This window comes from Hippocampus guttulatus, chromosome 18, assembly GCF_054856545.1.
Source record: "Hippocampus guttulatus isolate MCC_2025c chromosome 18, RoL_Hgut_1.0, whole genome shotgun sequence".
Lineage (NCBI taxonomy): Eukaryota > Metazoa > Chordata > Actinopteri > Syngnathiformes > Syngnathidae > Hippocampus > Hippocampus guttulatus.
In genome coordinates, this window is record NC_141278.1 from 8393222 (window position 1) to 8623209 (window position 229988).

General features: G+C 44.2%; 17 protein-coding genes and 4 long non-coding RNA genes across 30 annotated transcripts; 8 read left to right on the forward strand and 13 right to left on the reverse strand.

Moving 5' to 3' along the window:
* Positions 1 to 204: 204 nt before the first annotated feature.
* On the reverse strand, positions 205 to 8852 carry nkain1 (sodium/potassium transporting ATPase interacting 1). The gene is made up of 7 exons (XM_086136416.1): positions 8250 to 8852; positions 5218 to 5355; positions 5064 to 5144; positions 2916 to 3113; positions 2768 to 2828; positions 1290 to 1371; positions 205 to 1224 (listed from the first exon to the last, which is right to left on the reverse strand). The coding sequence occupies exons 1-7, from the start codon at positions 8301 to 8303 to the stop codon at positions 1215 to 1217; spliced, it is 624 nt and encodes a 207-aa protein (XP_085992542.1). The 5' UTR covers positions 8304 to 8852; the 3' UTR covers positions 205 to 1214.
* Positions 8853 to 10472: 1620 nt separating this feature from the next.
* Positions 10473 to 14201, reverse strand: snrnp40 (small nuclear ribonucleoprotein 40 (U5)). The gene is made up of 10 exons (XM_086136413.1): positions 13941 to 14201; positions 13584 to 13713; positions 13417 to 13510; positions 13108 to 13273; positions 12312 to 12434; positions 12028 to 12148; positions 11855 to 11937; positions 11636 to 11697; positions 11422 to 11525; positions 10473 to 10642 (listed from the first exon to the last, which is right to left on the reverse strand). The coding sequence occupies exons 1-10, from the start codon at positions 14052 to 14054 to the stop codon at positions 10593 to 10595; spliced, it is 1047 nt and encodes a 348-aa protein (XP_085992539.1). The 5' UTR covers positions 14055 to 14201; the 3' UTR covers positions 10473 to 10592.
* Positions 14202 to 14581: 380 nt separating this feature from the next.
* Positions 14582 to 18890, forward strand: zcchc17 (zinc finger, CCHC domain containing 17). Of its 2 annotated transcripts, XM_086136414.1 has the most exons (7): positions 14582 to 14652; positions 14868 to 15010; positions 15774 to 15874; positions 16473 to 16564; positions 16631 to 16731; positions 16809 to 16954; positions 17120 to 18890. In XM_086136414.1, exons 2-7 carry the CDS (start codon positions 14881 to 14883, stop codon positions 17282 to 17284), a joined length of 735 nt encoding a protein of 244 aa, XP_085992540.1. In that variant the 5' UTR covers positions 14582 to 14652; positions 14868 to 14880; the 3' UTR covers positions 17285 to 18890. The 2 variants fall into 2 exon arrangements, with proteins under 2 accessions (XP_085992540.1, XP_085992541.1); XM_086136415.1 differs by lacking the exon at positions 14582 to 14652 and having other exon boundaries at positions 14660 to 15010.
* LOC147191015 (uncharacterized) lies at positions 15345 to 17799 on the reverse strand. Its single transcript, XR_015103680.1, has 2 exons — positions 17661 to 17799; positions 15345 to 16736 (listed from the first exon to the last, which is right to left on the reverse strand). It is a non-coding gene; the product is annotated as an uncharacterized LOC147191015 (long non-coding RNA).
* Positions 18891 to 22232: 3342 nt separating the features above from the next.
* On the reverse strand, positions 22233 to 25715 carry fabp3 (fatty acid binding protein 3, muscle and heart). Its single transcript, XM_086136255.1, has 4 exons — positions 25538 to 25715; positions 24336 to 24508; positions 22694 to 22795; positions 22233 to 22611 (listed from the first exon to the last, which is right to left on the reverse strand). The coding sequence occupies exons 1-4, from the start codon at positions 25608 to 25610 to the stop codon at positions 22558 to 22560; spliced, it is 402 nt and encodes a 133-aa protein (XP_085992381.1). The 5' UTR covers positions 25611 to 25715; the 3' UTR covers positions 22233 to 22557.
* A 77-nt stretch (positions 25716 to 25792) lies between these two features.
* Positions 25793 to 32585, reverse strand: LOC147191017 (uncharacterized). Of its 2 annotated transcripts, XR_015103655.1 has the most exons (3): positions 32463 to 32585; positions 30375 to 31095; positions 25793 to 25930 (listed from the first exon to the last, which is right to left on the reverse strand). It is a non-coding gene; the product is annotated as an uncharacterized LOC147191017 (long non-coding RNA). The 2 variants fall into 2 exon arrangements; XR_015103656.1 differs by lacking the exon at positions 25793 to 25930 and having other exon boundaries at positions 27312 to 31095.
* Positions 28881 to 33677, forward strand: dclk3 (doublecortin-like kinase 3). Its single transcript, XM_086136256.1, has 8 exons — positions 28881 to 29011; positions 29935 to 30149; positions 30409 to 30540; positions 30612 to 31131; positions 32155 to 32630; positions 32868 to 33000; positions 33066 to 33233; positions 33460 to 33677. The coding sequence occupies exons 1-8, from the start codon at positions 28951 to 28953 to the stop codon at positions 33675 to 33677; spliced, it is 1923 nt and encodes a 640-aa protein (XP_085992382.1). The 5' UTR covers positions 28881 to 28950.
* Positions 33678 to 34515: 838 nt separating this feature from the next.
* zftraf1 (zinc finger TRAF-type and ring finger containing 1) lies at positions 34516 to 42189 on the forward strand. Its single transcript, XM_086136254.1, has 6 exons — positions 34516 to 35484; positions 38257 to 38351; positions 38435 to 38578; positions 38939 to 39150; positions 39680 to 39858; positions 40128 to 42189. The coding sequence occupies exons 1-6, from the start codon at positions 35212 to 35214 to the stop codon at positions 40338 to 40340; spliced, it is 1116 nt and encodes a 371-aa protein (XP_085992380.1). The 5' UTR covers positions 34516 to 35211; the 3' UTR covers positions 40341 to 42189.
* Positions 42190 to 43922: 1733 nt separating this feature from the next.
* arpp21 (cAMP-regulated phosphoprotein, 21) lies at positions 43923 to 61359 on the reverse strand. Of its 3 annotated transcripts, XM_086137063.1 has the most exons (22): positions 60403 to 61358; positions 57728 to 57854; positions 56959 to 57223; positions 50919 to 51080; positions 50703 to 50841; positions 50313 to 50351; positions 50151 to 50219; positions 49995 to 50079; positions 49649 to 49787; positions 49289 to 49426; positions 49094 to 49193; positions 48384 to 48479; positions 48268 to 48305; positions 48114 to 48170; positions 47438 to 47640; positions 46422 to 46544; positions 46214 to 46338; positions 45876 to 45944; positions 45618 to 45800; positions 44736 to 44814; positions 44400 to 44476; positions 43923 to 44302 (listed from the first exon to the last, which is right to left on the reverse strand). In XM_086137063.1, the coding sequence occupies exons 5-22, from the start codon at positions 50832 to 50834 to the stop codon at positions 44201 to 44203; spliced, it is 1854 nt and encodes a 617-aa protein (XP_085993189.1). In that variant the 5' UTR covers positions 50835 to 50841; positions 50919 to 51080; positions 56959 to 57223; positions 57728 to 57854; positions 60403 to 61358; the 3' UTR covers positions 43923 to 44200. The 3 variants fall into 3 exon arrangements, with proteins under 3 accessions (XP_085993189.1, XP_085993190.1, XP_085993188.1); XM_086137064.1 differs by having other exon boundaries at positions 50915 to 51080; positions 56959 to 57854; positions 60403 to 61359; XM_086137062.1 differs by lacking the exon at positions 60403 to 61358 and adding an exon at positions 59848 to 59904 and having other exon boundaries at positions 56959 to 57854.
* Positions 61360 to 66912: 5553 nt separating this feature from the next.
* On the reverse strand, positions 66913 to 80523 carry pdcd6ip (programmed cell death 6 interacting protein). 3 transcript variants are annotated; one of them, XM_086137670.1, is made up of 17 exons: positions 80204 to 80523; positions 77505 to 77559; positions 77338 to 77407; positions 76873 to 77000; positions 76467 to 76620; positions 76049 to 76149; positions 74489 to 74605; positions 74162 to 74384; positions 73276 to 73399; positions 73014 to 73191; positions 72076 to 72187; positions 71438 to 71856; positions 70316 to 70450; positions 70138 to 70232; positions 69914 to 70031; positions 67666 to 67859; positions 66913 to 67578 (listed from the first exon to the last, which is right to left on the reverse strand). In XM_086137670.1, the coding sequence occupies exons 1-17, from the start codon at positions 80407 to 80409 to the stop codon at positions 67386 to 67388; spliced, it is 2622 nt and encodes an 873-aa protein (XP_085993796.1). In that variant the 5' UTR covers positions 80410 to 80523; the 3' UTR covers positions 66913 to 67385. The 3 variants fall into 3 exon arrangements, with proteins under 3 accessions (XP_085993796.1, XP_085993797.1, XP_085993795.1); XM_086137671.1 differs by having other exon boundaries at positions 67666 to 67778; positions 74489 to 74620; XM_086137669.1 differs by having other exon boundaries at positions 74489 to 74620.
* Positions 80524 to 81334: 811 nt separating this feature from the next.
* Positions 81335 to 95393, reverse strand: ubp1 (upstream binding protein 1). Of its 2 annotated transcripts, XM_086137672.1 has the most exons (17): positions 95183 to 95393; positions 93978 to 94148; positions 90759 to 90910; positions 90510 to 90586; positions 90285 to 90390; positions 90079 to 90185; positions 89238 to 89390; positions 88217 to 88327; positions 88027 to 88134; positions 87207 to 87343; positions 87083 to 87137; positions 86917 to 87010; positions 86080 to 86170; positions 85869 to 85987; positions 85639 to 85781; positions 84623 to 84674; positions 81335 to 84538 (listed from the first exon to the last, which is right to left on the reverse strand). In XM_086137672.1, the coding sequence occupies exons 1-17, from the start codon at positions 95323 to 95325 to the stop codon at positions 84501 to 84503; spliced, it is 1857 nt and encodes a 618-aa protein (XP_085993798.1). In that variant the 5' UTR covers positions 95326 to 95393; the 3' UTR covers positions 81335 to 84500. The 2 variants fall into 2 exon arrangements, with proteins under 2 accessions (XP_085993798.1, XP_085993799.1); XM_086137673.1 differs by lacking the exon at positions 93978 to 94148.
* A 236-nt stretch (positions 95394 to 95629) lies between these two features.
* On the reverse strand, positions 95630 to 139773 carry clasp2 (cytoplasmic linker associated protein 2). The gene is made up of 44 exons (XM_086136015.1): positions 138993 to 139773; positions 134854 to 134932; positions 134102 to 134205; positions 133203 to 133294; positions 130970 to 131045; positions 128885 to 128982; positions 127284 to 127354; positions 120303 to 120434; positions 119582 to 119655; positions 119402 to 119494; positions 119175 to 119320; positions 118959 to 119094; positions 118789 to 118859; positions 118639 to 118698; positions 118358 to 118435; positions 118097 to 118264; positions 117420 to 117460; positions 117073 to 117243; positions 115871 to 115894; positions 114839 to 114940; positions 114700 to 114726; positions 113531 to 113557; positions 112731 to 112904; positions 112112 to 112156; positions 110830 to 110937; positions 110559 to 110621; positions 109721 to 109827; positions 109612 to 109635; positions 108665 to 108820; positions 108461 to 108552; positions 108294 to 108357; positions 107474 to 107533; positions 107330 to 107332; positions 105927 to 106090; positions 105768 to 105846; positions 104310 to 104453; positions 104080 to 104223; positions 103885 to 103991; positions 102665 to 102984; positions 102329 to 102531; positions 97899 to 98027; positions 97501 to 97707; positions 97266 to 97382; positions 95630 to 96318 (listed from the first exon to the last, which is right to left on the reverse strand). The coding sequence occupies exons 1-44, from the start codon at positions 139188 to 139190 to the stop codon at positions 96241 to 96243; spliced, it is 4656 nt and encodes a 1551-aa protein (XP_085992141.1). The 5' UTR covers positions 139191 to 139773; the 3' UTR covers positions 95630 to 96240.
* Positions 97926 to 102628, forward strand: LOC147191024 (uncharacterized). Its single transcript, XR_015103625.1, has 2 exons — positions 97926 to 98039; positions 102303 to 102628. It is a non-coding gene; the product is annotated as an uncharacterized LOC147191024 (long non-coding RNA).
* A 946-nt stretch (positions 139774 to 140719) lies between the features above and the next one.
* On the reverse strand, positions 140720 to 151784 carry fbxl2 (F-box and leucine-rich repeat protein 2). Of its 3 annotated transcripts, XM_086137107.1 has the most exons (15): positions 151166 to 151784; positions 148457 to 148518; positions 148006 to 148098; positions 145891 to 145945; positions 145729 to 145803; positions 145542 to 145636; positions 145258 to 145422; positions 144435 to 144561; positions 144285 to 144359; positions 144087 to 144217; positions 142679 to 142739; positions 142557 to 142601; positions 142292 to 142348; positions 141992 to 142204; positions 140720 to 141633 (listed from the first exon to the last, which is right to left on the reverse strand). In XM_086137107.1, the coding sequence occupies exons 1-15, from the start codon at positions 151193 to 151195 to the stop codon at positions 141526 to 141528; spliced, it is 1392 nt and encodes a 463-aa protein (XP_085993233.1). In that variant the 5' UTR covers positions 151196 to 151784; the 3' UTR covers positions 140720 to 141525. The 3 variants fall into 3 exon arrangements, with proteins under 3 accessions (XP_085993233.1, XP_085993234.1, XP_085993235.1); XM_086137108.1 differs by lacking the exon at positions 148006 to 148098; XM_086137109.1 differs by lacking the exon at positions 151166 to 151784 and having other exon boundaries at positions 147891 to 148098; positions 148457 to 148516.
* A 2812-nt stretch (positions 151785 to 154596) lies between these two features.
* Positions 154597 to 164417, forward strand: susd5 (sushi domain containing 5). Its single transcript, XM_086137650.1, has 5 exons — positions 154597 to 154729; positions 155970 to 156147; positions 159093 to 159202; positions 159281 to 159469; positions 159964 to 164417. Exons 1-5 carry the CDS (start codon positions 154669 to 154671, stop codon positions 161571 to 161573), a joined length of 2148 nt encoding a protein of 715 aa, XP_085993776.1. The 5' UTR covers positions 154597 to 154668; the 3' UTR covers positions 161574 to 164417.
* A 483-nt stretch (positions 164418 to 164900) lies between these two features.
* On the reverse strand, positions 164901 to 171087 carry crtap (cartilage associated protein). Its single transcript, XM_086136887.1, has 7 exons — positions 170098 to 171087; positions 169440 to 169589; positions 169203 to 169374; positions 166811 to 166939; positions 166583 to 166728; positions 166431 to 166514; positions 164901 to 165400 (listed from the first exon to the last, which is right to left on the reverse strand). The coding sequence occupies exons 1-7, from the start codon at positions 170545 to 170547 to the stop codon at positions 165362 to 165364; spliced, it is 1170 nt and encodes a 389-aa protein (XP_085993013.1). The 5' UTR covers positions 170548 to 171087; the 3' UTR covers positions 164901 to 165361.
* A 108-nt stretch (positions 171088 to 171195) lies between these two features.
* fkbp9 (FKBP prolyl isomerase 9) lies at positions 171196 to 177537 on the forward strand. Its single transcript, XM_086136886.1, has 9 exons — positions 171196 to 171710; positions 172514 to 172659; positions 172827 to 173016; positions 173361 to 173506; positions 173595 to 173784; positions 174121 to 174456; positions 175507 to 175652; positions 175861 to 176024; positions 176108 to 177537. The coding sequence occupies exons 1-9, from the start codon at positions 171508 to 171510 to the stop codon at positions 176285 to 176287; spliced, it is 1701 nt and encodes a 566-aa protein (XP_085993012.1). The 5' UTR covers positions 171196 to 171507; the 3' UTR covers positions 176288 to 177537.
* LOC147191029 (uncharacterized) lies at positions 173309 to 179769 on the reverse strand. Its single transcript, XR_015103748.1, has 2 exons — positions 178039 to 179769; positions 173309 to 176714 (listed from the first exon to the last, which is right to left on the reverse strand). It is a non-coding gene; the product is annotated as an uncharacterized LOC147191029 (long non-coding RNA).
* A 2821-nt stretch (positions 179770 to 182590) lies between these two features.
* LOC147191030 (uncharacterized) lies at positions 182591 to 194875 on the forward strand. Its single transcript, XM_086137635.1, is given in 27 exon segments — positions 182591 to 182830; positions 184217 to 184251; positions 185492 to 185560; positions 185627 to 185720; positions 185812 to 185865; positions 185936 to 186075; positions 186172 to 186291; positions 186400 to 186457; positions 186536 to 186574; positions 187247 to 187303; positions 187380 to 187528; positions 187621 to 187722; positions 187789 to 187837; positions 187974 to 188054; positions 188705 to 190099; positions 190176 to 190297; positions 190376 to 190486; positions 190599 to 190656; positions 190763 to 190870; positions 191437 to 192102; positions 192273 to 192335; positions 192440 to 192573; positions 192673 to 192807; positions 192878 to 192935; positions 193010 to 193066; positions 193139 to 194408; positions 194410 to 194875. Coding segments are annotated over 27 exon segments (5451 nt in total). The 5' UTR covers positions 182591 to 182784; the 3' UTR covers positions 194591 to 194875.
* A 4344-nt stretch (positions 194876 to 199219) lies between these two features.
* Positions 199220 to 212022, forward strand: LOC147191031 (uncharacterized). The gene is given in 14 exon segments (XM_086137434.1): positions 199220 to 199368; positions 201199 to 201345; positions 207144 to 207211; positions 207290 to 207361; positions 207437 to 207582; positions 208103 to 208228; positions 208857 to 208914; positions 208995 to 209231; positions 209473 to 209612; positions 209692 to 209808; positions 209889 to 209946; positions 211007 to 211096; positions 211165 to 211709; positions 211711 to 212022. Coding segments are annotated over 13 exon segments (1728 nt in total). The 5' UTR covers positions 199220 to 199368; positions 201199 to 201334; the 3' UTR covers positions 211771 to 212022.
* Positions 212005 to 214364, reverse strand: LOC147191032 (uncharacterized). The gene is made up of 3 exons (XM_086137473.1): positions 214215 to 214364; positions 214015 to 214110; positions 212005 to 212964 (listed from the first exon to the last, which is right to left on the reverse strand). Exons 1-3 carry the CDS (start codon positions 214362 to 214364, stop codon positions 212410 to 212412), a joined length of 801 nt encoding a protein of 266 aa, XP_085993599.1. The 3' UTR covers positions 212005 to 212409.
* Positions 214365 to 229988: the final 15624 nt, after the last annotated feature.

Below are 229988 nucleotides of genomic sequence, written 5' to 3' on the forward strand. Positions count from 1 at the left end.
TTTGAAACCTCAACTCTACTATCCCTGGCTCAAAGCGGATTTTGTGGTCCTACTCCTGTTTTGCAACCATACTTTGAAACTTTCTATGAACCTCAACACTTACCTTGAAACTCTATTCCTTAAACCCAAATGAGACAATAACTTGAAACAATCTCAAAAGCTTTCATGAAAGTATAAAACTCAATCCAGTGACGACACCATCCGTTGTTTATCATGTAGAAAGTGTGTTTTTATTATTTCAAACTGTACCGTGCACCTTGACGTCGTCAAGATGTTCACCTCATACCTGTCTCACTTCTTCGCTCCTCCCACCTCCCGTTTGACAGACAAAAAGCGTCAGAGAGTGAGAAGACCAACAAGAAACACGGGTATGAAGACAAAATATATACCCCCCATCCCCTCCACAACCTAATGCAAGCCCGTCTTTTTTTTTTTTCTAATCAAAATCAGTCATTGGCTGGTTATTTACATGCAGAGTATCCCCACCATCCCAACAGACACACTAATGTCGGATCCCAAAGCCATCTGCACAACCAACCCCTCTTCAGGAATTCACCTGATTGTTCTCAAATTTGACGTGGGCATCCTAGACAAATGGCCGACAATAAAATGTGGATATGCATCTGAGTGTGGTCGGAGTTTGGTGACACATGGTTGATGATTTGTGGGCTGGCTGCAGATGTCTTTGGGAGCAGAATTTTCAAGACTGCTCTAGTTTGACATCAATATATTCTAAAATGACAATGAGCTGCGCCTTTGTTCTTTTTTTCTTTCTTTTTTTTTTTTTAAATGACGTGACTCTCCCTCCCACAACAACAATGGTGTGCGGTGCCATTTTACAGCACCGGGTAATCCTGTGACACATACACACATCCTGTAGTACACTACAAACATTTGTGTTGATAACTGGTAAAGACGTGTGTCTGCGGTGAATTGACTGTCCCCTTACTCCGGTTCATCCTATCTGGCAATCCTTCCGACATGCTGGTTCATCCCTGAGCTTGGTAGATTCCATTCAGGGATGGTAGTCTTACTCTCACACTCTCACACACACACACACACACGCACACGCACACGCACACACACACGCACACACACACACACACACACGTCTTCTCCAAGGCAGGATAAGCTAGTCCTCTGTTTGGGGGGGAGCCATAACCAGTTTCCATCCGCAGTGGCACTGTTCAGCCTGAAGGTGGCGCAAGCGCCCATTAGCCAGCCCTGGGGTGCAGAGAGGGACATGTTAGGACTGAAAAGAGGCGAGTAAGATGACCAGTCTGACTTACGTGTAGAGAGGCTGCAGTTGGAGGTGCGAGGACTTCTGTGGAGGCTGGTAACCGTATGAGTCGAACCCGCCAATGAAGTCGACTGGGCGAGCGAAAGAGAGGATAGATTGGTTTTGTTTTGTGTCCATAAAATGTCTGGGTGCGTTGTCAGAATTCCGGACATGGTGAAAAAATTGTGGTCACAATAGAGTTGTAATATGTGCACAAAAATATTAATTTGCAGAGGTGTTGAGACCAGAGTCAGACTTAAATCGCCCACAAATGGAGCATACCTCTAGAAATACAGAGCATAACGGTATTGCAGTTTCCAGTGAAGGTGCGTTCCATTTTTTTATCTAGACGTCCAAGTTGTTCACAGAAATTATATCAAACCCACAAATAAGTATTTTGTGCGTATGCTATACTGTATCTCTATTGTGGCCACAATTTATAAACTTTTTATCCATGTCACATCTGGGGCTCGGCAGAATTGGAATATTAATGATGAAAAATGCGTGGCCTCCATGAGTCTCACAACAATACCCCGGAACACCCACCCATGTGTCACGCGCTTCGCGGTGTGACAGCTCCGTGTCACTGTTGAACCACTGGCCTTCATTTGTCAGGCTTTAGACGCATATCAGCCACATTGTAACCCAGGCGCACCAGTGACATGCGGCGCGCCGGCTCATGGCTGGTGCAAGTGACAATTAGATTTACAAATGTCATTTTGGGTGACTACATCCCAGTGAAGAGATGCCCCTCACTTAACTCAAGACGGTTGAGCCATCTCTTTTATTATATATATGATACAGTATATGAGCTACGAATAAATATCCACTAGAGGGCACTGTGTCTTTAAATACAATCTTCCCTACAACCAGGAAGTCCGAAAATTATTGCAGGATTATATTACGTGAAACCACAAAATAACCTCAATTAAAGGTCAAATATTTTCGTGGGGATAATGTGCTTAGCCAAAAAGTTCATTTTAAGGTACTGTAAGTGTTGTAAACGAAGCAACTGAAATCCAAATGGATTTTAACATCAAATTAGAATGACTTTTCTATTACATTGGAAATATGCTGATACGAATTTTGCTAATTGTTTGATGTCTCTTATTTGTAAATATGCCCCAAATTTTGTATGGATAAGTCATACAACATTTCTACAACCAATTCCTTTCTCCTTGGTAAACAACTACAGTGCAGCTCAGCCTGTGGCTCACGGGCATCATGACTTGCGCGACATATTTTTCGCAGTGCGTTCTAACTTTGCAATTCATTAATCTATAAAAGAAGTGACTGACGTTTCAGTATCCTAAAAAGAAAAGATGTCATTTTCAATCTGTTCATATTGACACAAAAGATTCGCTTTGCACTTTGTTGCCTCACTGTACCCAACGTGAACTCACTTTGAAATCGTGAAAACGATACGAAACTCTGATTACAACTTCCCGGAAAAGACATTCAAGAGAGGATGACGCTGAAGACACTCACAGCTGTCCTCGTCGTCCTGGAAGACTTTGCTCACGTAGCATGCGTACACAAAACCAAAAAGCTGTTCAAAGACAAGAGAGTTTCATCATACATACTGCATGTAGCGTGCAGCCTTTACACGATGTAGCGCGCCTGCCTGCATACTTACGGCCAACAGGACCTGGATGGCCGAGCTCAGCACTTCAATGTACTGATAGTCCAAAAGGCAGCCGGAGACGGTGATGACGTGATGGTCGTCCGGGGCCAAGTGCGAATCCAACACCGGCGTCACCAAGCAACCGGGACCATGCTCCATCCACCAGGAACGGTGTAGCGATGTGTTGAACGTCATGAGAAAGTCCCTGTCCTATGCACATTCAGACACATTACATTTTTTTTCAATATGAGGTTTTATAATTAAAAAAAAATGTTTTTTTACATTTGTATTATTGGCTGTCACAAAAGTGGGTGGACTCAAAGGCCCATAACCAAAAATTGAACAGGAAGTCGGCGATTTTTGGTTTGAAGGAGCCAATTTGGGGGCCGATTATTTTAACCCAAAATGGCTGCCTCAAGCTGTGATGACAGTTTCGTCCTACCAACAAAACCTAGCGCAGTACAATTTGGCTCCAGCAGCCTTTGGATTACGCTTTAGAACACCCCCTGTTGCCTTGACTGTGTTTTCCAGTCATGTTTTATTTAATCAATATTTGTGGAGTTTCCTCAATAGAATTCCATTCACTCATTCAATTTTTTCGTTTTCCGATCCACTTACCCTCACAAGGGTCGTGGGGGCTGTTGGAGCCTATCCCAGCCATCTTCGGCCAGTCGGCAGGGGACACCCTGAACCGGTTGCCAGACAATCGCAGGGCACACGCTGACGAACAACCATCCGCGCTCACACTCACACCTACGGACAATTTAGAGTGTTCAATCAACCTGCCATGCATGTTTTTGGAATATGGGAGGAAACCGGAGTACCCAGAGAAAACCCACGCAGGCCCGGGGAGAACATGCAAACTCCACACAGGGAGGCCGGAGCTGGAATTGCACTGAGGTCGACGCGCTAACCACTGGACCACCGGGCCGCCTTCAATAGTATTCCAGTAAAAAAAAAAAAAAAACCACAGTACAACAAAGTAATCATTTATCAAGGCCTCTTAACGTAACAGGCTGCCTTCCGGGCAAATTCTCTTGCAGTAGTGGAACACCATCACCATGTTCATATAAATATTATAAAGAGCACTTTGTTAAGGACGCTTCCGATGGATCTTTCTGATGTAAATGGCGTGTAAAACACTGTAACGGTTACATTTGTTGTTTAATGGGGAAGGAGTGTAACTTAGTCAGCTTTGCAGTGGTCTCTAAAATAGCACAATAAAAAAAAGCAGTAAAAAGCGTGAGGGATGTGCCCTGTGGGTATGGAGAGGGAGGGAGGGCGACTTTGCGGCTGCTGTAATATGGTCCACTACTTGCAAAACCACTGGGGAAGAGAGGAAAAGAAGTAGAGGGGGTCGGGGGGGGGGGGGGGGGGGAATTGGTGATCTTATTTTTCCCCTTGCCCCCCCATCCTCGCTCGTCTCTGGAGGCCTTGAAGCTACTCTGCTGCTACGTTGCTCTTATTTTTCAATACAAGAAGGATCCAATTGCCTCATTGACTTTCCCCCTGAGTGTATTTGAAGTTGCGGAGGAGTCCAACAGCATTGTCTGGGAACTTTGCCATGTGTCCTTTTGGGTTGTCATTTCTTGCCAAAAAAGTCGGCATTGTGATGCTGAATCTGCTCGGCCAATTAGCGGCCAGCGGTCGTTTGCGTTGCCCAGCCACTTCTATTCTAAGTGGATCAGATCTGGATCAAACTTGGTTGGATATTGCAGGTTCCAGATAAGTCATACACATCAAAAATTGAATTCAAACTGGATCCGATCTGTTTTAAATTGGGGTTGTTGTTACATTTTCAACATACTCCAAGCAAATTTCATCCAAACTGGATCCAATTTGGAATCAATCTGGTTTGATAATCCAGTTTTAGTGCATGCCCCGAGCAAATTTCATTCAAACTGAGCAGCTCGGGATTATAGATGGTTTGAATTACAATATTTGCACATATGCATCGCATTCTGATTCAAACCAGATCTGATCTGGATTCAATTTAGTTTGATTGTAGTTCTACAGTGTACACAGCACATTTTATTCAAACTGGTCAGACCCGTATTCACCGTGGTGTGAATTACAAGTTTACACCTGGTCTTGAGTCCTTTAAACGGAGCAAGTATCAAGTTCTCTAATCAAGATGAGACTGACGAGTGGTGAACTGACCTGAGACAGGTTGCCCACCTCCAGGTAGAAACAGATGATGAAGGAGTTCCAGCCCACCCACAGCACCAGCCACACTGCATACTACAAATAACACAACAGGCTTGCCTCACAGCCGGCTATTTTTAGAAACCCAAATCGTCTGCCGTGTACTCACAAAGATGAGGTATCTGAAGCGGAACTGCGCGGTGCCGAACATGCCCAGGATGACGGCCATGGTGTGCAGGAAGTTGGCCAGGATGGGTGCCCACTGGTAGCCCAGAAAGTCAAACACCTGCCTCTGGAGGGCGGCCACCTGGGGATTGCAACAAGACCAAGGAGTCCCGTTAGAACATGCTGGCGACATGCGCGCTTCTGCAGCTGTTGCCTTGGTAACTGCCTGTAGCCTAAAGACACCCCACTCCAAACTAATGAGGATGTACGGGCCGCAATCCCAACAATTGCCTCCAGTACACGCACACAATGCCATCGTCACGGTGGGCTCGTGTTACACACTTATTACATTCGGACAAGACAAAAAAAACAACAACATATTTTTAGACGCATGGAGCTGCTAAGTTTAACTCCAGAATGAAGACCAGATGGCGAATGGGGGCCCTCCGGAGCATGTTTGAGGTCAAAGAACTCCCTCCACACGCCAATATCTCGACAAATACACACACACACACACACACACACACACACACACACACACACACACACACACACACACACACACACACACACACACACACACACACACACACACGAGCTACAAGCAGCTGCAACTCAAAGCACTGACTGTACTGGACAAAAAAATGTCTGATTAACCCGCATGTAGCACGCTGCTTTAATTATACCCCGGAGCAGCACACAGTGCCAAACATTGATGTGAGGCATTCAAGGAACCTCGGACCTTTTAACTGCAACCACCCTCCTACATACAGGAGAGTCTTATACTGTCTACCATCAGATATGCAATTTATGAGCCATTCCTTCAAAGAAAACTGCTCCCAGAAGCAACGGCTGTGTTTGTATAGCAGCTTTCAGATGCAGCAATTTGTCTAGTTATCTATCGGTAGCGATAACAAGATATCTGGTATGCAATCTCTTTGATTTATTTGCCTTGCCGTACTAGTAAAAGTGCCGCCCTGCGTAAATCATGTCGCAGTTGTGATTACCGGGAGAAACAACAGTTCCGCGACCATAAATACTTAAAATAATCTGCGAAACACTCGCGAGGGAGAGAAAGTGTGCAATTCATAAATTCAGGATTTGAAGCGTATCTATGCACCCACACATGAGTAATGAGATATTCCATGTTTACATTACTTATGTATTTGCATTCTGGATCAGATCCAGATTTGTCAGAAAGTAACTTTTTACAGAATGGATTTATACAGCAAATTTCCCTCATGCTTGATTATATCCAGATTAAACCTGATAAAGGTGAGAGTTTGCTGGATGAAAAATGTTGAAAATCAAATTGCCTTCAAATCAGATCAGATCTGGATATTGGCTTGACTCGACATGTTGAAGGGTGTGTATAGCATTCCCTTCAAAGTGGATAACATTTGGATTCAATTAAGCGAACATTACACTTTAATATGGAGTTCAGATTTCACTCAAACTGGAGCTAATCGACACAAATTTGGTACGACATTAATTTTAGCAAATGCATAAGAGATTTGAGGGAAAAACAAGATTGGATCTGGATTAAACATAAACAAGTCACATATTATGAGAACTGAATCAGATCTGGAATAAGGTCGGTAAACACATTATGTCATGATGACCACTATCAGGACTCAATATGAATATTAATTTAAGATTCCACTTAAAGTGGATTTGAGTTGGATGAAATTTGGTCAACATTGCATCTTGATTATTGACTGAACACAAATTTCACATTTCATTCAAAGTGTATCCAATCTAGAGTGAACTTGTTTTCACACTGGTTTGAAAGCAAACACAAGCCAAATTAGATTCAAGGTTGAGCTGGCCTTTTATTGACCGCATGAACAAAAGATTGGATGGAAACCGAATTAGCTCTGGGTTCATCAATCCATCCATTTTCTAAACCGCTTGTCCTCACAAGGGTCGCGGCCAAGCCGGACCCCGTCCCAGCTGTCTTTGGGTAGTAGGCAGGGGACACCCTGAACTGGTGGCCAGCCAATCGCAGGGCACACAAAGATGAATGACCATTCGCAGTCACAATCCCACCCAGGGACAATTTTAGAGTGTTGCATTAACCTGCCATGCATGTTTTTGGAATGTGGGAGGAAACAGGAGTACCTGAAGAAAACCCACTCAGGCACACGGAGAACATGCAAACTCCACTCAGGACGGCCGCAGCCGGAATCGAACCCTGCACCTCTGCGCTGTGAGGCCAGCGCGCTAACCAGTCGCCCACCGTCCCGAATTCTAGGTTCAATTTAGTAAATTGCTATTATCAAGAGTCAAACCTGAATCAGATGTTCACATTTCATCAAACTGAATCCAATCTAGATTGGACTTGATTGCACAGTTTTACGGCATACATAGAGCAAATTTCATTTAAACCAGAGTCAATCTAGATCAAATTACACATTATATTTTAAAACACAGTGTTATGGAAAGTGGATCACATCTGGTTTCACTTTATCGGGCATGACATTTTGACCATAGAAATTTCTTATTTCATCTAAACTGGATTCAACTTTAGATTCGGTTAGGTAAACATTAGACCAGTGGTTCTTAATCATATTTTTATTTTTCACTAATGAAGGGTTCGGTGCCTTTTACAAGGTTAAGAACCACTGCATTAGACCTTAATATGAAGTTCAAATGTCATTCAAACGGGATCCAATCTAGGGCGAACTTGGTTTGACATTCATTTGACAGTTTAATCATGGCAGATTTCATTCAAGATAGATCCAACCTGGATTCATTTTGACATTTTACAGACTTTGCATAAAAGCACCTTTCATGAGAGACGGAATGGAAAGTTCTCGTTTGATTCAAACTGAATCCAACGGGATCAAACTTAAGGTTCAGTGTTACTTTTAACACATACAATTTCATGGAAACTGGATCAGCTCGGGATCAAAACTTGATTTTGACTTTACGCAATAAACGCTCTCATGGGGACTTTTTTTTGTTTGTTTGTTTCGTGCGAATCAAAGAGTGTGAAGTAAAGCGGAGGATTGTTGCTTGTTGTTAGGCACTCACCAGCTGCAGGGAGCATATGACCAGCAGCGTGCATCTCCCGTCGCACTTCCCCATCTTCGAGGGCTCGGCACGCGGCTTCGGGCCGCGCAGGCTCCGGGGGAAGGACGGCTCCCCGCTAAGATCCAGACTTGCCTGGCCGTGTCAACTCACACCATTCCGGGTTGAGGAGGCCCTGCTTGCCGCCTCCTCGCTCCTTTCCTCCGAAGCTCGACTGGTGCTAGCCCTCACAGCGGGGGAAACATTTTTTTTTAATGCTCGTATTTTCAATTTATTTTCGTCTTCTTCCAGGTGGGGGGTTTGAAAGAGGGCTTCGCGCCGGGCCCGCTGCGGTCAGACCACCAGCGACAAGCGAATCACCTCGGCCACACCTTCCGGAGGGTCTGGAGGGAGGGGAGAGAGAGAGAGAGGTGGGGGCATGCATACACACACACACACACACAAAGGCACAAAGAAAGGGGAGAAAAGTGTTAAGATGGGCCCGCGGGCTACAGAAAGAAAGAATTGAGCATCATATGATAGCGGGATCACACGGGGAACGAAACCGCAGCGTGTCTTCGGAGGCTTCGGCTCCCCCCGCCCGGCGACGGGACGCACAAAGCAGCCCGTTGTGACTCACCACGTTCGGATGAACAACAATCGCGGACTCCCGTGAGGCTCCCCCGCTCGCCGCCTTCCCGTTCCGTCTTCTCCGTCGGTCACCCTCCAAGAAAAACGGTTAGATTTGGGTGTCCGGGGAGGGGGGGGGGTGCAAGTGGGGAAACAGGCTCCTTCGCTTCGTCTCTCCTCGCCGTCTTTTGTCAACAATCGATGCCGGGGTGTGCGCAGGAGGGACCGGAGGAGTGAGGGGGAAAAGAGGCGGGCGGGAGAGCGAAGAGGTGGTGGAAGTGGGGGGAGGGGGGCGGCCGTGGCGGCGACCCCCTCGAGGAGGAGCTGCGTGGATCCTGCAGGGGGGGGGGGGGGGGGGTATAAAAAGAGAAGCAACAAAAGGGGGTGGTGGTGGTGGTGGGTTCGGCGCGGATGCACGCACGCCCAGCAGCGGGGATGGATGGAGGGAGGGAGGCCGGGCGAGATCGCACTATTGGCCCCGGGGAGACGCTCGGCTACTCGGCTTTACTTCCACATCACCAGCCACCACAAATATAAAATGCCTGGTAGAACACTTACCTGGAGGTTGATATATCAACAGTGTTGAGAAAAAGTTGCACTGTGTTGCGACTAAAATTATATATACTTTCTAAGTCGTACACGGTCATGTACTACATCTACCAAATTGGAGCAGCCTACTCGTTACCAACTCTTCTCAAATGTCCTTCTAAACACATCAAAGATTACCAAAAAAAGTAGTGTGTGTGCGTTTAAGTTATACAGCTCCATCTGTTGCGCACGTGGATGAACACACGCAAGCATACAGATTCAAATAAAAGCACAACAAGTCGGGATGCGTTTACCAGTTTGTCCGTCATTTGTTGCCGGTCGATGCTATCTGTCGTTTCTGCCTACATTGTGTTTATATTTATATGTTTAAACAATCTTTAGGTTATTTTTTTTCCAACAGCTGCATCAAATATTCAAAACGCCTTAATGACACTCAAATTGGATCAGTCGTTTAAAGTTGGTCAACATGACACGTTATAGCAGACACAGAACATTCGATTCACACTGCGCCAGATCCAGATTAAATTTAGTTTGACAATTATTCCAATTACCCTGAAGAGGGTCGCGGGGAGTTGCTGGAGCCTATACCAGCTGATTTCAGGCTGACTACACCCTGAACTGGTCGCCAGCCAGTTGCAGGGCACATATAGAGACAATTGACCATTCGCAGCCACGTTCACACTGAATGGGAATCGGTTCCCACGCTGCACGCACACAAGTCAGGCGAGTGTACCACTACACTATCAGCGAGTTTCAAACTGGATCATACCTGGATTGAGTTTAGAAACATGAATCACAAAAAAAAAAGATCCGGACATCACAGTTTACAGCCTGCACAGACATAGCGAAATGGCTTTCAAACTGGACCAGATCTGAATTAAACTCGTGTTCACATTAGTTTGGTTGCTTGTGGAGTACTTCACAAAGGAATAAAGTTACGATTTGATCTAATTATTTCTTATACCCGGTTCAAGATAGAGATAGCTAACATTTCGAGTCATGGTAAAAAAAAAAACGGGTAATCTTCTGAAAGTTAATTTGGGGGTGACTGTCAAACAAGATCAGACCTTTTTTTTCCTTTACAAAATCAGTGAATTTTATTAAAAAGAACAAAAACATAGCGTTACAAAAAAATAAATCATTGCTGATGTTCTTACGCACTCACACAATTGCACACGCGCACGTCTGCTACTGAATCTCTCCCATGTACAGTCGTTTATCACTGCCACCAGAGAGCACTGGGGAGACAAAGAAATCGCAACATAAGCAAGCCGCTGGAAAAGCAGATAGACTCAATATTTACACATGGAATTGTAGTTCCAATCTATTTCAACAATGCTCACAGCATTTACTAAGTATTGACTTTAAAAGTGGCTTATTGCTTACAATTCTTTTGGGGGGAAAAAAAAACATTTATATTTCTGAGAAGGTCAAACAGTCCTGAAATTGAAATAGTATTTTCAATGAAAAGTCATATTTCCCCAAAAGTAGCATATTTTCAAAATACGTTTTCTCGGTAAATCTTTTCTTCCAAAAACTGCACATTTGACCACAAGTTCTATTTACAAATAGGTACCATTTTCTCCCCCCAAAAATTATTTTTAAGCGAGGAATTAATACATTTCCAAAAAGAAAAAAAATCAAAAAATGAGATTTTCAACAGTCGCGTCCTCCCAAAACAAAAAAAGTCACATTTTAGAAAAACTGTTGTATGCTTCTTCTAAAAATTGTATATTCTGAAAAAAGCTGTATATTTTAAAACAAACAAAAAAAATCTGATTTACTAAATTAAAAAGTCCTTTTATTTTAAAGACAGATTTTAAAGAAAAAAAGTATTTGCAAAAAAATTGCTTAACATTTTCAAATACAGCACAAAAATATTCATATGACTTTTCAGCCACTAAATTTTGTTCTAATGTCCTACAGAAAAATTCCCAAAGAGCAAGTGTTGCCGAATCGCGATCGGACGAGGCTCGACTGTACCCTCAAACGTCGGCGGGCGCAACTCCCGACTTACCGACAGGCTCCTCGGGATGAAAGACCACCTCGTTGACCGAGCCGGCGTGTCCTGGCAGCTTGTAGAGGATGCGGCGTGACGTGGTGTCCCAAATGTACACAAATCTAATACAAAAACGTGGCACTTTTTTGAGTGAATTCTGGTCGCTCTCTTGTCGACATTTCATTTCCCCGCAGCTTCCAACGCAGAATTAGTGCTTGAGCGTGTGTGTCACCTGTCAGCTGATCCCGCGGCTATTTTGCTACCGTCAGTGGACCACGAGCACCTCAACAGATTCTTGAAGAAAACATCACTCATTGTTGGATTTTTTCAAGAAAAAAAATAAATAAATAAAAGCCACACACTGCTAGCCGATGACTGACTCTGTGAAAAATACTAAATCTAACGTAGAGAGAACCGTATTGACCATCGTCTCGTGAATATTAATCAATACCTTTTCAAAGTTGTGTACGTTGCCCTGGAAAATCTTCACACATCTTTCCTTGGGTGCAAAAGGTCGAACGTCCCAAATACGCACTGCGTGCAGAGATATGCGACGGTCAAAACACATGCCTGAAAAGAGAGACGGGCGGAGTCCGCGTTTTTTCCATGGCGTAAAAAGATTACCGGTGTTGTCCATAGAGTTTGAGAGAAGGTAAGATCCCTCCGAACTGAGACTGAGTCCGGTCACGGAGTCACCGTGCCCGTGCATGTTGTACATCAGCTTGTTCTGTCTCAGGTCCCACACCTGCAACGCACAAATACTCATCTTTTTTTTTTTTTTTAAACGGAAACAATGATTTCGGTAATTAGGATGAATGGGTTGATTAATTAAAACGTTTTTTTTATATATTTCTTTGAAACATTGACAACAATCAAGCTATGACGGATTCAAGAGCAAGCGTTGTTACCTTGATGTCGTTGTCGATGCCTCCGGACAGAATTTGGTCACTGGTGTCGTTGAAGGTGACAGCGAGGACCTGGTAGGTGTTCTGGAAAGTGTGGATGGCGCCTTTCTTGCGCACGTCCCACAACTGCAACGCAATACGTAGAAGGATTCATTATGCGGTGGTACCTCGAAATGCGAGTGACCCCCCATTTGAGAGTTTTTCAAAATATGAGCCACAGCTCGGACAATTTTTCTTTTGTCTTGAGTTGCGAGCGAAAATTGGGAGTTTCTAACTAACACAGAAAAAAGAGAAAATTGTACGCGTTGACTTCAGCAAACAACATGAATACAATGTCAATTCAAAATCACAATTTTGCCTTCTGCTAGCTTAATGCTAACAGATATTGAGGAGAAAAAACATACAAGGGACAATGAAACGAGCATCAATATTGCAGTATTTATAATCCTTGAAGCATATTCAAAAATACTTACAGGCACATATTCTTTATACACCGTAAAAACAAAACAAAAAAAGTCATGGTAATGCAATTTACGGGGCTTAGAAGGGACTGTCTTCATTTGATTTATTACGTAAGCATTATACACTTTCCCCTGGTGGCCAAAATCATAATTCAAAATTGTTTCATTCTTTACATACTATTAAATTTCGAAACTAATGTCTGTTTTGAGAAAGCACAACACTGAGGAGCGATATTTTACATCTTGCTATACACATACCATTTGGGGTGTGTGTGTGTGGGGGGGGGGGGTATACAGTACATTCGGCATACGTGACATCATATTCCACGCCGCCTCACCTTGACGGTCCCGTCGTCGCTGCCGGTGCAGACGAGTTGGGGTCCCCTGCGGGCGGGGTAGCAGGTGTTGACGAAGGAGGTGTGGCCCTTCAGCCGCTTGATCCGCTCGCCCGTCTCGCTGTCCCACACGCCCACCGTCTTGTCAGTGCTCGCAGAGAACAGCAGGCTGACCGGGAACAAAATACACGCTACTTTTTCAATTTCATCTGGTGTTTTAGAAACATTTTAACGGTTCTAAGTCATGTTTTGGGGTTTGAAAGTATGCTTTTAAATAAGGGCAATTGTTTCAAAGTAGGTGAGTGGACTGACCTTCCGTCTGTGTTGTAGTGCAGCTCCATCACTGCTCCGCTGTGACCCTTCAGCGTTGCAAAGTTGTCGCAGTCGCCATACACATTCCACATCACTGCAGGCACGAACATAGCTCATGTCTTCCTCGCACAGTAAAGCCTTCATGCCGTTTGTGTGTGACGGCTTACATATGAGCCTGTCAAAGCCAGACGACGCCAGGGTGGCTCCGTTGGGGTGAAATTTGCAGCAATACACCTCGCCTTCGTGGCCCGACATTAACATGATGGGGGCCTGCAGGCTGGACGACCTCGGGGGCCCCTAGTGGAGTCAAATCACATTAATACATTTGAAATATTTACAACTACTAACTGCTCATTTGCACCACTAGGTTGCACTGGTGGGCTATCTTACTCCTAGCCTCCCATACAATGAACAACCGCCGAGAACGTATTTCAAACTCTAGTCCGTGCACAGTTATTAAGTTAAAAACATAAATAATGAGCTTAGTCGTCATTTTTATGCGACTCGGAAACTCAAAACAGTACCGCGGCCACGAGCTGCTGAGACTGGGCCGCCGCCACCAGCTCCGTCCGGGGTCTTTTCAAGGAAGCAGAGGGCACCACCGCCATGTCCGCCACTCTCTTCTTTGGCTCAATCATGCTTATTTCTTCGACAAAAGCGTCCAAAAGTGTGAAATTATGTCCCTTTAACTATACAAATACGAATGTATGGCCGCCTTTTCACGGTCATGCATAAGTGGCCAGCTATCCGGAGAGAACAGAGAGAAGTAGTTCCGCGAGTTCGAGTGTTGTGATTGGTCGAGATTTGCAGTCGCTGTGATGATTGGCTGCACGGCTTGCGGTCGGTGGCATGTAACCGGAAGCGGAAATGAACTAGTTGAGCGTTCTCTGATTGGTAGAAAGAAAGGCGGCTACGATTACCAATGACGTCGACCTGTGTACAGCAATCAATAGATCAGCATTGTTTAAAAAATTGAACAATCAGGAATTGCAATATTAAGAAAATGGCAAAGTAAAACAATAAACGGATTCATATATACATAGCGAAGCATTTCAAGATTTCCAGCGCCTACGAACTCATTGGTCAAAAGACTTGCAGAAACCGGAAGTAAGGCTAGCTATCAGATCTCTGATTGGACGAAATAAATGAAGTGGTATGATGATTGGCTACACTGGTTGTTGTCAAATTGTCATGGCCCGGAAGTGAAACCGAAGTTAGCTGTTGTTAACACAAAGCGTGAGTGTTTTATATTCATTTTGTACCCGATGTGACCTATGTCGGCCGTGCTTGATGCACTTGACACAATTGTCTATAAACATTTGAGCTATGTTCAACTGTATTTAAATCGGGCAATTCTCAATTTTAGCTAGTCGAGGCTATCGCGTTGACGTTAGCTTGCGCTGAAGGGGGATTTCTAAATCCAATTTTCTCGAACGATATTATCGATATAGGTAGAAAGTCGAGATGTCCGACAGTGAGCTGGAACCCGCGGGACTGGAAGGCCTCCCGCCGCTCTACAGCATTTCCAAGGGAGAAGTGGTCTCCGTGCAGACCTACGGAGCTTTTGTCCGCCTCCCGGGCTACAAAAAGGAAGGTGAGTGAGACGCGGGAAAGTGATGACTGCATGCTTTGAATGGATTCGGTGCAATACATACATTTTTTAAAAGATTTGAGGAAGTGAAGTCCCGAAAGGAGGGTACAGACTTGTGGAAATGACTCGTGCTGCAGTGATGACTGGTGGGAAGTTGGAGATTGACCACTTCATTTGGGAGAATGATTTGGAAACAGTTAATGTAGTTGTAATGATGCATAGTTTCAACAAGTGTTAAGGTTTCAAGCCAGGGGTTGGATTTTATAATGGTTGGCGTTCCAATGCACTTTTGCACAAATTGCAGACTTGCCAGTTGTTAGGAAAGCAACGCGAGAGCCAAAAATCAGAATCGCCTTTATTGTCATTGTATAGCATACAGCCACGCCTTAGTGCATTTCGTAAAAAAACATCAAAAATAGAATAACGGTTAAATAAATACAAAACTCAATAATAATAATAATACATTTCATTTATAAGCGCCTTTCAAAACACTCAAGGACACTTTACAATCAAAACAACAATACACAACAACAGCAGCAGTAGTGGTAGTGTGGACTGAGGCTTATATTGCACGCAGGACACATACTGCACATGAAATGAAATGGCTCGGATATTGCTCATTATTGCACAAGTGAGGTAAGTGAGTTTAGGTTTAAAACGCAGTAGCTTTGATTATTTTCTGTGATTATTTATATAATTTATATAAAAATGAAGACAAAATGGAGTCTCTTCCTTGTTGTTGTTGACAACCTGTATGTACCTTCAGGTCTCGTACACGTGAGTGAGATGTCAGCCACGCGTGTCGAGAGCGCGGCAGAAATTGTCGATGTTGGAGAGAAAGTATGGATTAAAGTCATCGGGAGGGAGGTAATTACACACATGTCCATACACAGTAATGGGGATAAGTTCCTGGTACTTTTGGTTCCGATTGTTTTAGTTTGAGGCACTCAAAGTGGCCATTGCAATTCCACCTGGGAACTACTGTTTCTGTGTACTTTTGGTTTCAAAGACTCAAATCAAAAGGACCCATTTTATTTCCACGTAAAGCTTCTAGTTCAGTGTATATTCAGTTCCAGGACAAAAAGAGTCACCCGACTGAATTGCCTCCGGAACCAGAAGTAACCATTGCATTTCCAGCAAGGTTTGGTTCTGTGTACTTTCTGTTCCAGGTACTAAAGAGTGCTTCGATTTGAAAGTGCCCATTGTCTCTGTAACTGCATTTTCACTCTAAAGTTCTAGGGACTAAAAGGTCTGTCCTAAAAGCTCCCAGTGTGTGTTTCCAAATTTCCACCTACAGTTCTGGGAACTTTTAGTTTTGAAGCACATTTCCACCTGGGAAAAAAAAAAACCAAAACCAAAAATAACCACACCTACGGTTCTAGGAGCTTTTTCTCTGGATAATGTACCTGCTGCGCTCAAGCATGATGCGATGACAGTTCCCAAGTGTGTTTTTTTTGCTTGTCAGATAAACGGCGAGAAAATCAAGCTGTCCTTCTCAATGAAAGCTGTCAATCAGGGAACTGGCCGGGACTTGGACCCTAACAACGTTATGGCAGAGTATGTTCATTTTGTTGTGTCTTACCCGCACGTGTTATGAACATGTCGACGCACGCGTGCGTGCAGGCAGGACGCCAGGCGGCGGAGGCAGTTCCGAGACCACACAGGCAACAGGATCACACTGGAGGCCGTGCTCAATACCACCTGCACGAAATGTGGCTGCAAAGGTGCTCTGGAAAAAAAAGTACTTCCAATTAAGCCACCTTATTATCTAAAGTCGCTCCTGTATTATTTTTTTTTTAAGGCCACTTCACAAAGGACTGCTTCTCTGCACCCGGTTTGCAGTACGCTCTTGTGCCTGAGGAGGGCGAGGAAGAGCCACAACAGCAGCTGCAGCAGCCAACTGCAGCTGCAGCACAAAAAGAGAAAGACAAGAAAAAGAAAAAGAAGGTACAGTAAACCTCGGCGACATCGCAATTTTACTATTCGGGCACTATGATAGCCAGCCGGCAGTGTGATGGAAGATTCCGGTATAGATCCTTTTTGGGGCCGGGCTCGGTCCCAAGCCATCGTCATAAAATGCACACGTGGCGCTTCTCTTCTTTCACTCGCCAGGAGAAGAAGATGAAGAAGAGGAAGCGCGAGAGGAAAGGGTCAGACAGTGACGACAACACCAGCGACGGCAGCGAGTGCAAACCCAAGAGGAGATGTCGCGAGCGGGATGATGCCCAGAAGCACAAGAAGAAACACAAGAAGCACAAATCGCATAAGCGTAGCTGAGACGGCTGCTCACGGGCAAAAAATGGCCGCCACGGCAGTGAGGACGTGTTTACGTTTCAAATTTGGATATTTATCTGATTGTTACGTTTTGTTTTGTTTGTTCCCTCCTCCTTGTCATGTTGCTGACAAGACAAACTTAATGGTTTCAGTTCCTGGAAATTAAACATGCACTCAAGCCAATAGCAGTTTCATGTTAAGTACTGGTACCTTCAGATCCATAGACTCAAAAGTCCCTAGACCTAAGCTTCCCCCCCACCAAGACAAATTTTGTTTCAGAGTATTTTTGGTTCCCGAAGCTAAAACCAAAAGTCCCGATTCCATGTTCTAAATTAAAAAAAGAAAAAATCTGTAAATTGCGAAAAAAGACAAAACTCACGTGTCCTCCATTTTGTTATCTGGCCCCATGTAACCTGATAACTGTCATCAAGATGACGGAGGCAACCACCAATGAGTAAAAATCCTCATTGAGTTTTACACTGCTCCGCTTTCTGAACTTTGGTGACAGTCCAACAAGTCTCACACACACACACCCACACACACAGGAAGCAGTAAAGGCGCAAACAGGAAGTGTAGTATGGCCAATACCCACACTTCCTCCATGTTTTAACACAATGCTCTTTTGAAATGCAACCATTTGAAGGTTATACTTCGCAATGAATCCCCCGCCCCCCAAAAAAAGATTTGATTTATCGGCCAAGTATTAGAACACACAAAGAATTTACCTTCCCAGTGACAGTTGATTCTTTCCAGATGTTACACAGTGCTTGTGGCAAGATGTGCTTCAAGATTCCTCGACCGTGACTTGCAAAAAAGGCCCGTCGGAACATGTAACGGAAGACTTTTTGCACAGCCTCGTTGTCCTAATCTGTGGGAAAAATCATTAGCATTCGCTCAGCAAAATAGCAAGTTAGCTTTTTTTGGTTTTGTTTTTTGCTCTTTGGGAACTGGGAAACAACCACTGAGGTTGCAATCCAATTCACCAGAATATGAAGAAAACATGAGACATGACAAGAGATTTTTGTGGGTATTTTGTTTTATTTAGCGTTTTAGCGACTTAGCCTGGCCTGCTTACAGGCAGGAAGTGGATTTCCCACAATGTCAATTACGGATGAACAATGCATGCGTGAGCGTGTGTGTATAACACCGTGAAAGAGGGTGTGACAATCCCTCAGTGGTTACAAGGAATATTTTCTTCCACACAGTTGGCCATCTACCCAAAAAAAAAAAAAAAAAAGACTTGTAATAAATCCTCCCCAGGTGCTGCATGTTTTTCTTCCTCATAGCATAGCGTGCAACAATTACAGACAAGCAATAAGTTGTACATCGTATGCACAATAAAATATGTGCTTCCCGCTTCGGGACGCGTTTATGGTTCTAATGTGGAAGCAAAAGGTAGAAGTTGTACAGTTGTTTTTTTAAGTTACACACCCTAACCAGATCCTCATTTAAAAATATATATATTTGTACACTGCGCCGATATCACTTCATGGGTTTAAAAAAAAAACAATTGCTAATGAACCCATGCCTGTGTGGGAAAAAAAGTGCTGTATTATATTTAGATGTTCATGATGCCACATTTCAATTTTTATTAAACATTTTGACATCGCGCTTTTTAAGATCATTATTTAATTTTTTTAAAACAAATTTAAAAAAGGGCCAGCATGTGCAATTTTAATAATTTTCTTTTCATTTCATCCCTCAAATTGTAGTGCGCTTATGAAGGGACTAAAGGAGGTCAATACATAAAAATAAATACGATTCAAGTTTTGGAATTTCAGATGAATTTTTCATTCAAATTGGCATGCGCATCCTCTATGTAAATATTTTAGAACTAATTCAAAATTTGACCTCAAACAGCTTTCTTTTTTTTTTCCAAAATAAAGACGGGGGGGAAGTATAAATTGGGAATTAAATAGCACCGCTCAGCAAAGTTTTACAATTTTTTTTTTTAACCAGATGCAATGCAAGTAACTTTTTTTTTTGGCGCAGATTTTGAATCTGCCCTTGTTTTTTTTCTCCCCGAGTACATCAGATTTTCAACAGAACAAAAGCAACAGGGGGAATGTTTTTTTTTTCTCCTGAAACTTCATTGCTATTACAATGCAGTGTAAAAAATATATATTTTGCTACGCCTGGGTACAAACAACCGCAAGAGTGCAGCGTATCTACTGTAAGTGTACTTAACCCTTAGATGCATATGTGGGTCAAAAATGACCCGGTGAGGTTTTTTTCTTGAAATATCTTCGGACTGAAAATTTATTATCATTTCATATTCCAGGTATTCCTCAAAAAAACAGTTTTTTATATAATGTCATTCACAATTTTAACTTACATTTTAAGAAATTTCAGTTTTTGTATTGCTACCCAAAGTTTCCATAAATGGGTCAAAAGTGACCCGTGTACATTTTCTATGGAATCCAATGGGAACCACTGATTCTACTCGACTTTGGCTGTCAGCAATACATTGACTGCAGACCACGCAGACTATAATATCAGAAGTGTCACCACTCAGGAAGATTATTTTACACTGTAAGAGCCGATACGTCTAGGTCTTATCTTCATATAAAATTGTTTGTGTGTCGTTCATGACTATTATTTATCTACAAATTGGCCTTCCGCCTGGAAACAGATCATATGGCAGCCTTCCGCTATGTATCGGACCTGTTCCTGGTCAACTGAAGACAGCGATTCATCCCCAGTGATTGTGTCACTGTGGATGAACAGCTTGTGCCATTCAGGGGTAGGCGCAAGTTTCTACAGTACATGCCAAGCAAGACTGCTAAGTACGGCCTAAAGATCCTTCTGGGTTTGTGATGCACGCATCCCCTATGCAATAGATGGTATAGTTTACACGGGGAGACAACCAGGGGAAGACGTTCAGAAGAATCTGGGCGAAAACATTGTCCAGCAGTTGTGTGGTAGATTTAGAAACACCGGTCGCAACATCACCATGGATAACTTTTTCACCAGTGTGCCACTCGCGCAGCATCTCCTAGAGAAGGAGCTCACTATTGTGGGGACTCTACGTCAGAACAAGCCAGACATCCCTCCTCTGATGAAGCCTTCCAAGTCCAGGGAGGTTTACAGCACAGAGTTTGGATTCAACGACAGCCTTACCATGGTCAGCTATGTCAGAAAGAAAGCAAAAGCTGTAGTGCTCCTGAGCACGATGCACCACGATAAAGCAGTGGATGAACGTAGCAAAAAGAAAAAAACAGAAGTGATCAAATTTTACAACGAGACAAATGGAGGTGTAGACACCATTGACCAGATGGTTGGCAACTACACGTGCAACCGGCAAACACAGAGGTGGCCCATGGTGCGATGGTACAACATAATTGACATTGGCACCCTAAATGCCTACACCTTTTTCATGGCTCGGCACCCATATTTCAAGAGTGGCATCACCAATGCACGACGGCTGTTCCTCAAAGAGCTGTCAAAGGAGCTTGTCACACCACACATGAGGAGTCGACTGGAAAGCTGCACCCAACTGCAAATGCCGATTATTGAAGCAATGAAAAGGTGCGGGGTGACAAAAGCCACCACCCAGACACAGGAAACAAATACACGGGGCCAACCAAAGAGAAAAAGGTGTCAGATCTGCCCAAGTAACAAAGATCACAAAGTCAGCAATAGGTGTGGGAAATGCAATGTACCTGTGTGCAATGATCACTGCCAGAAACAGGTCGTTTGTCTGAATTGCATAGTGATGAGACAAGAAGGCAAAACAGGCAATGCATACCCAGAGACAGACAGAGAGACGTGCACACACACACACACACGCACACAAAATGGATGTTCACGTTTTTCTATTGCTGTTTTGGGTAATTTATATTTTTTCAAAAATATTAAAAAAATTAAAAATAAAGATATTTCAAATATGAAATCATTCCTGTATGGTCCTAAATATATTACTAAATTTTATACAAGTGATTATTCTGAACCAAAATGACAAAATTTTCATTAAAAAAAGCATTGATTGTATTATGGGTCATTTTTCACCCACCTATGGAAGAGTGTAGGGTCCAGTCACTCATGCATCTAAGGGTTAAAGTGTCTGCAGAGTGTCGGGCCGTCTGTCTTACCTTACATCGAGTTGCCGGCGCGCACTGACCTCATGACGCCCTCTCCAGTGAGCCGCAGAACAATCACGTGCAAAAACACCTGGAATTTTTTCCCTTCACCTTGCCAGGGCACACGCATACAGTACAGGACATAGCGCAGGAGCTGCTCGGCGGTTATTTATAGGATGGAAAGTGCGGTCACACTCTTTGGGATCACTTCGGAGGCCTCCGCCAAATTCCATTGCGGACATAAGTTGCGCTTTGCCAACTGTGGGCCGCTTTGTTTTGGATGCAAGTGTACAAAACATGATCTTGCTTCCAATTCACTCATTCAGGACTAGCCAATTCTGGACCAAGTCTGAAAAGACGTTTAAGAACGTCTTTGGGAGTGAATGAGTTAAAAAAAAAAAAGTGTCAATTAAAAAAAAAAAAAAAAAAAAAGAAAACTAAATTTGAGCTTCGGCACACGCGTTGGAGATGAATGTTTTTCTACGGCCAGTTTGGACTGGGACATTTTTTGGGGGGGAGAGAGGGGCCAGCGACTTGCAGATAGTGTCCCCTCCAAAAGTATTGGAACGGCAATGTCAATTCCTTTGTTTTTGTTGTAAACTCAAGACATTTGGGTTTCAGATCAAAAGATGAATTTGGGACTGGAATTTGGAATTCCAGCTTTTATTTCATGGTGTTTACAAGTCGAGTGTTTTCAACAGAGCAGCTTATGTTTGAAGCCAAAGCTTTTGGAGGGGATTTCATGTGTTTTGTTTGACCATCAACTTGGAGAAGCTTGCGGGTTTTTTGGCTGTCGACTTGGGAGATGAGTGATTTTTCTGTGGACAGCTGCGACAGTGCTAGAAAATAAATCAGTTTCCACATATTTGGCGTCAGTTCGGGATTCTTTTAATGACTCCCGAATGTTTCAGTTGACAACATTTGCAGGTTTTCAAGTGGACTCCATGCAACACAATGGGAAAAAAAAAACAACAAAAATTGGGCTACTCCAAAGAAAAACGACAACAACCCATTGGAATATTTTCAGTGTTTTTACCAGGAGAGGTTCTCAAAAGTGGGGCAGGGGGATGGGCGGGGTTCCACAGGTAGTGTAAATAATACTGACTTCCAATAGATGAAGGAAACGTGAGCTGACTCGTTGCAAGTATGTGGATGCAAGTATGTTTGTTTTGGGGGTGGGGGGCGGTGGGAGGGTCTTCACTCCGCCCTCTCATAGTTGCGTGTGCAAACCACGGTGCCCAACGTCAGCGTCTGTTTCCAAAACAGACACAGCACGTTTTAGAAAAAAATAAAAAATACAGACTTGCTTGGGTTTGATTTTGAGGCCACTGACCAGTGTGAGGGCGTTGCCGTTCACTTCACGCACCAGGCTGGTCTCCTTGCCATCCCAGCGCTGGATGTGCACCATCTTGCCATCGTCTATTGTCACCACCGACTACGCACAAGAGTTGAAGAATTAAGGTGGAAGATTCATGCTAGTGCAGAAGTGTTTTTTGCGTTGATTTGGGGTTTTACTTTAAAAAGAAAATGACAGTATTTTCCGCACTTGTGAGTATAAGGCGCACCTTCGATGAATGAATTTTAGAACTGTTTTTATATATAGGGCGCACCGCATTATAAGGCACTGATAGAAGCTGCAATAGTGGCTACGGTTGCGTTATGCATCCACTAGATGGAGCTACGCTCAAGGGAATACAATACAATACAGCTTTATTGATATGGAGCTTTCACGACCGCTGCAGCTGTAACAAAGCGCTTTACAGAACATTGAAAATGTCGTATTGGCCCGAATATAAGACGACCCCCCTCAAGACTCAAGTTTGAAAAAAGACTTTTTGAACACCAAATTAATTTTTATACAGAAAATAATGACAGTACATCTGAAACAAATGATTCTAACAATATATTTGAGAGAAAAAGCACATTATTTTGCCTCATTCAAATCTTAATATCTGAACATTTCAATATGTAATCTAAAGTGCAATCACAATCGTAAATGAATGGCTTCTGATTCTTGAAATGTAAATGACATCCTAACTTCTCCTCAGCTGCCGGTTAACCTGGCCGATCAACGACCCACTTTTCTCCAGATTGTCGCTATGTTTCTCCATTTTCTGTTATCTTTTCTATTATTTTCTTCTCTTTTCTTTCTTACCGCTATTTTTTATTTTTATTCTTCGTGCTCCCGCTATTTTGATTTTTAGTCTTCGTGACAGGGGTTCACTTTGGCCTGGGGAGTCAAGTTCAGCATTCGCTTCAATGATATCTGGCGCCATCTAGCGTCGTGAATGGGTATAATGTCTGGACCCTGAATATAAGACGACCTCCACTTTTTCAGTCTTATTTCAATGCAAAAAACACCGTCTTATATTCGGGCCAAAACGGTACATCCAAGAAATCTGAATATTGATCTATACAGAAGGCGCATCGGATGATATAGCGCACTGTTGGCTTTTGAGAATATTGAATGCTTTCAGGTGCGCCTTATAGTGCGGAAAATACGGTAAATATCAACAACTTTAAAGAAAGTTACATATAATTTCACTTTTTTTCCTCCAAACATCACACCAAAGTCTCAACACATTTTTCACCTGCTCTCAGTGAAAACCATGTTTATAAATATCCATGCATCATTTGATGAGGGTCGCAGGCGTGCTGGCGCCATTTGTCTTTGAGCAGTGGGCGAGGTACGCCAGACAATTGCAGGGCACGTATACAAACAACCATTTACGCTCACGTTCACACCTACAGACAATTTAGAACATCCAATCAACATACCATGCATGTCCTTGGAATGTGGGAGGAAAGCTGAGTACCCGGGAAAAACCCCCACAGGCACGGGGAGAACATTCAAACTGAAGGGGACGTGCTAACCAGTCGTGCAACGTGTCGCCCATCAATAAATATTGTGAATAATAATCCCAAGTGACGTTTTGAGGCTACACGTTGCATTGAAGGGGTCTCGTCAGACCCACCTTGACCTTCCTGCTGTCGGCGGTGGTCTCGTCGAACTCCTCTCCCAACTTGAAGGAGAGCTCCGTGTTCTTAATGTTGCTCTGCGTCTTGACGGTCACCGTGTCGCCCTCCACCGAGATGATGGTGGTGGGCTTGGTCAGGTTGCCCAGCTTGCGGGTGGGGAAGCCCACACCTGCGGCGGAGGGTTGCGTTTAGGTGGCGGGGAAAGACGGTCAGTCATGTAGTGACTTTGTGTGTTGTGTGCAGCATGTTCTGCGGGAGCCCCAATCATCTGTGCAGACACTAAATTACATGTGTGCACCTAAACACACCACTGAGTGACTCACTTTGCCTTTTGTGGGTGTGTGTGTGTATGTGCGCGCACACCCGCATGCAATATAGTGGCTCATTGATCAAGAGAATTGTGCAAGGGGGTTGAAAGGCCGCCGGGTGCCGCGGCGATGGGCGCAGACGAGTCAATTATAAAAATGCCCTGAGGTCAGCGCTTGCAAATAACCTTGAAGCCCCGCCCCATGGTGCACCCTTCTCTCACACACACACACACACACACACACGAAGCAATGTCACACTGTTATTAGATATTTATGCAGTATTTTGTGTACAATATTTTATATGTATATTGTACAATATGTCCACTGTAGTAACCGCTGTCCCTGAAAGGGTTAAAAAACAACAACAACTTCCCTGCTGATTTTTATAATCTAGAAAGTTTACCTTCCTTAAACATTTAAATGGAGCACGGATGGCGTTTATTTTAAGAAGTTTGACCAAGTCGCCCACCGCGAAGAACACAATGACATCACCGGTCAACACAAGTCTGGCAATGGCGTGCCTAATCAAGTGTCCAGTGATGTCCTATTTGCAATCACGTGTTCCATCCTTCTCGAAGTGGCGTCTAAAAGTGCGAGCTCTCTACAATGGCTACCTTTCAAATGTAAGTGTGTGACCGCCTCCTGACCATTCTCCCATAGTGGGGCAAGGGGGGGAGGCATTCAGGGCCCTTCCACACCACACTCGGGCCATGTGCTCGCTCACCCGCTCCACCCTTCCTCCTCCTCAGTCTTTCCCACCCTTATTCCATTCTCCATCTTGTATGCCCTTTGATTAAATGCAAAAACACAAACACACCGGTGAGCAGCATGTGCTCACACACACACACACACACACACACACACGCGCGCCTCACAAAAAACAGACTCACCCAGTTGCTTCATGTACTCGTCAAAGTTGTCGCTGTTTTTCAGGTTCCATGTGCCCACGAAAGCCTCGGCCATGATGGCTGCAGAAAGCTGGCGGAATGAGTGTGTGTGTGAAAATGGGCGTAAAAGAGAGTGTGTGCGTGTGTGAGAGAATGAAGGCAGAAGACAGAATGCAGAATGACGAAGGAGGAGGTGGAGGAGGAGGAAGTGGTGCGTTCCTACTGGCTGGGTCGACACCGGCTGTTCGTGATGTCATCAGGCCACGCGAGAAGAGAGGCTGCCACGGGAGGAGGAAGGGGGTTAGTGGGGGTGCTGACTTTTTATCTTGAGGTCACATGACGTGATGGTAGAAACCTTAATTCTGAGGAATTTCTCCACAGGTTTCATCATCGGCACTGTGATGAAAGGAAAGAGAAGAAAAAAGGGCGGGGGGGTTCAGTTGTGCATGTTGAGCACTGCAGTATGCTCGGATCAAGACTCAGAAACAGTGGGTGAATTTAAAATAAATATATATACACACACTTGTTCGGATACAAATGGCAGCAAAACATTTCCTATTATTTTCTGTACAACAAATTTGGAGGAAAAAAAGGGAACACCACACAGCAAATTGAAAATAAAGTTCAGCTGTTCTAGCAGTAGGGGTGCAACCAAAAACTTTTGAACGGCAACATCGGTTTTGATTTAAAATCTGCAAAAACTCAAACCGATATGTTGAGGTACGTATCACCTCATCTTTTTTGAGAGAGATGCACATCCCTCTCGAGTAGGAGGGAATGGTAGATCATATGTGGGAGGAATTGGTCGTTTTCGTTCAGAGCACAAAAGCGTAGTCAAACTGTGAAAATCATCGAGTTGGTCGAATTGAGCGTAAACGGAGTGCCGGCAATTTAATGCGCCATCGTGGGTTGGAAATAGACTTTTTCCGGCCAAACCGAGAGGCATCCCTCCTTTGTATTAGTTTCAGGGAGGCTGGAGGCGCAGTACGCTGTTCTTGACATTGCAAGAATAGAAATAGACTCCGTGGGGTCGGTGCAGAACATTGGCAGGTAAACTGCAAGATCCCCCCTTGCAGATGATGTCGTCGGCCGTGTATGTGGCACGGGCCATTAGAGAATGCCGAATCATTTCTCTGGAGAGTTAAGAGACATTAATATTACTACTTCTTCGTTCTGCACTTGTTTGCCCTCTAATAACCTCTACAGGCCGTGTGTGTGCCAGCGTGCGTGCATTCACGCGTTTGTTTTCATGCCTTGAACATGAAAGGCTCACCCGAGTGACGGAAGTGGTCATGTGGCTGCCTGCCCGCCCTCCCTGGTAAAACCTGATACAAAAACTTGACGCAACCTTCAAAGGGCTACACCTTCTGTGTGCGCGCATGCGTGCCATTATTTCACTCCGGCTTCGCAAGTTCGCAAGCATCTGTCACATTCCACCAGTTGTCTAACAAAACAGCACAGAACAGAAGTGGCAAGAGCTTGAACCCGAAAACACTTTTCCTGATTCATCAGTGCAACACTGGGCCAAGATCCCAGAAAATGAGGCCAATGGAATTTCACATCAGACTTGGACCACATTTGCACAAACCATTTTTCTTTTTAATCCCATTTTTTTTTCTTTCAAGCAACCTAACTCATACTGATCAGGATCCAATCTATGAAACCAAAGATGAGGGCAGGATTTCAGTTATGGGTCCAAGTTCAAACATTGTCATTCAAGTCCAAAATCAAAAGCCCAAATCTGGAGGGAAAAAAAGCGCACTATTTCTGCAACAAGTATCGAGAAAAAGTCATTTATTGCCATATAAATCACCAGTTACCATTCCTTTCCGAGCATTGTTACCTCACACCACATGTTACACACACACCCGCACCCGTGTCCTTCTGCGCGTCCCGCAGCAGCCTATCTGGACTCCGGTATGTGTGTGTGTGTGTGTGATATAAACAGGTGTGAGATATACATGCAGGGAAAAAAAACACGCACACAAACGGGCCACGAGGTGAAAGGTAAAGAATATAAAAGACTGACCTGTCATAAAATGTGTGTGTGTGGGGAGGAGGGGGCGGGGGATTTTTAATATTTTAATAGCCAGTGGTTGATTATGTGTAAAATGCTACAAACTATCTTGCCAAACCCCATTTAATGGGTAATTTCAGAGGTGCTGCGGGCTGTTTTGGCGCACTTGCGCCATCTGTTGGTCAAATGGCAATATTGCAACCAAGTAAATACCCTTCATCCATTTTCCGAACCGCTTGATCCTCACTAGGGTCGCGGGGGGTGCTGGAGCCTATCCCAGCCATCTCCGGGCAGTAGGCGGGGGACACCCTGAATCAGTTGCCAGCCAATCGCAGGGCACACAGAGACGAACAACCATCCGCGCCCACACTCACACCTAGGGACAATTTAGAGCGACCAATCAGCCTGCCATGCATGTTTTTTTTGGAATGTGGGAGGAAACCGGAGCACCCGGAGAAAACCCACGCAGGCCCGGGGAGAACATGCAAACTCCACACAGGGAGGCCGGAGCTGGAATCGAACCCGGTACCTCTGCACTGTGAAGCCGACGTGCTAACCACTGGACTACCGGGCCGCCCAAGTAAATACCGAGGAGATTAAATACGATTGTTTCGAGTTCAAATGTTCACGCTTCATTTTCAACCCTCCCGCCCCCAAAACACTAACATCTTCATATTCTATTTTTTGAAATAAATATGGTTACATTGCGCAGGTCACTTCAATATATTTTCGTATTTATGTTACGGTTGAATAGTCAAAGCACAGGATATAGATCCGGGAGTTCAAGAAAAGAATTCCTGATCCAATATTAACAGTAGCCCAGGAGACTGAACAATGAAGCTGGTGGTAAGGGGGCCTCAATTTAAAAAAAAAACCCACCCAGTGCGTCACATATTGCATCCCAGAGCATATTCGCAAAAGGATTGCACATTTGTTGTGTCAATAACAAACAGCCCAGTAAATTACCCAACAACCTTTAGTGCAATATTGTGAACATTTACATTTCATTCTAAGATGAAATGAACGTGCACGCTCGTGTTTAGTGACGAAAGTGAAAATATTACATATCCTGAAGTTAACTTCAAAATAAAATACATTCGCTTGTCAGAAGCGCCAACAATGCACATTCAACGTTGAATTCTTGCTAGTTTGAATAATCATTTTACTGCTATGACGAGCATAATGCTTGACTATATGTACTGAGAACTTTTACCGGCCGAGTATCTTAATTTGAAGTACCAATTAGCGATACTTCCTTTGCGAAGCCGTTAAGCTTGACAAATAACCATGGCAACGCGTCTTGCCAGCCGATGGCGTCAGCTCGCGAGGGGGTGACTTCAGAGACTTGTTCTCAATCGGAACTTGGTTCTCACTTATTTCGGTCTTGTTTTGTTCTGAAATGGCACCGCCTGCGAAGGCTCGGTATGGCTGCGACCCGGCAAGGAAATGGAGAACCACAGGTGAGTTTTGCTTTTTGTAACCGACACCTATCGGTGTCATACATGGGCAAAGGAAACAATTCCTATACAAGCAGGGTTTTTTTAGGAGTGTCTAACAAAATGGAGTTTGTGTTGTTAGTCAGAACCAATCTACACACTCATTCTCACCAATACTGCCAAACAAACACACAGTCAAACACACACAACCTCATAGACTCACACTCTACTAATACGCTCACACAAACACGTGAACATTCATACAAACACGCTCACAAGCACTCTCGTTACAACCCCACTTACACACACACTTTGAGGTCTAAGTGAAAGATGTGGCATGTCCTCAAAGCTTCATTAATGATGCATATATCCAAGTCAAGGAAGCTTTTGTTCAGGTGTGTGTGAGCCCGTCTAAAGAAAGCTTAAATAATTTATCTGGGACCACAAAAAGTCTCTCAGATGGCACCACTTGCACTCCATGTAATGGGGAAAAAAAATCTCAAATCTGATCAGGATGATTTGTTGTTGAGGATTTTAAAGTATTTTAAAGTACTTTTAAGTACTTGACGGAGGTACAAAACAGACAAAGCAGCGAAAGCAGACAACTGTTATAAAAACTCCATCATAACATTACTTTTAAAAATGTGCAAGTGATCATCAAACATTAAAAGCAATTTTGGAGAGCTGAGTTTTGAGGGGTTTTTTTTTTAAGGTGGGGTGGTCAACTCCTGGTTTTTGGATCTTTTTGAAAGTTCAGTCCTTGAGGCTTTAACTGAGCGACATGACATTTTTTAAGCATGTCTATTAAGGGGAGCACCACAAAAAAATCTCAGGAAGCAATGCCTGTAAAGACACGGGACATCAGCCATTTTGGTTCCAAGGGTCCTTTCAAAACCGGATTTCCCAAAACTGCAACAGTCCTAATACCGTACATTCCTTTGTTTTAGCAGCCCTCTGCCCCTCTTTGAAACATACGGGTGGTGGTACGAGTGCTGCTGCGCCTCCTCTACCGCCACCCCTCTGGCACGCTGGCCACCATCCGGGACAGATCCGCGGGGCGGCCCCTCACCTGCCGCTCTTCCGCGGGCGACACGCAGAAGAGAGCGCCGAGCGACCCCGTTTGGTCACGGTCGTGCATCCTAGTCCGAGCGCACCGCGGAAGGTAAACTGCCCACTTTTGTCTTTAAATGAAGCAGCATGTGGCTCATTAGGTGATTTTTGACTGTCTTGTACCAAGTAGATATTGTATTGTGAAATACGAACTTATTACGAATTGTTGGATTTTCACACCTGGATTTGGTATGTATCCCCTACGATTAGCGACTAATTACTGAGTATGAAAAGCAAAATGACATTTTTTTGCATTTTTGATTTAAAAAAAACAAACCTGCTGTCATTTTGCTGTTCATCTTTTTTCCAAGGTGACGGTGCTTTTAAACCGCAGGGGCGTGGTCTCCTTTGAGCAGCTCCTACTGGACGTCTCGGAAGCGCTCGGGTTTCCTCGTTGGCACCGATCCCGAGTGACTCGCCTCTACACGGCTTTTGCCCGAGAGGTTGGATCTTCCTTCCATTCTTAAAATCGACACCAGGAATCCTAATCCTAGTTTTTTATCATCCATCACAGGTGAAGAGCGTTGGGGACTTCTTCCACTGCGACACGGCCCTCTTGGCGCTCGGCAAAGGCCGCCCGGAGCTGAACGCCCTGCACGAGGCGCTGGAGGAACTGTTCCCTGAGCAATCCCGCTACCGGGCTGAAGCACTCCTGGTGTGGGAGAAGAAGCTCCGACCGGCGCCAGATAAAGCCGCTAAGGCAGACAGCGGCTACAGTGAGGGGATGGAGGACAAGGTTGCCACGGAAGATAGACCGCCACCCGAGACGGAGAAGTCGAGTAAAGGCACGTCCAGGAAAGCCGCTCATCATCCAAACCACCTGCAGAAGCTCCGCGTAAGGGGCAGGGTCTGCGAGGAGATGCCACCTGCCATTGGTCGATTTCAACGAGAGCAAGAGATGGACTTTGCTGCTCTGTGTGAAAACTGCTTGGCGAGAAGAGCCAAGCGTCCAAGTCCGGAGTGGAACAATCCGCTTTCAAGGAGGGCCCCATTGCCTCCTGTGTGCAGGAAACAAACTCGAAGTTCACCCCAAGGTTGGAAGAGTTTTTATGATATGTATTATGCTTTTAATATATATATATATATATATATATATATATATATCTGCGATTGGCTGGCAACCGGTTCAGACGGCTGGGATGGGCTCCAGCGCCCCCCGCGACCTTAGTGAGGATTAGTCGGTTCGGAAAATGGATGGATGGATATATAGATATATATATATATAAATATATCTATTTTTTAAATTCAATTAAGACAACCAGTTTTCATGTTCCAAAAATTCCCACAATTCCACACGCAGAAAAAACAGGCACGTGAGTGACATCTAATAAAAGAAGCAACCCATCTTTACAATTTCAAATTCAAATCTTGGCTTGTTCAAACATCCTATGAACTATTTGATTCAGAACAATATGACCAACAACAGTGTTGCTTTCATAAGTTTTAAAAAGTTGAGCCTCAACTGTCTTCGAACATAAGTAGTGCTTTGCTGCCATCTTGTGGCGTCTATGGGGCCGTTAAAACGTCTGTCAATTACTGGCAGGTTTTTGCTTTTCACAGCAGCTTGTGCTCAGCTGATTCAAATTACGAGTTGAATTCACTCCTCTTGGTGATAATGTTTACAGTAAATTTCAACTGATTGGCTATCAACAGCTCAGAACCGTTTTTGAAGAATCGCTTCCCATCTTCCATCGCTAAAAATACCGCAATATCACGTAGGGGTGTCAAACTATCGCGTTAATTGCGTTTAATTAATTACATCACATGTAGCGCGTTATTTTTTTATTTTAATCTAAATTTTAATCTCTGCCTTTATTGCTTCTGTAGATGGGTTGCCTTTTTCTAATAGCCGTTTTTATGTGTTGGCTTCCTGTGTTCGAGTTGTTGATCTGCCTCAACAATGTAACAAATTTAAAATGACAATAGGGGTTTTCTCAGTAATTTTTAGATGAGATTAAAAGGGATTAATTAATTACAGAATCACATATTTTTTAAAAATCGCTTGACAGCACTCATATCACGGAGGGGTAACACGAATAACCTTGATTCACTGACAGACTCAAAGAGCCTTCCTGCCATCTCGAGTGAATTCTCGGCGCTTCGCTCAGAGGGCAGCGAGGTCGCCGAGGCTGATGTGAATAGCCTCTACGAAGTGGGGCGCATCCTGGGGGATGGCAACTTTGCGGTGGTGCGCGAGTGCCGGCGTCGCGCCGATGGCCGGACGCTGGCCGTCAAGATGGTGGAGCGCTCGCAGCTGCTGGGCCGAGAGCACATTCTGCAGAACGAGCTGAGCCTTCTGGCCAGCCTGCGGCACCCACGCATCGTCAGGCTACTGGCCCACCACCGCACGGCCGCAAGGGCTTACCTGGTCATGGAGCTTGCCAGCGGGGGCGACCTCTTCGAGGCCATCAGCGTACGCGGCAGCTTCGGCGAGGACGAAACGGCGGTCATGGTGGCCGACGTGAGCGAGGCGCTTAAATACATCCACCGCAGGAGCGTGGTCCACCGGGACGTCAAACCAGAGAACCTGCTGGTTAGTCACCAAAAACATCCGTGATGAGTATTTTTCAAAATACCATCTCTGATATGAGTAGCAATTTAGCATGATTTAGCATCAAAAGTTGTGGGTGAAGACCAATAAAGTGCATCTGTGGTTTCTGACACTAAAAATATATATATTTAATTTTCTTCTGAAAAAATACATGACAATGTTGTCTTTGGGTTTTGAATTGCTATTATTGTTATAGATAATCGGTCATTGCTCCCTTAGATCGTTCACGCAGTTCCTGGCATGACCAGACTAAAACTGGCCGACTTCGGCCTCGCCATGGTCGTGAGCGAGCCGGTCTTCACCATCTGCGGCACGCCCACTTACGTGGCACCCGAGATTCTATTCGAGACAGGTTAGCGCTGCACTAAAGTCCTCCTGAAACTATTTTTCAATAATATGGTTGACATGACCTAGCAGGATACGGCGTGGAGGTGGACATGTGGGCGCTGGGTGTCATTCTCTACATCCTTCTGTGCGGCTTCGCCCCCTTTCGAAGTCGGGATCGAGATCAGGAGGAGCTGTTTGAGATCATCAAACGGGGGCAATTGCACTTCCTGTCCCCCTATTGGGACACCATCTCAGAAGGTAGGAGATTGGAACACACCAAAAGTGCTCCAATTTGGAGTTTGACCACAATTGTATGGACAAAAAAAAAGCTAAAAAAAAAAGGCAAACTACACTGGCATAGAGAGCTGCGTACCACTAGACTTGAAAGTTAAATACAACTGAACTGTACTTTAGCAGTGATCCTTTTGCGTACCACTGAACAGAAATACAACTGAACCATACCGATACTTATTTTGTTGTTCAGAAGCTAAAGGCCTGGTTTCAGGCCTCATCCAGTCCGACCCGGTCACGAGGATGACGGCACAGAACACGTTGCAGCATCCCTGGCTGAGGGCCAAGGTGGCCAGCTGCCAGCAGAACGTGCTGGAGTGCCACCGCACGACCAGGACGGACGAACAGCGACCTAGACCAGCACCGCTAGACAGAGAGGAGGTCCAAACTACACCGAGGGAAAACCCATAAACTGTGAGGCTCTCAAGTGCCGGGCAGGCTTCAGACCTGAAGAGTTCCGACACTCCAACAAGCAACCCATTCAAACAAGAGATGTGTCTAAAACAAGTTCAATGCAGCTAACAATCAAATGCCCGAGGACCAAGTCTGAATTACAAATAAGAAGCACGTTAGTCCGCTCTGGGGGGGTTGCATTGGGTGTCCTCATATTGGAAAGCTGGCACTTTTAACAGCCGCCTCCAATTTTTCCAAATAGGCCCCAAGGGCATTCCCCATTAAGGAGGCGCAACATATTCTCAAGCCTTGGTTCACTCACCTTGTATTTCTGGCTTTGTTATTTACACAAAATGTAATAAAGGGGTCAAAAAGTGGTTGTTTATCATGATTCTAAATAAGGCATGTCTATAAAATGTTACATCAAACCAAATGTAATCTAAAAATCACAATCACATATACATTGTTTTTCCCTCTGCATAGGTAAAATCTTAGTTTTCAAACCTTTGTTTACGCATCTTGTATTTCTGGTTGTATCAACCATGCATAATAATACAGTAGAGGGTCTCCCAGAACCAGTCAGACCACTTGCAGCTGACTGCACAAGCAGCACGCTGCAATATGCAAATCACCACAAGCCGTAAACTGCTTGTTGGGGGCTGTTTTAACTTATCTATCCATCCAGTGGTTAGCAGTTAGTCATCAAAGCGTCTTGGTGCAACGACGTGGGCGCCGACGAGTTCTCAAAGGGCTTTAAAAAGCAGGTAGCTGACACAACTTTGGGCAGCTTTCAAAGCCCTCTTGCTTCGTCTGCGGCCATTGCGCATGCGCGCTCCTCAACTCCTTAAATACCCCAAGTCATCTGTGGCCGCAGCAAAACATTCCGCCGTCCGCCGATTCGACACGATCAGGCGTGCAGGACGAAAGGCGGCCATTGACACAGTTCGAAAAAAACTGTGTTTATTTCTCACTAAGTCCTATTCTGACACGGAGTCGTAAAAGGGTGAAAACTCCGAGAGACAGAGAGAGGGGAAGCGGACAGGGAGGAAAACAAAGATGGCTGTGTGAGCCCGAGAGACGAGCCAACAACAACAACAAGCGTCCGCGGACGGGGACGGGGAAAGACATTTCGGGCCGCCGGAGCGGACACGCCGGACCTTGGGGTAGCCGAACCGAGCCGTTTGATGGGAGAGAGCTCCCCCCGCCCTCCTTGAAAACAGCTGAGTTGTTTTTGTTCTGGCTGCCAACCCCCCCCCCCCCTACCGGAGCGCCGTGCTCCGGGCTCGGTGTCAACTAACTAGCCGCACCGTAAGTCCTCCCCAGTGGGTGACATTTTGTCTTCACCTCGGTTGTGACTTGCATAAGACTTTGACAATTACCCCTAAAAATAACAAGTGCGTTAGCATTACACCGTAGTGTGAGGCCGCGTGTTAGCAGCCGACTAGCGAGCTAGCTGTCAATTAGCTTCGAAGCTAGCCCACCACTTAGAATAGAAGCAAAGTAATCTGTGGTGAAGGTGGGGAAGTACGTAGCAAGTTCTAGAACGATTCGAATGTCTGCCATGGAAGACGATGACTTGATGTCCGCGCCCGGTGGCTCGTCGGCAGCAGTGGTGGCGGGGGCGGCCGAGGTAGCTGTGGCCGGGGCAGGGGCCGGGCTCGTCGGGCAGGAGGAGGTCGGGATACGGCCCGAGGCGGACTCGGACGAGCCGCCCAAGAAGAAGACCAAAGTGCCCGAGGCGGAGTCCGGCAAACTGGAGGAGAGACTGTACTCTGTGCTCTGCTGCACCGTGTGCCTAGACTTGCCCAAGGCGTCTGTGTATCAGGTAAACGTGTCACAAACATGCCCCAACACCTCCCTGCAACACATCCCAGAAAAAAAAACACATTCCCCCTAAAATTCTGAAAATATCGGGGCAACCTGATGCTCCATGGATTCATAAATAAATCCACACAGGCCAGAGTAAACTGTACTGACACACCCTGCCCCCTTGTTGTCAGGCCCACTGCTCAAAAGTCTGACATGATCTTCAAATAACCTTCAACTCAAAGTCACTTCCCCAACATCAACACCCTACAAAATAAAAGTAGTCCACCATTTCCCCACCTTGCCCTTGAATGCCACCAACCTGACCCCTGTTCAATGTCAACCGTGTAGTAGCCCTGCACACGACACCTGTTACATACACTATTTAATATAATGTGCAAGCACAAGCAGTGGGAAGTTCAATCCATAAAGCCCTCACAAAGTCCCCCAATCATTCACAATCGCCCAAACCACTATTTGAAACAACTGCTTTTGTATATATTTGAAGCAAAGTCATCAAACCTGTTTCACTCTGGATCAAATCTGCAATTCTCAAGACAGAACATGACATAAAAAAAACAAAAACTTAAAAAAAATTCATCCAAAATGCATTCAAGAAAAAAAAAGACCTAAATATGTCATGATCCTTAAATATTTCAGCCTGGATATATATTCACACTACTCACCAAAAAATGAAGGATATTTGACTTTTGGGTGAAATTTCAGGATGAGGCTAAAACGCATTCAAACCTCTACAGGTGAACTTCTAATGTGACCTTCTCGAAAACTTTTGAATGCACATGTCCAACTGTTAAACGTTTCAGTACTTTTTGCACACGTCGCGGTTCTCTAACGAGGAGCTTAACGGCAAAATTCGCAACAGGCGTTTGATCCTTGAATCAACCAATAAATGTCCCGGTTCAATCCGAGCTGCTGTTTCAACAGTCGTTGTCATGCTGTTCACATTTTGACATCATGAGACCAAGACGACACCCAACAATGGGTCAACGGCACCTTGCCGTCATGAGGCTTCAAACAGGACGTTCTCAGATGAAAGTTGCCGCAGAGTTTAGAGTGGCACAGATAGTCATCAGCAGTTACAACAGGGATACCGAGAGACTGGAAGAGTCACAGAAAGATGTAGAATTGGATGTCCTTTGGCCCGCTACATTGTTGAACAATGCCTTGAGAGCCCGGATGATGAATGCAACTCCAGAGTGGGATGCCACGGCTCAGCAGACAATGAATCAACTTGTGATCAGCATGAGAGATCCTCAAGCTGTAATTGACGCTCAAGGGCACATGACGAGTTATTGAGACGTGGACATTTTTTTGTTGTGACGTGCCCACCATTGTGAACACAATTGTCACAATTGAGATGAGGAAATCACCAGTGCATACTTCTACTTAAATGTCCTACTTTCACGATATGATATCGCTGTAGTGTTTATTTTAAATTTTTTTTTTTTTAGATTTTCCATAAATTTCACCCGAAAGCCAAATATCCCAAACTTCATGTGAGTAGTGCATACATACCCCTGTATGTCCAAATGGTTGCCCAATTTGTTTTTGAAACCAAAACACCAAGAAAAAAAAATATATATACATATATATTTGGGTACTTTTTGGGGGGTAAAAAGAAAAAAAATACCTCAAAGGTGATTACAATAAGCCACTTGCAGATCTCTGCGCATGCTTGAAAATCAGTCGGGTGGCAGAGGCAGCAGCTTCAGCAGCTTCCCGCTCCCCACCCCACTTCTTTACAACTCTTCCAAAGGGATCCCGAGCCGGGAGACATCGTCTCATGTTTCACTGCTCTAAATGAAATTTAGTGGTGACAAAAAAATAAATAAAAATAAAATTATAGTGCAGTGTAAACCTCTTCATTCATCCCAAATTTCCTGTCAAAACAAGATTCAGATGGACCCACCCCCCCAAAAAAAATGCAGATGAATGAAAACGATGACTAAAATTGTAGATTTTTTTTTAACGCACTTTCATTCATTTTTTTCTCAATATCTTAAAAGGCTAAGAAACTAATGAGGCATGACATGCTTTTGGCCCAACAGAAATAAATGTTCCCGTGCTGGGTTGAGCAAATGACCACAATTGTGCTACCCGTGTCATCCTTGGCAAAATCTCAGTCAAAACTTAGTATCTTTACAACGGTCCTAAAGGAAAAGTTGGAGAATCACTTTTTCCAGCATGCACAGCATGACCCAGAGATCTGCAAGTGGTCAATTCAATAATTCATGTGTATACAAACTAACATTAAACCTGCTTTAATATGGATCTGATCCTGATTGTCCAACGTTGATTTACTTCAGTCTGGGGGGGGGGGGGGGGGGGGGAGCATGGTTTCAACAACCATGCTTTTTTTCTGTGGAACTTTTGAAAATTTACCTTTTAAAAAAAATACAATTTACATTGACAGAAAAAAATTTGTAGTTTTCATTTTAAAATAAAATTTATATATATATATATATATATATATACGCCAGATATATATATATATATATATATGGCGTAAGTGCATTTTTACAGCCATTAAAAACATGTAAAAATCTCCGCAGATTTATTTTAATGCTACAGGTTTTTTTAAATATAAATTTTCATAATACTGAATCCAGAAATGTGTCCTTGATCAATTTCAAATGACTCCCTCCTCCCCTTAACTATCTACATTATGTGAAAAATATGTTTTTGCTCCCCATGTGTCTTTTTTTTTTTGTTGTTGTGCTGTGCCCCAACATTAATGACATTTGACTTATCGTGACACGTTGCCCACTAGTGTACCAACGGTCACCTGATGTGCGCGGGCTGCTTCATTCACCTGCTGGCGGACTCTCGCCTCAAGGAGGAGCAGGCCACGTGTCCCAACTGCAGGTACAGCCGAGCAAAGTCCGGGCCGGGGACGAGCGCTCTGCGGCGCTCGCGGTTCACCGCGTTGATCCTGATCTCCGTTGCAGGTGCGAGATCAGCAAGAACCTGTGCTGCAGGAACTTGGCGGTGGAGAAGGCGGTCAGCGAGCTCCCCACAGAGTGCACCTTCTGCCTTAAACAGTTCCCACGGTCCAGCCTGGAGAGACACCAGAAGGACGAGTGCCAGGACAGGTGAGAGAGTGGTGGGAACCGGCGTGCAAGCGGGAAAAACACAAAAGGGACGAGAGAGAGAGAGAGAATTCAAAGTCAGAGAAACAGAGCAAGACAGGTGGAGGGGGAGAGAGAGAGAGAGAGAAGATTCAGAGTCAGGGAAACAGACAGCAAGACAGGTGGTGAGACAGTTTGGGGAGAGGAAAGACAGTGAGAGATGAAACTCAAGCGTCAGAGACAGACAGATACACAGATGGCATGAGTGAGACAGTCTGAGAGAGAGACCGGCACAGACGGCACCAACTTTTGTTCCAGTGAAAGTCAATATATTTTGCTTTCCCGTTTTTTTTTTTGGGGTGGGGGGGTTGTTTTTGTGACCAGGGTGACGGTGTGCAAATACAAGCGCATCGGGTGCCCTTGGCAGGGGCCCTTCCACGAGATGCCGGCCCACGAAGGAGAGTGCTCGCATCCCACCAAGACGGGCACGGAGCTGATGGGCATCCTGGGCGAGATGGACCAGAGCCACCGCAGGGACATGCAGCTCTACAACAGCATCTTCAGCCTCCTCTGCTACGAGAAGATCGGCTTCACCGGTAAGACCCCGCCCCACGCCTCTGCAAGTCAGCTCGATTCCAAAGAAAGAAAAAAAAATTTGGGGGGGCTATTTATATAACTTGATTGCTACAGTGAAACTCCTCTACAACGAAACCTACATACCCCCTAGTGTGAAAAAAATGTCACGCATGAAAGCCATTCCCACTTTTTTGCTCCCCCTACTACGAAAAGTCCCCCTGTTCCGTTATACGAAATCTTCGCAACGAGATTCACTGCAACGAAAACAAGCCTTCCGCAAAAGTCGAATCCAACCTCAGCATGCCACAGCGACCTCTACTGCTTCGTTCGGAAACGGCAACGGCAACTGCCAAACTGGTTTACACATGCGCAGTAGAACAGGAAGTATTTGTGAGATCAAATTTGCTACAGTGAAAAGTCCCCTGTTGTGACAAAATGTCTTGCTGCAAACATGATTTCGTTGTAGAGGAGTTTCGCTGTATAGCATGTTAAATACACAAAGGCGCTTCACGCAAGCCAAAATGTCAGGAAAAACTTTGCCTTTGCCAGAGGTGCAGTTCAGGCCGTACCGCACGGACGACTTCATCACGCGGTTGTACTACGAGACGCCGCGCTTCACCGTGCTCAACCAGACGTGGGTGCTGAAGGCGCGAGTCAACGACTCGGAGCGCAACCCCAACTTGTCGTGCAAGCGCACGCTCTCCTTCCAGCTCATCCTCAAGAGCAAGGTGAGCCAGTCGCGGGACCGCGCCCCCCCCCCCCCCCCGAAAAAAAATTCACGTTGCCGCTTATAGATAGCCATAAAGCGGGCCATTAAAACATTTTTCAAACCTGCTCACGCGACCTCTCAAGGTCGATTTGAAGGTGCCAAGCTCGTCTTTATTATGACAAGTCAAAGTAACTTTTTTGTTCCAGCGCTCGGTGTGCAAGTTTTGGATGGAGCCGTATTCGAACTGCATTATCCTAAAAATCATAATCACGGCAACTCCTTGCCCAGGTGAACTCAGCACTGGAGTGCTCCTTCCTGCTGCTGAAGGGCCCGTACGACGACGTGCGCATCAAGCCGGTCATCCATCACTACGCCTTCAGCAATGACGACAGCGAGACCGACTACGTGCTGCTGCCCATCTGCGACTCTGTTGAGTGCAACAAACTGCTCGCCGCCAAAAACATCAACCTGCGCCTCTTCATATTCCAGGTCCAAAAGTAACGACACCGACGACAACCACCACGATGAGGAGCGACAGACAGACAGACGCCACTCAACCACTGATACCTCTTTAACACGCACGCACGCACGCCCAAAACACACACACACACACACTACTAATCCATTTACCTCCTACAACACAAGTGAGGAGACCCCCTCTGGAAACTCAATTGAATTGGGCGGGGGGGGGGGGGGGGGGTCGTGGTCCTGAGGTGGTCAGTGTGTAGCAGTTGGACACCCCGCACACCCAAGAGCCAAAAGTAGCACACATGCGCACTACAGCAAACATGCGCGCCCGCGCGCGTCTGTGTGTGTGTGTGTGTGTGCGCACACGTGTTGTCTAAATGTGAAAACGAGTGTTGACTCGACCGAGCTGTGACGTGTGATTGGGTGTGTGCGTGACTCCCTATTTTATTTATATTTAACCACACCGTTTAACACTTTAAAAAGAATAATGTTTTCATTGCTTTTGAGGCCTCCCATATTTTGTGTGTTCGTGACAATAACTTTTCAAGTTTCTCCAGATAAATCATTTTTCTCACCACAAGTTAAATCATTGAAATACTCTGGGGGGGGGGGGGGGGGGAAGGACCCTACTTTTTTCTTTTTTTTGCCAAATTAATCAAGTTTGCAAAATGTCTTTAGGTTCGACATTTTAAACTCGATTCTGCTCAAAATAGTGGCATGCCAGCATCTTTTCAAAAGCATTGACGACATTTTGGAGGGTAAAGAACCAAGTGTCACCAAGAAAACATCCTGACCTGTATTCAAGAATTCTGCGACAACCACCAAAAGCTTTCCCATCTGTCAATTTTTCCTCTGCCACTACCAAATTTATCTATCTATCCATCATCGAAGCCGGTTGAGATGCTTCTAAAAATAGCTTAACATGTTTTTTTTGTTTGTCGTTTTATTGGTGAGTCATGCATGAAAATAAAAGGCAGCTTTCTCACCTTTGTTCCAAAACGGATCCTTTTTTTTCTTGCCACCAGTTTCAAATGTTAAAAATATATTTTTTGTTCATCTGGTACATTATTAAGGGTCACTAGTACCATGAAAAAAAACATCAAAATGGTTTAAAAAAAAAAAAAAGTTCTGACGGTCAATTCAAAAATAGTTGTTCTTAAAAACATGTTTAAAATGTTTTCTTTGCATTTTTCTCGGGGTAGAAGTATTTCAATCTGTTAGCAAGTTATTTGGCTCTCTTCCTGTTGGATATTTTTATTCACCTGTTTTCTCACAAGCAATTTCATGTTTGAATTTTGCTTAATAATGGTGGCATGTTGAAAAGGATTTTGTGCATCTGCTACATGTTTTTTCCACTGTAAAGTTTATTAAAAAAAAAAGTTCAAAAAAAAAAGTATGTTTTAACAACCCGAGTGTGTGTGCATGTGTTTGTGTGTGACTGAAGGGGTGTTGCGGGGGTCCTCCACCAAAAAGCCATTATCCCACTGAGCAGCGAACAATTCCGAGTGTTTTTGGAGGTGGCGAATGTTGCGTTCACATCAGCGTTCATTTCAATGTTGCAATTGTTCGCCAGAGACATTTCCAACTTTGAAGAAAGAAAGAAACTGACGTGAATGTGCATTTGTCTTCCTTCGCGAACAGTAGGAAATGTTCCCCCCTCAGTTGGATAGGGGCTAAAAGTACATTGGACTTTCATGAAGGAGCAGATGTTACGTGAATAGAATCTACTGTAAAGCAGATAGAAGATGTCTCCTGACCTCTGCTGTATTTTTGGGGGGTGTTTTCATAAAGACAAAAAAAAAAGGCTGTGGACTTGCTCATCTCACTCTGGCTGTACATGTGCCTTTTATTATTATGATTAATATTAAAGCTCATCAACCTGCCTGCTGGTTTGTGTGAAAGTCATCCAGGATGAAAATGGAGAACGAAACTGGCTTTACCAATGCCTCCGCCGCATGAATAATTGAAGGCATGGTGGCGGCATTATGAAATCCAAATTTAATTTTAAAGCCCGGCCAGGATGATGGATATGTTTCATTGGCTTAAAATAGGAATCGGCTCCACTTGAAAAATGAATTATCACATGTGCGCGTTATTGCTGGAGTGAAGGCAAAAGGGTACAAAAGTCATTTGGGCAGTTTTTAAAACAATTTTAAAAACCTCTTTAAACCCTCACTATACATGGTCATTTAAAATAAAATAAAACATCTCCCTTACCATGGGTCTTTTTTTCCCCAACGACTACTCGTGGTTGTTTAAAAACATGCCTGACTACAAATGGTTGTTAAAAAAAACCTAACCATACTATTTTTTAAAAACTTTGATAAATGGGTTTCTTTTAAAAAACGGTTTGCGGTATTTGGTCGTTATTTGAAACGCTTCACTTCACATGGCTATATTGTTCAGGAATTTCTTTCAGTTGTCATTTACTGAAAGCAATTTGGTAACGATCAGAAGTCAATCAAGATACACCTGCTCACTTTTTATGGGAGGACGCTGCCTTCACATTTAGTTCTACAGAAAAAAAAACAATCAACAGAAATTACTTTTTGTAACTCAACGTGTTTTTGTAATGCCACCAGATACTAACCTGAGTGGCACTGTCGAAATTAAATCTGAGTGTTGGAAGCCATCTCGATGGAGTATTGTATTGGTGACCCCAAACGACATTGTAGGCGCCTGAAGCGAATTAGCATCATTCCATGAAAAACAAAACTACTTGTCACCTGCACTCTCATTCCTAATGATAGCGATATAAGTACAAAACAAGACTGTAAATGTTTTTATCTTCGGATAACTTACCTCATATTGGAGAGATGATCCAAGTTCGCCGGTCAAACATGGCGGGCATAGCACGAATGAATGAAGCGTAGCAGGATATCCCCTTCCGAACGGAAACCAAAGAGAATGTTTGCAAAGCCTTCCGACATGTACACACGCAATTTTATCTGATGGCATGATTATTTTTTACCATCCATGAGGCCTTTTTTATGACAATAATTATTTTTGCCATCATTTTTCTGACGTCATTTTTGTTGACCTCAATAGGACCTTTTCAAGACGTGATTTATTTATTTTTGTGCCATCAATTGGCCCTATTTCTGAAATATTTTGATTCAATAGGGACTTTTTATGGCTTTTTTTTACACCAATAGGACACACAGTTGTGTTTTTGTTTTTTTAATATTTCAAAAGGTTTTAGCTCAACATTGGTGACAGATGCAGCCAGACTGTAAATGTTGCTTTGTGCAATTTTGGAACGTTGGTGCTTGAAGGGTTAAAGCCATGATTTATTTTTTTTGCCACTAATAAGATATCCTTTATTTGTCCCACACTGGGGAAATTTACAATAGCGCCTAGTTATGATTTTTTTTCTTTGTCTTGAATGATAGACTTTATGGCATGATCAAATTTTTAACACCATCTGTACAAGCGAATATTTAAATTGATTGAAGTTACATTCTTTGGACAGTAGGTGGCGCTGATGAGCCGGGGTAAGAAAATGCAGATTTTAAAAAAAAACGTTTTTATATGAATAATTGGAAAATAAAATTGTGTCATGAGACTGGACGTGCCGCGGCGGCACTAAAGAGACCGACCTGGATCCATCAAACGGGACTTTGCCATGTGCGTTTATTAAATATATTCACACACAGTGCATTTTTTTTGGCATCAATCACAATATATAACCATTTCAAATCAATATAAAACTCAATTTTGTGTATAAATTATGCAGTCAATACAGCAGCTTGGTGTTTAATTCTATATATATATATATATAAATTTATAGATGTACTATGAAGCTTTGGTACAGTGCATTAATGTGAGAGTGCGTTGTGTTAACATGCGGTAGGGAAAGATTTATATGCGTGTGTGTGTGTGTGTGATCAATGTTATGTGGTCCAGGCGGGACCACAGTGGGGGTTCGGTGGTGCCACCACGCAGCAGTATCCTGCCTCACCGAGTTTACTGGGTTGATACACACAGACCCCGCTCTGCGGAAAAAAAAAAAAGGCAAAATAAGAGAAAAAATCAGTTTTGTCATGTTTTTAGGGTTTTTTTTTGTGGGGAGGAGTAGATGTTGCCATTTACCTGAAGAATGCTACAGTGGTGTGGCGACATGGCCGTGTACGACTGCTGCTGCGGGACACCCACCGCGGGGGCATAACCTGGCGACAACAAAGAAAAAATATTGTGACAGGAAGTTTTTGTGGGGTTGAGTAATTTTAATTAATTTTTCTTTTTTTTTTACCAACGCATGTTCCAGTGCGGATGAGTGTGAGCAGCAGGAAAAGAGACCGGTTCACTGTGAGACCCTCAGGACTTCATCTCTGACAGTGTAACGGCCCCCTCCTCTACTACTCGTGACATTGATTTTTGGGGGGGGGTGGGGGGTCAGTAAGGACTTTTTGGGGGTGATATATTTACCTGCGCTGCAGCCTGGCGAGGTGGCTTTGACCGGGTGTTGAGCTGAGGTAGGATACTGGCTGTAGTAGAAGGCAGGCACCTGGAACAGAGCACAGTTCTCAACTGCAGCGGTGAGGTGTTTATTTGGGGGTGGGCTTTAATTTTTCCATAAATGAAAAACTGAACAAAATACATTATTAGATCATACATCTAATATTTATTGTCCTCGAAATTATTCGATTAAAATACGATAATATAAGCTATACCTACTGATTTGTAAACAATGTTTTCCATTTTATTGTGAATATTCATTATAATTAGAATTATTTTCGATATTGTAATGATTAATTTATTCATTTAAAATTGTAATTAAAGTAAACAGTTAATTAAGATATTCAATTACGAACATAAGCAATGAATAGATATTTAAACCTGACTAATTGTGTTTATATTGCTTACTATTTATGAATGTTTCAGATATATATTTGATTATTTTAAACATAATTATTTTGTACTGCTTAATGTTGAACATTAACATTCAATTAATCGAATCTAAGGATTTAAAACAATAAAATTATCATTATTAATTGTCTTGTAGCTTTAATTGGGATGCCCCACTATTTTTCCAGACCGATACGAGTCTGAATATTCAATGTTTGAGTACTCACTAATACAGATACCGCTAGTACTTTTCATGTCCAACATTTCATTTAACACAAGGACAAAAATTGTGAACAAAACCTTTCTTTCTGACTCAGACGATGATTTGCCAAAGTGTAGCACCAATTATTACCAATTGTCAATTTTTTTGGGGGGGTATCGGTGGCTGGTATCGACTTGATACCAATACCTGGTATCAGTACTCGCCCATCCCCAATATTTAATGTGTGTGTTCTTTCCTACCTGTGGTGAGGGCTGGCAGTAGCTGTGGGTGTTAGGAGCTTGAGGGGCGGCAGGGGGATGGGACGGCGGCGGTGGTGGTGCTGCGTACACGTAGCCTTGGGCGGGAGGGCAAAGGGGCGTGGTTTCCCCTGCCGATTGACAGCTGACAGCTACGTGGGCAAACTGCTGCGACAGGTCTTCCATCTGCGGGAAACGAGGCAAACGTGAACAGGAAGTTAGCGTTGAGGCGCTAACAGGAAGTGGGGCCCTGCTACGTACGGCGTGGTATGGCTGTGAAGGGGCCATGGGCAACATCTGCGGGGCCGTGTATGAGACGGATGAGTACACCTGGGAGACACACACACACGCACGCACACACGTCAATCATCTCAAACTCATTTGCATTTTGGTATTAAAGTTCAGATGTTCTTGTAGGCGCTGCAATGGCTGCATTGCTTTAGTTTTTCTTTTTACAAAGGCATCACAAAAGGTTGGCAATTGAACAGCAGTGTGTAGACTTTTTCTATCTACTTCATGTACCCTCATGTTTTCCTTATCTTTACACGGCATTGAGCTTTCTGCACGCGTGCGTGTGTGTGTGTGTGTGTGTGTATTACCTGCTGTGTAGGCTGCTGCGTAGGCTGCTGTGCCGGAGCTCCGTGGATCTGGCTCCTGATTGGCTGCTGAGCACCAGGAGGGTTGTACACCACGGGGCTTCCATCAGGGTTCAGGAAAGGCTGTCCTGAAACATCAGTGGCCATTTGATTTTTAAAATGGCTGCCCATGTCGCTAATGTGTAGTGTGCGTGTGTGTTTGTGTAACGACCGGTATGCGGGTTGACCAGGATGCTTCCCGGTGGGATGCCGTTCTCTAGGATGTAAGCGGGGTGGGCAGGGGTCTCGGCCATGACGGGTTGCTCGGAGGACACCCTGTAGAGAGAGACGGAACCTGGTGGAGGGAAAGGAAAGATTTACGACCACACAATATCATCCCGCATCTAATTTTTGAGATGCTTGTTCTCATTTAAAGGAGAGCTGGCGCCCATCCCAGCTAATTTTAACGCGAGACGTTTTTCAGTTTCAAAAAAAAAATTTCTTTTAAAAATCATGTTTTCAGAGATGAAAATTGTCAATATTTTGGTGATTAATTTTTGGAAAGAAAAAGCAGGAATCCGACAAGATTGAATCTGAAACATTTTATTCCCTTGGAGAGTTCAAAGCCCAATTTCTGCCAATACAGGACCTTGTTTACTTTTCAACTTCGTTCAATTTTTTAAAAACATGTGCTCCCTCTAGTGGTACATAATGAATCACTGAATTCAATCAATTGAAACTGTGCATAATGTTGTGATTTAAAATTTTTTAAATCCAGCACAGTACAGTTCAGTTGTATTTAACTTACATTTGCATTTAGTGTTTCAGAACTGTTTGTTTTCAAACATTTTCAAACAAAGCTTGAGAACCACACTAGCATGTGCTACACGTTAGCATGATGTCACTTATGTCCACGGAAGACTTTTTTTTCCGTCTGAAAATGGACAAAAATTACCCAAATTTTCTGATTAATGAAATGAAGAGCTTGTATCACCATTTTTTGGGGGTGGGGAGTAACTTTCAACCCCCCCAAAAAACAAAAAATGAACAACAACAACGACAAAAAATGTGTTTCTCTCATTTTTGAGGGTGCGAAGATGAGCGGAAGTGTAAAAATGTGCAGCGCGGGCGCGAAGGCAAAGACTTTCTGCTGTTAATTAGACGGCGACCAGCACATTGCGATTAGCATTCAGCGTTAGCGACAAGTCGGAGGTGTTTACAGTGTGAAAAAACATCTCGGGCTTGCACCTGCTGCGCCATGGGGCTCCCAGCCGGGATTGGCGGCCGGGTGGGGGCGGGGCTTGGGAGCCGTGGCGGTCCAATGGCACGAGGAGGAATCCGAGTCGGTGCTGCTCCACGGCCGGGGCTCATTGCCGTAGCGACAGTCGGTCTCGGTGCTGCTCTGGCGGCTGCTGCCTGTCCAGCTGGAGCCGGAGCTGTCACGGTTGCCCCTGTGGACAACAAGATGGACGCCGTTAGCATGGGAAGAACGGCGGCCATGTTGGGGAGGGATCCAATGCGACAGCCACATCTTCAAAGTTCTTTTGCGTCACAGTATTGATTTATATTTGACCTGAATATCATCCCACTTGAAACATGAAGCATAAAGTGCCCATTTTTGGTGATAGTAGTAATGCAGCCACACGGATGGTTCATTTACTACGCCTGGCAACGACGTGTTTTTGTCAGCGCGAACTGATTTAAGTGAGTAAAGTTTGCCGAGTTTCAGTGGGAGCCGAGTCATTGTAAAATAAAAGTAGGCTTTTAAAAATGAGGCCCTTGTAGTGAGAACGTGTCCTTAATTGCCAACCGCGCGCTGCTTTCAATTAGTCAGCGCGCAGTCGAGCGAGCGTGTGTGCGCTGTGTGTGCGCATGTGTATGTGTGTGAGTCGCTCGATGCAAATTAAGATGATGAATGCGCTACCTGAAGAGCTGCCTTCTCCTCTGGGTCTCGGCGTACGGGTTGCCTTCCTCTGCGAGCCTGCACACAAACGCAGGCGCACACACATTTATGTTAATGATCCATTGTCGCGGGATTAAGGTGAACGAGGACATGGAGACAAGGCATGGGCGGTTACCTGCTCTCAATGTGGCCACTCTCTTTTGTGCAGAGAGGCTGTTTAAAAAAAAGAATGAAGAAGAACAGGGTTAAAGATTGTATTCTTGTGATTGTGAGTGAAGTTGGGCGTCTCACCTCCTGGTTGAAGATTCTCTCTCGCAGTTTTTGATATTCTTCCTCTCGCTCCTCCATAGACTTGCTTTGCTTGTCGCGCAAGGTGGAGCGTCGTGTCTGAGGCAAAAAAACGAAAATGAAAAAAAATGGCTGATCAAAACTTTTTCCCCCACTGAGAGGAAAGGAGGTGCCATTAAAAAAAAAAAAAAAGTACGGTAGTACTATTTTATAAATTATATAAAAATCTACTCCAATGAAGTGAACAAATAGAATGTTAAAAATTAATCAATGCTTGAATTCAATCCATTGTGCTAGCGCCGTGTGGGTGTTTATTGGGTGTGAACCCGTCATTTGCATTTTCCGTTAGCGGGAGAGCCTATGTGAGGCAAAGATGTCATTCCCTTTGTTTTACGTTTAGTTTGACAACAATATTTTTTTTTACGCGTCTCAATAAATGCAAATGTGATTGAAGCGTATCGGAGCGGTAAAACAACAAAAAAAATCCATGTTTTCCAGACGATCTCGCTAAACCGGTAAATTTACGCTAAACTGAGCTTCACTCCATATACTTTCTGTGACATTTTTTGGTTTTATGTTGTGCTATTGCCTTTTTTCTCATCTCAAAGATGAGCCTCGGCTTTAAAAAAAAAAATCAAATAGAAAAAGCGTGTTAAAACGTGAGGTCCAGAGAGAGAGATTTAATAAATCGAATAAAATAAATAAGAGCGTACCTGTTCATCTGTGCTGCTGTTACGTTTCAAAATGCTTTTCCAGTGTGGGATCTCAGCGGCTTTGTCATCCTGAACCTGATCCAGGAAACGCTGCGCCGGTCTGGTACAAGAACAACAAACGCGTTGGTTTGCGTCACCTTCCACAAATCGACACGATGAGGACGAGCGCGATGATGGCGAGTGGCGTGCGTTTACATCCGGGTGTTGCTGGTGCGGTTGATGATGACCGACTTTCCCGTCTGGTCCACGTTGTGCTCCATGCCAAAGAAGGCGGCCACGCGGTGCACCAGCATGCGGTGGTACGAAGACATGTGCGGGAACTTCTTGAAAGTGCTGGAGAAACATCAACCATAACGTCGGGGAGGAAGAGGACGAGAAACGGGAGCCAAGTATACCGCAGATATAAAAACCTTCCATTGAAGTTTGCCCAAAACATAAATGAGCGTCTTCAATCTTGAGCAGACTTTGAAGTGTGAATCATTATTTCGATAGCGCACAAGGACGCGCTCTCCTTCACATTTACACACGTGCAGTACCGCGTGTGTGTGTGTGTACCTATCTCCCGTAATGAAGGTGACCATGTCCTGCTCCAGCTTAAGCATCATCATGCGGTCTCTGGGGTTACTGTTCAGCGTGTCCACGATGAAACGGTGAAGGTCCACACCCGTTGAGTCGCGGTACTCCACACTGCTTTCTACAACGCGCGCCCACACACCGACAGCACACTTAATAGGTCAACTTTTTTTTTTTCAAATGGGCTTATTTGAAGGGAGGGAGGAACAATGGAAGGACGGTCTGCTAGCTTGATGCTAACACGCATACAAAACGTCATAGGCAGGCTAATGATGCTAGCATCGATGTTGTGTTCGACTCCATCCTTCGCATTTCTGACTGCACTCACCTTTAGAGAGTATGCTGCCGTTCTCCACTTCCTCCTCCTGACAGGAAGTGCGACCGTCTAGGCGGATGCCGGCGACCGGCGACGCCTGCCGCGCGGATAGGAAATGCTCAAGAAGGGGAACGAAATAATGATGACGAAGATAACAAAGCGCGTTACCTGAAGTTGTTCTTCCTGATCGGGTGCGTCCTCGCATACGGCCATGCTGCGCACCAGCTTGCCTTTGGCCTGCGGCGAGAGAAGCGGGACAAATGAGCAAAGGCGCCGCGCGGCCGTGTCGACGCGTTTTGACGAATGCCGGCTGCGATCGTTTTCGCTTACCTTGACTTTTTTCTGCGCTGCCGTCTGGTGACAAAGACTCTGCGAGGGACAACATTAGTCATTCCGAGTGTGTGCGTGTACATTATTAATGTGACCCCCCCCCTTTTCGCATGGCATTTTCCCGCTTTTTTATTTTTTAATCCCCCGTGGCGGTTCCGTATAAAAAGAAAACCGTGAAATAACGAGGGGGAGGGCGCCGTCGACCTAGCAAATTTGAAGGTAGCATCAGAGCCGTATCGGAGGCGGGCCAGCGACATTGACAATTGCTTTCACTGCAACGGGTGTCACGAGTTGGGTGTTATTTCCCACGTTCATCTGAATGTGTAAATTATTGAGTCCGCCGGCGACAGTTTTGCTATTCTCTCTGGCTGGACAAGTATCCAAGTATACCTGCTTGCTGTCTTTGTCGTCCTCCTCCTCCTGGGTGGGCATGGCGACGCAGGGGTGTGGGGGCGGGGGGCTACCGATGACATCACACGACACCGCGTGGCAGGTGTGGTCCGCCTCCACTGCTTTGTCCATCGCACGTCTGCAAAAGCAGCGGCCATCATTTCTGTTCACTCTGCGTGCGTGCGTATGACCACGTGCATGTGTATGCCGACCTACGCTCAGTGAAGAAGCTGGCAGATGAATGATGAGGTCATATATCCCATGATCCCACAGGGCGGTCACCAGAAACGCAATTATCCTTCTCTTCCTCTTCTTTTGCTTGCTTTAGCGCGGGAGTGGAGGGAGGGGGGGAAGGGGGGTTGAAAAAAAATAAAAGGGCTGTAGAAGAGAGGTGGAGGAAAAAAAAATTGTTATTGCTTGCGCACACACACACACGTACAGTCATATCCAACAGCTGCTGCGACATAAAAGAATAGCTTGTGGCAATGACATCAAGTCGGCAATCTTAAGCGTGTGTGTGTGTGTGTGTGTGTGTGTGTGTGTGTGTGTGTGTGTGTGTGTGGCATCCTCCATCCTCTCTTTCCAAAGGCCCTCCTGGCCTGACAGCTAATTGCTACTCAAAGCCTATTACAGTAAGTGTGCATTTGTTGAGTGTGTGTGTGCGCGCGCACGCGTGGGTGGGTATCTATGGGCCCTCCTCTGACATGCGGCATTTGTGTATTTACATATAATGCGTGTGCATGTTCAAACGCGTCCTGGAGCTTTTCTTAGAAGCAGCAGCTGCGCGCAGCATCATCTGATACGCGCAAAATATTCCCAGAATACCGGAGCGGCGGGACTGGTGGCGGCAGGAAGAGTGCTAAGGGCCAAAACACGCACGTACGCATGCATGTGCCAAAAGGAAATGGCTTCGCATTCCGCTGGAACGCGACGCCCGGGGGGAACGTTTTATCCCGGCAACACCTGAGACGGCGGAATAATGAGCTCCGAGGATGGCAGGTCCCAAAACGGGTTGGCGGGAGATTAAAAAGAAGCAAGAGCAGAACGTGGCGATCACTGGCACCACACTTGAAAGAACAAAAAGCTCACACTCACACCCACAAAGCGGATATAATTATTTTGCAATGGACACTACATTAGGTACACCCTGGACTGGTCACCAACCAGTCACAGCGCGCATAGAGACAAATGATGAACTGGTCGCCAGTCACTGTTAGGGCACATCCAGAACAAGGTTATTATAGGTCATGAAAACGAATGAAATTATCCATCCATCCATTTCCCAAACCGCTTTATCCTCACTAGGGTCGCGGGGGGTGCTGGAGCCTATCCCAGCTGTCTTCGGGCAGTAGGCGGGGGACACCCTGAACCGGTTGCCAGCCAATCGCAGGGCACACAGAGACGAACAACCACCCACACTCACACTCGGGACAATTCGGAGTGTTCAATCAGCCTGCCAAGCATGTTTTTGGAATGTGGGAGGAAACTGGAGGACCCGGAGAAAACCCACGCAAGCACAGGGAGAACATGCAAACTCCACGCAGGAAGGCCGGAGCTGGAATCGAACCCGGTACCTTTGCACTGTGAAGTCCACGTGCTAACCACTGGACTACCAGGCCGCCCTGATGAAATTAATAAAACTGAAATTGATTTTAAAAAAATGACAACAGAAACTAAATCATACATTTATAAAATTATACGTATAGGAAAAATATCCTTTGTTTTCATCTTTTGTCAATTAATATCATATCATGAACTTTTGTATTTCTGTATGTCTATACAGAAGAAGAAAGGTCAAACAGTCAATTAAAACAAAATTAAATTGAACACTAAAACTCATAAAGACTACATTAAAATGAAGCCGTTTTTTTAAATAACAAAAACTCACAAATCAGCCCGAATTGAAACTACTGAAAAAAGGTCAAATGAAATAAAAACTAACTGATATGGACACACAATAAACTGACCATATAGTACATGGAGAGAAACAATTTATTGACTGGTTGTTAGACAGTCAAAGACAGCGCCCATAAATACAAAGGAATGGACTAGTCGCCAGTGGCACATGAAAGCAAACATCTGACTGGTCGCCCGTCAAGATAGGCCAAATGAAGATTGGTCCCCTGTCCATTTTGGAGCACATTTAGACAAAAAAAAAACAATTACTACATTGGTCTCTAGTCAAATTTGGTTCATGTTTAGACAAATGATGGACAGGTCGGTTGTCAAACTCAGGTTACATGTGTCGTCAAACAACTGACCAGTCGCCAGACAGTCAATTTTAGGGCACAGACAGACTGGTTGCCAGTCAAAACACAAACGATGAATAGGTCATCAGTTCATCTCAGGGTACATAGACAAACAACAAGCAAAGGAGTGTATCAGTAATAGGTGTCAATCTGTGGAATAATTTCGAAATGGACCTGAAAATGAGTCAATCGCTTGTCGAGTTCAAATACAAATTCAAAAGATTAGTACAAAAAAACTACACAAATCAGAGTTAAGATGATAATTTTGATATATCTATAACATATAGTAATACATCAGAATTACATTGATCAATTTATTAAATGTATTAATGAAATGTAGTATTTATTATGAATATGAGAAAATTGATATAATTGATATAGTGAGTATGTATATACTAACCGAGAGCTGTACTGTATAGATTGATAAGTACAGTACACATAAGGATAAAAGCATTTGATGATATGTTGACGTTTCCTTTATTTTTGTATTGAAATCATATGTTGCTACATAACAAGGGATAGGACTCGATAAGTTTCTTACTTCTTCCGACTCCTTTGAACATTTTTTTCTTTTCCTTTTTACAATTTTTGCTTGCCTTCACTTTTGTTAATTTATTGTTGTATTTTGTGTTTTATATGTTCAACAAACAAAGAAACAAACTGACTGGTCGCCAGATACTCACTGTCAAGTCACATGTAGGCAAACAATAGACTGGTCGCCAGCCAATGTGAGGACAGAACCTTTTACACGCATATACACACTAAAGGACATTTTAGAATTGAGTTTTGAACAGACACGCTAACCATTAGCCTAGCCCACGGCCATTTTGTTTCATAAATTTACTACAGCCATCGGGACACTCTACAAAATGGGCCCCAATCATAAAATGGCTCCCTTGTTTTTAAAGATGTACCGGTAACTTTGGGCAAACGCATGATGTATACCTTTAGAAGTTTTTTTTTTTTTTAAAGGTATGTGGACAAAAAAAAAAAAAAGACAGCGGTACGACTGGAGTGGATTTTAGAGTCCCGTTTTTAGCAGATCTGCTAACAATTAGCCTAATGCACTCCCATGTTCTTTCATAAATTTACTACGGCCCTCAGGGGACTCTACAAAATGGCCCCCCCAATCATAAAATGGCTCCCCACCTTTATTTTAAAGTCAGAACTTTCCGGAAAGGTGTACGGAAAACTCAAGAGAGGGGATTTTAGGAACGTGGACGAAAAAAAAAAAGAAAAAAAAGATGGAGTAGTACGCAGAAGACTGCATGCCTAGGGGGATGGAGGAAGAAGAGGAGAAAGAGGAGGAAGAAGAGGACGGCGGAGGAGGTGTGACACCATCATTAGCACGTGATGGATGGCAGACGGGAGGCGAGGAGCGTGCGGCGACATCATCATCATCATCATCATCATCCATCTGCCGCCTCACTGGCGTCCAGGAGCTACTTAAGGGCGTACTCGCACGAAGACGTTTAACAGTGGTTGGCATGATTTCCATTGGGCAAGGTGGCAATAATTGTGAAGAACTGGCGAGAGGAGCAATGGCACGAATTAAATCAAATGACATTACGAACGTGCGTGTGACCAAGCGTGCCATCGTGCGTGTGACCAAGCGTGCCATCGAGTCATTTGGACTATTTTTTCTTGGGATTGATTTCTACTGTGCCAGGTGGTGGTTAAGATCTGGCAAGAAATATCCAATTGCTGTGGCCTGTGGATGAGTACATAGTGCGCTTGTTGGTGACTGAATGCATGATGTTTTGTTTTGTTTTTACTTGGACTGGACTATTTCTGCTTGTCATGTTGATTTAAATTGTACAAGGTGGTGCCATTAATGTCTGGCAAGAACATTCAATGAATGATAGGACACACAGCACAGTACATTGCTTGCATGTGAGAGAATGCATTGAGGATTATTTTCCGTTTTTTTTTAAGGGGGGGGGCTGGATTATTTCTTTTCTCTCCTGAGGCCAGGGCCGGTTCTTGCTATGGGCAAAGTGGGCGGTCCCCCAGGGCGCATGAGCGCCCCGGAAAAAAAAATATTCTGCAAGCCGCCGCTCATTTCCTCGTCAGGTTGGTACACTATTTGCGCTAAATGCCCCCCGACACATCAACATGCTTGAGAGAGCAAGCCATCCGGTGTCGGCTGTGTCTGTGTTACCATTACATTTGTTCGCAACTGAAATGCGATATTTTAGAAAATTTGTCAACTAGTGAGAGATCAAGTAAAGAGGAGGGAGGCAGGCCGGCGGGGGGTAGAAGCTGACCGCTGTATAGGATCCCCAGGCCACACAACACAAATTTCTATCTCCGAATAAATTGCATTTCATAATTACTCATAAAACAAAAAGAGACTAATTTTCACCACTGGAGAAACACTCCCAAAAACCCATCAGGTGTCCAATTCAAGAAGAGGAGAAAGAGAAAAGAGGAGGAATGAGCGAAAGATAAAGGTCGGTGGATATGAATGATGTTAACCTAATTGTGCATCATGTAATGTAATAAAGTAACCTATACGCTATTTATTAGCCTGTTGCTAATATATTGCTACCCCCTTACCTAGCCTCAAAAGACAACAGTTTTTTTACTTTTAGTTGTTTGTGTTTTTGCTGCTGGTTTTTTGTTAGCAACTTTTAGAATTTGAGCAAGCAAGTTTACTGTCATAGTCTGGGGATTGAGTTAACAGTATTGCATCCTTCTTTAATGTCTGAATGCTAAACATGGCTCTATGCTAATTCAAACAAGCTCTTATACACATTGATATGAAGGTGGATATGTATGTAGGCCTGTATGAATATATACAGGCTGTGTGTGTGTGAGAGTGTGTAACTGTGTGTGTGTGTGTGTGTTTAACCATGTGTATCCCAGGGTGCAAAAAAAGCCAGGCCTCAAGGGCGAACTGAACTGTACATAGTTGGGGGGGGGGGGGGAATAATGTATCAATATATTTTAGAATATCAAATAAAATGCTGGTGGAGCTAAACTGGGGCTACACAGGTTTCGGGGGGGGGGGGTCAATAGCCCCCTCTAGTCGCAGTGTAGCGCCATCCCCGAGTGCATCCTGAACTGTAAAAAAATTTCACCTTTTTTTTTTGCTACAAAAAAAAAAAAAAGGCTAAGTCGAACAATTGCTTCCAGAAATGGAAACGTACCGATCTCAAGTAGAGGCATCGCTCGCCATACACTAGCCCTTTTTTTTTTTAATCTCTTTGACAAATCCACATCTTGGGGATCGTTTTACTTCTGCATCAGATGTTGACGTTAAACAGAAAGTAAGTAAAATGTGGGGTTACGTTGTTCTGCTGGGTGCACCTGTGCGGCCACAGCATCTTTTGTGGCTGCGACAGCTGCGTCAAAGGCCCCCCAAAAAGTGAGGTGGTGGGGAAAAACCTGCCCGCATGTCACGATCGTCATCGTTCTTTTGCTTTTTGCGTGTGAGTGTGTGTGTGTGTGTGTGTGTGAGTTTAAGAGATGTCATTGCAGTGAAGTCCCCCGAGCAAGCCACGTGTGGTGTGAAAGTTCCAAAACAGGTGTTATGTCGAAGATGGAGAAGAAGAAGACTCCACACTTGCTGGTGTGTCGCATTACTGTTGACCCGGGACACGCTTGACGACGGCGGGGCTATTTTTACCCGGAGGCGAGGGGGGGCGTTGAGGGGGTGCTAGTGGACCTATTGCTGCCGGGCTTCAGCCGGCTGTCATACAAACTCAAAAATAAATAAAGGGGTTTCATTCATCAAACGAATAGTTGACGAAGGAAAATAGATTTAGTGAAATTTAACGAATATACAGCGCGGACGGGAAGAAAACGATCAGTTAACAAGCACGTCCCACCCGGCTAAATGAGACTTCGGTCGCCCCAAAAACCACAAAACCTAACATTTATATTTGAATTATGTCTTGAATCGATAGCGAATATGAGCGATTAGGTTTAGAAACGATTATATATATATATTTTTTTCCCCGTGTGTGTGTGTTCGCGTGGTCTCGAGGGGCGGATGAGCTTACCGGGAGTTGAAGGCGAGCTCGGGCCGGGAGTGGAGCTCCTCTCTGCGGAGCTGAAGCTGTCGAGTGAGGCGCCGCTCTGCTCCTCCTCCGCTTTTGCTCCGCTCTCGCCGGCGAAGGGGAGGGGCCATGGGGTGTGGGTGAGGTTGGGAGGGGGGGGTTCAGGGTCGGAGCGCTGAGACCCCCTCCACCCCACCGAGTCACCTGGCCCGTTTACCGTCAGTGGACGTCAAACACCGTAACAGCACATCACACGTTAAACAAGCGTCTGCAATATTGACCAGAAATCATACCTGTCAACTTTTCGGAACGCCAACCTGTATAAACTACCAAAAAAATCCTTATAAAGAGCAAAAAAACCTTATAACATACCAAAGCATTTTATATGTCAAAATAACGGCAGAAAAAAACCCACGAAATTTCCAATGATATTTATTGTAGATCTCCATAATACAATGTCTGGTTAATGTCTAATCATCATTCTACTTAGTGGAATTACTGTGTTCATTACTGTGTGTATTCCTGCGTTACTTTTTTCTGGGCAAAAGCAAACGGAACTACCTGTTAGGGGAAGAAAAAAAAATCAGAATCCGTATGATTTGTGCGATACGACCATATACGTAAGATTCACCACGAAATCCGTATGAACTATGGCTAAACCGTATGAGTTGACAGGTATGAGAAATGCCGAGAGATGCATTGACCAAAGAAAGTTGCAACCCATTATAGCAGTTATTCCATGTTGCTTACACTGTATGACTACTTAACTTACCACGTAGCAAGTATGAGTGGAGTTGTCACTCAACATTTGCACAATAACAAGAGCAATGTAGTTGTAGAACTCAGCATCTGCACAAATCATTCTTGATCACCGCCTCAGTGTACACGCCTGTTACTCACTATGACACACAAAGAGGAATAAAGTTACTTGTGACGATCATCTATCAGTGTACTATTAGCATAATAAGAAGATGCATAGCGTGACATAAATAGTGTAACGCCACGATACATAAATATGCCTAACTATCGTCTCTTTGAGCAGTTACAAAAAAAAGTAAGAAAAATCCACAGTGTGTAAATAGCATTTGCTCAAATGATCATCTCTCAGCAGTCATACAATAAGAGAAGTAAGGGATATTACCTGTCACAATTGGATTATTGTATCTCAACATTCATACATACGAGAATTATAGGAATACAAATGTCACGTTAAAAGGCATAGTCATCTCTCAGCATTCACAGAATAAGAAATTATGCATCATAGCATCAGTGTTGATGCCTGTCACTCTGCATTAATACATTAAGAAAAGAAATATAGGAGCATAAGTGTGCAGTTGATCATCTCTTGGCATTTACAGCTCATAAAATTTTAAAATTTGTGGGAAATGAAGTCTTTCGGCATTTCAAAAACAATACAATAATTGCTGTATGAAAGAAGCATTATTGGTTTTTAAATGTTACATTTACAGCATTAGCGTTAATGACCGTCTCTCCGCGTTAACACAGTAAGTTGAGTAATTCAGTAAATAGTAAAATTTCAACATATTCTACTTGACTTTTCGTACATTTGTCGATAAAAGTGTTGTGACTGTGCTCAAGATACGAGATCAAAGACTCCAGAGATTATTTCGGGGGGTGGTATGCATACACACACAACACAGCTGTTGTGGTCAGTATGGCAGGCATGCGGCCACAGAGGAGATTCGGGGACTGGTCGCCGGTGCCAACGATTGCCGGTGTGGTCGAGTTACATAAACAGGCGTCATTATACTAGCAAGTGAAGAGCTGAGCCAAGAGTTTGTGCATTTGTGTCACTTTGTCTCACGTCAATTCCCCCACTCAGATCCTCGCTGACCGCTTACGCTATTGAGGAAACCGAGCTCATTTCCAGTCAATGGCGATGCTAACCAAGCTATCAGCTAGTTAGCATAGCTTGCATTCATCTCATAGGTAATTGTTACAGACGCGTTCCATTCTCTACTTTGTGGTCAATGCTAGCGTAATTAAGATAAACTAATTGGGTTGCTGTAGAAATGCTACATGTTCTATTGGTTATTGTGGTGATGCTATTTATATTTACTATTTATGATAAGATAATGAGATTGCTGTGTAGTTACACCATTTGCTATTTTTTGGGGGGCAATCTCAGGCCATGCATCCAAGCTAATTAGGTTGATACGGAGCTACTGCGTTGAGGAAAAGTCTTGACTCGATTTCGGCTAATTCTACGATAAATAGGATACTGTACAATGTAGATGCTACATGATACATCTACTACATTTCAGAAACGGTTAGGCGAGTTCTCCACTTAGACCAAACTCAGCTAATTTGCTTGCAATAAACATTAGATATATTTATATATCCTTCTTTTCAGACAAGCCAATAGAAGTTTTGCCTTTATGAAAAGCTAAGCTAATTTTGCCACTGGTGTTTACTTGATGGCTACATGAACAGAGTACTTACTGTACATGCATCAGTGTAGTGCGCGCGTAAACATAACAAACATACATATAAATAATAAATAACGAGTCATCATCCATAGGCCTCCTACTATAGTGTGTGTGTGTGTATGTGTGTGTGAGAGAGAGAATGACACTTCAACAAGTGAGGCTCATGAATTATTAATTAGCGATGCGGCAGGGACTCATGAGTCATGAATATTCAAAAGGACACTTATGAATATTTAAACAATGATGGGAAGAACGAGCGAGCTAGTAAGACAGGCGGCAGACAAATACACCCCGCCTCATCGTCCACATCCATTCCAATGAGCATGATGTCATTGCTACGACATTATCACGATGAGATCGTCACGTTTACTTTGTAAACAACGACAAAAAAAACAACTAACCGTTGTGTAATAAAACTAAAAGAAAGCAAAGCGAATCGTACCTTTGATGACGCACTTTTGGCCGATACAGAGCGGCCCAAAAACACATTTGAGAATTTTCGTCTGCTTGCTGTCGACTGAAAATGACATCACAGTGCCGAAGTGCTCAGATTGCGAATGTCACATGACCAAAACCAGAAAACAGGTGAGGCGTAATTGGTCGGTACCTGAGTGATGTCATTTTCAGTCGACAGCAAGCGTCAAAATGGCCGCCACCCGGAGATGAAAAATATGCTGGTTAATTCATGTTCCACAAATCAATCAAAATACTATGTTCAGGCAACCATTTAATCGGTGGAGAAATGTGTAAATGGCAACAAAAAATTGCAGTATCTTCAGCATTCACACAATACTTTTGATTCATTATCCTGGTGACAAGTGGCGTCATTGAGTGAGCATTTCATTTTCGGATCCTGTGTCCTGACCGTCAACAGAATGCGTGCACCAAGCCCCGAGACGAATGCGCATGTGGTAATTTTAGCCGGTGTGCGTCAGTGCGGTCCGAACGTTACAAAACCAACGAGCGCCAACATTAGTGGGCGTCCTCAACTTTTTACCTTTTCTGATCAATGAGCACCTGACTCACTGAGAGAAGCATTCCGAGGGAGGAGCTCGCTGGACGCGGAAGAAGAAAGGACTCGGTCGGGGCGCCCACGTGAAGAGAGAGAGAGAGAGAGAGTGTGAGAGAGGAATGCTGCACAGGAAGTGCACCTGTTCAGCGGGCGAGGAGATCACGTCGTCTTGCGGTCTCTCGATGGTGGGTCGGACCGCAGGTTGCTGAGCTTGCTCGCGCACGCTTCAGCAACCATTTTCAGCCCAAAAATGTCCGTGAAAAGAGAAAGAAAAGGAAATATAAATCGTTAAAAAAAGTAAAATAAAATTGCAACGCAGTAATGCAAAATAAGTAGAAATATTTTTTTAATTGAAAAAAAAGGCCAAATAAATAAAATGCAATCTAATATATCTAAAATGAAATAGAGCAAAAATAAAATATAGTGAGATCAAAGACATCAAATTAAACGAAATTTAATTAAAGCATAATCCAGTAAAATGTGAACTATTCAGCGAAGCCACAAGGATGTAAATTCCTGGAACGACAGCAGTTGTTTTTCATCATGTCACAATAATAAATTCAAACGTGTCACTGCACGCTGGCTGATTACTTTAAAAAAAAAACAGGTGAGGGGTCGACCATCCTCGAGACGGATTGTCTTCGTTAGCGCGGAATCGATGACTTCATCTTCAAAGATACTTCCTGCTCTTCCCTGACCTGCTGGCCCCTTCGCCTCACTTCTCTCATTTTTTTCCTCTTCTTCTCCTCTTCGCTTTGCTTCTCCCGTTCCCGATCCTTTTCTTCTTTCTCCTCCGCCACGGGCATCACACGACGGCCTTTAGCTGCGTGGCTATTTATATTTGTTGCTAATGAGGCGAGATCTCAGCGGCTACCATGGCAACCGTCTCCGTGGAGACCGTGCTCTTGGATACATCATCTCCCGTCCCACTTTAAAACGTCCTTCCCTTGCCAACGCCAGATTAATTAACGCTCCGTTATCGACGCGCGCGCACCTCGCCCTCAACAACATTTTCAACAAATGAAACGCACCAAACTTTGTGGCGGCAAAAATTACCGTGATTTTTTTTTTTTTTGGGTGGGCACTGCTGTCGGTTGTAGCTCTCAATTGTGCTAGCGCGCACACACGCATGGGTGAGCGCACCCCTTTCCCTCCTCCCTTGTGGAATGTAGATGAGGATGATGGGCGCACCTCCATGAGCACCTTGGTGGCCAGGCAAAGTCAGCTGCCGAGAACTTGACGCGCGTCATTGCTGCCACCTGTTCGGCGGGAACAAATGCCACAGAAACGCACACTCAAGATCTCCCACGCGGAAATACGCACACACACACACACACACAGACGTCTTCACACTCATCCATATAGACAGACACGCACACCCACACTTTCTAAATACTCAACACATTCACTCTCTCGTAGGTTCTCGCGCCCACAAACAGGCACACGTGCTCTCACACATACGCTGACGACATATACACACACACACACTTTCTAATCTCTCTCTTACACACACATTGACTCTCATTGCACATAGAGACACACAGACGTTCTCACGCTCACACAAATACCCGTGCATGTGCACACTTTCCACTTTCCTCTCTCACACAAACATTCACTCTCTTAGAACTATTGCACGGACACTCACACATCAACACAAACAGACAAACACACCCAGAGAAAGAGAATTCTCTTTCTCACACACACACACACATTCTAAAATCTCTCTACACCCATAAACACTCTCTCACACACAAACCTTCTCTCAACGCAAATGGGCAAACACACACACACATGAGAGACAATTGAAGATACAATCTTGCACTCTCTCTCTCACACACACACACAAACCCACACTGTCTCACGCTCCACAAGCACACTTGCCCAAGATAGCATTTATAAAGAGTGATTTAACCTTCTTAGCCCCTTAGCTATGTGAGATGTGCCTTACAACTCCTCTAAGACAAGTAGAACCCCCTTCCCACAACCTTAATGTCACCTCATCCCCCACCCGGGCTCGAACCAACCCCCCGCCTCATCTCGTCATGCGTGAGTCATCAGAGGGTGAGAGGTCTGAGGCAAACAAGCTGCCACAGTCGGACATGCCATAACAATGCAGCACCTGTCAGGACCTCTAAAGAAAGAAGTTTGGTGTGTGTGTGTGTGTGTACGTTCCTGTGCTCACAGCTGTCACCCGCAAGGGAACAGTTCTGTCAAAATCTCAAAGGGAATATAAAGATGCCACCACTGTGTGCATGTGCATCTGTGTGTGTGCATGCACAAAAAGTTGCCAAATTGATTGGTTGTCTTACTTCATGGCAGGAAGTGCCACGGAACAAGCTAACAATACAGTTTGGAGTTTTGATGCACAAAATATTTTTTTCCCCTAGAGGATAGAAAATAATTTAAAAAAAATATGGGAGGAATGTGCAAGCACAAATCCGAGAGGTGGAGGTGCACTCATCATAATTATTATCCAAAGGAGGGGGCGTACCAGTGTGGTTACACAACTGGGTGCCACCTCAAAGCACATTCCCAAAAAAGGTGGGTGTGGGCTCATCCCAATCATCATTCTAGGAGGGAGGGGGTGCGCCAGTCTGGTTAATACAGCCACCTAAAAAGCACAGCCCCCAAAAAGTGTGTGTCTGTTGCTCATTCCAAGCCAATCATTCTGGGCTCATAGCATTCATCAATCACGGAGGAAGGGGGTGCGCCGGTGCGGTTACTCAGTTGGGAGTCATCTTTAAGTACATTCCCAGAAAGGTGGCGACACACTCAACACAAATATTATCCGGGGCAGGAGATGTGAGGCACCTGAGAGCACATTCTCCAAAAGGTGGAGGTGCGTTCATCTTAGTCACTATATTAGGAGGGAGGGAGTGCACCTGTGTGGTTACACAATTGAGAGCCACTTAACAAAGCAGAGCCCCCTCCAAAAAGGGAACCACAAAAAGACGGCAAAAAAGGTGATCGTGGGGGTGCACTCATCATCATCATTTCTGGAGGGAGGGGTGCGCCTGTGCACTTACACCATTGGGAGCTACTTGACACTCGGCAACAAAAAGAGAAACACAAAAAGCGAGTGTACAAAAGGTTTATTTTTCCACATTGTTGTGTAAGGGCTCGTTTCATCTTCCCACTCTCCTTCCTCTCGCACCCCCTTCCCTGAGCACGCACCCCTCCCCCCAACTCTCCCACTCAGGTTAGACCCAATGGAAGGTGCCAGGCATCTCAGTGTGAAAGAATATTGCCATCTATTTTTTTTTTCATACCGGTAATCTCTTTCCTCCCTCGACACCCACACGCACTTTGGAGTGGGGGGTGCGGGGGTGGGAAGAAAATGAAAAAGGGCGAGGTGGTAAGGTGGTGGGAGGGGCTGCGCGCTCATGAGAGCCAGGAGGTAGTTGTTATAGTAACTGCGTTTCTGTACCTGTCAATCACGGCTATTTCGGGCCTGCGGTTCCTATGGGTGGTGCGTTATGAGCCGTGTGGCGCGCAGAGCTGCTTCGACAAGGAGAAAATTATAATGCGTTCAAATTAACACCCTTCATGGCGCGCACCACTTTTTCTCACTTTGGTGTGTGAAAGACGGCGCGATATTGTGATTCCGGCAGGAAAAAAAAAAGTGCAGATGCAAATGCTGAGATGATGATGACGCATCACTCAAACACCAAATCTATTAAAAAAATACTAATAATGAGATGTTAGCAAGTGTGGTAACGCCGGTGATCACTCACTCCTAACTGACATCCTGGGTGAAAAACAAGTTGATTAAAAGTCACAAGGGAAAAAATAGCATTGAAAAAATAAGTTAAAAACAATTTTAAAAAAGCCAAATTAAAATAAACTTACCGGAAAGAAAAATCAGAAACAAAGTGAGGGAAAAATTTTGGAGGTGCCAAGATGGCCGCCACGTTGCATTGGGGAGCCATTAAGGGGGGGGCTAATTAATAGTTGTCAGCGCAGCCGTTCGCCGGCGTCATTCGCTTTCCCCGGCAATTAAAATGTGACACTCGCACCGCCGGAGAACGTCTTGTTAAAACAGGGCGTCGGTGAGACGCCAGACACCTTTCGTTGCTGCCGCCATGCTGTTCTGTATTCCTAAATAAATCAAGGTGTGTGTGTGTCTTGTGTCACTTCCACTTGCCCAACTTTTAATGCATAAATCACAATCAAATATCTTAAGGGAATTGCGTACCCACTACAAAAACATCGGATAAGTTTTATGACAGGGTCAAAGGTTCAGCCGGTATTAGAAAGTGGGAACACCGAAAAGTGGTAGTATAACACTGGAGGTGCGCGAGATTAAACTTGAAACAAATCAAAAAAAAAAAAAAAAGGATAAAAGGTTAAACGTGACTGTTTACTCCATAAAATTACAAAAAAGGAAGAAAAATCAAAAATAGCATTTTTGAGGATTTTTTTTCTTTTAGGAGGTGCGCAACTCATTTGAGCTATTGATAATGGTGCATTGCTTCATTTTTTTCTTCATAAAATAAAAAGCTTATAGTGTTTCCTTTAGTTACTTGTCACCTGAGTTTTTCCTCTGAAAATGTTTTGCTTTGACTCATGAGGAAAAAAAAATGGAGTGACGAGTCCGCTAATTTAATGCTAACACAAAGGAAAATGCCATAGACTGGCTAATGCATAGCATCTTTGTGGCGGTGATAGAACTGTTTCGATTGCCAGCTCTGCACAAACGGTGCAGGATAAAACAATAGTTACCTCCATGGAAAACAGTCACAGTAATCTTTTTCATTTCTTTACAGAATGTAAAAAAAATTTTTTTTTGGGGGGGGGGGCGTTTTTAATGGTGTAGGCAAGGGCAGAGTGTGACTACTGAGCGGTGCGTTGTGTTTTTAGGTATGCCTTTGGAGTGGAGGTGCAAGTATTTTTTTTAAACTGATTTTCAACGTTATCCATTTAATTTTTTAAAGATTTGTTTTTGTCTGCATCTAGGAGAGAGCAAGTGCGTCAGTGAAGTCGGACTATTAAAGAGCGAGTACTTCAAAACATTCAAACGACAAAACGAGAACAGGCAATAGCATTTTGCGTACCGCCATTTTTTTTTCTCTTCACAACTCAATAATCACCCCCGGAGGGCAGCGACACCCCCCCTGGGGTGCATGCAAGCAATCTTTAGATTCGATTAAAAGTCAAGCCGCCGGCACTGAAGACAAACCTGACAAGGCGGGGGGGGGGGGGGGGGGGGATTTGAAAATGGAAGGATGGAAAATGGCGGAAAACATGGCGGCTAGCGTGAAGAGGAGGAAGAAAATGAGAGGGTGAGGGAGCGGGGGGGGAGGCAGAAAGGGAGCGTGATGGATACGGGCAGCCTACCAGCGGCAGCTCGCTGCCAGCATGGCCGCGCATCCATCCAGACGTCATGCCGTGTCGCCATCTGCCACATGCGCGTACGCTACAAGACCAGATCATTTACACTCCCGAAAAAGAGAAAAAGGGGCCACTGTAAAAAAAAAAAAAAAAAACTAAAATAAAATTAAAAGGTGACATGGCAAGCACAGAGAAAGACAAGATCACTCTCTCAACACAGTCCCTTTCTCAAACCCACCTCTCACACCCATTATCATTCCGAAACTCAACTCACTTTAATGCACTCCTCTCACACACAAAAACTCAGTCCAACACGTTCATCGTCACTCACACATTCACTCAAAATCTCGTAGCGCGCACACAGCAGGGGGAAAGGGAGCGGTGTTGGTGAATGACGACGATGACGTATGTAAACAAACACGCATGCAAATCACAAACCATGTATGGAGTCCAAAATAACTCATCGCGTCTATCCCCCCCGCCCACCACATCGAAGATAAGTCGATATCGTAATTATCGTGACAGGCCTACTCGCACATAGGCCCTTCTCGCAAACAGTCTCACACACTCACCCATGCACTCACTCTCTCACGCACACACACACGCACTCGCAACCTCTTAAAAGCTCTCTCTCAGTCATTCAAAATGACACACACACACACACACAGTCGCTCTCTCACACACACGCATGGGTCCGCGCTCTCGTAGATAACACACCTTCATTAGCCTTTCTTGACAGCAATTTAATAAGCGAGGATCACCCGCGGCGGGGAAAGTGACGTGATTGAGACGGAGACCTCACAGGAACGCAATCTGCATGTCATTTAAACATGGAGGTCTGCCACCCCCCCTACTAGGCACTCAGAGAGCCAAGGGGGAAAAATAAAAAATAAAAAGACCAATTACTGTCATTGGTGGCGCTGCCACCGTGTGGTCGCTTTACATTTTCTGGCCACATTTTTTTTTGAAGGAAAAAAAAAATTGTATTTTTTTTTTTAAAGGAAAAAAGCGTACGTAAAAAAGTGGACATAAAAAAGGTAATTTAATTAGTATCAACTCATTTTAAAAAAGGCCTCTATAAAATCACATTTGAAACTAAATCATCTTTTTCGACGGGTAAACGCTGCACCTGCACTGCAAAGAAGACAAGGACTTTCCTAGGGGTTACCCAGTCATATTGTTTTATACATATATTCAGATTTAATAATAATAGAGCACGTCGCTCGGGTTGTACAGCTTGCGATTGTGACGTGGTGTGGTTCCGAGCTAACAGCCACGTTGCCTATGTTTGAGAGGAGGGACGTTAAAGAGAGAGAGATGAAAAAAAAAAGAGAACCCGTTTGTGTGTATATCTGTGAGGTGGCAACAGATTAATTACAAAAATAGGTTAGCTGATAAAGAGGGTAAGAGGGTTTTTTTGGGGAGGGGGGGGGGGGGTTACACAGCCCCCATACACCCGCTGGGGAGTCCTCCAGTGCAGACCAGTCGGGGATGGCGGACATTTTGTATTAGTGTGTCAACTAAAGTAAGGAGAAAAAGTGTTTCCGAGATCCCAGAGGAAAGATAATGTATCAAACTTCCTGAAAAAAGGAGAAAAAGTGTTAAGGGGGAGGGGGCTATGTTGTGGGGGTGGTGCTTTACTGCTGAGGGTAGTAGTTCTGCTGCTGCGAGGGTTGCTGAGAGGGCTGCTGGGGGTAGCCGGGGTAGCCCTGCGTGGCCGGGGGTGCCGCCGGGTAGCCCGCCTGGCCTGGGGCAGCCTGGTAGGGCATGTAGGGCACGTTGTACTGGCCGTAGGCGTACGGGTTGTAGCCCATCGGCATCTGGAAGTACCTGCAAGGACACAGCATCGTTAGGCTTATACAAAAAAAAAAAAAAAAAAGGGGGGGGGGGTCCACATGCGTTCAGTATGGAACTCACTGCGGGTACCCCTGGTAGGTGGGGTAAGGGGGTCCCTGCGCCGTGGAGGGCGGCGCCATGGGTGGTGGGTTGTTGGTGGAAGTGCCGGCGGGGGGTGTAGCGGTTGGTGCGGTCTGCGGAGTCAAAACAGGTGGGGGAGGCCGAGCAGGGGATTTAGCTTGGGTCTGCTGTGGGGTCTGCGGAGGGGGCTGGCTCTGCAAGGACAAAGACGAGTGAGGGACAGGAGTTTCAATTTTTTTTTTTAATTACCGTATTTTCACGACCATTCGACGCACCGTATGGTTGGGCGCAGTCTCATTAATGGGTGCTATTTCTGTATTTTACACATAGACAAAACGCACTGTATTATTGGGCGCAATTTTAAAGTGGTAAAACATACGCCAGCTTAAACATACGGCATGCATGCGCGCACGCTAAAAACACGTTAGCTTGTAGCATGCCAAGATATACAGATACAAGCTAAAAACACGTTTTTAAAAAGGCAACGGAAAACTGAGTTCCGTTGTATTTTATTTAGCCATCGTACAATGTACTCACGTTTTTCGATCAATCATCACCCAGAAATCCATCAAAGTCCTCATCCTCTGTATCAGAATTGAACAATTGTGCAAGTACCGGTAATCCATCAAAAACGCCGTGTTCCCTCTCGTTGTCAGAGTCACTCTCATTGCCATGTGGCTCCACAGAAATTATGCCGGCTTTGCCAAAAACTCGAACAACAGTGCAAGCAGACACGTTCGTCCAAGCAGCCACAATCCATTCGCAAATTGTGGCGTAACTCGCCCGGCGCTGCCTCTCACTCTTTGTAAAGTTGTGTTTGCCATCGATCATTCATTGTTCCCATGCCGTTCGCAACTTTACTTTGAACGCCCGGTTGATGCCGATGTCCAGCGGTTGGAGTTCTTTAGTCAAGCCTCCGGGAATAACGGCAAGCTCAGAGTTCATTTGCTTGACTTGGTTTTTCACCGCTGCTGTGAGATGGGCACGCATGGCAAAAGCATAACCGATGGCTTGAAGTTTGAACTGAGCTTCGTAGGCGTGTCTCTTTGTAGAATTTATTTTCGGGGGTTCTTAGAAACCAAAACCGAAGTTGTTTTGCAACAATGCACATAGCCACACTCTATACAGGTGTTGTTACCTGCTTGTCGCGTCCCTTTAGCATCCACTTACACGCCCACCCTTCATTGATTGGCGGACTTCTGCCCCGCATGCCTGTCACTCACGTCTGCCTTTTCTCGCTCTTTCTCTCCATATATGTATATATACACGCCCACCCTTCACTGATTGGCCGACTTCTTTGCCGCATGCCAGTCCACAGTCACTTCCGCCTTTTCTCTATATAAACAGCGTGTCGGCTGTCAGTCAGGTTTTGGACCTCAGCGCATAGACAAGACGCTCTGCATCATAAGGCGTCCTGTCCATTTTGGAGAAAATTTTAGACTTTTAATGGCGCCTTATAGTCGTGAAAATACGGTAATCTTTTTTCTTTTCTCCAGGCTAAGCCTGGAGAAGAGGGGGCGTATCAAGTCTTTGACATTTTGATGTTTTTTGTTTTCCTTCCAAAAGGTAAAAAAGGATAAATCTTAGCAAGTCCCTTAAAAAAATAAAAATAAAAAATAAAGGATTTACATTGCAATATGTTCAGACTTTTATTTTGGGTTGTGTGCTGAAGTGTGGGGGATACGCAAAATCAAGTTACACACTACTGAAGGAGGTGTATGGCTTAAATAAAACATTTGGGAAAAAGATTTGATGTAAATGACAATGATCAGCTTGCAGTAGGATAAGCGCAATTTCGGTGAATATATATATATTTTTTGTAGGGCGTGCCGAGGGAAAAGGGAGTACGCTAAGTCAGTTGGGATAGTTAAAGGGGATGCGTGTCAAAGTTCATGAAAGGCCGCAAAGAAGGCAAAAATGCATTTTTTAGGTAGCTTTGTTTTTGGAGGGTGTTTCCTACAAAAAAGGGGTGCGTCAGCTCAATTGGGATGGCAAAGGGGTTCTGTGGCTTGACGTATAGTTCCCCTCACCCAAAACAGGTTAGGTTAAAGGTCAGCAAAATCTTTTTTTTCCTAGGATGTGTTCAACTCATTCAGTACCAGCCAATTCTGGACCAAGTCTGAAAAGACGTTTAAAAACGTCTTTGGGAGTGAATGAGTTAATAGTAGTGCACACACTCAATTGTGACATTTCATGGGGTGGGCCGATGTTTGAGGAAACATGCAGGCCCGACGAGGCGCGAGCTTACAAATATGGTCCTCGGAGCGGGGGTCGGGCCACCGACGGCGGCTGGGGGTTGGCTCTGGTAAGCGGGGACGTTGAAGTTGGGGGCGCTGGGCTCACGAGCAATACTCTGCTGCAGCTCTCTAAAAAAAAAAAAAAAAAAAAAAAAAATCAATCAAGAGAAAAATAAATAAATTCACACCCACCAAAAACCAGACAAGGACCACCTCTACTTGTTGAGTGACTCACTTGAGGAGCTCATCCCGTTCCGTCTTGCGAGCAAAGACGATGTCGCAGCATTTGTTCTGGAACTTGAGTAGGATCTCGGTCAGGTCGTTGTAAAACTGCGAGGAAGCGGGTGACACAAAACGGACGTGAGCGCCGGTGCCGCCACCCGACACGGCAGGATGGACGGACGAGAGGGAACCTTGGTGCCTTCGCGGAGGTTGTTGCTGATCTGCACGTAACTGTCGTGGGCAGAGGCCAGCTTCTTGAGGACCTCCTCTCGCTGGTTGGCCTCCGTGTTGGACTGCTTCAGGTTGCTGAACTCCTGATGTGACGTCTAAAAAAAGAAAAAAGAAAGAAATAGGATAGGTGGCAAAGTCACCTTTCATGCATCTCGTTTCACGCCCTATCAACTCCCTGACAAACGGTGAGATCGGAGCCGACGTTTATTACGGCTGATTTAATGCCGCCGCGCTTCAAAAATCACCGCGATGCTCAAAGACGAGCAGTCACCGTTACAAGTGGTGCATATAGCCGAACCTCAACTTTCAAGTAGTCACTTGAATGATTAAAAAAAAATTTTTTTTTTGCCTTTGGTCGTGTCGCGCAAATTTCAACAAACTTCACAGCAAGCAGCAGTTTGGCAGAGAATGTCAACAATATTTTTTTTTCAAAAAGGCTTTTTGCTACTTCCAGTTGTAAGTTTGATGGACCTTGACGAAATTCGCTAGCTTAAAGCTAACTCATAAAGGAAATGTTTATCGGCCCACTGAATTATCATGATGGACAAAACAGTTTAATTGTATTTTTATCAAAAACTGTTTCAAGTTTTTCTTTTCGGAAGGGGGGGTGCGTTGGAACAGATAAATGGCATTTCAATTCATTTAAATAAAGGAGAGGATTTGAGACAATGTGACCTCATACAACTAATTCAACTCTTATGTCATGGCGCCGATGTATTTTATGCCTCCTAAACCCCCATTAACTTGTGAAGAGAAAGTTAGCACAGTCAGGAATGTTTCCTTGGGGGCCTTGGGGGTGTTTTTACTTTCTTTCAGTCCGACTAAAACGCTGGGTGGCGTTTATTTCTTTCGTTATGACAGTTTAAAGATTAATTATGCGATTAATCGCTTCTGGAATTTTATTCTGTCAAATATTGTAATGGAAAAAATAAAATAAAAAAATATCTGCTGGACACTACTCGTGTGTCTTGTGAGTAGTTTCATTTTAGTCGGTCTAACTTGCATTTCACCGCTTTTTACTTGAGACATGTTCACATTCACAAATCTGAATCTAACGTGGTGGTGGTGGTTCGGTTGATGACCTGAATCTGTCCCAGCAGCTCCTCCTGCTGGCGAAGGTTGGCCATCACCCTCTGGTTGTGCTGGCTGTACAGCTGGTCCAGCTGCGCCACCGAGAGCTGCTCCTCATTAATGGCGCCGTCCTTCGCCAGCGCCGTCAGGAAGGTGGCGGACATGTCGAAGGTCACGCCCTTGATGTCCGATTCCAGCGCCTCGCGCTCCCGCTTCACCTCGTCCAACCGGGCCAGCTGCGAGCGCAGCACGCCCACCACCTCGCTGCCCTGGAGCGTCTTGGTGGGGTTGGCGGAGGGCAGCGCGGCGCTCAGCTCGCTCTCGGGCTTGCACAGCAGGGCGATCATGTCACAGTGGACGTTGTAGCGGTCCTTCACCACCTGGTCCGCTTGCACCGCCTTGTCCAGGATGTTGCGGAAATTGCCGCCCTCTAGGACATAAAGCCAAGACCTCAATTGTCGGGGGCGATTTTGGTTTTTCAGCCTCCTGCTCGGTAAAAATTACATTATTTCAATTTTTTAAACGTTTTTAAACGTCTTTTCAGACTTGGTCTAGAATTGGCTGGTACTGAATGAGTTAATGGATCATTTATTCCCGTTGTGGTTGGACATCGTTTTTAAACCCAAAGCTAAGTGTGCGGCGGTTGTACCTGAGCGTAAGGACTTGTACAGGTCTCCAGACGGGGTCCGGTTCCAGCGTTGGTTGAATTTGGCTCTCAGCTCAGTGTCTGTGGTCTCCTCGTCATCCAGCATTTTCAGCGCCTTGAAAGTCACGTACCAATTTGTTCACGGAAAACGAGATTCCTGCTTATGCTGAATTTCCACCGGTGTCTTCAAAAGGGAATCGTGACTCACAGAACACAAAAAAAATCTGTCCAGCAACTTGGCTCAAAGCTGCGGATTTTTCTCTCTTTTGATTCCACTTCAGCTCTTTGTCTTTTTTTTTTTTTTTTTAATTCAGAGTCCTCCCCAACACCATCAGTCGCGTCTACTTTTGGGAAATGTTTGACTTTGGACTTTTTCCCAGTTTGTCAACAAACTTGGAAGCGCGTTTCAAGTCGATCCTGCCGTCTGTTTGCATGTTTGTGTACAGGGCGGCTTGGCAGCAGAGATAGTGGACGCAGAGTCCTTGGCCCGAAGATCAGTTGATTCAGTTTTTAATGAAGATCCTGATCTGGGATTTCCGCCATTAGGGGATTATTAAGGCTTTCTAATATTTGTGTGCGCGCGCGTGTGTGTGTGTCGTGGGGATCTGTTCAGAAACAGCATCGCATGCTACTTTGTCACGCTGCCGGCATGCATTTGAAGCGGCCGCTTCCATACCAACACTTTGTTGTTGCCGCTCCATGCTGGCGCTTCAGCAACGCTTCTGACAGCCGCTTACGGAAACTTCATTCCGCTTTATTTAAACTTAACATTGTACATGTTTCATAATGTACCAAATATTCGATGCTTTGTCGAAACATAAATTGTGTTCTATGGGGAAAATGATCATTTTTTTGACCCAAGCATTAAAAAAAAATGGACCTTTCAGATGAGACGTGTCATTTGAATCAAATATTTTTTGCACACGGTTATCATTCCTCACCTCGTCCAGAATTTCCCTGTTGCGGGTGAGCAGCTCAGGCAAGTCTTTGATAAGCTGTTCGATGCTCTGCAGCCCCCCTTGCTGCACCACAGAGCGAGCCTTTTCGGCAATGGATTGCGGCACCGAGTCTCCGGAGAGGTCCTCCAGAGCGGCTGGCAGATTAAGGGATGCCAGAACCCTGGTGGAACATTAGCCATCAAAGTCAGATTCTCTCGACCGGCGAAGCACGAGGTGGCGGCAAACGTGGACAAGATGCGTTTACCCGTTGCAGAGGTTGGTGGCCTCCCGCATGGTTCCCACCAGTCTGTTGACGGTTTCTGCTTTGCGCTGACCGTACGAGCTCATGGATTGCTGTACCGCCATGGGAACCATCTTCTCAAACAAGTCTGGCGAGAGCACAGCGAGCTTTAGAATGATAAAAGCTTATTTGCCTTCCTAATTCACATAATAGTTGTCGCCTCCGTCAGAAAGTCGTCATTGCAAGAGGTTCCCGTTGTCTTCAGGGTTCCCACTCTTCCACTTGCTTTTTATTTATGGACCTTTTAGGGACTTTTGAGGGCTAATTTTTTAAGGACTTTATCTCCATTCAGCAGGGGATTCACGGTGGATTTAATGAACAGAAAGCCACATATCACAGAGCTGGTGTTCAAATCATTGCTGCCAAAGGAAGGCACACATCTTTAGTTTTAGGGGCAATCAGCTAACCCTTTATTTGACAAACTGCATGTCAAATTGGCCCGAAATGACCCGTAGTGATCACGTGATCATCATCGGAATTGATCGGAGATGGCGGGAAAAGCAGAATGGGAACCAGGAAGGCATGTAGCCCGACATGCGGGGTTTGAAGGGAAGGGCGCCAGGCACATTTCCCGAAAAAACTATTAATTGGAAGGGTGGGGAAAATGACACACAAATGAAATGATCACCACATGTTAAGTTTTACGAATTTTTATTGATTTTAGAAGCTTTTCCTGAAAATTAAGGACAATTAAGAGCATAACTGTGCCGTATGTTACACATACGTACAGCACATTTGACAGAAAAGTTGTATTCAATTCAATAATTTTACGACTTCTTTTTTTATGGATTTTTATGAACTTAAGGACCCGCGGGAACCCTGGTCTTGTGTGTGTGTGTGTGTGTGGTACCTGAAAACTTTTGGCTGAGCGGCGGCGTGACGGTGGTGGCCTTAACCAAAGTGGCCTTGCCGATGGGCTCCAGATCCTTGATCTCAGGCACGCGGTCGTGGTAGATGAAGTCGTTGTCCTTCTTGGCAGCGGTGAGCGATCGGTTGATCTTCTCGGTCAGGTCCTTGACGCTCACGTACTCGTCGTAGCGCGACGCAACCGTCTTCACCAGATCGGCCGCACGCTGAACGGATGCAAGGTGTGAGAAACTTCCTTTGCACTGTTTTTTATTTTTATTTTTTTTGCGCACCAATGCGCACCACCTACGCACCAATGCGCACCACCTACCTGCAGGCGAGCGATTTCCTCGCCAAACTGCTTCTTGTGCTTCGCAAGGACGCTCTGGTGGAGTTCGGCGTTGGCCTGCATGATGCAGTGCTTGGCCGCCAGCACCGGCAACACTTCCTGAAAGTAAAAATACTGACCAGGGAGAAGGCAACCACAGAGCGGGAGGCACACAAATGCACACACATGCACGGTTACCAAGGCAGTCCGACAACGACAACAGCAAAAGCAGCCAAGGGGGTGCAAAATAAAAACAGCAAGGAAAAAAAAAAGGGGGGGGGTTAACACGCCACCACCACAGGAGATGCAGAAAGAAAAGGAAGACAACGGGAGAGAAAACAGAAGAGGCTGTGAGTGGTTAACCCTTCAGCAGGAGGTGCCAAAACCTCACCCAAACACCAGTGTGCTTTTTTCTAATTTCAGATGCACCGGAGGTCTTAAATAAACATGTTTCATTATTATGGTTGGACAGCATCGTACTGTTCCGAATATTTTGACCCTCATGAAGCTAACCACAATAATGAATACGTTTTTCAAGTGTGTCTAGAGTTGTGGCCGGTGGGGGTCTAATACACAATTTCGAAGCTCCACAAAGAATGATAAACTTTGCCCGATGATGTCATCAATGTGAACCAACCAATCAGAGGAGTAGGAAGAAGGAGTAGGAGCCCAAGAGTGGGGAAAAAAAACAAGAGGCCACATGTGGACAGTCCCACAACCAGTGTCATTCTATTTTATTTCATACATGATTCATAGACATTCATCATTTTAGATTAACTTTTTTATGACATTCATCATTTTAGATGAACTTTTTTTCATAGCATTCTGCAATTATTACATTTCTCATCAATTACTATAGATTAACTCATTCCCTCCCAAAGACGTTTTTAAACGTCTTTTCAGACTTGGTCCAGAATTGGCTGGTACTGAATGAGTTAATGATATTCGACAAGATGAGGTAAATGCATATTATTTTATGATTAAGTGATTTGTAATTTTATACATTCGGGGAAAAAAAATCTGTTGTGTCCAACAAAAATCAAAAAAGGTTCAAATTTGTCAAAACTGTGCTGATGACAAAAAAAAAAGACAATTTGGAGATAGATTGCTGAAAAAAATAGATGTAATCATGTTTGTTTAATAATAATAAATTTTGACATTTTAATTTAAAAAAAAAAAAGATTCGCATGCCCTGATGTAATTTCAACAAGATGAATGCGGTTTTATTTTTTTTCCAATTGGAGAACATTGACCTTTAAATAGCGCCTCTGTAACCTGCCTAATGAGTAATCCGCAAGATAAAATCCATTCGTCTTATCGTATGGAAATGAATATGAACCTTTAATTAAAAAAAACTAAAAACATGGAGATAAACATGGCCTCTCAATCAACTAACTAAATAAAGAGCTGAACGTGTCCCTTTGTAATTATGTTGGCTTGTTGGAATGCCGAGCATAGTCGTGAGCCAGGTACAACAGCACACGAAAAAAAAAAAAGTGCTTTACACGCACAATTACTGAGCGTGTGTGTCATCGGTTGTCAGGTTGAGCATGTTCAGCATACCTTAGGCAGGTTGTCTTTGTACTGACACTGCTTGAAGGCGTCGCCGTAGAAGTCTGCCGCTTGATTGGACAGCTTGGCGATGATGGCGTCCTTCATCCTGTCTGAAGACGACCACAAGTTTTTTTTTGTTTTTTTTTAAACGCTGCATGTGCGCGCAAAAAATCCCTTCTAATTGATGCTTCTCCCCATCTGCACTTGAGTAAATAAACAACCGCCGGCCAACATCTTGTTGCGAAAATATGGTCATGCACAACTCCGGAGACAGAACTGGGCCACAAGCTGGATCATTGTGATGATAAATGTCCCCTGGTGGCTAATTAAGAACGCTGCATGGCTCCCAAAAGTAAGATCCTAAACATAACAGGAAGATAGTGGTTCTGATTTTAGCAGCGGTAATAAATCAAATGGTTTGTTTTACCCGTGGTGGCTTTGAGGAAGAAGACCTCCTGGGCCTGCGCCAGCATGATGATGCTGAGGGTGCCCACCGTTTCGGGGGCTATGTCCATGGTGGGCTCACGGTTGAGGGCCGACAGCACCGTGTCTTTGATGTGGCCGAAGGCGCCGCTAGCCAGCTGCGCAACAAAACACGGTCACATTCAAGATGTGCTCCAAAACAACATACCTGAGGGTGTCCACTCAATTTCAGTTAGAGTGTCAGCAGAAAATGCTTCTCGACAAACGTCCTCCGAATTAACCAGAAAGGGTGGCGTGAAGTTGAATGCAGATCTGACTACGTTTATGAATCAGGGAATTTATTTAGACTTTTTATGACTATAGTCGACTCAAAGCATCCATACGGGTGGGTCTGCGGCATGCTCAATCACCTGATAATATTTGGCGGCGTTTTTGAGGCCCTCGTCGTTGTCCAGATTCTGCTCGGCGGCGATCTGGCTGGCCAACGCTGCCGCGTTGAACAGCACGCACGTCTTCTCGTAGCCCAGGCTGGCCAATGCTGCGAAACATGGGACACATTTTAGCCTCTCAAGTGACAAACTTTCGACCATCGCGCTCTTTGAGCTGCTTTGACATTTTGTTTGCAAAACAAAACTAACGCTAGCAGACTAACACATACAGGTCTGGTAATTCTTTTGTTTTTAATCCACTGTTTTAAGATTGTGTCTTAATGCGTTCGTTGATAGGCATCTTGAAATTTCAGGGATAAAACACACAAACACACCCTTGTGCTCAGATGTAACGCAACAATCCATTTTGTTCAACCTGTTTGGGCATGTCATGTGATCTATTTATAGCACGTCGGAGATGAATGGTCATCCTGGTCAAGCGCTTACCAAGCTTGACGGAACCACCAAACAGCGAGCCTTTATCGAAGGCATCTTTCCACGTGAAGGTTAAGCACAGCTGCAGAGGGAGAATCAAAACACGGTCACAGACAACTTGTTGATTGTTGGAGGAGGGTGTGTGTGTGTGAAAAAAACAGCACTGTGTAATCCATTACCTGGTTTTCACAGAAGGGGAACTTGGGCTCCACAGCGCATAGTTGGTCATAATATCTGTAGAGAGGGAACACGTGACACTGCTCAAAATGGGCGCTTAAGATGTAGATTTACAAAAGCCTCGTGCTAACATGGCGCTGGCTGCTATAAGTCTCTTCACTTAATCTTTAACCAATTCTAAATTCTAAATGTTAGCTGGTAATGCTAAGCACAAGCTAGCTAAATGGCCACCGGCTAGCTGCTATACGTATTGTTACTTGTTATTAAAATAACTGGTACAGTGTTTTATCATTTATCTGTGACAATAAAATGTGTTAGCTACCAACAAAGCGCTAACAGGTCATCTTATTTCTTAAACCTGCTCATGTTTAGTGCTAGCTTGCTAGTAAATTAAAGTACACTGGCCAGTTTATTTTACGACCAACAGCTAACAGCAGCTAAAAGGGCTAACTACCAGCGTTTAGCACTAGCTTGTTAGCTTCATTTTACATTCAAGGGCCAACTGAAAATTGTAGCTGCTAACGTTAAGTGCTAGCTGACTAGTTTCCTTTTACGCTTACATGCAACGTTAGCGGCTAACGTTAAAGAGTAACCCTCAACTCCTCGCATACGCTCTTACCTTTTAACCGAAAAAGTTAATAAATAAATCAGTGTCTATTGCATAAACATTAGGCTGGATGAATTAGTCACACGTGTTACGTCGACATAAGGGGATCTGATTTGGGGAAGTACTGTGACAATGAGTTGTGGGACTTAGCCACAGCCAGGGCAAACTTATGTTAAGACATTTGTGATATAACAAAAAAACAAAACCAAAAGGCTGCTTTCACACGCAGACAAGCAACGTTGGAAGGTGAGCTGAGGTGTGGTTGAGTCAAGAAAACCCGAGCGCACACAACGGTTGCCGCGGTGATTTAAACAAATGCTCTGCCCTCTCGCTCCTCACCCCCCACCCACACCTTCTCTGGTTGTTGGTGTTCCCATGGCGACATGAAGGAGCAAAGGTCCACTGAACCAATGTGTTGCTCTTTCACACACAGATACTGCACCAGAGATAAATTGAGCATGCTACGACAAGATCTTGCTTCTGCTCAGCCTCTTGATCGCACTTGCACGTGTGCACCCACTCAAATCTCTTTTACAGATGATGCAAAATGGAGCTATAATTATACTGCTACTGTGCTAAACTAAATAAAGACGAGGAGAAAGTTAATCTTGGCACTGATAGTCAAAAAAGCCCCGAAAGCATAGAACATACCTGACGAGTCATGTCAGCGGAATCCTGCCAGTCGCTTGGTAAGAAGTCTAACAACATCGCTTGGGATTTTCAAGTCATATGACATGCATGACACGTATGGGAAAATTGTGAAGATAGAGACAAATGAGGTTGCTATTTGGGGTCGAACTTCGCCAAAGAATTTAATGCGTTTGGAGAAAGTCAGGATTTTAGTAAATACTAGGATTAAAAAAGTAAAATATTTACAGAAATTAATTCTAGATTAAATCAGTTTTATTTTAGAGAGAGAAACAACATTTTGTACAAGAAACAACGTTGGGATTTTTTGAGGAAAGAGGTCGGAACCGTACATCGTCAATTTGAAAAATTCGGCAAGTGCTCTTCAAGAGCCTTGCTTTTTTGTTTTTTATTGTTATTTTTGTCTTTTTGTTTTGTCACATGTTGTTTGTTGTTTCATCGTATGGACCTGATATGGACTGTTTTCAGCGTTTTTTGGCCACGACTTTCGTCAAAGGAGAAGTATCTGTGCTTGGTAGTTTCGCCTTCTCGGCAGCACGCCTGTACCAGCACAGATTTTGATTGGGAGAAATGTCTGCGCCATTCACTGTCAGTGCTGAACAGACCTGGGGCGCTTGTGTTTTTTGCGCCTGTAATGGGCAGCATTTTTCACAACCCCGTTTTGTTCAGTGGAGATGCCGGCACTGTTGGACAGTCGGCGTTGGTGCGGCTGGATGGATGGCTGTTGAGGATGAGGAGAGAGGAGCGTCGGCGCAGAGCGCCGCTGCGTATTTGGAACCGAGAGTCGCCGCTTGGAATTGAAATGGATTTCCATGGGACACGAGAAGTGAACCAATCTCTTTTTTTCGTCAATGGATGCTACAGCTTCTTGTTGACTTTGAAACTTAGCTTGTCGCCGACGAGTGCACATTTTGCGCATGACGTCCACTGGTTAAAGGACACTTAGATTCTCTCCTCTTTCATCTCAAACTGCTTCAAACAACAAAGCGCGTGACGGAAAAGTGGTTAGGACTGCACGACTGTCTGTGTTTTGTTATGTGTTGTGTTTATTATTTTACTTTGTTAACTGTTTTGTTAAGCGCTTTGTCACAGCTGCCGCTGTTGTGAAAGCGCTATATAAATCAGCATGTATTGTATTGTATTATATTGTAATCGAATTCAAGCGTGCTAAAGTCCGCCGTCAGCGTGAGTTTTACTGCAAGCTAAAACAAATATTGTAAATAAAGTTATCGCTGCCCCAAATCATTATTTCTACCTACGCTTGGGTGACTTACTGGATGGTCAAGCCCAAATAGCCAGCTAACTGCTTTAACTTAGCCACCTAAGGATAACGCAGCTAACGCATCAGGGTGCGGCGAGGCAACATTACAGAATGTAAAATGGCGGCTACTCCACTTCTACTAACAACGACAATTTCCCTCTGTTGCAGATCACTTCGTTTTTCACCTGAGTAGGCTCTCCAGGCAGCTCTCGTGTTTGTCCAGCGGCCTTCCTAGCGCGTTCCGCCGTAGCTTGTTGAGCTCCTCCACCGCTCGAATGTACTCTGCCTGCTCCTCGCCCGCCGGGTAAGTGGACGTCACGTATTTCGACAGGGGCTTGACCAAGTCCACTTCCGAGGACTTTTTCAGCGGCACGGAAATAAACGTCGCCATTTGGTGCCGCAGGAGTGTGCGTCAACTTTGTTCGGGGAGAGGACAGCAAAGGTCCACCGATTGACCACGGAACACAAGCGAAAAGCCAGTAGATTCACTTCCTGGATCTGGCCAGTCAAATGACGTAATAGAGACGGAAACGCTCCCGCTGCGCAGACTCAGTAGGTTGGCCTTTTATTTTGTTATTTTTTTTTTAAATAACAATAATAAAATATTGTTTAGTGAATCAACCTTTTATTTCGAAATAAAAGAAGGAAAATCAATGTGACAAATTCTATTCTTAGATATGAAGTAACGAAGGAATTCTTTTGTGCCGTGTGTTCCAACCAGAATGACTTTAAAGCTCAGTACTTTGCTGAGCTTGCTTATCTCGGTATTTGTTTAACAAATGTATTTTTGTTTATTGCCTTTTACTAAACAAGTATTGAATTATGATGAATAGTTTAAAAGAATGTATATTTATCGTTTATCAGGAAAAGGGCATGAGAAAAGTCTATTTTTTTTAGAACGAGTCACATTCTCCAGCAAAATGTAACCTTACACAAATGAAGTTGTACTTTTTTGAGGGAGATTTTTTTTTGCAAGAAAAACTTCATAATCTCAATCAAGTCATACTTTATCAAAAAAAAAAGTTTTTGTGAAAATACGTAATGAGTCATATTTTTTAAGACAAAAAAACTATCGATAAATTTACATTTGTTAAGACATTATTCTAACGATAAAATCATATTTTTATAGAAAAGTCTTTTTTTTTTTTAAAGACAAAAAGAGCCTCCGGCTCCCATCCATCCCCCTTCTATACTACTCACAAGAATGAAATTGTATTTGTGGATATATTTATTTGTAATGTTACCAGCATAATCACCACCCCCCCCAAATCTGACACAAATGAACTCCAAATTTCAAAAGGCACCAGAAGAGGCGATACAGTTCTGAAATCATTTATTACCAGCACGTGTGCATTTTGTGTGCATCTCCAGCAAAGCACACACGTGCAAACCACAAGCAGAATCACTGACGTTTAGGCCGGACATAAAGAGTGGTTATCTCGCTTGATTGGACACACAAAGACTCCTTTATCGCTTGTTATTTTCCAAACATTTTGACTGTGCTGTGTGGCGGACCGGAGGAGGAGGAGGGTTTGGGGTGATGGACTACCAACTACACACAAATACACACGCAAACACAGAGTTTGTGAGTTTTCAGTGCAGGCTTGGTCTCATCTCAAAAAAGTAGGACAGGACAAGACAGGACGGGAGACGTCTGACGTCTTCCACATGCAACATGTTTGTCATAGCCACAAATCTACAATCAAGAATGGGAGGAAAATTAAACAAAACACATGCACATTCACGCGATTAAAGAGGCAGACAACTCATTTAGGAGGCTTGACGAAAAACTATACAGTATGTGATTTTTTTTTTCTGTTTGGACTAAGGACTTTGAGGCTCACACTGAAAAGAAAAGTAGTATACTGGAGGAATTTAGTCAGATTATTTTAAATTGAGAATGTTTCCAAAAGTATGCATATTTTGAGGGGGGAAAATGACTTTTTGATGACAAAAATTACACTTGGGAAGGAGTGCGGGGGGAACAAATATTGAAGATTTTTTGTTGTTTTGGGTAAAAGTTAGTTTTGATTACTAGTACTCAAAGAATCCATCCATCTTCTACTGCTTATCCGGGGCCGGGTCGCGGGGGCAGTAGCTTTAGCAGGGAAGCCCAGACATCCCTCTCCCTAGCTACTTCTTCCAGCTCTCCCGGGGGATCCTGAGGCGTTCCCAGGCCAGCTGGGTGACAGTCTCTCCAGCGTGTCCTGGGTCGTCCTCGGGGTCTCCTCCCGGTGGGACATGCCCGGAACACCTCACCAGGGAGGCGTTCAGGAGGCATCCGAACCAGATGCCCAAGCCACCTCATCTGGCTCCTCTCGATATGGAGGAGAAGTGGCTCGACTCTGAGCCCCTCCCGGATGACCGAGCTTCTCACCTTATGTTTAAGGGAGAGCCCGGACACCCTGCGGAGACAGCTCATTTCGGCCGCTTGTATCCGGGATCTCGTTCTTTCGGTCACAACCCATAGCTCGTGACCATAGATGAGGGTTGGAACGTAGATCGAGCGGTAAATTAAGAGCTTCGCCCTTTGGCTCAGCTCCTTTTCCGACTGAGGACCATTGTTTCAGATTTGGAGGTGCTGATTTTCATCCCAACCGCTTCACACTCGGCTGCGAAACGCTCCAGTGAGAGTTGGAGAGCCCTGCTTGAAGGAGCCAACAGTACCACATCATCTGCAAAAAGCAGAGATGCAATACTGAGGCCACCAAAACGGACCCCCTCAACGCTTCGGCTGCGCCTAGAAATTCTGTCCATAAAGGTTATGAACAGAATCGGCGACAAAGGGCAGCCTTGGCGGAGTCCTACCCCCACTGGAAACGATTAAGACTTACTGCCGGCAATGCGAAACAAACTCTGTCATCGGTGGTATAGTGACCGAACAGCCCGTATCAGGGGGTTCGGTACCCCATACCCACGAAGCACCCCCCACAGAACTCCCCGAGGGACACGGTCAAACGCCTTCTCCAAGTCCACAAAACACATGTAGACTGGTTGGGCGAATTCCCACGTACCCTCGAGGACCCTGCTATGGGTGTAGAGCTGGTCCACTGTTCCACGGCCAGGACGAAAACCACACTGCTGCTCCTCAATCTGAGGCTCGACTTCCTGACGGACCCTCCTCTCCAGCACCCCTGAATAGACCTTACCAGGGAGGCTGAGGAGTGGGATCCCTCTGTAGCTGGAACACACCGTCCGGGGTGGTGGTCCCTGTAGTTGGACCACCACCCCGGTCTGCCAATTCAGAGGCACTCTCCCCGCTGACCATGCGATGTTGCAGAGGCGTGTCAACCAGGACAGCCCCACAACATCCAGAGCCTTGAGGAACTCCGGGTGGAACTCATCCACCCCTGGGGCCCTGCCACTGAGGAGCTTTTTAACCACATCGGTGACTTCGACCACAGAGATAGGAGAGCCCACCTCAGAGTCCCCAGACTCTGCTTCCTCCAAGGAAGGCGTGTTGGTAGAGTTGAGGAGGTCAAGTTATTAAAAAATATTCAAAATTAAGTCAAATTTTATGTCGCATTTTGAAAAAAAAATTCCAGGATGGGGAGAATTAAAATAGTGACATTCCTGAAAATAAAACAGCACCCCTGCTTTTTCCTAAAAAAAAAAAAAGAATTTGCATACTTTTTCTTCTCAAAGAAATAAAACAATTTCTCCAAAAACGACTTTGAATCATGATGAAAAAGTTTTTATCCCTCATTTTTTCAAAAACTGATTAAACATTCCTGACTTCATTCTCAAGGTGTTAGTAGTGTTTTCTTGTCAGTGTGGCCCAAACATTTTTGAGGCTAATTACCTTGCACTCGCTCACTTTGTTGCCCAACTAAAGACAAAAAAATAATAATTCAGAGGATGGACATGGAGCTGCCATGATGTCTGTAGGATGCCGCTGATGAGCTGCTCGCGCACAAAAACAAACAAAAAAAGTGCTGACTCTCTCAAAAAGTATTTTTGGTCCTTTTTCTGGGATTGAGCTGGTCTAACACAAGAATGTTTCCGGAACACAAAGCGGCGAGTAACAGAGAAAGAAAGAAAGAAAGAAAGAGAGAAAGATCGATCACCCAAAAATGACGACGTATATCCACGGATTTAGTTTGCTGAGCACATAGCTGGTCGATAACATTAAGACAACACCCTCCCCCCCTTCTCTTGCGCTTCTCAATCAAGTTGATGAGCAAAACAGCATCCGATACTGGCCTGCGTAAAATACATAAAAACTAAGCAAAGCAAAGGAAACAATAACAACAAAGAAAAGCTCTCCAGCCAGCCCCTCTTATCCTCTTCCTGTGTTTTCAATATGAAACAGTGGACACATCCCCCGCATGTCAGATGCTAACATTTTTACACGCCTCTTCTCGTGGCCGTCCATTCGATCGAGAGCGGAGGGTTGAGGTGGGTGGGTGAGAAGGAACGCACAGGCAGAGTCAGACGTTCGGGTAGGGTTGGGGGGGAGAATGGCTGATGGTGGTCCTGGCCTTACTTCAGGATGAGGTGGAGTCCTTCGCCCTGCTCGTCTACAAAAAAGAGCGACGGCGCCGTTCAAAAGTGTTGCTGATGTTGCCCCTCCAAAAAAAAAAAAAAAAAAAAAAAAGGCTCACCTTTGACGGTGTTGATGACAAAGCAGCTCTCGTCCGTCAAGTTGTACACCATCTGCACACACCGGCATATCGTGATTATTACTAACACTGCATGAACAACGCACACGCCCACACCTGAAACACCAAATTTGCATTTTGCAAAAGAGTGTCTCAAATTGGAAATTAGTGAATTCGTAATTACAGTGAACCCTCCTTTATCGCGTTCCAAAAAGAACCGGTGATCGGCGAAATCCGTGAGGTAGTCAGTGTAACTGCTCCTAAAGGTTTTCTTAGATTTGAAAGACTTGACCAATGTACGGCAGCCTTTTTTATCCAACAAAACTATGACAAAAATATACAATTGCACAATGTATACCATTCCAACATGCATCTCGACGACATTAAACACACATTAGTCGTGGCCACATACCGTTTCGCCTTTTCAACGGGAATTTAGGAGTAGCAAGAAGAAATCAAAGCTCTTGCCGCTTTTGTCTCTTTGCTCAAACTGACGTAACTCCTCATCAACGTGAACCACTTCCTGCCACTCAATGCAACCCTCAAATGCAACAGCAACGGACACAATAACCCAAATAAATGCGGGGTCCTAAGCAACGACAGTTACAGTCAGCTTTATTATTGGACAATACAATACTGTACTATAGAATGAGACCAAAGATCTAAAACCTGTTTTGGTGGCAAATGTAAATTTAGCAAGCTGTACAGAGACGAGGGGCGGAGACTGTTGACATTGGTCTACAGTCCCTTTGCCAATCAGGATGCAGAACACAATGCGCATATAAATGACTCAAAACGAAACATGGAAACAGATATCCAATCCTCGTCTGTACACTTTGTGCTCTATCTTGCTCGAAAAAAAAAAGACAAAATTGTATCTGTTTAGAGAAGGCAGGTTGAAATGGATGCAGTACAAGATTTGGCCGCTCGGAGTCAGTGTTGACCAAATCATGATAGAGCTCCCTGACGTTCCAGGTTCCTGGAAGGCAGGCAGGCAGGCAGGCAGGCAGCATGCGTACCTGGTCGCTGAGCAGAATGTGGATGCCGGTGGGTCCTTGTCTGTACACCTGGTTAATGGTCCCCAGCGGGAGCCCGCACACGCTGGCCATCTTGCGGATTAGCTCGGCTGCCGTCAGCTCTTCCAGGTACAGAGCGTGGTACACTGTCATGAGGGGAAGGCAAGATATTTTGTTTAGCTCATATTTGACAGCTATATGAATACTGAGAAGGAAAAAAAAAAGGATGCTACCATGTAAACTGGGTGAGACGCCCTGTTCGCCATTTTCGCTGGGGGCGTGTCTCTCCAGTAGGGGGCTGTGCTGAGGGGATTCCTGACACACGTACACAGTCAAGCGAGGACGCACGGACCTTAATACACACACACACACAAAATAAACACCGCTGTCCCTAAATGAAGATCAAAGAAGTGCACACGAGCGCCGAGAGGTGAGAACACACACTTTGATTTGAGTGCATTGAAGAGTCGGATTCCGTCCGCAGGACCACATATCTGGACCAGGTCGTCCCGGGTTAGCTTTAACAAATCAGAACCTGAACAAACAAAATGAGCCAAGTGAACAAATAAGCATTTACATACCATGGAAAATCTCATTGAGCGCCGACCCGGTGTCTATTTACACGTTTTCTTAACATTGCATCATGATATATATTTTTTTGCTTCTTATATGGAAAAAAACAACTTGGCAAACAAGGGATGGAAAGCGAGACCCATCCTTGCTTCATTCAAGATGCTAGGTTATTAGAAGCTGTATCGCGCACTGCACATATTGCGCTTCAAAGTCTGTGGTCTTGTTTACAGTTTCTGTCAGGGCTGTGCAACATGCTCAAAATGTAATATTTTCATATCAGTTATCTTTGACGGAACAATATTACTATGGGTTCATTGGCTGGTTTTAACAGTCAATCAACGGCGAACTTTAAAAGGAGGAATGTGAGCGGTTGAACCGAGCTTTATATGCAGCGCAACCGTGGCAAGGTCACGTGACTGATCTCGTCCTCATCTTGATTTTGATGCGTCAAGATATGTCGCCCAGCGATTGTACTTGCATTTGCTTTGTGGATGGTTGTTTCGAAAACAGTTTTTTTTAAGACTACACAACACTTGTGTGATTTAAGAAATATTTAAAAAAAGAGAAAAATATTACAACTACGAAAAACGAAAAAACCTGCAAGTGAAGCTTAAGATATGATCATTTAAAATTTTCGGTTTTGGACAAGAATTTTCATTTCAGCGCATCTCTAACTATATTTAGAGGTCGGCCCGCATCTGTGTTTACCTGAGAAGTGAGTGAAGACTCGCGTGTAGGAGTTGAATCGGTTTTTCAGCAGCCATTTTTGTGTGTCCTGAATGGACGCGGTGGGACTCAACTGCTGCAGGGGAGACGCCACAGAACGTCAACGCACACACACACACACACACTCCAGTTGTCCACTTGGACAAACCTCTGCAGTGGCATAGCCGCCGGGTTCCGCCTGGTGATTGGGAGAGGACGAGTCGCTGGGGGGGGGGGGGGGGGACACAGAGTCAGTCAATCGTTAAAACATGGCGGCGACGCGGGCTCCATACCTGTCGGGTAACGAGGAGGTTGTGGTTGTGGTGGTGGTGGTGGCGGAGGTGGTGTAGGTGGAGAGAGGCGTGGACGTGAAGGAGGGAGTAGCTGCCTGGTTGGGGGCCACGTAGGCGCTGTCCGGCCACGGGGAACACTGACAAAAACAACATTTACTGGAGCGCCGATGAAAAGCACGTGCACGGTACACGAGCACCTCGTTCAACTTTACAGTCAGGCTAAAATTCATACAAAATATAATACTGATTAAAATCCAAATGATATTAATATAATTTGTTGTGGGGTTTTTTTCTCCCTCCGAATTAATCAAAATCCCACATCACAATTAATGTATGGTCATTTAGTTAATATTTAAAAAAAAAAAAACTAAATACATGAAAAAGTATCAATGAATGAAAATTAGGAAATGTCACATGTATTACGTATAAACAGAAAATTATATTCACAATAAAATAAACAATGCAAACTTTTCATCTGCGATGAGAAAATAAGATTCCCAAAGAAACAAAAATCTATTTTAAAAAAAAATCCTAAAATGAACCAAAATATTTAGGCACAACAAAAGTATTGACTATTTAATATACTTACAAAATAAAATTACTAAGTATAATAAAACGTTAATTTAAGGGAAAAAATAAACACAGATCACAAAATCAGCTTGCTGTCATACAAACTACATTTGCATCATTCCTGAAGTCATTTTTCATTAATGGTCACAATAACAATAAAAGCATATATGTGCATGCACCCCCCCCCCCCTCCCAACCAATGTTTTCTGAAGACCTTCAAAAATCATGTTGAAATCCAAATTTGACTCACGCTGCCTCTCTTGGCCAAGGAGTCGCCGCAGTCAGCCGGGAGCGTCCGCTTGCTGGATTTCTTCAGCTCGTGGTCGCCTGCTTCCTCGATGATGGGCTCCAGTCTCGTCTGCTCGACGGACACGCAAGAAGTGAGGGAACAGGTGGGCGACTGACGCAAGGCGCTGCTGTGCGACCCAAACAGAACTGACCTCGGAAAGGATAGTGGTATCGTAAGAAGGCTGGTACTTCTCCTTCTCCTGAGCGCTACGTTTCTCCATCTTCTCGCGATCTGTCTTCTGCTTACGATCCGCACCTTTTGGCTAAAAAAAAAAAAAAAAAAAAGCGGGGGGGAGGGGGGGGGGGGGGAGACAAACGAATGCGGATCAAAGCCAATAAAAGCCGATCAATCACGCTATGTATATAATTCTTCCGGTAAGGGAGTGACATAATTTTTCACCAATGACGTTTTGCGATTTAAATGACAATGAAAACAAGAGCTGCAACATGTACAGCTCAACTGCCCCCGCCTAAAATAAAATAAAAATTAAAAAATAAATCAAATTTATCGCATTGCATCCAAACTCATATTACATGAATCAGCGCACATCTGCCAGCATTTTAGCGCCTCTAAGTAACCCCAATAAACTTCAGATGCTCAAGTGGGGTTTCAAATGCTAATTGTAAAAAGGTTTTTGGTTACATCAACAGTGGGCGAAAATTTAATTGATTGTCATCTCTCTCTCTTTTTTTTTTTTTTAAATCATAAAAACCTGGCACTTTAACTCATTCAGTACCAGCCAATTCTGGACCAAGTCTGAAAAGACGTTTAAAAACGTCTTTGGGAGAGAATGAGTTAACTTGAAATCCACAGTGCAGCTAAACTACGAGACTAGAAAAATTCTGAATATTTCTGATTTTGCTATTTACCATTGGGTTTGGTATATGTACGAGTAAAATGATTTATTATCTAAACTAATGACAATATAACTCCTGACTCCCAAATACAAAAATTGTCTTTAAGAGCATTTATTTGCTGAAAACAAAGAGGACAAAAAGTCACTCGTACCAAAATATGAATAAAAGGTGTCGTTTTATTAGATTTTTATCCAGAGCTATGTACTGTAGTTCTTCAAACCCCCAAAAATATCACAGCCTTCAGGATTTTCCGCATTTTAGGCTGTAGCCCCCCCCCCCAAAAAAAAATCCAGTCCAGGAGTGAGCAGCGAATACCTTAAAGACTTTGATTTGGCAGGAGGCAGAGTGCAAGTGCTCGGCGTAGTCGCCAGCGTCCCCCGGCGCAAACGTGTCGATCTGGATCCTGAAGGGGACGCCCTTCTCACCGCCGTGTTTGCGCGGCGTGAACTCGGTGCTGATGCAGTGAACCTGCGCTCGAGGCCGGAGGCGGAGCCAAACCGGATAAACAACACAACAGGTGAATCAAGGTCATTCGTCAAAACAGATCTTCATAACATCATTTCAAACAAGTATTTAAATATATTATGAATAAATGTGGGGTGAAAAGTTTGTTCAAAAATAAGCCTAGTAACAAAAAAAAACTAATAGAATTATGCAAGTACACTAAAGAAATATTTAGATGACTGATTTGATTAAATTGCTAACTAATGATAAATTACTCAACGAATCATGAAGTTACTTTTTGCGGAAATCCCCCAAAATATAAAATTATGAATGCGACCAAATGTAAAAAAAATAATAGTAATAATAATAATTCAGAAATAAATGTCTTAAATTTTTTTAAAAAATCAAAGTAAATGATAAATAATCACAATTTACTGCATGTAATTAAAAAACTAAAATTTCCATGAAAATTTTACTCAATCTGAATAGTGCATCGATTTATTAAAATTAATTTTTTAAATTTTACTCAATCTGAATAGTGCATCGATTTATTAAAATTAATTTTTAAAATATTACTCAATCTGAATAGTGCATCGATTTATTTAAAAAAAAATTTTTTTTAATCCACTGATGAATGACCGGGAACATGTTTGTAAATCGCCCACCTCTGGCAAAATGTATGTTTCGACAAACTGATGGCCAACCGCTTTACCTGGACGAAGACGGACGCTCTCTTGTTCAAGTCCCACAGGAACTCCGCGGCATTGAGCTGGGAGGGGTGTGTCTTGGGCTCCACGATGCCCACTGACATCGGAATATCTGCCGCGCACACACACACACGCACGCACGCACTTCTCAGAACATCCAAATACGCTCGCTCACACGAGACGTGATGCTTTTGCGGCGGCGCGTGGTTACCGATATCCAGTAAACGGTCGCCGGGCCGATTCCACTTCCATCCCTCCAGCTGCTGGTGTTCCGTGTACTGAAGCCGCCGGTCGTGGAACACGACACGCACTGTGCTCTACACTCACACACACACACACACACACACACACACACACACACACACACACACACACACACACACACACCGTGTCATACAAATGACTACGGAACCCGCGTGACAGTGCGTGTCCTTACTTTCACCATCTTGTTGGTGAGTTCTGGGATCTCGCCGGGCTTCCTGTTGTCCAACATGCGCACCTCGTAAGACTGACCTGCAAGACAGCCACAAAACACCAACTACGAACTTTATTTCTCCGGCCTTGTTTCATTTTATACATGAAATATACAATATATACTGTATATATATATATATTTTTTTTTTTAAAGGAAGTTGCTAGTGTTTGACGCCGCGGCCGATCAATGTTTTAAGATAACTGGGAGGACCTTGGTTGAGGTACGTGAGCGTCTCGTCATGCAGCTTGACGGCGGGCGAGGTGGCGGCGCACAGCACATACTGGAATGGGGGGTTCTTGCTCTCGCTCTCCAGGGGGAGGCTGGAGTCCTCCTGCTTGAAGATGGGCAGGGCCAGCACATCACTGCAACGCACAAGAGACGAGGACGTCACGAAAAGCCTACTAGAACACTGTAAGTGTAACGAGAGTTGATCAGAGGCTCTTGAAACCGGGAGGGGGGTGCGCGCCGACACTCATTGAACAAGAGTTTGATTGTGATTGGTTTAATCAGAACACCGCCACATCCCCAGTTCTTGTAGGGTGTGCACACTTCAGCAAGCATATTATCGTGTATTTATTTTTTTAAAAAACGCTCCGTTTTCAGCCAGACCACCACGAACAACCCGCGGCGTCTTCAAGAGTCACCCGACTGGGGCTGAGGTGTCCTGACCCCTCACCCAAATGCAGACTTAACAAGCTCGCCAAACACAACCGCGGATGAGATAAACGCAGCTGCGGGCAGATGGCGGTGGGGGAGCTGATAAGGAAACGTGTGTGCGTCAAATATATGTAATACACTCATGCAGGAGGGAGCCTTGGACCTCCTCATGGTACTGGGTCAGACAGCTCGAACAAAAAAAATATATATATAGTTCACCGATTGTCAAGAGTATGAAAGGAGTCGGCTCACAAGTCTGATATGAAGGCATGTCAAGGCGGAAGGAATGCTCAGGAGTGAGCTCAGGGGAACGAGGAAGTGGTGCAACCAAAGATCACAATTCCTTGATGTCAACAACAACAAGCTTTTGTCAAAATACCCCAAGAGTCAATCAAGATGCATTTTCACAGTATATTTCTCGACAACTGGCCAGATGTACGGAGTGGAGCGTTCTCATGCAGTGCACCAGCCAAGCGAGAGTGATCCCACTTAACTCAAAGCGGCAAGAAATTCCACGGCATCATCATTCGTCGATGCAACATTTTCATCACCAAGCCACCAAACGACAAATTAATTTTGCGGCGTGTCGTACAAGGCGGCCAAACACGCATGTCGACAATTTAGCTGAACATTGTTATGAGAAGCTAATGGTCATCTGAGCTAACACTGCAGCTCTGCTTACCCTTTGGCTTTGAAACGCTTCCCTCCCCACGTCAATGTGGGGCGTTCACTCGAACTTGTTACGCTTCAGCTGCCGCTTTATTGGCATTGACAGGTGGTGACGCTCAACATGAATTCATTGTGCTAGTGAAAGGAGCTACACAGAGGAGTCACCCTAGACTGGCCGCTAGCCAATCACAGGGTACATATCGACAGACACTATTTAATTTTGAATGCGGGAGAAGCCGTGAGTCGACTGAATCTCCCGCTGAGACCCACAAAATCCCAAAACGAAGAGCAGCAATCAAGACCCACCCCGCCCCCTGCGAAGAACACAATTCAGTTGGGAAATTGGGGTGAGGGGCTAGTAGTCCCGCCAGCAATGTTGTCGACCCCGCGGAGAGCTGTTTGAGCTTTTCTTCCATATCCATGGTATGCAAATGTCTTACTTGTAATGTTTTTCTCCAATACAAGTGCCACTTTTGGGCTACTAGCACGCAATTACTTACTAATTTGTAGAAATAGTCCTGCAGTAGCACGATTAAAGCCACTAAATGTTACTAGTGAGGCGAATCCATGCACGAGTTGGCCACTCGGGCTGGCCGAAATGTCTTCATTGTCTGGAAATTGAGATATGAACATTCAAGATATTCAAATCAAAACGAGGACAACATCAGTCATGTGACTTTGCCATAGTTGTGTTGCGTTTTAGATTTCAGTTCAACCGAAAACAATTCTCCTTCCAAGTTTGGCAGTGATTGACAGTTAAAACTAGCAGATGTCAATCATCAAGCTAGAGGGTGAGAGGGAGGAGGGACACGCAGCCAGCGCTGCCGAGACGGCACGCATGCAAGAAATCCACTTCCGTGTTCGCGGTCAAATATCTACTGACGGTACACATATGTTGTCTTTTACAACATTACATGACCATATTTAGAATTTCAAAATTACCAATGGATAGGATAGCAGTCTTTATCTGTCACCGTTTTTGTTTTTTGGGCGGATGAGTAAAAAGTCATACAATGTTGTACGGGGACCCTCAAAACGCGATGCAGGCGTAGTTCATACTCGCTGCGAGTCCACGCATCCATCGCCATGTAATGCACAATGCATACACAACCGTCATCATGTGCGGGGATGAGTAGTGTTTATCATTCAAGCGCAGTTGCAGTGCAATGTGAATTAAATTTTTTGATGACTTTGTTAATGTTGATGGCTGTCAGTTAGTTCTGATTATAAAAAACAAAAAAAACCCACTTCCTTTTGATTGATATTGTTTTTTCTTTTTAAAAAATGGCTAATTTTCACTGAACTCTGGAAGATTGTCAGCAACTTATCTGGCTATTGAATTTCAGCCACATCGACAACTGTATGCAACTAGTGACTAGTGTCATCATAAAATCTGACTAGTTTGCATCTGTTGGTGGCATGCAGATAGCAACGAGTGATGACAAAGACTGTACTAGTATATTGATCTTAAGCTGCATATTAAAGATGTTGAATAAATACTCAAAACGGCTTTCCATATCCAAGTACGAGTACACACTGTGCATTCACTTGAAGAGAATTCAGCACAATAGCTGAATATCCATTGTGCGCGTGCAGAACAACCGTCTTACTAGTAACCTTTTTATTCACCACTTGTGCCATGGTTGGCCTGCTAGTGTGCAATTAAACCTTGCTAGTCAACTACTGTGACCAAACAGTAGGCATGTCATATTCACCAGAGGTCTCCTGGAACCTATTCGGCGCACCATATTGCCCACTAGTACTTCTGCTGCACTAGTAACCTGGTTTTCTTAGTAATGGTCAAAAAGACTGTACTGGTACATGGACAGATGCCTATCACGGGTATTGAATAAATGCTGATACAGCGTTACAGAAGCTAGCAGTGTGTGACACGTCTAGTAGTTGGAAACTCGAAGTGTAACTAGTGCATCGCAGTAAGGTCTAATTCTATACAAGTAGGCCAAAAGTGGAACTAGTAGAGGGAGGCATGCGTTACTAGTAAGACACAGTGGTACTTTTGGTAAGGACAACAAGTATATTAAGAAGAATATGGTGGATGGAGACTTAAATGTCCACCGTGTCCCGGTCGGTTGGAGGTCTAACCTCATGCTGTAGGCTGCCGCCCCCAGTTCCTGGCCGATGCCCGAGAGGCTGGCGTCGAAATCGTGCACCAGCCCCGACTCGATGGTGGCGTCGTCGATCTTGAGCACCCAGGCCATAGGGCCTAGCTCCTTGTCCTCGGCTTCCACTTGGGGGGCCGCCAGCTTGCTGCTTCTAGTGGGGGGAGGGGGGGCGAAGATGACGACCGGGGGACGCGAGGACGAGGAGGGGATGGAAGAGAGACGAGGAGGAAGTCCGCCCGGCCTCTTTCTCTCTCGATGAGGGAAACTTGTCCTAGCCTAGCTGGCTAGCCAAGCGAATCCAACCGAGACGCAACTTGTCGCCATAACTCTCCACTTTTAGGTGGGGGGGGGGGAACAAAGTGCTCATTCGGGGCCGCCACAATGTGAAGTTTACAACCCCAAAGTGACGGTCGTGACTCGGACGAAGAAGGCGAGGACGGCGAAGCTCACATGCTAACGGTGGCTAGGCTAGCTAGCTTCAGGAGAGGCTTTCTCCTCCCGGACTCGTCTTGCTTTTTTGTCACCGCCACACTCGGCACAAAGAGTGGTAAGTGATGGAAACCAACCGGGAAAAGGGAAATATATTTGCGATTTATTCCCCCGCACACCTTGCTGCTACCTAGCGGGGCTAACTAGCACCAACTTCCCGCAGCGTTTGAGTCTGTTGTCCGGGGTGCTAGTAGCACCGCCCCCGGTCGCTCCAATCAGCAGGCTGGCTCGCAGTTCTCTCCTCGCCGCCGCGGTCCTTGAGCCAAACCCGAAGGGACGCACAACCGGGCATCAACATGGCCCCTCCAGCGTCTTCCCCATCGCTCGCACTGTGAAGTGCTGCCCCCGCTGTTCCTCCGCGGAATCCTTGCTAGGCTCAGCTTCAGCCTCGGCTAGGAGTGGCCCGCCAGCCAATCGACGTTCTTCTGCTGTGGTTGCTCAGCCAATCAAAGGCGTCCGTGCTTCTGTCATTAACCGCGACCCGCCCCCTTTCCGAGCGACAACACTTGCAAAGTTGACAGCGTAGCATATTCGAGAGGGATTTCTGTCATAAACTAATTCATTCTTTCAAGCGAAAGCAACAAGTCGACAGCCGGGCTCGTCCATGTGTGTTTTAACACCCCATCCCCAAATTTCAGCGATTATGATGAAAACGTGACAATTTTTTTTAAGGGCAAATTGTATACGGGATCTTACCGTCGGTGACTTCCGTCGTGTCGCTGCTGCAGCAGCGCGCGGAAGTTCTCGGTGCAGGGCTGCCAGAACAGCATCGAGTCCCACGGTGGTGGCCTCACACCAGTTAACGAATTCAAGCCGGCCAGGTATGGAGGTCTGACCATGGGCTCATGGCAGCACTGGTCAGAGTGAAAACAGGTGCTACTGCTGTTCTTTCCTTCTGGTGAATGATTGATCCGAGCGGACCCTGGACGAGGTTTGCGGTCAAAGTGTGGAGCAAACTGAGGGGTGGGGGGTGGGGGGGCGGAGGGGGACATGTTCGGGGAGAGTGTCTAAATTGTCTATGCTATTTTAGCTGAAAGGGGGCGGGGACTGCTGCTTCGTTGCATAATAAGAATGAAAAAGAAAAAGAACATGAATTACAAATTCTATTAAATTGCTGCAGTAGAATTGAACAAAACCATGACGATCTGTACAAGTTCTTTATTGTATTGTAAGGTCGGTTTTTGGAAAAACACAGGGCGCATGGGGGGACACAGCGGAGGAATAACAGTGGACAAACTGGAAGGTTACATGACTGGAGAGAAAAAAAGCAGACAAGACAAAGTGACATGTTTGATTTTGTAAAAGAATAATAATCTCCAAGTGTCAAGAAAGCAAAGCTGGGTCGGGGAGGGGGTGGGGTGAAAAATAAAAAAAACATGTGCACACCCCCATGGAGGACTATTTGGAATTTTCCTTTTTTAACATAAAATACATATCCACTGTCGCATTCTGAAAGGCGTGGACATTTTGTTCACAGTCGAAAAAAAAATAAAATTAAAACTCAGATTAAAGAACCTAAAAAAATAAAATGGTGAGTCATGCATTGCCAAGCATGTCTGCCTGTGTACCGCTTATGACTTATCTTTTGTGCCAGTCAGGACCTTTGTGCACTCTATTCTAATCATTAAAAAAAAAAAAAAAAAAAAAGCATCAATAGATCCTTTGAGCCAATGTCGAGGCAGGGACGGGGATGGGTATTTTCTTCATTATCCTTGAGTGACGGGCATGTCCCCTCGTGGAACACACGCATTCCCCTATAGGCCGTCTGATGGCGGCTCGCTGCCGCTGGAGCCTGACTGGGCGCGTTTGATGTACAAGTTCAGCAATTTCAACTGAAACACACAAAGCACAACAAAAACACATAACACTAGGTAGGACTAGATACGTTTTTTTACTTCTTCCTACTCCCTTGAACATAACTGTTGAATGATGACTGATTTCTCTTTCCTTTTTACTATTTGATTTACTTTATTTTCTGTCAAATTATTACTGTATATGTTTTATGTTCAATAAACAAACCAAACCAAAAATATATTTGTCAAAAAAAAAAAAGGGATTGGGAGTGTCTTTGACGCAGGTCATTTGAGTCACATAGGTGTTGAAACTGGGTTTCTGCTTATATTTTGCTGGGTTGCTACTACCTATTATTTAAGAGGACTCAGAGTGGCTTTTTGTAAACATATAACCATAATTGGTATCTGTCACTGGTATGTTTAGCAATGTTTTTTTTATTTTTGGTCAGCTCCATACATCCATTTACATCTACTGCTGATCCTGGGGACTGCATTGTTTTTCTGGGTGACTTCAATGCTAACGTGGGCAATGATGGCGAGACCTGAGGGGTGTGATTAGGAGGAATTGATCAGAACTTGAGGGGTGTTTTGTTACTGGACTTCTGCGAATGTCACGAGTTGTCCATAACGAACACCATGTGTGAATTCACACAAGGGTGTCCATATGTGCAAACGGCGCCAAGACACCCTTGGCTGCAGTTCGATGATCGACTTTGTCGTCTTGTATTCGGGTGAATTTGTAGTCCCGTATTCGGGTTTGCGGCCACACGTTTTGGACCCTTGCTTGAAGAGAGGGGCGGAGCTGTCAACTGATCACCAGTCAGAAAAGGGTGGAGTACCCTCTTCTCAAGGTTGGTGACGAGAACTGCTTTTATTTTGATCGTTTCAAACTTATTTGGCTCGACTGAACTTTTATTTGGAACTTGTGTATTGGTACTGTGACTGCCTTTACTTGGGTAGGTTTCTATTTCCTGCTCCCATCTCACCTTGCTGCTGGAGAGCTGACTCAGGTGCGGCTTGAGGTCCTCACCGATGACAGCGTAAATGGCCACCAAACAGAAGACGCAGGCTTTCCTCACACTGCTCTCAGAGTTGTCGTAACCCTGTGGCCCACACACAAATGCATCACTATCAGTCGTTTGATTAAAATCTCTCTCTCTCTCTCCCCCTCCCTCTCTCGCTCCCTCCTTCGTTTCCTCCCTCCCGCCATTCCTCCATCACCTGTATAAGTCCCGGCACAATCTCGGGCAGCAGTCCACCAAGGCCGTCACGGGGGATCCTCTCCACCACCTTGGTCTGCATCTTGATGGCGGCCAGGTTGATGGGGTAGTCAGCCGACTGGATGATGGGGCACAGGACCTTGATGCACTGTTCGGGGCTGATGGACAGCGCCAGCATGGCCGCCGTTTCCTCCGCTGCCCGTACCACCTACGCCCAAACACAAACAGGTGATTGGCTACTGGAAAATTGTATTTATTTATTTATTGGGGCAGTATGCAGGCAGTTCCAAATTTCGAGTTGCGTGCCTTCAGCGAAGTACCATGTGCCACATCGTGCTGGGCGGCCCTGAGCTCGATTTTTAGCTCTATAAATGAGTCCTCTGTAAATGGTTTGTTTACCTCCTTGTGGGGGTCCTTATGTGCCTCCAGGGCCTTCATGATGGTGAGCTCAGCATAGTTTTTGAACCGCCACGGCTGCTTGCTGAGAATTTCCCGCAGGACCCGCAGAGCCAGCGTGCGGATCACGTGCTGTGTGGAGAGGTGTGAATGAATTGTGAATCATCAATTGGATTGAAATTTTTTGGATGAGCAAAATGAAATATTTAGACGTCAATAACTATTATATATGTTACACTGATAGAAATAATAATAATAATAATAATAATAATGCATTTTATTTAAAAGCGCCTTTCATGCCACCCAAGGACACTGTACAGACAATAAGAAAATACAATGTAAAAATTAGTAAACGAGATATTATATAAAAACAGGACATAAAATCATAAAAACATAGGAAATGGAAGAGCTATGTGTTGTAGGCAATCCTGAACAGGTGTGTTTTTAGACGGGACTTGAAAGTGGAAAGAGGTGTGCAGTTTTGGAGGTCCGGAGGTAGGTTGTTCCAGAGCTTTGGAGCAGCGTGACTGAAGGCTCTGGCTCCCATGGTGCTCAGTCGGGCAGGGGGCACTGACAGGCGGAGGGAGGACGAGGATCTGAGGGAGCGAGAGGGGATATGCACCTGGAGAAGGTCGGATAGGTAAGGAGGGGCCAGGTTGTGGATGGCCATATATGTATATAGAAGCAGTTTGTAATTGATGCGATGTTGAACAGGGAGCCAGTGAAGCTGTTGGAGAACGGGGGTGATGTGCTGCTGGGAAGATGTTTTTGTGATGATGCGAGCAGAGGCGTTTTGGACCAGCTGGATTTTATGAAGGGACTTTTGAGGTAGGCCGAAGAGGAGAGCGTTGCAGTAATCAAGGCGGGATGTGACAAGACTGTGGACAAGAATAGCAGTGGTGCGGGGGGTGAGGGAAGGGCGAAGTCTGGTAATATTGCGGAGGTGGAAATAAGCAGTGCGGGTGATGGTGTTGATATGCGAGTGGAAGGTGAGCATGCTATCCAGGATGACACCCAGACTCTTAACCTGGGGGGAGGGGGACACTAGGGAGCTGTCAATGTTGAAGGAAAAACTGTTTACTTTGGATAAAGTGGATTTGGTGCCAAGAAGGAGGACTTCAGTTTTATTAGTATTTAATTTAAGAAAGTTTGTTGTGAACCATGTTTTGAGTTCGGAGAGGCAAGAGGTGAGGGAGGGGGGTGGGAGTATGGAGTTTGGCTTGCAGGAGAGGTAGAGCTGGGTGTCATCAGCAAAGCAGTGAAAGTGGATATTAAATTTGCGGAGGATATGGCCAAGAGACAGGAGGTAGATGATGAAGAGAAGGGGACCTAGGACAGATCCCTGTGGTACACCTGTGGTGACTGGGGAGGGCTTTGAGGTGAAGGATTTGAGCTGGACAAACTGAGTGCGGCCAGTGAGGTAGGAGTGGAACCAACTGAGGGGAGTGTGGGAGAGACCAATGGAGGAGAGTCTATTGAGGAGGATAGGGTGAGAGATTGTGTCAAAGGCAGCGCTCAAGTCTAAGAGGATGAGGATGGAGACTAAACCGGAATCAGATGCTATGAGGAGATCATTCACAATACGGATTAGGGCAGTCTCTGTGCTGTGGCGGGGGCGGAAACCGGACTGAAAGGGTTCATAGAGAGAGTGAAGGGACAGGTGGGAGTGGAGTTGAGCAGCAACAGTTTTTTCAAGGATTTTCGAGATAAATGGAAGGTTGGAGATGGGGCGGAGGTTATCAAAGTTGTTGGGGTCAGAGCCATGTTTTTTCAGTGTGGGGGTGATAGCAGCAGTTTTGAGGAGTGATGGGACAATACCAGAAGAGAGTGAGGAGTGGATAATAGCAGATATGAGAGGAAGCACAGAAGGAAGGCAGGATTTAACAAGGGATGAAGGGAGGGGATCAAGCTGGCAAGTGGTGGGCTTGGATTTGAGTATGAGGTTGGATAATTCAGCAGTCGTTGGTGGAACAAAACTGGAGAAGAGATGACAAGGAGAAGAAGGTTCAGATGGGGGGGGAGCAGGCAGGTTTTGATGGAGTTGGTGATGGATCTTAAGGATTTTGTGATTGAAGTGTTCCATTATGGAGTTGCAGGTTGCTGTGGAGTACAGGTGGAGGGGGAGAGAGTTTGGTGGCCGGAGGATTTTGTTCATGACGGAGAAGAGAGTTCTTGAATTTCCTTCGTTGGAGAGGATGAGGCCGGAGTAGTAGCTGGATTTGGTTTGTGCAATTTGGTCCTTGTATTTAGTGATATGGGTAGTGTACATGTCCTTATGGATGGTGAGACCGGTTTTCTTATAGAGTCGCTCAAGTTGGCGGTTTTTTGATTTCAATGATCTAAGAGCGGGTGTAAACCAGGGGGCAGATGTAGAGAATGAAGCAGTCCTGGTCTTCAGGGGGGCGAGAGAATTTAGAATATTTGTGAGGCAGGCATTGTAGTGAGCGGTGAGGTCATCCGAGTTTGAAAGGGCGTCTGGGGGCGGGGAACGGTCGATAATGGAGCAGAAGGTGTCAATGTTGATATTTTTGGTATTACGAAAAGAAATGAGGCGGGAGGTTTTGATTGTAGAGAGACGGAGTACGATGTTAAAAGTGAGGAGGAAATGATCGGTTTCAGGAAAAACATCAGCAGTGGGCTTGGAGGGGGAGAAGCCAGAGCAGCAAACCAAGTCCAATGTGTGGCCTTTGATGTGGGTGGGGAAGTCAGTAAGACAGTGTATCGCGAGGCTCTCCAGGTAGGATGTGAAGTCTCTTGTGAGTGGCAGGTCGGGGTTGTCCATGTGAATATTAAAATCTCCCAGCAAAATTAAATTTGGCGAGAGAGTGGATAAGTGTGTGATTAAACTGGAAAATTCATTGATGAAATCGCTATGTGGCTTCGGGGGGCGATAAACTGTGGCAATGATGGTTGGCGTGGGTCCAGGGAGTTTAAACACCATGCATTCAAAAGAGCTTGATGCAGGAACGGAGACTGGTAAGACTTTCCACTTCTCGCGGTGGATTACCGCGAGGCCTCCTCCACGGCCGTTGCCACGGGGACGGCAGATGTAAACAAAGCCGGGAGGAGTGGAGTCATTCAGAGCAGCGAAGTCGTTTGTTTGTTGCCAGGTTTCTGTTAAAACGAGGAAGTCAAGTTTGCGTTCGGCGAGGACGTCTTGAATGAGGTGACCCTTGTTCGTAAGTGAGCGGATGTTCAGCAGTCCAAAGTTGACAGCGGAGGTGTCATGTTTGATGGCGGCAGTGCTGTTAGCCGACCTAGCCAGGCGGGCTACTGCATAGTAGTTGGTGTTGCGGCCGCGGTTTCTGGGAGGACGTCGAGAAGTGGACCAGGTCGAGTTGATTGAGCCAGGATTTTTGTAGTCAACATGTCTACGCGACCCGCGGTGAATGTAGCGACGTCGAGGCAGGCGAGCGATGTCAGGATGATGGTGCAGTTCCGGCGGTGGGGGCTCCGGTGCAATCCTCCGGATCCGGAGAAGATCCGCGACAGAATAGTGGAGTAGTCCTGTCACTGGATGATGGCAGAACGTCAGAAGTATCGGAAATAACCCAAAGGCGGCGAAGTTGTGCCGCCCCATGACGAGGGAGAAAGGCCGGTGCGGTGACAGCCGGTAAGTTTAAGCTACCGGCGTTAGCCCGTGGACTAAGTTACGATTTGGGGTTTGATTGATCGGGTGAAGCTATGATTTGTTACATCAATCACAGTCCAAACAGTCCAAAAACAGAAGGGCAAAAGAAAAATCAGAAGAAATATCTGAAAAGTTTTGGAAAAGTTTGGAGTGAGAAGCGGCGACATACACGCCAGCGTCCTCTCACCCCGGAAGTCGAATTCAATGTATTTTTAGAATATCAGAACTAAATAACATGAAATGAGATTTTAATTATGAAAATAAAATATTTAAAGTCAATATTTCAATTAAATAAATGGGTTCCATTGTTAGAGATGATTAAATATATTAATGTATTTAATTCTCCAAATTAAATCCACATTGAATGGGGAAACAAAATATTTGCTAGTATATTAAAATCAAGATTGCATTTAATGTTAACATAAAATAACTAAATACTAATTTCATTAATTTATTTTAACATTAGTTTAGTTAAAATAAAATTGGTGATATTTATATAGAAAAAAAAATCAGCATTTAAGGGATTTCTTTTAAATATGACATTAGAATTCACCTAAATTTATGGTACATTTTATTTGATTTTATATAAAACCATTTAGTGATTAAAAAAAAAAGTATATTATATATATACACACACACACACTCTGCGCAAATTTGATGTTTGGACTTAAGAATTTTGCATCATCTCAGGATGACGACTCAAATTTCAGATTCTATTTTTGTTTTTCATCCGCCCCGCCATGCACTTGGAAAACCAAATCCAACTTTTGTCAAAGCTCATCCGAGTGCGTCTGGGGCCTACCTCTCTGTCACCCATGGTCTCCAGGAGCAGCAGCAGGATGGTCTTAAAGTGCTCGTCCCACACCTGCAGCATGTTGTCATGAATGAGCTTGAGCAGCTCGCCGAGTGCCGCCTTGCGCTCCTCCACACGCTCGTTATGATTGGACAGCTCTTTTAGCAGCTCGCCCATCAGCTCCGACTGGTCCAGGCTGCCTTCTGCTGACCCTCAAAATGGAGGAGGAGATGTAAACAAAACTCACGGCGCTGTATGACAGCATTTCCTCTGTCGCCGAGTTTTATGAATAAAGAAGCCAAAACGAAAGCGGTGCAAATGAGTGCATTTCTTTCCCCTTTTTACCGTCCGTGAGCTGCTCCGCGTCGTCCACGCTGCCGTCTTTACGGCCGGGCTTGAATGGAGAGTCCGCGAAGAGCTTACGGGCCCCCCGGGGGCTGGAGGAGAGCAAGGGTGTGTTGAGGAGAGAGGTCTTGTTGTCCAGAGCCGTGCGTCCGCCGTCGGCGGGGTCGGCCGCACGGCCGTCCACGGCGACGCCCTCCTGGAGCTGATCGTTCATGTCCTCTTGGCTGCGCACGCTGAAGTTCTGAATGGCTTCGGTGACGCCCTTCAGAGAGCTGTAGATGTCCTCTGAGTTCATGTTCTCCGTGTCGTAGTCGAATGCACTGCGAAGCAAGCGCCAAAGGAAAGTTAGACTCAGCAGCTGTTCATCGACTAAAACGGTCCAAACGGTGAATGAACGTTTAGGGAAGCCGATATCACTCATTGTGTGAGCAATCGGCGCATCCCTAATTTACTAAAAATTTAAATGACCATTATGTTCATTTATATTTTAACATGTATTAAGATTTATAAAAATTATGGCTAATACCGTATTGGCCCGAATATAAGATGGTGTTTTTTGCATTGAAATAAGACTGAAAAAGTGGGGGTCATCTTATATTGGGGGTCTAGACATTATACCCAGTCACGACGCTAGATGGCGCCATATATCATTGAAGCGAATGCTGAACTTGACTCCCCAGGCCAAAGCGAACCCGTCACGAAGAATAAACATAAAAATAGCGGTAGCACGAAGAAGAAAAATAAAAAATAGCGGTAAGAAAGAAAAGAGAAGAAAATAATAGAAGAGATAACACAAAATGGAGAAACGTAGCGACAATCTGAAGAAAAGAGGGTCGAAGATCGGCCAGGTTAACCGGCAGCTGAGGAGAAGTTAGGATGTCATTTACATTTCAAAAACCAGAAGCCATTCATTTACGAATGTGATTGCACTTTAGTTTACATATTTAAATGTTCAGATATTAAGATTTGAATGAAGCAAAATAACATGCTTTTCCTCTCAAATATATTGTTAGAATCATTTGTTTCAGATGTACTGTCATTATTTTCTGTATAAAAATTAATTTGGTGTTCAAAAAGTCTTTTTTCAAACTTGAGTCTTGAAAAAGAGGGGGTCGTCTTATAATCAGGGCCGTCTTATACGGTAATTTAATTGATTGATATCTTTATATTATATAATAGATAGATCCCGGTAGTTTGACTTTCCCTTAATCAACTGTTACCTTGGTGAGGGAGTGTTCTGTGAGGTGTTGGTGGGGGATGTCACTGGGCTGGACCAACTCGCCGGAGAGCGAGGGGTGTGTCGTGTCAGAGGGCTGCCTATCGTCGCCTGGAGGTGGGGGGTTAACAAAAGCAATGTCAGCTTTGGGATAGCATGACGTGGTGAGGACTCGAGCGGCGGTTGTGCGGCGCGGCACCTGGGCGACGTTGCCCGTGTTCTTCAGGTGGTTCTGGAGCAACTTGGTGGCTCCGTCCTGGAAGGTCTTGGGCAGCGCTGCCAGCAGCATGGTGAACTCGGGCGTGTTGAGCTGGAAGAGGGCGATGAGCACAGCCTGGGCCGCCTGCGATGCCACAAAGCACATCAGGTAAGACAGCGGCGGCCCAAAACCTCCCCCTAGGGAATGGAGGCGGCGAGCCCCGCGCGCACCTTTCTGACATCTGAGCTCTTGGGGTCGGTGGTCCAGGTGATGATGCGTGAGACAGCCAGCCGAGTCTCACTGGAGTTGACGAAGTCGGGAGCTTCCATCTGCAGCGTCAGAGTCTCGATGTAACGCAGAATGGCCACCTTGACCTGCGGCGACACACAGTGACACACACATTTAGCTCGGGAGGGAGGCCCTGTGCAACTTCAAAACACGAAAATTGAAATGACAAAATCAGTATGAAAGAAAAACACATTTCCAAAAAGGTGACTTTGGGTTTTGTGACTTTTTTTTTGTTATTGCCTGTAGGTGGAACGTGGTTGCAAAGTCAAATTAATGACTCCAAAACAGGCAGACTGTGTTTTTGTCGGCATGGCTTCTCGAGACTTTTCTGTGGAACTACATAAAAATAGACTTGTCGGCCAATTTTCATACTGCTAGTGAGAGTGACACATGGGGCTGAATTTTTAACTGAGTTCTGTGTTTTCCGACGAACCTTTGACAAACGTGAGACAGACTTTTCTAGCATACTCCACTCACATGCAATGACAAACGCTTTCATGTTTTGCAGTTTTATTGCATCGATTGATCGAGTGTACATGATTCAAATTTTGTAGCTATTGGACAAAATGCCAAATTGAGCCTCAAATGGCCGCTTTGTGTCAAAATGGTGTATTTTTGGCCACGGTTTCTTGAAACTTTTGGGGTTTTTTTTTATGTAGGGCAACCAAATTTCATGTTCCCAAAGTGTGCTGGGAACCCTACAACTTCCCACTTCACGACTTAAGCGCAGCACACTGTTGCTCCCCCCCGGAGCACACTGACCTGGCAGGAGCGTCTCCAGGCGGCGGCCTGCTCGTCTAGTGAGCAGGCGTGGCGCCGTGCCCTGGGGGGGAACAATTTTACCCCGGACCCTCCCCTGCCGCGCCCGCAACACAAGCTCCGCACAGGCTTCAGAGAGAAAGAGGAGAAGCACCGCGTCAAGTCAGCAGAGTGTGAGGGGAGGGGTAGGGGGGGGGGGGGGACAGTTTAGTAGAAGAGGATGGTTTGGGGCGCCGTCTGCGCTGTGCCGCCAGGTGGAATCTTTAAATGCAGTGAGGCTGAAAGTTAATACAGTGGTGCGCTGACTTATGACAATGACTCATCTCAAATTGTCTTTATTCATTGAACTGAAAGGAAAGTCCATTAATCCGTTTCAGCACCCCCCCCAAAAAAAATTTCTAATACGAAAAATAGCACTCTACCGGAAGCCCAAGTGCCACTGAATTAATAAATGCAGTGAGAGGGACGTGTAGCAGGAAAGAGGGAGGTGGAAGTGCAATGGAGTGATACCAAAGAACCTCCTCAAAGAGAGGACTTGTTGAGAAAAGAGAGCTTTTGACAACTGGTACTCTGGTTACCGCCAGCAAGCTTCCCTCCCGACACCAACACTCAAACACACACACAAACTTTGTAGATTTTACCTTGAGGTTGGGGGTCTGTGTTTGGTCCACGGTGAACCTCATGAGGATGGTGAACTGGAGGTCGTTGGGGAAGGATTCCCTGCAAGGAGAAAACGACTTAAAAAAAAACCAAGAAAAAATGCTGGTGCTAAAGTGTGTGTGTGTGTCTTCTCCACTGACCGTGTCACATCCAGCGCCCTCTGGACCTTGGCTTGCACTGAGCCCAGCAGGTCGGCGCCCATCTTCTTCAGCAGCTGGGTGAGCAACACGAACAGCCAGTCCTGAAGGTCCTCCTTGTGGACCAGGATGAAGTCCACCAAGGTCTCCAGGAACATGCTGAACACCTGACAACAGCCATCTCGTTACCTCTGCACCCCGCATCCTAGACGCATAATTTTCCCGCCAGACGCCCACTTCCAAATAATGTGCGTTTTTGGGACGCAAAGGAAATTTCTCCGTCAAAAATAAATAAATAAATACAAGAAAAAAACTGCGGTAAATCTTTTTTTCCAGCAATGATCGCGGTTTGATAATCGCCGCCGTTGTTGTTTTGATCTCGCGTGACGAGATTTCCATTCTCGCAAGACGAGATTGGAGAGATCGGCCTTCACCGCGTGGAAAGCAGACGATTGCCAAGTCGAGTAACGTTAAAACAAGTGTTGAGAAAAAGTGTTGCGAAAGTTCATTGCAGAGATATCACAGAGGAAGCGGCTGAAGTTGGATAGTTTTTTTGCGATAATAATCTTGTATGCCTGAATTATTTAAATTTTTGCAGCATTTGTTGATAAGAAATAACCCTATTATCAATGTATATTGTTGTTTGTGCTATTGTCATATGCAATTGAATAAGTAGACCATTTCAGAATTCAAAATTTGGGACTCTCTAAATGCATAATGGGACTCATACTTTTCTGATCAGAGAGTCCCTGGGACTCGCAGGGCTCAAACTGTAAAATTATCACTGTGACAATACACAAAAAATCAATCAATCAATAAATAAACACACCCAGTTAAGGTTGGCTCCTTTCGCCCCCTACTCATGAAAACCAGTGATTACTAGTACACGGACACCATTGAATCGTATTGCCATCTCAAGTCCCTTGCTGATCAAAACAGCAGTACGTACCAAAAAAATTCAAGTGCAGAGTCATTGCATATGTTGTGTAAACGGGACTGCACATTATATAGCAATGGCGCGCTTGAAGACGCTTAGTCTTAGCCGAACATTTGGCAGAAGGCGCTCCTGCCATCCGATTACCTTCACGTCACTAGCAGCCAATCGCCACAAGACACGCCACCAAAGGGCGTCTTTGAGACACTCCGGTCGTGCCAATGCCGTAGGAAAGGTCACACACACACACACAAATCAGCTTTTTGTCTCCAAGTTGTCAGGAAGTGACACTAGCCGAGTTTTACGTTACTATCCATCGGCAACGCTCCCATCAAACAATAACCCAAAGTGACTCGTAAGGGGACGCGTATCTTTCGGGGAGGCAAGCAGTGGGTTTTCTGAAGAACAAACAGACTTACTCTCTGCGGATTTCCAGGGGCCAGCAGCGGCAGCATGGAGAAACACAAGAGACACGCTGGTTAGAATCCAAAAGAGACAACTTTATAGAGTCAAACGTCTGGAACTGGGATGTTTTGCACGGAAGAGATGGAAGAAGGAACCCGAAAAAAATAAAATAAAGGGGAATGAGGTGGGAAGGGGGGATGGGATGCGGTACCTTGAAGGAGGCTGAGCTTATACCGGATTCTGCCGTGCCGTACACCCTGCCGGAGTCTCGCTGAAATTCATTCAAATCATAAAAAGGTCAAAAAAATCCAAGGAAAAAAAAGGGGAGGCAGCGCGGGAAGAGGGACCCATGCAGGTTAGATTGAGGGCAGGGTTTGAAAAAAAGAAAAGAAAAAAATGGCAGCCTGACTAGTTCTCTAGAATTCTGAGGAAGAAAACAAACCGTCCAGTGAGGTCACACGCGCGCTCTGGCATGGCATGCTGTGAGAAAACCGCATGCCTTGTTGCTTTGTTTATGTGCGCGTCATGCATTGATGGTGATTAAACCATTTATTCTGCTGCGGGTCAAAGTGACCCAGAGTTTGAAGGGCACCACTGGTTTTGGGGTGAAATTTCCGGATGAACCTAAAATACTGGTGAGCCTCATTTGACCTTTTCTAAACTTCTGAATGTCCAAGTCTTCTGTTGGTTCAATGCTTGTTGCTCTCCAACGAGGAATTGAAGGGCAAAATTCACAACAGATGTTTGAGCCATGAAATTTCCCAAGGCGATCCAGTTTCACGCCTTTCTGTGACTCTTCCAGTCTTTTCTGTATCTGTTACAAGATGTTGGTTGACACTATGCCTCAGATAACTGTTGTGAATTTTGTCAATTTCGCAGGAGAGAAATACTGGTGTGTCCTCCTTGTTTTTGGGAAGGCAGAATCCGGTACAGTGAAGAATGGTGGGAAATTAAATGATGGATTTGTGCATTTTTAACGAGTGTGCGAGTGTGTGTGAGCGTGAGACGTGCACACCACATGCCAACCATACCTTGCTATGCGGGTCTGCAAACATGCGGGTGAAGATCTCACATAGCCTCTTCAACTCCACGCGACTGCAAATTGTAATTGATAGAAAAACATTTTAAAATTCAGAAATAAGGAATGTGGAATAGGTCCTGAGAGTCCACAGGTCTGGTGCAGGATTGTTGGACGCACCTGAGGGTGCGCTGGTTCTTTAGGAGGGCCTGGAGTCCCAGTAGACCCTCCTTCCTTTCGGACCAGTTGGCGCTGGCGCAGCGGTTCAGCACCTGGACAGTTCACAAATATTGGACACATCACACATTGATAATGCCTTGGCCGGGGTTGAATTTCCCGTGCTGTCCTTCCGTCCATCGCACACAGTCCGACGGAGGGTCGAACCTCGGCCACGTCTTCCGTCTGCCTCATGTACGTGGGTATGGCGCCGCCGTTTCTGGAGCTGTAGGATCTCTCGGAGCAGGCGCTGGACGCGTCGCTGTTGGCGTCGTCGTCGGAGTACATGCTGTAGTTCTCGTACCGTCGCCGCGCTGGCTTCTTCTGCGGGACACGTAAAAATTACGGCAGAAGAACTGGGCAGCAAATGACAGCAGCACCATCGCATTCTGCATGTGCTGCATTTTCCTTTAGAAACTCAAACACTCACTGGATAATCACCAAACTAACGCTCAGCTGTTTCAACCCTAAGAACTGTTTCACATTTTCTGTTACGTTGTCAAAATTTGCTTCATGCAAGTGACTGATCATCCTATTGAGTAATTTCTTTGTGCGGACGGCAACTGCGGAAGGGAGTCCTTCCAACTTGGATGATTATCAAATGCCCGAAAGAGATATAAAGGCACATTAAATGAGATAAACAGGCACAAATGACAATATGCGCTAAGCCAATTTCATGCCAGCTAATGCTAACGTTAGCGCACATCCATCGGTAGCAGCAGCAGGAATTCAACTTAATAAAACCAATACTATACATCAAATGGCAATGGCGCTCACCTCTCATGGATGCACACTGGAACAGCAAAAAATAAATTTAAAAAAAAAACCCGTCTGTCCCACACTAATTGCTTAACAACCTGCTGGTCGTGCGGGTCACTCTCGCTCTCCCCTCCCGCTCGACCGGCAATGGATTTACACTTATCTCAACAAGTCATTTTGGTCTGAAGAAAGTTGGAAATCCGCCAATCGATGGAAAATTCTCATGCCTGCTGCCAAGAACTATACGTTCCAGCTAAAAGGGCAGTGGTCTTCTGAGTAGTAAACACACACACACACACAAACAAGGCAAGACTACACAAAACTAAAGGTACAAGGCAGGGAAAAAAGAGGCTGACCTTAGATCGCATGTCTCCCAACAGCTGACAGCATTAAACAAGAGGTAGAAGCAAACTTGGTTAACACACACACTCACACACACAAACATGGTTGTTGTGGTTTTCATACCAAGGCGTCCGCAAGTGCCTCTTCCACGTCCGAGCCAGTGTTGAGGACTCTCATGGCGCTGACCGAGGATGACAGGCGGCTGGACTGACCCATGCCGAAACTTGAGCCTATTTAGAAAGCAAATGGGACGGACGTGAGGAAAAATGAGGAGCGACTGAGGAAATGGGGCCGACGTGCTTTGGATAAAAATTAAAAAAAACACATCAGTGATGACAACTCATCCATGATCAAACTCAGTTCATGTTATGACTGATTAGATGACATTTGAGGACAACGTATGACTTGAAAGAAAAACTGGAAGATGGCGTCAGTGTCCACTGAGATTGGATCTGCAGTTGGGTTCAGTATAGCAGCGTTGAGGAGATGCGTCACATCTGTGTTGCATTTCTCTTTAAGAATTTATTCGTGAAAATTGAAAATGTTTGAAGATTTCATTTTTCTATGAATTGCTGAACTACGATCGGGGTGCGCAAAGGTCACAATGGTTTCGGAGGTTGTTCGCATCTTTGTTGCATTTTGTTGAGAATGGTTGACATGGAGTGGAAAGACTGATAAACACTCATTTGACGCATTTTGGATGGATTTTGAGCTTCACAAACTCACTGCTATCTATCCTGAGCACAACTGACACTGTTTATAACACGGTGGGGAGGAAACATGCGATTCCACTGGAAAGCTCTGCCATCCTAAATGCAAAATCAAATCAAGAAAAAAAAAAAAAGCAAGAAGAAAACAGAAAAGTAGCAGCAAAGAAAAGAAAAAGAAGCGAAATCAAGGCCGGCTGGGTGGGTTGGTTGGTTGTGGTACGAAGATCAAGTAGAAGTTACTCAGCCTTCACCTGCGGCCCCGAAAGCATCGGGTGTGTGGAGAGCTCCTGTGGAGCGAGAGTAGCTCCGCGTGGCTGCAACCCAGATTCAAACACACACACACATATAGATACATAATTTACATTAGCCCCCTGCGCTCCTCCATGCTAATGGCTTGAGCAGAATCGGAAAAGTCCCCCAAAAAAAACGTGCAAGTGATTTGGGTTGTTTTGCTGTCAAATTTCCACTTCTCCAGGGTGGGGCGGCAGGCAGTTGTGCGGGGGGCCGGCTACTGCTACTCACCAAGGGGCGTGAAGGAGCGTACGGGGCTGGTGTCCCGGCTGCTTTCCCTGCTGGCCTCTCGGCTGCAGCCCTGACTCATACTGGGCCGGGGAATACGGCTGCCCCGGGCTGAGCCCAGGGCGGGGTGGTTTCAAGAGTGTGGCAAAAAAGAAGGAGAAGGAAGGAGAAGATTGTGAAAGACAACGAGGACAAACATGAGGAGGAGAACGTGACGTACATAAATGGAAGAAACGTGCACACGGGTCAACTTCCAATTCAGAGGACCAATTTCTGATTGCCTGTGTTCATTCTTTTAGCCACGCCAACACAAACAAAGGTATTTTGTTGTCTCCATAGTTGAATGGATCTCTGCTTTCAGAGAGCACAGAAATCAAAAGGCAGGTGGCTAACCAAAGAGCCTTATAGGACCCCACTTTCAATGCCCGTTTTGGTTGGAGAATAACGAGGTGTGCAAAGATCACCGTGCTTGATAAATAAGCTACCTTCACTCGGTGGCGAGCGACTTCATTAGGTATACCTGCACCTCGTGCGGTCTACATATAAATGAAAAGGCATGGGGGCTAAGAACAGAGTCCTGTGGAATGCCACTTACAACAAGAGCATGAATTCTGTATATTTAAAAATGTCATTTTGACTCCACACAGGATTCCCAGTGATTGCCGAGCCTTTTGCAGAAGTTTCGACTTGGGAGTGACATCTCTTTTTCTTGACATCTTATTCAAGGGTGCAAGCACACTCCAGGCAACTTTAAATACCTGTGTTAATGTCAATGGAAGCTGAATCGCACTTGAAACCCATCAATGCAGTTTTTCAAAAAATGATTTGTGATTGATCGCTGGTAAAACTCTCTGTGCTCACACTGAACACCATGTCGTCAGCGCCCTGGGAAAAACGCACATCCATTTGTTCTTTTTCTTCTGAGTTTTACGTGAATGGGATGTCCGAAACAAATGTGTATTTTCCACAGGGTAATGACAATATTCCTTCTGCATAATTGTTTTTGGCCATCACAGAATAAGTACAAAGGAAGTGAGATGAATTAAAGGGGTGGCGGGAAGGAGGAACGGAAGGATGGATGATATCGAGCCAGTCAGGATGAATCGCAGCAATGAAGATGAATTGATGGAAAGCAAGAACGCTCATTTGTTGACACAGAGACGCAAAGACCATGCATTTGTATTGCCATCGGTGGACGGTGGAGAGCGGATTGGGACGACGAAGAGACGGATGGTCGATCACAAAGTTCAGGCATTGAGCAGGGTGGGAGAGTATACCGACTTACCTCCTCTGCTGGCGCCATTGTAGACAGAACTAATGCTGGAGGGAGCTAGAGAAGCGAGAAGTGGAAAAGGGAAAGGAGGGCAGAGAGGGAGCAGGAGGGTGTGAAAACATTTGAGGCCCCGGAAAGGAATTTTTTTTTGACAGATCTTACTATCAGGTTTAGGGCCCCCCCCCCCAAAACAAAACAAAACAAAAACACTGTCAGGAGAGATAATGGCTATAGGTCAAAAGGTCATTTTATGACATGAACCACCTCCACTTTTTAGCCAAGGTGTAACCATTTCAAATTTGATTTCTTTGTTCAATATTACGCTTCAGGGCAGATAATGTGAATACTTTTGCACAAGTTTTCTTATTTGTACATATTTGCACGAGTCTAAAATATTTTTTAGGTTGTCGTCGTCATGGATTATGAGGAGCATTTCCCCCGAAAATATGTACGGTGCGCTCTATATATGAAAACTGTTTTAAAATCGGCCATTCATTGAAGGTGCACCTTATACTTAAATGCACTTTGCCTTATAGTGCGGAAAATACCGTAATTTAAATACATTTTGGGGAAAAAGTAAAACAAAAAATTTGCAGCAAGGGAAGCGCAAAGAATGCTCTCTGGCACTCACCGACAGACAATCGTGTCGGGGAAGAGTCTCTGGAACATCCTTGGCTACGGGGGATGCGGCTCCGCCTGCGCCCGTCCCCGGCGGTCCCAGGCAGCACCCGGTGGGCCGACGAGCTCATGGTACTTAGCGCCGTGGTGGTCAGCACGCGGCCGGGGGAGCCGCTGCGGCTCCCAGCTTTGAGAAAATGCCAAGTCAGGTGAATGGCAGCCAAATCAAGAGTATTGACAGTAATGTAACCATCCGTCATGTATGCAACCCAACTTCCCATCTGTCTGGAAAGCAGATAAATGAGAGCAACCACCACACACACAATTTATATGCTATTATTACCTGTTTGAACGAGTCATCTATTTTAGTTCGCCATTTATTTTTCTTCAATGTATTTTTTAAGGCATCCAGCGACTAATTTGGGCACAGTGTATGCTGCTGTTTTGGGTTGCAGCAGCCGGTAAGAAATGAGATCGTAACTACGTATTTGAGCAAAGCGTCAACTTGAAGGATGTTTTTCATTTTCATAAGGGGATTCTTAAAGCACATGGCGAATAATTTGGGCAAGTCACACCACCATTGGAGATTTGATTTCCTTTTACGACCCCGTTTTGCCCTGTGATAACTTGGAATAGGAGTGTGGTGAATACATCGGTGATCCACACAAGCACCCCAACATGCATTGGCCAGGATGTGAGGAAGAGGAAGAAATTTAGGTGACCATCAGTGCGAAGAAAGGGAGACAAAAAAAAAAAGGGTAGGAACCAAATAAAGTCAAAAAAAGAACACGAAGGAGGCATTAAGACTCTTACCACCGGCAGGGTTAGGAGACTGAGATCCTGAGCCATCGAGTTGGGGAGGGGGCGGGGGGGGGGGGGTGAACAGCAGATTAAACTAAGGTGGATGTTGGGAAGATTGGAGAGAAAGCGCCGCGATGGAATGGATGAATTGAATTCAAATGTACTCCACAAAATAACGGAGCTGGGCACAACTGGGGTGCATGTTGGGACATGAAAGCACACCATGAGAAAATGTCCAAATTAAATTTTAAAAAATGCACTATTGTCAATGCATGATTAGATGTCAGTTTAGTTTGTCCGTTGGGCTGGCTCGCTATTGTTGCTGTAATAATGTTGCTTGGAGTGTCTGGAATCATGTTGTGATTTCCCCGGCAAAGCCAGGCAATGAAACATTGCATGCAAAGAAACACAAACACAAGTACAAAGTGGAACCTCTAAAGTGGAATGCTCCAAAATATGGCTGAAAAATACATTTCAAAAGATGAGAAAAATGTTGAAAGTTTGAGTGTCTCTAAAAAGTAATAAATAACTGCAAGTTTTTGCAAAGGAGCAGCCTAAGTAAGACTACAGCGTACACTGTCACTTACCGATATCTGGTCACTAGTTATTTTTACACTTGTGTCAACTTTTTACACAACATCCATCCATTAATTGAGCCGCTTATCCTTCGGAGGGCGCGCTGGAGCCTATCCCAGCTGTCTTTGGGCAGAAGGCAGGGTACACCCCAAACTGGTTGCCAGCCAATTACAAGGCACAAAAAGAAAACATTCATACTCACAGTCACGTCTAAGGACAATTTAGAGTCTACTATTAACCTACCATGCATCTTTTTGGAAAGTGGGAGGAAACCGGAGTATTTGGGGAAACACGCGGGCACCGGGCGAACATGTAAACTCCACACAGACAGGCCGGAGCCCGGATTCGAACCCTGGACCTGAGGTAGACGTCCTAACCGTGTGACTACCGAATGTATAATTTACATTCACAAAAACCATAGATGAACATTAACCCCATATTTAGTAATTCATATTAACAAGTCAAATGATTACAAAACAAAAAACAACAACAAAAAACAAAAAAACACCTGAATGAGAGCTTAGCGTGTGACCACCATTCCCACTGTGGAACACAGTAACACACGCACACATTTTGACAAACAGTATCTGACTCACACAGAATACCTGGTGTGCAATCGGATTCGTCGGAACCTGAAGGCACAAAAACATGGCCGCTGCTGTGAAGCTAACAGATATCGAAACCCCGCAAACACACACACACACACGCGCGTGCAAAAGTTGTTCCTTGAGAGAGGTAACATACGTTGCGACTGGGAGACCATCTTGGTGCGGCTGCGTCCCCTCGAGTCCACGTGGCTGGAAACGCTGCTGGCGGGCGTCAAGGGCTGCTTGGTGCGCACACGTCCTGGAAGGAGGCAACACGCTTGGGAACACACTCCACCAAACATGGCGAGATTACGGTGAGCGTTAGCTTTAGCGTGTAGCGCCACAAAAAAGGCGCACTGGAGAGCTAAAGGTCAGATAGCTAATGGTGGGTAAAGCCACAGTGAAGCGCACGAGCCTCTTTCACACCGTCTGCGAGAAAGGAATGCCAGAAAGTTGGAACAGGGGTTGTGAAGCTCAACACCTGACATTCACTTCTGTAGCGTTGAAAGCAATTGTTGCTGTCCGGATGTGGCAATTTTAGGGAAGCGCTGCGTAAAAGGGGCTTCGTGTAAGCAGTAGCTCCTTTCACATTGCCCACAGGAGAAGCCATTTTGTCGCCTTTTTCCGCATTGCGTTATTAAGCGGCACCAACACAGACCAAGCGGACCAAGTTGAAATGGACATTTTTCGCCTTTTGGGGGAGAAGCATCAGAGCTGTAATGTTGCCAACACTGGATTTTTTTTTTGCCTTGTTTCTCTATAAAAGCCACATGTGCACCTTTTTTTTTTTGGTACCATGTTCTATGTAAAAGGCCGACATACATTGATTAACTAGACTGTGGTCTGTGTAAAAAGGTACAAGTGGAATTTGTAGATTTTTCAAAAGCTGCCCATGTGAAGCCATTTCTCGAAACACAAAGTGCCAGCAAACAATGTTTTCCCTCCCTTACCGTTGTCTGACCTGGATCCTGTGGACAGACGCACAAGTAGTAAATACTAACACACTTGAGTGCTAGACGTATTAACTTTAGAGGCAACTTGAATTAAAGGGCGAATCGAATGAAGCGTTCAAGTCAAGCTATGAATTAGGCCGCGAGTGTGATTAATTAGACAGCAAGGGGGGCTGTGTGCTCACGCAAAGGAAGATCGAGTGAGTGAGGGGAAGAAGAGGAGGGAGAGATGATCTTACCATCCGTTTTATCAGAGGTATCATCTGTACAGGAGCAAGGGAGGAGGAGGAGGATGGGAAAGAAACAATCAAGAAAAGGAGGAAGAAAAGAAGTGAACATAAGGATCAAAATGAAACAAATTAAAGCCCAAAAAAAGAGAGAAGAGAAAGGAGAAGTGTGTGTTAGTAACTTGAGCAGAGATAGTGAACTAGATGTTCAAACATGCACTGAAGCACATTGGCTGTGTTCTGAATCGTTCTCTAACCTCTATGTACTGCCCGATAGTGAGTTCAAATCTGCGACGGGTGAGTTCAAGTTATCCCCGATAGTGCCCAAAGTATCAGCGTTCAGCAGTCTGCAATCGCAGCTTGTGATCAGAGCTGTTGCGCTCTATCTTTGATCGTCATTATTCTCATTCAGAGTTTGCTTCGTGTACAATTCACCGAGGGCACGGGCAAAGAATAGGAATCTAGAGGGCTGCGGGAAGCACTTTAAAACGGTAAGATAGTCAAGAGGCTGCAAAAGTGCATCGCTTGCTTCCGTGTTTGGCTTCTCATCATGGCGCGCGTACGTGCGTGTGTGTCTGGGTGTGTGTACGCGGTAAGGGGCAATCCCGGGAGGTTGGTTGAACGAAAAGCAGATCTTCGGTCCAAAAAGTTTGGGCACCCCTGCTTTAACTAAATACAGTAGTTAACATATTTTTAATTATAATAATTTAGGATGAAGGCAAAAAATGTTTCCCCACTAAATACAATGGTTATTAAAAAACAAAAATATTAACTTATTTTTTAAAAAATCCATCTGAAAAAATTTAGTTATTAAAAATAAAAATTTAACAACTAGCACTGAAAAAAGTGGAAAACCTTTTTTTTAAGTTCACTGAAAAAAGTGGTTAACTTAATTTTATACTCGTCTGAAAGCCGAGAGTTTATTATTTTATAAATGTTAGCTGCCAGTAATACTGGCTTGGCAGCGATACGAGTCGACACTTGGTCTCAAAGTAAGAGTGGATTTTTAAATCCAGTTTCCAATCCGCATATAGCAATTAGGGAGTAGGAATGCGCAAATGATTCCAAACACAGCCATTGATGCGGCATGCAAAGCGCCAGTGTCAAGAAATTGGGAATGATGGTGGGGGTAAGAGAAAACCCAAATCAAAGTGTCCATGTATCCTCCCGGTGCTCTCTGATTGGCCGCCGCCATGACTGACAGCCGCCCTTACCCAGTGAGGCGTAGGAGCCGGGGGGCAGGCGGCCGGGCCCTTTTGGCATCGGCGCCACGTGCCGGTGTTTGGCCACGGCGGCGGCGTTCACGTCCACGTCGCTGCGGGAGCGCTGTAGGGAGGCCGCCGACAACGCCGCCGCCGCCCCACTGCCTTTTGAACCCGCAGGGACTGACGAGGTGCCAGGGGATGGGAGGAATGGGACCACGGTCATGGCGAAAAACACGTGCAGGAATCACAGTACAAAAATAAACAGATGGGATGTAAACAAGCATGATGATGAAAGGGATGTGTTCCGTGTACGTGTGTGTGTGTGTGTACGTGTGTGTGTGTTTGTATATAGTCACCTCGCCCCGGTGCTGCTGACCACTTTGAAGACAGGGGCCGACTGCGCAAGCAAGAAAATATCAACTTGAAGCAATAGTTTCAAATTAGAGCACGTCTACAGGTGTGATTTTCTTATAGTATAGTACTTTCATAATTTTTTGAAAAAAGACTTTTTTTCATTGAATGTAATTTTTTCCAAATTCATTTTTTGTATGATTTTACATTTGTTCGTTTTGGGTTTTCATTCTAACATTCTGTATGATAGTAAAATTATAAAATATATTTTTGTAGATTTGAATCTCATGCTTTTTTTTCCTAATTTACCCTTTTTTCTAATATATTTGTATTTTAGGTCTATTTTCTGTTTTCGTTGTAATATTTATATGTCTGATCCATTTTTTTTATTGTAGTAAAAAAATAAATGTTTCCATCTAATGCATTATTCCTGCTTTACTTTTATGTTAGAGCGTAACTCTGAAGAATATTTTTCCCTACATCATATTTTTAATGGTTCATTTCGATTTTTTCCCAATATATTTTTGTTCAGATATTGTTTAGCATTTTTTATGAGTTAGTCTATTCCAATTGTTTTGGATGATTTTGTATTATTTCTAATATCTTTGCATTTTTTCAGTATATGTATACCGTATATTCCCCATCTGCTGTTTCATCTTATAGTATACATCCGGTATATTACTTGAGGCTTTCCTGCGAGGACGAGGACGAGCGGTCGCTCTGAGGCAACGAGGCCACGCTGCCCGAGCTCTTCAAGCACGACTGCAGGGTGCGCTGGTACGACGACTCCAGAGAGTTGTAGAGCGCGTCCGCCTCCCCTGGGAAGTGGTTCCTCAGGCCCCAGTAAGCCCTGAAGGAAAGAGGTAGAGAGATGAGACCGGGGGAGGGGGGGGGGGGGGGTCTCAGGTTTCCTCAAATGAAAACATTTCGGGGCACAGCTTACTTGCGGGCTTCAACTCGCGCCTCCGAGTCGGCGTCTCGAATTCCCTTTTTGATGCTTTCCACTAAAACCGATGTGTGCCTGTGACAGAAGTGTGTGTGTAAATTGAATAAAATGTACTGAAACAATTATGGTCAAAAGATTAGAAATGAAGGGGGGGGGGGGGTATTTGACAAGGCAAAAAAATGCAATTTTAGAAAAGAATCCCCAAATATGAAAAAGAACAAATAAAGGGGACAAAAAAAGGTTAGACGAAGAATGCACCATATGGAGTCCATGCTCACCTCTCTAGAGAATGTGTCTGCCATTCTTGCAGCAGGAGGTCCAAGAAGTCATAACAGCGTCTGAAGAACGCAATTTTTAATTTTAATTTTATTTTATGATGTCTAAGTGATTGTTGTTAGCTTTAAAAATCCATATTGACGTTGTCTCACCTTCTAACAGCCACAGACTTGGACGTGCAGTTACTGGTGATCAAAGGGATCAGTCGAGGGACATGCGTGTGCTGAAAGAAAAACAAACAACAAAGCCCACCAGAGATCACTCAGGCCATTTTTAAAATGTGTTTGCGTTATTCCGTTTCGTGCACGTCTATATTGTGTACCTTTATGATGATGCGAATGGCCAACACGCCAGACGTGGCCATGACTTTGGCACAGTTGGGGATGAGGTTGAAGAGGACGGGGACGATGGCTTCGGCGCCGTGGTCAAATTTGTTGCCCAGCACGGAAGAAAGATGCCTACAAGTAAAGATGCCATATTAGCACGATACTGTAGCAAAAATGAGGTTGAACATACAGCATACATGTGTGACACCTACGCCACAGTGATGCAGGCCTCTCTGACCACTTGGGATCGCAGGTCCTTAGCCGAGAGCTTGAAGGCTCCGTCCAGGAGGCGAAGGTGCTGGTAGAAGCAATCGTAGGAGGTGGCGCCGGCCACCAGCAGGGAGCGGATCTTCTTCATCTGACGACATAAATATAAAACCGTCAAAAACTAACGTCACATGAAGGTCACAGGACCAGGAGAGAGCGGGGGATTACTTACGGCGTTAGCCCGCTGGTCCCAGTCATGCTTGTCATCGGAGCAGATCTCCCGAATCTTGTTGAGATTGTCCTCCAGATCTCTGCTGGAATATATCTAAAAGAAGAAACTTTGTTTGCATGTTTTATAGAGAACCCGAGCGATGGACTAAGAATAGCCTCTTTTAAAAAGACGTCAATCTACCTGTACGGTCGGGACATCTGTGAAGACTTTGACAAAGTCGTCCTCGTCCAAGGTCCCGGCGCTTTCCTTGGACCCTGCAATGTCCCAGTGTGCTAGCATGTCAGCATTTCGGTTAACGCTCAATAGTAATAACTCCTAGCAAATCATGGCATGGCAACTGTTAGCATGTTAACATTTGATCACTTCTCATTTGAATTAGTACCCACCACACATGGGGACAGGTATAAAATCTTCATCAAACTGGGCTTACTGTTTTGGTTAATCATGTTGTTATCAAGCTATATGTTGGCATATTAGCTGTTAGTATGTTAGCAATTGGCCTTACTAACCATCCTTGGTGCTCTTGCTACTCAGGTTGCTATCTTGTTAGCAGACCAACTGTTAGCATAACTCCCATTAATCCTCATGATTTTTAAAAAATATATTTTTTTTTATTTTTTTACCAAACTATCAGAAAAAGATTTAAAGTCATTATCAATGATCGCCGCTATTTGTGTAGATATCAGGTCCAAAACGGAGCACGGTGAAATGAACTGCACTGGGAAACTGATACGAGAACACCACTTGCGTGGAATCAATACACTGAACACTCAAAAGTATCGTGCGCCAGAAGTAGAACGGAAGCTCTCAAAAGGAAGAAAGCTAGGCTTAAGTGTTTCCAAGGCAATGCTATGGACGGTTATCATAAAAGCCTCGCATTTTTAAGGAACAGCATGCTAACCTAGCTTTGCGGTGGCACTGGCTCGTCGGCCTGCCGCTGACTCGGCAGTCTTCTTGGGGACTTTGGGGACTTTGAAACCTGAGGATGATGAGCGGTTGCCATCCACACTGTCATCGTCGTCGAAACTTCGATCTGTGGAGAGCGGGGAAAGCGGTTAGTTCCGTCATTCACGCAGATACATGTGTTAGGTAGGCCTTTATCCGCCTGTACCTTTCACACAATACAAATGAGAGAGGCTTGGTCTCTGTTACTGCCACTGAAGCCAAGAGTACGTACAGTGGTGTCAGCGTATGCATCATGCGTGACTTAGCCACCGGGGGCAGTATAATACCGCCACAAAGACACAAACAAGAACGATTTTCGCAAATACTGTAAGGGACTCAGTAAACTGCCAGTCTATGGCGTGTTTTTTTTTTTTTTGGGGTGTTAGAATTAAGCTAGCAGAAGGCTAAGCTGTAATGTTGTTTTTCAATACACAAAGTGTAATTCTTTTGGCTTTGTTACGTTTGCTGGAAAGCTTAAACCGGCAGTGGCATTAAGTAGCTTGAAGCCTCTTTTTATTTAAAGAAATTGTTCACCATCTGCCAATCTGTTGCTTGCATCGAAGCCAGTTGAGCAAAGTTCACTGCCCATACAGCGCATGGATCCAGAATTTTTGCTTTCACGTCAAAGCAACAAAATCATCCACACATCTCATAAATCGGGTCCAGCCATAAGGCGCCACAGCACCAATTTTTTTTTAATGCAAACAAAAACAGAATAATATGAAAAAATACATATAATAGGGGTGGCCCGGTAGTCGAGTGGTTAGCACGTCGACTTCACAGTGCAGAGGTACCGGGTTCAATTCCAGCTCTGGCCTCCCTGCGTGGAGTTTGCATGTTCTCCCCCGTGCTTGCGTGGGTTTTCTCCGGGTCCTCCAGTTTCCTCCCACATTCCAAAAACATGCAAGGCAGGCTGATTGAACACTCTAAATTGTCCCTAGGTGTGAGTGTGAACGCGAATGGTTGTTTGTTTCTGTGTGCCCTGCGATTGGCTGGCAACCGATTCAGGGTGTCCCCCGCCTACTGCCCGAAGACAGCTGGGATAGGCTCCAGCACCCCCCGCGAACATAGTGAGGCTAAAGCGATTCAGAAAATAAATAAATATATAATAGGCAGGAAAGTCACAACTCACTCAATCACGACCAGAGTCTGATGACATCTTTGCAAGGCACTACTAAATGAATCCTCAAAACCGATGGGTCCATTTTGAGAGCAACAAAATTGCAACGATAACTCCGACAATGACAGATGTGACACGTTCCAACACAAAATGGTGGAGACGGAGAACGACGACCGCGCAAAAGACCCCCAGCCGACACCGTTGCTCATTCATCCGCTGACGTGCACAAGTGTACATGAAAACAACACGGGCACGAAAGAGGTTCCAACAATTGTGCAAAAGACGCCCAAGGTCTGCCCCCACACTCACAGTCACAGATGCGCTGACAGATCAGTCGCCTCATTCTGCAGGCGGCGGGGCGGGCGCCCCCCTCTTTGGCCGGACCCTTGCCTCACAAAAAACGCCAGGCAAATGATGACACGGGCCCCCAAAAAGAAAAGCCCTCCGCCCCTGTGAGTGCCGGCATTTTCTTTCACTCCTCTTCCCCGAGCTCTCCCGGTCCCCTCCCTTTGCGCTCGGCCAGGATTTGGACAACCAATCGGATGAGAGGTGACATCATCCCGTTGCAGCCAGTGCGGAGGCAGCACACACGAACACACGCAGGGAATTTTAACAGGCTTTCTGACTGTGAGTCTCTGGTTAAGCTAAAGTCATTAGCATTGACGGCACACAACAGGAAAAGTCGAGACGCAAAATATTCGGGACCTTTGTTCAATGACAAATAACACGGAGCGACAGAGCGATGAGAAAATCAGTGTCACAAGTTTGGGAAAATTATAAAGGGTTGCTATTTTTTAATCACGATCACTGCATTTCCTCATTTTAAATAAATGTGTTGTCTTGCTTGAATTAAATCATGAAACTTTTCTAATGTGCAAAATAAATGCACATTCAAAATGCAAGTTGTTTTGCATGAGTGAAAACTCATTTTCAATTTGGAACATCCAAAAAAAAAAGCACATTTAGAAATAGTATCATAAAAGTAGGTGCCAATTCTTTTTTCCGCCCCCAATTACTATCACTGCTGCAATTACGTAATTTTCAAAGGATCATGCTGGCGAGGGTCTCAAATCAAACCCTCGCGGAGTGTCCTTGCTTCTGTACAAAGGACAAAAAAAAAGGGACAGGAAATGAGGGGGTGGCAAGGATGAGCACAGACCAGGCAACAAGCGCCGCACACACTGTTGCTGTGGCGACATGCAGACCAGCTTCTCACCATTACAGTAAAATGAAAGGCGTCCATTCGACATCGATACTTGTCTTTGTTTCATTGTTGTACGCACTGACTGTATAACTTCCTTCTCTGGCATTATTAGAGAAACAGACACAATGTGCGCAATATAACCAAGAGCGGCGTTGTCATGGTAACGGCGGACTGACATTTCGGGAGAGAAGCGGGGCGGGAGGCGTGGGGGTGGGATTAGGAATGAAACGACAATCAGTTTGGTACAGGTGCACCTTACGCAGCAAAGTGGGGGAAAAAACGAGGTGTGTTCCAAGTTTTACGTCAAGGTTCGGTTGATACAGAAATACTTAACGTCAAACATAGACAATTAAATGAAGGACACAGCTTTGCCTGAAGTCCGCTTAGCTTCAGGCTAACAAACAATGCAAAGCCCATAGATAGCCTAACAAAGAGCATCAATACTGTTCTAACCCTTGAAGCAACAGGTCCTCTATGTCAAACGCAGACAGAGCAATACTCCCATGCATGTATTCTTTATCCTCTGAAAAAAATGACTATTACCGCAGCTTCCTGAGTCAGTTGTAAAACTCTTATCTGTGAGTGCCTCACTCTATTATACTGTCCCCTTGTGGCTAAGGCGCGCACACCAAAACGAGCAGCACTGTGTCCATTGAACTGAAATTTAAAAAAAAAATGGGGGGGGGGGGTCAAAAACGGTTTCATTCATTACATTTTTTTAACATTATGTCATGACTGTATACATTTAAAGACCAATTTGAGGGAGTTCTATTTCCCTGATGGATAAAACAAAAGTACACAAAAAAAATCGAAGTGGGTTTGTTTTGAGAACGGAACAGCTGAATGAAAATGTCATGAAGTCATACAATCTTGAGAAATCAAGAGTAGTTCAGAGTCTTTTTGAAGTAACCTAGCTTGAAAGAACACACCGAAACTGCTCATAAGCAGTTGGGACCAGATGGACGCTTTGTTTTGAAAAGACAAAAACAGCAGGGAAGGCAGCAGTCTACTCGCTCACAAACTCCCATCAAAACATGGGAAAAAAAACAAGGCTGGATTCAGACACGCAGACCGACAGGTATAACTTGAGATCTCGAGTGAGGGCGACGGCGGAAGAAAACATGAAACGCAGAGGACAGATTTCCCCTGGCAACCCGCCGAGCCTCAGAAAACGGGGTCACGCTTTCCTTTCGCGGAGCTGCTGAGGCATTGGAGCAGAATGAGATTGTCTGCAAATGTGCGGATGCGAAATAAGTGTGTGCGTGTGTGTGTGTGTGTGGGGGGGGGGGGGGGTGTTAGTCGTCAACACCAAAAGTCAGCAAGTGATGAAAGCTGCTACTTACGGTCAGTTTGTCTTTGGCTTGTACACCACTTTTTTTTTTTGGCGTGTGGCCTGACAGCCACAATTTCAGACAGGACGGAGGGGGACCGTGACCCCCCCCCCCCCCGCCATAACAATCGAGCCGCCGAGACACAGAGTGGGCGAACTCCATTTTTGTTGTCCATGCGGAGAGCAATTTATAGTTTAATGGCAACAGCAAAATGCGGAGGCATTATATCTTGGAAATTTCGATGGCAATGATTACTACTTTTGGAGATGTGCTTTTAAAGAAATGATGGTTGTCCTCCGTTTTATTTTCCGTTTTAACATCTGTTAAATCTATAAACTTTGTGTTAGGCAAATCATTAACTTGGAATTTTATGGCTGCCACATCGATCAATATTTTATGAAATATCAATATGCATGAACGATGACGGACAACATTCACGTACACCCAGATGCAGATGCACCGGCACCCAATCACTATTTGATTTCAGGGTCCTCTACCAGTAATTGAAGTTTTTGCAGACTGCTCGGAAAAAGGAGATGGCCCTGTGTTGCACTAACGAATAGAAAAGTGCTGAATGCACCCCCTAAATGTGGCAGTCAAAATGGAAACGTTGTCATTCAATTTTGAACAAACTGCATCAATTTCTATCGGATACTCAGAGGCATTAAAGTTGCCGAATTTATACGCAGTTATCCTGCAAAATGGCCGCGCCAGACACAAACAAACAGCGACAATGCAACCCGCCAACACATTATTCAGCCCGAACATTAAATAACCTCTATCTGGCGTGACGTACATGATTTGAAGGCACACTTTCAAATGTTTGAGTCGTCAGCCAGAAAAATGCTGTTGTCGGGTAAACAAACAACCGAAATGACAGCATAACAGTTTATTTCAGTTACTGATTTAATGAGCAAACCTTTTTGTCTTTAATACAGAAGCCAGCAAAACAAGGCTTTGCCGCAATCGGATAATTAGATCAACGGAACAGGACTGGCCCGTTTCAAACTCTCCAGCTCTCCCTCTTAAAATATGCGCCCTGCCGCCGCTGCTTTTGGTCTGATACCTCCGTAGAGGCGGAAAAATTTCGAGGATGACATCAGCCAACTTCACAGAAGAAGGGGAAAGTGAATCAAGTCCGTGACGACGTCGCCGCCGACAACGTAGCCAGATGGGGATTGAACCACACACTTACGGCCGCCATCTTTCCCAAAAGCCATGCCTGGAGCTTGCTAAAATCTCACGGCGTCCTTTGTACTGTTCCCTTCCTTCCTTTCAGTCTGCGTATCCGTCATGATGAATCGGGGCGAGGAGGCGACAGGCGGGAGAGGCGGCGACCCGACGACTGACTAACTGACGAGATCTCGGTCAGCGTCTTGTCCTTAATCCTCCTCTCCTTCCCGTTCTCCCCGCAACAGCTGCCTCAAAGCCCTGAAGAGGTGCAATTACGGCGTTCCCTCTTCAGGTTTAATTGGTCCAATGGCATATTTTGCATCACCTCCAAATACATGTTTGAGTGGATGTTCTTTTAACTCAGTCAGTACCAGACAATTCTAGACCAAGTCTGAAATGACGTTTAAAAACGTCTATGGGAGTGAATGAGTTAAGAGCAAAAACGAGCCACATGATGATTCCAACAAAATTTGTATTTGATAGCGAGTGGTCAAATGTCGCCGCCGTGCTCTGCTCACACGCAAAAATTAAAACTTCCACATTTTCGGAACGGAGTGTTGTCCATAGAGTATGTGGCTTAAATTTATTAGTCAGGGGACAAAATCTAGAGGACGGCTTCTCTTAAGGGAAGGAATCCCGGAAGTGGACAAAATGACACCAAAATGGCACACTTCTTATGTGTTTTCAGGATATGTCTTGTTGAGGCTATTTTTGTGGGTGTACTTATTGATAGACATGCCTACCAAATCTCACGTTGCCGTGGTAACCTGCTGTCGCGGGCTGGATTTTCAGACTAGTTTGTCTTTGAAGGCCCACTGCAAATTGCCCAAATGTCCACTTCAGGTCAAAATGGCAGACCTTCCCGTGTCTTGGTGGGAAGACCTTCTTAAGACTTCACACATGGCTACCAAATTTCATGTTGACAAGTTATTTGGGTACTTGGAACTTCCAGACGTGTTTTGTTTTCAATTTACACTTGGCAAAGTGGCCATTTCTGTTGTCACCGCTGTGACTGGCCCACAAACCACCAAGCTACCAGCAATGACAATTCACTTGCAAGTGCAAATAAAGGTTTACAGCACAGTACGAAGAGATGCACCGCTATATTCAAATGATCCTAACACGTGCGCTCATATATACTCGAGCCAAAGCGCAGCCATGCAGCTGCTTGAGTTAAAAGTAAACACGCTCTGCCTGTCTGCTTGGTTCTTCCCCCCCACCAACCCAGCGCGGTTGTCACGGGAGACGGCATCTTCAAAAACAGAGGCTGCGAGTAAACAAGCCGTCGGGTGTGATATACGGCGATGCGGCAGCCGAAAGACACGCCAGCGTGTCCGGGTAATAGTAAGACTAACATCAACCTCATACAAGCGGGTTATATTTAGTATAGACGACAAATAAATTTGACAGAATTATGTTTGAACTAGACAGAAGAAGTCTTTTTTTATCCTTTTATCCTTGTGTTTGTGGGACTGTCCAACAAAAAGTCACATTTTTGTGAGTTCTGTATTTTGAGCCAGGGGGGATATACACTTAAATAAAATAGTTGTAGGTTTTATTTGCACAAAACCTTTTTTGCATCTTGGATCAAAATCTCAAAATAATTTTTAAAACGTTTAAAACAAAAACCAAAATACTATATTTTTCTTAACTAAAACGTATTTTTGGGGGTGATAAATAATAAAAATTGAAAACTCAAAACAAGAGCTTTTTTTCTTTTGGACAGCGACATTAATCCGCACAGAGCATGTCCATTTATGACAATTTATACAAACTGAGAGGTAAAACACCTCCACTTCTATCAAAGTTGTAGTCGTCATATAATGCATACATTTTTGTCCCATACGGCATGACAACATTAATTCTATTTATACTTGGATGAAGAAAAGGCCATGCACTGTCCACTGTACAGCTCCACGCACACACACACACAGACACACTCACGTTAATCCTTTTGGGTCCGATTACATGGCAACCAAGAGACACAATCACAAGAGCACATGATCAAGCCGCGCACACGCACGCATGCGGCAAGAGCAAAATCGTCTTGACATGACTCAACAAGATGGTGGGCGTCATCCAGCAAAATAAATAAGACGAGACACTGACCGTGACTGGGGCTGAGAGCCATGTTGCCTGAATTCAGAGCCTCATCAAAGCGAGCGAATATGGTCTGCAACCTGCAGGGGGAAGAAAAGAAACTTCAAACAATCACGACGATGAAATCGATTTGCTATTCCAGCTTCTATTGACGTTTGGCACCGCACATGAGCGTCTCTCCGAGGTGGGTGTGTCGACACAACAACAAGATGGACGTTGCTTCGCCGGTTTGCACATGTATGACAAAAATAGAAGCACAACACGCCCTGTGGGGGTAACGCGCACTCTGCTCACCGCTTGTAATCTGCCGTGGAAAATAGATTCCTCCCTCTTTCGTTTGCATATTAAACTATCAAACAGAGGATCGGTTCCTAGTTTCTGCGTCGTATTCCGCCCCGGTTGGGCGCTGAGCCGGTGACTCGCTCCGTTCTTCGGCTCTTTGTATCCAACATGGTGCAGTGGCTCTCCAAGGGGAGGGGAGGAGGCAAGGGGAGGGCAAAGCGTGCGCTCAACAAAGCACCACCTACTGCTCTACATACATTCTGGATGTGTCAATCACATGCTTGGAGTGGGAGGGGGGCGGGGGGTGTATTACACAGTCAAGCCACGGTTTCAGTGTGTGTGTGCTAGGCAGCCAGCAGATCTGCTTACCCCTTTACATAATCTTACCCCTCTAGTCCCCCCAACACACACACATTTTGGTCAGAGGGGGGAGGGGCTGGAGAGCAAAAAAGACGAGCCATGTTTGTGTCGCCTCACCACATTTGCCTTCTTCATGTTTTCCTCATCACAAAATCCACTTTTCTATGTATGCAATGCAGCCCAAAAGTGGCAAGACGGACGAGACCCAAAGTTGATAAAATACTCTGCACACATGGTGCCATTTACGCTTTTATTTTCAGGTCATTTTGGGAGGCGTTGAATGAATATAAGGCATTAGTACTTTGATTTAAGGATGACCTAAGGATGAGTTTTTCCATGATGCAAGGCACTGTGCGTTAAAAAAAAAAAAAAAAAGCTAGTTAGCTAAGAATAAGCAGTTTGGCAGATGTGAACAATTTTTCAAAAATGAGACTCGAAGTTGTTCATTGCCACTCCCAGGAGACGTTTACTGTCAACCTAATCTCAAAGCAGAGAGAATTTAAGTCAACCACATTAACAAATTAACCGCTACCGTATCGCTAACACACGGTGCAAAAAGCCAACAAAGGGGCAAACGAAACGTGCATCACGGTGATTCAAAACCATCCAGCAACTTCTATTTGAACGCAAGCGCTAGCAAAACATGGGGCCCGACTTATTATTAATGCCTTTTCTGGTAACCATGTCTCGCTCGCCTGCTCAGCATATTTGTGTTGATAATTAGTTATTTTGGTCACTGTAATGGCGATGCATCTCATCTCATGAAAACAGTGCGACTGAAGGACATGACTTTGGCCCTCCTGTCAGCCAGCTCCCCTACCCGTTCCTCTAACCCGACCAGCGCCAGTCAGCATTGTGCTCGGGATAAAAAGAGTCTCTGTGAGGGGCAGAGTGGTGCATGGCGTGGCCTGGGACCGACCGGGCGGTTCGTGCTTCTGTGAGTGCGTGCGCGTGTGAACACAACTGACCGTGCGGCAGGCAGTCCTCTCTTCGCCAAGTCGGCTCGCACCCTCTCGCCAACGTGCCGGTAAATATCCACTATTGTTGTGATGGAGGCCTCTCGTACCTGCGCGTCACAATCAAAGTGGTCAGCGTTGAAAAAAAAACATACATATGGCTACATACGTTGTGAACCAAAACAGCAGCAGTACAGAGCTTCGTAATGAGACTTTGAAATGAAATGAGGACGTTCTAAAAGTTGTGCCTAGATGTGTCAAATGATCGCGTTAATTGCAAATAATTAATTACAGTGATATTTAGCTGGTTGTTTTTTTTAATCGCGTTATTCTAAATTTCAATCTCTAACTTTATTGTTTCTGTAACTGGGTTGCCTTTTTATAATATTGCTTTTTATGTTTTGGCTTCCTGTGTTCGAGTTGTTGAGAGTGGGAAACAATGGTCAGTCACGGCCTGAAACGGACATTGATTGGCTGTCATTATATTTGGGCTTGTTTAGCATAGCATAAGGAGTTGGGAGGGCCAGGTGAGCAGCGGTGAGGAGTTCTCGGCCCAACGAATGGAAAATTTACATTTGAAAAAAAAAAAATGATGACGGCACTATTGATAATGGTAGAGTTTTGTGCCTTATTTGTAAGGTGTTTGCTGACCACCGAAGCAACTCAAGTTTAGCCTACCATATCAATGCAAAGCCCCCCCCCCCTCCAAGTCGCAGTCACAGCTAACGTTAGCACCCAAAGCGTTAGCAATGCAGCGAGCCATAGCAAAGCTCTTCGCCAAACTAAACTCGAAGAGAACACGCATACAAGGCGTGAAGTCAGCATAGCTGCTGTGTCCTTTGTAGCCTATTAGCAGTGGTTGATGTTTATTTCAGCACTTTAATTTGTAATGATGACCGGTATTATTTTTGAAGTGCTAACTTACAGCAGTGATTTAAGGGTCTGTTTTATTTATTTTTTTATTATCTGAAGCAAGTTCAGTGTTGAGAGCTTGTATAACTCAAGAATATTGTTCTTACTGTTTTTGATATGTTAACCTAAGCACTTTTGAAGGACCTGATGTTCTATTTTATTTTTATTTTGTAATTCTTTGGAGATTTACAAAAACAAACAAAACAGTGATATTCCCCATCATGGTCGAAACTAAAGGTTGCAGGTAGGACTTGGGTATACAGCAGAAAGTAAATGGCTAGGACTGCATCTGTCCAACTCTGTTTAAAAACAATCAAATACTTTATAATGCCACTTTAAATCTTTTGATCTGCCTCAATCATGTAATGAATTAAAAATGAAAAGTAGGGGTTTTCTCAGCACTTTGTAGATGAGATTAAAATATAGATTAATTAGATCAATTAATTACAGATCAGAATTAATCTCACTTTTTTTTAATTGCTTGACAGCACTAGTTATGCCTGTATCAACAGTCATCGAGAATAAATCTTTGTGTTGAAGCCTTTAATGCATTTCAGGGGTATACACACACAGAATATGAACACTAAAATTAGGTAAACTAGAACAGAGAATTTTTTTAAACTCTAACATAAAATAAAGCTACTTTTAGAAGTGAATAGTGGTGGTCCCCTGCACATGACAATTTCACCCGAATTCAAGAAAATGAACCTGAAGAAAAAAAAAATCTTTTTAAAGCGTGTAAGGCGAGAAACGCAGATGCTGTCAGTTCAGCACTCCCCTGCAATTCTAGGCATTAAGGGCATTAGTGCATTACCTTAATTTGGATTTATTGTGCAAATCTTTTTTTTTCTCTTCCTTTTTCAATCAGGTTTTCATATTCCACCCTTAACTGCCACCATAAACTGCACTTGTGAAGAAAACGCATTAGAATATTTCTAAAAACCCTGCAGGGAACCTTTACTCATTTTATTGCACTGCGGTGATTGGACTGCTGGATGCGGTTTAAAGCGGGCAACTGAGGGGGTGGGGGTGTTCAGGACGCTGATTGGTCGAGAGAGAATGCGAGTGGGTAATCACCGGGTAGAAGAAAACAGCACATTTCAGCTTGATAGACTCCCCACCCCAAAGTGTGCATCTCCTGGCTATTGACGCTAAGAATGGCTCCTACGCTAACGTCGCTCCTACCTGGGGGTTCTGGTCTGCCGTCAGAGTGCAAAGATGAGGAACGATCTTGCTCAGGCTCAACGTCTGGGTGCCGTACCTGCGAGATGCACAATGACGACATTTGAATGAAACATCGTTCAATAAATAAATAAAACATACAACAGCTCACATAAGATCGTTTTACATCTCAAAACATGATCAATATATATATATTTTTAAAAATATTTTTGTAGGGTTTTGTTTGTCTAAAATGTTGGAGCCTTTCCTCATAGTTGCAAATAATATATCCATCATCTCAGAATTTTTCTGATGGGTTTTACAATTTATTTTCACAAATATTTGAGTCTTTTTCCTTACATTTGCACATTTGTCATAATCGCTCATATTTGTATACCTAAGTGATCATTATTATGATACTTATGTCAACTGTATCATTTGTTGAGTAAATTGAATATTTTTTCTCTTGCCCTTTTCTCCCCAGACGTGTATTTTTCATGTCATGTTTTTGTATTTTTGCAAATTTTGTTTTAACAATGTTTGTCACGACACTCTTTTGAACCATTTAAAATCCAAAAGTGTGCTCTATAAACCAGTCCAGTGATATGCAGCCCAACTACTGTTGACAGCTCACACGACAAAAAGCGCTAGCATTAGCGGCTCCACTCAACTCAGCCGCCATGTTCCATGAGACGACACAGCTACCGAGAAACATCTGCAAAATATTTCTCGATTCTAAAAACTCACATTCGGCGCCAAGAAGGCTTCTCACTCATAAAGAAAAAATATTTTTGATCCATCCATGACTCGTTTGTGTCTTTCCGACAGGCCAGCGCAAGATGACCAGAGAGCGGCAGCTCGAGTAATGCAAGGTAGCGGATCATGTAGCCGTGCTGTACAACAATGCGAGTAAAAGAGAGCGAGGGGAAAAAAAAAAAAAGTAGTAAGTGGTGAGAATATGCTGTCTCAGTGAATTTTGACTTTTCTCAGTTGGAACTCGTGAGAGCCTCTGTGGTCAAAGCCCCGAAAAACGGAGGAGGGGGTGGTGATGTTATGTTTGGCACTTTAGGACTGAAGATTATGTGAGGACTGCATTACTTGTTAAACTGAAGCTTTTGAGGCCGCAATGAACAAAGAGAAGCAAGTTGAAACTTTTGGGCTCTTTTATGTGCGTTTTCAATCATGACTGTGGGGCTTTTGTCATTGAGGGGGAGAAAAGAACAAAGCTCAATTGTACATGTAAAATACTTTATTAAAAAATAATCCCATTTTAAATTGTACCATTTATCGTGAATATAATTATGATCGATTATTTAATGCAATAAATATTTTTAATATGTCCATCCTTTTTCTTTGTACTGTATTTTCACGACCATTGGGCGCACTTACAAGTCTTAAATTTTGTCCAAAATGGATGGGGCGCCTAATCTGTGCACTGAGTTGCAAAATCTGTTGCTGTGTCACTTTGATGAGCGCTTTGCTCGACTGTCTGATGTTATGCAGACGCGCTGTTTACTGTATATCGAGGAAAGGCAGACGGAAATGAGGACGTAATGCGGACATTATGAGGCATGGGTGTCAAAGGCCCGGGGGACAGATCTGGTCCTCCAGGTCATTTTATGTGGCCCGCAAATGCAAATCATGTCTGTCAACTTGCTAAAAATCTGTACCGATATGTCAAATTGTCATGTGAAATAAACAACTTTGACATTTTGCAATAATTTTGTGCCCCAGTTTACACTCACTCGAACATTAATTGAACAAACTATTAGAACTGACTTGACTGATTTCAAAACTAGCAATCCATCAATTTGTTGTGCACAAGTAATAATTTTTCACTGCGGTTTCACCGTCATAACAGCCCTCCGAAGGAAGACGTAACTCCAAATTGGCCCGCAACTAAAATAAGTTTGACACCCCTGTTACAAGGGAAGGGTGGGCGTGAAAAAAACTTTCATGATTTGTTCAAATGAATTTCTTTTACAAATGTTGACATTAAATCCAATGACCAACTATCAAATCAGAAAATGAGTTGAAAGTACGTGATGGACAAATAACAGTTAAAAATATCAATTGTATAGTCGACGTTGTTCCCAAATGCTCATTTCTAATGTTATTCATCCCGGGGAGCAGCGCTACATGAGGCCACGAAACATGACAAACGTTCTTGAAATAACTGAACAGAAGTGGAGACAAGTACAGCTGATCATTCATCCCATGAAGTCATTAAAAAAAAAACAAAAAAACTCCTACTTACGAGCTGAGCGTGGCACTGAGGCAAAGGCAGAGTCCCTCTCGGCTGCGGAAGTTCTTGTGTTTGAAGCTGGGCACCAGTCTTTCCCAAACGTACTGCAGGGACGGCGAGAGCAAATTAGCGGCGGGAATGAGCAAAAGGGAAAAGGTCGCAGTAAGTCGCTGAGAAGATTAAGGGAGCGTCCGCATTTGTGATGATCGGCGGTGAGTGAGTGTGATGGCAAGGCAGATGGCGAGCACATTAAGCCGCTCTGGTGCTACCAGAGGAAGCCAAAGGGGGGCGCTATAGCGCTCTGTGGTCATGATACTGCAATGGACCAAGGCTCTTCTACACAAACACATTATTATCCAGTGGAGAAAGAGAATCACTTTCTTTTTTTTGAAGATCACCAAATATAATATACATAAAACTGTCAGTATTTTACTCATATTTTACTGTTCTTGTTTTGTGCATTTTTAAAATATCATATATAGTTTAGTACATCTTTATTTTTTATGACGCTTTCACAACAGCTGCAGAGGTAAGAAAACACTTAACACAAAAAAATGCAGCAAAATTGTAAAAAAAAAATCTCAAATAAGAGAATAAATTATTTTCATTTTTCCACACTTTGACTTTTTTTTTTTTTTTTTTTTACCACCACATTTTAATTCTCTTTTGCGTTTTGTATGTGTGGCGTTGCTCTAGTGGGCTGCAACTGCCATCCAGGGTATAAATTTGCATTTTAAACTACATTCATCCCGTCACTCTTAATGCAATATATTCTGTTAGTGACTGGACGAAGCGGTCGGAATATGTTGGTGTGTAACCTTTTTTTTTTTTTTTTTAAATAATTGACTCTCTGCAAATGAGTCAGTTGGAGTGTTTGGCTTCATGTGCTTGCTTGTTGACGAGAGCTTTACCATGGGCGAGGCTGTCTGCTCCATGCAGCGAAGGATGAGAGCTTGGCTGTTTTCCCGGACCTGGTCCTTGCCATCTCCCAGCCGGTCCACCAACGCTGGCAGGACTAAACAAACAAGACAAAAAGGACAAAGAGCGCCCTCTAACGGACATGTTTCTAATGACAGTGATGAGTCAGTAGGCTTGTAGTAAAGGGAGACGTCATTCCCCCTTTTCCTGGCCATGTGCTCGCATAACAATATGCTGTCATGGCAACAAGGACAAATAATGAGTAGTTTAAAGGTGGGGGATGCTTGTTGTGTTGCATCACGGGCTGTAGCGGGGCTTAAAAGGCATACACTTGACTTGTTTAATCGCTCCTTTTTCCGCCGACGTCAGGAAGCAAGCACAGCAAACGCTTGCCGTTTTCAAAATCAATACAACGCCCTTAGTTGCACTGGATGATGTCATCCGCTCTCTCTCAGGATGCCAAGCCACTCTTTGGGAGCGGCTGGGGGGGGATGCACAAATCGAGCCTCAAGAGACAAGCTTTTGAAAAGACTGAACTAAAAACGACGTGGCTGACTGTGCACGTACGTGTGAGTGCGAGAGTCGTGACAAGCGCCTTGACAGGCACTGACACACATGCAGTGGCCATAAAAAGTCTGCACGCTTGGTTGCCCCTCTCGTGGGTTCTATGGGGGGGGGGGACCCTTAAAGCTTTCCGTCAATAAAAATGACTTCACTTTGGGTAGACTCAGACTGGCTCGCTCACCTGTGCCCAAGTAACCTCGGAAGCGCTCGCCAAGGCGGTCCACAAAAGCTGCACAGATGTCAATGCCCAACAGCGCCACCTGTTTAAAGAAAAGAAAAAGAACCATTCAAACTAAAGGTTAAATTCACTCCTAGTGAGGCCTGTGTTTTACAAGTAGACCAAAGTCAATAAGATATTTTCTTTTTATTTATACCTTTTAAAATAGAAAATAAAATAATTTATCTTAAATTCTTTCATCTTTTGTACATATTTTACGAAGTTTTTTATCATATTTGTCGGCCACTGTATTTTGCAAATAGACATATTGTACAATGGATACAATCTAAAATTAAAAAACATAATTATAAATTACTTATATTTACTCTCCAAACCCAATTCCAATGAAATTAACCCTCATGTTGTCATGTCAATTATTTGTTAAAAACAAACGTTTGTCAGTTTGAACGTTAAACACCTTGTCCTTGTATTCATATTTATTTCAAATACCGGTACACAGTTTGGCAACTAGCTAAATGCTAATTCGGAAACACTTCACTTTAATTTTTTTTTTTTTTAATGAACATGAGCCACATGTGCAGGGGAGGAAAAGAGGTTCAGGGTTTTGAAAGGCCTTTTTGTGGGTTGCTTTCCCATCTGGCGTAGCGACGGCGACTTTTTCCCACCAGCAGAGTTTTTCTGATGGGGATCCTATCCACACACCCGGAATGGAATGCTTGTCTTGGCATCACGTGATCCACCTTGACTTTAAAAACTCCAGAGAGTGGAGGGTTGGCTACAACTCCCTAGACTATTTTTGTCAAAAGCCCCATACTGGGTAAGTGGGGTGACCTCCACCAAGGCTCAACGTAAAGGAATCTGGTCGTGTTGACAGACGAAGCCTACAGTCTAAATAATTACACACAGCATCTGTAATGCTTGGAAAAAAAAAAAGAAGTGAGGAATGCCGGAATATTCTGCCTTTGAATCAATGGTCTCCTTTGTGAGGGGGATGTACGTCGGCTTAGTTTGCTAATTGGTGTACAGAATTTAAGAGGGGGCGGGGCGTTAGGAAGGCCCACACAGAAAGTCCAGATAGACCACTTTGTGTTTTGATCGTCCAAATGTTTGCCAGCTTGCGTAATCCGATTCCGTCGTGACGTCAAACAGCAACAGCTGCTAGCAAAAACCATAATCATCTCGCCAGCGTGATTAGCTTTATTAGCATGATAGCGGGATTAGCGACCGTGTCATGCAGGCTCGTGTGATCACGGGAACAAAATGCAGACTTTGATACTGTGTAAAGCACCTCGATACGATACCGGAACGATACCATTAGCATCAGAGCGAGTAGTTTGAAACTTATTGCACATCTTTATTGCGCTAATATTTTTCAGATATTTTGTGCAGCCCTACAGCAACATGCGCGTCCGGATTTGCTCCTTCCACGTTAAAATATCATACACGTATTACTGAACTGGACAAATAAACAGCCTGAACCAAGCACCCCTTTTTTCTTTTCTGGTATCGCGGTACTTTTCTAGCAAACATCCAACGCTAGTGTAGAACGATCGTAAACAACTGTGTTAGCATGGAAGCACTAAAATAAGTATCTTTAGTGCTTCCAGTTTAAAAAAAGGTTACAGATAAATAAAAATGTAGCGCAATGTTGTGTTTTAAAGGTCATACGATTGGAAACTGAAGCAAACGCCGACAAATTTGCGCTCAAAAAGGTAGCGCGTGATGTCACGTGACACCTCCATTCAGAGCATCAAAAAATGTACCATTTGACATTTTAGTTGGCTTTGTTGTTCAGAGAAAAATATTTGTCCAAGATTAGATAAGACAAGACAGACCGATTTGTGGATCGGACCGAATTAAACTCTTGATTCAAGATACGGCCAACCAACATTTGCGTTTGCTTTTTGACTTTTTCATGTTTAAGGCATGAATGACAGCGCCATTATTTCTGATGGGGAATTTCTTGGTTCGACTTTTGCACTGAGGCCACCTTGCCAACAGAAAAATGGATGCACTCCAAATCCAAACATCTGCTCCTATGGGCCGTCACGCCATCATGACAGCCAGAGGTGACAGTCGCCCTTGCCCTTCAATAAACGTCCAATGTCTGTGACACTACGCATATTTTCATCGCCTCTTCGTTTTCACCCGAGTCTCCTGTTACGATCTGCCGTCGGGTCTGAGGGTGAAGGCATTTCCAACAGCTGGAGATGGCAACGACGGATTATATATTCTCAGCAAAAGCTGTACGACACGAGTTTTCCATTGGAACACATTGCGCTTTGTTGAAAAGAAACAAGTTCTCATTTTCAACTGTGAGGAGTTTTCATTTCCTCAAATGTCTTCTTGCGTTTCTTGACTCGCAGGCAAATGGACAAAAGACTCTAAAGCGGAGTAGGCAGTACTAAATGAAATTTCCATTTGTCAATTTGATCATGATCCAAATTTTCCCGGTGGAAATGGCGTGAAATGGATTTTGATTTGCCAGTTGACTTAAAAAACAAAACAAACAACACCCCTAAAAAACAAAACACTGTTTTAGTGACATTTTTAACATTCCTAATAGGCACACATGAAAAACGTGTGGTCCAAAATATGATTTCCGATTGTCACGTTTAACAAAGGAAATATTCTACACATTAAATTATTTGTCTGGTAACATCATAACATCTCAATGCTTTGACGGACGTTTTGACATTCCTGGTGTGTGTGTTGGGGGGCAAAATATGATTTCCATTGGCCAGGATGAACACGCAGGAAATAATGCAAAAGTCAAAAAACCTTTTACAGTGTTTCAGAAACTTGGCATGAGCATTGGCAACGTTGTTAGGGGTACTTAAAACAGTAAAGAAGATTTTATGATAGTGACAGCCAAATTATTTCAATTTGGGTTTGTCACAAGATGAGACGTGCTTTCTCGAAAAAAAAAAAGATTGGGGAATGTTTTGACTGGCCCTCAGGATGGGAGTGTTGATTTTGGCAAAACGAGTCATTTTCCAGTGAGTTTTTTCCCCCCTCGATATGGGACATAGCGTGGATGCAGTGTAAGCATAAAGAGGGATACGGAGCACAGGCAGGACAGAGTCCACTTATGACCCCTCCCCCATTTAATACAGTTATTTAATTCATGCTAGCAATGGAAAACAAGACCCCAAAGAACAATGTTTGTTCAAAACAGGAAGAATGCAACTGCTTTTTTTTTCCAGCATTGAGTGACGAGAGGAGCACGTGAAGCACTGGAGGGATGAAAACTCTGGACCAATAGGTCCGTTTCCTATTACCATTACATTTAATACCGGATTTGGCCTAACTGAGTAGAAGTTCCCCAATCACAGTTATCGTTTGAAAACTGTTGACGATAACGAAGACAGTGAAAAGAAAGAAGATGACAAAGAAAACAGAAGCATATGGAAACTGAGGGGAAACTGCCACGTTGATATTTGTTCTTTGGATTTGAAATTTTTTTTTGTTTACTTTGAAATTTCACAACCTTGAATTTAGTTTATTTTTGAAATTCTTGTCAGATAGTTTGGAACATAAGTCTTAAAAAAATGTGATTTTTATTGTCTAAAATTGTGTATACAGTGATCCCTCGCTATTTCGCAGTTCGTTTATCGCGGCTTCGGTGCATAGCGGATTTTTTCAAACATTCATAAAAAAAATATATATATATGAGAAGATGTAAAGCTATGTTGATTGCCTGTGCATCTTCTGTCTTATCACTCGGGTTACTCTTTGATCTTTAATCAGTGTCTTAAGTGTTGTTTACATGCTGCTAGTGTGTGTGTGTGTGTGTGTGTGTGGGTGAGAGAGAGAGAGAGAGAGAGAGAGAGAGAGAGAGAGGCTTACAAGAACAAAAGCAGGTCTCTCCATCCTTAATTGTCTAATCATCCTTAATTGACTAATCATGAACACGTCTTTATTGACTATATTGACAAAGCTTATCCAATCCAATCCAACGTCTGCTGCACACTGTATTTGTGTGTGGCGTATTTTTCCTGATATTTAAGGGTGTTTCCAATATTTACGGGTGTTTCCCCTTTTTTTATAACACTGTATGTGATGTAATGTTTTCGTAGACATACACAGAATGTGAGTAATTGATTTACTATGTCTTATTAATCTAAAAAAATAATAATCACCTTGAAATTGCTTGAGTTGACCCAACCGGTGAGTTCGTCGACGGTCTTGTCCAGTCGGGGTTTCTCCTGCTCCACATCCGGCGAGCGAGAGGGGTCGCTCAGGTAGTCGATGAGGTCCTGGCCGACCTGCAGCCGGCGGGTAACATCCTTCTGCAGCACCTGCTGGTAGAAGTAGTCCATATTGTCGCGGTCCTCCATCCCGAAGGGAGGTTGAAGGGGGTCGAAAACAAGCGAGACCCCGAATCGGTCAATATAGTCCCGCGGATGTGTCGGTGGTCTACGCGGTGTCGATTACGTCTCTCGGATGTTTGCGACCATCAATTAGTCCGCCGTGAGCTGAGGTTGACAACTTGGCTCCGGAGTCATCCCTGTCTCCTTCCAACGAAAACCTCACATTAATCACCACAAAAGGCCTCCCAGACACTGTAAAATCTATTTTTTAAATCGTAAAAAAGTCCAAAAAGAGTGTACATGCGAGCTTCAAAAAAAAAAAAAATTAAACAAAAAACGGGCCGAAAACACCAACTAGCACCCGGCTAATTTGGCTAACTTCGGGCCCTTAGCGTCAGCAGCTCACACTTCCTCGCGAGAAAAAAAAACAAAGGAGACTAAAAAAGTCTCAAGAAAAGCCCCTCGGTATGGTGCTTTTGGTGGAGAAAGTTTTCGCTCCGACGGGAACTGAAGACTCTGAGCCAACCTCTTTTGGGGTCGCGTGGGATGGGAGTATGGCTACACCGCTCGGGAAACAAGCTTATTTATGCCGAGCCAAAACCAAGGCAGACCGTACTCTCTGGTCTCTGGGGGCTAACCGCCGGGGTCCTTAGACTCCGCACAGCTGCCCGGCATTATGCCTGAAGCAAATATCGTCTAGCAAGTTGCTTCAGGAGTTAAACCGGCAGTTACATATGAAACCTACTTGGTCATTGATATAAAAACTTTAAGTATTTTTTTATTTTTTTTGGACAAATTCATATTAAGTAGAACAACATAAACATGTGGGCGTGTCAGTCGCCAAAGTGGATCCTTGCTGCCGCCCGTCGATCATTTGTTCGTATGATTGGTTTACCGTAATTCATGTGTTATTTCCGAACATTTGTCTATTTAATCCCGTTTTATATTTATTGTGTTCCTGGACATTTTTACTTTTGTTATTTAAAATATATCTTGTATTCAATATTATCTTTATTCAATGTTTTAAAATACTCTAATTGTTCATATATTTTTGTAATTCACATTTTTTGTGTAATGCATTTGTTTTTTTCATTTTTTTTGTATTGTCAGCTTCCTATTTTTTTATATTTTAATTTTATATTCGAGGGTTTTTTCACATATTTTGAGACTAGATGTAATTTCTGTTGTCGTCCTGTATTTCGACAGCCTGATATTTGCTGCCACCTGTCGATAGTTTGTAGATGACACCTAAGCAGACCGCAATGCATGTACCGTAATAAATGAATGTAAGCATTATCTCCAAATATTTGTGTAATTTCGTCTTATCTATTTGTATTGCGTATTTATTCTCTGTTTTACATGATTTAAAAAATATTTACTCTAATATCGTCTCGTCTATTTTTTGTGTCATGTTTTCCTAATGTCTCTATTATTTTGGATTTTCATCTAATATATTTATATTTTTTTGTGTATTATCTTTTTCTGCCTTTTAACTCAATGCAGCCAATGCAGATGACCAACCCACAAAAAAAAATTCTACGCGAAGACAACCAGCATCTCTTTCCTATGGTTTAACTTTATTTATCCATCTGTTTATTTCTCAAACATAAAACTGTTAAAAGAGCTTTTCAAAGGAGACGGAAGGGCGTCAGCATCACTGGGCTTAGCCAGTCCATCTTTTTTTTTTGTAATCTTTTTTTGATTGTGCCATCCACAAATAATCCTGCTGGAAATTTTCCCCTGCCCAAAATCCTTGAGTCCTCTTGTCGATTGGGCAAAATGCTTTGCTGTTTTTTTTTGTTTTGTTTTGTTTTTTTCAAAAATGGTGTGCGATTGTCAAAATGGGGTGTCGCTTGTAAAATTTCTCTAGCATTAAGGAAGATAAGCTACCAATGCAAACGAGTTGGCGTGGTGCTAAACTAATACATGATGTAAACGCTGTAGTATTTTTTTCCCACACAGCGGCTCTGAATTGACACTTGGGCAGAGGGGGGCAGGAAGAACCATTATAAGCAAAAAAAAAAAAAAGTTGCTTTGAATGTCTTCTCTGTACAAACAAAACCGCAAAATGGTCGTCCTATTTCCCCCATGGCATCACGTGATCGTCCATCTTGGATGTGCAGTGGGGGGCGAAAGGGAGGACGACAAAAGCACAAGAAGATGGTCATGATGAAGAGGAGGGGCCTTTGTAGCGGTCCGGGTAGGACCAGGAAGCAGATGAGTGGGTCCAGCCCCTCCTCTCCTTCTCCTACCCACCCCCCTCAGTCTCTCACCCTCCACCAGGTCTTGGTCTCAACCTTGTCTGTGTTTTTCAGAGCAGCAGCACCTGCAGGCAGAGGTGGCCCCCCCTGGCCCTCCACTGTCAGAGGATGATGCAGCAGCGACACAGGCGCTGCCCACCGCCGTGCACCGAGGGCGGGGGCGTGACGGGGGCAAAATAGGCGTGGACCTTGATCTCGGGAAGGTGGGCCTGCGAAAACAAACTTGTTAATGCGGCCGGATAAAAGCCTTAATAGACAATCCACAGCATCAAGTGCATGTCATTATTGCGACGCCTCTGTGGATTTTTGCTGCCACCTAGTGAAACCTTCACAATATGACATCTTAGCTTAACGGGATGCATGGGCAAAAAAAAAAAAGAAAGAAAAAGAAATAAGCATTTCTTTTAGTTATACCACAGTCAAATTGTTATTTATTTGTAATCATATTTTTGTATTCACACTAATATTTCTTTTGCAAAGAAATCCAAAATGTTTGGATTTTGGGGGGGAGGTATAGTATTTCCAGATATTTTGACTTATTCTGTATTTTATAGCGAAAGCGATTACCCGTATGCGTTTGATGCCCGCCCGCGTGACCTGCTGGCAGTCGTACAGCTCGATGCGCTCCAGGCGGTGGCAGCTCTTCAGGTGCTCCAGGGTGACGTCGGTGATGAGCGGGCAGTTGTCCAGCTCCACCACACTCAGACGGTCTTGGCCGCACGCGCTCACGCTCAACGCCCGGATGCCATCGTCCGTGATCAGCTCGCAGTGAGACAGAGACTGCACGACGGCAAAGACGCAGACATACACGCTTGAAAAAAGGTGATGATGAGGAAATTAAGAAAAATAATACAGTGCGATGTTTACCAAAGCTTGCAGACGGGGGCAATGGATGGACAGCTGAACCAAAGTGTTGTCTGTCACCTACGGGGGGGAAAAAAAAGGGTAATTGTATACAAATACACTATTTGTGTAAAAGGTATTGACATAGATCCACCCATGGTAAATAATTTTTTTATTATTATTATACTTTCTTCGCATCTCATGTGGTCCAACCCCGAGAAAATGCATTAAAAAAACTCAATTAAATCCTTTTGACGTAACATCACAGCTCCGTTGTAAATTCTCTTACCAAAATACATTCTTCTAAGTCCATTTTTTCAAGCCCGTGGCAGTTCTGCAAAGAAGACGAACGAATCGAAATGAGCGATTCGGTTGGACATGAAGAGAGTCAACATTGGTGGGAGAACTCACCCTGGCCAGCACGGTGAAGCCAGCATCGGTCACGTGGGAGCATCGCGCGGCTTCGAGGATCCTAACAAGCACAGAAGCAAACTATCACTCTCAACGTGGGGGGGCGCAACGGCTGCGTGAAGGCACACGTTGTCTTTAGACTCGCTTTGGATAACGTTACCGTTAAGCTAACATCATTTCATTTGTCAAAACATGGCTTGGTGATATCGTAGTTGTATTTTATTTAGACATTGTAATGTGTGTTCTAATGATGCTAGTCTCCCATTTCGTGAGCGCTAACTTGTAGAAACGCGATGAAAATTCTAGATACTTCCATCCATCCATCCATTTTCCGATCCGCTTATCCTCACAAGGGTCGCGGGGGTGCTGGAGCCTATCCCAGCTGTCTTTAGGCAGGGTGCACCATGAACTGGTTGCCAGCCAATCGCAGGGCACACAGAGACGAACAACCATTCACACTCACACCTAGGGACAATTTTGAGTGTTCAATCACCCTGCTATGCATGTTTTTGGAATGTGGGAGGAAACCGGAGTACCCGGAGAAAACCCATGCAGGCCCGGGGAGAACATGCAAACTCCATACAGGGAGCTGCAGTTGAACCCGGCACGTCCACACTGTGCGGTTGACGCACGAACCACTGGACCACCGGGCCGCCCCTAGATACTTCCAGTAAAATACAATAAAAATGCGGGCAACACTATTTGTAATACTTGGGATTCCATGCACCTTTTCAATGGCAACCATTAAAACAGGGGTGTCAAACTCGTTTTTGTCGCGGGCCACATTGTAGTTATGGTTTCCCTTGGAGGGCCGTTATGAATTTTGGCAAACCATATACAGTAAATGTTTAATACCCTCCATATATTACATACACAGCGCACAACAAATTGATCAATAACTAGTTTTACAATCAGAAGTCAAGAATAATGTGGATTACATATGACAATTTGAAATTTTGGTTCAGACTTTAGCAAGCATCATGGAACTTGACATGCTTGATTTGCTTTCACGGGCCACATAAAATGGTGTGACGGGCCAGATCTGGCCCCCGGGCCTTGACTTTGACACCTGTGCATTAAGAAAAAAAGTCTGAGTTGGCCAAGACTTATCTTCGGCCATTCCCATTCGAACGACAACAAACGTCGATGGTGCTCCTCGTTAGTCTTCCCGTTGACGGCATTTCACGTCAGCGGTGCTCAAAGAGTAAATTTACAAGTACATTTAGACAGGACTGGCTGAATATGGACACTTCTGGGACACTATTCAATATTAGCCTACCCTGGATTGACCAATCAGAGAAAGGGGGTTGTCCCAAACATTTTCCTGTTGGATTTTTTTTTCTTCTTCTCTAGTCCAAGTACATTTTTACTTCCCAGACATCCATTGATTGCATGCGTTTCTTTTTACTTGAGTCGAGGACAGTTGAGTCCCAGTGCGGTGAGGGAGGCGTCCGTGATGTTGCTGCACCCGGACACGCAGAGGATCTGCAGCTTGTGGCATCCTCGGCACAGACTCACCAGGCCCTCATCTGTGATTTGCTGCATATTATGTGGACACGATTAACAACTTGCTGCCTCACTCTTGCCCCCTCCCCTTTTTTTTTACCGTGCACGACTGCATGTTGATAGTGGTGAGCTCTTGGCAGTGCTTCTGCAAATGTTTCAAGGCGCCATCGTCCAGCTGAAGGACCAACACAAATTAAGGTGGTTTTTACGAAGAAGCATCCATCATTGTTACGATGTCATTTCGGTGTACCTGTGTGCAGCCTCTGAGGAACAGCGCCTGTATGCCAGCGCAGCCTCGGGACAGTGCGTCGATGCCGTCGCGCGTGATCTGGTCGCACCAGGACAGGTTCAACGTCTCCAGCATGCGGCAGCCATCGCTGAAACACGCAGACATCCATCCATTCATTTTCCGAGATGCTGATCCTCAGGACGGTCACGGACATGCTGGATGGAGCCTATCTCACCCGTCTTTGGATACACCCCGAACCGGTTGTCAGCCAATCGCAGGGCACACAGAGACGAACAACCATCCATGCTCACACTCACACCTAGGGACAATTTAGAGTGTTCAATCAGCCTGACATGCATGTTTTTGGAATGTGGGAGGAAACCAGAGGACCCGCAGAAAACCCACCCAGCCACGGAGAGGACATAAACTCCACACAGGAAGTTCGGGACTTTTTTTTTTTTTTTTTTGGACTTCCTTGTCATTTTAAATAAGTTTCTGGGGATAATAATAAATTAAACAACTTCTTTTTTGGTCCCTTAATGTTTTACGATACATTATGCGAAAAATCTGCAAAAAAAAAAAGTGATTTTTCTCACAATGTATCATAAAACATTAAGGGACCAAAAAATAACTCAATTAATTTATTATCATCCCCACAAAAAGAAATAATAGTTTTATTTATTTTTATTTATTGCTAAATTTTCAGACGACTACAGTGATGAGATTATATATACAGTTACACAGTGTACAAAAGAAAACGGTACAGTATAGTCCCAATACAGGTATACCATACTGTGCTTTATTTTTTTCATTTGGGGCGAGGGCGGTAAATGTTATGCTGTACCTGAGGGCCTTGAGGGAATGGTTGGTAACAGACACGCAGGAGGTGAGGTCCAGATGCTTGAGCTTGGAGCAGAACTTGCTGAGGTTTACGCAGGTGCTGTCTGTGATCTTGGTGCAGCCATTCAGATTCAACACTTCAATGTTACGGCAGTTCTGTGCAAAAGTCCTACAGCCACAGCACAACACGGGGATTATTGCAGCATGCCAAATTGGAAAAAAAAAAATCATCAACAAAAACAATTATAATTTGGTATTTTTGTGGGGCCGAATTGGAGTGGGTCTCACTTCAAGGAAGCATCGCCCACGCTCAGGCATCCTCGCAGGCTGAGCTGCCTCAGGAAGCCTCCGCACCGCTTGGAGATGTTCTCCACCACACGGCCCTGTGAGCAGAAAAAAAAAAGAAAAAAGGATGAACTGAGACGTCCGCATCACCGCCTGCCTGCTGACACAACACTTTCAAATGATTTCGCACCTCGATGTCCGTTTGGAAGTTGAACAGGTCGATCTTCTGCCAGTTGCTGCCATCCAGAGCCAGAACGTTCCAGGCCTTGTATGCAACAGAAGAGGACAATGCCTTGTGAAAAATTCTCCAAACGTGGCCAGCAGACGGCGATAACCTTGCAGCAAAGCTTACCTTGGAGACTTGGGCGCACCGACAGAGGGTGACCACGTCCAGATAGGAGAATATTCTGCACAGGAAAAATGAGCAACTGAAAATCTTAATGATTCATTTTAGTATGACATTGTGGACAATTTTGTGCAAACAGTTTCGAAGGAAACAATATCCTGTCCCACACAGGGTCCATAAATGGTCAAGTGTGGTGTAGACGAGTGATGTGTGTTCCCCTCGTTGGTGTTAGCAAGTGTTAGTTGGTTCGCGCAGGACAATCGAACTATACCATTTTAGATTCAATGTTGGGGTTGGGTTAGGATTCAGGAAGAAGAATCAATCTGCTTTCGATCCCAATTTAAGATGTCTGCAGCCCACGATAACGTGATCGAAGTCGAGTCGAAGTTGATTAATTGAGGATGTCACAATACTTTTTCCAACATAGTACAGTAGTGCCCAATCTCTATTTTTGCCACAAGCCACAAAGACATACTGACGGACAAGCATCAAAGTCAAATTCAAATAAAAAAAAACACAACATACAATGAGACTCATTGTAGTTGGAGTAATTAGTTAACACTCCAGCGCATGTTTTTCCAAGTAGCCTGGCTAGCTTGCGCCATTCCAATTCCTGCTAGTTTTAAGAAACTAAATATTATTATTACAATACTGACACTGATACCCTCCTCGCATTTTTTTTCCAGGGCTTAACATTCCCCAACAAGACACACCAAAACTCAATTCAGGAAGTAAGTCGAGGCGCTCGCACACAACCTCATAATACGGAAAACACCCCCACGAGGCCACGCTAGGGCTTGGCTACTGGGTCAGCTCAATCCATTAATCTTCCAATGAGTAATCTCGAAGAGCACTACACACACACACACACACACACACGCACAAGGACACGCAAGTATAAGAAGCAACCAGGCGGGAATGCGAAGAATCCTGGTGGTGATTACAGCGGTCTGGCCTTAGGACCCTGAGGACTGCCTGAGCAGGGCATGTCAGGACATGTTTAAGTACAGCAGCCTTGGAGGAAATATGTGCAGAGCATTAATTTTACGCCAGATTCAATACAAAGTGCTTGATGACCATGAATTTCGAATTTGTAAAAAGCAGATTTTTACCACGCCTTTAATTGCGCCCCTTCAAATTCCGCTTAAGTACGGCCCCCACCCACCTCCCTTTTTTCCCAGCATGCAATGTAGCGACATTTGAATGGAGTGTAATGCTGCCTTTGTTGACAAACACCCCGCTCCTTCAAGCGTGGATGGGCGCGAGCAGGCGCGAGCCGTCAGCGGAGAGACGGTTGCCATGGCGACTCCGGCCAGACCTGAATTTGGGTGGATGCTGAGTCAGTTGCAAAATAACCGCATGGGAGCTGTTATGAGAGGTGAGGCGTTTACGGGTCTTTTCGCAGTGGTGCAAATAAACTCAATTAAATCCTCTGCGTAGAATGACTCACATTAGTGCTGTGCTGATGAGCGCAAAGAAGAGCTGAGATATCATTATGAATCCCATTGGACTTCTTGGCAGGACACGCCCTATTGCGACATAAGTGACTGCTGCAACGACGCAAGGGCTGCCGAGAACTTCAGTGGGATTCATAACGACTCAATGAACCGGAATTGTTTCTAACAACATAATAGTTTGCGATTTTTCATTATTGTTAATTTTTATTCCGTTATGACTTTTTTTATTTTTAGTTCACTTTGTTTTTAATTCGCTTTTAGGCCATGCTTGCTAGTTTCTATTCTTTTGTTTTGAAAATGTTTCATTTTAATTTGTTTTTCATTTTTTTAAACATACAGAGTGTTGTTTTTCTTTTAAGGATGGAACAGTGGAACGTATCACATTGTGATACACAGCGGATGCACGATACAGTGAGTACGGGGCGAATGCTTTTCGTGCAATTGTTGACACTTGACGACGACACTATGACCGCCTTTTCAAAACAATGACAGGAAAATCTTTGTGAGGTTAGCCGAGGACAACTTTCACGTCGTCCATCTTATGACCACCTTGACTGGACGTTCCCAGCCTCTGGCATGTTCACTTGACTGCTGTGCAGAGTGATCACAAGGCGGCGCGTCGACGCTCAAGTTTAGATAAGAGGCAAGACAGGGTGACGCTAACGTTGCGTAATGTGATGCCATTGTTGCCCCGGTACGCTGGTGTTGGGGGGCGGGGGGTCGCAGCACTGCGGACTTCCCCACCAGCGGAGATGAGCTATTTATAGCACGCACACACACACACACACACACACACGCACACACAGTTTTTGCATTTAGGGGGGCCTGCAGCTTTGGCACACAAAGCCCGACACAAAAGTGGGATGAAAATGTTGACATACTGTACGTAAAATATGTAAAATGGGCTACATCTGTAGAAAACATAAAGATGCATAAAAATGTAAAAATAACAACATTAAAAAAAAACGTTCTCGCTTAATATATGAATTTACTACATGTCCTGCAAAAAAAATATTTCATGTATAAGGAAATTTTATACAAATGCTTTTTTACGAATGCATGTGGTCAACTGTGTGCATTTGTGTTGTTGTGAAATGCGAGAGGCATAATCTCACCTGAGCAAGAGCTCTTTAGGGAGCTTCTTGTTAATGGGGGCTTCATCGCTGTTGCAGAACACCTTTACACGCACACACACACGCACAAAAGAAGACATACGGTCGTCATTAGCATCATTTTCCTGGAATATGATTTCATCATGTGATTGTTTTCCACAGTATCACTGACACGCGTCACTGCTTCTACTCTGAAGTGTGGCCATCTGATGAGCACCACGCACGCAAACGCACACGGACACAGTAAGCGAGACGTCTACGTGCGAGGAACACAAACGAAACGTTCTCGAGGAGAAGGTTGGTTCTGGCGTCGGGGGTAATTTTCAGTTACGCCCACGCATGCTGACTCGCGCTTCCAAGCGACATAAGCGAACGCTCCTCAAAAGACGAAAGCAGCCGTTTTACACAGAACACAGCAAAAGGTGGGATGTCCCCGCAACCGCAGCAAACGGGTGTTATTAAGGTTCTGCCGTTTAGAAGACAAAGACGACTCCTCTGTTGGATCAAGGACGAGTCTACGGCGCCTGTATACAGCGCTACAACAGAAGAGTCAGCATTAAGGCTGCAGTTAGTGAATATTTTTAGTCTCACTGGCTGGCTTTTAAATGGCAGAGTTTTGTCTTCAAGCTTTTTTTTTGTTGGAATCTTTATATTGTTCTCTATAAACGGGTCCAGCAAAAAAGCAAAGGCAGAAAAACGGGCGGGCGGCACAGAAAATTGTAAACAGACAATGTAAAAGAAGCCAAAAATTAAAGTTTTGCATAGTGATCCTGTCAAACTGCCACATGAGATCCGTAACAGAGATCCTGGCAGGGACGATGTCAACAAAAAATGTTTATTTCTTTGAGTTTGTGTCAGAACCGGGACACACCTACATGTATGGAAATGTCGGGAAAATGCCACAGGGTTGTGAGGTTAAACGGCCGACACCAATTTCTCTCGCCCTTAAAAGTCAAGATTTCATTTATCAAACTTGCTTCCAAGAGGAGCGTTCAGGTGACATGCGACGTTCCGTTTCCCGTGCCAGCCGAGTGACATTCCCAAACAGGGAGTTCCTGTTCTCCGTCGGTTTGTAAACGGCACAAAGGTAATTTATCACCTCTGGAGACTTTCAGAGCGGTAATAGAGGCCATAACATCGGAAAGGCAGGACAACAGCAGTCAGTTCGCCTGCAGAGAATATATGTCCTGACTGATAAAGATTGTTTTTTAATATTTGGCCAAATAAAATTCCAATAACAAGAATATAAATAAGTATATAAAATGAACCGTAATTGGTTCTGTGTAAAATGCAATAGCATTTCAGGCACTGATGCAATATCTAGCCATGGGCCTCTTATACACAGAATTTAGAAGCCAACATTTTTCAATTTTGTTTTGTGAAGGGCCTGTTACAAAAGCACGGTAACATGGGGGAAAAAAAGGCACAAAAATCGCAGGGACTGCATTGATGCAAAATCTTTCCACCTTCTGAGGTAGTAGGACAACTGTAACATGGTCGGGATTGGACGAAATGCTGCTGCTCACTTCTTCACAGGAACACTAAAGAGGGAGCATGTAGCTCCCTTCACTGGCCGCCTGGACACACATTTTTTTATATAGCCTTCTGTTTTATGTTTAGTTTGTATTTATCTACAGCACTTTGTCCCAGCTGAGGTTGTCTTTAAAGCGCTCTGGAAAATTAAATGAGTTGAATGCCTAAAAGGAAATGTGGGAAAGGCAGGACAGAAGTGTTAAGTTTAAACAGCCACTCAGGTGCCGTGTCACAGTGTGAAACTTGTGACAATATCGTGCTTTCATTGCATTCCGTATAAAAGGCAACAGCATATAAATGCCCTCCCCCTGCGCGCGAGCACACAAACCCTTGTTTGTGCCACCGCTAACGAGCGGATTCCGGGAGAACGTCAAGTAGCATCAAACCTTTGAGAATGTCAGCAATGCACAAGTGATGTCACAGACAGAGAAGCATGACACTGGCCTGATGTTATGGTTACAAATAGCTGCATCGCCATCAGGGCTAAAAGGCAGCAGCGAGTCAGCCACAAAAGATGAGAAAAGTGTGGACAAATCAGACAACGAACAAATCAGAAAGCTAACATAACACCTTGTTTTTAGTGCTGCACAATTTATGCTCATTCACATCACCAAAGATAGTTGATTTTGCTAAATGTGAGTAAAATGAAAGGCATAATACCAAATATTTACTTTATGTACACACAAGAGATAAGCTGTGCTTTGTTGACAAGCCACATATGCAACCCACATCCAGCGGTAAAGCGTCTTGTGCTAATTTTAGTGACAGGTGGTCAGGATTTTTTTTGGGGGGGGGGGTATAAAACGTCACATATACAAAATATTCACTGTTATGCTGATGTTGACAAGGCAAAAAAATGTGGCCCACTCATTTCATCGCTGCAGTTAGCTGACTGGGTGGTCACAGATTTTGCAACATATGTGTCAAATGTATAACACAAGACTAAATGTACATAAACGAGACAAATGGTGACTATGTTGACAAGCTGAATATATGCAGCACACCGCTGACCTGCCCACCCCCCGCCCTCCCCGCTGGGAGCCGGTCATCTGAGGCGACAGTGGCCGCCTGGCCGGGCCCTCCTGCCCGGCTGTCCCGAGCTCCGCGTCGCCGCTGTTGACGTTCCATGAACCGGGAACGACACCCAAGACCCCCACAGTTCAACCGCGGTCGTCCTACCTCAAAGCGGCCCTTGGTGATCCCGTTCATGTCTGCGGCGTCTCTGCTCGCGAGCCGCGTCGACGCCAGCCGAGCCGCCCGGCGTTGCTGTCTCTGTCGCCGTTTTATTTTCGCGTCGCGTCAGTGTCACTACCGGTGAACTGTGGTGCTGGTGGTGCTCCGGGAGCCGAGCCGAGTCGAGTCGAGCCGGAGTGAGCTGGCTCCTCACGCCCTCCTCCGCTTCTTCTTCGTCGTCGTGGTGGTGTGGTGCCAGCTGGGCGACAGGCTGCCTGGTGTCGATGGCGAGGAGGGCGGCGGCGTTGGTGATCCGGGGCAGTCGCTAGCGTCGCGGCAGGCCGGCGGCTCCCGAGCAGCTGGCCGTCTCATCGCAGGACCAACAAAAATAACAATAATAACATGGACGCTCAGTCAAAAAGTGACTTCACTTCCGCCTCTTCCCCTTCCGCGGCGCGAGGCGCGAGGCGCATTGCCCTTTAAAAAACATGAAGGAAAAACTTCCCGACTTTTAACACGCCAAAACAAATAAAGACAGAACACGGACGCGAAATGTTACCGTTGACGCTTCATCTGTCGGTGATTGACAGAAAACGTACGCCAAGGGTTATTTAAGTCCGTTTACTCGCTCTCCAGGAAGGGGGAGTGTTTTCGTGACGTCATACCCGAGGGACGAGCCCGCGTGGCCGATTTGTTTTGATTCCTGCGTTTCGTCGCTTCCTGATGAATTTGCACTTTGGCACGTGAATATTTCGACAATTCCGAAATGTTTCTTATTTCAAATAAATGTTATATCGAGATATGTGATTGAACTCAATCTGTTTTGGTTGTATTCTGGGGACAATCGTCACACTATTTAAATTCATACACATTTTTTTTCTTATTTGAGCAAATTTGGTTAAATAAAAAAACTTATTATTTTTAAAAAAGTATATAATTAGGTGTCGTTTCTGATTTATAAATGAAATAGCTGATTGAAGTCCATTGCCTGGGGCATCTTTGAAACCTCAACTGGCCCACACCCTGCCCACCCTGCCCACCACCTCTTCCACCCTAGGCTACTCCCTTCAGTTAAGTGCCATCGAACCATACGCACCAAAACCAGCAGACATTCAAACACCCCCTTCCATCTCACCATTTATATCGTGACTCTTTGCATTTTTCCACATCCGTGTGGAACAGTATTACCGCAATGATCATTGAAGCTCCAGCTCTCTACATACTTAAACAATTGTCGGTCAATATTCCACAGCACCAGACACTTTAAAGCACTCAGGGACTTTCTGTTTAATTGCACACCTACAATCACCGCCACTGGTCACTTAGAAAATGGTGCAACGATTATCTGCACCAACTGCACAACCGTCATTGTATTGTATTGCACCACTGATCACTTTATCTCTGCTCGATGACTCTGCACATTGCTGCACAGCTGTCATTGGGTGGGACTACTGCACAATGGTACTCTTACATTATGGAAAGTACTTACAGTAGATACAGTACGTGTGATGTCTTTGTTTATCGAAGTTGCTTGTTATTGCAATACTAATGTAGCCTCTACTATCAGAGATACAATCCTGGTGTGTTCTACATACTTGGCTAATAAAGCTGATTCTGATTCTGGAGTCATTTCACCTGTTTTGGTTGGTTTGTGTTTTTTGAGCTTTTGAAGTTTTTCAGAAATCAGTTGAAAATGTATTGTTTAAATCATTGTTTAGATTATTTAAAATATGTACTGTATATGCTGGACATAATGGGTAAAATGTTTGTATGTTGTACTGATGTGTCCAGTGAATATAAAAAGTCTCACACCCCTGTTCAAAGTTTTAGTGTAAAACGTTTAGGCTTCTGCCAGCATTAAAAACGTGTCATGAAAAGCCCACTAGAACATCAAATTTTTATTTTTGGTTAATCAGCGGCACTTTAAATGGTTGCGGAGTGTTTACTGACTCCCATTTGACATGAGTTTGAATGCAGTTGGTTAATAGTGAACACGGCCAAATCCGCAGCTATAAGAGGGTGTGCACAATCGTGAAAGCGCCTGATCTCACTTGTTCAGTTGTAGTTCCCCTTGAGCTGAACAGGTTGTAAATTTGTAAATCACATTCATGGTGGAAAAGGGTTTCCCATGATTTATCTTAGCGTCATATTCTACATGATAAACCCCTGGAATTTTTAAGAAGGGTGTGTAGACTTTTTACCTCCACCCTATGTACTAATGAAAATCATTAATCTTATCATTTGTATTTTCTTTCTTAAATCCAAAACCCAATTAATTTCATTCTGATGTATACAAAAGATGACAAAGTCAATTTAGGCCCCAGCAGCATTTTGCACATCCAGGCAGTAGGTGGCAGCATGACTATGACTCAACATTAACATCACCTGTGGAAGGCCAAGTTTAACAATGTCCGAAAAGACTTACTTTTGTCACAAGTATGCCCTACACTTTGGTACCGAACGTCCCATCTGACCATTGACTGAGGTCTTTGCGGTGCCTTCTGATGTCACTTTTCACCGAAACCTCACAATCTATGTCCCCCAAGAGTTCATCCTTGACCATCACAAGGCGATGCTGCCACGGCGACCAAATCATCCCTTCCTTCCTTTGACCTCTTCTGACTTTCTTGTCGGGAACTCCGAGTGCCACAACAGACAACAAATTGGGTGAATGGGTGTGCGCTTCCTGCCGGATGACACATCTTTGCCACGTTTGCATGCCCATCGCGCAAGCCGTCAAAATACAGTTCTCACCTGTCTCAAGCAAAACGCAGCGGGAGTGAATCAGTGACTTGTCATCCGATTTTCCCACTTTTTTTTTTTTTTAGGAGGGGTAAGACTTTGAAATGTTCAAATGATCCCATGGGCGTGAGTCACGCTGTCACTTGCACTTCCTTTGAGGCCGAGGCAAATGCACTAAAAAAAGGAATTGAATAGGATTTGATGTATTTGGTGAACCAATCACATCCAAACTTGTTAGCACACACCTGCCACCACCGAAAGCATCTCTGATTAATTGCAAAGAAAGTTCTGATGGTCTACTAGGCTTTTTCTGCCATTTTTCTGCTGACATATATATATATATATATATATATATATATACATATATATATATATATATATATTTATACAGTATATATACTGTATATATACTGTATAAAACATTATTCCAAAAACTTCTGTCATTTTCTATGAATCGAAGCCAAATATAAAAACGTCTCTAACTTTTAAAGTGTGCAATAATCATGCAGGGAATACTTGAATTCATGTCGCACTCGCGGCACAGTGCGACTTTTCACAGCCTCTCTCCATCCGCTGACCAACTGGACCCTTGGCCTCCTCCTCCTCCTCGTCATCATCATCACCATCATCATCATCATGGTCCTCCTCATCACACCTCCTCTTCGCTCAGTCTTACCTCTGCAGCCTCTGGAGGAAGTTGTAGTGACTTACAGGAAGATACAGTTGCCTTTTTCAGAACACAAGAAAATATTTGAGTGAGGAGAAGGATGCTGGGTTTCCTTGGATGCTTTGTTTGTCTTTTGGTGGCTTCTGTTGTCCATGCAGATGGTAAGAAAGGAAAACATTGTGGCTCAAAGTCAGTTTAATCCTGCTTTAAATCATTGTTAGAGGCAATTTGTTGCTGACATTACTATGTCTTTTACGTCAAATATCCTTTTAAAATCGAAATATGTCATGGTTGAAATTTGAAAAACGATCTGAAGGATCGTTTTTCAAATTTCTTTGTCGCACAAAACAAAGAGTTTTTCAAAAAACTCTTTGTTTTGTGCGATATTCGACCCTCTTATACATTTAAATTTTTAAAATAAATTAAAAGTAGATTATGTGATTTTTTTTTACCAATACACACGCCTTTCAGTATTTGCTACATAAATACAATTTATCATATTTTTACAAGTATATTTTAAATAAATGAAAGTCGAATTACTTTGAAGAAAATCCACAAGTAAAATATTTATATTTGTCAATTAAAAATAACGTTTTGAGCAATTAATAGCTTTAATTGTACCATGAAAATCAATCCATTCTATATTTTTAATTAAATTGAAAACATATCTTAAATAACTTGAAAAAAGGAGTCTACAAATAATATACATTTAGACATATTTTCTTATTTCGAAAAGCTATAGTTACTCTAAAAATCCACTTGGTCAATCAGCAATGAAAAGTGTTCTTAAAAATACATGATAAATAATGTATATAGTTTATCCTTTAAACAAATGAAAAGAGTTAAATACCTCCAAAAAGCACGATCTAAATTAAATTGAACAATCTTGAAACATGCGGCAAAAATGAAATGAATACATAAAAAATATCGATGACAGGTGAAATCTTTGAAGAGACTGAAAATAAATGCTTCAGAATTATCCATCCATCCATCTTCAGATCGGCTTATACTCACGAGGCCCGCGGGCGATGCTGGAGCCTCTCCCAGCTGTCTTGGGCAGTAGGCGAGGGACACCTTGAACCGGTTGCCAGCCAATCGCAGGGCACACGGAGACGAACAACCATTCGCGCTCACAATCACACCAAGGGACAATTTGGAGTGTTCCATTGACCTGTGTTTGGAATGTGGGAGGAAACCGGAGTACCCGAAGAAAACCCACACAGGCACAGAGAGAACATGCAAAGTCCACACAGGAAAGCCGGATTCAAACGCTGTACCACTGCACTGTGGGGCGGACGTGCTAACCAGTCCCTCATCGTGCCGCCCTGCTTCAGAATTATTTCTGATGTCATTTTTGTTTTTGGGCCCAATGATAAACTTAAGTCCATATTTGTATCACAGGTCGGGTGTTTGTGGTGGAGCTTGGGAACTTGTCGTCCAGTTCTACGTGGCGTGACGCCGAGGGGGCTTGCGCCTCCCGGCAGGCCCGCCTGTCGTCGGCCTCGGAGCTAAGACACGCCGTCATGGAGTGCTTCTTCTCTTCGTGCACTCGCGGTTGGCTATCCGGAGGCTCGCTCGGGTAAGAAACGAACTCTTCTCTCTACCTTTTGCTTTTCAACGGGATTGTGACAGGAGAAAAGACTCCTCTGGAAGAAGAGGATGAGGAGTCGGGAATTCTGAGCCGGGGGTGTCATCCACGAGACACACAAGGAACAAGCACACTTATGGAAGGAGGTGACATCGTCAATGGGGATGCCAAGTCATTCGAGCGGTTAGAGGCGTGATTAGCAGTTAGTTAATTGCTTAATTACAATCTTCCATCATTTGCTAGTTATTCGGGTGGTTCGGTTGTTGTCAATTAATTCGACAGTTAGTCGGTTTGACACTTTGTTCGTCCGCTCCGTTGTTACTTTAGGTCAAAGGGTTGTCCGTTTGCTAGTTATTTGGTCAGTTCAGTTGTTGCAGTTTGGTAATTTGCCAGTTTGTTAGCTGGTTAGCGTTTTATCTGCAAGTTGATGAGTTAGTTCAATCCGTTAGTTTGACTACTGGTTCGTTACTTCAATAGTTTGATCTTCAGTTTGCTACAGAGTTTGTTAATCCATTCATTAGCTAGTCAGTTGGCTTGTTCGTTCCGTGTTTCTTTGTGAGTATGCTTGGTCATTCGTTAGTTTGTTGGTTAGTTACGAGTCAGTACATTGGTTTCATTCTGGTACAGTAGTTTGTTTATTACGTCCTAGCTTGTTGGTTCATGAATTAGTTTGTTTGTTAATATTACGCTAAAAGATACTTCACTGATTTTAGCAATTTTTTTTTATTCTGGATATGGCAAGAAAGCAGCATGTTAAATGTTGATCTTGATATAAATGGAAATAGCTTGTTAGCATCCCGGCTTTCCCATTGGGAAATGACTACTGTGAGGTGAGTCATGCATCGAATTGAATCAGTACAGGAAATTCCTCGAGTAGCAGGCTAACACCACGTTAAAGCGATACGATAACCAGGAGAGGACGAATGTTTTGCTCTGTGATGTTGCGGCCAACTCAATGCATGAAGGCCGGGGCTAAAAGGGTGCTAAAGGCCTCAGACCAGACAGACGGATGACACCGGGAGGTGTGAAACATGGTGAGGACGTGTCAAACCAGCACTGCCGGGAAAAAGTGCTCCGTCGGATGCCATTTTGGGCTCCGCTTACAACATGAAACAACCGCAATGGCGGCGTAATTGATTCCATTTCTGAGGATTCTGACGGGTGTTTGTGGCTGTTAGGTTGTTCTTTTTCCCACTTAGGGAAAGATCTCAATTCGTCCAGGTCATATTTGTCATAATAATTCTTCCCAAATTATTTCTGCCGAGTGGATAAGGGCGTGTATTAATCACCATGTTGCTGATTGGATATTTAGTCAGTCAGTCAATAAATTTGTCAGTGCGCTAGTCAGTCAGTTAGCTCGCCCATCAATTACAGAAACTAATCCGTTCGGCTGTCATTTCGTCCGTTCGTCATTTGTGTCTACATTTGTTACTTAGTTTTTTTTCCCATTTATTCACAAGCGATATGGTGTTCGTTCGTTTCCTTTTTCAGTACGTTACCGAGTTCATCCGTTTGCAACCCTGTTACAGTTCTGAAAAGAACTCACTTAAATAATTGTAGTTGTTGCTGTTAAATGTTGATCTGAATGGTAGGTTCCACCTCGGGATGAAAATGGCACATACCATTGACTCAATGGTTGGGTATGACAAAATCCTGCAAGAACCAGAAAGTTGCCTTCTGCTGTGTGTACATACGTAACCCCATCTCACATCTTATCTGGCAGAGTAAGATGTGCTGTTGGCATGCCAACCAACCACAACACACACACACGCACACACACACACATTTCACACAAACTAGTACAGTAAGGGGCTTTCCTATGCCCACTTTTGTCCTGCGCTGGTTGCCTGAATTTTGTCCTTATAAGCCCATGTTGATGTTGACACACTCTCGTAGCGTATGACTCACATGATTTCTCGCTGTCTGGCATTCCCAACAATTAGTGAGGCCTTGGAAAGTAGAGGTGGGGAAGTGTTTTCCTATCAGGAGACTGGTTCCATGTTTTATACCGTTTTTTTTCTCGAAAAGACGTCCGCGCATGGGAACGTCAACTAGCTGTGCGATAAAGCTACGCCACATTGCACAGGCGGCACTTCGATACGCTGACATAATATTTGCACAAGGAATTCCAGAAGAAGAAACGGTGGGCGAATATTGGATGGATCCTACTCGTACTAGAGTTGAAACTTCTTTCCGGAATACATTTTATATTGATTGCATTGAGGGACTTTTGTGGCAAATGGGAGTGAACCATACGTTTGTTCGCTAATTTACTCATGGGTCCATTCTTCCATTTTTTTATTTTTTATTTTTTGTTAGTTGCTGGTTTACAAGTTCATTAATTAGTTCACAAGCTGACCTATTTGTTCCTGAGTTAGTTTGCTCTTCTGTTAGGTAGTTATTATAATTTTTTTAGGTTGTTAGCTAGCTGGCTAGCTATTTTATAAGTGGGTTTGTGTAATAGGTTTTTTTTGTTGTTGTTTTTTAGTTAGGTCGGATGTTCATTCGGCTATTCTTCATTTGTTCCCTATTTTGTGGCTGGTTAGTTAGTTGGTTAAATTATTATTATTATTATTATTTTTATTAGTTAGCTATTAGTTGTTTTGCTTTGTTTTTGTCCATTCACCGGTGTTCGTATATTCACTTTCCCACTTATTCCTTGGTTGATTTATTAGTCCGTTAGTTTCTTCAGGAGTTAATTTTTTTTTTTTAGTTGGTTGGCTAATTAGTTCATAAGTCAATTTTTTTTTGTATTTTCATTTGTTTGTCATCTAATTTGTTTGCGTGTTCATTTGCGAGTTAGTAAGAGGATTCGTTAATTTTCAGTGGTTTGTTTTGTTGTTGTTAGCCATTTGTTTTTAGAACAGTGACTGATAATAAAGTAAGTTGCTCATATTTAGTCAAGTTTGAACAAACCAGCAGTTATCTCATTCCAGGACCACCGAGTGTAACTATGTGGGCGGCTCGCTAAAAGCCGTGGATGTGAGGACAGAAAACGCTACAGGCGACCCCAACAGTTTGAATGCATTCTGTATCAAAGACAAAGGTCAGTGAATCAATCCGTCAATTAAAGGGTGACTAAAAAAAGAAATTGGATGATGGTATTATTTTTTGTTGACAACAGGCGTGCCATGCGGTGACCCCCCTTCTTTCCCCAACGCCCGCCTTCAGGACCACAGCGGCTTTGAACTGGGCGATGAGCTCCTATACACATGCATTCCAGGCTACGTCATGCCCAACGGCCACAGTGCCTTCAGCTTGCTGTGCGACAGCTGTGGCGAGTGGTATGGACTGGTGCAGATTTGCATCAAAGGTACCAAAAAATAATAAATTAAAAGTGCTACCATTTACTGGTTCTTATTTTTCATGACCTAGACTGAAGGTTGACTTCCCTAGCTTGTCAGCACCTGTGGTCCAGCGACCCTCCGCTCGATTCTTGCTTTCTCCACGAACAATGTATCTCTTGTGAGTCGGGATTAAAATGGCTGCTTTGGCACCCGGGTGCGACATGCCGTGGCGTGGCCCGATTCACAACTGGGGTGGAAGAAGGAGCAGAAGAAGCCGTCTGAAGGCTGTGAGGATATGCACACTGGGGTGGTGTACAAATTGGGCGTCATAAGAACCAAGGGATCACAGATCCCACGTGCAGGCCTAACAGTTGGTTGTTCTTTAGTTTGTTGGTACCCAGATCTGTTAATTCCTTCATCAGTTTGTATGTTCATTTGGTCCTTTGTTACTTCAACTTCTGTGTTGCATTTTTGTGTCTTTAGTGATCAAGAGGAACTGATTGTCTTTGTGTCCTTGTAGACTTTACAGAGACTCACGTGGACTACGAGGACCAGTTCACGTATGCCGATGCGGACCACCAGAATGAGGACGACAGGCAATTGGAGGCCCACCCAGAAGAACCCAGGGACCAGGAGCTCCAAGAGATAAGCTTTCAAAGAGAGGAAGAGGATCCAAACATGCACGGTCAGGAGAAGGTGCAAGTAGATGACGTGGACATTAAAGAAATTACGGGAAGTGACAAGGAACGGGATTGGGAGGACTCCGCTGGGCAGGAACGGGTGGCGACGACGACATCCACGGAACCGCCGGTCTCCCTCTTGACCCAGAAACACCTCTTCTGGTTCCCCTCTGAGGCCTTCCAGCAGCAACAGCAGGAACAACACCCAGTCTCCGTGGATCCCGTGACCCTGACTACAACTCAGCGGTCCTCCGGCGGGCAGTCCGAGGAGAACTTTAACAACCGCGAGCGGGAGAGTCTCGATCACCGTGATGTCGGTCAAGTGGAACAAATTCCAGTTCAGCAGGAAGAACTGGACAATCGCGACCACTACGAAAACCACCACGACGATCACTATGACATGGGCGAGCATGAGGAGGTGCGCTACGGCAGCCGGAATGACAGTTCTGACGGACGTGGTGCCCATGAGAACGGCAGCCATTTTCAGGAGAATGGTTCTGAGGAGCATTCGGACCATGACGATCGCGTTCATGAAGAAAATTACGAGCACAATAACAACCACGGTGATGATCACGACCATGATCACGATGAACACTATGACCACAAACACCACGATGATGACGATGATGTCCACCGCGACGATCACGACGGACAAGACCATGACGATCACAACAGTCGTTACGACCATCATGAATACAACCATGAGGACGAAAACAGCGAAGACCGTGACCACTATACAGACGACAGGAGGCAGGATGGCGACAACAGCCACGCCGAACAAGATAGCCACAACGAACATGAGAGCCGCGAAGACGGTGACGATCATCAGCACGTCGTCTTTCCTGAAACAAGCGAGACCAGTCATAACGCCACCCGGGACGACGTAGGAGGAGCGACCACCACAGACGAAACCTGGCTGGACGGACACCCGGTTGCCGCCCACCCTAATGAGGTAGAAGAACTGGGCCCAGACGCCAGCATCCCAGAAGCACCTGAAATTGAAGAACGGGAAACCACCGCCCCAGACAACCCCGCCTCTTCCTCTTCCTCGGATACCATGGAGTACGACACCCAGCAGGTGGTCCCCACCAACTCGTGGCTCCTAGATCTTACCCAAAACCCCTTCCTGGATCCGACACAGGATAGCGACACCCTTGATGAGTCAACCGGGGATCGCACCTTGCACAACTTGCCTGGTGAGACTGGTGAAAGGGGTGAGGTGGAGGGCGAGATGGGCGAGACAGTATGCATTGGGGAGAACTGCCCGCCGCCCAACCCCTCGCGCCAAGGCCCCACCGTGGCGGCCATCATTGCGGCGGTATGCGTGGTGGTCGCGGCAGTCATATTGACGGTGTGGTGCTACCGGTGGCGACAGCAGAAGAATTCTGCGTACAACATGAACGGGAAGGGACAAGGCAGCCAGCACATGGAGATGCAACAGAAAGTTTAGGGGTTCAGAGACTTTTTGGGGTGGAATGCGCAGCAGAATTTGGGATAAATTTGCGGGGGGTGCGAGAGACAAGTCAACAGAAAAGTGACACACAGTGGACCCTTGGAAGTCGAACACAAGCCGTTTCCATTTTTTTTTTTCGGATTTGGGGTTAATTTTCACACTGACTGCATTAGAGGGGAAAAAGTTAAGATATTTATTTGTTGGTGCCTTCAGAGCAAACTCGGTAAAGCAGAAGGAGCACATTGCTGTGTGTTCGCACAGTCGATGCGGCTCCACGTATTGAGATAAGAAAATGCCAGACGACGTCATACGGACGGCGCCATTGCTCTCAACGTAAAAGGGCGTGGCCAGCGAGTTTCGGGTGTTAACCTTCACCCTCTTGTCAAAGAGGTCCCCTTTCCACCATCGTTATGGTCCTGTCCTACATTAGTAGCTGGTGGTAAAAAAAAAAAAATGAAGCTAACCATAGACGAAAAAAAAAATCATCCCACCAATGATTTGCTTGTTCGTATGCAGCTTGGGTTTAAATCATCCATTTTGAAAACTGTTCGAGTTCTGATGTTCCACTGAATGTTGAAAGGAATATTTTTGGTCATCAATGCTTTTTAAATGACAGCCGTCGAGCTGGAATGGCGGCTTGCCCCCCCCCCCCCCCCCCCATTTAAAAGTGTCATGAGCAGAAAATGGCGAATATCAGGCAGTCGAGCTCAGCAGAGTTAATTCTTATGCTTTCGACGATCACCAGACATCGTCAATCACTGTTAATGACTCAAGATGCTGTTTGCCTGATCAAATTTACAAAGAAAGTTTGGGTTGAAATCTTGACGACAAATTGTTCTCACGTTCCACTGTGTGTAGTGCGGAATTGTTTTTTAAATGTCAGCCGTCGAGCTGGAATGGCGGTTTGCATTTGGGGAAGTTTGTCTATTATTTCAGACATTACGTCTTTTACGTTTGACAAGAAGATGTTTGTAGTTTTTGTTTTTTTTCTTTGGACTAATCCTTGCAAATACCCTTGAGAAAGGGCTATTTCCAATAAAATCAATTTGGGAATAAAATTGTTCATCGGGTTCTGACGTGCCACATTCTGTACGAAGGAATTTTTCGTCATCTTTGTTCTTATATGTTAGCATTTTAGATGGAGTGTTGATTAAGTGTGTGGTTGGTATTATTATTATTATTTTAGATTTATGACGAGGCTAACAGGAAGAAACAACAAAAGGCTAAATAGTGAAGCTTAACTGAGAATTTAAAAAATCATTGGAAGAAATATTGAAAATACCCTTGCAAATAACCCCCACCATTAAAAAAGTTTAAAAATACAAAATCTATACAAGCTGTGCATTTTTCTCAGAATTTTAAGTTTAAACTTTGCAAACTAGTTATGACGTTCCACTTCATGGATGACAATTTTATTTTATTTTTTTTAGATGTTGACTTTGAATACTGAACCCCCCCCCCCAAAAAAAATCCCAACTATATTTATCTCTAAATTTCAAATTCCAGCGTTCCAATTTATGTTTGAATTTTTTTTCCCTTCTCTATTTTTAGATGTTCACTATTAAAATGGAATTAAGTTAAGTCGTTAGCTGTTTTTTTGGGAGGGGGGGTTTGTTTGTTTTTGGTCATCTGTTTTGTAGGAAAACTACAACAGAGCTACATAATTCCATGAGGAGTTAAACAAAGCATTACAGTAGCTAACGAAAAAAATGTAGCTGACATTCCCTTTAACTACATCTGCCAATCAACCCTATGTCATCGAAGGCACAGGTGTCAAAGTCAAGGCCTGGGGGCCAGAGCTGGCCCACCATATCTTTTTACGTGGCCCGCAAAAGCAAATCAAGCATGTCAACTTCCATGATGCTGGCCAAAATTTTAAATTCTCAGATGTAATAAATAAGAGACATATTGTAAGCATTTTAGTTGAATCAACCGCTACTATTGACTTTTTAAAAATTTTGGTTTGAGTCGTGATGGCCCTCCAAGGGAAACGGAAACTAAAATGTGGCCCACGACAAAAATGAGTTTGACACCACTGCTCAAAGGTGTAATCTGCAAAAAAATCCCAAATAAAAAAATATGTGAGCCAAGTTTCAGTTGATCATGGCGATGTCGCTGTCCGATTGTAATCTCGTCTAGATTTTTTTCCTTTTTTTTTAATCAGGTCTCAACCTTCTACTGCATATCCCAAGGAATTTTTTGTATTAGATGTCAGTCCTCGATATGGAACGGTGGGAGGTGTTTCGTTGTTTGTTTTTTTTACATACAAAAATGACGAGAGGGGGGCCACCTCGAAATGTTTCCAGATTGCACATTGTGGTATTTCGCTTGATTTGATTGTTTCCGTGCTGTTGTTATTATGTTGGCTGCACGTGTGTATTTTTATTTAATTTTTTTGTTCCTCACCCTTTTGTTTTACAGCTTGTACTGTAGAGTGCGGGCGTGTTCATTTGCTGCTTTCGATAGAGAGTATTCAGCAGTGATATAATTACCGATTAGCGGTCCAAAAAAAACGACTGACACGTAGTCGGTAATTAAATATGCCAATCTGCCACCGTGATGATGAATGTAACAGCCGATGATATATACTTGTTGAGGTGAATATTACTTGCCGTATGACGTACGTACGTTTGTGCGATTGCGCTCAAAGACATAACACTGTCAACTCTTATCAGCGAGGTCAAAGTGTGTACAGTGTCTATTTCTGGAAATGTCCGGAATTGCAGGTGACGTGGGGCTAATGAACCAATGGACCACATTTTAATTACAAATCAGATCCTGTGTGTTGTTAAAATGGCATGTTTGTGTTCTGTTGGCCAAAATAAACTTCTAAATGTGTTAGTCTGCCTTGTAATTCACATCAGACACTGCAATGGATGACCTTTCGCTGAGGCTAAACAAAATCCTACTTTCAGATTAGCAACAATTAATCAAGACCGCAGCCCAATTTTCGTCATTAACGTTGACAGATGAAAAAAAAGTTTTGCTAGCTTAAGACCGGAATTTCAATGATTCTGACTGTGTCCGTGTCCCACCCTCCTACAATGTACGTGGGGAAAAAGCTTACTTACGCTAGCTTACTTCGTTGGCTTACTAGCCAACAAACGGCCACGATGACCCCTCCTTGTCTGAGGAAGTCAATCCGTGAACTTTTCTTTTGAGTAACTTCGCTTACTCACTAACAAACAGCTTTGATGACACCAGCTTTAGTTAAAGATAAAATACAATTTGCCTTTAATTAAATAGAGAGCTGAGCAAGAATGTCGACTGTTTCATGTCTGCATCCTTTGCTGTTTTTCAAAAAAAAAAAAAAAAGCACAGAGACAACACACACTCACGTACCCGGGAGGGAATTTTCCGCTGCGGACATTTTAGCATGTGCATGCGACAAACTGCACGGAGACTCAATGTTCAAACACGATTCAACACGTGTGTGTCTGATCTGACTTCATCCTCACTCACATCTTAATAGTCTTTCCTTCTTGATGATTATGACGACCAACTCCCCATCGTTAAGCGCAGCCATCACTTTTGGGGGTCATGGAAGATGACTCGCGTGTTTTGGCAACTTGTTTTATTGTCAAACAATTCACAGCAGACACATTGATTCATATAACATTGAGTTAGAAAATTATTCTCCCCTTCCTCCCGAGAATGTAAAATCAAACGAGGATGGATTTTTTTTTGTTTAGTTTTTTTTTGTAATAACAAAGTTCAATAAATAAATGCTAGCTTGTGTGTTTGTGTGTGTGTGTCTGTGTGTTTTTCTTTCAGGGTTGCTGTTGCTAATCCAGAAACTCATCTATAAATTCCACCACCTCACCCTGCGGATAACACACCAAGATACATCCAATTAGAAAAAATTCAAAACATATTTGTTTAGAAAGGATATTCATATCAAGCATATTTGCAGTCCTCATAATTTATATATTATTATATTATAATATTTAAAATAATTAAAGGCTCGAAATGGAAGTTCAGCTGCTGGAATCACATAAAAATACTAATTGTGGTAAGAAGAAATACAATTGTTTTGTTTTGAAGCTTTTATAATTTAAAAAAAGCCAGTTATTTGTTTCAATTTTTTTATTTATATTGAAATATGTATGATAAAAAAATAATGCCTACAAGGAACAACTTTTTTCTCATTAAACAATATAATTAAAACAATCAAAAAATAAAAGTGATTGTGTGTTTCAATTCATTACAATTTGAGAAATATTATTCCTGAAAATAATGGTAAGAAGAAAAAATTATTTCTTAAAACACTGCATGTATAATTTGTGCTTGTATTTATTGAAATATTTTGTATTTCTTTCATATTAATAAAGCTGTATTATCAATAATCAAAATAATGACACTATATGGTACAAATAATATCTAAATATTTTGGAGGATGAATTATATTTTATTTCTGATAGGTGACACAATTGTCTTTAACAAGTATTCAGGATATTTTTTCATTCAGAAAATATTGAGCTGTGACAGACCTGCTGTAATAATAATGATAATCATTTTTATATTATTCTTATGACAATATTTTTAACTTTATACAATTAACTTCTTCAAATGGCATCAAATGAGTTCACACATTTGATAGGTTAGCAAAAGAGTGCTTTAACGCATAGTTTGTACATTTTTGAAAAATATTTTGGCATACGAATATTCCCCCCCCCCCCAAATTTTGTATTTTAAAAAAAATCATTGGATTGAACCGAATTACAGTATTGCGATTTTATTCGACACGTCACACGCCGGCTGGTTTGATGTGACTTGTGGCTTTGCTGCAACCTAGTGGAGACTTGTGGTATTGCAAAAAAACCCAAGTATTTAAAAAATACAAATAAAAGTCACCTCATCATCACTGGCCAGATGCTTTCGAGAGAATTCCAACATTTCCATCTGCATGGTGGTCTGGTTGTAGTAGCGCACCGCCTCCTACACAACACACTTAATGTCATAAATGTTTCTTTTTTTGCTGTTGCAGTCGTTAGTGTGAGACGGACCGCTCTGGGTTGGAAGTCTTCGTCGGTGAGCTCCCACTTGTCCTTGTGGAACTTATAGTACACCACGTTGTTCTTCATCACCTCGTCTGTGGGGTCGAAGAGCAGGTAGCTGGTGGCGCAGGGCACAGCGTTCTTCAGATCCTTCACTGCGGGCGAAAAAAATGAACTCTTCAGGGCCAATGTCATGGTCCACAAGCTCAACCATCGTGACGGGCACAAGCGACTTACGCTTGTAGTAGGCAAACTGCAAGTAGTGGTACATGGTGGCCACAAACTTCTCCACCACGTAGCCGCCGACTACAGGGGTCAGGTCGCTCTCGCACCGCACCTTTCGCTCCAGCACCTCCGTGTAGTGATCTGGGGACAACAAACAGATTTATTAGCTCAAGTGTTGGGACACCTTGCCTGAATCTGCCGAAACGGGTCTCAGCAGAGCGCCCAATATGTCGGCAAATGCTCACTTTTTAATTTCTTTTTTCCAGTGTGTGTTGGTAAAAAAATGTGATCCGGTTACACAGCGGTTGTTTATATTCAGTGGTATATTTGAAATTACGGGCAGACCGGTGGTCCAGTCATTAATTTTTTTATTTAATGTGATGAGTTGTCACCTGTTGCTAGGCAGAATTGATCGGGCACAATTGTTTGTGACACCCCCCCTCCAAAAATTGGCATTCTGTGATCGGGCATTTAAAAAAAAAAAAAGTGCGGCCTGGTGGCCCAGTCATTTATTTATTTATTTTATGTGATGAGTTGGCACTTGTTGCTAGGCAGAATTGATCGGGCATAATTGTTTGTGCGGCCTGGTGGGCCAGTGGTTAGCGCGTCGACCTCACAGTGCATAGGTACACGGTTCAATTCCAGCTGCGGCCTCCCTGTGTGGAGTTTGCATGTTCGCGTGGGTTTTCTCCGGGTACTCCGGTTTCCTCCCACATTCCAAAAACATGCATGGCAGGGTTATTGAACACTCTAAATTGTCCCTAGAGTAAAGGGGTGTTCACACGGCAAGATTTGGTCCGGTGCTACGACGGGGCTGCCCCAGTAGTGCGTTCACACGTGCAAATTAGCTCCGGCGTAGCCCCGGAAAACAGTTTACACCGGACCAAATTTGATCCACCTCAGGGAGGTGGTTTAAAAATTTGCTCTAGAGCAAATGCTCGTTAGCGAAGCAGCACCGGTGTAAATTTGCACATGTGAACGCAACTGGGTTAAATTTGCTCCAGAGCAAATGCTTGTGAAGAGTTTACGTACGGCGAGAATGCGTTGCTTTCGTGCTCTGTCGGACTTCCGCCATGTGTTTGTTTAATAACGACATAAGACTTGGCTGGTAACATCTTTCCTTTTGTAGAAGACTGGACTGTCTCGGAGTTGTTTGTGTAGTTTGTTCATTTGTTGTGTGTTCACAACCCCCCGCTCCCCATACAATTTATTCTGTGATTTCCTCTCTTGATTTTCTGTTTGGCGCATTACGTGTTTGCTTTTCTGAGTGTCATTGAAGTCATCGTTGATTTACGTTTTCGGGGGCGGTCACTCTCGAGCAGAAGGCACGGAGACCGAGAAGGAGAAGGACGTGCCTGTCCAGTAGTCGCTTGAGTTGTGTATACGTTTTAAAAAGAACCAACACGACAACTCATTTGTTTTCTGTCGTTTTGCCCCGCTGCAGAAACTGCCGTGTGAACGCAAGTGGGGCTGCGCCGACGCTGTGCCGGGGCAGACACGCTCAGCGGCTTTGTACGTGTGAACGCTCCACACAATTTGCTGCGGTGCAAAATATATCGCAACAAAATACATCGGTGCAGCGCCGGAGCAAATGTGTGCCGTGTGAACACCCCTTAAGTGTGAGCGTGGATGGTTGTTTGTCTGTGTGTGCCCTGCAATTGGCTGGCAACCAGTTCAGGGTGTCCCCCGCCTACTGCCCGAAGATGGCTGGGATAGGCTCCAGCACCCCCCCACAACCCTTGTGAGGAAAAAGTGGATTGGAAAATGGAATGGAATGGAATTTGAAATTACGAATACTGTATTGTTAGTACTATACTTGTCAAACACAATATGGAAATGGACGCTTGGGTCTCGAAATATTGCATGGAGCAAGTAGACGGGAGATGACAAAAAGATGTGTCGCGTGACGTCGTCTTTTGCGCGTGTCACTCAATGTTGTGCTTTGTAAGCATCTGTGTCACATCACTGACGGGTTCGGTTCACATTTGTTTTCGTCATGTGAACCAGTAACACTCTTCAGGACAGATTAAACTCGCATACCGTGGGATGGAAGAGCTGATGCTTTCCATCCAAGCATGATCAGTCACCTTGCCGGTACAAAAGGCAATTGTGTCTCGGTTATTTTTAGATCATTTTAGCGCTGCCACAGGTGTCCCAACTTGAGCAGAAACTGAACCTGTGGGTGTGATTGATGACATCACGCACAGTTTATGGTGATGTCTTTATAAATCTTGGACAACCTGTCTTTGGTCCGATAAGCCCCGTGGACAATTCTGCACACGATGAGATCATGCCGCGCACATGAGGAGGCATGGACTCTCACTCAAAAGTATTGGGACAGCTACAGAAGAAGATGACAGTGTAAGAAAACCATGGAGACCATTGACTTCGACAATGCACTAACCGGCTATGTTAAGGTAGAAGTCTTTGAATTCCTTAACGTCCCTGGGGCCCTCAGAGGCGGCCAGGCATTCATCGTAGACCTTAAAGAAGTCGCGCAGGGCCAGCTCCATGTCGGACACCGACGTGCGGAAGTTATCGCCGTTGTACGCCCGCACGGCTCGAACAAACAGCGTCTAAAACCAAAAAAATAATGTTTGGTAGGGAGGGTGATGGTGAAGTGAGAGCATTGAGGTGATACCTCGTAGGATTTGGTCTCCAGGTCTTTGAGGTGCTCCTCAGCTCCCGGCAGGCTCATGTAATAGGCCATGTTCTTCTGCATCATCTCGTCGTCGGGATGCTTGAGCAGAAAAGTATGGGAGGCCGACACGGCCTTGGCCAGCCTGTCAGTCTGATTGAAAACAACCCCCAACAGAAGTTGGATATTTGAGTTTGAAGCAGCCATATTGAAGAGGGAATCCAGGTTAAAAAAATAAAAATAAACAGAACCCCGGACACCAAATTGTGTGGCCATATTTATCATGATATCATGTCTCTCACAATAAGATGTATGGAAAAATCTAAGAAAACGAGCCTGATATTAAAGAAGTTGGCCAGTGTGGAGTACCGTACTACCCTGCATCTCCGGGTTTGGCGTCCTCCACACCCATGTGCTGTTAGCATGCAAACTCTTTAACTTATTCACAGAGCCCAGATTCAAAACACTGAACCTTAGAACAGAGTTGCAGATGTACAACCTAGAAAATAAAATTAATTAAATAATAATTAAAAAATAAAATATGTACTTGCAATGAATATACAACAAATTGCATCACATGCCCCCCCCCCCCCCCCTCCCAGCTATATCTTTTCTCCATGAATATAATTTACAGACTACATACAATCTTATCTGGTCTCACCTTAAAGTAAGCGTACTGCAAGAACCGGTATGGTTCCCTCCTCTCGAACTCGTCCAAGGTCTCGCGGCTGGGCAGGGCCTGCCTGAAGGCGGGCAGACCCTGCTTGCATCGCTTCAGGCACTGGGCCCTCTGGAGCACGTTGCCAAAGGCTCGCAGCTCGGGGAACTCTGCGAACTTGCTCTCGTCTTCTCGGCGTACCAAGCTGCAGTTGAGGTTGCAGAATGCTTCGCTGTCCCGCAGCAGCCGATAGAGGCGCAGGGAGACCTCCAAGTACTCCACGGTGTCCGCCCATTTCTCATTCGTGTACTGGTCCAGCCCGTACTTGTAAGCCGATTCTAGTGGCATGAGTTCGCTCCGGGGGAAGCTCCGGAAACTGTATTTCTCGTACTGGCAATGGACAGAAGCGAGGCCGAAGAGGAACACCAGAAGCGATAGCGCGGAGGGTGCCATCTTGTTTGTTTGGGAGGGCCGACTAGATTCGATAAACGTAGCCGGACCGGTGGTCTGAGGAGGAGTTGAGGGTGCTGGAGCCGCTCCTCCCAAATCACAACTTTTTAAAAAATTCTTATGTAAGAACACTATCAAAAGCCAAACGCATCAGGAGGTCATTACTCAATTTTCTTTTTGGAGAAGTTTTCTGTTTTAAAAAAAACACAAAAAAAGGCGGACATGTTGGCACTCGGTGGCTAATTAGAACCCCCGTGACACTCGCGTTTGTCCCTCCCACTACCACGTAGAGACATTCCTCCCTCCTCATTCCCGTCCCAAAACTTCCGAAACACCCCCAAAATTGACTTTGTCACGACTTAAACTACCTAAATACACACTTTACCATCTTACAGTTATTACAGTGGCGTTAAGTTTCGCGAATACAGTCGTAAACAGGGAAGTGGGGTGCTACGTACGTGCCTGAGTCACGACGTGGGTACGTGGAGACCCCGACCACGTTGACACTTTGCCGAGGGTGCACTGCGCAAGTGCGATACGTGGTATCCCGAAAAAAGTTGTCCCATTCAATCCCGGGGATGTGTCAAGCTCTCGTAGACGAAGCAAGGGCAAAAACAGAATTAGTCCAAATAAAAACACACCAAATTATCCTAAGCGTTGCTTTTTGTTCGTATGTGGTTCATAATAGAACGGTTTTAGGCCAATGAATGACTTTTAATACGTTGCATTCAGCAGAAAGCTGTTAAACTCGATAACATAACATTTTATTTTGGATGCTGAACCGGATGATGCATTTGTGAAGTCTAACTTGACTGAAGGTCCTAAAGGAGCAGAGACCGCGAAGGCAGAACTTTGGTCCACCTCGGCGTAGACTGCAAGGAAACCACCCGGGGAAGGAAAGAAGGAGGGCCGGAATAAGAACGTTTCACCATCTCCTCAAAGTCGGTTCAGACGCACAACAAAATGCAGCGAAGCATTCAAAGGTTCGGGTGTCTGGCAATTCTGGTGGCGCTGGCTGCATGCAGCGCGCCCCTGGTTCCATTTGACGACATCGTGATCGAGAAGACTTTCGTGCCCGAGAAGTGCGCGCGCGCCGTCAAAGTAGGTGACTTCGTCCGGTACCATTACAACGGCGTGTTCCCGGACGGCAAGAAGTTCGACTCCAGGTGAGCCTGACGCATGCACGCGCAACTGGTACACCGTGATCATTTCTTTAGGCCTGTCGGTTGGTACCGAGAGCCACGCAGGCAACATGTCTGAGCTGTGCAGGGGGCACACATGCAGAAATAGAACCCAATTAGTACTTTAAAAATAGAACGATTGCAGACTATGGAGCATTATACTTTTATTGAGGACACTTTCTGAGTTGTCAGTTTAACAGTGTGAACATAATCGCCCACTGTGCCCTGTACTGCCTGAGGTCCATTCATCCCAGAAGAGGACTTGAGACAAAATTGACCGCCTCCTCGGCTGAACTTGCGAAAGCAAACTGAATTGCCTTTGTCATGCTCTGTGGTCTCAATTTGGTTTGAAGAAAAGTGGTTTAAGTTCACTTTGCCCTGTATCACCCACATTAGGGCCATTTAGACCCAAAATGGAATCACGAAAAACTAGACGTCTTTTGATTGGACTTGTGCGAAAGGTAAAAACGAATCAAATCTTTGTAACACCCTGATGTGGACTCAATCTGGTTTTCCTAATGTGAACACAAAGTGGTCTCGGGTTCACTTTGCTTCAGACCTGAAATCGGCCAGAGAGAAAATAGACTCGTCTTTTGATACAACTCATTGTGAACGCTAAAATGAATTGAATCCCCTTTTTTCAACATTCTGATGCGGCCTCTAAGTGGTTCACTTCAAGGTTTCTGTTTGCTTAATGTGAACACAAAGTGGTTCACGTTCCGTTCGCATCGTGTTGTCGTTATCTTGACTGTCTAAATGACTAAACCAAAAGTCTTTTTGTGTTGCAGTTACGACCGTGGCAGCACCTACAACGTGTTTGTGGGCAAGGGGCAGCTGATCCAGGGCATGGACAAAGCTCTGGTGGGCATGTGCGTCAACGAGAGGCGGCTGGTCAAAATCCCTCCGCAACTCGCCTACGGCAAGAAAGGATACGGTGCGTTTGAAATGTATTCAATATGGCAGGAAAAAAATGTCAAGCCAGAGAATTTGGTTTCAATTTCGGGTTTTTAGACTCATCTAGGATTTGGAGTTAGGGTTTAAAATGACGGTTTCAGGTCAGGGCTAGAATTGTAAACAGATTTGTATTTGCGTGTCTTTCAGGCGACATCATCCCGGCGGACGCCATCCTTCATTTTGATGTGTTGCTGCTGGACGTGTGGAACCCTGAGGACGGGGTGCAGATCAACACCTACCACACCCCCGCCATCTGCTCTCGCAAAGTGGAGGTGTCCGACTATGTGCGCTACCACTACAACGGCACGTTGCTGGACGGGACGCTTTTTGACTCCAGGTACATGTAAGCTTCTGGCTATGCATGGCTTTAATTTTATGAAGCCATGAATGTGGTTGGTTGGCAACCAGTTCAGGATGTACCCCCCCCCCCCCCCGCCTACTGCCCAAAGACGGCTGCCACAGGCTCCAGGGCACTGTGGAAATGTGATATATTCCCTATTGCAACATTTTATTTGATAATAACAAGTGCAACATGAAAATATGTTTCTGTCTCTCAGTAAATGGCTTTATTAGACAGCAGAAAGCATTCAATTTTGTGACAAAAATGATACGTTTTGACAATGAAAATCATCGGTGCCTCTTTTTATTGACAAAACCAAGCAACTTCCGTTGTCTCGCCAGCCACACCCGCATGCGGACGTACGACACTTATGTGGGCATCGGCTGGCTGATCGCCGGCATGGATCAGGGCCTGCTGGGGATGTGCGTCGGCGAGAGGCGCATCATCACCATGCCACCGTCGCTCGGATACGGCGAGAACGGAGACGGTGAGCAAAAAACCCCTAAAATAAAACCCCAAACAATTTTTTGTCTCCGTATCCCGTTGAAACGAACGTCCAAGATGCTGTCCTGCAGGTAGCGACATCCCAGGTCAGGCCTCCCTGGTGTTCGATGTGGTCCTGCTGGATCTGCACAATCCCAGCGACGGCATCGCCATCACCAACCAGCAGGTGCCCGAGCCGTGCCCCCGAAAGTCAGTGGAGGGAGACTTTGTGCGCTACCACTACAACGGAAGCCTCCTTGACGGCACCTTCTTCGATTCTAGGTGTGTAAAAGCGCCTAACGGCCTCAAGAGGGCAGCATTATATCGTCAAGGCAAACTTGTTGGTCACAAAACGTTGCATTTTTGGCATCCCGTCCCCGCCCCTCCATAACTAAATAAATAATGATGTATTCGATTAGGAAAGTGGTAGTTTCCAATTGAGATATGACAATGTTAATGGTGTTTTGCGCTGTATATCAGGATTAAACTAAGCAGACTGCAAAAGCTAAGCTATGTGGTTGTTTTAAATCCATGTACAGTGGGCCCCCACTATTTGTGCTGGATAAGGACTGTCTGACCCTCGAATAGTGATAATTTAATTGGTTTCCCCCCCCGCAGCTATTCTCGTAACCGGACGTACGACACCTACGTGGGTCGTGGCTACGTGATTGCCGGCATGGACGAGGGGCTGATCGGAGTGTGCATGGGCGAGCGACGCACCATCACCATCCCGCCGCACCTGGCCTACGGCGAGGAGGGCACCGGCTCCAAAATCCCCGGGTCGGCCGTCCTGGTGTTCGACGTGCACATCATCGACTTCCACAACCCGTCGGACAGCACCGTCATGACTGTCACAAGCAAGCCAGACCCTTGTGACAAGCTGACCAAAAAGGGCGACTTTGTGAAGTATCACTACAACGCCACGCTCATGGATGGAAGCCCCATCGACTCCACGTGAGTGACTCTGCTGGCGAGAGGGTGTGCCAAGGGGGTATGCGTGCTTGAGTTGTGGCCATAGTAGCTGTGTATGAATGTGTTTATTTTAATTTATTTTTGACCCTTTGTTCAATAACGTGACAACTTGTGGGCCATCATAATGTGTTAATAAATAGAAAATACTTTTTCGGCGGAGGGTGGGGGGGAGAAATTGTGTGCCACTGCTAGAATGATGAATGAAAAAATACGGAACCAATTGGAATGATAGGGAATAACACTGGATGGAACGAATCATGTGAAAAGATTTGAAGATCCTATTGAAAAATGTGGAGTGATGATTCACACAAATAGCAGTGGTACCGTATTGGCCCGAATACAAGACGCCCCTGATGAGAAGACGACCCCCTCTTTTTCAAGACTCAAGTTTGAAAAAAGACTTTTTGAACACCAAATTAATTTTTATACAGAAAATAATGTCAGTACATCTGAAACAAATGATTCTAACAATATATTTGAGAGAAAAAGCATGTTTTTTGCCTCATTCAAGTCTTAATATCAGAACATTTAAATATGTAAACTAAAGTGCAATCACATTCGCAAATGAATGGCTTCTGGTTTTTGAAATGTAAATGACATCCTAACTTCTCCTCAGCTGCCGGTTAACTTGGCCGATCTTCGATCCACTTTTCTCCAGATTGGCGCTACGTTTCTCCATTTTGTGTTATCTCTTCTATTATTTTCTTCTCTTTTCTTTTTTACCGCTATTTTTTATTTTTCTTCTTCGTGCTACCGCTATTTTTATTTTTATTGTTCGTGACGAGTTCGCTTTGGCCTGGGGAGTCAAATTCAGCATTCGCTTCGATGGTGTCTGGCGCCATCTAGTGTCGTGAATGGGTATAATGTCTAGACCCCAAATATAAGACGACCCCCACTTTTTCAGTCTTATTTCAATGCAAAAAACACCGTCTTATATTCGGGCCAATACGGTAGTTAATACGTTGTGGTTGCCAATCGTGAAATGGTGGCTTGATATGAACCTATGGTGCGTTTCTCTGTCTGTGATGTAAGGTACAATTACGAGAAGACATACAACATTGTACTGGGCGCCAATCAGGTGGTCCCCGGGATGGAAGAAGGGCTGCTGGGAATGTGTGTGGGTGAGCGGAGGAACATCATTGTCCCCCCGCACCTCGGGTACGGAGAAGAAGGAGTTGGTGAGTTACACACTCAAAGTTCCCATTATGTCTAAAGCTGCATTTCCAACTTAAGTTTTGGTGAATTAAAATCTTCCTTGACCCCAAAGTATACAATCCGTCTTCAACTCTGGAAACTTCAAAGTTCCTGGAACTGAACGTATCAATTGCATACGTACAGACACACGCACAGAGGCTAAAGCTAAGATAAGTGTAAACTCATCTCTAGTTGACGAGGTTCCGGGCAGCGCGGTGCTGGTGTTTGACGTCGAGTTGATGGAAATGGAGGAAGGACTCCCTGAGGGCTACATGTTCATTTGGAACGAGGAGGTGAACGGAGATCTCTTCACCGAAATGGACACTGACAAAAACGAGCAGGTGGAACCATCCGAGGTCTGTAGCCCAAAGGCAGCCATTTTGTTTTGAAGCAGCCTTTTTTTTTGTTGTTGTTTGCTGATAGTTCTCTTGCCTTACAGTTCACCGAATACATCAAGCGCCAGGTGAGCGAAGGCAGAGGTCGCCTGGCGCCTGGTTTCGACCCGCAGCGCATCATCGACAACATGTTCAATAACCAGGACCGCGACAGCGACGGCAAAATAACCGCTGCGGAATTTAGGCTCAAAGCCGACGAAAGCACCTCACATGATGAGCTATGATGGGACTCAGAGATCACAGGGAGATGGTAGGTGAGGCGAAGGATTACAGGGAGGGTAGAGTTTGGTTTTTTTTGTTTTGTTTTTTAAAGACTGGCCTGATGCTCAAATGAGATTTTACATCAGGGCGGAGACGCTTTCTCTATCGGGATCATTTTAAGTCTTCCAAAGGCCATGCTATATTCATGAAAAGAATCTTTTCCAACAAATAACTGTTGGTTTTAGATTTCATTATTATGTGTACAAAAAATGCTCCAGTGTGTGTGACAAACAAGGCTCTTCCTTTTGTCCCTTTTTTTTTTTACACAGCAGTACCTACTTGGCAATTTTAGTTCCTGGAACTTGCGGTGAAAGTCACTGTCCTGTGGCAGCTTTTCCACCTGCAGTTCTGGGTTCATAGGTACTTCGGTTTCTGGAAGCCGTTTAGTCCCTGCAAATAAAAATAACCAAAAGTTCTCAGAAATGTAGCTTTGAAATGCAGCCACAGGCATAATGTTGAGCAACTAAATTGTTCATTCAACCAGAAATACCCAGAACCTAAGCAGTATTTACCTTTAGGATACAAAATTCAGTCATAGATCCGTTTGTTGGAAGTACCGAACCAAGCTGGTACTGTGCAGTGAAAGAGCGAAAAAAATAAATAAAAATCACTCCATTCAATCTTTTGGTTTAGGGAGCTGCCGTGAATGTCCTCTTGACTTGTCAATGATTTTGTTTGTTTGAATTTTTGTTAGGTTTTCTTATTTTTGTGTGTGCTGTGTATGAATGACAACAGGAAAGTACAGTACTTCAATGTTATATGGAGTGTTTGGTTCGAAGGTGGCCCTTTTCTCTCCGTTGAGGGGTCCTACCCGGGCACATGTGGGCCCCTCGAACCAAACATGCAATAGGTGCAATGATGGATGACTTGTGAATTATCTGTGAGTTTTTTTATTTTTTACTTTTAAGAACCAAGTCATAATATTACTGCAATGCAAAAATCTGAGGTCAAAGTGTTTCTTTTTGAAAGAAGTAATGTATTACAAGGACAACATATCAGGAAAATGAAATTTTGCTAATTTTCAAAACAAAAATCTGAGAATATGAACAAAGCAAAAAAAGGTCAAAGTTGTGGTCAATTGTATGTCGTGTGCATCACGGCTCTCCCCAGAGTAACTGAGTGCAAATTACTCTTGGGCCACTATTTGTACGGTAAACAAGAAAATGTGTTAATAAAAGAATTGTTTGAAAAATAAAGTATCTGTGAGACTAAATGTGTCTTTTGTGTGCTTTATTATCCATCCGTTCATTTTCCGATCCGCTTTATCCTGACAAGGGTCGCGGGGGGTGCTGGAGCCTATCCCAGCTGTCTTCGGGCAAGTTCGTGTAGTACCCTCACATACCGCTAGGGAGAAGCAACAGCTAGCCAATTACCTTGTGTTTCGACCACTCGAGACAAGCGAATTTGTGCCGCATGAATGCAGGACGACAGTGAAACAATAAATATCAAAGATTATAAAATACTTTTTTGTTTGTGGTCATTGATTCTTATCACTTTTATATGTTACATGTTTGGCTTAAAACTATGTATCGCAGACAGATAGACTTTGACTATAGACCTCACTCTGAGCCTTGGAATATGACCGCCAGTTGAAATTTATGAGGTGACCTTGATTTGAACTGCCTTGGCAACAGAAAATACTGTTAACATCTTTCGTGAACATAGACCACACAAGTACGTAAACGCGTCTGGTGGCTAGATTGATGTTTCCTACCTACAGGTGTGTTCCATCCAGAACATTAAGATAATGTTGGGGGAGCGTCCTCCTCTCCCCCGCGTGTTCGTTGAATTTCGGACAAGGAGAATGTTGGTAATCCAAATAAGGGCTGGAGTCGATGAACAGTTCCTTCGAAGCTTTTAATAACTGAATATTCTGGGCACCCGCGAATTACAGACAATGGCTGCGCGTCACGAGTGCGAAGCAGGAAAAGATTCACATCATTTTTACACCATCAGAAGGGCGGTGCGGAGACACACAGTGTGATATAACTTTCGTTTCTCCTAAACCGATTCTCAGCTTGGCGCATTCCAAAGTTTGTGCGTCTTCAGCAGGGAGTATTCCAATTCCAGGTGATGATTGTTACAAGGACGCCAAGCTACACTGTGGGCTTGGGAAAGTTTTACAGCATGACTGAATATGAGCAGAATACAGACTTCATTAACTTCTGAGAAATGTCAGAACATCTATCATGTTTTATATGAACACGACATCAAGAACATCGGAGCATAAAAATGATTAATAGTGATGTGTCGGCCCGGAGCCAGACCCTACGCCTTCTCCTGGAGACCAGGGGCGCGCCGAGGCGTTCCGCCTCTTCCCGGGCGTCAGCTGAAGGATCCGGTGGGCCGACACAAAAAAGCGAAGAGACGATCCTTAGTCGAGCCGCAGATCAGGGGACACACCAGAAGTTTCTAAGAGCTTGAAGCCGAGATCATTCAAAGTCCAAATACAAACTAAGTCCAGAGGCTGTGGTGCAGGCTGGTCACAAACTAGTTTATTCAACCAAAACCCAGAGAGGTACAGATGTGCACATCGGAAAACTCTGAATTCTCCCGAGAATACACACAGGTTTTATAGCGATATGAGGGGCAACCCCTCTCATTTCATTGGTTAGTTTTTACGATCGTTTGTTAACTTAATGGTGTCATACTGCGTTGTGTAATTCTGATTGGCTGTGGCTTTCTTCGTTAGCTAGATTTTAATGGTATCTATACTTACTTCACAACTTGGTTTATGGATTATAATGGTATCACAGTTGTTCTGTTTATAAAAATATAATAGGGGCCCCTACCGGGCCTTTGTGTGATTGCTTGTGGCTTTAACCTTATCCGTATGCGTGGCCACCTAGCGATGATTTTTTCTGGGCAGACTGCAGGTTTTTTGCTAATCTTAACAATGACCATTTTAGGACAGCTAACTTGCTTTGCTATGTTCTGCTAATCTCAACAATGACCATTTCAGGACAGCTAACTTGCTGCGCTATATGTTCTGCTTATCTTAACAATGACCATTTAAGGGCAGCTACCTTGCTTTGCTATAGTAACCACATTCCATTGTAGGGTCGTTACCTTGTGTAGCTATAGCAACCATACTCATTTCCCGCTCGCTACATTGGGATATACAAGGCTTGTATTCTTTACCTTCAAACATACACCGTTTAACATAGAACAGATACTGATGTGTCGGCCCGGAGCCAGACCCCACGCCTTCTCCCGGGGACCAGGGGCGCGCCGAGGCGTTCCGTCTCTTCCCGGGCGTCAGCTGAAGGACCGACACAAAAGAAGCGAAATTCAAGGTTTCTTAGTCGAGCCGCAGATCAGGGGACACACCAGAGGTTTCTAAGAGCTTGAAGCCGAGATCGTTTAAAGTCCAAAAACAAACTAAGTCCAGAGGCCGAGGTGCAGGCTGGTCACAAACGAGTTTATTCAATCAAACCCGGAGAGGTACAGATGTGCACATCGGAAAACTCTGAAAAACTCTCTGGAATACACACAGGTTTTATAGCGATATGAGGGGCAACCCCTCTCATTTCATTGGTCAGTTTCTAAGATCGTTTGTTAACTTAATGGTGTCATACTGCGTTGTGTAATTCTGATTGGCTGTGGCTTTCTTTGTTAGCTAGATTTTAATGGTATCTATAATTACTTCATAACTTAGTTTATGGATTATAATAGTATCACAGTTGTTCTGTTTATAAAAATATAATAGGGGCCCCTACCGGGCCTTTGTATGATTGCTTGTGGCTTTCACCATATCTGTATGCGTGGCTACCTAGTAATGATCTTTCCTGAGCAGACAACGGTCGGTTAACAATTTGACATAGAACAGATACCCTTATGCACTCGCACTTCAGTACTCTCTTTGCTGGGTAGGTCAAGCCGTTGATGAAATGATATAGAAACGCATTGAGTGTTTTTTTTGTCCGAATGAAACCTATTAGCAGAAAGCAAAAGTTGATAGCTAATACGCTTCGTTAATGTACAATTAGCTTCTGGGTTCCACATTTGTTTGACCTATTAATTTCTCTGTTCGACAACCGTATGCCCGTTTTTTTCTCTATCAGCTATGAGTTATTAATGTGGTTTAACACAGTATTAATATAAAACAGACACTACAATACCCCAATGCACACGCACTTCAGTACTCTCTTTGCTGCGTAGGTCAAGCCGTTGATGAAATGATATAGAAAAGCATTGAGGGTTTTGTCCGAATGAAACCTATTAGAGGAGGTCAAAAGTTGGTAGCTAACATGCTTCGTTAATATACAATTAGCTTCTTGGTTCCACATCTGTTTGACGTATTAATTTCTCTGTTCGACAACCGTATGCCCGTTTTTCTCTATCAACTATGATTAACTAACGTGGTTTAACACAATATTAATATAAAACAGACACTACACAGCGTTGAACTTCAATTATGGAGGATCTCACAATTATAAGATAAAATGAGTAAAGCAACTGTAAGGCTCTTTAACTGACTATCATATGTATAACAGGTCATTCACTTGATAAACTGATAAAGTGGGTGCAATGTGCCACCGTAAAAAACAAATGTATATAACAGTAAACTACACAAGCATAAATGCTATGTCCACCCCGCCCGCTCCGTAACTTTTTCTGGACGGTGTGCAGTCAGAACGAAGCCCGGAGGAGGCAGGGGACGAGGAAAGAGAAGAAGAGGAGGGAGGAAGGGAGGGAAGGAGGCGTGGCACAGCTTGCTCTCTCTTTATTTAGCGGCCGCACAAATAATTTTGGAACTGGAACAGACGAGAGCCGCTGCTCATCTTCTCAAGAGCCATTTACCTCTCCGTTTTACGGCTTAATTCGACTGAGACATCTTAGCGCATTGGCTTTTCACGTCTCCCCTCTATGGTGAACTCGACACTACGTAAGCATGTGGTTTTGTTTTTTCAAACTCCGTGCACTTAATTAAGTTTGGACGTTTTTTTCCCCCTAAATGGTCTCGTTTTTCGAAATGTACTTCGAGCCAGCAACTGGTGAGACGGTCTAGCATGCCATATAAGTGGTAGCACACACTCAATAAGGACGTTTGACTTTTGTGTTTGTATTTAATTGTGAGGACCACAAGACGGTAAAAAATTCTCAGGGGAAGATGACAGGTACAAAGTGACGTGTGTGATGTAGTTCCTTGGGGAGGGGGTACAACATTTGTGTGTGTTCTCGTAAAGAAAATAGTGATACAATTTTATAAGAAGGAAATTGTCGTTTACGAGGGCAAATGAAAAATGACCCGCACTTTATGCTACAGCGCACGCTTGTGTTTTGAAGTTCGACGCAATTTTCCCTGTACGCGGGAGCTTGTGTGTCACGTGATCCAGACCAGGTGCTATATTTTGTCTAATCGATCGTTACGTGTTTGATTCGGTCGATAAAAGTGGCCGCTCCATTAGCAGATTGCATCAATGAAGAAAGGCGCGCAGTGTACAAATTCGCCGTATTTAGACAATATGGAAGCGGCGTACTATCGAAAAGTAAAGCGTACGAGTGGATCGAAAAGTTTAAACGTAGCCGGAGATTGCTTGTTCATTGTTTTCGTTAGTGGTTGATGGACGTCCTGCTTCTTCTGCGTGGTCCACAAACCCGTGTAGTAGTATAAAATGTTGATAATTTTTGACTTTGGAATCCTACGTTTTGTTTTCGCTTTTGCTGGTTTACATGGTTCCAATATATCCTATGTCTTAAAATACACCTGTTCTCGTCAGCCCCTGCTCCACACCTGTTAACTAATCAGCTACTAGGCTTGTGCAGGTGCGTCGTGTTTATTTAGCTGCCATTTTTTGTCATGTCTAGCCTAGCCAACTTGATTTTTTTTGGGGGGGGGGGGTACTTTTGACACTTGTAATTTTGTTTTTGCCTAATTTAAACTTTTATTAGAAGTCTTTGCTGCAGTGATCTCTAAACATGAGTGCTTGTCCTAGGGTTGCAACTGCTGACTCTGTTTTAGTTTGGGGAATAGTTTTGTACCTGTGCCACCTCTGCAAGGAAGTTGTGCTGGACCACGGGATATAAGAGCGCTTTCCCTCCAGTTGAGATCAATGCAAATGCTACGTAAATCGATCATAGCTTTCAAATTGGCCTGCCTTGTTTTTTTGTACACAAATGGTCTACATGTGCACATGTCTTTAGAACTTTGCCGATACGTTCAGTCCAGGAAGGCCTAAAAAGAAAAAAACTAAACCATTTGAATGTCAGCAAAATTGGACCGCTTAAGGTTTGTCTCTGATATTAATCCCAAGTCATTTGATTCTTTACCCTGCTCATGTTTGTACAGACTGACAATTTCACTGTTTCCCTTGTCCGTTCAGATACTAAATTTGCCTTGCACGCTTATTTCCACGTATGAATCCTTTAGCTACTTCCAAGGTATGCAACCCGCCTCTATCGTAGAGTAGTAACTCTTCTGTCATGTTCTGATTTAATATGCTTCTCCTCACCAGCGATGCACTCTCTCAGTGGGTTTGTCAGGCTTCCCTCGCTGCTTGAAGGTAGATATTCACTGAATCAATCGAAAATATCCTGAGCTGTCTTCGAGCTTCACGTTTTGTCTCTCTGTCCTCCGCCTCATGCCGATAATTGTTAAGAACTGAGAGATTAACAGATGAAGAGCCCCCCCCCCCCCGACCCTCTCTGATCAACTGTACCCTTCTGGGTGGGCAAATGGATAAAATCACTTCAATTCTCAACAAACATCTGGTTATTTGTTAATCTGATTAATGATTAATAATTTCCCCAATGAATTCAAATTGGGGGAGGAAATCTGTGTGTAGTGTCGGCCCCTAGCCGGACCCACGCCTCCTCCCGGAGGCGAGGGGCGCGTGGAGACCCAGGTGTCTGAGTGCAAGGCCGAAGTTGGTCACAAGCGAGTTTTATTCATTTAAAACCCAGAGAGGTACAGATGTGCACATCAGATCATCTGAATTCTCCAGGGACAAAGCACAGGTTTTATAGAGGTTTGTGGGGCCAACCCCTTTCATTTCATTGGCTGGTACCTAAGGACGCCCTTCACTCTTTGTCAATTCTAATGGTATGATACGTTGTGTAATCTTGATTGGCTGTGACATTCTTTGTCAGCTAGATTTTAATGGTCTCTATAAACAGTTTCATACCTTGGTTCTAATTTATAATGGTATCACAATGGACTTTATTTTAAAATATAATAGGGGCCCCTACTGGGCCTTTGTGTGATTGCATACGCTTTTAGATTTAACCGTATCCATGATAGACACCGTATGCTTGGCAACCTAATGATAATTAATGCAGAACAGACGATAGTCATTACATGTATGCACTTCGCCACGCATATGCGCTTTGCTAATCTAATGATGACCATTGCAGATCAGCTAACGGGCATCCTTGCTAATCTAATGATGACCATTATCTTCCGCTCGTTACGTTGTGATATATTACGTTTTGTTTTTTACCATAAAACCGACACAGCAGTGACTTGACTGTGTTAGAGACTTTGGCGTGAGTCTTCAAATCCGTGTGTTTTTTTTTTTTTTTTTCCAATGAACTAGAAGCTTCAGATGTGAAGCGTGTACTTGGCACTTGAACAAGTGAGAAAGGACACGCTACGAAGACGAAATATGATCTTAATCCTTTCATGGTCCGTGTAACCCGATAACATAAGATGTCCGCTGTCGTAACCGCTGTCCCTGAAAGGGTTAAACTTGGAGGGACTTTACGTATGCGTGCATGCGCTCATAATTCAGTTTTATTGCTTAACCCACTGCTGTTGAGAGCCCCCCCTCCTAAATAAATAAATAAACAAATAAATCCAGGATCTCGAGGTCACTTCACGTTCTAGGGTAAAGGAATGCTGTCACCTCCGAAACTAATCCTGCCACTGTATGATTTGTTTTCTCTGGTAGGTGGTTCTGAGAAGTCGCACAAAATATATTGTCAGGTAAAGAAAACAAGCACATTTTCACCTCTTATGGAACATTTTGCTTTTCCACTGCACGGTACTGTTGGGGGGGAATCTGGCCTTTGTCTTCGTCCGCGTGTTCGTTAATTTCGGGTGGTGAGGATGTTGGCTGTTGTAGTGTTGGCCCCTCGCCGGACCCACGCCTCCTCCCGGAGGCAAGGGGAGCGCGGAGGCGTCTCGCCTCTCCCGGGGGGTCGGCAGCGGGCAGGAGGGCCGACACCGATGTTCCTTCATTGAGCAGTAGATCAGGGCCGGAGTTGATCAGTAACTAAGTACAAACTTAGTCAAGAGTCCGAGTGGCACGCTGGTCACAAAGAAGTTTTATTCACTCAAAACCCAGAGAGGTACAGATGTGCACATCACAGCTCTAAATTCTCCGGGGACAAAACACAGGTTTTATAGAGTTTTGTGGGGCCAACCCCTTTCATTTCATTGGCTGGTACCTAGGGACGCCCCTCACTTTATCAATTCTAATGGTATCATGATGCGTTGTATAATTCTGATTGGCCGTGACATACTTTGTCAGCTAGATTTTAATGGTATCTATAAACGGTTTCATACCTTGGTTCTAATTTATATTGGTATCAATTTATTTTTAAAATATAATAGGGGCCCCTACTGGGCCTTTGTGTGATTGCATATGCTTTTAACCGTATCCGTATGCTTGGCTACCTAACGATGATTATTGCCGAGCAGACAACAGGGATTTTTGCTAATCTTAACAATGACCATTTCAGGGCAGCTAACTTGTTTTGCTATGGCAACCATACTCATCTTCCGCTTGCTACGTTGTAATGTATTAAGTTTGGTATTCTTTACCACAAACAGACATCACTTAACATAAAACAGATACACACACACTTCAGTACCGGTACTCTCTTTGCTGCGCAGGTCAAGCCGTTAATGAAATGAAACGGAAAAGCTTTGAGTGTATCTGTCCGAATGAGACATAATAGAGGAAATTGAAGGCTGCGGAAAGGAGCTTTTTATCGGGGAAGGGGGGGCGGGGGATGCTATAGTTAGCGTTTCTCGCAATGTAACCTCAAAAGGTACAATTACCGGTACACATCGAGAGACCAGCAGCAGCGTGTCAAGTTTGTTAGGGCGCCAGTAGTCAAGTCTGGAAGGTACCGTGCAGTGGTACAGGTGGCAATTCGGGATACCTGTTTGTAAATCTACCATGCTTTGGGAAAAATAATCGCTTCTCCATAATTTGCAGAACTGCAATATCAAGTTGGACACGCCGGAGCAATATTTCCAGCACGTGCACAATAAGAACCACAAAATGGTGCGTCTGTTACATTGAATCCCTGGGATCATGTAGTTGGATCATTAGATTTTTTTTTTGTTCTAGATGATGAAGCGCCTCTCCAGCCATGGTAACGGTAACTCATCGTCTGACACGGAAGGAAGGAAAGACTGCGACCACGCGGCGGCCGTGGCTGAAAGTGCGCAAAGTTGCTGAGCACCGTGAGCCAGTGAGAACATCAATTTCAAGGTCGTCGGTTTCACATTTTAAACATACGCCACGTCCGTTAGGTCTGACGCTGGAGAAAGGGATATTCGAGCAACTGGACAAGCGCTCCGTGCCAGGTGACGATCCGTTTCACCGTCCACTTTGGCTCTGACTACCACGTGATCGTCATTCACGTTTGTTAACTAGGTGCATCCATGATGATGTTTTGGCACAGCTCGGAGGCCGCATCCAAAGCCGTTTGCGTCTGTTGTGCTTGCCAGGATGCTTTTCCGGCGTCGTTACTGATAAAACACTTGGATTCGCACAGGCATCTCCTGCAAACTCTGGTCAGCTTTTTTGCAAACGAATAATTTATGCTGGCTCTTAAAAACCTGTTACTTTATTTTTCTTAGTCACTGTGAATTTTACTTTTGACACGGTAGTTGCATCTAAATCCCTGGCGGCTGCCGTTTGGTTGGCGACAAGTTCCGGAAAGGAAATCGTTGCAGTCAGAGTTGGAGGCGGAGGAGAAGAAAAGAGGGTGGTGGCAGGTGGTTCTTAAGGTTAAAAAAAAAATACTTTTTTCTTTTAAAGTGACACAAATACTTAAAAAAATAACCCACATCCATTTTATCTCAGGAAATTTAAGATTTGTTTCACCTCTCTCCCAGGTGATGGATTTTCCCTGCTCAGTGTTTCAAGATCTCAATCCACCAAATTACCAGAAAGGTTTGCATCCAAAAATATCAACTCGTCTAACAGTTCTAAGTTAGTTTCCATCATTTTAATTCATCACTGTACCCGCAGTGAAGGACAAACTCGGGCGGCACCACGTTGTCATAAGACGTAAGGGTAAACTCTTGGCCTGATTTCTCCGCAGACACTTTGTTTTTATTTGTGCACGCCTACAAAGAATTGGTGCTAATTTTAACAACGCATGGTGTGTCGCCATTTTAACTCATTCACTCCCAATGACGCTTTTAAACGTCTTTTCAGACTTGGTCTAGAATTGGCTGGTACTGAATGAGTTTTTAACCAGTAGCGTGTAAAATTCATTCTATGTGCATGGCATGTTGTGTAGCGTGTCAAAAGAATTGACCGTGAGACATGAATGATTTGACAACCTGCTAGTTGGCGTTGAAATATTTGCATGGCTGGCAACGGTGGGATTCGAACTCCAAAAGTGGGACATTGCCGTGACCTAAACGGAACCGCGCATACCAACTCTTACTCTTGAACAAGGTTGATGCATGCCACCATCTGTGCGGCTTCACACCCTGTGTTGCACGATGTTAAGGCATGAGGCCGCTGCGTCTGTGCGAACGCTCAAATTCCTTTGGCAATGATCCGAACTGAAGAGGCAAAGACGAGGTTCTCGCGTCTTACTCTTTGAAAACGCAGCGTTTTACTAAAAGCACACAGAGCTGCTCTGCAGCAGAGAGCTTGATGTGAACCTAGCGTAACCCCATGTCATGTTTCATCTCACTAACATGAGCAAGGGTTGTTGCATCTTTTCAGTGCTACTGTGCCAAAACTTCAGCCGACACCACAAACATGGGACTTACCCGCTTTTGGGTGAGTAAGAGAGCAGTAGCAAATTGGCGAAACGTTCGTTCTTCCCTGAAGGGCGCTGAACATTTTACCATGGCAGGGCGAAATTTTATTGTGTCGCACGAGGCCCACGACACGGCCTGCAACTCCACCTACGATTCGTTGCTGTGTCTGCTGTGTGGAAGACGGCTGACTGAGCAAGAGGGTCACGCGCACGCTTTCAGCTGGGAACACGTCACTATGTTTCTCGTGAGTGCTTTCGCTTGCCCTGAATGTTTTTACGCTTGAATTCCGAACGGCATTGAACATTAATTGTGGCGGTTGGGTTTGTGCTCAAAAAGGACCGTTTCCATCCTGGCTCGCTGATGGCCAATTGCGGGACAAAGATTTTACTGGATCTTGCAAGCCAGGCCGCACGTATTCACAGAATATCGGATATACAGGTCTGGCAAAGTAAGACTTCTGAATCAGAACGACAAGTCTCTGACTAACTCTTGTCTTTTACACAGAAAATCAAGTTGGATCGGCCCATCAGGGAACCTTGCAACTACGCCAGAGGTGATTTAGTTTCCAAATTTGAAACGTGACGTTTTACAGTGGCACTTTGTCACTTTTTGGAGTCACACGTTTAATGTCATTGACTTGGTGGCGATGTTTTCTTTTTCCTCATTTTCTTCCACCGTTTGCTCGTCAGTGAAATTAATCCTGAGTGCAGCACTGAGGAGGACGAGCAAGGGTCCGCTTATACCCCTCTTCCTATCACACGCACGGTTGGGTAAGCTAAAAAAAATAAGCTATAGAATTTATGTTGTGATATCCTCGCTTGCTTTTCAGTTTTGATATATTATTTTCAATTTTCGTAGTTTCATTGAAGTAATCATTAGATTTTTCGGAGGCGGTCTTGAACGCCTCTCGAGTCGAACGGAAGAAAGACAGACAAAGACGTACCTGTATTTGTTGAGACCGTTTTAAAAAAATGAACATCACAGCTCTCCTTTTTTCGGAGCTGCAACAAAAACGTATTTAATAAAGCAGCGACATAGTTCACCGAACCAACAGCAAGTTATAACATTGGAAGCATGTCTCCAGGAAGGAGCCATCTTGGAGCCGCTGTATTACCGTAATGCCCATACAAAAGACGCACAGGATTTTAAGGCGCTCGTGAGCTTTTAAGAAAATTGAAGACTTTTTGGTGCGCCCTAAAGTGCGGAAAATACGGTACCCAATTTTTTTTTAGGTCCAAGGTATGCGTTACTCAACCCCTCCCCTGTTCTGTCTGAACAACATTTTTTTTTTTTTTTTTTTTTGTCCCGATGCAAAACTTTTGTTGTCCAAGGTGATTGACATGCTTGGTTAAAACAAAATGACAGTCCAGTTTTCTTACTGCCAGATCTAATTGAGGGCTTTTTAACTGTTTCCTTCAAGTCCCCAAAGGAACATCATTGACCTCTGAGTACAGCGTGACACGCAAAATGACGGCGCCCCCTTCAAAGATCCCCAGCAGAAATCCCACTGACAGTAATAGGACCTCCGGACCCCAAAAGACTGTGAATCAGACCGGACTCAGAATTAGCGGCCATGTTTTGACATCCGCAAAAGAGGAAGGTGAGCGAAAGAGGTCGATGGATGCTCACGATGACAAGATTGGCTGTAAAAGACAACGAAGGGGCTCCAGAGAAATAACACATGAAGAAAAGCCAAAGCTGAAATATGAGAATTCGGACCAAAAGCAGACTGCGACCACCTACGAAACAAATCTAGCCAAGGCTGCAGTACCTATGTCCGCCTGCACCGAAACCACCTCCCAAATCACTGCATTCAAGTCCACAACATCGACCACCACTTATACTTCAAAGGTCAGGACAGCGACGACAACCACCTCAAGTGCAAATAGAACCGTGCATACCAACTCCTGCGCTCCAAAACTCACAGCCCCTACTTCCACTTTCACGAAATCCTGCGGTGTTACGGCAACCTCCTTGAATCCACCCCCAACCACAGCAAAGTCCATTGCCCCCTCTGCCAGTAGCTGCCAATCCTGTAGAGACACAGCAACATATTCCACTGCGACTTCAAGCGGCAACAGATTCACACCTACTGCCTGTACCGTTAAATCCTGTGATGTGACAGCAGTGTACTCCGGTGCGATTGCAACCACCGGAAAGTCCACTGCAGCTGTTAGCAGTTTTATTCCAACATCCTCTGGAGTTGCGGCAAAGTCCACAAGACTGAGCAGCATCCAGGCTCTTCCAATTTCTACGGTGACTCCACCTTCAAATCCAACCGCAGCCGTCAAAGGTGCAACCGCGGCCAAGCACCTGGGAGTGACCGCCATCCATGCCGCAACCACCACTAAACCCACGGCACCGAATACCGTTCAAGGCGCATCAACCTCTACTTTTAGTGCATCTGCGACGACTTCCAGGCCCAGTGCATCAGGCGCTCGCTGTGCCGTCTCGACCTCCAAATTAATAGCATCTGACTCCAGCCCCAAATCTTCATTCAGCATGTCAGGATTAGGCCACAAAGAACCTGAAGTTGGATCTGGTAGAGAAGCCGTGCGACACTCTCATTTGGCAGCCGTAAAAAAACGCACAGCGTTTAAATCGTCGGTCCGGTCTCAGGCCCAAGTAGCGACTGCAGCGGTTGGATCCAGAAAATCTCTGGCCTCTACCAAGAAAGTGAACAACAACAACACAGGGGGATCCCTTGCTGATCCAGAACCACGGGTCTGCAAGTGCTGCCCTTGTGCTGCCGTCCACGCAACCTCATCAGCCAATATATCGCATAGCAAATCTAAGGCGACTGTTTCAAAAGTCGGTGAGTGTTGTCGTTCAGCGACTCTGTATCACTTGGTCCTTGTGACAAATTTTTTAATTTGACGTTTTATCTTCAGGCCTCGGCTTTATAGTTGCAGTTAACAGCGATGGAAGGAAGCAGTCCTATTGCACTCTGTGCCACGTCAGATTGGGCCGCTCAAGTCACCCTACGGAAAATATTCACTTACACAACTACATGGTATGTGCGCCTAAGTCAGAAAAAGCACACGATGTGTCAGATGTTGACCGTGTGTGCCGTTACGATACGTCCAACAAGAAACGGAGATTCCCAGAGCTGAACGACAAGAACTTGGCAAGCGTCAACCAGGAGAAGTTTGCATTCAGCATGGCTGAGGTCGAGAAGTGTCTGGGACTTCGGAAGATCCAGGTGAGTTAAGTGTATTTTAACAAATACAAACGCATTTTGGATGTCCAAAGACAAATGGACTCCTATCTTGTCTTTTTGCCAAATGGACTCTTGGTCTTGTCTGTGCTGCTAGACAATAGCGGTGACCAACGACAAGTACAATGAGCTGTCTAGTCTCCCAGAGGCCCAAGGTAAATGAGAGAAAAATCAGACACAACACCTTTTGAGCTGTCCTTGGTTGCAGGACAAGCGGTACAGATGATGGAAGCTAAAATAATGGTTTGTCTTGATCTTCAGCTTTACAGAGATTGGAGGCTCAATTCCAAGTCTCATCCAACACTTTGGTGCCTGTAGGACGACAGTTTTATTTTGCCTCCTCGCAAGGAGCTTCAAGCCCGGAAGATGGTAATTGGATTTTGTCATGTTTCACACCCTGGAGAAAGAGAGGCGGAATAGTAGCCGGACTAACGTGGCGGGTTCTTTTGGTTTCTAAACAGTAAATGGCAGAGGTGGGCATTACGTCATTACTGATGGAAGGGTCGTTTGTCAGTCACTGACGAAGACCCGTTTTGCTGATGAATGACGAGGCTTAACAAAAAAAAAAGTTTAGCAATAGCATTGGTGAAATGGCTAGGCAATCGAGTGGGATTTTTTTAAAGGTGTATTTGGGTTTCTTTTGAATGTTTGACTTTCTAAGTAACTTATTCACTCCCAAAGACGTTTTTAAACGTCTTTTCAGGCTTGGTCCAGAATTGGCTGGTACTGAATGAGTTAATAATGGCATGAATGATTCGCCCTGGGCAGAGGTTGGGCATTTTGACTTGGCTCTGTTCCAGTTTTGTTTTGATAGTTAGTTTGAAGAAGACAATTACAAGATGTAGAACATGCCTTTTAGTGGTGTCCCTCCCCCAGCATATGGTATTTATGACAATCTTTATTCGTTTCATCTTTCTGTTTGGCCGTTGACACAGATGCCCTTGTTAGCACTGCTGATGATGAATATCCAACTCCTGAGCCGGAGGCCACTGTTCAAAGCATCCATGGATTCCGATGTGGCGAAGAGATTTGTGAGAACCACGATTTTGATGATCCCGATTTAAAGTTGGCCGAGAAGTATCCGGAAGATTTTGAGCCCTCAACTTCAGTTTTATTCAGCCCAGAGTCACAGACTGATCTATGTTTAAAGGATACTGAAAGGAATTGGCAAGGCTCTGAGCCCTCATCATCACTATTGGTGAGACCAGAGCCAAAGATTGGTGATCCAGGCTTTATGGACATTGAAGAGAATCTGTCTGACTTGACCGAGCCCTCAACATCGGTGTTGTTGGGACCTGACCCAAAGATTGGTGATGCGGATTCAAAGGAGACTGAGAAGAATCTGTCTGACTGCGGCGAGCCCACACCACCAACCCCGTTAGTCCTAGATCCTCCGATTGGTGATTGGGACTTAAAGGCTGTCGAGAAGACTCCAGAAGGCCCAGATGGGCCCTCACCTCCAGAGCTATTGGGAGCGGACCACCCACACATTGGTAATGCAGGCATGTGTGAGGATCTGGAAGGATCTAATAGATCAGGACCACCAAATTCAATTGCAAAACGCAAGGATGGAAATGTTGCACAGGCGCTCCGTCTTTCAGGTACCGTGTTTTCCGGATTATAAACTACCACTTCTTTTTTTCCTCTCCAAACTTTGAACCCGTTGGCTTTTAATGCAATATACTTTATTTTAATCCCCACCCCCCACCTCTCTTTTTAACCCCAGAGGTCACTGCAAGAACATGATGCACCGATGTTGCTTTTGTTGCAGGAAATGAAAGTAACTTGACTATGTTTTTGTGGGTGAGGGGACTGTTCGACCAGCCAATCTTAGGTGAGTAGGAGTGGCCCTCATGGACTACGCCCAACCCCCCCACCCCCACAAAAAAAAGAAATGCAAATAAGCAGACACTAATGAATAAGCGATTGCTCAGTCAGGTCTAGCATCTGTGTACGAGTGCCGTGGGGCGTCTGAAAATTCGTTCTACTTGTGTGAGGGCTGTAGCCAGAAATTCACAGTCAGTGACATCTGCCGGCACATGGTTAGCGTAAAGCATCAGCTCACGTACATGGTAAGGGAGTGTTTGACACTTGACTCTGTTACTCACATTTTTAGGACGAGACTTCAATTTTTTTTAATTACCGGTATTTTTTTATTTTTTTTCTTGCAGCTGAAGGCCTATCCTCATTTGATGAATTCATTTTGGTATGAGGACGACCTACGAGAGGAAATGAAACTCACCATCTTCAACCGCGTGGCGGTTGAAGTCGCTGCCCAGGAGCGATCCAAGAAGATGGACGCAAAGGTAGCCTTTAGCATACCATCACAAATCGCTCCTTGTGCTAAATACTTCTTTTGGGGGGCGGGGCCTGAAGGTTTTAGTCCTCTTTCAAGGCTTGTACGAGTCAGTTTGGAAAGCTCCGGTCAGAGAAGGTATTGTTGAATGTCACTTACGACCGGTTTTATTGTGTGCCATATATCAATTGTATACCTCCTATCGTTCAAAGCTCTCAACATGCTGCGGAGCGCCACCTGTCAGTCTGTCGTCTCATCACAACAAACTGGTACATCAATGCTTTGAGATGACAAATGACACACTTAATGTCTTCATTCTGAACGTTTTTTGCCTTTTGAAGCAACCCAGACGTCTGAGAAACGGAGCGGGCAGAACATGGATTTGTGTGTGGACTCGAATGCCGACTCGGTTTCTTGCTCCTCTTCAGCTAGCGCGTTCCTGACTCTGCAAGACACCCGCAGAAATTCGCACAGTCCGAAAGAACTGACGGTTTCCAGTCCTGTCTCTAGGGTGCCACCTGTCAACCAAGTGAAAGAGGTGATGCACTCAAAATGCAGGCCTCCTGAAAAGTTGGGTTCGCTCACCAAACCTCCTCCTGTTTTTCAAATGAAGAACGAACCAATGCTCTCAGAGTCCAAACCCCCTGTAAGACTCTGTCCTATCAGTAAGAAGCAACCTGGTTTACAAGTGAAGGCTGATCTTGTGCCCCATAAGTCTGGAATTGTAAAACCCCTTTCTGAGGAGCCACTTCGTGTTCAAGAGAAGGCTGACGTGAGCCCTTCACAGTCCGGATCTGATGCAACTGCCGGTCCCATTTCTGAGCAGCAGCCTTCTTTTCAAGTGAAGGCTGAGGTGAAGCAAAATAGTGGTCCCGTTTCTGAGCAGCAGCCTCGTTTTCAAGTGAAGGCTGAACTGACGGCACCAGAGTCCGGATTTCTTGAAACCTCCGGTCTGACTTTTGAAGAGCAACGTAGGAAACAACCGAAGGCTGAACGGATGCCACAAGTGTCCAGATCTCCTGAAACTGCAGGTCTTGTTTCTGTGGGGCAGCGTTGTATTAAGGTGAAGTCTGAAGTAATCCCAAAAGACGATGGATCTCCGAAAACTACTGGTGTAGTTTCTGGAGCCTGGCCGGGTTATCAAATCAACACTGAACCGCTTGTTAAGGAACGTAGCTTTCCTCTACCAACTGCCTCTTTGTTGACAATGTCGCAGATTTGTCAGGTCAAAGATAAAATGTCTCTCTCTTCTTGCGGATCCTCTGCAACTCCCATTCCAAGCTCGAAACCGGCGCCTAGTTCTCACGTGAAAGATGAAACGTTGCTCTCAGAGAACAGATTTCCTTTAAGTACTGGTTACATCACCGCAGCACCGCCAAGTTCTAAAGTGAAAGATGACCCCGAGCTCTCGGAGTGCAAACCCCTTGTAGCTACTCCTCCAGCCACCAAGATGCCTTCTAGTTTTCTGGTAAAAGGAGGGGCATGCTCCGAAGACGTTGCTGCGCCTGTAACTAGGGGCCCAACAATTCCTCAAGATAAATACCTTCACACCAGGAAAAGAGAAGCTCTTGAGTCTCTGGGTGAACTAATCAGGATTTGCACCAGTAAAACCAATCTGTGATCCTCCACCTGTCAAATGCAGACAGAAGACAGTGGAAGCAAAGTTGGCAAGGGCCTCTGTCGTCAACCCTCCGATGATTCCAGGAGATCCGGGTAATGGGGGGCCGAGGTCTGTGGTAGAAAAAGCCGAGTTCTCAGACATCCCCAGACGGAATTGCTGCCATCACCAGTAACCCAGCCCATAGTGTGTCACTTTTGTCTGTGCCAGCCCGTCACCACAAATGATATGTGATGGAGTAAAATTGGGAACAAATGATTCTAGTATGATTTATGTTTATGTGTGCATTTTGTGTCTTGTATTATTATTATTATTTTTAACTTTTAACTTTTCTTTTGATGGCGGCGCGGACACCCGCAGCGGCTGCTGTTGTTTGTTTTATGTTGAGAGGGAACAAATTTCATCTGTGCTGTATGTTACACATACATCACATTTGACAATAAAGTTGTATCCAATCCAATTTGTTTTTGTTTTTTTTCCGTGAAAGTATTATCAAATATGTTGTTTGCTGTGCGAGTGTTACTGTGTAAAGAGTCAAAAGCAGGAGGACCGAAACATGCTCAACTCTACTTGGCCTCAAGTGATCTGCTGTCAGCAATCAGATACTGTATAAGCAAACCCACCAGAGGTGACCCTTCTGCATTTCTGGAGATACGCCGAATTGATGTACTAAAAGTGTTTATTAGGCATATGCATTTTGGTGTGGGAGTGTTCAAATAAGCAATAACATGTTTTGGTGTGTGGGCAGCCCGGTAGTCGAGTGGTTAGCACGTTGACTTCACAGTGCAGAGATACTGTGTTCAATTCCTGCTCCAGCCTTCCTGCGTGGAGTTTGCATGTTCTCCCCGTGCTTGTGTGGGTTTTCTCCGGGTCCTCCGGTTTCCTCCCACATTCCAAAAACATTCATGTCATGCTGATTGAACACTCAAAATTGTCCCTAGGTGTGAATGTGGATGGTTGTTGGTCTCTGTGTGCCCTGCAATTGGCTGGCAACCGATTCAGGGTTTCCCTCGCCTACTGCCCGAAGACAGTTGGGATAGGCTCCAGCACCCCCCGCGACCCTAGTGAGGATCAAGCGGTTCGGAAAATGGATGTTTTGGTGTGAGAGTTTATAGGGTGGCCAGTTTGCTGAGGACCCCAAATCCCCCTTTATGAGGTCTCACCTCCATGTAATCTAGGGACTGATGTGTCGGCCCAGAGCCAGACCCACGCCTCCTCCCGGAGACCAGGGGCGCGCCGAGGCGTTCTGCCTCCTCCCGGGTGTCGGCTGAAGGATCAGGAGGGCCGACACAAAAACGTTCCTTTGTCGAGCCGCAGACCGGGGGACATACCAGATATTTCTTTGAGCTTGAGGCCGGAATCGATCAAAAACAAAGTACAAACTTAGTCCAGAGGTCGAGGTGCAGGCTGGTCACAAACAAGTTTTATTCAATCAAAACCCGGAGAGGTACAGATGTGCACATCGGAAAAACTCTGAAATCTCCCGAGACTAAACACAGGTTTTATGGCGTTATGAGGGAACGACCACTCTCATTTCATTGGCTAGTCTCTACGATCATTTATCATTCTAATAGTATCATAGTGCGTTATGTAATTCTGATTGGCTGTGGCCTTTTTTGTCGGCTAGATTTTAATGGTATCTATAAGCAACTTCATGTCGTGGTTCTGATTTATAATGGTATCACAATAGCTTTATTTTTAAAATATAATAGAGGCCCCTACCGGGCCTTTGTGTGATTGCATGTGGGTTTCAGATATAACTATATCATGGCAACTCAATGTATGCGAGTCTTTAGATTTGATTGTGTCTTTGTCGGCTTGGCAACCCGATGTGAATAACTGAAAACGTGCAACAGTCATTACGATACGCGTTTTGCTAATCCAATGGTGGGCGTCCTTGATAATCTAAGGATGACCATCGCAGAATAGCTAGCAAGTATCATCAGTATGCATTTTGCTCTTTACCCATGCACTATTTGACATGTAATTAGCTAACAAGCATCATCAATGTACATTTCGCTCCTTGCTTACGCATTTGTTTGACATGTAATTAGTTAACAAGCATCATCCGTATACATTTTGCTTCTTGCTTACGCATTCATTTGACATATTCATTTCTCTGTTTGACAACCATATGCCCGTTTTCCTACTTACTACGATTAGCTAACGTAATTCCATGAAATTAACACAAAACAGATATAAAACAGACACTACAGGACCTCGAAGAGTGTTAGTAGAGACAAATACAATGTTGTCATGTTTTAAAGTTTCATTTTGTTACATGCTTGACTGACCTCGAAATGCTTGTGTTCAGAACATCTTGCACACAATGGAAGCACAGAGAATCAGGGGTCAATTTGAGGTCAAGGGACCCGAGCGCATGGTACCTGACCACATCTCAGAGAGAAAGCTTTAACCCTCATTAGTAGACACACTGGCGCCTATTAACTGACAACTTGGAAAGGAAGATTTAACTTTGGACGGAAGGGAGTACTCTGTAGGTACGCTCCATCATGAGAAAGGAGCAGAAAGCAAAAGCGTCCGCCTTCGTCGAGAGCCAAGCAAGAAGCTTATGAGGTGACCTTGACTTGAACTGCCTTATCAACGAAAAATAGTGTTAACAACTTTCGTGAACATAGACCAGACAACTCTGTAAGTGCGTCTCCTAGCTAGATTGCGGTTTCCTGCTTACAGCTGTGTTCCATCCAAAGCATTAAGATGACTTCTAGGGAATGTTGTAGAAGCAGACATGTCCAGCTCCGGGCCTGGAGGGCCGCTGTCCTGCCTATATTCCAGCTCTCCCGCCTGCAACACACCTGATTCAGATGATCGGCTTTGAAGCAGCATTAGAACGTTCCTGATGATTTGAATCAGGTGTCTTGCTCCCGGGAGAGCTGGAAAACGGGACAGTGGCCCTTGAGGACCGACTTTGGACACCCCTGAGTTAGAGCATCTATCATCATGTTTTACGAAGACAAAACGTCGAGAAACATTACAACATTAAAATGTTTAATGGAATGAAAAAGAAACCAAAAACATTAAAACAGTCATACAGAAACAGAAAGGATGATGCCCATAACAGGAAAAGATGATACCCATATGTTGGAGGGTGCTGGGCGGCTCCTTCGCTGTCCTCCGCGTGTTCATTTGAATTCGGGTTGAGTTCATGTGTGAAATCAGAGGCTGGATATGGAGATGTTGTTTCATGAAGATTTTATCAGGACGTTCGGGCACACGTGTGATAGAAACAATGGCTGTGATCAGAGCACAAATGCGCAAAAGCAACATCTCAAGACAAGTCCGATATATTCTAAGCAGGGCGTAGTTTTCAACTGATACTTCATTTTCGTTTTCCCAAATAACTGTTCCAGTGCTCCCGTTTCCCTAAAAACTGTTTCTCCACTTCCGTTTCCCAAATAACTGTTGCAGTACTTTCGTCTCTAACAGGTTCGAACAGGACTTGGGTGTGAAACCGCAAGTCAGTAAAGAGGATGCACACACAGCGTTTCATCTGCAATGTTGTCCAAAATAGTCTAATCTCTCAGACAGTTCAAAGCGAGGTCATATCATAAGGTTCAAAGCAAGGTCAGGCCATAAGTCAAAATATGTCTGTTCAATAATGTTGTCAAGCTGATAATACACAGCTAAATAATGGCTTCACCTTCCACCACATAGTCAAACCATTTCAATTGTTTCAGACCGAAGTGTAGCCCTCACTCCCTATGTTGGAAACACCTTTGTGAGACGGACTTCCTAATGAAAAACATTGAGGGGAGGACAGAGACCAAGCGTGTGACGCAGGAGAAAACTGAAACCGTGAGCTTCTCTCCATCCTTGCGAGATTGGTACCAGAACTGAATGTCTTCTCTCCTTATTTGTCTTTATTCGGAATGTCTAAGAGATGAATGTGACATTTACACTGCCCCTGGAGGTGGTAGAAATGGTAGTACATGTACTGTGTTGAAGTCGGGAAGACCATCAATCCATAAAAGCAATATCAAAATCCCCATCTAAAATGACAGTCCTGAACAGGTTGAAAAGTTTCGTTGTCTTCCGGTTGAATGGAACCCACAGCAGAGCTGCTATTAATGCATTAATATAAGAAATTAGAAAATTAACATGTACATTTAATATATGCGTCAATTTAAAAAATGAATGTTTGGATTAAAAAAATAAATGTCAAGTGGGCCGGACCATTAGAATTATACCATACGCTGCTATAAATAACCAAAATATCCTGTCTTTCCTTTGTTTTGGTAGAAAGAAGCACAAGAACAGGAGGAAAATGTTGAAATTTAATGAACACATCTTTAACAAAACATTCGACAAAATGACTTGACTCTGTTTCAATTGCCTGTCTAAATCTGCTGATAGGTCCGAAATCCTCTCTGGTATAGTATTCCTCGTCAGGCTAATATTGGCAAAAGCTTGTCGCTTCTCGGGATTAACAAATTCAGCCACCTTCATCATACATCGGTAAAATTCACCGTCAGAATATGGCTTTGATGCTAATGCTATTTCGCTCGCAATTAGGTAGCTGGCTTTTACTGCTGTGTTGGGTCTGTCTCAGTGACAGACTGAGACTGCTGTTCTTCTCTGATCAAAACAATATCGTCTTCTACTCTGAATAAAACCGTGTTCCCCCTAGTGGATGATTCATGAATTCCAGCGTATTAAAACCATCAATTCCGTGTCTTTTATGTATTTTTTCACTTTTAAATTATCCCACGGGCCGTATGTTTGACACCACTGCTTTAAACCGTCTTTCCAGTATGCGCATGCGCCTTTTGTAGAGTGGGCGGAAGTTGTTTCATGAAGTCACCATTTCTCAGTCGTTCCCTCAAATTTCCACGCGGGTTTCGATTTCTTTGGAAAAGAAACAGGTTTTTCACTTTTCTTTACCCTTTTGGGTGGTGGTAGCTGGACACAAACTAAAGGGTCGCTTTTCCGGTGGTGAGTTGCAATTTAAGTGCTACCTTTATGTGTAATTTCCGTTTGATAAACGTCTGCTACAAGCTACGTTTGAACTAAACAAGAAGTAGTCAGACGTTTCACCAATAGGACATTCTTGACGTGTATTTTAACCAAGCGGATACCGTCAGAGTTACAGAATACATTATGTCATTAATATTCAAACTAACTAACGAACGAACGATGATTCCAATGTATACTATTTTTTGTGGTTTTAAACAGAGCAACAGGTCCGCTATGATGTTCGACACACGAGCTCATCGATAACATTTCCACACTTTTCAGTCTACTTTTCTGCTATAATGACAACCCGAACAATTTAAAACATTCACAGAACTTGTACGACGAGTAAACGTTGACGATAAAGCGCATAAATTAATGGCGTTTTGGGGGTGTCTTGAGATTCGTTCGTTTATCCAATGGACTTTCGACTCCATCTTGGGTGTGTGTGATGAATCACTTGCGACCCCTAATGAAAGTAAAAACAAAGTGTTAGTTCAAGTTTGATGAGTTTAATACAACAGTGTTTGATATTTTCCATTTGTGAGTTATGACGGTATGAATCAAAACGGGAAAATGCCGTTAAACTATATTGCTACAGTCCCATCTTGATAATCAGTTTGTATTTAAATTGTATTATACATGTCTGTCAACGTCGTGGATTACACAATCAGCACAATTCTGGATATGTGTGATATCCATGTAACCAATAGAAGGATAAGCAAGTTTCTTTACAGTTGTGTTACAGTGATCCCTCGCTATTTCGTGGTTCGTTTATCGCGGCTTCAGTGCACTGCGGATTTTTTCAAACATATTCATATAAAAAAAAAATATATTTTCTTTATTTTTTTGAAGTCCGCAAAAAGTCCGCAAACTGTCCCGCGAGAAGCAGCGAAAGTCAACAAAACAACAGTGAGTTACATAGAGCAGCACATACAGTACATGTGGGGTGAGTGGGGGGCTGAGAAGATGTAAAGCCACGTTGATTGGCTGTGCATCTTCTTTCTGTCTTATCACGCAGGTTACTCTTTGATCTTTAATCAGTGTCTTAAGTGTTGTTTACATGCTGTTAGTGTGTGTGTGTGTGTGTGTGTGTTAGCGCGCTCAGCTCTAGCGCAAAGGCCCACGTGCGGCAATTATATATATATATATATATATATACACATATGTGTGTGTGTGTGTGTGTGTGTATGTTAATTGGTTGCTACTTCGCGGATTTTCGTTTATCGCGGTGTTAAGGAATTATTCCGCTCGAAGTAGTAGTAGAACACTGTTGAGGAATTTCACCTTGCTATGAGAACTATTGGTACCGGTCCTGAACATCCGCTACTTAAAACAAAGAATGTAGGGTGAAGTTGGGGTCCTATTTCCCCTTGAGTGATTAACAGCCCCCAAGTGTCTTCTTTTGCGTCCCCCACCTCAGGAAAGTTCCTGAAGGCTGTCAAGTTCCCTTGAGGAGGAACTCTTATCTCGAGATTTGTGCACAGCAGATGTGGTCTGTACTTTGTCAAAATGCCAAGATCGAACTGCATTGACCTTTCTTCGTTTCTGATTTTTACATAAGGGGAAGGACTGCCCCCCCCTAATTAACATAATTAACATACTATGCCTATATATACGTGTGACTGTATTTTGTCGGGGCTTCCTGATGAAATCTGAGACTCACAGGAGCCCGAATCGATTCGTGTTGCGTTCTGATAAACTGAAGAAAAGACGACGTGGTGTTGGGTCTTCTTCCACCTTATAGAGAGATAAAAGAACCTGTGTCCAAGGAGGGCTAAGAGCAAATTGACAGCTCCCATTCCTCAACAGCGGGAACGAGGGATTAGATACGAACTGTCACGGGAGAACCCCGCCTATCGCGTTGGAGTGGCCTTCACCAGGACAAGTAAGAAGTTTAGGGACAAAAGGACAACGGAGACCTATGGCCAGACACTGACCAGGAGAGATGAAACCACAGTGAGTTGGTCAGACCTCTGCAAGTTTCATCCCACACCTGAGCTTTTATTGAAAGTCACATGAATTGCAACAGCACAAACAATACAAGAATCAATATGAGATTACAGTACATGAACATGCATGGGAACTTCAACGCTTGTTCTATTCAAACATACTTGTTTACTCTGGCCATATCCACGTCCCTCTGTCCCTGGCTTTAGGTGAATTTTAAGATGGGCGGCCAGGTTATCCTGACCTTGTCATGGGTGGCAGCCCTGGGATTGTAGTTAATATGCTACTCTCTAAACCGGGCGTTGGGAACCTTTTCGACTAAGAGAGCCATGAAAGCAAAATATTTGGAAATGTATTTCAGTGAGTGAGTGAGAGAGAGAGAGAGATGCACATAGCATTAGTTATACGTATTCGATAATGCAAAAAAAGTGACAAGAGAAAGAAAGAGAAGCGTGCCCCTCTCTTAACACCTGTCCGCAGCTCATCCTGCTTTGCATCTCCATGTCTGAAGCACAGGAAAACAACAATCTTGCACACAACAAACTTGCAGCCACTCTTCGAAGAATGTGTGCTACAAGTTAACACAGTGAATTATAAAATACAAGTTGACCCTTTTGAATATAAAATTTCCGTGACAATTATCCATGTGAAGTGATAGAGTGACACTGGGGGGATGTTTGATCGAGTTGTATTGATGCGGGTAGGGCGATTGCATGAGAATCGACAAAATTGAAGAGCAGTGAGTGATTCATCGCATCAAAACACATTTTAATCCAACTGCATCAATGTAATACCCAACATCACCCCCGTCCTTAAAACCTCCACTGGCTCGCCGTTCCCCAGCGTATCGAGTTTAAACTCCTCCTCCTTACCTATAAAGCCCTTCACAATCAGGCCCCCTCCTTACCTCTCCGACCTTCTTCACCCATACACTCCTTCCCACAACCTCCGCTCCTCAAAGACAAACCCCCTCGCCATTCCCGTGACCAGGCTCAGAACCTGGGGGGGACTGTAAAGTGTCTTTGAGTACGATGAAAAGCGGTTTCAAAATTAAATGTATTATTGTTATTTATTATTAACTCATTCACTCCCAAAGATGTTTTTAAACGTCTTTTCAGACTTGGTCCAGAATTGGCTGGTACTGAATGAGTTAATGCAGTAGGCGGCCCGGTGGTCCAGTGGTTAGTGCGTTGACCTCACAGTGCAGAGGTACCTGGTTCAATTCCAGCTCCGGCCTCTCTGTGTGGAGTTTGCATGTTCTTGTAGTGTCTGTTTTATATTAATACTGTGTTAAACCACATTAATAACTCATAGCTGATAGAGAAAAAAACAGGCATACGGTTGTCGAACAGAGAAATTAATAGGTCAAACAAATGTGGAACCCAGAAGCTAATTGTACATTAACGAAGCGTATTAGCTATCAACTTTTGCTTTCTGCTAATAGGTTTCATTCGGACAAAAAAAACACTCAATGCGTTTCTATATCATTTCATCAACGGCTTGACCTACCCAGCAAAGAGAGTACTGAAGTGCGAGTGCATAAGGGTATCTGTTCTATGTCAAATTGTTAACCGACCGTTGTCTGCTCAGGAAAGATCATTACTAGGTAGCCACGCATACAGATATGGTGAAAGCCACAAGCAATCATACAAAGGCCCGGTAGGGGCCCCTATTATATTTTTATAAACAGAACAACTGTGATACTATTATAATCCATAAACTAAGTTATGAAGTAATTATAGATACCATTAAAATCTAGCTAACAAAGAAAGCCACAGCCAATCAGAATTACACAACGCAGTATGACACCATTAAGTTAACAAACGATCTTAGAAACTGACCAATGAAATGAGAGGGGTTGCCCCTCATATCGCTATAAAACCTGTGTGTATTCCAGAGAGTTTTTCAGAGTTTTCCTGATGTGCACATCTGTACCTCTCCGGGTTTGATTGAATAAACTCGTTTGTGACCAGCCTGCACCTCGGCCTCTGGACTTAGTTTGTTTTTGGACTTTAAACGATCTCGGCTTCAAGCTCTTAGAAACTTCTGGTGTGTCCCCTGATCTGCGGCTCGACTAAGAAACCTTGGATTTTCGCTTCTTTTGTGTCGGCCCACCGGATCCTTCAGCTGACGCCCGGGAAGAGACGGAACGCCTCGGCGCGCCCCTGGTCCCCGGGAGAAGGCGTGGGGTCTGGCTCCGGGCCGACACATCATTCTCCCCGTGCCTGTCTGGGTTTTCTCCGGGTACTCCGGTTTCCTCCCACATTCCAAAAACATTCATTTCAGGCTGATTGAACACTCCCAATTGTCCCTAGGTGTGAGTGTGAGCGTGGATGGTTGTTCGTCCTCTGTATGCCCTGCGATTGGCTGGCAACCGGTTCACGGTGTCCCCCGCCTACTGCCCGAAGACGGCTGGGATAGGCTCCAGCAACCCCCGCAACCCTTGTGAGGATCGAAAAATGAATAAATTAACGCAGTAGAAATACAGATTCAGTGATTGGGTGATTGCCATACCATGTACAATATATGAAGACGAAGAAGAAGCCATGTTGACAGAGGATATACGTAATCCCACCACGATGCCTCCAAGTGGCGCGAGGGGGGAACGCCGGGGCTCTTGGGCCCCAGTTGCGGCTAAATGCCCACCAGCCGGCGGGGGAGGAGGTGGGGCCTCACCGGAAGGTGAGGCGCCCAGGGCTCACCCCGCTGGAACGGAGGGAAGTGGGAGTAGCCGCCCCACAACCCTCCTTAAACAAAAATCAGGCGAGGGCCCTTCCGGGGCCCGCACTGAGTGTGAACCTCGCGGGGCACCAGCGAGAGTCGTACCGGGTGTGGGACCCGGGAGGGGGGGCAAGTCCCTGACGGGGGCCGATTGCCCAGGAAGGAGATATACGTAATTTTTGTTTAATAAAACCCTTGCGTCAGGTCCCTGGCATTAACCTGCGACAAATCAGTTTGCTAAGGCATTACAAAATAAGAGCACCAGGATTAGGTAGTCTGTAAATTTGTATTTAATGATGTGTCGGCCCGGAGCCGGGCGTTCTGCCTCTTCCCGGGTGTTGGCTGAGGGATCAGGTGGGCCGACACAAAAACGTTCCTTAATAGAGCCGCAGACCGGGGGACATACCAGATATTTCTTTGAGCTTGAGGCCGGAATCGTTCAAAATCCAAGTACAAATTTAGTCCAGAGGCCGAGGTGCAAGCTGGTCACAGACGAGTTTTATTCAATCAAAACCCGGATAGGTACAGATGTGCACATCGGAAAAACTCTGAAATCTCCCGAGACTAAACACAGGTTTTATGGCGTTATGAGGGGCCAACCCCTCTCATTTCATTGGTTAGTCTCTTCGATCGTTCATCAACTTTAATCGTATCATAATGCGTTGTGTAATTCTGATTGGCTGTGGCCTTCTTAGTTGGCTAGATTTTAATGGTATCTATAAATCACTTCATGTCTTGGTTCTGGATTCTAATGGTATCACACTAGTTTTATCTTTAAAATATAATAGAGGCCCCTGCCGGGCCTTTGTGTGATTGCATGTGGTTTTCAGGTATTACCGTATCCCCGTAGTCATGGTAACTCAATGTATGCGAGTCTTTAGATTTGATTGTGTCTTCGCCGGTGATGTGTCGGCCCGGAGCCAGACCCTACGCCTTCTCCTGGAGACCAGGGGCGCGCCGAGGCGTTCCACCTCTTCCCGGGCGTCAGCTGAGGGATCCGGTGGGCCGACACAAAAAAAGCGAAGTGACGATCCTTAGTCGAGCCGCAGATCAGGGGATACACCAGAGGTTTCTAAGAGCTTGAAGCCGAGATCGTTCAAAGTCCAAATACAAACTAAGTCCAGAGGCCGAGGTGCAGGCTGGTCACAAACGAGTTTATTCAATCAAAAACCCGGAGAGGTACAGATGTGCACATCGGAAAAACTCTGAATTCTCCTGAGAATACACACAGGTTTTATAGCGATATGGGGGGCAACCCCTCTCATTTCATTGGTTAGTTTCTACGATTGTTTGTCAACTTAATGGTGTCATACTGCGTTGTGTAATTCTGATTGGCTGTGGCTTTCTTCGTTAGCTAGATTTTAATGGTATCTATAATTACTTCACAACCTGGTTTATGGATTATAATGGTATCACAGTTGTTCTGTTATAAAAAATATAATAGGGGGCCCTACTGGGCCTTTGTGTGATTGCTTGTGGATTTAACCATATCCGTATGCTTGGCTACCTAACGATGATATTTGCCGAGCAGACAACGGGCATTTTCTGCTAATCTTAACAATGACCATTTCAGGGCAGCTAACTTGCTTTGCTATGACAACCACATTCCATTGTAGAGCAGTTAACTTGTATAGCTATGGCAACCATACTCATCTTCCGCTTGCTACGTTGGAATGTATAAGGTTTGTATTCTTTACCTCAAACATACACCACTTAACATAGAACAGATACCACAATGCACACGCACTTCAGTACTCACTTTGCTGCGCAGGTCAAGCCGTTGATAAAATGATATAGAAAAGCATCGAGTGTATTTGTCCGAATGAGACATAATAGAGGAAATCGAAGGTAGGTAGCTAACATGCTTCATCAATATACAATTAGCTTCTTGGTTCCACATTTGTTTGACATATTTATTTCTCTGTTTGACAACCGTATGCCCGTTTTCTCTACTATGATTAACTAACGTGTTTTAACACAATACCAATATGAAACAGACACTACACCGGCTCGGCAACCCGCAGTAATTACTGAAAGCGTACGACAGTCATTTCCGTTATGCGTTTTGCTAATACAATGGAGGGTGTTTTTGCTAATCTAATGAGGACCATTGCAGAATAGCTAGCAATTGTCATCAGTATACATTTTGTTCGCTTCCCATGCATTCTTTGACATGTAATTCGCTAACAAGTATCATCAATATACATCTTGCTTCTTACTTACGCATTCGTTTGACATATTCATTTCTCTGTTTGACAACCATATGCCCGTTTTTCTACCTACTACGATTAGCTAACCTAATTCCATGAAATTTGCACAATACTAATATAAAACAGACACTACATCAAAAATACAGCGTAAATGTATACACACATCGTTCTTATAGGAACAAATCATATTTTTCCCTTCGTTGTAGGCAGACTGTTTGATGCTCATCAATATGGCCATTCGTCAGATAACACACAGAAAAACAAGGTGGCCGTGACCGAGTTTGCAGGATTCAGAGCTCCTAAAATGTTGTCCGGGAGTACGTGGGAGAAGCTCTGCTCTAAGTTGACAGGATGTGAACCAAGAACGATGAGAGCCTACATGCCAAGATGGACGGCCCGCCGAGGTCAACCTCCATTCCCCTTGGGGGAAAGACTTGGTGTCAGGAAATCTATCAATTGTGGAGGCTGCATTTTAGTATCGCTCATGTTCATGAAGAAAAGCAGAATCAGGTCGTCTGCAAGTCATTTTGCACCAAGCTCTCCACAAACATGCGGTGTCATAAACCGGAGAGGGGGCGCCCATCTTCCGGGTGTGTCGAACGGCGTTCCGCGCTAACTTGTAATTTCTTCAACTCCAGACCGGGAAAGAAACTGACGGGCAAATTGAATTACTTCTCTTGTGTGTGTGTTTTTTTTTAATTCTGAGTGATTTCCTTCCTTGAAGCCAAATGAACCAGCATGGAGTAAATTGTGGCAAGGGTATTATTGTGGGCTTTACATCCGGCCCTAATCCTGATGTCAGTATAACCTACACCGGAGGCCACTTTCTCACTCGCACGTCATAATAAATATTGACGTTATCTCTTGTTTTTACAGCCCACTCCTCGCAGCTGGCCAGGCCTTGAGTCCAGATCTGAACAGCATGCAGCACGGAACACAAAGAAGTATAGTTCTCCAAATGATGAAAAAATGTGTGGAAACCCCCTTTTATCGCTGACTTATCACCCGGTGTTTCTTTGCAGGCATATCCAGTGAGCTGTTTAATTCACTGAAGGTGTACCTGAACAACAGCCAACGATTACAGCCCATAATTGGTACAAACAAACATCCTTTATTGTTAGCTTTGAATCATATGATAACGGTGTTGATTTACTGTCACGTCCCTGCAGGTCTGCGCAGCATCACAGAATGCGTGAAAGCAGGCGTGCGTGGGGGTGGCGAAGCTGTGTACCTCTGCGAGGTGTGCACGTCTCGCTTGAGCAAAGGTGACATCCGCAACCACATCATGGGCAGCCTCCATCGATATAATTACACCGTGAGTAGCCCGGTACCCCCGCCCCGCTTTTCACAGTGCCGGGCTTCCTTGTGTGAAAGGCAGAAATGCGAAGGCGAAAGTGCCTCGGAGTTGTATAATTTTCATGATTTGCTGTTTCACAAAGAACCGAGTAGGGTGTTAGATTCCTGTGACTGTGTGTACTTTCACACAGAGAAGCAGCGTCAAAGTTGTCTGAGAAAGTCCTTTTTAAGTGACTATTAAGGTGAAAGTTCAGGATTTTGCGCTATCTTCCTTCAGCTTGCCAGCTGCCTTTAGAACTGCGACGGAAGATTTAAAAAAAAAAAAAAATTGCCCGGTTTACTGTCACCACACGCTCACATTCCGCGTCAAGTCCTTCCCCCACATTTTAAGTTGGTCCCTTTCACACACGAATAGATTTAAAAATCACTGTTTGTAATTCCCTGTCCAATCAAAAATCCTAATCCTAAACTACTAACTAGCTACTCTGTGGGTCGCTAGTTAGCATAACATGTATGGTGCTTTGGTGTTTACTGAACAGAAATTTTGGTACCCCAACCTGCTGTCGAACGTGAAGGAGAGAGGCACTGACATGTCTCTGCTGGCCCGGCCTCTGATGGACATCGCCAGGGTGCTGGAGGACAAGGAGGGACCCGGGGACATCAAGGTCTCTCTCACGACAAAAACTTTAACATTAACACCGCCGGCTAAACTGAGAAGTCATTTGCTTCCAAGATGCTCCAAACTCATTCTGGTGCTCAAAGACTAGACAGATTAGAGATTTGATCAGATTGTTTTTTTTTTTTTTTTTTCACCGTTTAGCCTTTAGCATGTCTGATAGCAATATGTTTTCTTGTTAGCCTGTTAACTTGGGCGCTAGCAATAAATTCCACATTTTCACCATTTTCTGTTCATTTGGCTTGCGCAGCAATTGCTCGTGCTTCTTCCCGCTTCCATTCTTGTTAGCATGCAGCACGTAGTTTAGGTACGCTGTTAGCTTAGCTGTTAGCAGTACGTGACAATTTTCCCAGCATTTTTGTTATTTATGCGACACAATTTGCATATCACTCACCGGTACTGCTTCTTTGCTACATTATTGTTAGCCTTTAGCATGTATGACAGCAACACAATGTCTTGTTAGCTTAGCTGTCATACCACTCATTGTGCCGTTTTGTTTTTATGGGTCACTAGATACCCTTTTTACATTTTTGTGACAAATGAGAGGAGGGCGCCATTGACATCATTTACATAACCATCGTGTGGTTTATTTTTGTGCCCCCCCCCCCCCAAAAAAGTTGCTGGAAGTTGAGGATGCTGCGTTCGAGATGCTAAAAGCCACCAGTGATAGCGAGGGTAATTTCCCAGCTCTTGAATCCATCACTTCCTGTTGTTGCATATTAAATGACTATATTCTCTCTTTTTTTTTTTTTAAGCGATACAATTGAGTAGGTACCTCATGTATGGCGCTGCCGAGCCAGAGAGCCCGTCAAACAACAGGCTTGATGGTGGAGAAGAGCAAGATTACAAGGAAGAGGAACACAGGGTGGTCAAGATTGTCCACAAGGAGGCACAACTCGCAGAGGGTGATGGTTCTTCCTGGGCTGAGGAAATCACTCCGAGCTTTGGCCACACCTTGCGCGATCGCTACAAGGGAAAGAAACCTCTCATTGGTCAGTTCGAGGCACTGTTTCTGTCGCATCATCACAGGCGACCATTTTGTAATGAATGTTATTTGGCAAAGCAAGCATTTTGAGACCCGTTTTCTGTTGTCTTGATTGAAATGAAGAAACAAAACAATAAGACCAAATTGTCTTTTAAACCGTGTATTTTTTTCCAATAATAGAATTCCATTATCTTAAAAACAAAATTATAAGTGCCACTGACACGTTTTCATCCCGTTTGGCCTCTCAGGTCTTTTCAGGGTAACTGAGTGCGTTTGCGAGGAGGACGCTCGCACTTACTGCTTCCTGTGCCACTGCTGCCGGGCTCGGGTCGACACGCGGGCTTTCATCCACCACGTCAGCAGCTCGAGCCATGTGCACAGCTACCTGGTCAGCATTTATACATGAGCGAGGGTGTCTGGGAGAGAGAATGTGAAATTGGAATTTCAACCTTCAACTCTTGTGTTAGATGGAAACGCGGCGCGAGCTGGTGGAGACCGCGGGACCAAACACCCGCAACCACAGTCAGCTGATGAACTCGCTGGCTCAGAAGGTTGAGCGCGAGGACGGACGAGGAGACATGGAAGTGAGACGTGTGCACTTTTTAAACTTTCTTCTTTTGCTGCTTCAATTGACGGCTATGTTTAAAACATGTTGTGTTTCTAGGTGGTCAAAGCACCCCAATTCCTCTGTGGACAACTTGCTAGCAAAAGTTACAAGTGGTGTAAGTACCTTCTGGGGCAAGAACGAACAGAGCAAAAAGCAGCCGCCATTGCCGAGAGCCAAGTCGGAAAAAAAACTTGTGAACATGGCACATCTTTGGAAATTCGACCGTTACAAGCTACTTGTGACTGATCAAAGTGTTTGACACATGAAATCTACTCCTAAAAGAGAGAAAAGATGACAGAGATTATTTACATTTAGAAGTAGAAGCGATGACGTAAGCTCCACGCATGGCACGCACACACCAATACCGTATTGGCCCGAATATAAGACGGCCCTGATTATAAGACGACCCCCTTGAAAAAAGACTTTTTGAACACCAAATTAATTTTTATACAGAAAATAATGACAGTACATCTGAAACAAATGATTCTAACAATATATTTGAGAGAAAAAGCATGTTTTTTGCCTCATTCAAGTCTTAATATTTGAACATTTAAATATGTAAACTAAAGTGTAATCACATTCGTAAATGAATGGCTTCTGGTTTTTGAAATGTAAATTACATCCTAACTTCTCCTCAGCTGCCGGTTAACCTGGCCGATCTTTGACCCACTTTTCTCCAGATTGTTGCTACGTTTCTCCATTTTCTGTTATCTTTTCTATTATTTTCTTCTCTTTTCTTTCTTACCGCTATTTTTTATTTTTCTTCTTCGTGACAAGGGGTTCACTTTGGCCTGGGGAGTCAAGTTCAGCATTCGCTGCAATGATTTCTGGCACCATATAGCGTCGTGAATGGGTATAATGTCTAGACCCCGAATAGAAGACGACACCCACTTTTTCAGTCTTATTTCAATGCAAAAAACGCCGTCTTATATTCGGGCCAATATGGTAAATACTACAATTACAAATTGTTCCACTGGTGACTCTGTAAATGATTTACGCCATTAAAAGCACATTTTCATTATTGTTGTTTGTACAATAGGACTGTTCAGATGTTTTCGGCACCACTAAATCGGCATCACAGTTGTGCACAAAACCCCAGTATACCTTTTCCCTAAAAATCAGGTTTGGTGTTTTTCACCCTTTATTTTACCATCTTTTCTGTTGTTACTTTTCAGGCATCGGCAGGCTTTGGAAGAGCAGCCACCCAACTGTCCACAAGAGGAAAAAAGCCGAGAAGCGTACCTTTTACCACTATTATCCCAGTGGTAACTCTTTAATGCGTGTGGGTTTTTGTGTGTTTGTTTGTTTGTTTATTTTCATCTTTTCATCCCAGCAGAAGGCCCCAGAGTCAAGAAACAGGGCGGCGGTGTCCCAGGCAAAAGTCGGGTGGTGTTCAATGTCAGCCTTCCACTCACTGAAGGTTCGATGCTGCTGAAGAGGACACCCTTCAGCCAAGAGAGTCCACCTCTTGACCCCCTGGACTCAAACTTTTACTCTGAGCCCACCAACCGAGGAAGCGAGGAAGACTTAAGCGTTGCTCACTATTTTCATCCGGCCAGAAACCACCAAGGCGAGCATCCAATTCCTGCCTCTCCCCACGAGTGGCAAACCGAGGTGCCCGTCGCCCGAGAGTGGTTCAATTCCGCCTCTGCAGAGTGGTGCGATTGGTCGCCGACTCCAGTTGAAAAGCATGAAAATACACACCAGGCTCAACCGCCGCCAGTCGCTACGGATATGGCAGGTCGTTACGTGCCGCAAACAGTTTTCCAAACCGATGCCGTGATGCAGACACAATCTTGGAGATCACCGTATCGGGTGGGTCCAGGCGGCTTCCCGGAGTACCTAGACTACGGCGCCCCTCCCGAGTTGCACCTCCCATCCCTATTTCATCCGGCCTCTGTCCCATCCCACTGCAGCGGTCCTGCCTGGAGCAAGCTGACTGTCCAAAAATGATAATGCATACTTAAGCAACATGTCAAAGAGGGTCCGCACATTTATTTTTGCATTTATGTTGACATAAAGGCTAAGCTGTTTTTGTTTGTTTTTCTGAATCACCTGTAGAGTAAAATCAATATACAGTGGTTTCAAAAGGAAATAATTTGTTTTATATCAACTGGAGTTTTTCCAGCTCACAAGGATTTTTTTCATCCTTAAGAATGAGCAATTTATAATAAACGAACATTTTCTTCAACCGCGTGTTTTATCTCTCAGTCGGAATAACACTCGGACCAAGTCCATCGAAATTGCCGTCTGGTTGATCTGTCAAAGCTCTGGAGTTCACGAAGATGGACAAAGTGATCTGGGCTGCTTCTCTGGGCCTCGCAACAACACAGTCAAGAAGATGGAGTGCGGTCTCGGCTGCAAGCCCTCACATTTGTGTTTTTCTAACGTGTCCCAATCGGAGTCTGGAGGGAGGTCCATCTGGTCTTCGTCAAATCTCCCTCTTTCAGCATGTCTGGTGACAGCGCAGTGGTCGAGATGTCTTTTTTGGGCTTTTCTGGTGTTCATCATTAGACCAAGATGTTCCCTTCATCAGCACTTAAAAATATAAAGTGCTTTTTAAAAAGAAAAAAAAAGTTCAGAAAAAAAAGCGGTGTGGATCATAAGTAGGGAACGGGTTGTATGATTGGTTAAAGGGGGGGACTGCGTAAGTGGGGAATGGGGGTCCGGAGCAGAACTGCTTGCTCGTTTTGTGGTGGGCGGCACCTCCTGCTGGACATGACACAGAACTGTGGTAGTACCCGGACAGGAGACCTTCCTCATCCCCGCTGAAGCAGCGCTTCTGGTCCAGCGGCGTAGAATGATAAAGACGAGGATAGTCGCTTTGTACGGGCACGTTGACGAGCGGTGATATTCTGGCGGGGCCAGGGCTGTCCCGTTTCAGCAGGGACTCGATGGAGAAAGGCCCGCTGAACTTGACCTCGCAGCTTATCTGGACAGATGGCGGCGGCGGCGGTGGTAACGGCAGCGGTGGTGCAGCGCTCCACGTGCCGTCCTTACTGCGGCCGCTCAGCTCAGGGAAGAAATCCAGAATGTCCTGAAAGTGACGGCGCACCATTTTGGTGGTGATGTGACTCAGGTCCAGCTTCCAGAAGTTGCGCTTGCTGCCCAGGCAGTCGGGAACCAAAGGAATCTGGAGGGGGGAGGCGGGGTGTAGGTTCATTACATTTTGGTTCCATATTGGGACTTATTTTTATTCCAGTGATTCTCAAAGTGTGGTCCAAAAGTCACTGCCCAAGTGCAGTTCAGTTATATTTAACTTGAAAGTTCAATACCTTTGCATTTACTCTTTAAGAATGGTTCAATTTTAAACATTTGAGTGCTGTTTGTATTTAACTTTTTTTTGTATTTTAACCCAATGACGATGATTATTTGGATTGAAAAAAAGAATTTATTCGGGTTTTTTTCTGTTCTTGCCCTTCCTCACACCTTCCTTCTGATTGGAGATTTAAGATAGCTGGTGGGCCAGCATTTATTTTTTTTTAACGGTTGGTTCAGTTGGTCAACCACTGAACGAATCAGAAAATATTAATTAACGTCTTTCTTTCGAACCACTGATATTGTTTCTGTCAATAAAATACAAAACATTTTGTTGAAATCATCACTGCTAATTATTTTGTGTGTTCCAAACCTCCACCTTGAAATGGAGGAATTTGTTTTCTATTCATGCAAGAGTACCCATAACTTAAAATAGAATATTGCAAATATTTTTTTTCCCTTGAGGTTTCCTTTAGGACATACAGGGTGTCAAACTCAGGTCCTGGAGGGCTGCTGTCCTGAATGTTTTCCAAGTCTCCCTGTTGCAACACACCTGATTCAAATGAACAGGTTCAATGTCAGGCTTCAGCAGAGCTTGCTGATGATCTGTTCATTTGAATCAGGAGTTTGACATCTATGCTTTAGGACAAAGATTGTTTTGCCCCACAATGGGGAAATTTGCCAAAAGAAAACCTTTCAATAAACAATTAAGTTAATAGCATTAAAAATGTAAGAGCTCATTATTTTAGATATTTTGAATACACAGTTTCACATAATTTCCCATGGCCCGCATCATTTATTTATACAAAAAAAAAAGATTTAATGTGATCCTGGTGCAGAAAAGTTGCCATTTCCTCATTTCCTCTCTATTTTTTTGTTTTGTTTATTCCCTCCACCCCCCTTTTTTTTTTTAAGACGATCTTACCTTGACAAAGCACTTGTTGGTGGACAAACATACTCTGACGTTGTTCTCGATGGACTTCTTGTCCTCTCGGACCAGCGGGCCCATCCTGTCCATCAGCTACAAAACATCACATCCAGGTACAGTAAGTAACTACATTTTTATGCTATTTTTGAGCTTATTTTATGTGTGTGTAACCCCCAACCTCCCTCCCAACCTCTTACCTGCACGAATGTGAGCATTTTATCCGGGGCGTCCTGGAGGATGATGGCGATCCGGGCCAGATAGGTGGTGTTGCTCCGGAGGACTTTGTGGCGCACGCCGCCAAGGCCGGGTGGAAGCTGACCTCGGAACTTGTTGCTGGAGGTGGACATGATACGTGCTGGGAACGCAGCTTAGTCGGTCAAATCAGGTATGAAGGGCTCAAAAGTTGGGCTTCGCTCTTTAAGGCCCATCCAGACAATAGAGGGGGTGTGCACCTGGCTGCTAATGCGGAGCTTTTGATACTCAGATGGATGGATCGTTAGCAGAGGTGGAGTTTTGGTCTGCGTGGACACTTCAGGAGTTCTACTTAAAAAAAAGGGGGGGGGGATCTCCATTTCGCATTTACTTTTTTCCGTTAACTATAACAACTTTGGTCCAATAACAAATAACACAACATAATAGTTAATAGTAGTGCTCAGTATTGAGGGTAAACAACGTGCAACATTGTGCTTGTAGTTTTGGACTCGTCGACAGAAATATTAATCAGCATTATTACAACAAGCACCCCCTTGCTTTGAAATGATTTACTTTCACTGTTGTGTTACTCACTGGTTCAATTTATTTGAGAGCATTTTATAATTTTAGTCAGTTTATTTTGCTCAATAAAAATGGCAACTCACCCCCCCCAAAAGACACAATTAAAACAAAAGAAAAATACTAAAACCAAAATAAATGACCTTTTCACCTCTCAATGGTTACTTTCCACCTGTGCTCACAACATTAGGTACACCATTTCATGATGTAATGCGAGTATTCATTGTCATGTTTGACTGACAAGATAATATTAAAGTTATACGAGCGTAGTTTTATTTATTTTTATTTTTAAGTTATTGTCATTTTCGCAATTTTAACCTTTGAAAATAAATGTACAAAAAAATGATGAGTAAGATAAATAAGGAACCAAAATGAAGAAAACACAACTGCAAAATATCCCCTTGCGGCTTTTTTATTACTATTCATATTATTATCTGAGAAAGTAACAAATGCTTACTTTGACTTCATTATTTCACCAGCGGACACACTATATGTTTTTGTTCGCTCATTGGTACTTTTACATACTCACCCGTGTGTGTGTATCTGTGTCACCAGCCGAAGCGTCCATTTTGTTTATGCGAGGTTCCCTCCCAGAAGAGAGCAGTTGGCATTTGGACGAGCAATCTCAACCTTTTGTCGTCCGATGTGCTGCATTTGCATCACTGATCCCTACTCAGCTTTGTGTGCACTGTGCGCAAACAACACAAAAACACGTTAGGTCATCCAAGGCGCTGCTTTCACTTGCTAAGTAGCAAATTAAGGTCAATGGACACAGATGCAAGTGATCGGTCAATACTGGAAACGAGGGGAAATGTGGTATTTGGAGTGTCAGTGTCATCCCCCCTCCAAAAAAGAATGTTGTACATTTTGAGAATTTTAATTTAAAAAAAACAACTTTTTTGTTGGACAGCAACAATATATTTTTATCCAAGAGGAGTGCTTTTTGTGTTTTGTTTGGTAAAATAAAGCTTTTCATATTTATTGTATAGTTTATATGAAATGGTAATGTTGTATTAATAAATATTGGGGGAAAGCACATAATCTGTTTTTGAAGTAGTTTGGTAATACACAGAATTTTGAGGTGGAATAAAATATAATAAAAAAAGGATGATTTTAAAAAAATAATTTTGAACGTTTGGAACAGTTTGAAGACCTATATCCTAACGTAAAAGAAGACATTTTATCTTTTATGTAGCGTATACTGTATCAGTATTAGGCAAATAAAAAGACTAGTTGAGTTTTCGCCTATTACTATTTCCACATATTATTGTATGCCAACTGTAAGATATAATGATGACATTTTCCTTTTGAAGATTTTTACCAATTTATTTAAAACTATACACTGTGATGTTGAGACTGCGCCGAGTCACATTTTCACTAACTTGTGTGCCTCGCAATACAATTGAATATTCAAAAGCTGACATAAAAGAGTTCTTTTTACCTTTGTGAATACATCAGAGACGAGGTGCAAATCACAAGAATGCAACTGAAGACCTTTCTTAAGATGTTTGTTGTGAGTGGAGTACTTATCGCCACATTTGCTCTTGCCTTTGTTTGCCATAATGAGATTCTTTTCTCTGATGACCTGTTGAAAAGGTGGACCGCCAGACAGCCTTTTACACTCTAAACACAAGAAAAATGTATCAGATTTTTAATCCAGACTAAATAGCTACACTTTCAAGATGACTCATAGTAACTCGTTTGACAAAATGGTGGACTAAATGCGAGTTTTATGGCTAAACTTGGATCAATATAGATTATATATAAATATGAAATAGATAAAACCTTGCTCGTGGCTCACCTCTACGCATGCGCACAGGAGTGAGTTCGCCATCCGTGACCAAGAGTTGTTGTTGTTGTTTTTTTATAAACATACAGTCCAGCACGTATATCGTGGAAACACTGTCTTAAAAATCACCGATTTTTAATAAGAAAAAAAACGCGTTAATGGATCGTAAACACCCGATTTGAGATGTTTTTGACTCACAGAAGCTGCGGAGACTCATTTCTACGCATGCGCTTAAATGCGATGTCGTCATCAATCACCGCCAGGTAGTCAAACAAACGCACATAAGTACGATTTTAGGTGCTTTTCGAGGAGGTAATGTCTTATATAAAATGGGTTTTCTTTATAACCGTGTAATATTATATAGTAGTATTATATTGCTACTTTTATATTGTTATGGTATCCAACTTCTGTTAAAACCGCCGAAGTCACAGCCCCAACATGTTTGTCCCATTCCGACCAGTAGAGGTCAGGTTTGTATAAAATGATATCACAGTCCCGTTATACAGTTTTGTCATTTTTTTTTAAATGTTGCCCGTTATTTATTGATTATAAGACTCAATTGGTAACAGCAATAAATATGACTTTTTCAGGATTTTGTGAATGATGTGGATTTATTTACCAATGTGTTTATTGTGTTGTGTACATGTGTTAAACAAGTGATCTGACCTGCAGGTTGTGGAAATCCACCTGCCTGTCTTCCCTGCCACCTCTTGATGAATGACCCGGACCCCATCCTGCCACATTAAGGGTACCGGCTATCTTCTCAGACTGCACGTGTGAAGCATCAGGAGAAAAGGCATTCCCGGGTAAGCGGAGATATGATCATCTTATTTAGGAGCGGGGTAGCATGGAGCAGGTCTTCCAGAAAGAACAAAATTGTAAATATCAATCCCCCAAATGAAGTGTCAATCTCTTTAGGTCAGATTATTCCTTTGTCCAAGAATGAGATTAAAAAAACTGCAGGGTGCTGTTCATTTTGGAACTGCCACTTGATTCCTGCAGATAACCAATATCATTAAAAAAATAAATGGATTAAAATAAATACAGCGAAATAGACATAATAAAATGTGATCATCATAGATGTAATAGAACAAAACCAACAAATATACTCAAATAGAATACATGAACTCTTACATTAAACACTGATTGAAATGCACTTATTTTAATCATACAAACGAATTGCGAACTGATAATTAATTGGCTCAGGATCATATCAAGTAATGCTGACTGACATGCTGATTTATATTCAAACCGTCAGTAGGGGGCAGTATTTTCTTATCCAAATCCTGCTCTCATTATTTTGAAGTGCAGTTGTCATTCAAGTCCGTGTGTGTGTGTGTGTGTGTGTGTGTGCGTGTGCGTGTGTGCGTGCGTGTACATGCGTGTGTGTGTGTGTGTGTGTGTGTGTGTGTGTGTGTGTGTGTGTGTGTGTGTGTGTGTGTGTGTGTGTGTGTGTGTGTGTGTGTGTGTGTGAGGGTCACACAAGTTCCACAGCTTTGATTAGGACGACTCGCCTCTTTAGTAAAACTAATGGCGCTCCATTTCATCATTTGTCCGCATTGGTCGTGTTGACTTTTAACGGCAGGCGGTGAATTATTTGACGCCTCTGTCATCTCAACAAATCCACTAATCAGTCCAATCAGCATTTCCAGTGCACTTAATTGATTGACTGTTCCTCAATTAGACAAATGAGAGAGAGAGAGCGGCTCTCTCAAAAGTGTGAAACACAAGGACGACAACCGCTTCAGGCACTTTTTTACTCTACTTTAATTGCCATTTACACCGTGGGGGCTTATCACCATTTGTTTTATTTAGTTAGTCGAGACTAATGCTAATGTCCTAACACTCAACGGAACAACAAAGTTGACAATTAAATGTCTTGTAATGTCATTGTTGTACATCAGCCTTACAATAGTTTGGGTTCTTTTTTCATGGATGTTCTTTATTACGTTTTGATTTTTGTTTTGAACCCTTTCAGGGACAGCGCTCACGACAGTGGACATGTTAGCATGTTATCAGGTTACATTGTGCATGAAAAGGTTAAATTCAGTTTGTGTTAATGAGTTTTGAGAGCAAGTTTCTTTCCAAAAATGCTTCGTTTTAGTTTCATTTTTAGTAGTTGTAAAAATAAATTTAACATACCGTGTGGCATATTTATTAAAACTCATTCACGCAAAAATCGTTGCAACCAAGATGCCATAATATTCGTCATTTTTCCAGAGGATAAAGAATACATGCTTATAATTCAACTTAACTCACTTCTTGAATTAATTCAAATCAATTCCTTTGCCCTAGCATGGCATCATTTAGCGAAGATGTTGCATTTTATATTCTTCTTACATCATTAGCTTTCATGTCGTAAATAAATAGTTTTCACTTCACATATACTGTATGTGTGTTGGTTGGGTTTAATTCAGCGGGTTGTGCTTTTGTTTGCCCATTTTTGCCTGTTTGATCACCACTTTTCAACTTTGAGTACCCCTCAGCCTTTTTATTTTATCAGCTTTTCCGCAAACGACATGTCCGGGCTGTTTGCTAATAATTAGTGGAGATGATCTGGGCTAGCTTGTAACAGCCAGGTTTAAAAAGCCATATTTATTGTTCCATTTACACGTTTTGTGGGATAATCGTTGGCAATTAGAATAGTGTGTGTGTGTGTGTGTGCGTGTGTGTGTGGGTGTGTGTGACACTCACATTTGTGCCTGTCACCCTCAGGCCATGACAAAGGTCCATTACCTTGTCTGATCTATTAGTGTGGACTAAAAGCTGCATTTAGATGAAGTGGACATGCTCCTTTTTTTTTTTTTTTTTAAATGGAACATTTGGCGCCTTGCATGGCCACCTTGTGTGTAGGTCAATGCCTTTCAGACGTGGAAATAAAAAAAATAAAAATACACATACAGTGTTAACTCCACTTACGAGTAAGACAACTGATATTTTCAAGATCGTCGCTTGATTGATGTTTGCAGGGGGGAAAAATGGGCAGAAGACGGTGAGCGAACTATATTGTCAAACTAAACATAAAACAAAAACTACATTAACAGTGCCTTACTAAAGTCTCCTCACACAATGGTAACACTCAATGCAAAATGCTATAGACAAGCTAACAAAACTAGCATTGGTGATAAATAAACCTTTTAAAAACCTGTAATTGTGATCAATTCTTGACATTCTGTTTTACTAGTTTGTTACTTTTTGTTTTCTTTTTTTTTCATAAAGTGCAATGCCACAGAGTGATTTTTTTTAAATAAAAAAAAACACATTACAATATTTTGGGAGGGGCGGCTGCAAGCTCAAAGAACTGTAACACGAGATCATTTGATGTTGTTGGTGTCCAGTTTCTGCCTGGCGACAAGTGACCAACATCTTTTTTTAATCGTCATCATCATTTCCAGATACAGTATTATTCCTGTCTCCAAAAAAACATTTAAAACTAGTAAAAACAATTTCTGCAAAATATATCCCCCCCCCTTTTTTTTTTACTTCATAAATTAGCGTGTGCTTGATATCAAAGATACAGAAACTCTATTCATTTACATCAAAGGTGGCTCGGTGTCATTTATGCAAATGAGACGGACCCATAAAAGAAACGCCATTACGAGCTCGCGCAACAGAGACGAAATCAATAGAGGCGGCTTGAAACGCGGCAGAATACATTTATGACGGCGTCATAATCAGCTTCATATTCAATTATTTTCTCATCATTTATGTTTTTTTTTCTCGATAAATCTGAGTAAATGGTAAGGATGAAAGAATAGCGTTTGATATGGAGAGAAGACACTGAGGCCTCATTGCATTTGAAGCGACCACAACCTTACAGTAATTGCAAATGGACACCCGTGTAAATTGGATTGAAATCAAAAGGCGGCAGCAAGAAAAGCCGGTAAACGACAAAAAAAAAAAAAAAAGGGAGAAGGCGGTCCAAGCCGAGGCGTCGGAGAATGATATCCTGCGCGGGAAGCAAATCGAACGAGGGCTCGCATTGTCATGTCTGCCTGCGATTGTTTTGTTCAGCCCCAGCTGGAGTGATGGGCGATTCCCTCCAGCCGGCCCACCTGTTCACCATCAAGCCTTGTTTTTAAGGAATCCGCTTTATGCTACTGTCAGATTGTCGGATTAGTTTCTGGCTCTTGATCTTGGTTTTGCATTTTTTTTTGGTCTCGGGCGGCCCAGTGGTTGCGCGTCGACCTCACAGTGCAGAGGTACCAGGTTCAATTCCAGCTCTGGCCTCCCTGTGTGGCTTGCATGCTCTCCCCGGGCCCGCGTGGGTTTTCTCCGGGTACTCCGGTTTCCTCCAAAATTCCAAAAACATGCACGGCAGGCTAATTGAACACTCAAAATTGCCACTAGGTGTGTGTGTGAGCGTGGATGGTTGTTCGTCTCTGTGTGCCCTGCGATTGGCTGGCAACCGGTTCAGGGTGTCCCCCGCCGACTGCCCAAAGACGGCTGGGATAGGCTCCAGCACCCCCGTGACCCTTGTGAGGATTAAGCGTATCGGAAAATGGATAAATGGATGAATTTTTTGAACTCATTTCATTTCGTACGTTGCCTTTTGCAAGCGCTTTTTGTTGATGCCTTATTTTTCCTCCAGCTTCTTATGACCAGCGATTTCTGTTTGTACTTTGTCTGTTTGCTTTTATACAAAAAAAAAAAAAATACTTATTTTTGTTCCAGCCTGCATTTCTGCGATCTGAAACATTTGGTTCGGTTCAGAACCTGACGTGCATCTGCCACGTGATTTATGACCGCTCGCCTCATTGTCATTACTTTTCCTGATTGAGATGCAGACACGGCCGATAAAAAATAAAAAAAAGACACGCCGCAAATACTTTTCACCAAAGCCAAGATGGCGGTGGCACACAACTTGGTGCTGTTTTTGCACATAAGAAAATAGTTCGGCTGCCTGAGAGTATGTCGATCAACATGTTCTTTCGATATGCTGGCCATATTTGGAAGGGCGTCGCTCTATTTGCCCCAAATACAAAGTACCTAGCAATGTTTTGAAATACAACAAAGAAAGAAAAGGGATACCCAACGGACGGTAATGTTAATATAATAATGGCATTGGATTCATACCATAATGTTCTAATTCTGATGATGTTCATGGAAAAGTAAAAGTAATCTAAAATGATATTTTTCCAAAAAAAGCTCTCTGCTAGATTTGGTCGGGCGCTGCCCCACCTGCTCCTCATGCAAGGTTTACCAGATGTGATGATCATTTAATCAAAAGATGGATGAAACCCGAGCCTTGTGATTAGTTGTCCAATTTTAGAGGTGCCCACTAATTAAATTTTCACTTTTTTTTTTCCCCTGCATTTTGGCCCATTAATTTGACTGTAACCTTTGGCTTAAATGAACGTGTCAGTGACCTGCAGGGAGAGATCATTTGTCTGCTTTAGGACACTTTTAGTAAATGACTTTCCGAAAGAAGAAGAAAAAAAAAAGTCAATTTAGGTCGATTATTTTTCATTTGATTTATTATGAAGTATTGACCAGTGACTTGGCATGGATGTCTAAAAAGTTGTGCTTCCTCCAAACGAGAGATCAGACACTTGACTGCAGCAGCGCCTCCCGCTGACACCTCCGAGTTCCCCGCTGTCAAATCCTCTTTGTTTGGCAGGTCCGAGGGGGCAGCGACGTTTTCCACCAGGACGTCCCGACAAGAGATGAGGTCAGCTATGATGAATTTGATTTGATGTCACGCAAAAAAAAAAAAAAGTGCCAGCGATGCTTTTTGAAGGTGAACCCCCCCCCGCTAACCCACCCTGGCAGAGTTAATTAAAGACGGAGGCGGCTCGGGGTGAAAGTACTGTGGGAATGATCTGATCCTATGGATGATATTTTTTTTTGTGAGTTAATCATTGACTTTGCCTGAAACAACGAACGAATGCGAAATTCAACCTGCTTATTTGCAACCTCGAGTGACAAATCAGTTAGGAGTTCATTTCACACCCACTTGCATGATTGGCAGAATTGATGGGGTGCAATTATTAGTGACCCACATGATGTCATATGCGAGTGAGATCTTGTCATTGTACGTCACGAGACGTTTCATCCTATTTTTTTATGGCCACTTGTTGCTCGTCAGAATTGACGGGGCACGATTATTGTCGACCCGAAGAGGAACCAAAAAATATACGGCAGTCAGGCGTAAAGATATTTAAAATGTTTTATTCATTTATTTATTTATTTTATGTGATGAGTTGGCACTTTTGTTGTGATTCCCCCCCAAATATTGGCATACTGAAATCAGGCATAAAAAAAAAAGTCTCCCAGTTAGGTCATATTTTTGTATGGCCGCTTGTTGCTAGACATATTTGGATGGGGCACAATAATTTGTGACCCAAAAGACAAAGATGGAAAAAAAAAAAGGTATTCAGATGTCAGATTTGTGACTAGGTCGAATTTGTGGCAGGCAATTTGGGGAAGCTTCCCCACATGGCATTATAAGGCTAATTTGCCCGCAACTCAACCTGAAAATTATTTTGAATGAGCAAACTTTCATGATTTATGACTCCCTCTGTTGTAACCTGAAGGGGCACTGCCCCAATTTCCGCTAAATGCTAGTTGTTCAGACCCAAGTCGTCGCGCCAAGCAAGTCATAAGCAAAAGTGCTTGTGCATTCTTATCTCCAGTGGTGAGTCTCTCTTAGCCACCGCTAATTGCTAACTCTAGTTCCACCCCCCCCCCCCGGCGTGTTTTGGCAGCGCGTCGGCGAGCTTTTTTGGCCGCCCTTCCGTGTTTTCCACCGTTGTTTCCTGGAGTCCTGAATGGGATGGGTCGTTTGCGAAATGACAGGACACGCCAACAAATTGCATCACTTCTGGCTCAGCAGCTGAGGACAATGGCCAGCCATATGCCACTTGGAGAGGGGCGGGGGGGGGGGGGGCGAATGAAAGAATGGTTCTCATTTCAATGCGCTGGCTTTCAAAGCCAGATAGCCCCGCCATCAACCTCTCACCTCCCTGACTCGGACCCCACGGTTACAGCATCGGGTACCTGGGGGCGGCCATCTTGGCCCCTGGCGTGACGCAGACATATGAGCTGACGTGTCACCAATTTGCGCAAACTAAAACAATTCATTTCAAGAAGATTACCCAAGCGCACATTGAATTTTGAAATCATGTTTCTCACATTTGGTTAATTAGTCAGCGGAATCGAAGAAAGATCTTCTGCCGGCCGAGCGACTCCAGAGTTGTGATCAACGTGGGCAGCACGTAGCGCATTTCTGTCATTAGCTAATTGTCCAAATTTAGCGTTAGCCTAATAGCTTGATAGGCCAAGTCAGTTTTCAACCTTTTCAGAAAGAAGACACTTTTTCCTTCGAGCCTCTTTTGCGGAGGAAATCAAGGACTCGATAGTCGTGAATTTCTTGAGTTTTGATGAAAAGAAAATAGAAGCTATGGTTTTTGGTCCCAGTGGCCATTATCAATCCCACTATGTTAACGTGAATCTCGTAGCACGTTATCGAAAGCCGATAGTCTTGAACTTGGGGTTTAAATTGGACAGCACTTTATTTTGGAGTCAGCCAGTCCCCCCTCAAGCATCTCCAGTTGGTTCGAAATGCTGCAGCTCGCCTCCTCACTGGAGCTCGTAGGAGGGAGCACATCATCCACATTCTGGCTTCCCTTCATTGCTCTCGGTACATTTTTTTTCAGAGATTTTTTTTTTTATGGACTTTATGGACCTTACCCCTTTGAGCAGAATTTAAATATTCTGAATACGGTACATTTTGAGGTCCTATCTGTTTGGATGGCTTTTTTTTTCCCTTCCCTTATTCGCCATTGATTTGACAGCGAGTGAGGGAAAGAGTTCATTTTTAAATGTAAATGAAGTGAGTGTAGTATTTCAATTGTGAGAACATTTAATTAAGAATAATTAAGCATGCAGATATATTTCCTCAATCTTTTTTGTCCCTCCCCCCACTCTGTAGGAGAGAAAGTTTGAGGGGGGGGGCTTGTGGATGATTAGCTTCTTTTTGTCCTCTGTGTTTTTTTTTTCTCGCTGAGAAGATTAAATATTTCTGCTTGAGAAAGTCTTTTTAGGTTGCCACTGACTGCTGTCCTGCTGCACTCTCACCCATCCTCCCTCCCCAGTCACCAGCCCCCCAAGCCCAAAACACATCTCCCTCAGTTTGTCATTCCAAAATGTGGTGGAAAAAAATGTATAATCTTCTTCCAAAGAATAGAAAAAAAAAGACTATAGAGGATTTTTTTTTTTTTTTGCCAAGTGGCCTCTTTATTGGGTGGTAGGGGTATGTGCCCCCCCCACTCCCTTAGTATCCACACACAACGGGACTCCAATCTGTCAAATAATTAGCCAGTGTGGCAGGACAAAGCTTGTGTTTTATACATCGGCGCTTGAATGCATCATCACTGTATTGTAATGGCTCATGGGAAACTCGGGCCTCCGGAACGGGTGGGTGGGGGGGGCGGGGGAGGTGTGTAAAAAAATATATAATTTGTTAAACTTTGCTTCACCTGTTTCGGCATTTTACGTGCGTGTCATCTCTCTTTTTTTTTTTTCCCTGAATGGACATAAATGAGTGTCACTGTCGTGGCGAAAAGTTAAACACGCTCTTGACTGTCATGTGGCACAAATCTCTCATGGCCCCTTCAATGTTGCTCTTTATTTGACCCCCCCATGCCCACCCCAACCTCCTCCCAGACTGCGATTTATAAACACAACGCGCCACACAATGCCCGCCTTGTTTGCTAAACGGGATAGCCTTAATGGAGACTTATATTTCCAGGATTATATCTGCATTCACTTGCAAATCATTGGTGGGAGCAGTGGGAGTTGGAAGGCGGGTCTGCGGAGTGGTGGGGGGGGGGGAGAAGGAGGGGGGGGCGTCAATGCTCTTCCTCTGTCTATGAATAATAGTATCATTTGAATTAAGTGGACACCTGGTGCAGCGGGTTCGGGCCGCGGAGGCGCGCCACTGACCCGCAGCCGCTTGCCAACTTCCCGCTTTCCCAGCCTGTCCTTATCCGTCCACCCCGCAGCCTCCAATTACGTTCCTGCTCCCCGCTAAATGCCACACACTTGTAACTTAAGTCTCCCCGCGGCCAAAAAGCTGCTGGGAGGAACTTTTTTTTTTTTTTTTTTTTTTAGCAGGAAGCAGGAGATATTCTTATCCATCTTTAGATTCCAAAAGAGCCGGTATTACGTTACCAGGGGGAAAAAAAGGTTAAATTAAATGCAGTAAAAAAAAAAAAAAAAGATAAAATGGCAGCGGATCCACGACTAAAGCGCCTTTTGTTGATTTATCGTACGTGAAGTCAGCCAGCCGCGCACGGGGAAGAGGGGAATTCTATTTGTATGCGTCCTGCGTGGCTAGCGCACACAATCGGGCCTGTATTGCAAATTTATATCCTAATGTAGCTTTCGTGGCCGTGACAAAAAGACAACGTTTTTCAAGTTCGAGTGTCTGCTTTTGACGGAGGCTGACAAACAAAGCTTTGTTTAAAAAAAAAAAAAAAAATCACAGATGTCAGCTCCTCCACAAGCTTGGGGAATACTTTTAAGGGTGCGTGGGCAATGCTAGTGAGCCAAAGTTTTCCCCATATGGAAAGCTATGTTGTTTTTGTTTTTTTAAGATTTAGTTTTCCTTCATTGTTGTTTAGTAAAACATCCTGAGAGGCTTTTCGGTGTTGAAATCAACGGAGAGGGTGATACCTTTTTTTTAGTTCAGAACAGCTGATTGTGCATATTCAAAAGAAGCACAAAAACACACACACACACACACACACACAGCAACGGAGATAAAAATGTTAGTCGTGTTTAAAAAATATATATACTGTATAATAAAGTGATATTGTTTGACATTGTTTTGGGAACGAGTGATGATTTTAACCAGGATGTTTACGAAGGTGCTCGGATTCAAACATATTTCTGCTGAGTCATGATCCGTGTCATCCCGCTCAGACATAACACAAACACAAAAGCTTGACCGCACGTTTTGTCACCGGCCTCCCTCGTGTAATTTGTCTGTCCGTACGTGGAGGCAATGATCGCGATCTGACTCAGAAACATTTTCCCATCACCTTATAGTGCCGTCAAATAAACAGTGATGGAGCATAACCGCGCGGTTATCCGGATCCTGCGCCTCTTGTCTTTGACATTTTGGCCAGAGTCAGTTTTTCAACTGAAAGGGATGAAAAGTGACGAACACAGAATCATATTTTCACCCCCAAATAATCATGTAGTTGTAACCTAAGCCTCAACCCTTTCGGGGACAACGGTCACTAAAGTGGACGTCTTATCATGTTAGCAGGTTACAACGTGCATGAAAGGGTTAAAATAGCCTGACCAAAGCGCTGGTGAACACAAATTCGAACACTTAACCCCTAACCGTGGGGAAAAAAATAAAAATAAAATCCTGATATGCGGCGTGATAAGTCGCAATGATTTGTTGTGACTCACAGGAAGTGACTGTTCCAGACGCAGATGAAGATCATCAGTGGTCCACGTTTACACAAAAAAATTGCGTCATTTTCTCTTTTTTCTTTTGTTTACAAATGGCGCTTTGTATTTGTTCTCTTTTTTTGGCGGGGGGATTTTCTCACATTTCACAAGGATCTGCCATGTCTCGTTGCCATAAAACCTATCTGACGTTGTGTTTAACCCTTTTCGGGGACAGCGGTTACTACAGTGGACATTTTATCACGTTATCGGGGTTGAAGACGCTTCCAGACCTGCGTGCGACGCTTGGTAATTCAAGAGGTCTCGTGGTCTTATTTTGTTGCGGGGGCAGAGCGGCTGTCATGTATTAATTAAAATCCAAATAGGCCGTATTGATTGTCTTATCAGGCCTCCGCAGCCCGGACCCGGCCTATTGATCCGGCTTGTGATTTATGATCATTTTCACATACGCAAATAAAAATCCCTTTGGTGTGATTGTAAGAGGAAAGAGAAGCCGAGTGAGTGTCATTCTTGTAGATCTGATCTCCGGGAGAACTAAAACAGGCGGCTGCCACCCAGGCGGGAAACCCTCACAGGAGACGAATGTTCTGCTGGATGTTGTTATGATCCAGTGAGTTTCATTTAAAAGTAAATCTTATGAGCAGGCGGGCTCCACATGCCTGAAATTTACAAGCTGTGGACGCCGAATCGGCCTTGGACATTTCTCCTCATGTTGTCTTGTTTGGATTTTGCTTTCATTTCAATGTCCAAATTCCTACAGCTTTATGTGCCCGTACACACCATCGAACTGATTTTGGGACATTGTGTTGAACACCCCCCCTCCCCAATTTTTTTTAAATAAATAAATAAAAAATGTCAGAGTACAATGATTAGCAAACTTTCCCAGCCTCACTTTTTTGAAAACATCAAATTGTACACCTCCACACTTAATGCAGCCATGTCTACCGATGTAAAGGTTTTCCTTTATAGTTCAAAATAACTTATTTAAGCTCTAGGAACCCTTTGCTGTGTTTTTTTCTTTTTTTTTTTGCTTTTGATACAGTTTGGAATCCATACGTATTCTGTAGCGCCAGCTAGCTAGCACGGAGCTAACAATTGGAATCGTGTCAGGAGAGGTACAGTTTGGAATCCATCAGTGTTCAGGTAGCGCCAGCTAGCTAGCGCGGAGCTAACAATTGGAATCGTGTCAGGAGAGGTACAGTTTGGAATCCATCCGTGTTCTATAGCGCCAGCTAGCTACCTAGCGCGGCACTAACAATTGGAATCGGGTCAGGAGATCACGGTCAAGTTGTGGGCCGGTTCGATTGCACCCGAGGGCGACGGGACAACACCGATTAGCGAGAATCAATATCAAATCAAGGAAGCCGGGGCGTCCCGATAAAGCGGTGGGCTATTCATCATAAGCAAACGAGATGCTTTCCTGAAGAGATGTTATTCCGGCCCGGGAGAGGAAAGTCGAGTCTTATCTCCTCGAAGCAGCGCAATAGAAAACGACGCGGTGATCAATAGCGGGCCGCTTGTGTGACGTACTCGCAATTATCAACAGCTGATTTGGTCCCAAACACCCTCTCTCTCTTTCTACTCCCTCCACCAAAGTACATCTTTTCACAGCACATGATTACAAGTTTCGGCACAATGCTGGTTGAAAAGGAGGATTACAGCTTTGTTTGCGTCAAGGAGTGCTCTTCACTCAGCATCCAAGGACCGAAAGCGTAGATTTCTCAGATTTGTTGTCATTCCACGACTTCGCATCGCACAGGGAAAAGTACAACAAATGTGATTCTTTTGTTTGAGTCTGTCGGCACTCACCTCGGTTTGATGGTTTTCGAGAGCGCGTCTCAGCATTCACGTGATAATAAGGAAACGGTTTCATGGAAAGTTGAACGCGAGCCTCAGCATTCACATGTTGACAATAAACTAGTGTTTTGAATGTACAGTGAAACTCCTCTACAATGAAATCATGTTTGCAGCAAGAAATTTTTCACAACAGTTTTTTTTCCCGTCATATGGGTGGCAGGAGAACGGGAATGGTGTTAATGCATGAAGATTTTTTTCACATTAGGGGGTATTTTCGCCCATGTAGGTTTCGTTCTCGAGGAGTTTCACTGTACTGTCTGTTTCAGTTTAACGCACGTTTCCAGGCAATCAGTAATTTCAATACGTAATAAAGTGTCGGCGTGAATCCTTGTCTGTGGGCATTCACGCAGTACACATAGAATATAATAAAAGCTTGTTTCAGCATTCACGCTGAAACAAGCATGTTTCAGCAAACGTAGGATGCATGTTTCGCGGGAAACTGAAAGCTTCTTTCTTAACATTCACCCGTATGGACTGTAATGGAAAGAGTGTGTTGAATGTGCAACTCAAAGCTTGTCGTTTGTCATGCGCTTTGTATTTGTGTGGATGCCCGTCTCTCAGCATGACACACAGAAACGTAGGAAGACTATTTGTGTCGAACTGAAAGCTCATCTCTTTGCATTTACCTGATACAGGTATGAGGGCGGTCCAGTGGTTAGCGTGTCGACCTCACAGTACAGAGGTACCGGGTTCAATTCCAACTCTGGCCTCCCTGTGTGGAGTTTGCATGTTCTCCCCGAGCCCGCTTGGGTTTTCTCCGGGTACTCCGCTTTCCTCCCACATTCCAAAAACATGCATGGCAGGCTGATTGAACACTCTAAAATTGTCCCTAGGTGTGAGTGCGAGCGCCTCTCGTCTCTGTGTTCCCTGCGATTGGCTGGCAACCGGTTCAGGGTGTCCCCCGCCTACTGCCCGAAGACAGCTGGGATAGGCTCCAGCACCCCCCCCCCCCCCGTAACCCTTGTGAGGATAAGCGCATTGGAAAATAGATGGATGGAAGGTAAGTACGAACAGTGAATGCTGAGAGATGGACATTCACGCCGTAATACCCCCCCCAAACCAAAAACGTTTGATTCTCAGATGAAAAGATTGTCTCTCAGCATTCATCTAAAAAGACACACATGATGTT

What these genes read in the sequence shown, in the direction of transcription:
- nkain1 (XM_086136416.1), bottom strand. Translation starts at nt 8,303, where the DNA reads ATGGGGAAGTGCGACGGGAGATGCACGCTGCTGGTCATATGCTCCCTG. An exon ending in GCTTCAGATACCTCATCTTT is followed by an intron (nt 5,145 to 5,217) that starts GTGAGTACACGG and finishes TGTTATTTGTAG; the next exon opens with TATGCAGTGTGGCTGGTGCT. An exon ending in CCATCCAGGTCCTGTTGGCC is followed by an intron (nt 2,829 to 2,915) that starts GTAAGTATGCAG and finishes GTCTTTGAACAG; the next exon opens with CTTTTTGGTTTTGTGTACGC.
- snrnp40 (XM_086136413.1), bottom strand. Translation starts at nt 14,054, where the DNA reads ATGATTGAGCCAAAGAAGAGAGTGGCGGACATGGCGGTGGTGCCCTCT. An exon ending in AAACTCTATGGACAACACCG is followed by an intron (nt 11,938 to 12,027) that starts GTAATCTTTTTA and finishes CTCTGCACGCAG; the next exon opens with TGCGTATTTGGGACGTTCGA. An exon ending in TCATCCCGAGGAGCCTGTCG is followed by an intron (nt 10,643 to 11,421) that starts GTAAGTCGGGAG and finishes TTGTCTCCCCAG; the next exon opens with TGCTCTCTGGTGGCAGTGAT.
- zcchc17 (XM_086136414.1), top strand. Translation starts at nt 14,881, where the DNA reads ATGTCCGACAGTGAGCTGGAACCCGCGGGACTGGAAGGCCTCCCGCCG. An exon ending in TTAAAGTCATCGGGAGGGAG is followed by an intron (nt 15,875 to 16,472) that starts GTAATTACACAC and finishes TTTGCTTGTCAG; the next exon opens with ATAAACGGCGAGAAAATCAA. An exon ending in CCTAACAACGTTATGGCAGA is followed by an intron (nt 16,565 to 16,630) that starts GTATGTTCATTT and finishes GCGTGCGTGCAG; the next exon opens with GCAGGACGCCAGGCGGCGGA.
- fabp3 (XM_086136255.1), bottom strand. Translation starts at nt 25,610, where the DNA reads ATGGCCGAGGCTTTCGTGGGCACATGGAACCTGAAAAACAGCGACAAC. An exon ending in CGAGTACATGAAGCAACTGG is followed by an intron (nt 24,509 to 25,537) that starts GTGAGTCTGTTT and finishes CCTCCGCCGCAG; the next exon opens with GTGTGGGCTTCCCCACCCGC. An exon ending in CCGACAGCAGGAAGGTCAAG is followed by an intron (nt 22,796 to 24,335) that starts GTGGGTCTGACG and finishes TCTTGTGCGTAG; the next exon opens with TCGGTGGTGACAATAGACGA.
- dclk3 (XM_086136256.1), top strand. Translation starts at nt 28,951, where the DNA reads ATGGCACCGCCTGCGAAGGCTCGGTATGGCTGCGACCCGGCAAGGAAA. An exon ending in AAGGAAATGGAGAACCACAG is followed by an intron (nt 29,012 to 29,934) that starts GTGAGTTTTGCT and finishes CCTTTGTTTTAG; the next exon opens with CAGCCCTCTGCCCCTCTTTG. An exon ending in TTGGGACACCATCTCAGAAG is followed by an intron (nt 33,234 to 33,459) that starts GTAGGAGATTGG and finishes TTTGTTGTTCAG; the next exon opens with AAGCTAAAGGCCTGGTTTCA.
- zftraf1 (XM_086136254.1), top strand. Translation starts at nt 35,212, where the DNA reads ATGTCTGCCATGGAAGACGATGACTTGATGTCCGCGCCCGGTGGCTCG. An exon ending in GCCACGTGTCCCAACTGCAG is followed by an intron (nt 38,352 to 38,434) that starts GTACAGCCGAGC and finishes TCTCCGTTGCAG; the next exon opens with GTGCGAGATCAGCAAGAACC. An exon ending in AGCTCATCCTCAAGAGCAAG is followed by an intron (nt 39,859 to 40,127) that starts GTGAGCCAGTCG and finishes CTCCTTGCCCAG; the next exon opens with GTGAACTCAGCACTGGAGTG.
- arpp21 (XM_086137064.1), bottom strand. Translation starts at nt 50,834, where the DNA reads ATGGACAAAGCAGTGGAGGCGGACCACACCTGCCACGCGGTGTCGTGT. An exon ending in AGGAGAAGGCAGCTCTTCAG is followed by an intron (nt 47,641 to 48,113) that starts GTAGCGCATTCA and finishes TGTTGTCCACAG; the next exon opens with GGGCAACCGTGACAGCTCCG. An exon ending in ACTGCCAGCCCTCACCACAG is followed by an intron (nt 44,815 to 45,617) that starts GTAGGAAAGAAC and finishes GCTCTGTTCCAG; the next exon opens with GTGCCTGCCTTCTACTACAG.
- pdcd6ip (XM_086137669.1), bottom strand. Translation starts at nt 80,409, where the DNA reads ATGGCGACGTTTATTTCCGTGCCGCTGAAAAAGTCCTCGGAAGTGGAC. An exon ending in TGCCTGGAGAGCCTACTCAG is followed by an intron (nt 77,560 to 80,203) that starts GTGAAAAACGAA and finishes CCCTCTCTACAG; the next exon opens with ATATTATGACCAACTATGCG. An exon ending in AGGAAATCGCTCGCCTGCAG is followed by an intron (nt 74,385 to 74,488) that starts GTAGGTGGTGCG and finishes GCATCCGTTCAG; the next exon opens with CGTGCGGCCGATCTGGTGAA.
- ubp1 (XM_086137672.1), bottom strand. Translation starts at nt 95,325, where the DNA reads ATGGTCAGACCTCCATACCTGGCCGGCTTGAATTCGTTAACTGGTGTG. An exon ending in GCTCACGTACCTCAACCAAG is followed by an intron (nt 90,587 to 90,758) that starts GTCCTCCCAGTT and finishes GCTGTCTTGCAG; the next exon opens with GTCAGTCTTACGAGGTGCGC. An exon ending in GCCAAATCAAAGTCTTTAAG is followed by an intron (nt 88,328 to 89,237) that starts GTATTCGCTGCT and finishes TTTTTTTTTTAG; the next exon opens with CCAAAAGGTGCGGATCGTAA.
- clasp2 (XM_086136015.1), bottom strand. Translation starts at nt 139,190, where the DNA reads ATGGAGGACCGCGACAATATGGACTACTTCTACCAGCAGGTGCTGCAG. An exon ending in GAGGCCTGCATCACTGTGGC is followed by an intron (nt 119,095 to 119,174) that starts GTAGGTGTCACA and finishes CTTTACTTGTAG; the next exon opens with GCATCTTTCTTCCGTGCTGG. An exon ending in GATGGTCTCCCAGTCGCAAC is followed by an intron (nt 114,727 to 114,838) that starts GTATGTTACCTC and finishes TTGTGCCTTCAG; the next exon opens with GTTCCGACGAATCCGATTGC.
- fbxl2 (XM_086137107.1), bottom strand. Translation starts at nt 151,195, where the DNA reads ATGAACGGGATCACCAAGGGCCGCTTTGAG. An exon ending in GCTTCACCGTGCTGGCCAGG is followed by an intron (nt 142,602 to 142,678) that starts GTGAGTTCTCCC and finishes TCTTCTTTGCAG; the next exon opens with AACTGCCACGGGCTTGAAAA. An exon ending in CGGGCATCAAACGCATACGG is followed by an intron (nt 141,634 to 141,991) that starts GTAATCGCTTTC and finishes TTGTTTTCGCAG; the next exon opens with GCCCACCTTCCCGAGATCAA.
- susd5 (XM_086137650.1), top strand. Translation starts at nt 154,669, where the DNA reads ATGCTGGGTTTCCTTGGATGCTTTGTTTGTCTTTTGGTGGCTTCTGTT. An exon ending in TTCTGTTGTCCATGCAGATG is followed by an intron (nt 154,730 to 155,969) that starts GTAAGAAAGGAA and finishes TTTGTATCACAG; the next exon opens with GTCGGGTGTTTGTGGTGGAG. An exon ending in CTATCCGGAGGCTCGCTCGG is followed by an intron (nt 156,148 to 159,092) that starts GTAAGAAACGAA and finishes ATCTCATTCCAG; the next exon opens with GACCACCGAGTGTAACTATG.
- crtap (XM_086136887.1), bottom strand. Translation starts at nt 170,547, where the DNA reads ATGGCACCCTCCGCGCTATCGCTTCTGGTGTTCCTCTTCGGCCTCGCT. An exon ending in AAGACTTCCAACCCAGAGCG is followed by an intron (nt 166,515 to 166,582) that starts GTCCGTCTCACA and finishes TGTGTTGTGTAG; the next exon opens with GAGGCGGTGCGCTACTACAA. An exon ending in ATCTGGCCAGTGATGATGAG is followed by an intron (nt 165,401 to 166,430) that starts GTGACTTTTATT and finishes TGTTATCCGCAG; the next exon opens with GGTGAGGTGGTGGAATTTAT.
- fkbp9 (XM_086136886.1), top strand. Translation starts at nt 171,508, where the DNA reads ATGCAGCGAAGCATTCAAAGGTTCGGGTGTCTGGCAATTCTGGTGGCG. An exon ending in ATACGGCGAGAACGGAGACG is followed by an intron (nt 173,507 to 173,594) that starts GTGAGCAAAAAA and finishes GCTGTCCTGCAG; the next exon opens with GTAGCGACATCCCAGGTCAG. An exon ending in AGCAGGTGGAACCATCCGAG is followed by an intron (nt 176,025 to 176,107) that starts GTCTGTAGCCCA and finishes CTTGCCTTACAG; the next exon opens with TTCACCGAATACATCAAGCG.
- LOC147191032 (XM_086137473.1), bottom strand. Translation starts at nt 214,364, where the DNA reads ATGTCCACCTCCAGCAACAAGTTCCGAGGTCAGCTTCCACCCGGCCTT. An exon ending in AAATGCTCACATTCGTGCAG is followed by an intron (nt 214,111 to 214,214) that starts GTAAGAGGTTGG and finishes GATGTTTTGTAG; the next exon opens with CTGATGGACAGGATGGGCCC. An exon ending in CCAACAAGTGCTTTGTCAAG is followed by an intron (nt 212,965 to 214,014) that starts GTAAGATCGTCT and finishes TCCCCCCTCCAG; the next exon opens with ATTCCTTTGGTTCCCGACTG.